General features: G+C 39.9%; 36 protein-coding genes and 1 long non-coding RNA gene across 52 annotated transcripts; 18 read left to right on the top strand and 19 right to left on the bottom strand.

Moving 5' to 3' along the window:
- Nucleotides 1-13225: 13225 nt before the first annotated feature.
- LOC6574109 (acetylcholine receptor subunit alpha-like 2) lies at nucleotides 13226-19626 on the bottom strand. Its single transcript, XM_002000131.4, has 7 exons — nucleotides 19101-19626; nucleotides 17421-17575; nucleotides 17170-17350; nucleotides 15934-16093; nucleotides 15120-15705; nucleotides 14313-14514; nucleotides 13226-13442 (listed from the first exon to the last, which is right to left on the bottom strand). Exons 1-7 carry the CDS (start codon nucleotides 19341-19343, stop codon nucleotides 13248-13250), a joined length of 1722 nt encoding a protein of 573 aa, XP_002000167.2. The 5' UTR covers nucleotides 19344-19626; the 3' UTR covers nucleotides 13226-13247.
- On the bottom strand, nucleotides 19396-20341 carry LOC122757051. 2 transcript variants are annotated; one of them, XM_044008302.1, is made up of 2 exons: nucleotides 19891-20192; nucleotides 19396-19522 (listed from the first exon to the last, which is right to left on the bottom strand). In XM_044008302.1, the coding sequence occupies exons 1-2, from the start codon at nucleotides 20175-20177 to the stop codon at nucleotides 19396-19398; spliced, it is 414 nt and encodes a 137-aa protein (XP_043864237.1). In that variant the 5' UTR covers nucleotides 20178-20192. The 2 variants fall into 2 exon arrangements, with proteins under 2 accessions (XP_043864237.1, XP_043864238.1); XM_044008303.1 differs by having other exon boundaries at nucleotides 19453-19730; nucleotides 19891-20341.
- A 33091-nt stretch (nucleotides 20342-53432) lies between these two features.
- Nucleotides 53433-126848, top strand: LOC6574108 (acetylcholine receptor subunit alpha-like 1). The gene is made up of 10 exons (XM_002000130.4): nucleotides 53433-54663; nucleotides 59306-60058; nucleotides 103632-103841; nucleotides 109857-109901; nucleotides 111937-112046; nucleotides 117906-118086; nucleotides 120756-121216; nucleotides 121275-121486; nucleotides 123635-123939; nucleotides 125999-126848. The coding sequence occupies exons 3-10, from the start codon at nucleotides 103650-103652 to the stop codon at nucleotides 126203-126205; spliced, it is 1713 nt and encodes a 570-aa protein (XP_002000166.3). The 5' UTR covers nucleotides 53433-54663; nucleotides 59306-60058; nucleotides 103632-103649; the 3' UTR covers nucleotides 126206-126848.
- Nucleotides 126849-135687: 8839 nt separating this feature from the next.
- On the bottom strand, nucleotides 135688-136803 carry LOC6574107. The gene is made up of 3 exons (XM_002000129.3): nucleotides 136507-136803; nucleotides 136242-136447; nucleotides 135688-136181 (listed from the first exon to the last, which is right to left on the bottom strand). Exons 1-3 carry the CDS (start codon nucleotides 136681-136683, stop codon nucleotides 135872-135874), a joined length of 693 nt encoding a protein of 230 aa, XP_002000165.1. The 5' UTR covers nucleotides 136684-136803; the 3' UTR covers nucleotides 135688-135871.
- A 941-nt stretch (nucleotides 136804-137744) lies between these two features.
- On the bottom strand, nucleotides 137745-139216 carry LOC26528573. Its single transcript, XM_044008336.1, has 4 exons — nucleotides 138809-139216; nucleotides 138458-138712; nucleotides 138129-138418; nucleotides 137745-138054 (listed from the first exon to the last, which is right to left on the bottom strand). Exons 1-4 carry the CDS (start codon nucleotides 139214-139216, stop codon nucleotides 137745-137747), a joined length of 1263 nt encoding a protein of 420 aa, XP_043864271.1.
- Nucleotides 139217-139750: 534 nt separating this feature from the next.
- Nucleotides 139751-141001, bottom strand: LOC6574106 (protein diaphanous). Its single transcript, XM_044008335.1, has 3 exons — nucleotides 140813-141001; nucleotides 140160-140722; nucleotides 139751-140085 (listed from the first exon to the last, which is right to left on the bottom strand). The coding sequence occupies exons 1-3, from the start codon at nucleotides 140999-141001 to the stop codon at nucleotides 139806-139808; spliced, it is 1032 nt and encodes a 343-aa protein (XP_043864270.1). The 3' UTR covers nucleotides 139751-139805.
- Nucleotides 140621-146712, top strand: LOC6574105. The gene is made up of 6 exons (XM_044008334.1): nucleotides 140621-141666; nucleotides 141790-142007; nucleotides 145159-145366; nucleotides 145471-145682; nucleotides 146346-146456; nucleotides 146529-146712. Exons 1-6 carry the CDS (start codon nucleotides 141346-141348, stop codon nucleotides 146710-146712), a joined length of 1254 nt encoding a protein of 417 aa, XP_043864269.1. The 5' UTR covers nucleotides 140621-141345.
- A 2364-nt stretch (nucleotides 146713-149076) lies between these two features.
- Nucleotides 149077-151106, top strand: LOC6574104. The gene is given in 5 exon segments (XM_002000126.4): nucleotides 149077-149589; nucleotides 149663-149829; nucleotides 149899-150015; nucleotides 150449-150826; nucleotides 150926-151106. Coding segments are annotated over 5 exon segments (1113 nt in total). The 5' UTR covers nucleotides 149077-149259; the 3' UTR covers nucleotides 151047-151106.
- Nucleotides 151107-158544: 7438 nt separating this feature from the next.
- Nucleotides 158545-160285, top strand: LOC6574103. Its single transcript, XM_044008333.1, has 3 exons — nucleotides 158545-159407; nucleotides 159697-159912; nucleotides 159967-160285. Exons 1-3 carry the CDS (start codon nucleotides 158545-158547, stop codon nucleotides 160226-160228), a joined length of 1341 nt encoding a protein of 446 aa, XP_043864268.1. The 3' UTR covers nucleotides 160229-160285.
- A 1201-nt stretch (nucleotides 160286-161486) lies between these two features.
- On the top strand, nucleotides 161487-163091 carry LOC6574102. The gene is made up of 4 exons (XM_002000124.4): nucleotides 161487-161801; nucleotides 161880-162399; nucleotides 162451-162762; nucleotides 162839-163091. The coding sequence occupies exons 1-4, from the start codon at nucleotides 161504-161506 to the stop codon at nucleotides 163089-163091; spliced, it is 1383 nt and encodes a 460-aa protein (XP_002000160.2). The 5' UTR covers nucleotides 161487-161503.
- Nucleotides 163092-163125: 34 nt separating this feature from the next.
- Nucleotides 163126-164312, bottom strand: LOC6574101. Its single transcript, XM_002000123.2, has 3 exons — nucleotides 163524-164312; nucleotides 163325-163435; nucleotides 163126-163264 (listed from the first exon to the last, which is right to left on the bottom strand). Exons 1-3 carry the CDS (start codon nucleotides 164303-164305, stop codon nucleotides 163126-163128), a joined length of 1032 nt encoding a protein of 343 aa, XP_002000159.1. The 5' UTR covers nucleotides 164306-164312.
- Nucleotides 164313-165192: 880 nt separating this feature from the next.
- Nucleotides 165193-166246, bottom strand: LOC6574100. The gene is made up of 3 exons (XM_002000122.1): nucleotides 165570-166246; nucleotides 165407-165517; nucleotides 165193-165349 (listed from the first exon to the last, which is right to left on the bottom strand). Exons 1-3 carry the CDS (start codon nucleotides 166244-166246, stop codon nucleotides 165193-165195), a joined length of 945 nt encoding a protein of 314 aa, XP_002000158.1.
- Nucleotides 166247-166451: 205 nt separating this feature from the next.
- LOC6574099 lies at nucleotides 166452-167281 on the top strand. Its single transcript, XM_002000121.3, has 3 exons — nucleotides 166452-166579; nucleotides 166641-167041; nucleotides 167104-167281. Exons 1-3 carry the CDS (start codon nucleotides 166484-166486, stop codon nucleotides 167267-167269), a joined length of 663 nt encoding a protein of 220 aa, XP_002000157.1. The 5' UTR covers nucleotides 166452-166483; the 3' UTR covers nucleotides 167270-167281.
- Nucleotides 167282-167374: 93 nt separating this feature from the next.
- LOC6574098 lies at nucleotides 167375-168067 on the top strand. The gene is made up of 2 exons (XM_002000120.1): nucleotides 167375-167850; nucleotides 167911-168067. The coding sequence occupies exons 1-2, from the start codon at nucleotides 167375-167377 to the stop codon at nucleotides 168065-168067; spliced, it is 633 nt and encodes a 210-aa protein (XP_002000156.1).
- Nucleotides 168068-169354: 1287 nt separating this feature from the next.
- On the bottom strand, nucleotides 169355-170353 carry LOC6574097. The gene is made up of 3 exons (XM_032733724.2): nucleotides 170268-170353; nucleotides 169606-170209; nucleotides 169355-169534 (listed from the first exon to the last, which is right to left on the bottom strand). Exons 2-3 carry the CDS (start codon nucleotides 170109-170111, stop codon nucleotides 169378-169380), a joined length of 663 nt encoding a protein of 220 aa, XP_032589615.2. The 5' UTR covers nucleotides 170112-170209; nucleotides 170268-170353; the 3' UTR covers nucleotides 169355-169377.
- A 400-nt stretch (nucleotides 170354-170753) lies between these two features.
- On the bottom strand, nucleotides 170754-173469 carry LOC6574095. Of its 4 annotated transcripts, none has more exons than XR_004364911.2 (3): nucleotides 172572-173469; nucleotides 171266-171873; nucleotides 170754-171213 (listed from the first exon to the last, which is right to left on the bottom strand). XR_004364911.2 is itself a non-coding variant. In XM_002000117.4 (2 exons), exon 1 carries the CDS (start codon nucleotides 173310-173312, stop codon nucleotides 172602-172604), a length of 711 nt encoding a protein of 236 aa, XP_002000153.1. In that variant the 5' UTR covers nucleotides 173313-173469; the 3' UTR covers nucleotides 171234-171873; nucleotides 172572-172601. The 4 variants fall into 4 exon arrangements, 2 of the variants coding, with proteins under 2 accessions (XP_002000153.1, XP_032589614.1); XR_004364912.2 differs by having other exon boundaries at nucleotides 171299-171873; XM_002000117.4 differs by lacking the exon at nucleotides 170754-171213 and having other exon boundaries at nucleotides 171234-171873.
- Nucleotides 171032-172074, top strand: LOC6574096. Its single transcript, XM_032728156.1, has 4 exons — nucleotides 171032-171238; nucleotides 171301-171539; nucleotides 171601-171714; nucleotides 171772-172074. The coding sequence occupies exons 1-4, from the start codon at nucleotides 171032-171034 to the stop codon at nucleotides 171911-171913; spliced, it is 702 nt and encodes a 233-aa protein (XP_032584047.1). The 3' UTR covers nucleotides 171914-172074.
- On the bottom strand, nucleotides 173146-174722 carry LOC6574094. The gene is made up of 4 exons (XM_002000116.4): nucleotides 174157-174722; nucleotides 173896-174096; nucleotides 173719-173835; nucleotides 173146-173667 (listed from the first exon to the last, which is right to left on the bottom strand). Exons 1-4 carry the CDS (start codon nucleotides 174582-174584, stop codon nucleotides 173526-173528), a joined length of 888 nt encoding a protein of 295 aa, XP_002000152.2. The 5' UTR covers nucleotides 174585-174722; the 3' UTR covers nucleotides 173146-173525.
- Nucleotides 174723-175270: 548 nt separating this feature from the next.
- On the top strand, nucleotides 175271-176161 carry LOC6574093. The gene has a single exon (XM_002000115.4). It carries the CDS (start codon nucleotides 175440-175442, stop codon nucleotides 176013-176015), a length of 576 nt encoding a protein of 191 aa, XP_002000151.1. The 5' UTR covers nucleotides 175271-175439; the 3' UTR covers nucleotides 176016-176161.
- An 89-nt stretch (nucleotides 176162-176250) lies between these two features.
- On the top strand, nucleotides 176251-178958 carry LOC6574092 (tRNA modification GTPase GTPBP3, mitochondrial). Of its 2 annotated transcripts, XR_006356970.1 has the most exons (3): nucleotides 176251-177546; nucleotides 177607-178733; nucleotides 178829-178958. XR_006356970.1 is itself a non-coding variant. In XM_044008376.1 (2 exons), exons 1-2 carry the CDS (start codon nucleotides 177049-177051, stop codon nucleotides 178591-178593), a joined length of 1485 nt encoding a protein of 494 aa, XP_043864311.1. In that variant the 5' UTR covers nucleotides 176251-177048; the 3' UTR covers nucleotides 178594-178739. The 2 variants fall into 2 exon arrangements, 1 of the variants encoding a protein (XP_043864311.1); XM_044008376.1 differs by lacking the exon at nucleotides 178829-178958 and having other exon boundaries at nucleotides 177607-178739.
- A 106-nt stretch (nucleotides 178959-179064) lies between these two features.
- LOC6574091 (C2 domain-containing protein 5) lies at nucleotides 179065-187068 on the top strand. Of its 2 annotated transcripts, XM_044008375.1 has the most exons (11): nucleotides 179065-179266; nucleotides 179329-179630; nucleotides 179688-180033; nucleotides 180701-181386; nucleotides 181432-182502; nucleotides 183722-184052; nucleotides 184122-185234; nucleotides 185460-185547; nucleotides 185607-185978; nucleotides 186037-186309; nucleotides 186374-187068. In XM_044008375.1, the coding sequence occupies exons 1-11, from the start codon at nucleotides 179103-179105 to the stop codon at nucleotides 186434-186436; spliced, it is 4809 nt and encodes a 1602-aa protein (XP_043864310.1). In that variant the 5' UTR covers nucleotides 179065-179102; the 3' UTR covers nucleotides 186437-187068. The 2 variants fall into 2 exon arrangements, with proteins under 2 accessions (XP_043864310.1, XP_032589723.1); XM_032733832.2 differs by lacking the exon at nucleotides 180701-181386 and having other exon boundaries at nucleotides 182171-182502.
- On the bottom strand, nucleotides 186830-188815 carry LOC6574090 (golgin-84). Its single transcript, XM_002000112.4, has 2 exons — nucleotides 187374-188815; nucleotides 186830-187301 (listed from the first exon to the last, which is right to left on the bottom strand). Exons 1-2 carry the CDS (start codon nucleotides 188719-188721, stop codon nucleotides 187087-187089), a joined length of 1563 nt encoding a protein of 520 aa, XP_002000148.2. The 5' UTR covers nucleotides 188722-188815; the 3' UTR covers nucleotides 186830-187086.
- A 96-nt stretch (nucleotides 188816-188911) lies between these two features.
- LOC6574089 (glycine-rich cell wall structural protein 1.8) lies at nucleotides 188912-191567 on the top strand. Of its 2 annotated transcripts, XM_002000111.4 has the most exons (6): nucleotides 188912-189520; nucleotides 189584-190003; nucleotides 190076-190238; nucleotides 190348-190566; nucleotides 190636-190796; nucleotides 190872-191567. In XM_002000111.4, exons 1-6 carry the CDS (start codon nucleotides 189193-189195, stop codon nucleotides 190919-190921), a joined length of 1341 nt encoding a protein of 446 aa, XP_002000147.1. In that variant the 5' UTR covers nucleotides 188912-189192; the 3' UTR covers nucleotides 190922-191567. The 2 variants fall into 2 exon arrangements, with proteins under 2 accessions (XP_002000147.1, XP_015022750.1); XM_015167264.3 differs by having other exon boundaries at nucleotides 189584-190238.
- Nucleotides 191568-194676: 3109 nt separating this feature from the next.
- Nucleotides 194677-197225, bottom strand: LOC6574088 (dromyosuppressin). Of its 2 annotated transcripts, none has more exons than XM_015167263.3 (3): nucleotides 197077-197225; nucleotides 195346-195566; nucleotides 194677-195287 (listed from the first exon to the last, which is right to left on the bottom strand). In XM_015167263.3, the coding sequence occupies exons 2-3, from the start codon at nucleotides 195551-195553 to the stop codon at nucleotides 195196-195198; spliced, it is 300 nt and encodes a 99-aa protein (XP_015022749.1). In that variant the 5' UTR covers nucleotides 195554-195566; nucleotides 197077-197225; the 3' UTR covers nucleotides 194677-195195. The 2 variants fall into 2 exon arrangements, with proteins under 2 accessions (XP_015022749.1, XP_002000146.1); XM_002000110.4 differs by having other exon boundaries at nucleotides 195346-195554.
- A 1988-nt stretch (nucleotides 197226-199213) lies between these two features.
- Nucleotides 199214-202728, bottom strand: LOC6574087 (acyl-CoA synthetase short-chain family member 3, mitochondrial). Its single transcript, XM_002000109.4, has 5 exons — nucleotides 202310-202728; nucleotides 200488-201502; nucleotides 200112-200422; nucleotides 199899-200044; nucleotides 199214-199835 (listed from the first exon to the last, which is right to left on the bottom strand). Exons 1-5 carry the CDS (start codon nucleotides 202353-202355, stop codon nucleotides 199323-199325), a joined length of 2031 nt encoding a protein of 676 aa, XP_002000145.1. The 5' UTR covers nucleotides 202356-202728; the 3' UTR covers nucleotides 199214-199322.
- A 361-nt stretch (nucleotides 202729-203089) lies between these two features.
- On the bottom strand, nucleotides 203090-206449 carry LOC6574086 (exosome complex exonuclease RRP44). Its single transcript, XM_002000108.4, has 5 exons — nucleotides 206004-206449; nucleotides 205503-205947; nucleotides 204355-205430; nucleotides 203625-204293; nucleotides 203090-203569 (listed from the first exon to the last, which is right to left on the bottom strand). The coding sequence occupies exons 1-5, from the start codon at nucleotides 206381-206383 to the stop codon at nucleotides 203200-203202; spliced, it is 2940 nt and encodes a 979-aa protein (XP_002000144.1). The 5' UTR covers nucleotides 206384-206449; the 3' UTR covers nucleotides 203090-203199.
- A 251-nt stretch (nucleotides 206450-206700) lies between these two features.
- LOC6574085 (protein RRP5 homolog) lies at nucleotides 206701-211593 on the top strand. Its single transcript, XM_002000107.4, has 5 exons — nucleotides 206701-206878; nucleotides 206937-209212; nucleotides 209273-210771; nucleotides 210860-211025; nucleotides 211087-211593. Exons 1-5 carry the CDS (start codon nucleotides 206798-206800, stop codon nucleotides 211253-211255), a joined length of 4191 nt encoding a protein of 1396 aa, XP_002000143.2. The 5' UTR covers nucleotides 206701-206797; the 3' UTR covers nucleotides 211256-211593.
- LOC6574084 (PH-interacting protein) lies at nucleotides 211383-221912 on the bottom strand. Of its 2 annotated transcripts, XM_044008321.1 has the most exons (16): nucleotides 221773-221912; nucleotides 221478-221536; nucleotides 221329-221358; nucleotides 220853-220912; nucleotides 219997-220243; nucleotides 219120-219927; nucleotides 218958-219054; nucleotides 218581-218895; nucleotides 216495-218519; nucleotides 215825-216084; nucleotides 215584-215748; nucleotides 215247-215520; nucleotides 214467-214478; nucleotides 213184-214353; nucleotides 212931-213111; nucleotides 211383-212864 (listed from the first exon to the last, which is right to left on the bottom strand). In XM_044008321.1, the coding sequence occupies exons 1-16, from the start codon at nucleotides 221813-221815 to the stop codon at nucleotides 211861-211863; spliced, it is 6750 nt and encodes a 2249-aa protein (XP_043864256.1). In that variant the 5' UTR covers nucleotides 221816-221912; the 3' UTR covers nucleotides 211383-211860. The 2 variants fall into 2 exon arrangements, with proteins under 2 accessions (XP_043864256.1, XP_002000142.3); XM_002000106.4 differs by lacking the exon at nucleotides 214467-214478.
- Nucleotides 221913-222012: 100 nt separating this feature from the next.
- Nucleotides 222013-226570, top strand: LOC6574083 (zinc finger CCCH domain-containing protein 14). Its single transcript, XM_044008322.1, has 5 exons — nucleotides 222013-222209; nucleotides 222292-222517; nucleotides 222576-224969; nucleotides 225493-225762; nucleotides 225830-226570. The coding sequence occupies exons 1-5, from the start codon at nucleotides 222168-222170 to the stop codon at nucleotides 226054-226056; spliced, it is 3159 nt and encodes a 1052-aa protein (XP_043864257.1). The 5' UTR covers nucleotides 222013-222167; the 3' UTR covers nucleotides 226057-226570.
- Nucleotides 226571-227219: 649 nt separating this feature from the next.
- LOC6574082 (protein crumbs) lies at nucleotides 227220-249398 on the bottom strand. Of its 3 annotated transcripts, none has more exons than XM_002000104.4 (13): nucleotides 248351-249398; nucleotides 237762-238106; nucleotides 235736-236725; nucleotides 235371-235559; nucleotides 233513-234045; nucleotides 232056-232600; nucleotides 231885-231990; nucleotides 230835-231810; nucleotides 230579-230761; nucleotides 228776-230521; nucleotides 228560-228684; nucleotides 228082-228495; nucleotides 227220-228015 (listed from the first exon to the last, which is right to left on the bottom strand). In XM_002000104.4, the coding sequence occupies exons 1-13, from the start codon at nucleotides 248607-248609 to the stop codon at nucleotides 227785-227787; spliced, it is 6642 nt and encodes a 2213-aa protein (XP_002000140.1). In that variant the 5' UTR covers nucleotides 248610-249398; the 3' UTR covers nucleotides 227220-227784. The 3 variants fall into 3 exon arrangements, with proteins under 3 accessions (XP_002000140.1, XP_015022745.2, XP_015022743.1); XM_015167259.3 differs by lacking the exon at nucleotides 235371-235559 and adding an exon at nucleotides 234394-234753; XM_015167257.3 differs by lacking the exon at nucleotides 235371-235559 and having other exon boundaries at nucleotides 248351-249397.
- A 347-nt stretch (nucleotides 249399-249745) lies between these two features.
- On the top strand, nucleotides 249746-251120 carry LOC6574081 (zinc metalloproteinase nas-6). Of its 2 annotated transcripts, none has more exons than XM_032732554.2 (2): nucleotides 249746-250085; nucleotides 250291-251120. In XM_032732554.2, exons 1-2 carry the CDS (start codon nucleotides 250054-250056, stop codon nucleotides 251099-251101), a joined length of 843 nt encoding a protein of 280 aa, XP_032588445.1. In that variant the 5' UTR covers nucleotides 249746-250053; the 3' UTR covers nucleotides 251102-251120. The 2 variants fall into 2 exon arrangements, with proteins under 2 accessions (XP_032588445.1, XP_002000139.3); XM_002000103.4 differs by having other exon boundaries at nucleotides 249751-250162.
- Nucleotides 251103-254530, bottom strand: LOC6574079 (uridine-cytidine kinase). Of its 2 annotated transcripts, XM_015167256.3 has the most exons (6): nucleotides 254095-254530; nucleotides 253888-254033; nucleotides 253739-253836; nucleotides 253630-253678; nucleotides 251535-251669; nucleotides 251103-251316 (listed from the first exon to the last, which is right to left on the bottom strand). In XM_015167256.3, exons 1-6 carry the CDS (start codon nucleotides 254466-254468, stop codon nucleotides 251174-251176), a joined length of 945 nt encoding a protein of 314 aa, XP_015022742.1. In that variant the 5' UTR covers nucleotides 254469-254530; the 3' UTR covers nucleotides 251103-251173. The 2 variants fall into 2 exon arrangements, with proteins under 2 accessions (XP_015022742.1, XP_002000137.1); XM_002000101.4 differs by lacking the exons at nucleotides 251103-251316; nucleotides 251535-251669 and adding an exon at nucleotides 252773-253218 and having other exon boundaries at nucleotides 254095-254528.
- Nucleotides 254531-255257: 727 nt separating this feature from the next.
- LOC6574078 (antigen 5 like allergen Cul n 1) lies at nucleotides 255258-256210 on the top strand. Its single transcript, XM_002000100.4, has 2 exons — nucleotides 255258-255413; nucleotides 255475-256210. The coding sequence occupies exons 1-2, from the start codon at nucleotides 255306-255308 to the stop codon at nucleotides 256147-256149; spliced, it is 783 nt and encodes a 260-aa protein (XP_002000136.1). The 5' UTR covers nucleotides 255258-255305; the 3' UTR covers nucleotides 256150-256210.
- Nucleotides 256211-256473: 263 nt separating this feature from the next.
- LOC6574077 (HIG1 domain family member 1A, mitochondrial) lies at nucleotides 256474-258188 on the bottom strand. 2 transcript variants are annotated; one of them, XM_015167254.3, is made up of 3 exons: nucleotides 257626-258188; nucleotides 256867-257056; nucleotides 256474-256801 (listed from the first exon to the last, which is right to left on the bottom strand). In XM_015167254.3, the coding sequence occupies exons 1-3, from the start codon at nucleotides 257717-257719 to the stop codon at nucleotides 256798-256800; spliced, it is 288 nt and encodes a 95-aa protein (XP_015022740.1). In that variant the 5' UTR covers nucleotides 257720-258188; the 3' UTR covers nucleotides 256474-256797. The 2 variants fall into 2 exon arrangements, with proteins under 2 accessions (XP_015022740.1, XP_015022741.1); XM_015167255.3 differs by having other exon boundaries at nucleotides 256474-256700.
- An 89-nt stretch (nucleotides 258189-258277) lies between these two features.
- LOC6574076 (dihydrolipoyllysine-residue succinyltransferase component of 2-oxoglutarate dehydrogenase complex, mitochondrial) lies at nucleotides 258278-261281 on the top strand. The gene is made up of 7 exons (XM_002000098.4): nucleotides 258278-258503; nucleotides 258853-258968; nucleotides 259025-259126; nucleotides 259213-259773; nucleotides 259836-259980; nucleotides 260526-260831; nucleotides 260895-261281. The coding sequence occupies exons 1-7, from the start codon at nucleotides 258420-258422 to the stop codon at nucleotides 261027-261029; spliced, it is 1449 nt and encodes a 482-aa protein (XP_002000134.1). The 5' UTR covers nucleotides 258278-258419; the 3' UTR covers nucleotides 261030-261281.
- Nucleotides 261282-262117: 836 nt separating this feature from the next.
- On the top strand, nucleotides 262118-264239 carry LOC6574075 (dihydrolipoyllysine-residue succinyltransferase component of 2-oxoglutarate dehydrogenase complex, mitochondrial). The gene is made up of 7 exons (XM_002000097.4): nucleotides 262118-262349; nucleotides 262415-262530; nucleotides 262689-262790; nucleotides 262849-263316; nucleotides 263402-263546; nucleotides 263601-263906; nucleotides 263962-264239. The coding sequence occupies exons 1-7, from the start codon at nucleotides 262269-262271 to the stop codon at nucleotides 264094-264096; spliced, it is 1353 nt and encodes a 450-aa protein (XP_002000133.3). The 5' UTR covers nucleotides 262118-262268; the 3' UTR covers nucleotides 264097-264239.
- A 2116-nt stretch (nucleotides 264240-266355) lies between these two features.
- Nucleotides 266356-273873, bottom strand: LOC116804868. 2 transcript variants are annotated; one of them, XR_004364888.2, is made up of 3 exons: nucleotides 272146-272834; nucleotides 270971-272043; nucleotides 266356-267900 (listed from the first exon to the last, which is right to left on the bottom strand). It is a non-coding gene; the product is annotated as an uncharacterized LOC116804868 (long non-coding RNA). The 2 variants fall into 2 exon arrangements; XR_004364887.2 differs by having other exon boundaries at nucleotides 266356-272043; nucleotides 272146-273873.
- Between the last annotated feature and the right edge of the window lie 5198 nt (nucleotides 273874-279071).

Genomic DNA, 279071 nt, shown 5'->3' with positions numbered 1-279071 from the left:
TCACTCTGGCTGGTCTAATGCAATTGCCCTGGCCAAATATTTGACATTATTATGATAATTTATTTCACTTAGCCTGCCACTAATTATGTGTTGAGAGTGCCTCTGTGTGTGTGTGTGTGTGTGTGTGTGTGTACTTGTGCACAGGGATTATCAGGATTCTGAATATTTTATTCGAGTATCCTGAATCAAATTATGCCAAGCAACGTCGTCCATTAAGTAAACACTCACTTTGTAGTCCAGTCAATGCCATTTCTGATCCAGCAGCTGCCTTTCGACATAAATTTATCAGCGCCTTGGGAGCCCCAATTCCCAAAATAAATTCATCTAACAATATTTCCAGCTTACAATTTAAGTCTTAAATCAAGTAAAATTGACCTCAAATGCAAATCTATTCAATTCTTCCCTTTTTGTATTATTTAAGAATGTATTTACACTTGTAAAGGATACTTCATTTTAAAGGAGCTGCAACATCTTGGAACTAAATGGATTTAAGGCGAATTCATTTGCTGGAATGTAATCCAATGTCGAGCTTAGATTTGACACCTCGCAGAGACAGCGAAACCCTTTAGGTTGTCAGGCCATAAATTTGTTTTTGTTTGCGCACTGTAAATTTTTAACTAAAACCACAAAAAACCAACTATAGGAGCATCAAAATTGAAATAAATTGAATAAAAAAACAACGGAGCATGAAAGATAAAAGTTGAAATAAATAAAAATGCAGAAAATATTACACGCTGCTCCGAAATTGGACTCTTGCGCTATACGGCTTCAAACAAACGCCTTTGCCCCTGTGGATATATATGTATGTGTGTGTATGTCTGTATGTCTGTGTGTTTGTATGGGAGTCCTGTGATGTAAGCTGAATCCTTTGGTCCTGCTTGCCAGCGCTGCCTAGTGTCTGCCGCCTGCTGCCCCTGCCTGTGTGTGCGTGCATATAAATTAAGTTTTAAAAGTTAACGCTTCTCTCTTACTTTTTGTATTAGAAATCAAAATAAATGCAGCTAGTTTTTCGTTTCGTCTCATCTCGTTTCATTCCCACTCGCCTCTCTCTTTGTTCTCCGATGGCATTTGATTGCGCAAAGCAGGTGAGATAACTTTTCAGCGTCCGAGAGGACTCTGTAAAAGCCTTTCAACTAGCCTTCAGCTGGGGCCCTTTCCGCAACGGCCATCGACTTTCAAATGAAACCTAAACTTGAGCATATCATTCGCATTTCGAAATAGTTTTCGTCTAAATAAAAGCACAGAGCTGACTCTATGTAGTTAAACGTGTGTATTCAAAAATACCTGACGTCAAAGGGCATCATTTGTTGCAATCAATGGATTCAAATTGAAATAGTTGATGTGGGCGGTAAGAGCACACACCTGGGATTAGAACACGAAGAAGCTGCCATAAATATATATGCAAATAAATTGTTTTCTTGAAGCTTAAATAAAATCTAAAGTTTCAAATGTTGCAATTATTTATTGAAAATTTTGCATTTTTCAATTTAAACAATTACGATAAAAGTTGGAAATAAATATTTGAAATAGCTTCTGTCCATGTCTGTGAAATGGGCAATTATTTGATGGCGAACATATCTGAGCTTGTGCTGTTAGAGCTCCGAACTGTGTCTTATTTAAACTAAAGTCCATTGAGTCCAGAGCTCTCTAATTAAATTTCACATTTTTCAATGCTGAGAGCTGCCTGACCATTTGCTAATGCTTGCCAAGTGTTGCTAATCCTTTCAGAATAGACGCACACGCACACGCACACACATACACGTACAAAGTCACACACTGTCACAGTTACATTTATCGATGGTGTGACCATTAAATCCAAGTTTGCTTTCCAATTAAACCACTTGATTAGGTTCTCTGCACTACGTTCATCCATATGAAGCGTCAGCTTAGGCTGTGGGGAATAGCAGCTGTGGGCGTGGCGCATGGTGCGCTTTGATGTCGACGTCAGCGCTGTGCGTGGAGCATGTTAATTGCGCTTAATCAGGGACAGCATTATCAGTGCAGGGTCCACAGGCGTGGCTGTGACGCAGTTAGTGCTTAATTACATATGAGAGACACAGTCAAATGCGCTGACTGGTCAAAAGTGAAAATCTTCAATTGGCTGCCAACGATCCGTGAGAGAGATGACGATGCACTTCAGTGCCAGATGCCAGATGCCAGATTTCAATGGCAATTAGTTGGCTAATGAAATCGTAGCTGGCAGTGCTGGCCACCTGCACCTGCAAAGTGCACTCCGCTCTAAGAGCTCAATTTGTTTAGCGCTCGGCGCTTTTGACTAACAAATTCCTGCGGCAAATTTAAAAATAACTCAATAAACGTCAGCTCAGCGCCCTCGCAACGCATCCCTCTCGTGTGACAATGACTGGCAAAAGCTGAAGACACTCAACGGGTTATTAGCGTGCGGGGGCGCTATACTCTATTATGGGCGTGGCAGGCTCCATGTTGTCGTTGTAGCCCCGACCCGCTCAGCTCACAGTCACCATGACGCGCTACTCTGACTACCCAATCCACCGCTTTTCCATTTACTCCCCCCTCTCGCCGCACCAGAAGCACCTGCATCGAGCGTCATGCTAAATGGATTTTTAATGTCGTTGGGAAAAATGCAGGAAAATGCGCGTAGTACGCTGCCAAAGGTTCTCGTCACGGCTACCTCTAGGTAAGGCTCTATATTTATCTATACAGATGCGGTTGTGTTCGAGTTGTGTATGTGTATGTGTGTGTGTGTGGGCAATAATAACATTTAAGCGCATTTGTAGGGAAAAGACAACGATTGGCGATGAGCTCGTGTTCTGCTCACGGAGAGAAATTCACATTTGATTTTGTATTAAGACTACTTTGTTTTCAAAGCCGATTAATACATCGCAGAAATTCTGATTTAATCACGAAGAGGAGTGTAATTACAGATTATTGGACCATTTTAGGATTATTAATATGGTTTCTTTTACCAGAATTAAGAGTAAAAAAAAATAGTAAGGGATCAAGACGAAAATTTTAAATTAATACGATTAAGCAATTTCGACATACTTTTTGAATATATAATTCATTTAAGTATGAGACCAGACTGATAATTTTACTTGGATAATTATTACAGTTTTGTATTTATATATATATATTTTTTAATTTATTTATTATTTTCATTGAAAGAAATATATTTGTTATATATACTGTTGTATATACTGTAATAATTCTGTGTATTTAGCTTAAGAAGTCTTGCTAATTTAATTTAAGTAAAAGACATTTATTTATTAGCTCACTCCAAGCTTTTAAGTCTCCAAGTGCTTGGTCTATATTTATATTGCTTTCAATTATTAAGCTCTGATGAGTGTACTTAAGTTTTTGACAATTGCCATAAATGTCAGGGGCAACTCACTCACATCCCTAATTATGGAATGTGTTTTGGCTTGTTGACTAGTGGAACTTGGTGGCAATGGCTGTTTGTCGCTGCTCTTGTTGGGTACGTGCAACAATCAAGTGCCAGCTTAATGAGCTATCAAGCTGCAAAATATGCAATTTCAGTACAACAAAGAGCGCACACACACACACAAACACACATACTGAAGCAGTCACACAGATGCGGGTGGAGAGCGAGAGCAACACCTCGCTATCGCAGCGCTTTGCTAAATTTTGCGTGTAAGTGACAAGGCCCGCATAAAGGGCATAGCAACTGCAAAATGCTCGTCGAGTGTGGTGCGCAGCGAGTATGTGTGTGTGTGATATGTGTAATTGTATGTGTGTGCTGTGAAAAGTACTCACACTGAGAGACAGACCGACGCCCGACGCTTTTTGTTGCACTCATTAATGAATAAACAACAACAACAACAGCAACAACAATGCAGGCTACGTAATCATCGCTGCCAGCTCAGTGCCATGAAGCGCATAATTATAGCATGGGTAGAGCCTGGTCTACGGCTACGGCCAAAGGAGGCGCCGAAGGAGGCGGCGGAGCAGACGTCGTGGACAGCGCACGGATGTGCCGGCGAACTGGTCTGGCTGCATGCTTACGCCAGAGGCGTAGTTTAATAAAATTGCTAGACTAATTGTACGAAACATTTAAATAATTATTTTTGGGAAGTCTCCAAGGAAACATGCCAGCCTTGCGACAAAAGATTCCAGCTTGTGCATTTACTTTCCAAAAGAAATAGTAAAAAAAAAAAAGAACGCTCAAGTTATTGCTTGTTTTCAGTTCTGAATATAAGCTTGAGCATCAGCGTGATATTAATTGGATCTTATTTAAATTATAATTGCATTTATTTGTTTATAAACCGAAGAATTCTAAGTACACGAAATGATGGAATGTTTCTTAATCCGAAAATATAAAATAAAACACTTTAAAATAATTGAAATCATGACAGCATATACATATGCATATATAAGCAATTATATATATAAATATTTAAATCTATGGGAGTAATATTTGTCAAAACACATACATATATATTGATCTGAGCGACGCCTTTGTTTGATTTTTCTCTCTGCTCTCTGCCCCTTCCATCCCTCTCTTACTTATCTTGCAGTGTAGAGAGTCCATTCCTTGGAAATTATGCTAACTATAGTTAAGGCGCATTCATTGCTTCCTTTCTGTCGTCTTGTTTTTGTTGGTTTCGGGCGGTTTATGTAATTTTTGTGTTGCATCATAATTTACAATTAAAAACCAAGACACTTCAACATAATTAAAATATGAAAACGGTTTTTCCGCCACGCAACAATAAACTGTAATAAAAGTTAATTAGAACGCTTTGCGAAGTAAGAGGAACTGCAGAAAAAATAAACCGAAACAAATTAAGCATATTCTGCGATACTCTATCAAGAGAATAGAGTAGGTATGACTGCATATAGATAATGAAGAATGATAATGAAGAATGATAATGGTGCATTGCAAATCACATAGAAATCGTGTTCTAGTGCTGTGATTTCCCATTGAATTGCATCTTACAGGGTATCAGACGGGTCGCTAATAGCCTCTTTTTAAACTGCACTCTAAACGGTTTAATTAGTCATCTTTGAGACACTGTGTGAGAGGGGTGCGGGGGTGGGGTGGGTAAGTATAGAGAGCTGAAACATTGGTAAAGCTTAATGGATTTTTAATCACCAATAACAAATCGTTATATTTGCCGCTTATCGCTGAAAGGAGCAAGGAAGTTGCCATCGACATAAGTGCGTGTGGGTGTGTGTGTGTTTGTGTGTTGGCGTGTCTCTGGGTATGTGTCTGAGCTGTTTATTTGAGTTTATTCTCAAACAATATGCATTAAGTACACATTGATTGAGTAAATGCCCCAAGGACCGAGCTCAGATCCAGGCTGAGAGACCCACAACGACCATCGACCAAACAATGCAGCCAGCGGGGTGTTAAATGGTTTTGTCTTCATGTCAAATTACAGGAAGCATAATTTCAAGCCTGGCTGCGTGCTTTGGTTAGCAAAAACCGAAGAAACAACCAAACCAAAAACAATGAAAATAAAAAAGTAAAAAATTGCGAGCATAAAGAATAATATAAAATAATAAAACAAAAGGTATAAAACGCTTCAATTGTGCATTGTGCTTGTATCGCTAAAGGGTTTCGAGCGCTTTGATATTGCAGCTGAATTGTGCTCCCATTTTGCACTTTAAATATTTGATGCTGCTTGCGAATTCTACTGTGCACTAAGGGCTCGAGCTCAATTTGTAAAAAGCTTAAGTGTTGCTACATTTCTGATAGAGTATAGATAAGAAAGTATAGATAAGTATATAAAAGAAAGAAGAAGCACATAGAGCTGGATATTTATTAAGTCAATTTATCAATATTTAAATATGGCTGCGTTAGTGTTAATAGCAACGACTATAATGAAACAAAAGAAATTATTTGAAATGCAGGAGATTGGTGTAAAATTTTCCAAGCCCCCAATATCTCCCTACAGATGTCGAGTACAGGAGAAGAGAGGTATACCTTTGCAGTTGCACCTGATTGAGATTAAAATATATATATGTATGATCCATATCATAGAGTACTATGGGAAGTATTATATATAATTAATGAAAGGTTTTTGAATAAGTATACGTTTATTCGGTAGCATCAGTGTTTGAGCATGAGGTTATTCGACATTTTTACCTCTCGGGAAATCTTTAAAACAATCGTTCAGTGAGACTTGACTATAATTTATTATATTTGGGTTTATTGAATTGGAATTAATAAAGTACTTAAACTCAATTATATTTCATGTTATGTTATTTGTAATTTAATGAAAACCATTTGGTACTGAAAATGCACTTGTGAAAAATAAGTTTTGGCAGACAGGATATGAAAGCAATTGAGTGGAGAGATCCTTTAGCCGCAGGTGGAGTGCCATTGCCTAAATTATTCACTCCATTTATTTCGCTTGAAATAATGAATTTGTTTATGGCGCTGGTGGAGGCTCCTTTGTGTTGGGTTACTATTAATTAGGCTTATTAAAATTGACGCTGACAGCGCTGTGGTTGTGGTTCGGCGGGCGCTTGAAGGTGCCCCAAATGCATTACTCGGGCTATCAAGGACGCATTAATTAGGGCAATTGCTTGACTCATTTGCATTATGCACGAAACAGGCTGAAAGGATCAACAGCTGCAGCTCATTACAAATGAAAATTAGCACTTAATATTGTTGTATGCATGAGCAACGGCTGCATTCACGGCTGCACCGCCGACAAACCCGAAAATATTGCGGTGATCTGCTGAATGCGGAAATCGTATTCTGTGCCCTGTCCGTCATCCATCCTCCGTCCAGGCGTCCAAAGCGCTGCAAATGGAAAACGTTAACCCTCTGCGCATAATGAGTCGCCTTTGTGCATGCGGGATGAGACTGATGATTCTGAGGTTTCGATGCGGTTGTGGCGAGCTTAGTTCAGGAAGTGCCACCAAGTCAGGACTTGCCGCTGCTGTTGCAGTTGCTGTGGCTGTGGCTATAGCTGTAGCTGTGCAGCCAAAAAGTTAATTGTAAACATGACCCAGTTTGCTGGCTGCTCAGGCGTTCAGCTGTTCGGCCTCATAGTCTCTCAGACAAGGCCTGGCCGCTTTGTCTGCGAGCGTGTTGAGTGAAGGATGCCGTTCGCTCTATTATGTAGCAGCTGCTGCGCGAAAGGATATTTGTTATGCGCCATTGTGCGGTGGCTTTAGATTATATTCCTCGCCTGCGTCCTGTCACCAAAGTTATTTGAGCTTGCTTTGAGCAATGGTGGCGCCTTTAAATATGCAGAAACCAAAAATGTTTATAATATCTGATGCGCGAAACGCGGCGTCAAAGGATTTCCGGCCAAGGCGCAGCCATATTGTTGCAGTTGCCTTGCGTGCAACAATATCCCAGGCGCCCACAACGTATTACTGTTGCTTGCGTGTGTGTGTGTGTGTGTGTGTGTATACATATGTATGTGTGCGTGTGCTTCGTTGACTCGGCAAGCTGCAGTTCAAGTTAATTGGATTTGGCCAAAGTGCTACCAACATTTCAGCCACTGGCGGCCTTTCGAGTGAGCCAGCTCACCCGTTCAGCTGAAGGCCATTGGGAACGGCAAGCCTGTATTATCAAACTGTGGGTAAGGACAAATGTGGGTTAAGCGATTGCCAAAAGGTATATATACGAAATTCATGCATTAAACAGTTATTTGGAAAGCTAAAAGCTCAATTTTTAAATGAGCTTCAATGCCATTTCTTCACCTAGTTATGTTTCTGTACTTACGCTTCTTTATGAGCTGTAAACCAAATGAAACTAGAGTAGACAGAGTGAGAACAGAGTAGAAAGCTTAATTTCTAATTCTCTAAACTTGTGGCTCCCTTCATTTGTCACTTGTTGGATCACCGACAATTTCGGAGTCTTATCCCTGATTTGGAATATAATAAACATTCATGTTGCAGTCGATAGCCTGATGAACGAGAAGCGAGCTAAACATAAAGCCAGTTACACTCGCTTCTTGTTCATCTGTCAGCCACGTTAACACCTGCGTTACGTGACAAACCTAGCGCTCAACATTGCTGGAACATTCCGAAGCACACACAAATCGTATACGTAATTTTTAATGCATATTACCGCAAAACGCTGTCATCGCAGTAGGAACAGCAGGCATCACCTGCCAGGATGTCTCTGTTTTCCTTCACAAAATCCTTAGCTTGTATGTGTGTGAGTGTGTGTGTGCGGTATGTGCACATCACATAAGTCAATTTTCAAGTAGATGTCCAACATGAATGAATAATGTGTAGTGTAGTGTAGGTAGTGTAGCCGACACGCACACATACACAGACTCACACACACTTGTACGCAAATATGCTTACCGTTTTAGGGCATTCAGCTGTGCCAAGGCAGCAACACCAATGAAAACTGAAACACAAAAAAGGGAAAGAGATGGAAAGAAGGGAAGCCTGAAAATGAAACAGAAAGGAGGGAAAAAGTCAAGTAGAGCAAAGTAAATTTTGCTTGGAGCAGCGAGCAGTCAGCAAGCAGGAGCTAGCAGCGAGCAGCGAGCAGCCACAGCATTCTCATGGAGGGAGCCATACACAGCAATGTCGCAGAAAGTTATGCCATGGCAAAGACGCTGCACACAGGACTACTAGGATATGCATAAAACTATGCTACATTGGCACTAAAACAAACAGCAAAACCGCCGCATGGGGCGTTTCAACTATGTACATGCAAATATGTGTGCCTGCGTGTCTCTATGTGCGTGTGTGTGTGTGTGTGTGTGGGACAACGAAGTTGATGTAACATGCCAAGGCGAAGGTAACAATGCCAGGGATGCGCTCAATTGGCTGGAGCTGGGGTCACGACAAAGCAAGTAGCTTCAGTTCTTTGAATTTGTAAACTGGTTCTTCAAACTATGCCTGCGCACTTTTTAAGGATCAATTTATACATATTTTAAGCACTGGTAAGAAACTTATAAATATTTTATTGAGGAAAAAATGAAATAGAAATAGAATTGAATAATGATGCAAAGTTAATAATGAGAAATAAAGTAAATTATATCTTCTGCAACCGGCATAAATAAGATATAAATAAAAGTTATCATAGTTACTAGAAATATCATTTATTTGAGAAATAAATGATTTGATCTTGCATAACTGTCTTAGTTCAGGAACTTGAAAAAAAAAAAAAATTACTAGAAGTAGCTTGTTGAATACTTCTAGTAATTTTTTTTTTTTTTCAAGTTTCTAAAATAAGACAGTTATGCAATATCAAATCGAATAATATCAGCTTGTGTAATATTTTGAGAGTTGATATTAATCAAATTATTAGATTAATCAACATAAATAATTGAAAGTTTTCAAAATGTTGAAATATTTGCAGCACGAATGTAGCCTGAGTTTCAAACGAGGGACACCTGAAATTCCAGGCCTTGTTCTGGCTAACGTTTTGCGCTGCTGCCTAAGTAAATGTTTAAAATATTTGAGCTGCCTCTGTCGATGTCGATGCATGCTGGTAAAGTTTCCGTCCAAAATTATTAAGATAAGTGGCATAAATTATGAGCAGAGCTCCAGCTGGCGCTGGGGCTGGGCCCAGGACTCATAAAAGCCGTTGGCAAGTAATCCATAGAGACGGTTGGGTGGTGTGGCGTAGGGTTGATGTTTGATGAGTGAATGACTAACTGCATGACAGTCTGCCCATGAGTGTGTGTGTGTGTCTGTGTGTAGTTGATCACTTTAGGTATTGACAGCGCCGGACTGCATGTCGTATACGTAATGTGTGCGAGAGTGTGTGGCTGAAGGCTAACAGCAGTTAGTTTAATATTTATTTAATTTAATATGCTAATTGGATGTGATCTGCATGTGCGTGCATGTGTGTGAGTGGGTGTGTGTGTGTGTGGCAACAACTTTACGAGCGAGCAATTCATAAATAAATGACAGTCACAAAGTTCTGACATGTCACAGAATTCAGTTTAAGTTTCAACTTAACTGGGCCACAGCGACGGCTGCAGTAAATGTCGACAGTTGCTGCACGATTCGTTGGCTCTTATTAATCGTTGCAAAATTTGCCACAAAGACGGAAAATGCTGTCAGCAAAAACTTTGCGCGACAAATTGTTTTTGCGATAAAATTAGACAACTGACACGCGCGCCCTAATCGTGTGGGCTTCGCCAGCGGGGCGTGGCCGGCGAACAGCTAACGGCAATTTAAAAGGCTGCCAGTCAGCCATCAGCTGCAAAGCAATGTTAATTATATCAAGGCTACCCAAAGAGCTGGCTGTCAACCTAACCGTTGACCGTTGCAGAAATTGCATTAATACTGTTGAATACAGTGCACGAGGCGATCCGTTCGCTTTGGGGCGCAAAAAATGTACCGTTTTGAAAGCAAATTGAATTTGTCGAACGACATAAATAAATGGTAAATCAAACAGATTGCAGAACTTCTGCAGTCAGCGGGAAATTAAATTGCACGCCAGAAAGTATGCTATGAATTATATGTCCGCAAAAATGTGAAACTCAAAAGCTTGACTCTCGCATAGCAATAAATCGAAATGTACACGAAATATATACATATTTATATGTATATATTATATATATATGAATACAAACAGGAAATGCAGCACTGGGAACAGCCAAAAAATATCAATGCACATGACAGGGTAGAGAGTGCAGCGTTTGGATTGTCGAGACTTTTATGGCCATTTTGTTAGTCACTAAAGATTTTGTGCGAAATGTAAACGGCTTACTTCATAAAGAGTTTCTCTTTTTATAGGAATAAGCGCAAGCAGAATCAGTAAACGCTCGAGTTATCAAATTTACTCATTTGATATTTTATGGGGATATAATAATAATATTTTTCGTATACAAATACTCAAGTAAGATTTATAGAATATATATTTAATCAGACTTTTACCAGTCACAACAGTTAATAGAAGCTTAACATAGTTTTAAATTTGTGCAAATACTGCAATAATATCAATAATGATGTTTCTATAAATCTTATAGATATATATTTTATTAAGTGAAAAAAAAAAAACAATTAGTTTTTACTTTTTGCTTTTACTATATATAAAATTTTTATTTTTTTTTATATGTATAGAGAAAGTTTGAAAATGATTAATACGATAGTAAAGCCTACACATTTCTTTATAAAGTCAAAGTTCCTAGCTGAGCGGATATACTCTATTTTGTTATTTTATTGAAATTACTTATTGTAGCTCATGTCGTAAAATCTCTATGCTCATTTATTTCATTTTACATTTTATCTAATTCTATTTGAGTATGCAGTGCATTTGTGTTTTCTTATGATGAAGCGGCAGCATATTTATTGCTTGTGAGTTTCATTCTTAATAGTTTCTGCTCATATGTCGGTGTGTGTGTGTGTGTGCACATTTGAAACTGAAATAATATGAATTTAAATTGAAGGCAAGAAGTGAAAATAAAACGATCTGCTGTTCGCTGAACTCGGAAAAGCAGACGGGAAGTTGCAAAAATGACGCACACATGCGGCAAGCTGACAAAAGTCAGGCAGCCAGTCAGCCAGCCAGTGCGCCAGCCAGGGCCTGTGTTAAGGCAGAGGCGGAGTCCGGGAGGCACAACAGATTGAACTTGTCAACATGTTGGGAGAGCGGAACGAAGTCGCAACGTCTTTGAATAAATGACTGAATGAATGAATAAGAGTCAGCGTGTGCGTAAACTGATTGTCGAATGGTGGCAAAAGTATGCGAAATATATGCGCACACTGGGCGGGGGTGCTCGTTTTCGTTCTGGTGTACGTTTTTGCATTCGCATTTCTTCAATTTACTTGTTGAGCTAAGTCATAGCCGCCTGGTTTATCAATTTCTGTTTCGTTGTTGTCTCACAGTCTGTGTGTGCCATGGAAGAAATTGCAACTGTTGTTCGCAAACTGACATTGACAGGCAACGGCTGCTGGCATTGTGAAATAGTTATTGGGTGGCATGCCGCCTGCCTCAACTCAACTCAACTCAACTCAACTCAGCTCGGTTCGGCCTGCCACTCGCTGAGCATCAATTTGAATGACATTCATAGAAATGGAGGAAAAGAAATTGTGACATTTGTATAGAAATAGTTTTGCAGCTCTAACAAATAGTTGTGCAAATATTTTTTGATTGCCGCATACTTTCAGGAGCCGCCTCGGGGCCAACGAGCAACCTGCAACAATGCAAGCGGCATTGCAACTGCAACAGCAAGTGCAAAGTTGCCACAAAGTCTCCACGGATACTAGAAATATTCTTCATAGCTCGGCTTGCTTCTGAAATCTTTGACATTGATTTCTTTAGTACTAACACTAGACAGTGCCATCAGATAAGCTGGAACAGATATAGAGAAACAAAGGAGCTGAGATAGACATATATATATATATATATATATGAGATATAATATATATATAAATATATATATCAAAATTTAATGGAATAATTTTAGTTGATAGATCTTTAGAATCACTGAAACATACTTGTATATATATTATTTTAATTAATTAATTATATTAATTAAAATAATGTGAATAATATTTTTAAAAATAATACATTTAAAAAAATATTTTTCACATTTAAATAAAACTAAATTCACATCTATAAATATGAAAATATATATAAACTGCAAAAGGCACACACTCTAATAAATTGTGATATGAGCAACATTTAAAACTGTTGGTGCTTAACTTTTTGAGACACTGTCAAAGTTGGGCTCTGCTACTGTTGCCGCTGCTGCTGCTGCTTAGAGTCTTTGGCTTTTCCAGTGGCCTTGATAGCTATTTCCACATGGTTGGTCTCGTTTGCTGCGCATTTTCAAAAAGCTTAATTTCGCAGTTATGATATAAAAGGCAACGCACAGCAGCCCACATTCCGGGGCAAATCCTTTGGCCTCGTTGAAGTCGTTGCCAACGTGGAGTCTGACGTGGATGTTGTCAGCGAATTTCGGGCAGGTCTGATATTATTTACTTACCAAAGCGACTTCATCAACGAAATGTGCTCTTAGAGAAATAATTCTATATTTTTTCCTTTAAATAAATTCTCTATATTTGAAATACCCCAAACTGGTGCAAGTGTATGGAGCTGCAGAGAATAATTTATTCTTGCATTACTGAAAACATTCCCGGGCAGCATCAGAGTGCGCCAGCTGCTCACCCGTAGCTGGGGAACCACAGGTGCATTTTAGCATATTGCTTGACCTCTTTGTTTGTTTTGTTTTGTTTTTTGTTTTATTTTATTTTATTAATTTCTTTAAAACACTTTTTAAGCTAGAGCTTGCAATCAGGCAGGCTTTACATGTCATGACATAGAGATATACATACGCAGTGTTAACTATTTTTGGATTGTATTATTGAATTTAATTCTTCTTCTCGGTTAGATTGTAGATTTGCTTAGCAACATCCGAGAGCTGCACATCGATGGCCTTCGTGTCGTCGTACAGCGAAGGTGCCTCGCCCAATATGACGAATGTGCCCACCAGCGAGGCAATCATGAATAGCCAGAGGAACAGCCGATCCATAACCATGGCCACAAAGCCCCAATCTTGATCCTCCTGTTATTGAATAAAAACCAAATACAATTACCGCAAATGAGTGCAATCAAAATATAAATTTCGTGATGCATAAACACATATATATATATGTGTTTGTATTCTCAGCAGTTGAATGAGCGAATTGTGTGCTTAAATTGCACAAAGGGTCGTATGAGTAATATTGGCAAACTAACTACAGCACGTTTTAAGCCCCCACTTTGAGCGATTGCTTTCATTAAGCACTGACGCTTAATCTGCTTACGGCCAGCGCCCAGTTGGTTATCAATCAAAATGAACTTCCAATGGCAAAGCAAAAAGAACTGTGGGAACAGCCAAAGTAAAGCAAAGCAAATAAAAATGTATCAAAAAACAAGCGACTGGAATGGTGAACAAAGCATCGGCTGCTGGATTTGATTGAATCGTTGGATGGAGTCGTTGCCAGCCAATTGCCAGTCAATTGAACAAAAGCAATTAAAAGTGGATTTTGTGTGGTCTTAAAGTGCAAATATAGCAAAGCTTAAATAAGTCGAAAGAAATGAAACCAAAACAGGGACAGTTCGACGGAGTCAGAGTGTGAGAGAGAGAGAGTCCGACTGGCTGGTGCACTAGTTAAACAGCTGAGCTGATCAGACATCGATAACCACTACAAATGGCAAGAAGAAACGCTCAAAGCGCTTCTGTGGTTTTTTCGGCTATGGTCAAGCCATATTCACTTGAAGCTCCAGCCTCAGTACCCGCACCACCAGCGCCTACTTTTCCAATTGGCTGTCGCTGTCATCGTTGTCGTATGCGTTACTGTGGCTGTCGTTGTCGGCATCGTTGTCGTTGTCGTCATCGTCCGGCCAAACGGAATTTTCAATTAAAAATTCAATCAGCTGCAGCAGAACTCACCGCATTGAACTCATCCTGCCGTTGCATGTGGTGCTGTATGAACATGACGTTATGTATTGCCTTCTCCAGCTCAAACGGATACTTTTTGCGTGCCGCCACATCACTCATGGAGTCATCCAGGCCGGAAAGGACCGATGGCAGTCCGTTGTAGCCGCTCAGTGTGCTCAGCCCACCGCCCAGAGCGCCGACCAAGCCACTGAATCTGCAAGAGAAAGTTAATTCCCGACTATATAACCGAAGCACACACTACGAGGGGACGTTTGTCGAATTGTGGAAGGGACTCGGAAATGGACTCAAGAAGAGTATTAAGTGCGTGACTTTTATTTTTAAATTTCTTTGCTTCATCAAGTCTTGCTTCATTATATTTAAAAGGCTTCGTTTCTACCCACACATTTCACTGTTTTCTTCTTTTTTATGGTATTGTTTTCATTAGCTGTAATTTTTCTCTTTTAACTGGCTTCTTTCATATAAGTTACAACGGGTATACATTTTCTTTTATCAACTTGTTTACTCAGAGCAAGCTCTTTGTTTATCAACATTTAATTTTGCATTCTGTTTTTTCGCAGCTCTTTTCGAATTTTTGTGTTTTCTCGAGAAGTAAAGTTGTTGCCCTTGTGAATAGCATTATTTATTTGTATCCTGAAGCCTTTAAAAGTGTATTCTATTTTTAAACAATTTAATGGAAATGTGTATTTTAGCTTCTGCAATTGAGTTTAATTGTAGCGAAATATAAAGTTTACCCTGATTATGACTGTTTGGTTGGATTTTTCATAAATGTATTGAGCGACTCTCGTATGAGAAACTCACCTATTTGTTGCCGTTGTCACATGCATGCCATTGCAGCCTCCGACGCCAACACGTCCCTGCATACGGCGTATTGAGTCGGGACTGGAACCGCCGGAGTTCATTTGCATTTCGTCGATGAGGGCCTGGCCGAACTTGGTTTTGCTAAACTTCAATCCGTAGTTGATCTTATTGGCGGCCAAATCCCGCAGCAGGTCCTTGGGCACACGCATCAACAGCAGCTTGGGCAGTCGCTTGATGAAGAAGGACCTTATCCAGGGCCGCATCTTGTGTGTGCTGGGCTTCCGATAATGTATATTGAGTATTATGATAGTGATGACGACGCTCAGCCCGACCAGCAACATGGTAAAGAGAAGATATTTGCCCAGCAGCGGCAGAGCCAGCGAGGTTGACGGTATAATTTCCGATATGAGCAAGAAGAACATAGTCTGTGAGAGCAGAATGCTGATGCAAAGCGCAATCTTCTCGCCGGAGTCAGCGGGCAGGTAGAAGACCAGCACGGAGAGATAGGAGATGCCCACGCACGGGATGATGAGGTTGACCGTGTAGAAGAGGGTCTTTCGTCTCAGCGTTATGTTGAAGAAGATGTCTGAACATTTGATCAAGGCCAGCGAGAGCAGCATGAAATACCAAAAGAAAGAAAGAGATCCAGAAAGACAAACAGAGAGAGAGAGAGAGAGAGAGAGAGAGACGATGATGGAATCCACGAAGATTGGATTCGGGTTTGGAGTATAGATTTTCATAGTGAGTTTGGGTAGAGCTTTCGCGTGCGCTTGTTGGCGAGCAAAGTGTGAGCTTTAAACTCTACGAAACTCACCGGGATAGGGCTCGGCACAGCACGGATAATACTTCTCGTGGCGCTCAGCGGGCACGCCCAATATGTCCCATTCCACACTCGGATAATACTCGCGCAAATCAATGCCAATCTCAACTTTATTGTCCTTATCGTTCTTCTGGTTGATGTGCTTTAAATCGATCTGCAAAGAGAGCGCCGTTGAGAGAGTCATAAATCGCATCAAGCTTAAAGGCACTTAAAGCCAACGGGCGTGACGCTCGTCGACGGTCACATCCAACTCATTCTCCCCATCACCTCGTCATCATCATTGTAGTCGCCTGGAGGCGACATCTTCGGCTCCGCCTTGAGCTGCCTCGAGTTAAGGCTCAAGTGCAGTCGTTAAAAGAGTAGCAAATTTAAATGCGTTGACAATGACTAAGTCGCACAGTGGAACGAAAGCACCAAATATATATAGCAAAATTTTTGGAATGTACTTCCTTAATTATGGGCAATCAACTGAATTTTATATAGTTATAAAATGTTGTGGGACTTTTATTAAAAATCGTTTAAATACTTGTGATTTTGGTATTAGGCTCTATTAGTTCTTTGACAGCAATAGTTTATTAATTATTGAACAATATTAAAATAATATGTATTTGCTCCTTATTATTCATGGAAACTGTCCAAGACAATTATATAATTCACTACTTTTTGAATATCGTTTAAATGCTTTATTTTAGCAAAATTTCCTTAGTTCTTTTTATTCAGATTAGATCTAAAAAATGCTGAATTATATTCCAAATTGAAACGTATTTTTATTGACATTTTTGTTTTGTGAAAATGTGCTCTAATTATTCCTATAGTTTCAACCACTGTGCGACGTCCGGTCAGCGGAAACGGAAGCGGCAATGGTTTGTGGGGAGTCGCACTTTGCTTTAATTTATGGCCGCGTATTTTTATGACAGAGACACAGAGAGACGAGTGGGTCGGTGAGAGGAGAGTTTCTTTTCTATTTCTAGTTCTGGCTGGGTGTGTGTGGGGGAGTGTGCGTAACGGTAACGGTTAGACAAGTTTCAATTACACTTTTACAATTTCTCACATTTTAATCTGCAGCGCAGCCGACGCCCTTTCGATGTTCGCCTGGCATCTTATGCTTGTAAGCGCGCGCTCAACGCTCATATAAATGGATGCCCATAAATCCACAATGCCACGCCTCATTGCTCAGACACACACACACGCACACAGACGGAATGAGATGGTATGGGTGGGTAGACATACCTGATCGCCGTCGTAGGTCCAGGAGCCGAACTTCATGAAGCACGTCTGTTGATCGAAGGGAAAGTAGCGCACATCAATCTCGCAGGATGATTTGAAAATGGCCGGCGGGGTCCACACCACCTTGCCCGTGTAGTGCAGAATGGCCTTCGTCATGGTGGTCACCACGTACTCACCGTCAGCGCTGCGGCAGTTGAATGCAAACTGTAGTTCAGATTTTGACTTTAGCTTTGCGCTGGTGTGGGTGGACTCACTTGTTATAGAGGACAATGTCGGGCAGCCAGATGTGCTCGGATGGCACATAGAGCTCGGTGACGCCACCATATTCGGATGGATCCCATTTGAATTTATGATCCTGCCATTCGTGTTCCAGCCACACATTGGTCGTTAGAATTTGATCTTTGAGGTTCTGTGTGCAAGAGAAAATTAAAGCCGGCGCTTTAGATATACAAGCGCACACAGGACGACCATGCATCAAGCAGGATTTGCATTTTTTCTCTGCTCTTTTCTGGTGCAGCTGCTACGGCCCTACCTCCTACATCGCTTAGACTTGGTCTCGCTACTGCGAGTACTATGTCCTATGTCCCTAGGTCTGTCTCTTTGTCTCTCCGTCTGTCTGTTTGTTTGGCTGACTGTCTGCTTGCGTGCTACCCCTATCGGCTTCCCTTTGCCCCTCTAACAGGAGGCTGAGTGTACTCTGCCCTGCCGCTAATGTGCTTTTTGCTGTCAGTTTACGGTTTTTGGATTTTTGGCTTGTTTTATTACCTTTTAAGCCTCGTGGTAGCGGCACTTTGTGTCTACCGTCTACCGTCTACCGCCTCCCGCCCAGCCCCCTGCCACTAGCCTAGTAAAGTATTCCGCAGTAATTGCACTGTGTGCTCTGGCTGCTCTGGCTGCGCCGCACGACATTTGACAAATGCTCAGTCGTGAACTTTAAGCTGGCGTTACGAGAACGTATGCAATAGTTTATTTTTGAGCAACTGAAATGAATTTCTGTTGAAATGCTTTATAAATTGAGTGTCAGTCAAGCTGCTAAGCAATGTGCATAGCATAATATCACATTAGCACTTTGAAACAAGAAATGGCTTTTAGACTAGGGCAGCGCAGATATCGATCAAAATTTTTGTATGAGCTTTTTTTTGAAAATATATAAAATTGAATGTATTGAGCAAAATGTAATAATATTGATTATGTTTTAATATGACACATTTTTTGTGAGCATATTAGCAGAACATATTTATATTGCTATGATCGGAATAAGAGATTATTTTATTAATAATTAATATGGGAAATTGAAAGCATAGAGCCATAATTAAATAATTTGATTTTAATATGAAACATCCTTTTGAAGTATATTATCGGAATTACAAATTATATATATTTTTTCTTTGTATTTCAAAATAAATATTGTGAATTTAGTTTGTGACTTATGTGCATGGATATTTATAAAGCATTCTTTACAAAGCTGAAGCTCAGTACCATTTAGCCAACAAATAATGTTTTGCAATTGTCAATTTCATCAGCGTAATTAAAAATATTCTATCTAATTAAGTTGATAAAGCAATTAGCTAAGAGAACATCTGCAAAAAAATGTAGCCTCCTCCCCGCCTAGGCTTTTAACCACTCGGACATTTGTCGCACGGCTCGGGGCGTGTCTCATTTGCTGTCTTATTTTTCTATTTTTTCTATGTTTACGATTGAAAGTTAGTGGCACTGCTCGGCCGCTTACATTTTGCGCCACACTCGATAAAGTGCCGCTGGCAAATGTGGCGCAACGTCGCTGAGTGCTCCATTGAAGCGCCTAATTAAAAAAGAATCGTGCCAGAGCTGGGCCCTCAGCTCGTACACTAATGTGTTTCCGTCCAAGTTTCGCAATTGCATTAATTATTTGGAGAGTGCTTTCGAGCCTGTACGCTCCAGCATTATTGGCTTACCAAATCGATGAGCTGCGAGAGGCGTAGACCTAGCTTGACTAGCACCGTGTCCGTGTTGTTGCTGACGGGTCGTATGAGCCGATTGTAGTTGCTTAGCAGATCGTCGTAGAGTCGCTTGGCATCCGGATTGGCCTGCACCGTTTCGCAGAAGACCAGCAGGAAGGCCAACAGCAGGCAGAGCAGCTTGCAGTGCCGCCAAATGTCCAGGAGGACGGTCAGACGTGGCCGAACCCAGTGTCCCATGACGTCACAGCGACGGTTGCCTTGAAGGCGCTCGGCCGGTGTTTTATTGATACTAAAAACACGCGCACAGGTTTTTGTTTACCTTTCGGTCTTGCCTGGCGTGCGTGACGTAGTTCAGAGAGCAGCCTCCGTGTCGAGTTTTTCTCCTATTCGCCTCGGCTTTTAGTACCTGCGTTGAGCTAAAACTGCCAATGCAATAACTCTACACTCGACGCACAGCTGCGCAGCGCCAGCGCCGACGCAGATGAGGCGCACTCGCTCCGACTGCGACGCCAGCCTAGGCAGCGGCAGCGACAGCAGTTGCGCGGCAGAGCAGCTGAGCTGGAACAGAGCTCGTGTGCCTAGCTCTGAGCTGCACCCATGCAGCTGATGTTGTCCATGAGCCGACTATGTATGCAAATAAATTAATTTGGCCGTGGCACAGGGAAATTTGCAAAAATTATGATTAATTAAATAATAAATTATAAATCAATTTTATTTAAATATTTGTATGCACAGCCTGACAAATATTTTGCTATTCAACTGATTAAATTATTTGTATTTTCACTTGTGGCTCAGCTTTTGCACGCCGTTCGCTCCGTGCTGTCCTGCATAGATATTCACAGAATTCGTACTGACGTGCGTTTTGTTTTTGTAGCCTGCCTTGGCCCTCTCAGCCAAGCGGTCGCTGCGACTGCGGCGCCAGCATCCATTCTCGTGCTGCTTTGTCGCTTTGTCGCCAGCATCGCGCAGATGCTGCGCAGCGCCTGCGCACTGGGCTACACCCTGTTTTTTGAGTGCTGCCGTCGCGACGGAGGTCCCGGCTGCCAGAGTGTGTGCTGGCTGTGTTTTCATATAATCTTGCCCGTTTTGTAGTCTAAGCCAAGCCCTATGCTGTCAATCCCTCTCTCTTCCACGCTCTCGCTCTCGCTCTCTCACTCCCTCTCTCCCTGGCTGCTCTCTTTGGCTGTTAATCCAGCGACTCCATTACAACTTCAATCGCTCTGTTTGGATGCTCTCCTGCTTGGCAGCGAGCCACAGCCCAAAAAAAGGCTCATGCAAGTACTTCAAACAAAATTTGGCCCATATGAAAAAAGCTCTCACACACACACGCACGCTCACCCACACAGATTCGGCCGAGCACACATACACATACGCCCAGTTGTAGCGCATATTCCACATTCGTTTAACCAAAAACCAAATTTTTCGTAATTGTCAACATTCGTTAAAATGCACGTTAACAAGCAGCTAGGACATATCTACAAAGTACACACCCGCATAGCCACCCCCAAACCCACACCCACACTCAACAGCAGCCACACACACACCTTTTAACAGCATTTTGCATGTTTACCGTTGCAATGTTGGCAATGCTCAGTTTTTGAGTTTTGGTTTTGGTTTTGGTTTGCCGTTTGGTTGAGCCCCGTTCGCATATGTGTCATATTGCTATGTTGAGTTGTGTTTGCGGCTTTACTGTGCCACAGCAATAGCAACTTGCACACACTCCAAACTGTTCGCTTTTCAGTAATGTGTTCGGACTGATGACAGCAACAGCAGCAGCAGCAGCAGCAACATCAACTTCAACAACACCGATGAGAGCTACAACCGCAGGACACTCCGTTTTGACGCCTCTGCTTTGACAATTGCACGCAGCAGCTTCTGCTCATGCCACAAATAGAAATTGTGGAGCCTACGTCATTTTTTTTGTATTATTATTATAAATGAGATTTCAACTTATTTATGACTTATTTTTAATTTATCGAATTTAGGCAAGATATGAAAATAGTATGGAAATATTTGCAGAAAAATTAAATGATTAGTTGAAACTAAAAATTTAACAACGTTTTTAATAAAAGTAATATAAAATTAATAAAGAAATAACAGTGGAAAAATATTTTAGTTTTTTGTTATAATTTTATTTATCTAGATGCAGATTTATACAATAATAATACAATTTCATTAATATTTATAGAGTTTCATAAAAATAGCTTTGTAGTAAAAAAAATTTGTTTTCTACTTAATCCATTTGGTAATCTAAATAAATTTCATATCGTGATGCATATTGAAAAATATGGAACATAAATAATTCTACTTAATGCATGAAATGAATTAATAAATTGATATTTTGATTTTTGCCATATTTCTCAAATAAATATATGATTTATAAACTTTAGAAAAATGAGTATATAAATTGTTATTAATTAATGTTAATGACATTATTTAGCATATTTTAATATTGTATTTAAATACATGAAATCCATAATATTCTTGTTTGTGCTTGCAAAACTAATCGATATTTGAACACTTTTAAGCTAGTTAAACACAGTGCAAATAAATGAACAAATAATGGTCCAATTTTTTTCATATTCACTTTTTGTATATTATTTACTTAAAAATAAAAAAATAGAAAATGTTGTTTACCAGCACTGCGATTTTCATTAAAATATGGTCACTCTGACCCCTTGCTTGCTGCTGTCGCTGCGGATGCTGTTGATGCTGTTTTTGTTGTTGTTGTTATTGTTATTGTTAGTGTCCAGTGCGTACCGAAAATGCCTTAATGATACATGAACTTTGTCATTGGGGCTGGCATTGAGCCGCGTGTGTTTTATGGCTTACGGTCAATGGCCGTCGTTTGCTTTTTAGCTGCTTTCGGGGCCTACATCGAAATATTTGGTCACATCAGCAATTTTCTTTAGCTTACCATTAACTGAGAGCAGCAGCAGCAGCAGCAACAGCAACAACAGCAATAAGATTAGAGGACTACGAATCAATTTAATGAGCCAAGCTTGCGCCTGCTGCTGTTTTTGTCACAGCCAGATTAAATCTATGTGGAGTCTATTAGCTGTTTTTATACTTTTAACATTTTGTTTGGCTCTTACCCTTTTAAGCTGATGTTGCCCAGTTTTATAGTAGTTTATTTTTTTTCTTCCACTTTTTCATTAGTCATCTAGTGTGTGTGTGTGTGTGTGTGGTTATGCTGTTCTATATGATCCATCGCCGCGCATGTTTTATTGCTGGCAATATAACAAAGCAATCAATAGTACAACAACACTGTGAGCACTGCGGCACAATAACAAACAACAAATTTGCTTGTTTGCAACTCGAACTTTGATTCTGCGTTTTTTCTATTATTTGTTTTGCTTTTATTTTTCGTTGTGGCTTTGCCCAACAACAAGAACAACAAAAAGGAGCAAAAAGAATAAAAAAAACCTGAAACATTTGTTATATGCAGTCGCCACCAATAGGTCAACAAAAACAAAATGGAACTTGGGAAGCGAACCGTAGCTCGACTATAAAATACCACAGAAAAGTTGAATATTTGTTTTGAAATACTGTTGTTTATTTAATATATCCTTGATAGTTTATATATAATTATTACATGAGAGCAGAACGGATTACGCGAACTCAAAGAATTTGGCTCGAAACATTAATATCTTTATGGTTATACAGTTCTTCAAATAATGTAAGATCAAGTTCACTGCATTTCGCTTCTAAGTTTCCCGTTAAAGTTGCGCCAAGTTGGGAGCTAAAGGGTATTAGCAAAGTTTACAAAACAATTTCGAGAACTCTGCTTTTATCATGCTCAGATGAAGTGAAGTTGAAGCAAACACCTGGGATAACGCGACTGTGTGGCTCAGTGGGCAGCATGTACGGAGAGCTGTGAGGGTCCGATGGCCACCCATTCATAGTTCTCTGACTTTTTGATTTTAACCCGAAAGCCCGGTCACCTCTAGCACCGGGTCACATAGAGCAGCCGACGCTTTCGCAGAAGCCTGCACAGTGGGTGTTGTGGGAGCAACGACAACAGCAACAGCAACAGCAACGACAACGGTAACGGCAACAGCAAGAAAACTCAATTAAAATTTAAATTTTCAAACGTAAATGACAAAACTTTCTCAACTATAAATAATCGGCAGTCGCTCCACTTGGTTCGGTTCGGTTGCCTGCCCTTGCAGCCACTTCAAAATCTGACAAGAGCCGCGATGCTGGCTCTCTCACCTCTCACCTCTCCCGCCAGTGTCCCACATCATGCTCCGCCCTCTCTGAAGACCGTGCGTAGCTGCGTGATCGAAAGTTTTGTCTATGCTCGTACAATTTATCTAACTTTTATAGCAACCACAGCAACGGCAGTGGCAACCAACAGAAAAAAAAAGAAACCAACCATTCGCTGGTTTGGCCAGAAATTAATTGCAAAACTGTATGGCATGTGGGGAAGGCGGGTAGGGGGCGTGTCAGAGGGCGGTCGAGTGTAGCGGGAGGCCAATCACAATGAGCGTTTGCCACTTGAACAACATAAAACTGATTGCTGTAAATCTGGCCCATTGGGTCCGGCCAACCCGCTCCCCTGCAGGCCCCAATCGTGCATTGTTTGGTTCGTCAATTCATGGGCTGTGCTTGTCGTGGCCATTGTTGACACGTTTAAGTGCCGTTTGCTTTTATCAACAGCGTCCACAACAACCACAACAGCAAAGCGAAGCCCAAATTGAGGCCTCAATAGCCTCAGAGCCACTGCCACTGCCAAAGCCAGAGCTGCAGCAGTTCGAGCGCAGAGCCAGAGCCAGAGAAAGACCCAAAAGCGACGTGCACATAACATTTTTACAACGTTTTTAATTGTTTTTGCCAACTGTGAATTTCGTGGCGCTCTTGAATGTGGGACGACCCATCAATTTAATGGCATTTTCGCGTGAGGCACAAAATCAAAGCCGCGCGGCAACGGCAACGGCAACGGCAACGGCAACGGCAATGCCAGCTGCCAGTCTGTCAATTAATGTAGATAGCATTTTATGATGAGCAGTGACAAGTCGTCTCGAAAATGACAGCGCATTACTCGCCCATTGGCGGCTTGTTTATTGCGTCTTTAAGCCCGATGCGCTGCCACCATAAAAACATAAAACTGATGCATAGTTTTTGGCAGCTCTAAGCGATATCATTAATTGCACGCACACACTTCACATGTAGCTGGCCAATAGACGCGCGATACAATCACAGACAATTTGCCCGGCGCACGACGCGTATGCGTAATTACATGTAGATAAATAAATAATATGTCATTTCGTTGCTGGGTGTCATATAGCTCATTATAGCTCTAAGATATTTATCGAAATGATTTCTAATTCAAGCAGCAGCTCTTCTAAAGAGCACTAAAGTTGACTTTAACTGTGGCATTTTAAGGTTTGTAGATGCAGAAATTTGGCTAGAAATATTTATTCACATTCCAGAACAGCCATGATATGTGCTTTAATTGCTTTTGAAATATTATGTATCAATATATATGAAAAACTATCTATTGTATTTAGTCACACGGTTTGTATAATTAATCTAATTTTGTCATTTTCAGCAGCTCCATTTGTAGACGTATTTCGAGCACATTACAAATTTATTTATCCCAAGCTGTACTCTCATTCAATTCAGTTTTACGCGATTACTATTACCTTAATTCGATTCGAAAGCGGTTTTCATCCCTGGCGCTTTGGCATAAACTAATCTGATACTAATTTGCTTGCCACGTTATGGCCAGGGCATAATAATATAATATTATTTATATTTCGTTTCGTAGCTGCCACGCCCCATCGCTTACGCACGGCCACGCCCACACAGTTGCGAGCTGCGAGTGGAGGCCGCCGTAAAGTCATCAGGCGTCTGACTTAACAACTTTGCAGTGACAAGTTTCAATGTCTTTTCTCTTTTTTTTTTTTTTTTTTTTTTTTTTAGCGTGCGCGCGTGGAACTATGAATACTTTGTCAAGTTTTTGCTTTTAGACAAGCTCGTCATCTAGGCAGCATCTCCTGCTCGCGTCTGTGCCACTGACAGTGGCTTTGGCTTTGCCAGTGCTTGTGCCCGTCTGTAATCCCATTTCTATTCGCAAAAGTCTCCCCAAACGTTTATGGGGCGCCCTGCCCAGACATCGCATTCGCCGTTGTCGTTGTTGTCGTTGTCGTTGTCGTTGTCCTCGTCATCACCATCCTTGTCGTCATTTCGTTTGTGCCTTGGCTGCGTCTTTGTGTTGCTTGGTTGCATTCGAAAGTTCACTCGACTCAAAAGTGTGATTTACCAAAGTCACCCAAAACACCGAAAGTAAATTAACTGTTACAAATGTGCGTTTGTTTCTATGTATGTGTGTGTGGCTGGCTAATCATGCGTTTATTGCGCAGCGTCTACGATGCGTATACGTAACGCAATTTTCAGTGCGTCTAATCAACTTTCATGGAGACTGTGGGCGCAGCTATTCAATCGGCATATTTAAAATATCAAAAGAGAATAAGCAACTTAAGTTCGTCCTAGACTTCAAGCACAGACACACAAATGTCACAGCTGTGGACATATGCTCATACATATCGCACTCACTTAATTTCCTTTCTGTATAATATCGATATATTGTATGTTTAATAAACAAAGTTTATCATAAGTTTTGAGTTCCTTCGGCATTCTCATTAGAATTGGGTATGATTCTATTTATTGCGTGCATTGAGAGTTGAGTGTATCATATATGTGTGATATTTAAAATTTATCAATTTTATTTAATTTATTTAATAAATTGTTGTTGCCGATTTTTCCAGCAAAGTTCTTCTGCAGTCTGCAAATAATTGTGGAAAACTATTAAAAATTTATGTATTCAATTGTATGCATTATTTTTTGCTGTAGTTTATATTTTGAATCAAATTTGAATAAACTCGTGTAATTTCAACCCAAAAATTACTCTAAATTAGGTGAATTTTTTCGTATTAAAAAGTTTGTTATAAATATGAAAAGAGTAAAATTATGATAGTAAATTTTTTACATTTTTCATTTGAGACAAAGCTAAATTGGCCAAGATTCCATTATCATTCCATTGTCATTATTGCAAGGCTAGCACAAATGAATAAATACGATAATTTTGTTAGTAATGTTATTTAATTATATATCTGTAATATTCACATGAAAGCTGAGCTCGTCTGATTTGTGTCAGGTTGAAAACAATGGAGGCAAGAAAGCTTAATTGGGGTCAATTGAGGTAAATTGAAGATAAATATTTGACTTATGCCTCTGAATATAATGTAACTTGTAATTGATTACAGATGAATTCGCACTTAAGAGGCCGAGACAAGCAGATAGAGAAAGAAAGAGAGAGAGAGCTAAACATCAATTAGATTTCGAATTAATAAATGCAGAGAAGTAAAGCAATTAATTCAAATAGTACTTAGAACACTATTCAAGTGAATAGGAATCCAATATCAAATTTTAATTGAATTACGAAGCTCAATTCCATTTGATTATAAATTCTTATTGTGTAATTCGTAAATTTGTTCAATGCCTTTTTTCTAATGAACAAACGAATATATATTAAAATTATCTTGAACTAGCTCAAGAGTTTATATTTTGCAAATATTTTGCCAACTTCATGAATGGCACGACGTCGTCGTAATTTTTGTTCCTTTCTTTGGCTTTCTTGGCTGCAGCGAGCTAACAAATTGTCCAACAATTGAAAGGACTTTAGCTATGGCGACTGCGTGAGCCTTGGCACTGCTGCTCGGCATTTCCGGTTTCCGCTCTGTTGTTAGCAACGCCACGTTGTAGCTCTTATGACTCGAAGCGTGTCCCTCTGCTCGTATCGGAGATACCCTGCCCTGTGCAGCGAATAAAAAGTATATGTAATAAAAAGTTGTGATTTATTTGCGCTGGATTAGGAAATGTTATTCGAAATGCTTACATCTGAGCACAAGTGCAGAGCTTAAGGCAAAATTACTTCTGTGCATAAATGGCCTTGCGGGCAGCTGAAACAAGAGCTTCTTATAGTCGGGCAGGCTTTATTTAATTCGCTGTATTTTTTGTTGTTTTTTATTTCGTTTCTCCTGCCTTTGTCGCATGCCTCTTGCCGTTTGTTCTTGAAATATTTGTCCTTCATTATCATAAGACTTGTCAAATTGACAGAATGCCGGGCACGAGCGATACAGCGGCTAAAGTACGCTTTAACTTCAACTTTTAATTGCGTGTCTGGAAATTTGTGGTGCTTACTCAAGTCGCCGTCACATGGCTGCCAATCATTGACGTGCGGTCAGTCATATTTGTTGTTGTTTTCGGGAAGCTGTTTGACAGTGCTGAGAATAAGGAGACAAGACCTGATTGACTGTCATTTATTTGGCAAATGTGCTCTGGCATCGATTTTACTTTCGACATTGTCTGAAAATGTCGCTTAACATTGATTTCGGCTGTGCCAGCTATGGAGTCCATTTGTCACGAGCGTATCGAGTGACATATGATAACCAGATGTGGTTGCAGTGGTGTTCCTTCTCAGCGAGCTGGCCCACAAATTCAATGGCGCATTTATCCATTAAATGGCCAGCTAACTACAATACATACCAAGCAAGCATGGGAAGAAAAGAGTCATTCTGAACCGCAAAATATGTTTCGAATTGCATTCGAGTGCTGACACCCATTAGGCACTGCAAAAAACAACAAATCGAAATGACAATATGCGGGGCTATGTGTGGCAAGCATCAAGCTATATATGCCATCAATTTTTTGTATTTTAAGCCGCAGAATGCCCAACACTCGAGTTGTTGCGAGCCCCACAACAGCCACAGCGACATACACACACACACACACACACACACGCACTTACACTTACAAATGTACACATAAAATGACATCGAGAACAATGCAATTGAAAGTCAGCATGCAAAACGAAGAGCCCAAAACCCAAAATGCAAAACACAAAGTCAATCCAAGAATTTGCCAAATGCAAAATGAAACCAACAAGCAGTTAGCAACTGCCTGCAAGAGCCTGAGATACATTTTCAGACACAGACAGATGCAGATACATATGCAGAGTGAGCCCTCGCTGCGTTATTTCTGTTGGCTCTGCAGAAGTAACCGAATGAAAATCAGTGCAAAACCTTTGAAAATTTTAACAGCCAGTTCTCATGCTCACACTTGCCAAGCACTTGGCATTTGTGTAGTCGCCTGCTGATACCGAATTTCCAACACTTTCTTGCCATGCTCTATCTAGTAAGAGGGTTCAAGTCTCATACTTGCGGCGTAAATCTGTTATCTTATTGAAGCCATGCTTGACTTCATTCGAGTGAAGCAATTGACTTGAGTTTGATTGAAACGTTGCTATGAGCTAAATTTTATTGTGAAACTCATTTTTACTTCCTACTTGACTAAAGTACCGACAAGTTATGTTTATATAGAAAATACACAGTTCAATATAATTCCAGCTGTAAATGTATTCAAAAGAAAAAATCGAAAAAATATGCGTTTGCAGCACTATACATAATAGCTTTTCAGATATGTTATTAAAAAATAAATAAAAAACTTCAACTGATTATTAGAGTTTTATTTATTCAATTTTATTTATTAGCAAATAAAAATGGTTAATATTTATTGTAGTGTATGTTTGAAAGGGTATATTGGCGGCAGCATTTAAGTTATTTGAGCTCGCGTTGTTTGTTGTCTACTGTAAACTGGGCTGCTCGATTCTGGATGCGTGCTCTTGGCGTTTATGTCAAATGCAGAATTTCCGTTTTATACTTTCTGCACTTGCTGTTTATGGTTGGCCCTCGCTCGCAGGCAGCCAGGCAGACAGTCAGGCAGTTTGACTGCGTATCAGCTGCTGTGTATCTGTGTGTCCGTGTGTGTGTGTGTGTGTGTGTGTGTGTACTGGCTTTTATTTTAAAACTTGTTGGCTTTGGTTCTCATATAGTTTTAGGCAGTTAGCTGGCTGGTATGCGCGTTGGCTTCTTTATCAGCCGTTTGCCTCGAATTTGCGAATTTCTTGCTCGCGGTTATATTCCGCTTGTACATTGTTTGGCCTCGCTGCCTGCACTGCAAATTGATTCAATTTCGTTGAAGTTCTGTAAGCTTATTGACTAACGCTGTCGCTGTCGCCGAGCAGGTGCTGGCTGACAATTTGAAGAGTATTTCGCGCAGCCGTCAACGGAGCGTATGAGTGATAGCCAGAAGCCTTTACTGAAGTGCTTTGGGTAGAGTTCTAAGAGCTGTATCCCTGGGCTTTTTTCATATCACACAAACTGCTAAATCATTAAATTTTAATTGGTTTTTATTTGTTTTATTATTTGTATTGTATTGTATTTTGTGTGGCGGAAAAGGGCTTTAGAAAGTTTAGAAAGCGCAAATTCATTATAGAGTATTGATTGCTGTTGTTGTTGTTGTTGTTGTGGCTGGTTTTTGCTATTGTGGCAAATGTTTGGTGGTTGCTGCGGCTTTGCTGTCCTTTGCTTTGAGTGGCCCAACAAAATTTATGGTTGATTAACTCTTGAGCTGCACCCTCTACCCTCTGTTCTCTGCCCTCTGACATCGCTTGCCCTTGGTCGAATCAGCAACTGTGTGTGAATTTAGCGTGCATAATAAATGGAAATTTATTAAGCGGAAATAGTGGAGACAATATCGTTGTAATGATTTTATTTTTGTTTTTATATGAACTTCAATTATGACAGCTGCGCATCAGACATTAAGGCTTTAAGATTTCCCATTGCTTGCTGCTTTTTGTCCTTCAACAGCTGGCCAGAGCATCAAGGTGCCATTAGAAATCCACTTAAATGCACTTTAATTTAATACCTTTGAGTGGCTGCTGATAAAATTTCCAGGATTGTGTAGTTCTCAAAGCTTTAGATCAGGCTCCCACCTCATCTCGGCATTGAAGGAGCTCGCCTTTGCCGCACTCTGCCAATTAAGTAACTGTAGCTAAGATTCGTTCTTCAGCTTGGGCTTGCTTAGAGTGCTGGGGGCATTACAGTGCCATGATTGAAATTATTTCTGTGTTCTACACAAACCAACAGACACACACACACACACGCGTATACAACAAGCACTCATACACTCTTCGAGTATTTTCTTTCTGTTTGGATCAGGAGCAAAAAAGGAAAACGCCGTGAGGAGCAGCCACAGCAACAGCAACAGCAACTGGAACACAGAATGCATTCTGCAGTTGAAAAACAATTTTACACGGGATTATGACAAGGCGTAGAGGGGAGGCGTGGCAAAGTTGAGGGCCGCACTGAAAAGGTGGCTCAAGCCGGGCAGCTAATAAAGCGCAAACATGGAGCTGCTTAGACTTTGGCCAACTCGTTGCTTACTTGTTGCATAATATTTTGGTTTTATTAGCGTGCAGCCAGCAAGAGCCACTTGGACCAAGAGGACCAGAAGTGCGGCGATCCGTCTAAGGAGTGCTGCAGCATTCTCTTTCAATGTGATTGCTTTAGTTGGGCCAATAACATGTTTTTAGGCTAATACAATTTAATGTCGGCCTGAGCCACAGAGCTGATGAGCTTCCTTGCTGCAGCTACAAGGACACAAGCCAGCGTAAATGTAATTGCAAGCCGAGTTGCAGTTGCTGTTGCTGTAGCTGCAGCTGCAGCTGTATCTGTTGCCAGCTGGCAGTGAGCAAATATCTGTAATACGACTTCGCTAACTCTGTGCACACGTGAGCGATTTGTTGAGGCCAAATATGTGTATATTTCTGTATACACTTATATACATACATATATATGTATTTTGCGCTTAAATGAGTGTTATTTTAGTTGAAAGGAAATTGAAATTGAAAAGAAGTGGGGACGGACTGCTTAAATGTTTAGAGCACGATTTACGTGAATTTCTATTTGAATTTCATTACAAATTCAGAGAATAACTCTCACACATCTATTACATGGCCTTTTTACACATTTTCTCGTATGACTGTGCATTCAATTATCAATTGCAAACGTTTGCATAAATACTGATAAACGAATTGTTGATTATCAAAAATGTCGGTGTGGGAGCGGGATTGATTGCATGTTGCCTAGCCTAATAGCCGGGAATATTTAATGGATAGGCAAGTGTGAAATGTTTTCAATTATTTGCGAATTTAAATCACAAGTTGCAATAATATCTGAAATGAGCTCTGATAAACTGTTTAAAATTAGAATTAACGCAATAATGCATTTAAATAAATTTGTAATAAGTGCAGCAATTATCCATATTTAATTTTGTTCTACTACAAAAGATTCATTGGAAATGATGTCTAGAAAATAAATAGAAATATGGATTTAAAATTTGTGAGCTTTAAATTATATTTAAATTAACTTAAGCTCCGAAAATTAGGTCTAATGCAATTTTTTATACCTCAAGTATCTGGTGTCATTGACTGAAATTTCGCATTTCTTGTCACTTAAATTAATTTCAATTATATTAAAATTAACCTTCTCTTGTAAATCTCATATCAATTATGCCGATTGTTTTTTGACAATAGCGTTGAAATCAGCAGTCAATTTTCCGCAGCTTGAATACATCTATAAGAATCGCTCATAAAGGGACCCTCGAACTTTGACATATTGTATTTTATAAATACTGACAGAACAGAAATGGAAGACAAACAGGAAGCCAAGCGCAGACCGCAACTGAAAGGGAATACCGAACCGCGGAAATACGCAAGATGACAACATCAACTACAACAAGGACAACAAATAAGGCAAACGCTGCACGCGGAGAATAAGAAAGTAATGCGAGCAACGGGCAGACCGGCAGAGTTGATGACAAGCAGATTACGTTTCCGCTGTCGTTGACAACCGAAACCGGAAGTAAATGAGTAGCATATTAATGTATTTATAATACAAACGAGAGATGAAACAAGCAAAAATAAGCAGAAGTTGGGTGTATTCGACTGAAAGATACGCTGTGATCCGTTCAATCAGCGACATGCACAGCCCACTTGCAGCAAGACTTCGTGCAAATGTTTCGCACTTGATTCCAATAAAGATATGCACCTGCGATAAAAAAAATAGTCTTGGTAGTATTAGTAGTACTGTGTGAGCCGAAAAACTTAATAATACCTCAATAAAAAATATATAAAAAAAAAAAAGAAAAAAAACCATTAAGAGTGTTATATATTTATCACTATTTAATTTTAATTATATACATATTTCTTTATTTTTGATCCAACATTTAGTGCTCGGTCGAAGTACAGATTTTATTAACCAAGATGTATATACTTTATGGCGTCGTCTACGCCTCCTCCTGCCCGTCACATACATTTTAACGAAGACATTGGACCCTGAACTCACATTTAAAATGCCTTCAGGGTATGTAAAAGTAGAACTCAATAAAAGCTTAAAGCAAATAGAAATTTCTTTTCCGCTTGTCAATTCTGATGTGACTGAGCAGTGGACTGTTTACTTGACACATGGATAGAAGGGCACTTGCCCTGCTATACTTATAGCAGCTACAAGGAATATATTGTGGATTAAAATAAAAGAGACTTTCCTTCTGCTATATTTGTAAAATGAACGGAAGTAGACCCAGCTCACCTAGTGCCACTAAAGTGCACACATCTCACAAAGGAAACTGGTTGGAGGGCTCTACTCGGGACTACTGGACTTCAAGATGCGCTCAAGTCGGTGCCGAGCTGAGATTCAAATATTTTGCTAGCTTTGGCACAAAACAAACAAGTGAAGAGACTTTTGATGAATTCAACACTTGAAACTTACGAGATATGGTTAAATAAGGGACGGACGGCCAGACCGACAGACAGAGAGACTGCTGGACAGGACTATACTGAATCGCCTGTTGCTCTCAATCAAGAGCATATATGTACACATATGTTTTGTCTTCTACATATCTTAAAAAAAAAAACATGCTACCCTGAATTTTTATTTTCAATGGGTTCAGCGCATACAAAAACACACAGAGCGACGCTGAATTGGCTTTCCGATAGCTGGAGAAAATGCTCTATTAATATTAATCAAAGGGCGGGGGGGGGTGTTGTCGCAAATTAACTGACCGACAGAAGCCCTCGAGCGCGACGACCCTTTGGCATACACTTACAAAGTTTGCGGGTCACACAAATTGCTCAAAGCGTTCGCCAAAGGCTGTAGTTAAACTATATTAAACACTATTAAAGTTAGAGATCATTTATAATTAAACCTATTCAAAATATTTAAATAACATAAACAAAAAATTTTTTTTTTATTTATAAATTTTTTTGTTAGAAAGAAGGGCATTTGATTGTAAAATGAGTTTTATTTATTTTTTTTTAAATTTATATTTATTTGCAATGCCAGAAATTTTTTTAGTGAAGACCTAGGGCTTAGCAGTCGCAGGTGGGGTAAAAGGTGAACTATCACTTCATTCGAGCTAAGTTGAAGCTATACAGAAGCTATTGACCAAACAAGCACACATGTGTGTGTATCTGTATGTATATATATATTTGAGTCAGCTTATTTGTATGCATATAAAAGTGGATGAGTGTCGGAAATAAATTCGAAAGTGGTTGAAAGTGGCTGCTATTTGCCGCAATGCTCGGTTTGTAAGTCAGCGAGGGGTCTACGTTAGATTAAATGGCTTAAGAAGTCAAGCACACATAGACACATCTATATACAAACACGCACACACACACACACACAGACACAAAGTGTGTCTGTAGTAAACGTGAAGCATGAGCAATGTCGCCTTGGCTGCGCGCTCGACACCGTCTTCATGTGTGCATTGGCAGAAAAATTAGTGACCCTGAATTAAATCGTCATTATTTTGAACTCACTCGAAAACAGTCAGGCTTACACACACACGCACATATACACAGATGAACGTAAATAGATATATATGTATTATAAATGTACATGTGTGTGCTTGTGCGTGTGCCGAGTGTTTGCTGAAAAGCGAATTTAATATGAAAATTCCGCATTACGAACTGTTTGTCGTTTCACTTTATGCAACACATATATAAGTATGTATGTATGTATGTATAGACACGCTCCCACATGTACACACACGCACCAGCAATCCTTTGTGCCTGTGCGAGTTTTGCGATTGAAATTCAATTACTTGTGTCCTTTTTGCTCAAATCAAAAAAAAAAAAAAAAAAAAAAAAAAAAAAGACGAAGCATAAAAAACGGCCAGCAAAACTTTTTGCCAAAGCGCCGCCGTCTCTTTGAGCGGTATTTTAGCGCATCTGTGTATGCGCGTGTGTGTGGGTGCGTGTGGCTGGATGTGTATGTATGTGTATGCGTTGAGCCTTATATCTGGTAAATGTCATCTCGCAGCAGAGCTGAGCAGCAACAACCAAACAATCGACTACGCTGCAAACAATGGGCCCCACATTACCCGAGCGCAACTTTGAACAACTATGAGGAGCGCGGGCGGAGATAAGGTCCGGGGGGGTGGGGGCGGTGGGGCTGATGTGGGCGTGTCCTGTGGTGTGAGCGAAGTGCGGTAGAGGTTGTTTAACTGTCCACCATTTACAGCTACCCAGCTTTGGTATTTGCTCTTTGAATTTTTATCGCACGCTTTTGTGTAATTTAGGTAAAGGCAACAAGGGCCAAAAGCCAACAAAACGTTAACAACAGATACGGAACAGAAATTGGGCCGGAATCGGCATAACGTGGAAGCCCACCATAGCAAATGCAGAAAAACTAAAAGAATTCAGCTACTGAATATGCACAGAACAGTTTAAATGAGCAATTACTACTTATGATTATTCTGCGTTATAGGTAGACTACAAAAATATATTATATATATTGTGTAAACTAAAAAATATATATAAATATACAAAAAGATTTATATGAAAATTATAGTGAAAATGCCTGCTGCATGCGGGGTATCTTTAAGTCGCATATTCTCGACTCGATCATCCGCTTGTTATTTATTTGTACACTTCATGAATTGTCAGCCAGCGGCTCTAATTGGAGTGACATGCATTTCATAGCCTGCGTCGAGTAAATATTCAATCAACTATTTGTCTTTGTGGCTCACAGGGCTGTTTACAGTTACGTATGTGGATATGTGTGGTTGCAGCAGCCCCAACTTACATAATTTGATATGCGGCTAAGCCACGCGCTCATCATATATTGTATTTATATAATGAATGTAATATTTACATATAACAATCATAATTATATAAATATAACGTTATGTGCTTTGATAAAATCATAATCATGCCAATTTACCCACATTTATTTCCTAGGGCTAAGATTCAGCAAAACAAATAATGTCGAATATTATATTTAATCTGACTTGTGGCTAATACGTCGGTTTGCTTTGTATTATACTTAAAAAAAAATAAATAAAAATAAATAAATAAAAATTGATAAAATAATAAATTAAAACAGATTTTATCATATTAATCTGGCAATAGAGCAGTTAAATATAATACATATAAAATTATATCGATTCAATGTATATATACAAATAAATTAATATACATGTATGTATATGTTCATATATACATTTACATGTGATTTGAGAGCTCTTAGCTATGTACAAATGTAGATCCATCTCGGTTTATAGTCTACACCTGCAGTCGGCTATAAAATCTTAGAGACTTTGATTATGAGCGCGAAATGTCCTTCGCTCTCTGTCCGTTGGTTTCTCTGTGCCGCATAATCTCCTTTGGTTTATTACTATGCACGGCAGCGCAGGTGCGCCAAATAAATAAATGTAAGAGACCAAAATCTTTTGATTTGTATAAACCTAATGAGCGAAACCCTTAGCTGCACCGCAAAAGTCTAGCGGCATATCATGTAAATGCTGTGCAAATAGACAGACGTAGAATCCTCCCACCAGTCAGTGGAATGGCCGCAGGATTCCTAATAAGGCTACTGGGCATGGGCCCGTGCAGCTGGTCAAGCGTTTGGCAATGTGGCCCACTTGTCAGCTGTTTGGCCGCCGGCTACTCGCAGCTCTCGATTGGGTTTATCCGTGGAGCCAGCGCCAATTTAGTTTTCGGTGCGTGCCCATCATCATCAGCATTAGCCGGACTCTGTCTGCATGGGTGTTGGGCTGTGGCATAACCATTGTTTCTGTTATAAGACAAATATACGACTGGCGGGTGAGTAACTGTGCTCGCATAATGACACTAATTTGGCGTGGTCCGGTTTCATGGAAGCTGAGTAAAGGCAGCATTCCCTCCACAAATAACTTATGATATCTATTTTTCAAGTCTGCGCAGTGTTTCCTAATGACTGGTGATTTAACAATGGCATTTATTAATTAAAACATATGTCGTTCGCACACACACATACACACACAATCAACCACCCACCCACCAACGCACACACACACACACAGAATTTCCCTCACAGAGGACAATCTATTGATTTGCCATTACGCATACGCCAGGTGGGCAGATGAGGAGTTCCTGTAAAATGCCAATCTCAAATGAATTGTGTGATTATTGCGGCTACCGAGTCGCGTATGTCCTAAAGCACATTAATACTTGTAGGTGATAAGGCATTCCTTATCGAAAACAACGCTAATAAAGTTTATTTATATTTGCATCTAGAGTTGTATTTATCATTAGTTCTTAATGTAATTGGCCAATAGTTATTCACGTTTCGTGTTTGAGGCACTGTAAGAGACAACTCTGGCTACATCATTATCGCTGCTGGCAACACTGGTTGGCACAATATTTGAAATAAGGAGGGGAAAGTGTGAGGGGGTATGAAGGGGGAAAAGGCAACAACAATGGCTCAACAGCAAATGAAGTCACGTACGTGCGATTTTTCTTCTGCTTTGGGGGCACATATTAAAATACGTGCGTCTTGCTTTTACTATAACTTTTACCCACACACACACACACACACACACACACTCACACAGATGTACATTAATGGTGGCATGATGAGGCAGCTAAGTTTCTTGCTGTTGGGGCTATCTCACAAAAGGGCTACAAATGGCTTTAGGCTTGTTGGTTTTTTATGCGATTGCGTGTGTGCGTACGTGTGTGTCGCTGCATGTGTGTGCGCGTGTGCGTGTGCATGTGTGTGTATGTATATTTGTTTCAATTTCAATGACTGCAAATAACATTTGCACTTAGTAAATAAAATATAACAAACGCAATTTAAATTTACTCGACGCGCCTCTTGCGTTCAGATTACGAAATTTTACTTTTTCGTTCGTTTAAAGTTCATATTTTTCTCTTGCTCTAGCAGACTTCTCTTTCTTTGCCCCTCTCGCTTCCACTGGACCAGCAGACAGTTTGCGCTCATTTGCATTTGGCATTGTCGTTGTTGTTGTTCGTGTTGGGCAAACAAATGCAAAAAAAATAATATAAAATAAAAAAGAAAAAAAGAAAAAATATATGTGCAAAGGCACACAATAGCCACTGCGACTGCGGCAGGACACAGGGCATACAGCTTGGCACATTTTCATTCTTTCCCTACACTCACACTCACACACACACACATACACATGTAGAGCGTAGAGCAGAACAAAGCGCAGCATTACGGCGCAGAGTCCAAAAGGCCATTGCACGATCAGCAGCCCAACTTGCTTTAAACTAACACAGAGAACAAGAACAACGAGAGCAATAACAAGGAAGACAACAACAACAACAACAAGAGTCAGACTGGTATTTTTTTTTGCAATGTTTGCCGGCAAAAGTGTTTGCCCGACTGCTGTTCAGTTTCTCCCATGGAATGGAGCCTGGCCTGATATGTGGATGCCCGGGCCGTGCTTTGTCACCGTTAGGCTGCGCTCCAGCACGATTCCCTCGACTCGACTGGGATGTGACCGTGTCTCTGGCCTGCAGTCGTTGTTGCTGTTGTTGTTGTTGTTGTTGCTGGCAAAGCTCGTCGTCTTGATTTGTATGCGCCTTGGCTCTGTGCAACGGCCACTTTTGTTTTGGTGTGCGCCAAGCAGTTGGCATTCCCCCGTCACTTTGGCTCCGTGAAGGGGGCTTTATTGAATTTGCTGTGAATATGCAAAATGGCCAAGATATCTTGAGATTTCCTTCTGGCTGCATTTAGATTGGTATTATGTATGCTTATGTCAGCTCAGCTATATTCCTTGCAATTTGTAACATCACAACAATGGAAAATGCGCTCCTCATGTGTGGCCCGTCCGAAATGTTAATTGCATTCGCCCTACTGCCACCTGCCACTGTTTCATATTTGATTAAATATTAAATTACAATATACATCTGGACACTGATAATGTATTTTATATCTGGCCCATAAGCCGACTGTCTGAATGTGAGCAGCCTACTTTGGGCTTACAGTTTTTGTCTCTTTACTAGATAATAAAATAAAACAATATTTGTTATTGCTTTGCTTTGAGTTGACCTTTTCAAATTATAATGCTCTTACTCAGCATACAAAATTTATGTATTTGCTTAAATTCAGGCGCTAAAATACTTAGATTTGTCAAGCATTTTATTTGCTACATAAAAATCCCCAAATGCGCAAAGTTATGTAACTTAAAACGAAAGTTGCCTTAAAACATATTTAATTTTAATATTTCTGAAGAAACATGACATTTCCATATTCATATAAATTTGAAATTTTATTCAAGAGCTGCAAGCGCATAAAATATTCAGTTTAGCCAATGTTACCTAGCTAAAATTTAATCTGATATATACAAATAATTAAAGTACATCAGGGGCGACTTAGCATTAATCTTTTTATAATGAGACTCAACTAGAATTTGCTTAATGACTTTTAAAACCATGTCCATTAATTAAAGAACTTGTTATGCTTGTCGCTGTCAGCTTCTGAATTATTTACCGGTTGGGCAACAGGCAGCAGCAGCAGGAAGAGTATCACAGCTGTTAGGTTGAACCAGCATAAACTTGATTCCATCTACGCCTGATTCCCGACTCTAAATAATGTTTGACCATTTGATTTTTGCACCTTTTCTGAGGGGCGGCTTCTGCCTTTTGTCGGTTCATTTTTTAACCTGTGGTGCGGTTTTCAATTTCATACTTCATTCGTTTTGAGCACCACATCCTGTGCTCTGCTCTGCTCTGCTCTGCTATGGCCTGTCCTTTGTCCTTTATCGCTTGCGTTGATTTCACTCTGTCGTATCCCGATGCGCTTGTATTAATGGCATTTATTATTTTCTCGTTACACGTTGACTTTTGTGCCGCAATTTCTCAAGAGAAACGCTTTGTCTTCGGTTCTCCTCTGTTCTCCGTCTCGCTGCCTCTGGCCCTGCCCCTCGTGTCTTATGTCTTGTCGTCGTCATCGTAGAGCGAAAAATGGCGCAACAGCACAAACGATAACAAGTGACAAGGATAAAGTGCAAATGTTGTCAACAGCGGCAAGCTAAATAGTTGAGGCCCTGCCTTGCACTTGGCCCAGCTGGCCCACCTGGCCCACCTGGCTGAGAGTGGCCTCAATGTCTGCGCCTGGCACTTTCTCTTAATTTCCAGCCCGAGCCAAGCTGCGAGTCGCCCGATAAAACGCTCGACTTCGTCTCCAATTCCAAATGCGACTCACCTCATCTACTTGGACGTGCTTCTTGGCGGGTTTGTTTACCTTTTAAATTTGAATTTATTACAACCAAAGAGCAGATGAGAATGAGCAGCGCTTTGTTAATTGGAGGTGCCATTCCATGACCCACAGCTTGCCGGCCGAACCCTCGTCACTTCGGACAGCAAAGTTTCGGAGCTACCAATTAAGCTAGAGTGTTACTAAAAGCACTGAAAAGAGAACTTTTACCAGCCGTATGGCTTTAGTTCATTATACTTGCCCACAAAACGAAGCAAGCATATTGGTGGTGTCACATTATCATTTGTGTGCCATTAGAAATTAAATTGAATATATTATTCATGATTTCTTCTCGAGTAAAAATGCGCAAATTTATTTTCGTCGCAGATTAGGAAATTTGATTTAATTAATATGAGAAAGACAACATATTAAATGTTGAAATGCCTATAGGTTCGTAGAGAGTTATCTAGCATAGTCATCAGTATTATATCGATGTTTAAATTGAAGATAGTTATTGTTTTACTTAATAAATAAATAATATATAGTCATCAGTATATTTCATGAAGAAAGCTATTTTTTTAGTTAATAAATAAATTATATATATAATAGATTTTAAACATAATGCATATATTTACCTTGAAATAAGTGTTCAGTGCCTGTTTGGGTACTCTGCACAACCTTGAATATTCCAAATGCCGAATATGCTGTGCTCATAGTTGAGTACATAATAAAAATGACTTTGAATTCTCTCGATGGCTGCTCTTGGGTATTTCGTTTCTTAAACGCTCTTGAGGAATGCAGCTTGTACTGAAGCCTAATGCTCATCTTATATAAAAGTCTTTCTCTCTATGTATGTGTGTGTGTGTGTGTTTGTTTGCTTGTTTGTGAGTGTGTGGAGTGTGTGTGTGCGTGCCTTGCGGTCAGGTGACGATTGTCACGCAATGACAGCGCCTAAATGCAGGAAACGCTGTTTATTTTTATTGACAAACTCGAGGAGAATGTGTGCGAAATGTGCGTGCACGACTTGGACCGGTTATCCTTTATCCTTTGAGTGTTTTAAAAAACCAGCTGTGTGCTGGTGTGAGTGTGTGTTGGGCGTGGCTGGGCAAGTTTGCTGGCGTTGTTGCTGCTGCTGCATTTATAACTACAACAGCTTCGCCCATTTGACATGGCTTGCGGTTTGTTAGCTGCCTGCAAACTCCACTCGGCGACAATCTCGTACGGGAAATTTTGTTATTCAAAACACGACGGATTACCGTTCATTCCGTTTACACACAAACACACACGCATACACACAAACACACACACACACACACACGAATGCGCTGGCAGAGATACTGGCAAAGGCAAGGCAAGGCAATGCAAGGCAACCGCAGGCGGCACCTTTAGCCCGCCCATGTAGCTCCGATTTCCCACCCTCCCCGTCCACCCGCGGCTTCGTTCCGTTGCTGTCGCTGTAGTCGTTGTCACACGGCGCACATTTGTTAGACACTAAGCCCGTGCATACTTCTGCCAGACTGCCTGCCAGCCTAGAGAGCATACATGGACAAGGATAAGAATGTTTATCGCATACACACACATACATACATACGCACACGAACACAGACCTGTAATGTACTAGAGGCCAAGCCTCAAAGCAACCGCACGTGCAAAACTTGAACGAGCGACGGCAATGACAACAAAATGAGCTGCGCAACCAACTTTAAGTTGCGGCCATTGTCTTGAAAGCGAGGCTCTTGTCGTCACGCGATTATAGCCAGCTGCCCACTCAGCTGCCACTCCCACATTTAGCGCGTCCTCAGTGGGGGTCGCCTGTCGTTTCAATTTGTTGCGCTTTTCATTTGATTTCATCAAATGCTTCAGGTAGCTACTTAAACACGTTTTCGATTAGCTCAGCTGCTGACATCGCTCAAGTGCGACTCGCAGCAGGATTCGCCCGGCAGGACACTCAACACCTGCAGTTGGCGCATTTGCCGCGGCGCAATTTTGAATTTAATATATATTTTAATCAGAAGAAAATGTGCACAAAATTGTTGATATAGCTGGAATGTTTATTGGGCTGTGCTGATAAGCCTTTAAAGAGGAACAAGAAAATTCCAGAAGTGAAACTTTTGAATTCTGTCAAGATTGCAGCTTTCATTATGAATGGAAACTGCAAAGTTATAATATTTTTGTTGAATGTTGAGAATGTAAAACTTCTTTTAAAAATGAACAGATCTTGGCACACGCTAAACTTTTGTATTTAAATATCGAATGGTGGCTTCAATTTAGTAATTATTTTAAAATATGTAAAGAGAGTTACTGCACACTACGTATACGTAATATAGCCGAGGAGGAAACAGAGGAAACAGATCGATTCAAAATAAATTTTCAATATGGCATCCAACATAAGCTGAACACTCTAAACGAGGTCTTTAAGCTGCTGTGCTGACTGCTATGGCTGCTCCATCCAATCGACCCACCCAGAGACATTAACCAAACGCCTCGTTCAAAGCAGCCACAAGCTGTCATAATTTTATATTTTAAGCTGCCGAACAACGAACAGAGCGAACATCAACGAAACGAACCCAGCAGAGAGATAAGGCGAAGTGTAAAAAGATGGGCGCCAAGTGAAGTGAGAAATCTTTTAAAATAAATCTCAAAGTACTCTAATGCTGTAGCCCGTTGTCGCTGGCAACGTGCAGCTGGCCCTATTAGCGTCAGTCTGACCCGAGCAGCTTCTCATTGTGTGAAAGAGAGAGAGAGAGAGAGAGAGAGAGAGAGAGAGAGAGAGAGAGAAAAAAGAGACTCTTGAAATACGAACGGCCTCAACGGCACATCCATCCATCCATAATACAGCCTGAAGTTAGGTTGGCGCTGGCAGCGCCTGATGCGGCGTGTTGACAGGATATTTACTGGATTTCTATCAATATAGCAGCATTAACACGTACGCCTGAAATGAACGAAGAACGTGAACGTAACTAATGTCTATCCCCAAGTAATATACAAAGCAAAACAAAAACAGATAACAACAGCAACAACAAAAAAAAAAAAAAAAAGAAAACTCGATGAGGGCAGCTGAGAGAAACAATGCCTTCGAAATTGGAAATATTGCCTGGGGCGTGCTGACTTCCTGTCTAATCATATTTTAATAATGTTCATGTTGTCCATGGCAGCAAAATGCCAAATAAATATCAAATAGATACTACAGATCTTTAGCGGCTGCCGTCACTGCTGACAAAAAGGCAAACGCAAAGGCAAAACTGGTGCCACAATTTATTTATAAACTCATTCATTTGCAACAGTTGCCAGCCCAACTGAGAAATGAGAAATGAGATCCCATGCTCAGAAAGGACATAAGCCCAAAAAGGGTATCAAGTGTTTTGACAATGGAGAATGCGATAGCTTAAAATAGAATTTCATGGAGTTACCTTCTCTTTTGCCCTATTAATATTTTTCCGCATTTATTTACTCAAATGCAAATGTTCAATTTACTCTTGTCAAAAATTTAATGAATATCATTTATTTTCCACTTAGGCTATAAAATGCAATGAAAGTATTTAAATGAGGGCTTCAAAATCCATTTGTATTTTTTATTTTTCCTGCACTCTGATTAGATTTTTATACGAATTTTCTTGAATTTATTCGAGATTTATTTATAATTATTATAATAAAATATATTAAATAGTAAAAAAATGTTGTATTTTTCAACGGTAAAGTTAAGATGTATAAACATTTTAGAAATATATAACGAAGCCTAAGAAATATTAACTGTATTTCTTTTTTTATTTCTTACAAATATTTTTTATTTACAAATACATATAATAAAATAATTACATTTTCTTATATTATTGAGTTTCCGATAAATAGAGAACGTTACAAAAATATATGTATTAAAAATTAAAAAATGATTTCTCTTTTTCAAATGGGTTCAGGGTGTAAACAATGTATATTTATAGAATATTTATAGTGTTTATGTATACGCTATAAAAATTCCGTTAAAATTTTCAAGAGTTTAAAAAAGAAGCTTACAAGTATTTAAGCCATCAACAGACTGGTATTTCCTTAAAAAATAATAATAGAAGGCAGTGAAAGGGTATTTTGGAGCACACGGCAATGGAGTAAGTTCTTTGAAGTATTTTCTAGGTATTTTAAACGAGCCAAACTCGATTGTTGGAGGCCACGCAGAATTGGCACACAGCAACAGTAAAAGCTAGAGCAACAGCAACAGCAACAGCAGCAATACCAACAATAACAATAACAACAAATAATAATAACAATATGAGTATTTGTGCTATTTAAAATTTGCTTTCACAAAACGTCAAGTGGCCGAGCACAGCAGCCAACAAAGTGCCACTCGGTCGGACTTAACCCCAGCGCGGGTTTTCACAATTTTGCGGGCACTCGGAAGGCTGACCGGGGACCCGAAGTAAAAGCAGGGTTTATAGTGTAGTGCAGTGCTATTGTTGCTGTTGCCGGCTTTGTTCGGGGCCTGATGACCATAAATAATTAATGATTACTAGGCCAAAATTACAGTTAGCTCACTTATTTGCTCATTTGCAAATGAAGGCCAATTGCTGCCGCTGGCAAGGGTGAAATTTGGGCAACAGTTTCATTTATTTTATCCACAAAGTGTACACAAGTATATTATATATATTTAGTTATATATATATGTATGTATATATAGCTTAAACGCTGGTGGCCGGGCAGCTAATTGTGGCTGCTGCTATTGCTCGAGCGGTTTTTTGTTTAAATATTAATTTTGATTGTTAAAATTGCGTATCGCATCAATCTCTGCCATCTCACTTGCCGACGCGCCGCCTCATTTCAAATTCATGAGAGCCTGGGCCGAAAACTTTTGTTATTTATATTTTATACAATTTCATGCCGGCTGCACATAAACAAAATTATCATAGCATATCAAATTATGAATACCACCAACAGCCAGGACGACCAATTGACGAATCAATCCTCATTTTTTTTGTCGTATTTTTTATTTTCTAGATACATAATTCAGAGCAGCCAGCCAACGTTTGAGGAGACTATACATATTCTATATACAATTTTTTTTTTTTTTAAATTATACTTACGCTCAAATGGCGGACAAGCATGCGCTTCATTGGTTTTGATTTTGGTTGCTTGTTTTCTATTTGCTCCAGCCAAAAGCTCAATCAGCGCTCAATTTATGAATACATTTGCTGATTGTCCCAATGAGTGAGTAATGACTCCTCAATGCCATCTACAATTGAGCAGGAAAATTAGCTGTTTACCTTGTTCATAAATTCAGTTCGAGATCATCAAATTCAAGCGAAGTTACTTCCATCCACCAGAGAGGAGCTCTTAGTAAAAATTTGAATTTTTTTGCCAGTCGCAGAGTAGTGTTCAGTCAACCGAGAACTATTTTGTTTTTATAGTGAATTGAGCACGCCCTGAGTTTTATATAGAGTGGCTTAAAGCAAGTCAGCCTGTTTAATACAAATTCTTAGGTATTAATATAGTTCTGAGCCAACGAAGTGGAAATGTTTAACGTCAGTGAACTTTTTATTTGTTAATGAAAATCGATTGAAGTTTTTTGTGGTTGACGCATCCCGTTGAGTTGGCTCTGAGGCATGATCATAGTTTCAAAGTAATATATTTTATAGCCCCATAGCAAGCCGCATTGACTCACCAGCTGGCATCGAGTTGAATACGAGTTTAATTAAAAACTTAACAAATTGCCGTTGCCCAATGGCAACGCCTCGTCAATGGGGAGCTCAAAAACTTCCAGTCACTTCGCATTAAGAGTGTTGACGACAAACTATTGAAGAACTATTGAAAAGTATTCAAGCGCAAGTTTGGGTCTTGTACGCGCAGATAGCATTCGCAGTAATAGGTGTGGGCAGGGCTTTGGTATCTGCCAGCGATGCCTAACTGAATGCTGGGCACAAAAACTGTAAGAAGCGAAAGGCGCACAAGTAGAGAAAACGAAATTCTTTCTAAAGCACTCAAAGCCCCAAAAGCGTGCAGCAGCTCACATCATACATATATACATATACGCCCACACACACATATACGACACACACACGCACACAGGGAGAGTGACATACCCTCTTTCAGTTTGTTGCGCTGAAAAGAGGATAAACTGCATTTTTATCTTTAAACACACTTCAAGTGCTGAGCAGGCGCGAGGCATGGGACGCCGTTTTCAGAACGTCACGAAAAACAAACACAAGTGCACAAGTGTGTGCGTGTGACTGTGGGTGTGTGTGTGTGGGTGGGTGAGTGTCTGTGTCCGTGTGTGTTGGCAGGTGTGCTTTTGTTCTCTGCCATGTCCTTGTTATTATTATGATTATTATTCCAGTCATCAACGGCGACGTCGGCGACGTCCATAAAGCAAGCAGCAAGAGGAGCCATAGTTGCAGTTGTTGTTGTATTTGTTGGGCTCGACGCGCAGCACTTAAGCGCAAGAAGAAGCGCAGCGAACGATTATGAAGTATGCAGCATCGTTAAGTATGCAGCGAATGCGCGACGCCACCTGATGGCTGCCTATTAAATTTATCTGCACGAATTGCAGGCCAAACAAACGTTAATCACCTCGGCCGGCTAATGGGAACGGCCTTCACTGAGCAGCTCGCTGCTGCTTAAAAGAGCTGTCTGCGTTTTGCCCATAAACCGATATGATGCAACTGGCAACTATTGATGACATTGCCGTCGCATTATGCATTGCCTGCTGCTGCTGCGGCTGCTGTTGCGGCTTAAGTATATTGCGATAAGCACTTGCCAGCCATTTGCGCGCCCACAGCCTTGCAGCAATTCATGAAGACATTATAGGGCTGGCTGGCAAAACTGTGGCAGGCCGAGTCTATGATAAGTTCAACCGGCGTAGGAGATTCAAGGTAACGACGACATTGCTGACTTTTTCGACAATTTATTGCCAGTCTTCATGGTTTATGTCGGAAAGAATGGGCGAAACTATGGCAATCTCGGCTGGGACTTTTACCTTTCGCCCGCTCTGGCGCTGCCGTAATGTGCCTTTTGCATGGCTGCAAAAATTAATTTTTTAACACGCATAGGAAACTGAGAGATCGAGAGCGAGGGCGAGGAAGTGAGAGTGAATTCGAGAGAAGGAGCTGGAACGAGCTGAAGACGTGGGCCAGAGAGTGTGGCGCAACGCAAATGGGGGCCAGGGCGGCCAGGGCGGTCGCTGCGCTTTGACACTGATTTTGACGCATTGCTCCCAGAGGATGTGACCCAAAAACACAGTGCGGCAAATGAGCAAATGTAGGAGGTAGCAACCCAAAACCGGTTAAGTGTTCATCCTGGCGTCGAAATCCGAGCGTTATTCCTGCCAGCCGCCTCCTGCAAAAATATGAGACATGTCAGACCGCACGGCGGGCAACCCAGTAACCCAGCAACCCAGCAACCAAGCAGGCAAGCAACCCTGCAACTGAAGTCCTATCGAGACGAAGAAGGCGCTCTAAACTTGCGAATCTGGCTATGTTTTTCTAGTCGTTTTATTTTTAATTTGCAGCGGTTAGGGCTAGTGGAGGCACTTCTCCGCTTGTGCCCGCGGGGCGAGACGTTGACAAAGTAAAATGTAGACAGCCTGACAGCCATGTGGCAGCGGCAATCACACATAACGAGTCCAGAGTCGAGGCATTTTAATATGCAAATTGCGAAAAAGAAGTGATAACTTTTCCTCTGGCTGCACACCGCATGTAAAGGTCGCTGTCGCCGTCGCCGTCGCCGTCGCCGTCGTTGTCGCTCCACGCAGATAGAGCTTAAAAGGTGCGGATGCGAGTAATACTACCTCCATGAGGGTAGCGATTCACTTAATCATTAATGATTATCCCAATTCTGAATGTAAATCATAAATCTAAGTCGTTTCTTATATTCCACTCGAGCACATAGCACATTTCAAGCTTTTTGCAACTTATCTAATCTTTTTATATTCCAATCTTCTTACAGCAGTTCGTATTTATTTTTATAAATACACATATCCAGTATATGTAAATATATTTCGCAGTAAAACTAGATTTTGTTTACATTTTATTTGTATTCTTTGAACGTGTAATAAAATAAATCCAATAAAGAACTTGCTCATTTATTAAGTAATTTTCATTTCTTTAATATTATACGATTTTTATTTTTACTGACTTTGTTAAATCTTCATTAATCTTTAAAATGAATTTAAATTATTTTTCTCTACTTTTTCAGTTTATAATAGCCTCTTGATGCTATTGAAGGGTATTCTCAAGGCAGCTTTATTAGTTTCCTATTTGCTTAAATTTATTCTTGGGTACATATTCAATAAATATCTTATTAGAGTATGTTGAATTGAATCGAATTTATGTGGAGAACACTTATGTTAATATGACTTGTATCAATTTATGGTTTCTTCAATAATATTTATATTCATTCATATTTTAGGTTTAGGCCTTTAACTGAATTTAAGCGCTTTATTTGTAGACACGCTGGCAGTACGAGCCACAGTTCAATACCAAGTCGACTCAGTAATTTTGTTGATTGTAGAAAATATAAAAAAAGGAGGAATATATGTGAATACGCTTAAATACAAACATCGCAAATACTAAATATTTATTACATTTTAAATACCCTTTAAAGCTCAAACATAAATCCGTATACTGCACTCCTTTTTGTTGTTTGAAACACAAAATGTAATCTACTAATAGCATTGCAAATACAAATAGAGTTTTTGTTTGATGAAATGAATAATTTTTGAAGTTAGGCAATTTTTGCAGCGCCGGTATTAAAAGAATCTAACCAACTGCAAATCCAATCCTTTCGCCAGCAATGTAAAGTAATCCAGCCCCAAAAGAGCTGCGAGCGTCACGCGAGTGGTTCGTTGAGCACCAAAAGCAGAAAGCAGAGCCCAGAAAGCAAAAGCAATAGCAAACTACAAGGAAAACTGAAAAGCATGTCAGTTTCATGCTCGCGGCCACACTTAACATTATTTCTGATGCAGCTACAGCAGCAGCAGTAGCAGCAGCAGCCGTAAGAACATCAAGAACAACATACTTCTTTTGTGCAATATCGTAAACAACAACAACATCAAGTACAACGGCCACGAGCAAGTCTCTCAAAAAAAAAAAAAAAAAAAAAAAAAAAATGCTTTCGTAATGCACCTCGTTGCTGTTGCCCCACTATAAACAGTACGCATACGCAACGTGGTCCAAGGCAGCAGCGGCAGCGGCAGCAGGTCAAACTTAAATATTTAATGAAGCGCTTAATGCGCAATAGCTGCGACCCGCCTCCGCGCCGGCTTAATTGCCGCGCCCAGGCTGCTTGGTCAAGGAGCTGGCCTGCAAATATTTTCAACAAATTTTTGCTTAATGCAAAAAATATTTCAATGCTTCGAGGGCGAGTAGTCAGCAGCACCGTAGCAGCCCTAGTAGTAGCCTGCTTGCTGGCCATAAATTTCCAGAGCGGGCCGTGCACATAAGCAGCCCCGAAAATGTTTGCGGCGGGCCTCTAAGCCCAGGCATGCGGTCGCCCAGGCATGTGCAGCATTTCAAGCACCCTACCACACAACAAGAACAACAACAACTACAACAACAAAAGCACACAAAAGAATTGAAAGCCATTGCCATACAATTTGGATGGCCAAAGGTGGGCAGCAGGTGCTAGCCGAAAGTGATGTCAACAATTAAATTCCAATTTTTAGCTAAATTCCAATATGTATTTCATACCAATAAAATTGTATAAATATCAATCAAGTCATATCAATCAAGCCAACACATACTTAAGCCAAATTGAATGGTGCGTTTATTTTTCATTTCAAGTTGAAATACATATTTTGGGCAGATAAAATGAACTGTAAATCAAATTTAGCAATGAAAAATGTTGTTTGTAGCCATTGGGCAAATCAAGACTTTATTTACAGTTTAAATTCTTATAAAATGAAAGCTCAAATGGTTTAAAATTGGTCGGAAATATTAAATTACATTAACTGCCAATTAGCACTTAGTGAGAATATTTGTAATCGGGTCAAGGGAGCATTTGTGTCGAGCTTTGCTTGATTACTAATTGGCATATCTCTTCGCATAATTGCCTGGCTGCAAGGTATTCAAATTTTAAATTCATATAGTCTCTTATATACATTTTAATTAATATGTATTTCGTTTTACATATATATATATATATATATATTTATTTATTTTTCATAATTTTGTGAAAAGCCCCTTTTATGTTATAATTTAGCTTTGGGTTAGTTGTAAAAGCTTTTAGCGTGAAAATTGCTGCCAGCTCTGATATGCTGTTGTCGCTGTGCGAGGCCGCTAGCCAGCATTCTTTGCAGCAACAGCAACAGCAACAACTCACAACAATGGTCGAGGCTGCTTAACATTTAAAGTGAACAATGAAATATGCTTCGCTGTTCCAGCGCTCTGATGTTGCTCATACGCCACCGCTGCCGCCGCTTGGCGACCGCCGAGGTATTCGCTTTACTTATTTACACCAATCAAAGGTGTTGTAGTTTTTGTTTGTGTATGCATGCATGTGTGTGTGTGTGTGTGTGTGAGTGCCTGAGTTTGGTGTGTTTATTTGTTGTGTTCCCCGTTGATGCGCCGTCGCAGCAAGGAACGACGCGAGCCGCTTACAAATTACCCACCCACACACATACACACACACACATAGCTGCACGGTCGCCACAGCTCAGCATATTCGCACAGTCGACACCGACACATGAGCAGCTACAACGAAGAAGGCAAAACCTTGCGGCGCCTGCACTTCTGCGGCCCATTGCGCGCGATAAACTTGCAGCGAGTGTAACGAAATTCGGTCAACATGTTGGCCATGAGCACGACCAGGGGCCAGTGGCCAGTAGCCAGTAGCCAGTGGCCAATGGGCTGCTGCCATTTGCTGCCCACATGTGGCCATAATTTTTAAGCGCCAAATGAGAAGCAATTCATTGACCATGATGTCTGCTAGTTGCCTTTGCTGTTGCTGTTGTTGCTGCTGTTGCTGTTGCCGTTGCCATTGCGATATTCCCAGTCACAGCATTTACATCTATACATTGTTATGCTCGTTGCTATGTGTACGCTTGTAGCTCTGGGACCGAGGCCAAAATCCTATTTCGGAGACGTTAGTTTAAGTTTCACCCCGAATGCTGCGTTTTCTAATTGCTATTTGTGGGCGTTTCGGGGGCGAGCGAACTTTCATTTGTGTGTTGGCACTTGCCATCGGTCCGGCTGGGCACATGACTCTGAAGTACGACATTGCCAGCATAAAATCGTAAAGGTAAATTAGAACCAACGATAACGAACAGAGCAAGAAAATACGAAAAAAAAAAATAAAATATGGAAAACATGGCAAACAAATCTTAAAGCTTAGCCTCTGCAGACAATTAAATTGTGATCTGCCTCAATTGCTGAACGAAATAGAATTTAACTGTCGCAAATATAAATCTTGGTATTAGTAACTTAGTAAGTTCTTCCTTTTATATAGACGTGTTAGTATATACTAAGGTAAAGAAGAATTCGGATTTTTAAATAAAATCTCGAATTTATTTGGAGAATATAAGAAGAATATTCGAAATCATATGTCTTGACTATGGTTGCACAATCTTTGTTGTCCAGTGTAATTTGGTGCCCAGAGTGAGTTTTAATCATTGCCAGAGTTGATGATGGCTCATCTGTAGCATCTGCGCTTGCTCTGGCCCAGCAAAACCGCAAGTTCCTGAATGAGTACAGTGTGTGTTTCATATAAATTGAATTTGAAGTCCTATTTTAAAAAAAAAAAAAAAAAAAAAAAAAAAAAAAACAGCCATAAGTCGAGCAAAAATTCGTTTGTCTAAATTGATTTTGGCTTAAATAAATATGCAGCTTAGAGTAGAATTTAGAAAGTGTAGTCAAGCATATAAAATGAGACAGATACATTGTTGTCAGGACAACTAAGTAACATTGATTTAGGGGATCTTTGCATCTTGAGTTGTTTGCTGTAATTTGATTCATTTGCTTTCAGTGCACGCCGAGCCTTTTTCGTCGCCTAATCACAGCTGAGATGTAATAACCCTTTTTGACTTTTAGGAAATTGTTTTGTTCTTTTGCTGGAAAACCTCTTGGCTACAAAACAAAATTTACTTTGGCCACCAATATATATATGCAGTATATCCCGTATCAGACAAGCGATGCACAAATAAAATAAAGTTAGCTTAGGACATTTTCTCAATTGTAAATATTGTCACGAACCGGCACACCCACACGCACACGCACATGCACATGCACAGGCGTATATAAATGTTGTTTATGTATAAATGTCAGCAAAATTTACCTACAGATACGCTGCTTGAATTTCGAAAAAAAAAAAAATATTACATCGTCGCATGCAGCTTGAACGAGCTGTAAAGTATGCTATGCTTTTTGTCAAAGCCCCTTTAATACCCACATGCACACATATACATACACACGCACACAAACACAATACACACCGAAAACAAAAACACCAACGACATCAGCACAAAACCACAATCGAGATCATTATCAATTACACGCACAGTAGGACACGACTCCGGGACACGGCGGCAGAAAACAACAAAAAAAAGAGTGTAAAAACACACACACACAGAGCACACAAAACAAAAAAGAGCGAACGTGACGGCGATAGTCTGAGAGCGGGACGCATAAGCACCGAGGGGCAGACAACGAAAACGCAAAGAAAATACGCATGAAATTGCAATTTACATCAAATTCATTTGCACCCATATGCAGACACACACACACACACAGACTCAATTTCGTACGCATATATAGCTGAGTTTCAAATAAAATTCATTCATACGCATAATGAAACAAGGCTCGCTTGGCCCCAAGTAACATGCGGCCAGAAAGGATAACAAAGGCATGGCCGAAAATAAGGACAACAATGTTTAGAAATAAACAAACAATTGTAGCCAGTAGCCCTGCCCCCCATCGGCACCACAGCCCCTTCGGCCCCACGGCCTATTCGACGCCTCGGCCCCCGGCCAGCCCCTGCTGTTCCGCTCAGGAGTTGCCAAGGGGGTGGGGAGGGGGTAGCGGCTGTCACATGAGGGAGCATAACAACAGCAACAAGAGCACAAGAGCAAAGCAGATTCAAAAATTCTTGTTTTGGGCTCGGGGTCGAGCTGCGGCTCACGCATTCATTGTCGCTGGCTGGCCCTTTTATCTCAGTTGGGAATCCACATGAGCACACACACACACACACACACACACACAGAGAGATAGCTGAAGAGAAATACAGCCAGAGGGAGAGGGCATTAAGAGAGAGAGACAGACAAACAGACAGAGAGAGAGAGATATGGGAGAGAGAGGATTTGCGCCAGAGGTAACGAAAATCCACGCCCTGTATGTAAATTATTAGCTAGGCACTTTTTGTGCGGGCGCCTCCTGGAGTTGTCGTCAAAGCCAGAACAATTTTCGGGTAGCAGCCGCAGCATGGGCGGCAGCAGCTGAAAAATGGTCATATGCACACACATACAAGAGCACCCACACACATACACACGCCCGCACGCCGATAAAAACAGACACAGATGTAAGAGAGCACTGAGAGCGAGAGAGTTGCGGCGAATGTAAAACGCCCTTTTGTCGCTTGGTCTGAGCGGTTTGTGTAGAGTTGCTGAGCGCTGCTAAGAGAGCGCGCGTCTCGCATTTAAGCATAAACGCACGATGCCGACCTCAGATAAGAAGCCAAGCCAAGACGTGGAACACTTTAAGGCGGAGAGTGCGGGCAGCCGAGTTGAGGAACGTTTCTAGGCGCTGTTCAGGCCCCACACAGTTGCAAAACACGAAGAGAGCGCCCGGCGCTCTTTGTCGCTTTGTGGCGCGCAACATGCGCACAGCATCTGGGAGCGCCGACAGGCGACAGCAGCAGCAGCAGAGGCGTCACCAGCGGCAGCAGCAGCAGCAACGGCAGCAGCAATGCGACTCAACAGCGGCAGCATCAGCGCCAGCTGCGAAAACTCTGCCATGCAGAAGCGGCCAACAGTAGTTGCCTCAGAGCCCGCGGGTTGAAGAAAACGTACGCATCGAGCGAGCCGAGCCGCGTCGCGTGTTACCAAACAAAGAAAAGCCAGAGAATAGAAAAAAAAAAAAAAAAAAAAAAAAAAAAATATATATATATATATGTACAAAAAATAAAAATACAAAAAAAAAAAACGATAAAGGAAAAACAATCAGTAACAAAGCAAAGATAACAAAATTACATTAAGAAAGCCAAATACGAATCAATTGATATTCGGATCCGAAGCTAACCGTTGTGTTCATAAGCGGCAACGAAAATGCCTCCTCTAATGTCACGCAAATGAGCAAACAAACATTTGATTGTCAGACGTTGCCGCTGCTGCGACTGCTGCTGCGGAACAGCGAGTCTGCGACCGATACCGATACCGCTACCGATACCGCTACCGACACCGTGTCTGAGTCTGAGACGGAATCATCGTCACTACTGCGAACGGCAGCACACTCTGAGACTTCAGCACCGGCCCGTGCCACGTTTCACGCAGGGCGTGTGCTGCTTCAATATAAACATTGGCGACACCAGCAACCGCAGCAGCGCCTCAGCCAACAACAGCAACTGTCTAGATTACAGCAGCAACAGCAACAGCAACAGCAACATCAGCGTTATTTGTGTGCCTGTCCCTATCGAAAGATATATTCGCCTTTACATTCACAGTCGCTTCCGCATTCGCATTCGCATCCACATTCAGAAACATGTGCGCGCTCGCGTGTGAGTGTGTGTTTAATTGAAAAGCCATCGCCTTGCCACAGCACAAATCGCTGGGAAATGCAACTCAATGCGGCCGTCTCTGAAATCTCTGTAAACTAAAACGTCGAGTGCTGTTCAAATCTCGTTTTCGTAATAACCGTCGCCGTCGCCGTCACGTCTGCCTCAGCCTTTGAATCTCTGTCGCCGTTTCGGTCTCTCTATCCGCCTCTCTCTCTCTCTCGCTCCGCCTCTGTCTCTCTTTATCACCCACGCCGTGTGTTTTCTTTGCCGTGTTGTTGGCTGCCTGTCAGCAGGTCTCGAATTTCATTTCGTTTCCGGTCTCGTAGGTCGCTCGCTGGTTATCTGGTCCCTGGTCCCTGGTCCGTGGTCCCTGGACCAGTGGCTGGCTGGCTCTCGGTCGCCCAGTCTGGCTGTCTGGGCAGCAGTTGGACTTATTCTAACCTTTGCGGCGCGTTGACTTTTGTGCGCAAATTGATGTCAGCAATGTAAGTGTGCCACAAACACAAACACAATCTACTCCTACACATGCACACATACACACACCTATGCAATTTGCCTCGGTTTATGCCTTTCACGAATTCGCTTAACTGTTGCGTCAACTGTCAGCGCTTAATTCGTCCGACACTGAAATGCTCAACATAATGAAAGCGTCTCACACTTGCCAGAGAAACGCACCTCAGTTATATATGTTACATATACTTTGATTGTAATAATTAATTAAATAAAATTTAGATATATATAATATAAGATAATCAAATCCTAAGCATTATGAAAACTCTAATATAATTTCCAATATATTTTGATTAATATTTCTAGAAATTTTTTATTTATTTATTTTTTTTCTCTAAAAAAATTCTACTCTTTTTACTCTTGTATAATAAAATAAATTTCTTATACATATTCACTCAATATAATAAGTAGCCCTCGTGCATATATTTGAGCATAATATATCGACCCTCATGTGCGTTGCCTGTTGTGCTGATTTCTATATTTTTTATTATTGCCTCTGAGCTTGTTCTCGGTTTCTCTAATTAATACGATTTACTTTGCTACGGAGTGCCTAGAGGCTTATATATTTTCTTGTTGTTTTATGTTCATTTACCACTGCGGGTGGCTTCATCCCTAAGCATTACTCATACGCCACGTCTGACCTGTCTGTCAATCAGTCATTCAGTTAGTCAGTCAGTCGGTCAGTCAGTCAATCACTTACCCAGCCAGTTTTCCCTATTGCCAGCAACTGCTTTTTGTCTTCCTTTTCTATTCTGTTTTTGTTTTACTTTTGCCTTTGTTGCTGTTGTTGTTGCAGTTGTTGTTGTTGATTTTAACGTAAATTCCCACTTGTTTAGTTACCGGGCTGTCTTGTTTTTGTGTATAGGCTTCCTTTGTCTTTGGCTTTGTCCTGACAGCAGCAACCATAAACATGCACACAGAGGCACACTTACACGCACACGGTCTGCCGATGTGTGTGTGCGTGTGTGTGTGTTTGTGTCTGTGTGAGCTTTAGGTGACGCCAGCTTGAAGGACGCTGTCGATTCTTGCTATTGCTCGACAAATATTTTCGTTTTTGAAGTTGATTTTTGGTCTTCAGTTGAACGCCTTTTGTTATTAGCTCAACCTCGTCATCGCCCTCGCCCCTCACAGCACTTCGACAATTTGCATTGAATCGTTTCTAAACTGAATGCCAAGTGTTTATTTACATTGGCCAGCTATTGCCACGCCCACAGCTACCGGTGACCCAGGCGCTTTTGACTATAAATTGATTATATGAGACTGATGAATATTATTCCTCACTAAGCGTTGCATTTCTCCACTGTTCCATCTGATCTATCATGGCACTCGAGTGAGCCATTTGAGCAGCGCAAACAAAATTAAACAAGTTGAAACTTTGTGTCCACAAGAGTTGCACTCACTTTTGGCCACTGTCGTCTTTGTCGCTACGGCCACTGCTTTTGTAGCTGCTGCTGCTTAAGAGTGGAGCAAACAACTATCAACAAACAACTTATACTAATAATGTATATGTGTTAATAAAGTTTAAGTCTGTGAGTTGATTCATTGAGGAAATTAGATTTTCAGTCAAGCAAAAGTTTCCTTAGATATTTAACTATAATTATGTTATTAAAATGAATATCCATGCAATTAAAATTTTCATTTATGTAAAAAAAAAAAATTGTTTTAAAGCATATTATTTACACATAAATGATATATATTGAGATTAGCTAATATAGTGTTTTTAATCAAGGCCTCAAATGTTTATTATGACTATAAAGATACATATTTTTTTAAATTTTTTTTATGTGGCTACTGCAGGTTCATTTATAAATAAAATTTTTATACGATATGTTTTTCGTACATACTTAATATTTTCATTTTAAATATACTATATTTTATAACATTCAGTTATAAATAAAAATGTGATTTGTTTTAAATATATTTTATATATTGTTAAACATGTGTGTTAGCCATGTGTTTTTCCCATCTTAAGATCGTGCACATTTATAAAATCATATAGTTTTATATTCTTATAAAACACTAACATATATAAGTATATTTGTGCAGAGTCAAGTGACTATCAAGCATTAAAATCCGCTTCGATTGCGGTCTCAGCTCACCAACTGTTGTTGCCATCAAATAGTTTTAACTTACTGCTCATAAAAATCTATAGCATACTTTTGTGCGCAACGGGAGTTTATTCGCCTGGCAGAACTGTCTGTCTGTCTGTCTCCACAGCTGCTATCGAAATGGATACTGAACATATTATTGATTGGGTTGGCTTGCAAGATTTATTTTTCGCAATATTTATGCCAAGTTATTAGCCTGCCAGCTTGCGGCATGCCATGTGCTGCCTTAAGGTTGCGCTTTAAGAATTATCTGGATGCACTCTGAACGAGGCTTTACGTCTTCCAGTGCATTATGCGCCATTTGTTTAAGTCCCGAAGTGCTTGGGCTGTGGCATTGTTGCTGCCGCTGCACTTAGCTGACCCGCAGTCGAGACGTTGTTGCTTAAAAAGCAGACAGTCCCACAATACCAGCACCAGTTTGCAACTGTCCAACAATTCTGAGGCGAAGCCGGGCCATGCCATGCCACTGCCACAGTTCGTCTGGCTGCCTGTTCGACTATGTCTATCTCGGTTAGTTGCTGTCCTTTTATGCTGCCTGCATACAGACATGCATGCATACATATATATGTACAAATGGCATTTGCTGTAGTTGCTGATGGACATTTGCTGGCAGCTCCTCTGCTGCCTTTTTATGCGCCACAAATGAAAATGCAGACAGACAACGGGCGCCAGCCAACAACGACGAGTATGAGGACGTCGACCAGGACCAGGACAACGACGTCTGACGATGACGTCGCATTACTGAAGACAATGGAACCAACTAAACTAAAGCCGGCACAGATCTCGCCGGGTTCGTTGGCAACTGCTCTGCAGTATCCACTTCCTACATGCATTTGAATTATGAGTTATGGTTGGGCCCGAAAAAAAAAGAAAAGAAAATATACATAAAATACAGCAAACTAGTGGAAGAGTGAAAAATATATATATAACTAAGCAACTTGGGTTTTAATTCATAATTATTTTTATGTCAGTGCACTCATTAGAGTTGCTGTTGTTGTTGTTGATATTTAAAAACATTTTCTAGCAGCTCCCATTTTTATTCTGCATTTTCATTTTCATTTCCATTTTCCATTCTCAGGCTTTGTCATTTGCATTTCGCATTCGGTTTGCTTTTCACATTTCAAATTCGCAGCTGCACATTTTCGTGTTTCATGTTCAACTAGTCCAGTCCCAACCCGCCGTTTTTTCTACTTCGTTGTGCATTTTGCGGCTCTATAATTGCAGGCCTTAGTGCATACTGAGGGACTGCATTTGTGATGTATATGCTTTGGCAGGTGCTGAATAATAAGCCCACACTTTTTGCAAATCTCCATTTGTTTGTTCTATTTTGTAGCTAAAAAAAAGTTTTTAGAGAAATTTGCGATTAACAATGCATAGGCAGAGATATAATTATATTCATCAGCCCAGGTATCAAGGAATTTTAATGAAACTGTTGAGGAAGGGTAAACTAAGAATAGATATTTGTTCGTTTTAAAATTCAATTATATAAATAGAAAATACACAACTAAAATAATTCAGTAAGGCAAATGGATAAAAATAAAGATGATAGAAGATCATAGTGAGTAACACAAATTCGAATTCAATACAATTCTGAGGTTTATCAATATGTATATTCCATATTTTATATAAATTTATTTTTTTTACTGAGGCCCAAATGCTTTTTGTGCATGCAAATATAAACTGAATCTATTGCTTATATAACAATATCTATATAAAATTATCTTTATGCACATTCTCCACATATTTCGCTTTATACATTGGCAATGCCATTCGGTTTCACGACTTTCTGCATTGAGTTTGAATTTAAAGCACTGTTTAAATTTCTGTATTATTTGTTTTTTGTTTTTTTTTTTTTTACTTTTTGGCAATTTGTCAATTGGGCGTGGCGCAGACCCGGCATCGCCAGGTCAATGCAGCAGACATACACACGCACACACACACACAAACATGAATTATCATTGTCAGCCAAAAACTTGAATGCGATAAATTGCCAGCAGCAGATGCATTTGGGGAAAAAATCTATAATTTACAGAAAATTTGCTTCCGAATGCGAGCGGATTGCAATATAAATTGTTCCACTGTCAATGCGCTCAAATGGCCGAGTTGCACAAGTGCAAATATGTCCATGTAAAAGTATGTGTATATAAATGTAACATGTGCATGTATGCATGCATGCATGTGTGTGTAGGCACGACTGTGTATGCATGTAATACACATTCATATTAATGCCGCCAGATATGACAGGCACACACAGAGCGCTGCCTTAGCCAGGCACTGGCAGCCAAATATTTGGCCAGATAGGAGAGCTGCCAAAAAACGGTTGCGAAAAAAGGCGGCGAAAAAAGATTTTCAGTTAATTTGCTTTGTGTTGGGGCAGTGGGCAAAAAGTAAAGCTTGCCTTTTGGCTCGCTTCTGTTTGCGAAGTGATTGTGTAATTTTTTTTTTATTTCATAGTTTTTCTTTTACGAATGTTATTAATTTACATAATTATTTTGAATGTGTTTTGCAGCCATGCCAACGCTCAAGACTGCAAACAGGAATTGTTAAAACCTTCGACAACAAAGTGCTGCCAGCAACAAGAAATCAACAAAAATAAAAACAACAACAAATAATCACACTACACAACTATAAGTTAGCTTCGAGCGCCAGGAATTTAGCGAAACGTGATCATGGAATTGTCATTAATCAGGCACTAGATACGATAGCAGCAGACTGCAACGGAGAGCATCAATAACGCCAGCAACAAAAACAACAAGAACAATGATATGTGGCACTAATTGAGGCGAAAGAGCACACGCAACACTTGGGGTCGCTGCAGAGGCTTCAGCTTCGACAACTAGTAGACCTACCTAACCCGTGCGAAGGCTGCGTGCTGCTTTAAAGCGGCACCATTGCTGCCATTAAAATAGACGCCGCAGCGCAACAGCAACGCTGCCGTCGTCACAATCAACGCCAGCGCCAGCATCATCCGCACCATCGTCATCGCAGACGACGACGGCGTTTCCTAAGATCGGGATTCGGCGCGGGCGAGCGCCTCGTTACGAGCGTTGGCGTTGCCCTTGGCTCATGCAGCCCGCTGCTGGCAGCTCGACCCAGAGACGACAGCAGCGACGACGACGGCATAGCGATACCATCAACATACACATCCACATCCACTGGGGCAGCCGCATTCACGCAGCTGCAGCCTGTCGACCAGCAGCGACGAAGGCGCCCCTACAACGGCCTGTCACTTGTAGGCAATGCAACGCTCTGCGCAGCAACGGTGAGTAGATCGAGTCATGTTTCATGTCACTCCCCCAATTAATGCTAAGCAAACATGATGCAGTGTAATTGCGATATCTGCTCTAATATCTGCTCTAAAGTCTAATTAAATGAAGACTCTAATGACTCGCTTGGAGTGCACAAATGAACTAAGAATCAGAGTATGTTTTGCTGAATGAAATATGTAAAACTATGTAAATCAAATAATATATATATATATACAGTAGAATCCGCCTATAGCGTTCCTAATGTTGCGACGAAAATTTTAGTTCCTACACAAACTTATATGAGTAAACTTATGTATTTGGCTTTAGTGTCCTCCGGATATAACGACATTCTCTTCAGCGTAGCTATAGTCGGATTCTACTCTATACTTTATATAAAAAAATATATTTATTTTTCGGATACATTACAATACAAGTAATATAACATCAAATTAATTATGTTTTCAAAATAAACAAATTTAGTTTCTTTTATTGATTTATTTATTTTATTTTAATTAAGTGTAGAATCTGTACATCAGATTTATACTTTTACAAAACCAATATATAGTATATAGTTTAAAAGTAAGCACTATCTGAAAGTACTATTTCTCTCCTTCTTAAACCCCATATTTTTAAATAATCCTTATTTGTTATCGAGATATAAGTTGTATTTTCTTTTTTTGTTTTAATCAAAATTGACATTTCTACAAATCTATAATTGAAAATTTGCATTGAGTCAACAGTCTTAAATACATTCATCCTGCTGCTCTGTAAAGAAGAAATCCCTTTCTCAGTTTCCAAAAAAATCAGCAGAGCATATTTCTCTGGGAATACAGAAAGAGTTCATTTGCTATATATATTTATGCAAATTATATTTAATGTACATCTCATGTTTCACGTCTAGAGCCACTAGATTTTGATTGCCATCGTACAAGCAAAGTGCCAATTTAGTCTTGTGGCTTCACGCTGCAGCTTCAGTTTGGCCAACATTCTTAAATCTGACTAGTCCAAGTGACAGTCTGGAAATCAGATTGTCAGGTTAATGCTCTCAAAATGTTAATGAAGCACATACATATCACATTTGAATATATGATAAGCATACGCATGGGGCATGGACTATTCGTTGGCCTCCTTCGGTTGGATGCGGGCATGTCAGGCACTTTAAAGCTGCCACCGTTCGACTCTAGTGTGGGGCAAACTTTCAACAGGAGCACATTTGAGCTGTGCTAATGAATTCCCCAGCAGACGCACATAAACACAGCACAGTGAGACACTTTTTCTGTATGTGTGCGAGTGCGAGTGTGTGGGTGTGTGTTTGTGTTTGTGTGCTTGTGCCACTGACAGTCATATAATTTCTAATGTGCTGCTTTTATGATTGCCATATACAAGAGACACTCACACAATCACACACAGGATGCGGTCGCGAAATACACCCACGGGTGCAGCCACAGTCGCAGGCATCGGCGCACGTGCCTGCGCCTATGAGAGTGTGAGTGTGTGTGTGGGTGTGTGTGTGGGTGTGTCGGTGTGTGTATCTTACTGTAAGTGTGTGCAAATTAAAATGCATAAAAGGATAACAGCGACGCTGCTGTTGTTGCTGACAAACCGCAGCAGCATCGAGGCGCGCCGCGACGAGACGAGGTGAGCGCTGTGCCTATGCCTGTCAGCAAGATTGTCATTGTGGGCAAATTTCGCGAAACTGCAGCTGAAACTAAAGCAACAACAACAGCAACAATAACAACAACAGAAGCAGCAGCATGGTAATATGTGCTGAGCTGAGCAGAGCCCTGGCAAATTGTACTGCAGGGAAAATTGTGATTTTCGCGCTCATCAACAACAACAGCAGCAACAGCCAACGCAACAACGGCGAGGTGCACGTGTTGCTGCGGTGCTCGGTGCTTAGACGAAAGCCTCGTCTGGTTTAATTTTAGCACTGGGGATGCGGCTCAGAGCAGTGCCTACTCATTCAGCGCCTTGACACTACTATGCCAATGTGTTTGTTTGTGTATGTGTGTGTGTGCTAGGGTTTGGGTTTGTGTGTATGTATGCGTGTACTTTATACATATTGCATACTGTTAGGCGCTCATAAAAAAAAAAACCTTTACGTTACGACATAAAAATAGATGCCTGCTTGTACGTTGTTTGTGGCTGGCATTGTTGTTGTTGTTGTTGTTGCTATTGTTGTGGTGCTGCTGTGATGTGGAAAAAGTAGTTAGAGGCGCGCATATTGTACGGCCACAACGTCATAATCATCAAGAACATTTCAGTTATAAAGTTTTATATGATTTAAGTTCTTCAGACCCATAATTATCTGGAGCACAGTAAAATGTGGAAGTTTTTATGGCAGGCTCTGTTTGACTCGTGTTTACATATGAATAAGTATCATATACATACATATAAGTATAACTATGTACGATTCCCTTTATTCTCAGTCTGTCCTATTTTATTCTGCATTGACATGACCTGCGGCAGAGCAATTGCCTAGGACGACACTGAGCGAACTGAGCGAATATTATTGCCAATCAAATGGAGTGCCATAAACCCGCGAGCAACTTTCTGTTTCCTGCTGATTGCAGGAAGCACTTCATCAGAATAAATCAAAACACTGCACAAGTCTCCGGGCAAACTTAATAAAGTGCAGGAGAGTAATGAAACGGAGACAAACACTGGCAAATATGTATATTGGATATGTATATATATATGCATATATATTGAATATCAGTAGTTCCATTATATTTGTAGTCAATCAAGACAAAGAAATAGTAGAGAAGAGCAAGACAATAACGAGGTTGGAATTGATATACCTCATTCCAAAATACATCTGTCCACATTGTTTTGTGTTAAAGCAACAAATAGGCTCATATGTTTTCACATAATATTTACAAATATGAATCAAATTCATATTTGTTTATAAATTGTAATGAAGTAGCTGTGATAGATATTATATGAGTCCAAGAAAATGGGGTGATGCGATATTATTGCAAAATTCAATGAAAATCATATTGACTGAAGGCATACAGCAATAAAACTTGACTTCGTCAAAACTGATTAATTTCTTTATTAAAATATTTTATATATAATTATGTATATCAATCAAATCAAAGCGTTCTGTCAAAAGATTTAAATTGAAAAACTTTCAAACTTTCGAATCTATTCATATAAACTCACTTATAAAATATATAAAATAACATATATTATAACCATAGCCGAATCAAAAATATTTCATTAAATTTTATTCAAATTATGTAATTTAATCATTACTGCTGCATACCCTACTTCATTCACTTATTGGTTGCACAATTTGATTCCTTTGGCCGTCTGTCAAATATTAATTCAGCCTGCATTCCACATTTTTTATCCATTCACAAAAATTGTGGTGCTCATCAAATTCGAGTAATTCTTAAGTCACTCAGGCGTTCAAGTCCAATTTGACGATAGACCGCATTTTTGGCGAATTTCTCTCGCCTCTATCTGAGAAAATGTAATGTGCTTTCGATAACATTTTGCTCAAGTGACAAATTTTTGTCGCCCACACAAACGAGGAAAACAGAAAAAGTTTCCAAAAAAGTAAAGAAAATTGGGATGGGTCTGGCAGGCGAATAGAGCAAGTGTTAAATGTTGACATGTCATGACATTGCAGAGAGCAGCAGCAGCAGCAGCAGCACCAAGCAGCTGTGCCTGGGCGGGTGAAGCAGCAGGAGCAGCAGTGGCAGCCGAAGTAGAATATTGGTCAACAAGGAGTAGGAAGCAAAGCCCAAAGCGTTCCAGGAAGCGGCTTACGTCCTGACAGCTGACAGGCGAATCAATGAACTACGTTATGATGGGCCAGCAAGGCTCTTGGCCCCAGCTCGGCTCTCGCCCCGCTCACTCAGACATGAAATAACATTTGCTCTTTGCTCCAAGGATGTGTGGGTCTGTATATGTGTCGATATCTGTATCTGTGTGTGTGTGTGCTAATACACAGCGCAACATCAACAAATATTGTCAACGCAACATTCAACTTGTTATCCCTTCCGCTTGCTTGCTTTGCTTCCGTCGCTGTCTTTGGCAGCGTCTCTGCTTAATTTCGATTTGAACTCCATGATGGCCGCCATTTTGTCTTTCGCTCGTTCCGTCACTCTCGTTCACACTTGTTTAGGCAGTGCCTCATGCCATCTCGCTCACTTATTTGCAGAAATTTATTGAAATTGTTTGTCAAATTCCGTTTACTTGTTTTGCGCATTTTGGCCAAATTTTCTTTTGCTGACGACGTCGACGAACCGACGGCGACGACGACGACGAGGACGACGGGAATGAGGATGGGGACTTGGACGAGGACAGGCTTCCACTCAACTTCCGTTGATGTCCTTTACGCCATTTTGTCGTTTTTTCTCATTTCGGCAAGGCAGTTAATCTAAAAACTCGCCCTATACTCACTATATGACCGCTTCGTGCCATATCAAGCACAAGTTTCGAGGCCGCCGTCGCATTTATTTATTTATTTATTTTTTATACTCATTCACGAAAGTGAATCAGTATATTGGTTTTGTGCAATGTCCGTCTTGCTGTCCGTCCGTCTGTCCGTCTGTCCGTCCGTCCGTCTGTCCGTCTGTCCGTCTGTCCGTATGAACGCAATCTATTTCGGCGCTATTGAAGCTAGAGACTTGAAATTTGGAACACATACTCGTGTATATCTCCGATTTATAAAGTGTTAAAATTTTCCCGATCCGCCCACTAGGGGCGTGGCAAATCGGAAAATGCATTTTCCGATATACCAGAAATCATATAAGTTGAAGAGCTAGAAAGCTGAAATTTGGTATGTAGGTCCGCGTCGACAACCTAAGATCACAAGCTATGGCGGATATATCTACGCCCATTGGGGGCGTGGCAAATCGGATAAAACTGTATCTCCTAAAGTTGTAAACCTAGAATGCTGAAATTTTGCATGTCAGCTAACGTTATGATTCTATAAAGTCTAAAAATAAAATTATAAGTCTACACCCATTAGGGGCGTGGCAAATCGGACCTGAAGATATAGTGATTTTTCAAATTCTGCTATTTTTTGGACACTATTGATGCCAGAGATCTCAAATTTTGTATATATACTCGGGCTGATCACCCAAGACCAAAAAGCTTTGTCGGATATATGTCCGCCCACAGGGGGCGTGGCAAACCGCAAAAATGTATATCTCCTAAAGTATAATAGCTAGAAGCTTCAAATTTAGATAGTTGAGTTACTGGTAGCCTCCTCTATCGATTCCCCAAAAAATAATTTTTACGCCTCTTTAGGGGCGTGGCATATCGAAAAATACCCTGTAATTTTCACTTTTTTTGAGAGTAAGCATTCAAACTTTGCAGTTAGGGTACTGTTATCTCGTTCTAGAAACTGACCAAAAATGAGGTGTCTACGTCCAGTAGGGGCGTGGCAAATCGGAAAAGCCTGTATATTCTACAGTATTAGAGCGAAACTTAACTACTAAATTGTTGATGGGATGTGAATGAGTATTCCGCAGTCGGTAACGCCCGACTGCAACGTTCTTACTTGTTTTTTTATAAGTTTCAGCTATATAATTTTTTTGCTGCTTTTTTTCTACCATTTGCCATATATTCCTCTATAAATGTAAAAGCATAAGTATCCTCTGCTAGCTGCTATATGCCAATGTTTGTTATTCATTCTGCATTCATGCAATTTTCTGTCCTTGTTGTTGTTGGGCAAGTAGCTATCGGAGTTGGTTTACATTTCGGGTTCGGTTTGATGGAAGCTACTGCTACATGCTCTTTCTCATCCTTGAAGGGAACACAACAAAATACCAAAATATTGAAGGGCGTCGCAGAGGGAGCCAGGAATTGGCCTAAGGCAAAGACTTTGAAGTTTTTATTGATGTTGTTTGAATTTGAATGACGTTGTAAAATTATACGCAAAAATATGCAGCCAGCAAAAATACGAGTGCTTCAATGCTGACAGAAAAAAAAGAGCATAGGAAAAAAAAAAAAAAAAAAAAACAACGAAAAAGCACAGATCCCAAAGACACAAAAATGTTGCAAAGAATTTTTTGCTCCGCACTTACTACCATCTTTTAGCCATTTTACCCATTGTACATGTGTGTGTGTGTGTGGGTTTTTTGTTTGCTGGTAAACGACATATGAAAAGTTTCATGTGCATATTTTTCTTAGTTCTATATACAGCTTGGCTCACTTTCTTATACATATGTGATATATATACTTATATACATTTTTTTTCACTTTTTGAATAAATTGTGTTCTTGTGTTGGAGGAAGAGGCTTGAGTGCGTTTCATATGCTGAGTGTGAAAATAGTTTTAGATGAATTTTTGTTGTTTTTGTTTCTTTTTTCCATAAAAAAAAAAGAACAGCAAAATTTCTCCTCGAACCGAACAAAATAAATAAGTTGATGAACTCCCAAAGTCTCAAGTGAATCAGGTCATATTTTCAACTATTATTAGAATGTTAAGATATTAAAACAATAAATAAAATTGCAGAGAACCTGTATTGAGAAAGGCAATAGTAGCTTGATGATCCATGTTAAATACATTATTTCGTTATTTATATTTACAATGTAGGAATTTATTTCTCAATGTAATGTATGCAGTATTTTATACGGTGATTGGTAGAAGAAGGCATGTGGTAGCATAGATCTAGTAAGATTTTTCTTCATAGACATTGCCGCTCTTTATGCTTATCGGCTTAAAAAATGACAATCAAGTCTATGCAACAATTCGGCTGATTGAAACTGATGTGAGTGTATATGTATATGTTAAAGAGAAATTTTGTGTAGGTCTTCATTTGGATTGATGCACTTTCAATTACTTAAATGTTCGTCTTTATATCTACTGCTATGAAAAGGAATTGCGATTTCATCACTTAAAAGATTTGCCTTTTACTCGTGCAAATTAGCCAACGTCAAGTAAATCAGAGTGCCGTATATAATTTGTGTGTGTCAGGATCTCTCAATCTCCATGAACATCAACGAAGTAGGGCCGATTTTTTTTTTGTCATGCTAAACAAATCAAAGGCGGGGCAAGTACTTAAGTGGCAGGCAAGCAGAAATATAGGCTGAAAGCGTCAGAGGGAGGAAGCGAGAGAGGGAACGAGAGCTAGAGGAAGAGTGTGTGAGAAACTGAAGGGAATGAGTAAAAGGAAAATTGCACAATAACGCTAGAACGCACTTGTACTGGCTTATTTATGCCAGGACAAATACACACACACACACATACACACGCGCATACATAAGACTATAATAGGCTCAAGACGCTTTCATTCAACACTTTTTAGGTAGCCAAAATGGCGCCAGCATAAAAAGCACGACATCAACGACAAGGACCAAAGACAACAACAACACAAAATAAAGAGAATGAAACAGGGATTGGAATGAATGGCGTAAAGAGCAGCGTAATAGACATACGCACGAAAGACAAAACTAACGGAAAAGAAAATGCCCCAGAAAAAAAGGAAAAGACAAACGAGAAAAAGAGGCTAGTAAAAAAGAGTGAGCAATGCGTCTGATTCTCACTTTTGGCATAGCTTTCAAATTCCCAGTTGCCTGGCTCGCACTGATTTGAGCCGCAAAAAGGGCAAGCAGGCAGGCTGGCTGACTGGCTGGCTGGCAGGTGGGCGGGCAGGTGGGAAGGCAGCGAAAATGTAGTGGTTGGCTACACCTTTGGAACTGGACAAAAGGGGACCGTATAACATTCACCTATACATTCGCAGGGTGCTTTATGAGTGTTTTTCTTCTTCTTGTGTTATTATTTGCCTTTTTTCCTTTAACAGCAGGGCGCGGCCTTGCAGCAGTCGTTGGCATACCAAAAAAAAAAAAACAAAAAAACCAAAAATGTGAAAAAAATGAAAAAAAGGGAAAGGAAAAAAAGTAAAAATGTCAATTTGCCAAATGCCGGCAAACGGATGCTGGAAGCTGACAGCAGCCGTAGCAGCAGCAGCAGCACACCTTATAAAGGTGCAAATTGTTAAGCTGCTTGATGCTTACTGCTTGCTGCTTGCTGCTTGCCTGTAGATTGCGTGTCAACTGTGGCTGAAACTGAAACTTCAAAGCCAGTGCTCCAATACGAGTATTAGGAGCGGGTTTCCAGGCATGACGGTGTCAAAGTTGCCGAAGCAACCACCAACAGTAGCGCAAAGTAATTTCCGAGATATTGTACACACACACATTAAGATAGACATATACACATACACACACACACACTGAAAACGAGTTATTCAGACATTCATACAAAAGCCAAAGCAATCTTCAGCCACCGCCCCGCATGAATCTGCCTAAGCCGAAACCACTTTAATTTCCTCAGGCTCCGGCTGCGACTCGGGCAACCCTCGTTACACGCGTATAAAATATATCTCCTGCCTCCGTTTACAGTCATTCACAACGTTGGGCCTTCAGATTTGGCTCTGACGCTCCCTCGCCCTTGCCCAACGACTGCCGGTGCATGATATCCTCGCACAGCGCACCTCGGCCGAGCGGCTCGTCTCAGAGCATAAGAGTGTTACGTTTAAATTTTGTCGTCCATTGCCAATTGCTATGATTTCAGTTGACTTCTGTGTGGCCAAGGCCCATACAGTTTAAAGTGTGTTTAATTTAAATGGCTCAAGGGGTTGTTAACGCCCCGGGGGTGGCCGACTGTGCGGTTGCCCGCTGAGGGTAGCTGCCGAAAGTTTTGCCAGCAACTTTTCAAGCCCATCCGAATGCCAGCAAGTTCCGTGCGAAGCCAAACTGTCAAAATGTATGTGCTTAGCAATTTTCCACTGTAGCCAAAACTCTTCTTAACCAGTTTGTAGTGCGCTTTACGTAAAGCGTTCTCAAACTGCTTCTTAATTAAATGACCGAGCGATAGCTACGTAGAAAAATAAATTACGCTCTCTGGCCAACATCTCTTTAAATATATATTATCAACTTCATTTTCAATTTTCCTTTGAGCTTAAAGCTCCAAGTGCATTGATAAAGGCAGAACTCTGTTTATTTGTTATTTACATGGATAAATGAAATTTAATTTTCGTTTCAATCGATTTTTGGATAATCGTTGACTTCACAGCTCCGCTTCTGGTTCAGCTCTGGCTTTGGCTCTGGGCAGCTGACAAAAGCCGAACGCCCCTTTTTTAACACCAGCATCCGTTATGACTTACATGAGCGTATACACCCACACACACACACACACACACATACACACATGCATGCACACTATATTGAATTCCAAGCGAATTGTGCGACTCACAATATTCGATTCTTATTGTAATCATATGAATATATTCCTCGCATTATAATGCTCAATGCTGAGCTTCAGTGGCTTTTTCCTTGCGCAGTCGTTGACTTTTTGCATTTTTAATGTGTGTAAATGTGACTCTCCCTGACTTTCCCGGCTCTCTACGGCACTCCACAGCACAGCCTGCCCTTTTCTCTGTCCCTTCATGTGAGTGCGTTCAATAATTTCCGCTACGCCATTTTGAGTTGGGTAACGTGCGTGGTGCCTCGTTGCCGCTGCCAAATAGAGTGTAACGTTTGTATATATGAGTATGAGTGTGTGTGTGTGTGTGTGTGTGGCGCCATCAACTTGAAAAAGCGTCAGTGGGCAAAACCTTAAATCTCTGTTGGCACTTTTTGTATGTTTTTGTGTGTGTGCTTGTGCGTGTGTGAGTGTGTATAATACACACCTCTTCTGCCTTCCGTCTTCTGCGTTCCATCTTCCTTCTTCCGCATTCCACCATCCACCGCTCGCCGCCAGCAAATCGCATTTGTATCACTGCACTCGGCTGCTTTCACTTGGCGCAGCTTAACAGGCCTGGCTAGGGCTGGGCTTGACTGGGTATTTCTGCAACGTTTCGCCGCCTAACAAACCGGAAGGAAGTAAGTTTTTAAACGCAGTCAGTGCCAGATTCAGTTCAGGTATTGGAATTCTTCACTGCAGCCACAAATCGCCTTTGGACGTGGACGTGACTCTGCGGCCGAAGTCAGACGCGCGGGGGGCAGGGACAGTTTATTACGCTGCACGCGCGAATTGCAATGCTTCCGCTTAACGAAGCGAAGTCGCCGTTCGCCAAAGTAAATGCAACAAAATTGCCCAGCCAAAAAAAAAAAAAAAAAAAAAAAAAAAAAACCTGGATGCAAGGCGTAACTCATTGAGTCGCCGATAAAAAAAAAAGAAAATTTAGCAGTTCAGTACAAAATCCATTTATGACAAGTAATCAGCTCTGGGTCTTTGCCGCCTGGCAACTGAAATTTTACGACTACAATATAATAATTTTTAATTTTTAAATGACAATTGCTCGAATTCCAGCTATCAAATATTAGTATTAGTATTAGGCGAGACATTTTTCTTAATTATTTATATTATTCCTTTATTTTATTTTATTTATTTTATTGTTTTAATATATCTTGTTGCTTCCCCAAATAAAATGGTTTGCTTTTTATTTTGTATATAAATATTATATTTTTGAGAATCAATTGTAATAGTTCAACTTTATAACAATTATCAATTGACAGATCTTTCTTAATTTAAGATTTATTTATTATTAAGCAATGAGCTTTAATTTACCTTACTGTTGCCTTGCATAAAGCTCATTGCTGCTTAAGTATAATTTATTTACATTGTACATAACGAACATCTTTTTAGAAAGTTATCCAATAATAATAAATGGCTTTGTTTGTGTCTGCATTACGTATACGCCACGTGTTGTCTGCTTGAAGTAAAATCGATTTTCAGCCATTTTGATTTCGTTTATTTGGTCGAGAGCGGCATTGGCCATAACAAAATATTTATGCGGCGTCATTGGGGCATCATTTAAGTCGTTTGCTGGCATCCACAAATCTTTGCCCATCTGTTTGGGCTTAGGGCCAGTCTTAATTTGAATTTAATTGAAGCGCTGGACGCACTAGTCCCACTCAATGTTGTTCCGCTCTACGATTACAGTCACATGCCAACCAGCCACGCCCCCGTAACCAGCCGCACTCTGCCGCTTTCCGTTTCAATGTAACTGGCACATCCGCATCCAATTAATGGTGCCGAAACTAGCGTGGAATGTATGTCGAGTGCCAGGGTACGTAGTACGAGCTGTTAAATAAAATATGGAGCCAGTATGCGAGCCACCCGCTGCCGACGCTGACGCTGATGCTGATGCTGACGAGGATTGCTGAGAGCCGGGTGCTTGGCCCTTTTTTTCCGGCGTGCTTGCTTACAGCTACTGCAGGGAGAGCGAGGAGAAGAAAAGTCAGCGAAAGCATCTGGAAATGGTTAGGGGGGGAAAGTACGCGCTTGTCAGTGTGTGTGTGTGTACTTACATGTTTGTGTGTGTGTGCCACTTAATTTTACATTTTCATTTGCCAGCTCCGATGACTTTCGGCCATTTACAATCATTTTTTGTTTCTTTTTAAGCTTGCGGCAAACTTGCAATGGAAATTGCGTATTAAATTAATTTTCAGCTTGTTTGAAGTTTGACCTGCAGCAGCAGCAGCAGCAGCAACAACAACAACATTATAACCAACAGCAGAAGCAGCAGCAACAACATTGCCAAACAGCAAATAAAACCATGTAGTTTATGTTGACATGCCGCAGTGTGGTGCAATTTGGGTGCGTCGTGAGTTTATGGCCCACACAAGAGCCCCGTATGTATGTATGTATGCATGTATGTATGTAACAGCAATACGACAAAGCCAAATTGTAGCTGTGCCAGTTACCAGTTGCCTGCTGCCCGCTTCCCGCTAGCCGCTGCCTCCTGCCAGTTGGTTACTTCCATTTGGTAGTTGGGCTGCTATTAGCTTTGCTTTTTTACTGCGCGCCCATCCAAAAATGAAAAGCCAGCGAGGCAAACGCAGGAAATAGTAAAATGTCAGCGTAAAACTGTAATTTATGTGCATGTGCGAGCAGTCGCTAGAGATGCCCAGCCAGACACAGTGGGGGACACACACATGGATAGAGCGAGAAGCAGCGAAGTAGCTGATCTGAGCGTTGGCTAGCTGCTTGCACTTTATGCGCGTTTTATTTGGCTGTTGGCTTTTGATGCCGTAGAAGACATTTTTCGCTACCCACTCAACATTTTCTAACTGCTTATTGTTGTTGTTGCTGTTGCTGTTGCTGTTGCTGTTGCTGCTGCTGTTGCTGTTGCTGGTGCTGTGCTGCTGCTGTTGGCCATAAACGTAACCAAGCACACATCAATCAATTCATCGACTGCGCTTAAAGGCTCACGAAAACCTACAGCCAAAACTGAAAACGACCCGTACGTCTTTCTCAAGGCCTTGGCAACAGCGACAGCGGCAGCGGCAGCATGCGAGGGCTGCCCTTTGGTCATAAAACTTTCGAAAAGGTTTGTCAGCTATCCCTAGCCCTAATTATTCTACATGTGTTTGTGCACACGTCTATGTGTGTGTGTGCGTATTACGAACCTACCTTTTTGTTTGGATCGATATGTGTATGATTTTATGTGTGTGATAAAATAGTGTTATATGAAGGCTTTGAGCACTAGCAAATTTTCCATTTTTAGGTAACAATTTAATGTCGATTACGTGCGAAAATGCTGGCATTCTAATATAAAATTGAATCAATATTTTAGTTATATCCAGAATTTAGACAGATATGAAATTTAAATTATTTTTTGATAAAAGTTTATTTGACAGTTTATATAATTGAATTAAAAGAAATAAATAAAATAAAATAGATATATATATATATTAGTATTTTTAGCTAGTTCTTCATATATATAGATAAATATATTAGTATTTTTAACAAGTTAAAAATAGACTTGTTAATTTATTTTAATAAAATATAAAATTGTTAAAAAGAGGAAGCCAAAGTACATTCATATTGTAATATAAATATATAATTATTTAATAACATATAATTAAATTCTACAAAATATACATTTTATATAAATAAATTGACCTTTGGCTTAAATTCTAATTCATTTGCAGTGAATTCAAAAGAAATCTTTCGACTTCAGATGGCTTTCGACTCCACGTGTTATCCTAAAAAAGTTAGCCCACTTTTCCTCTTTTCTTTGCTGCCAACCTTCACTATTAATATTGCGTTTTTTTTTTTTTTTTCTTTTTTTTATAAAGGGCATTTTATTTTTGTATGAGAATTTATTTGCTTGTAGCCATTTCACCTTTTCTACTGTCTACGTTCTGCTTATTTAGTAAGCTGTGTGCCATCATAAATATTATGTCTCTCTGCAAAAAAAAAAGACACAACTTCTGAAATTTATGTGACCACAGCTTACACACACACACACACACATGCATATATACATGTATAAATATATACATAGCCATTTGTATGGGTAGAGATATTGGACCCGAAAGGCAACGCTTCTGTCCTTTTGGCATTGAACTTTGCGGCAATCGTCTGCTATCAGTTTAAGCCGCTGTTGTTGTTGCTGCTGTTGGTGCTGCTGATGTTGCCATTGCACTATGGGAAAAAAGTACGATATTTTGGCATTAATACAATTTTTTTGTTGTCTCAAACCGCTAAACAAATATTTTTTTCCAATTCTAAATTCATTAGATAGAATCAAAATATTTTTGTTAAATTTTTGGGGACTACCCCTATTATTTGATAATTTTACAAAGTCAGCTGATTCAGCGCTGCATTGCAATGTGAAAAAGCGCGCCAAATAGATCGCAACTTTTTAGATGTATAAAATTTATTTGTTAATCGCATAAATTAAAACTTAATATGCAAAAAGTTAATAAAGGTATATATAATAAGTGTCCGTAGTGATTTTGTATACTTCTGTGTTTTTGTGTAACTGTGCAATGTGTTGTTCATGTGTATTTTTAGCTTAATCCTAACAAATATGTTTGTGTTCTGTGGAGTATAACTTTAACAGTCCTCGCTAGGCCTCGGCAGTTTTAGCTGAGAGTAATTAACTAAACCATATACTATAAGGACCCATTAATAACTTTTGCCCGTTTTTGCCCCTTTTCCCGAAAATTGACATGTTGTAGTTGCGCTTGAGTTTAGACGCTTAGTGCTGCTGGAAATTTGGAGATGCAACAACCGCCAAAACGACGCTGTAATATCTTTTATTGCCGAATCTTTTAACAACAATGTGAACGAAGATCTTGAAAAAATTATCCAAAAAGAAGTCGAGGAATTTATTCACTATATAAAAAAATGTTTGTTGAAATGCAATAGAATGTTAGATAGATTCAAGAAAACTTGTGGTCAGAATTAGGTCTTAATGTAAGTAAGCCAAAACAGAACGGCAGTGGTAGTACCAATGATGGCAATACTGCTAGGAGAGCTTTTTCTAATACTAAACTGTTTTCAGATATTTTAAAAATTGATTATGAAATTATAAAGAATTTTTATATAATATTAATTGCAATATCTTCCGAATTTAAAATTAATGTCGAAAAATTTAAAGACTTCTGCGCCCACACTTTCGAGCTTTACATGAAATTGTATGATTGGTACCCAATGTCACCGACAGTACACAAAGTATTGGTACACGGATACCAAATAATGAATAAATGCATAGTTCCTGTCGGAGTGCTTGGAGAGAACGCATCTGAAGCCAGAAATAAAATATACAAGAATGACAGAAGATCTCATGCAAGAAAATGCAGTAGATTTAATAACATAACCGATGTTTTCAACAGAGCATTAGACTCGTCGGATCCTCTGCCTAAATGAACGCCAAAAATTAAATAACAAAAGGAATATTCCGAATGAAGTCGTTGCACTATTTGAATCTCCCGATCATATTTTGAAAAATCATGAAGGTGATTCAAGTGACGAATGGACAGAAGACGAGGATATTGCATTTGATATTGAATTAGAAGAAGAATGTGACTAATTTTAGTTCAATAATATGAAAATATGAAAAGAACTGTAAAATTCATACTAACGGCAAAAAATATCAAGGAAAAAAATTATAGGGGTCAAATCAGGGTCAAATTGAAAAAACCAAAAAAATCCGAAATTAAATTAGAGTCTGACGAGCATCCACAAAAAATTTCATATCTCTAGCTCATTATTTGGAATTAATGCCAAAAAAATGGGATTTTTTCCCATAGTGCATTGGTCAAATGTGACATAACTTTGATTGAGCTGCTAGCAACGAGATGTATCGTGCGCTGCGATTAGAGCAGCTGCGAAAAATTCAGCAGACAAACGAACAACTTAAGAAGCCAGCAAAATGAGATGTTAGACAGGCATTGAAATCACTCGACAGACGCGAGCGAACACACTCCACTTGAAATGACAAGTTAATCATTAATTTTGGCTGACATGTCACAATTTCAAGTATTCAATTTCATTTACTTCAAAGTCGGATGCAGGGCGCGCGTGTGCGTTTAGCAGATTATAATTTGAATAAGAATGTGTTCCCAAAATCATATTCAACAACGAAATCGCGCGATAGTTTAGAGTACATAAGCAAATATATGGTAATGTGTGCGTACATTTTAAAATGATATCACTTAAATTAGTTGGCGAATTGCGAGCGATATCATTAACTGGAATTCGGTAAGGGCGCTGCAGACAGAAGCCCACAGAGCAGCTGCAAAATTATTTATAATAAACACAATAAGCATGAAGCAGCTGCTGCCAATGGCTGACAAAAGGGCGTGGCTGTGGCAATGGCGGTGGCGGTGGCTGTGGCTGTGGCTGTGGCAGATGGCAGATGGCGGTTGGGTGACGGTTTGTGGATGACAAGCTTAAAAGGCATGCAAAATGTTTAATTCTCGAGACGTTTTGCAGTCTAATTACGTGTTTACCGCGCACTTAGCAGTGGCTGATATGTGCGTGTGTATCAGGTGTTTACTATCTAGTGTCTAATGTCAATCCAGTAGAGCTCAGTCAGGCACGCTGGCAACCTGGACTCAGTGTTGGCCCCAAGAAGTATGCTACACATTTTATATTTTCTAACATATTTGCCACAAATAGCTCGCATTTCTGTCGGTTTTCGTGTGGCAAAAATGCAAAATATTTTATGGTTTGCCCTTGATAAAGCGGGCGCATGAAAGGCGAGCAGAACAAAAAGGAAAGCAACAACAGCAACAACAAAATGAAAATACCAATCAGCGCGCCTGTCAGTTTGCAGCCCAACTCGTGCTTATCGGCAAGTTTTTGATTTGCTTTAAACTTTTCTTTCTGCAACATAAAATATGGCAACAAAGCTGACGAGCGCCTGAGCGCTGTTTCCTTTGAGGCAGGCTCATCGACTCGTCCTTTTTCGTGCCTTGGCATCTCTTTTAGTTGTTGTCGCTGATGTTGTTGTTGTTATTGTTGTTGTTGTTGTCAGCCGCCTGCTGTGCGCGCAGCTCAATTATATACATTTTTATAGCTGAGGTAAATTTATGCGCGCGTTCGTTTCTTGTGTTTACCCAGTAAAAGTAAAAGATGTGATGGCAGCCCAGCCACTGCCTTGGGGCGACTCCACCTGCCAGGCGTTTCAACTTATTCTTTGGCAGCTTCGTCTTTTCTTTTCTTTTCTCTTCTGTTCCCTTATGTTTTGGGAAAAGAGGTCAAATTATTTGTACAAATGTTTTCCATACTCAACATAAGTAATGAGAGTATTTTTATTAATCAAATCACAAAGTTACGGTCGATGTGTATAGATCTTTGATAAGGGTTAGCCATCCCCTTCAAAGGGGCTGTTCGCAGCGATTCTTATAAATACTTTACATCTTTGTTTTCCCTGTATCTCAGATCACAAATTTCAACAGCTGTTTGCATACCAGAATGAATTCCCATGAACTCTACCTAAGAATTCACCTGAAGCAATCACATCTAACATTTCACACGAGCTGTGATGGCGACTTTGCATGCAAATAAAAGACAAAGGCCATAAACCTTTTCCTAATTCATTAATTAATGCGGCGGCTATTCTATATCTGGCCAACAGCAACGGGCCATTAGGCCGACTTTCACTTCATGTGGCGTTGTTTGTCTGTGGTGGTAACTAACTCCTCGTTTATTCACCTGGCCAAGGCGAAACTTTCTTAATTTCTTCTGCTTTATTGTTGACGTTACTATTATTATTATTATGGCTGCTATAGCTCTGTTTGCTTGGGACTGGCATAAATTTCACGCACAACACCAAATCACGTAGCAAGTGATTGACCATGCTGGCCGAATAAGGAGAGCCCTGTATGTCTGTGTTGCCTTCCTTATAACGACCCTATTTACAAAAATTATGACCACTTTTTGTGCGTAAGACAATGCCACCATCTGAAAGAAGTATTGAAGAGAAATATATATGTATATACATATACAGAGATATCTCTTTAATCAGCTTAATGCAATGGGAATTTGAAAAGATTTTATTAATTGCGGTTCTAACTGTAATTCAAGCTTTTCATTTCCTTTCCTAAAAACTTAATTAATTTCAATAGACATTTTCGGCGTGAGATTAGCACAGAAGAAAAAGAAAATAAGAATCTAATTTGAAAAGAAATGCGAGCTTGAACATAAATCAATGCATTGTTACTTGACTTTTGTTTCCGAAATTTAGCTCTGGCTTATATTGAAACGGGTGCGGGGTGCGGGGTGCAAGCGAAGGGTAGATGGTGCTCAGCGGAAATTGATTATGCAGGTGAGTTACGGCTGCGACTGATATATGGCCTGCACGTAGCTGGTTTTAATTGAAAACCAAAATGGCGCTGGCCAAACACAAATGAGTGGAGCACAAGTCAAAGTATGGGGCGTGTCCGTTGTTGATTTTATGCTAATCTATGCAGCTAAGCTGGAGCATCAAAGACGCCGCTCGGAGCAGCTCCGCATTAGAGCGGGACCTGCCTGAACACTGTCAAGTCCTTTGATATTCTGCATAAAATTAAACGACAGCAGCCGCTACTGCTTCCTTCACCGAATACGTCTAAGTTAAGTAAACAGCTTTTTTTTATAATTATGCGCAGGTATGCGCTGGCGGGTTCGCTTGTCATATCCATTATACTTCATACTGAACGGATGGACGTTCCTAAGGATCTCCTTGGACGCTCTGTGCATTTTATCAGCAAACGCAGCTGCTGGGCTGCACCGTTAACAATTCAATTAATATTCCTTCTCTCGCACGGGCTTATTATTTTTATGATAATTAGTTAGAGTCCGACTTTTTGCCGCTTACGTAATGTGCCCGGGCACCCTGTGAGTGCAAGCGGCCAGCGGTTGTCGAAAAATTCCGTACGGCAGCTTGGCAGCAAGTGCAACTGAAATGCCACAACAATGCCAGAACTTTGGCCATGCGGTTGGGCTATGCAGTCAAAGCTGACGTCGGAGTAGCCATCGGGCAGCTGGCCTTCGACTTGACGCTTAATTGGCTTTGGACCAAAATCAATTATTACGCACAAACAAAGAGGAGCTCTGGCCGGCTATCCATTAGCTCGCCTCAACAGCTGCTTAGACCAACTTTCGACTGGCAGCCATCATTCCTCTCAATTGATTTTTCGGGCCATGGCAGGCTGGGATAGGCGCTCGACTTAAAGGGTAAAGGCTTTTTTTTATGAATATCAATCAATTTGTTTACTTCTTATAAAGTATAACGTTTTTATTCATAAGAATTTGCGTTTCATTTAAAAAAAATCTCTTGCTCGCTCTGTTCTAAGAATTCATTATCATTTGCGATTTGCATTTTCTAGCTTTTTAATCAGCGCTTTGAAAAGTTTTCTTTCTTAGAATAATTTGCGCAATTTATACATTGTGCTCCACAGTAGAAACTATTTAACTTTGCTTAATTAAAAATTTAAATTGCATTAATGTAATAAATCAAAAATTATTTATCACCCGGTCACTCTCGTTTTACTCATTGACTTTGTGTGCATAGGCGATGCTGGACGAGGCCGGAACTTTGGCGAAAGTCGAATGCAAACTTGGTGCCTTCTTCTGTATATTGTATGCAAGTCTCTTTTGATTTTTCCTTCTGTAATTTTTTAGCCTACTCTCTATGTGGAACGAAATTATTTTGCTCTCTAACTTTGCGCAACCGAACGAAATATTTTGATTTGCTGCTGCCTGTGGCAAAAGTTCGTTAAAATATTCATAATTACTTGGCGTGTGATGCGGCGGCACTTGAAGCACCATCCTCTCCCTCCCTTCCCCTTTGACCCGTATGCCCAGCGTCCTCTTCACCGTGTGCCCCATAGCCGATGGAACATTGCAGAGCAAAACAGAAATTTTGCCACTTAATGAGCGAGGGCGAAACTTTGGCCAAACTTTTGGAGCAGCGCATAAAATGTATAAGAAAGGCGGCCAGAAGGGGCTGTGGGGAGGGGAGTGGTAGCTGGGGCACGTTTAAAATAATTACGAATTTATTTAAGCTCCTTTACGGCGAAAAAATAATTTACAATAGATGCTTGATGTTAGAGTGGGCGGTGCACTTAAGAAGCGAACAGACGAACCAACCAACGCAACTTTCTTGGCCAGTGATTGTGGCTGACAGCTTCCCTTTAAGCCCCGAATGTCAGACGCGACAACCGAACTAAAGAATTTATGCTTATGTCATGGATTTTGCAAATTTACACAACGCTTAGTCGTAAAAAAAAAAGAAGAAAAGAATGAGAAAGAAAACGTAGTTGCCTACTCTCCATTTTTAATGGCTGCCATTGCCATTGCCATTTCATGGCCACAAGACAAGGCACTGGCAGTGCCACAAAAAGGCTGACAGTCTGTCGCCCCGACATGTGACACTCGCACACTCGCACACTCGTACGCACACACATACACAAAGGCGCAATTATCCTGTGTGCCCCCGAACAAGAAAAGAAATTGCCAAAACTATGCTTTCAGTGTCCAGAGCCCAACTCTGTTAACAACAACCAACCCATCAGCCAGCCCCACTCACCCATCTCCCAGCTCAGTCAACTCAGCAACTCATCCAACTCACATGTGTGAGCGCACACAAAGGACATGTTTCGGGCCGAGTTGTTGAGTCCATTTGCAAATTTTTTGGTCATGCTGCGACTGCTGAAAGCGGGTTAAAGCCACCTCAGACCAGTGAAAGTATTTTCTGTATATAATATGTATAGTACTTACATTCAACTGCCATTGCCTTTGCCTTTGCCATTGCCTTTGCCTTTGCCTTTTATGTTCTCCAGTTGTTGGGGCAGAGCCACAGCAACCAGCCGTTGGGCCGTCAATTCCTCGTATCTCTGTGTAGTTGTGCGTAAAAGCCTTATAAATAAGTTATACACGTGGTAGATGGGCATTGGCCTCGTCGCCAGCCAGACGCCAGATAGAACACGCAAGGCCTGCTGCAGCATCTAAGTGGAGGAGTGGGAGTGCTGCTATAGCTAATATTGTAGTTCTGCACCCTAAAGTTATTTTTATGCAACAAATATGTTTATGATAAACAAAGTTCCTTTAAACAATAAAAATATGAGACAGAAGGTAGTGCAAGATTTTAGATTATTCATCATAATAATATTCCTACTTCTTCATATAGTTGAACTACTAAAAATGGTATTAAAAATGTTGATAAAAAATACACGTTTTGCAAATATAGGTGATTCTCTAATATTTTAGTCGTCATTTATTATGCAGCCAATTTTCCTCTTCGTTAATTTTCCAAAGTTTCTTTTTTTCAGAAATGTGTAAAGTTTCATTATTATGGCTGTTCACTTTTATACAAAAACCGACAAAAGCGAAAGCAAAAAATTAAAAATTAAATAAAATGGGGCACGCCGCAGATTGAAATCCGTTTGTAAAGAAAGAGAGGAAGAACGAAGTTCACGAAAGGAGAGATTTGAAAATATATATACATATGTAAATGTTACGCATGAATTAATGAAGCTGTATATTATGAATTATGAATTTAATGCTTGGTAGTTGAAGACTTCATTTAACTTTAATCAAATAAGCTAATTATCATTTATGATTGTCTTAGATGAATGAAGCGGTACAATATTAAAATGATTATTAAACATTATTGAATATTTCTATATATAAATATTTAGTCTCTTTTGCATTATTGGGGACATAGTGATTTGCCTAAAACAAAGATGTTATTTATAAGCACAATATTATCCATTCGAGTCAAGTCTTAATTAACAGCTGGCTTATAGCTATTACTGCATTTGACATTTCACATTAACCTGGACTGCTTTCATTTCTTGTTATGTATAAATACCAGCTCTGTTTTGTTTTGTTTTTCTCCTTTGGCGTAAGAATGAGAATGAATATAATTCAAGTAATTTTACAAACAGGCGTAATTGAAGCAATTCACGGAGACTCAATCGAAGGTACTCGGATCGCTGTAGGAGCGAATGAAATTCGAGTTGTGCAATTAGCAACCCTTGCCGAAAGCCATCGTATCGATTTGCAATTAAGCGTAGCTCTCTGGTAAAAACTTGTAAAAAGTAGAATATATAAGAATATTTTGTGGCTGTGTGTGCGAGGAGTGGAAAAAGGCGTGGCAGAGGCTCTTTATGAAATTGGATTTAATGATGCGCGAACTATTAAGCACATTAAAAGCATTAAAAGCATTTTTTGCCAGCACCTTTCAGTGGCAATCTTTAAAGGGCACAGAATCGAGGCAGCCAGGCAAAAACCAGCACATGCAGCCAACATTTATTGGCTTTGACAGAAGCCATTAAAATTTTTACGCTACAAGTAAAGCTGAGTGCAGTTGACACACGTGTGTAAAAAAAAAAATACAGGAATATGAAAAAAAATTAACGCTAAATGATATTAAATTTTCTCAACTACTTGAATGTAAAGCTTTTAGCTTGGCTTTTACGTGAATGCCCGTTTTGTGACTAACGCCAACGACCGCTTAATTTAATGGAATGCACGGCAAACGTGGCGTATGCGCAATTGAATTAGTGAGAAATAGGTATACTAGAAATAGACTTGGCAGAGTGAAGCGCGAAAATGAGAAAGAAAAAATGAAATTAAATTTAAAACACATCAGACGCGCATTAGACGCAAGCCAGAGCCAGACTGCGCATAAGGATATGGCCAAGGATGCGAGGATGAGGGCGAACGGGACGAGAAGCAACTGCCAGCCACGAAATTAACTTGCGAGCCATGGCAAAGACAAACAGCAGTTGGAAATGAAATAAAACAAAAAATGCGACGTGTACACACACAAACACAGGCCCACAACACACATACATGTGAACACACACATACACAGAGAGAACTTGACATATGACATTTAATTTACTGTCTTTGGTATGTTGCTTTCGCTTGGCGCACTGCCAAAAGCATTTGCTCACATTCATTAATTTTCATTTTCGTAAAACATAAAAAAAATCAACTAGGAGAACAAACCGCAACTGGAAGGCTATACTTTGCAGCTGGAACACCCTACTGTGAAACACCGTATGAATAGCAATAATAATTATATATGTACTTAAATCAAATAATAAGACTGCAGTGGCACAGACAATGCTGGTTTAGGAAAAAAAAAATGTACTTAGCACTACATTTATTTAAGTCAGTTGTATTAAGTTAGTTTGTGATATATAAATGCCAAATATTAAAATAAAATATTATTAGTTGTGGAAGTAAAGAGACAGGATACTCATTACAATGCTCGAGGCTGTATCAAAAATATATATTTAAAAAAAAAAAAAAATAATATATATGTATAAATTTTTTTTGTAAATCTAAAATTCTTAAAATTGACAAAATGTGCGCAGGACTCATAATTCCCTTTGCCCAGAGCTGAGCAAGCGAACGAGTATCCTGCAAACACTTATATGGATGAGTTGCGCGGCAGTTTTTGCTTTGGGGAGCTGCTGGCGCCGTCATCGTCATTACGAACATTATGTTTTGGGGCATCGCAACTAATGCCCAGCGTCACCCTCACACACACACGCACACATATACACACACACTCATACACATCATGCAGTGGAAGGCAGCAGCTAATAAAATATTTTATGCGGGGCTTATCTGACATATCAAAGTATGGACCTTTGCAGCTGTGACAGTGAGCAACAAAAAGCAGCGCACAGGACGCATTATTAACAGTCGCCCCCTAAAAGTATAAGCAGCATCAACAAACAGCCAATGTCAAATATAAAAAGTAAAAACAACACACACACACACACACATAAACAAATTCTAATGTTAGAGTTTATGACCAAAAGCAACAGTCCAAAAGCAGAGACGGAACCGAAGGGAGGCGGATGGTAACATGGGGTGGCAATGGCAAAACATAACGGTGCTGAGCTCATTTCGTCTTTAGCCCTCCTCTCCACTCTTCTGCTCCTTCCGCTGGCTGTCTGCAGCTGGTTTCAACTGCTTTCCGGTTTTCTATGTCGTCGTGGTCGCAGCTAATTCGGGCTCAGTTTTTGGTCAAGTGCAGTTTTCTAGCCTGCAAGCAAACATTTTTGTGTCCTGATAATAGCACAACATGCGGTTACCTTTTTATACATATACACACACATACAAAAAACCAGAAAAAACACACAGAACTACAAAGTTTTTGCAACTTTTTGTGACACGCAATTTTTTGCCAGTTGCTTTATTTTTTTTGGTTTAATTTCCGTTTACGTCTTTCTAGACCTAACACTGCATTTTCTGATTAAAACGAGAAAAGGTTGTTAGTTCTATGTCAATCAGTTGCCGAAGTCTGAAATTGTAATAAATAATTAAATTATTAAATAATACAAATAATTGTAGTCTGCATTTGCACTTATTTATTTCACTAATAATAAATTAAATTATTCATTAATGAAAAAAATCTTTTCTTTTCAGGTAAGTTCAATTTGTAAATACCCAACGTCATCAAATATATATGGGAAAAGCCGTAAAGAGGTTGGTTTTACTTTTATTGATACTCTTATTTAATGTGTGTGTGTACTTACTGCAAAGAAGATAAAACCAAACAGAAATGCGAACTAGCTCCCAGAGCGAGATGGTCGGACTTGAATTGACTTAAACTGATACAAAAATTATTGAATAATTTAGTTTGCAAAAATTATACTCTACAGTCAGCACAACTTATTCTTCACTACTTGTAAATGCATAAAAATCTGCTTATCTTCATTAAATTCATAGTTATATGAGGAGCGACTTGAACAAATGTTTTGTGAATATACTACATTGTAAACATGTTATATACGTTACAAAGTAGATTTTCGTTATCACGTTTCAATTAAAATGTTTATTAACAGATTATGCCTATACAAACAAAAAGCTTTGTGGCTTACAACTATGCTTGTAAAAACCCACGCAGTGGGTTGAATAGAAAGTTTTCTGACACAGACTTGTCATACTGGACTTTTGTGTTGCTGTTCAATCTTAGATTTCCGAAATTAAGCTTGCATATGCTCTAATGTAAGATACTTGGCTTTATTCCACGATCAGGTCTTGTTGCTTACTTCTTAAAAAAAAGAAAGAAAAACAATGGCCAATTTAGCACATTGCAATGTCTACAAGTGCAGCCTATAAGTATGAGCACATGCTATTTCATTACGGCAGCAGAAGCGAGTAAATAATGTCCCGCCGAGCAGAGCAGTCGAGCAGTGGTGCAGTCGAGCCGCCAGCAGGCGTCGACGAAAATGCTGCAATGCATAAATTTCCAGAGGCAGAGCGAACAAATAGTTCTGCAGTTCTCGTCCTGCTCCGATGCCTGCAAGCCGTGCAATGGTGGCCACTGCCTGCCAATACGTTGCTATTTATTTATATTGCTAAAAAAATATTTATACTCTTGCATTGTGACAGCCGACACACCTGCTGAAGCTCGTTTCTGCAACGGAAGGCGACCGTCGGCAGGGAAGTGGCTGAAAAACAATCTCGACAGCAGCTGCCGTAGCTGCTGCCGTGCCATGCCTTATAGCCTGAGTGCTACTTTATCCATCAATTTGATGCACTACTCAATCTCTTGGTGCTCCTACAATGGCAATTGCATTTGCCTCAGCCCCAGCGACAAACACATTGTAGTTGCAATATAGAAATATTAAGTAATTGAATTCAAATGTGATACGCTCAGCAGGGTTATTTTAAAAGCAGTTTGGGATACGATACACACACAGGGACAGGCGCAAAGGGCATCAAACGAGGAGCTTTTTCCGGCTTGCTCAATGCTATTAAAACTACTCTCTTGAGCGTCTTCATTATTGTCTTTGATGTAGACAATGGCTGTTAGAGGTGTTCCCTCTATTCATTTCACCCCAATTTCGTAAATTAAAAGCAAAGGCAGCAACAGCTAAATTAAAATTAAAATTTTTCTAGTATATGTTGTGAATGTTCTCATAATAAATAATAAATAATAAATAATAAATAATAAATAATAAATAATAAATAATAAATAATAAATAATAAATAATAAATAATAAATAATAAATAATAAATAATAAATAATAAATAATAATAATAATAAATAATAAATAATAAATAATAAATAATAAATAATAAATAATAAATAATAAATAATAAATAATAAATAATAAATAATAAATAATAAATAATAAATAATAAATAATAAATAATAAATAATAAATAATAATAAATAATAAATAATAAATAATAAATAATAAATAATAAATAATAAATAATAAATAATTAAATAATAAATAATAAATAATAAATAATAAATAATAAATAATAAATAATAAATAATAAATAATAAATAATAAATAATAAATAATAAATAATAAATAATAAATAATAAATAATAAATAATAAATAATAAATAATAAATAATAAATAATAAATAATAAATAATAAATAATAAATAATAAATAATAAATAATAAATAATAAATAATAAATAATAAATAATAAATAATAAATAATAAATAATAAATAATAAATAATAAATAATAAATAATAAATAATAAATAATAAATAATAAATAATAAATAATAAATAATAAATAATAAATAATAAATAATAAATAATAAATAATAACTAATGATTGATTTCAATAAATGCGAAATATATTTTCAGAACAGCTTGCACAATAATTTCGCTTCCTCTACACAAGCCGAACATGTCATTATGTACAAATCTGTCTTATTGAATGTATGTATGTACATATCTACAGAGATACACACAAATGAATCTCTGTGTATCTGTCTGGCTCTAGCATTGTCTATTTGCTCAAGTGCTTTGACGCTCCGCCGACGACGAGTCTTGTGTCAATAGTTGGCACACAATGCAGGCATTCCATTTACCCCAGGTCGGGGTCTGGCTCCTGGCTCGTGCCCTCCAATTCACACGCCCCCAATCGCTGTCTCAGTCTGTCGCACTCTGTGCTATTCATGGCGAGCGAGCTGCGTCGCCTTCTTGGCTGCTTTGCATACATAGAATGGATATTTTAAATTGAAAATTGCGTTGCCAACTGCGACAGCAACTGCAGTAGAGCTGATTGACAATGCATGGGATTTGCATTTAATAATCGAACTATGTGACTCTGCCGCTGCCCCTCTTTCGCCTGTTAACTATTAAATCAGGCAAATAGTATTTAAAAGTCTTCTTTTTAAAATACTATCGGGCTGAATATCAATTTGCAGAGCTCTAACGAATCCATTTATTAAATTTATACAAACATTCATTTTCTATACTCATCGCTGAGTATTTTTCCATCATAGTTCGGTTGAGCTTCAGTATTGCGGATATTTGCGTTATCGATTTTATTGTTGTTGTTGTCGTTATTGAACTGCGGTTGCCCCATGCAGCCCTCTACTTCGTACAAGTGAGATGCATACAAATCTGTGTGTTTGCCAAGTGTGAGTGCGTGTGTGTGTGTATTTTGTATAGTTTTCTGTTTGTTTACAATTTGGCCTACGCACAGTGGGCTGAACAAGTTGACTCGAGCAGTAAGTGAGAGGGATATTCGGATTTTCAAACAAACACACGCAGAGCCTAATCAGTTAACAGAACAGTTTTTATTGTTTGAGTAATTTGAATTCTTTTTTTAAGCAAATATGTATTATGCATATAAACATGAGTATGTAAATAGCAAATCGACGTGCAAATAACTTTTATCTTGTCGAAACAAAAGGCCAACTGCAGTCCTACGTGTTCTGCCCATTTAGCACACATACATACATACGTACGTATGTGGCAGAGTCAGCAATTGCATTTGAGCAAACTTAATCCAATTCGCTTTCAAGTGACTGCAGTTTATAGTATTTGAGTTTTTGGCCATGGCTGCATGGGTTTTTCAAGCTCCGGGCGATGCACATGCAGATACACCAGCTATGAGTATGGATACGAATATTTGAATAATTCATGCATGTCAATGCATAAGTCACTGGCCATGAGGTTACATCCAGTTGCAGCCAATGCATGCAATGGCTGACATTTGATGCACATGCACAACCTGCTGAGCCAAGCAAAATGTGGTATGTGATTACAGTGGCATCGCATGTCCCAATCAGCAGGACACGATAGCAATAAATAACCGGCAGCACACAGAGGGGATTAACGGGAGTCAGTCATGCTTGATTGAAACTGACAGTGAACAATGCACTTTTATTAAAGTGCCCATAAATGTAAATAAATAATAACTCATTAAGCAAATTACTGTACTAACGGCAAATCGATTACGGCCCTTTAAATGCCGTTTAATCAATTACAAAAGTTTATCGTGCACAACATCTGGAAACCCATTTGCATATTTCAATTGTTGATATGTAATTATTAAAAATATACTGAAATTCACATCAACTAAAATACAAAACGAATATGGAAACTCTCTTAAATTTGTATTTACTTAATTTAAATTGCTTTGGCAAAGTGAAAAACCTTCTTCAATGGAAATGCATGAAACCTTGCATTGAGATGATTTCGAAATTCCAATTTTTAAAATGAATTTTGCATCTCTCAAGCTGAGAGCAAGTGAGTGAGTAATAATCTACCAAATAAACATTGCTTTGTGGAAAATCCCTTAATTGTAATGGGGGGAGAGCGGGTCGGCATGGAAAGAGTTGCCCTTAAATGCAATGGATTTTTCACTTAAATACTGATGCATTTTTAATGTGCTTTACTGGGCTATCCTTTCAAATCGAGTTTCATTTAAAATGCCGCAAGGCTTCGGCATACGCTGATTGCTCTGGTAATCAAATACTCAAACACTTTCGCTCACACATCGACTGCATGCGCTTGTAGTTCGGATTAATTAGCTGTCATTTATTCATTTATTTATCGACGGGAGCTATCTATATATGCGTACGCACAACATTTACGCGTATCATACAAAGGAAATGCTTCTGTAAACATCAACACATAACATTAATCAAACAAAATGCACGTCAATTGATTTACCAGGTGAGCTAATTAAATTCGAATGAAGTGGGATACACAGCATCTGCTATATGCACAGCCGAGGGCGATTTTTTATTTTTTTTATTTGAATAATAATAATTGGACATGCAAGGCGATTGGCTGGATTTATTAACTGCCCAGTCTGTCAATCAATTAATCAATCATTATGATCGTTCAGCACATAATTAGTTAGCCCGACCAACTGGTCATAAATCAGCATTCGTAAATCTGGAAAAATTTATGGTCCGACAGTTTAAAAACCCGAGCCGTCTGTCAGTTGGCCCAACCTCTTGAGCAGCAGCTGCCAGCTTCGTTTTCTAATAGATAATTTTGCAATCGCCTCTCCGCCTGTCAAGGAGTTGATTTAAATTTATGACCTCTACTGCCGTGTCCAAGACACATGGCGCAAAAACTTTACTGGACATGCCTGATAAGAGCTCCTTCAATCGAGCTGAAAGTCTTGTCTGCCTCTACTTGTGACTGCTGGAACTGTATACACATTTAAATCGAATATGTTTTATATGTAAAGTATCTGACATGAATTTATGAAATATTTTATATATCAATTTAAGTGAAGATAATTGAAATTCCGTTTATGTAGTAGAATAATTCCTCGCTAAATCATCTCTAGAGGTATGACAATCATTTCCTATACTGAGAAATTGATTCTTCACTTTTACGTTTATACTCGTATATAATATCATTTGATAATAAATTAATAATTTATATATAAATCTCGTGGACGCGTGGCACATCGCATATAGCTTCAGTTGAAGTCCTGAAATATTCATCAAAATATATACCCTTACACCCCCAAATATCTATTTATAGCGATTGTTTAGTTAGGCCCTGAACAAATACTGCGCAATATGACTGACAGCTATTATACCTGTTCAGGTGAAGTGCATCCAAAATTAAGCTGAAGCCATGAATATTTCATGGACAATTCACAATTGATTGAGTTTCGCACATGACCTTGCTGATTGGTAGATTTCGTATTCAATGGATTTTTATGCGAAACTCTTTAAGCGTAGCTGTGGATTAACATCTTTTCGTTGTTGAATGCATTTAATAATAAATATCGAAACGAATTCATTTTTCAATTGAAGATGAATATCAAAAGTTGATAATATCAACTTTACAAATTAAATATGTCCAATATTCATGTGCATATCCATTATTCCGTTGGACATAGTGGAGTCGAGTTTGATGTCGCCTAGCATCGGCAGCTGCATAACATTTTCCAAGTCGCTGAGCAAATGCCCATTGCAAGTGTGTCAACTTCCGTTGGCATCGTTCACAGTAAGGGTGTTAAGTGCTCTAGCTGAGCTGGCGGCTGTGATAATCAATAAAGTGCCGGCAAGCCGCGTGCACTTTTTACCACAGTTTATGTTAAACTATTAACAGGATGCTCGGCTTCCGTAATGAAGCAGCTGCCGCCGTCGGTAACGACGTATATATGTATTTTCGCTATCGTTGTCCTTGCTCTCCTCCTCCTCGTCCTCCTCCTCTTCGCCATAGTCGTTGCAGTCGTCAGCGACTGAACGGCACAAAAAGCGGGTCGCAGCCGGTAAGAAAACAGTTGCATTGTTCACACACACACACACATACACGCGTGCATTCTGTATGTGTGGGCCTCTATGGCCGCCCAAACAGGACACAAAGTATGGCGTGGTGCAATGTCCTGCGCCGTAGCGCAGAAAAATGTGAAGTGAGAATCGACACTCAATATTAGCACCGTTTATGAGCTATGAACGAGTTACGACAGCAGCTGCAGCCTGTTAGTCTGTAGCCCGTAGCCTGCAGCCAGCAGCTGTTCGAAACCGCAGTCAACACAAATACCCACACACACACACACACACACAGATGCACGCAAGCAGGCTCACACATACTGAAGAGTGCCTCGCATGCATCAATTTGACCCGATTTAATAAACGCCAAATTGGCACAAAATATTGCATGAATGCAAGACTGATGAAGCGTTACTAAAACAGTATTCAATTTTAAAGAGAACGGGTTTAGGGCATTGCCACGACTTTTTTCCGTTTCCGTCTCCTTTTCGGGCAACAAAGAAGCAACAACAAAAAACGTGTACTCATACTGAAACATTAATCATAATCAACAATGGGACCCTTGCCAAGTGGACCATGAGATATGAGCTGAAAGAGCGGATTGATGCGCTGTGCAGCGTTTCTCCAGCGCCTGGCCAATGGAGTACATTAATTAACTCATAAATCTTTTGTGCATATCAAAAGACACAAATTGCCGCTGGCTAAAGTGGAAGTCAGACCAAATTGACAGCATCGACAGGCGCTGGCAATGTGTGGCACGTGGCATCCTACGTGGGTCAGCGTATTCACATACTAGAGAGTTTGGCCAATTATTTGTGTTGAAGTCCTCGTTGCTTTGCTTTTATTTTGTTTTTGTTTGTTTTTTTCTCTCTCTTTTGGTTATGCTTTTTTGATTAATGTAGACACACACCTCTCAAACATGTATCGACGTGCTTTGCCAACCACCAGCTGTCAGCTGCTAGCTGCCAGTTGCCAGTTGCCAGTTGCCAGCTTCTAGTGTCTGGGGCATTGTTTTGGTATTAGTTTGTCTATCTATCAAAGCCAGCAGAAAGCCATTTCAACAGCCTGCCCCGTCTTGTTTTATGAAACTGAAGTTCCTACCGGGACCATCAATTTGATGTTTGACAGACCTTTGATTAGGCAGCGCTCAAAATCCCAACACTTTTCGATGAAAAATAACACAAAATTAAACATGTAAGGTGAACTGAAATTGTAGATAGGCATTAAGTATTTATAATGCTCAACTTAAAACAATACTAATTTTATCCAAAGTGATTTAGGAATATGCAAATTTTTTCGAAATTATTAGTTATAAATAAAATTCTATATATGTACATATGTATATATATTAACTAAAGGGGTTAATTTCATTCCTCCAATTCTTTATATATTTTTCAAACAATATATGCATATATATTTGAAGATTTAATTATTTTCCAGGCAGGAAATTGAGCTCAAAACGTTTTTTATATTATTATTATTTTTCAATTTATGAATTAATGATGAATATTTAACAGTTTATCTGTTAAATAGAATAAAAAGTCAAACTCAAAAACTATTTTTCCTTCAAATAAACCTCAAAAGGTTATATAAAACTCTATATATATTATTGTATATTCAATGCTACCCCGAGTAGGTTTTTTTGTGCAATTAACTGCAATATAGTAAAAGTACTTTAAATGAATATATAAAAAATAGTTATTGCCATGAACATATATTGCATATTAATTAAATTAATCAGCGCTTTTTATGTGCCGATGCATAGCTTTAATAATAATTAAAGTCAAGGACTTGGCAATGCAATTCAATTTGTATTTCACATTTATTTCAATGTCTCTCATTTGCAAGCAATAAAAGCGAGTGACAATCGCTGTAGCCAGCATTATAGCCCTGCCATTTGTATCTGGAGCTGCGATCTGCCTTAACGATTCGGGGGGAGCCTCTGCTGCAACCTTTTGCTGCTCGTTAAGCAAAGTGCAGGTGACGCTGCAATAACTTGTAGGTTTATGCGCATTTGTTGGCTGCGTTTCTCTAGCGAATTAGATTTAAGTACAGTGTGAGTCGAGTGCGAGAGACACCTTGTGCGATGCAGTCTGACGTGTGCAAATATGACTGAGCTGATGTTGCGAATTTGTCAGAAAACAGTTGTTGCTGTTGCCCCTGCTCCTGCCCCTGCCCCTGCCACTGCCACTGCCCCAGTCTACTGCACCTCCTCAAGGTGGCCATAAAGTGACGTGCGTTGATTTTATGGCATGCCACGGGCTGCTCCGGGTATTCCTGTCTCTGGGCGCTTAGCACTTTGCAGTTAGTGCATCATTTGTATGCATTAAGAAGATATGACACCGACGCACATGTACTCTGCCTTAATTTTTGAACTGATGTCTTCCTAAATTGGATTGACTGTATTTCGTTGCTGTTGCTGCTATTGTTGTTGTTGTTGATGTTGTGCTTGTGGTTTTATAGTAGTCGTGACAGAAAAGTCACATCAAAGCACGTTAAACACTTGTGCGGTTTTTCCATTGTAGCCTGCCAATCGTCCCATCGTCCCCTCCACTGGCTGGCTATATAGCCACTCGTAGAGCTCAATGCTCGCGTGTATATGCGTGTGCGTTTAGTGTGTGTGAGTGTGTGAGTGTGTGTGTGTGTGTGTGTGTGTATGTGTGCGTGTATATCATCATGATTATAATCAGCGAGCGCAGGGGCACTTAGCGCTTGTAATGTTGTTGCTTCTGGCACTTTTGTCGGCTTGCTGCACATCAAAGGCGCCGCGTAATGAGCAGCACACGCCAGCGAACTCCTCGGGCTGCTCCTTGCCACACTCGCTGCCGCAACGCTCGTCCAACATCGTCTACTAGCGCAAATTGACTTTGTCTGTGTCTTTTTGACACCTGCGGCAATTCGTTTCCATGCCCACGCCCACGCCCCTACTCACACACACGCCCACGCGCTCGCTCCACTTATCCGCCACAGCCCCTGCCCCACTTAGCGCCCGGCAGCTGCTATTTGCATCAAAGATACTTTAAAGCGAGCTAAAAACTAGTTCATGGATAGCACCACCAGCAGCAGCACCACCACCACCACAAGCACCAGCAGCAGCAGCAGCAGCAGTGGAGCAGTGGGTGTGCTCGCAGGCTGGGCAACCTACATATTTTCAGTCATGGTTTTTGGGGCGTGGCTTGTGTTTCGCTTTTTGGCATGGCGATTCGTAGCCGCAAGTCACAAAATTCTTCAGCTGCGACGTTGCACAGCCAGTAAATTTTTAGGCTAGCAAAACGGGCGTTGAAAACCCAGATTCAGCTCTGCCGCAGCTCCAGAAAGTATGCCACGCATTTCGACTGCTGAACATGAAGCATTTTTCCACAATCTCCTGCCATACAATGAGCACTCAGCCGTACGTGAAACGCAAGTCATCATACAAGCAATCTAACCCCATTATAATATGTATATACATTCAGCCAAATAAATTTACTTGTGTGGAATATTAAAAAACGAGAAGAGAGGCAATCGAGATGAATAGAAAGTAGTAGGGAGCTGGTAAATAGAAGCGCAGAGAAAGGGAATTAAAAGAAGAGAAAGCAGAGAACAAAAATGAAGAAAAGTCATGAGAACAATTTACATTAAACTTTATAATTTGGATGAAACGAGGTAAAAAGTTTTAAATATATTTTTTTAGACTTAATATTATTATTAATAGGGCATAAAGAAATATTATTTAAACTTTACTAAAAACCTTACTTACCTTAATCGTCATTCCGAACAAATTATAAAAATCATATACAAATCATATATAATTTCGTTCCTGTTCATCGAGCACTCTCTCTTATCTAGAGTACATTCTGGGATCTTTTAAGTTTGAACGAATTATTGCGTAGGCTTTTAATTTCACTGATGCCATTATGAAAATTCGTGTTTTTTTGTAATTCCGTTATTTAATTTACACCTAGGGCTATTTAATTCATATAAACTTGAGTTTGCTTTTCAGTCGAGCCGAATGGCTTTGATGTCCGTTCGACCTGTGGGTAAGACGGAGCCACCTGTGAAGTGTCTCAGCTCCAGCGTGGCTTGTGTCTGCTCTTTTGGCGTTTGTTATGTAAATGTCGTTGCATGAATATAATTAACTTGGCACGGCTTGCGGCCATATGAAACTTTTTTACGGCCGCATAAAAGCGCTTACGTACTTTGCCAGTGGCCAATTGGGGTTTGAGTCGAAGCTTCCCGAAAGTTTTCCCATAAAGCCGCCGGCTCGGCAAACAGCGCTTGTAGCCGAGACCCGAAACAGTAGCAAAGTGACACAACTACCTCATAGTCCTGCCCACATCCACCTGTCACTGCTGGCGCGCCGTCCTCCGTTGTTGTTCTGTTTATTGAGACGCAACAGTTTGGCCTTTGTGTGCTTTCCGATAAGTCAGCCGCATTATAGAAGTGCCAACTGCTTTCAATTTGCCCAAATGCTGCTCAAGTGCATTGCTTTCAATTGTGCGACGGGCCATAAGTGAGATGCATCTGCTGGCCACAAAACTCAACCCCAATCGCTTAGTCCACACATCGGCATCCACACCCATTCTATCCAGCCACATCCATATCAATTTTGCTCTGGCTCCCCCGCGGCGCAGACCCGGCGAGATGTATATGCTGTCTTGGCCACAGTTACAATGTCAGCGTTTAAAGCTCAATTGGTTTAAGTGCCACAGCATTTGAGCTCTCAGCCGAGGGTGGCTCGCCGAGCAGTCAGTATTTCGTATCGGTTTACCCGGCTGCCTGAAGCATGCACCATGTTGCAAGCAAATTAACTACAAAAATGTTCACTAAAGCGGAACAGCCGGAACTAACGAATCGTTTGCTGGTCTCTGAGCAAATGAAGCGTATGGAGCTCCTAAAGACATCATCTCTATTCCAATTCCAGTTGATATTTGTATTAACTGCATCAGTTTCAATTGAATTGATATGGAGTGTTTCGTTTGATATTTATTCGGATAGGTTTTAAATACATTTTCTAATTTTTGGCTAGTCTACTCTGAGTTCAGTTTAATGAGAATAATTTGTGTTATGCGAGGGACATATTGCTGCAACAAATTAAACGTGAAACGAGTTACTTTTACAACTATCCCGAGCAATCCCTTTGCATAGCACTTAGAGCTAGTTTGTCGCCTTTTGCTGTCGTTTTGTGCCCCCCTCGTACCTTAAATAGCGCTCTGAGTGTAGCAGGCAATAAATGCTAATATTTTATTTAAAGTGCTTTTAGAAAAGTTACCGCTGAAAGCACATACATACATAAGCATACCTGCAGCATCTCGCATTCGCTGTGCTGCGTCGCTGAGGCAGCGCCCTGCACGAGCACAACAGAGGCTTTGCATGTGGCAAAGTGTGTGCTACACACACATTACATGGTAAATGGTTTTTTGCAAAAAATTAGCCTTGTATTGGAGTGTGTGTGTGGGTGTGTGGGTGGGTGGGTGTGTTGCTGTTGAAAGATTCAGGCGCTTGATATTAAATATTGCGCATACGCGGCGTGGTGCGCCCTTCAGCCCGCCCCGCATAATGCAATGCAGCTCACGCATTTTTACACATCATTTGCCTGAACTACTTAAGCGCCCTGAGTTAAGTTCGGGCGGTAAGCGGATTTTCTATACCAATGCCCAACTTTCGGGCTGTGCATTCGACACACGTGCTGTGCCAATATTTTGTTGGTTCGACTCGATTGCGAACCCTTTGGGCCCATGCGCACTCCCACATACAGACACACACAGAAACACACATGTGTGAGTGGGACAAAGTTTGACGTTTGCTTTTATTTATGCACAAATAATTTCAAATGTTTCGCATACTTTTGACATTTGCTTTTTAAACGCGCAATTCCACAACCTCAGTCAGGCCACAGGCTCGCATGCCACGCCCTCTCGCCACTCAATCTCCCTTCCAACTAAGAATCTAATAAAACTTTTGCCAGTTACCTGCCAGCAGCAGCTGAAGTAGTAGCAGCATCAACAGCACCAGCTACGACAACAACAACAATAACAACAGTGTATGAGCAACACGGCTGCTTATTTGCTTATCATATGCAAATTTGCATGTTTCAAGCTGAAGTTTTCTTTTACAAAGCGACCGAGAAGCGAAAAAAGTACACAAAAAAAAAAAAAAAAAGTAAGAACGTTGCAGTCGGGCGTTACCGACCGCGGAATACTCATTCACATCCCATCAACAATTTAGTAGTTAAGTTTCGCTCTAATACTGTAGAATATACAGGTTTTTCCGATTTGCCACGCCCCAACTGGGCGTAGACACCTCATTTTTGGTCAGTTTTTAGCAAGAGATAACGGTACCCTGACTGCAAAGTTTGAATGCTTACCCTCAAAAAATGTGAAAATTACAGGGTATTTTTCGAAATGCCACGCCCCTAAAGAGGCGTAAACATTATTTTTGGGGAATCGATAGAGGAGGCTACCACTAACTCAACTATCCAAATTTGAAGCTTCTAGCTATTATACTTTAGGAGATATAAACTTTTGCGGTTTGCCACGCCCCCTGTGGGCGGACATATATCCGACAAAACTTTTTGGTCTTGGGTGATCAGTCCGAGTATATATACAAAATTTGAGGTCTCTGCCATCAATAGTGTCCAAAATATAGGAGAATTTAAAAAATCACTATATCTTCAGGTCCGATTTGCCACGCCCCCAATGGGCGTAGACTTATAATTTATCTTCAGACTTTATAGAATCATACCATTAGCTGACGTGCAAAATTTCAGCATTCTAGGTTAACAACTTTAGGAGATACAGTTTTATCCGATTTGCCACGCCCCCAATGGGCGTAGATATATCCGCCATAGCTCGTGATCTTGGGTGGTCAACGCGGACCTACATACCAAATTTCAGCTTTCTAGCTCTTCAACAAACATGATTTCTGGTATATCGGAAAATGCATTTTCCGATTTGCCACGCCCCTAGTGGGCGGATCGGGAAAATTTTAACACTTTATAAATCGGAGATATACACGAGTATGTGTTCCAAATTTCAAGTCTCTAGCTTCTATAGCGCCGAAATAGATTGCGTTCATACGGACAGACGGACAGACGGACAGACGGACGGACGGACAGACGGACAGACGGACGGACAGCAAGACGGACATTGCACAAAACCAATATACTGATTCACTTTCGTGAATGAGTATAAAAAAAAAAAAAAAAAAAGAGACCCAAAGAATGTTTAACAAGCAACCTAAGGGAAATGCCGAGCACAAAGTTCAAATAACAAAATTTCTGCTTTTACTTTTAATACCCTGAATTCATTGAAAAGGAATGAAACTGAATATGATGTATGTATGTATACACAAATGTGTGTAACAGGCGAGCCAACACATATCGAAGCTCATCAAGTATTAAGCACATTATAAATTCCTAATTGTCTTATTAGCATACAACATAATAATGCCAGAAGACTATACCCTATAAGCATTGGTATGATAAGTAAAACGAATGTGGGCAAAAACAGAAATTTACGCAATATGCACAACTCGTTAATTAGCTAGTTTATATTCAGTTTAATCGTTTTTGAATTTATTGTTTACTTATATTAGTATCTACATAGCTTTTCGTTCCCTGTATAGGGTATCTCGATGTCGCCCATCACACTTGCTTGCTTTATGTATCTAAGGCATTTCACCTAACCACACAACTAGCCTCTGGCTCTTGCGTCTAAAAAATACATACATACACATGTAAACATACACAAGGATACGTTATGTATGTTAGTGTGTGTGCGCCTATCTGCTGCTTTGATTACACAACTCGCAGCCTCGGGCCGTCAGCTCAAATTAAACTCGTTGAAAATGTATCAAGTATTTGCACACAAATAATTTATCATATGTATAATTATATATAAATATGCGCACATACTCATGTATTTGAAGTATGTGAGCGATTACAGCTGCCAGACGTGAGCAACGATAATAATATTCTATATAATGGCACATATACGAGTATGAGTTGGCTAAAATAATTCAAGACATCCAAGACATTTGCATAATTTGAATGCCTGCAAATGGTGGCCCAATTATGCGAAAAGTGAAATTGAAAAGGGCAAATTGCAATGCTAATGCTCAGCTTACAGCACTAAAAAAGAGAATGAAAACAATTTTGAAAATCTACAAGCGGAAAACGAAATCAAAAATATTCGCATTACTCTGAACAGAAACTAAAAGGCTTCAATTAATATATATTTTATTTATTTTACAGACAGAGTTAGTATCAAATGAAAACTAACCTAATATTACGGCTTCGCCTTGATGGTGTTATATTCTAAATTTGGCCTATTTTTTTTTTATAAATTATATACTTATATATATTCACATATACGTTATGTACAAGATTTGTTCCTTCATAGATGGTGATGTGTGTGTGTGTTTATATTTGGGAATTCAATTTATGGATGTTATTTGTAGTTGGGATTGCAAGGATTAATAAGGGGCAGATATTTTTGAAAATTTGGGTATAAAGTTGAGAAAAAGTGTAAATTTAATTATTGACCTACTGCATTTGCTGGACAGACAGACCTAAAGTACTCTGAATGTTATGTAGGCCAGCAGTCACATTTGAGATTCTTTGTACCCCATGCTCTGAGAAAGGGACCACGAGGGATTAGTCGTCATTCTGGTACCAAAGGAAGCAAACAAAAGAAGAAAAAACTGAAAACTTAATTTCAGTCGGCGAGCCAATTCCTATTGGACTCGCCGGGTAGCAGCAGTCGGACTGACAGACAAGCAGACAGACACACTGGCACATGTGCAACGAATTCAATTCGAACGACATAACAGCTGTAGCAGGGTCTCTTTTCAGCATGTGACGCCAACTGAAATTCAATTACAACTGCATACTGAAAATTGCGGCAGTAACAGCCATTACAACAAACTGAGCCAGAAATGCAGCCTGCCTTCGTGGCCATGTTAATATATCAGCCGAAAAGTACGCAACAGGGCAACAAGACAAAAAAAAAAAAATGAAAACAATATAAAGAAAAAGGGACGGAGGGGCGCATGCAAAACAAATAAAAAGGGAAATGAAAAACGAGCTCAACTGGAAAATTGCATGTATCAACGAAAAAAAATATATACGTATATATGCATACACAATTACGCCCACACTCGCATGCAAACACAGACCGGATGTCGACTCGCCAACAACGTCATTTCCGGCACCGTAATGCCTCTGCTGCATCTGCTGTTATTGTTCCGCATCTTGTTGAATTTGTCAAGATGCCTATTTAAAAATTTACAGCACTTGAAAATTAGAAACAAACCTAACAAACACAACTGCAAATTCACTAGCCTCAATTATTTACAACATTGAAAGACTCAGCGGGCAACACTCAAAAACAACGAACAACAAATTGCAAACAGAAAATTTGATGGTCACTTAAAAGAAAGTAAAGTGAATTCATTAACGCTTTTATAGAGAAAAGTCTATAAAATATAAAATATAAAATAATGTAATCCTCGTAAACATTTTTTATATATTACTTGTAAATAAATGATTATACTTAACAATCTAAGCAATTCGAGCTGCATAAGAAATTGCATTAGCCAACGCAAGTGTTTCATACCCTGTTGAGGTATTTAAATGAGTACAGGGTATACAAGTGAAACGAAATACCAAACAGCTTTTCAAAGCATACCACTATTTGACGCGTGTTTTAATTCCACTTTTTGGTCGAAAAGTAATTGAAATAGTGATCGTAGCAAGCGTTGAGTGCATCCTAGATATGCAACAATAAACATATCTATGCAGTCTACTCGTATATACGTATACATATCCAACAGTTAGTTATATTCGAGTTCAGTTAACAAAAAAGAAGCAAACAAAAAAATAAATTCTGCTCTGCTGTGAGTTGAATATTACATTTAGTACACACGAAACCAACTCTAAAGTGGAAGCCCAGAAAAATAATAAATTAACTAACTCAATGCGGCTTTGGAGAATTCATCCTTATGCTAAATATATTAAATATATATAAGTTGAAAATTAATTTTATTATATTTAATTTATTGGGAAATGCCAGATCTAACAGATATTTGTATATTCAGTTGTAAAATTGTAAAATTGAATTTGATTGCCATCAGATTAAAATTGAAATATATACTATTAAATATTGGCTAGAATATTTGGTATTCTTATCTGAAAGAATATACAAATATATTATACAGTCTGGCCACCAATAGATTATTTTTATAGTTTAGTTTAGATTTAAAATAAATTTAAATTTCGAATTTGTGTATATTAGATATTTATGGGATCACAATGGAAAAGTTATGCATGTTTATGCGGAATTGAATGAAATAAATGAAATCCACAATTTGCCTTTTTAAATTTGGCCTCCTCTATTTATAGTTATTTCAATAAACAGCACACACACACATTTATAAGCAGTCAGCAAATAATGTTGCGCATACGCAGCGTTGGCAAATACAAAATATAAATTGTTCACGATATATGGGCAGGCCAAGGCAAATAAATAATAAATAATAAATAATAAATATATGTAAATATAAATGGCAATATGAGAATGAAAATGAAATAATCTGCCAACTAAAAGGCGCATAAATAGCTGTCGAATGACATTCATTTTCTTTTGTTCATCTTTATAGCAGCCATTTTGCTGTCGCTCATCACTCGCACGTATGTGTGTGTGCGCGTGTGTGCGATATGTTGACGCCATCGCTCGTACGTTTTTTGTTGTTATTGCGGTCACTGACACGTGTACGTGTCACTTCAGACATAAGCGCTGAATTATGCAGAGAAGCTGGTCGTCCAATTTTGATTTGATTTATCGCCGGCTGTGGATTTTTACACGCGGCAATGCTGCTGAGGCAGCGACAATGTCAAATCAATGCCATCAAATTACAGATCATTAGCATATGATTAGCATAATTAATTTTGCACCTCCAACCGGCGGGCTTCTTGATTAATTTCATTACTCGCATCGCCCTCAACAATTTGAGTGTAAATAGCAACAGACTCAATTCCACTTGCAATTTCCTCTACTTACACACACACACACACACACTTAGTCACACATAGAGATGATGGAACTGCGGAAGCAAACAGATCGAAGTTTCTGTGCACACTTGACCAAAGTTAGATTATCAATGCGCGCCGTTCAAGTTTATTATATTATATACATATATCTTTGATTTGAGAGCAGCAGCTCTTAAAAAAAAACTTCTTCCTAGACAGCAGGAAACGAGTACTTCGTGAAGAGCTACATTTCGAAAGTTGTTGTTTGCCTCATGCACTTTACTATTTATTGTTAAATGCAATTACGGATCTCAAGTATTGTAAGCAAGCTGAATGCAGATAATATAAATGATGTCTCGACAGTTATTTATTGAGTTGAGAAAAAGTACAACCGAATAGTTATAATAATATAAGCGAATAGTTAGTCTTCCAGCAACTTTGCATACGAAAGCAAGCTAAAGCTTTTTTCTTCTTTGAGCTTCAATTAGGCAGTGACTTTTATTCAAAGAGGGGAAGGCGCGAGCATAGGTACAGTTAGCACAGGTTGAGCGAGTATGCAGAGTGCGAGCAGAGGCTTTTGGGATTGCTGCTCTTACAGATGCAGTTCACGTGTCACTCTTGATTAAAATGATTATTTAGTTACATTATTCATAGCAATGTTTTAGTTTTCATATTTCTTAATCCGGTTATTACATACCAACAAATCAAAAGCTCACAAAAATAAATTGCACTTATTAAGTACGTTGATATTCAACATCAAACATATACATATATGTTTTGAACATGCAGATTAAAAGTCTTATCACAACTCTTATCGAAAAATCAAATATGCGTATATATTCTTCCCACATTTTGTCAGTTAAAACAGACAGCGAAGCAAATTTGTTTACTCGCACAGAGCACAGTTTTATCTGCTATTTGCAGTGCAATTTTGTAATGGATTTATCCACTCACATACCCGTGGCATGCACATGCAGCTCATACACTCACATATTTATACTCTTGCGGCAGCCAATTATCAGAATCAATAGCAACAAACATGTCCACACATGAACGCTGAGTGCCACATATTAGTTATTTTATTACTATTATTATTATAGTCGAAAAAAAAAACAAAATGGAGTTTCTGTATAAAAAGTGTCATACGCCCTGAATTTTGAAGAAGACAAAAAATAAAGGAAAATTGAAAAAGAACATTGCGCACTTTTCATAATTGGCTGCACAATACAGCTAGGATATGAGCACAAACAAACTGTAAAAAGAAATGGGAAACCAGAAACATTGTGTACTTGCAACGCATAAAAGAAATGAACATAATTGCTTGTTTGTGCTTAATGTACCCTAACATTGCAGCACTTGGGCTTGTCAGTTTGTGTAAAGTAAAGTTTTTCGGAATATGCACAGCCTGAAGACGTGGTAAAGCATGCAAAAAGCGTATTTAAAGTAAGACAAGCACAGTGGGCAAAACTCACGATAAACAATGACAAAAGTCTGTCGACCACTGACCCATAGCAAAATTATTTAAACTCTGTGTCTCTGTACCCAGAGAGTCCAGCACCGAATGCGACGTTTATCATTGTAATTTAAGAGCAGCAGTAGGCCCGACAGATGAACAGTGGAAGGAATATGTATGCTTGCCAAGAGATTTGCGTCATTTGTTTCGTTCTCTGTCTTGTTCGTTCTCACGACGTTTCGACTTGATCATGCTAAGCCCGACCCGAGCTTAAACTGCTTCACTGTATTCGTGTGCTGCGAGCTCTGCTCATTTTATATTGACTATATTCCATGCATATGTCAGCGACGTTTACATATTCTTGCTCCCAGTTATTATAAATAGTGTAAACTCAACTCAAACAATAAAGTGAAGACCCTCGATTGCTCAATCCACGACTATAACTAAACTATTCAAACCTGTTCTTAATTTTTAACTTAATCAAATAGAAATATATGGAAATACAGTTCAATAAAAAAAATCATAAATAAATATTTTCTTATTAATTATTAAAAATTTTAAAATTAAAAAATTTATAAATATCATATTATCTAATAAAAATTATGAATGTTTTATAATTAAAACCTCCCATCATATAGCTGTTCGTGGTTTATCAAGAATATAGAATGAAATATTTTATTATTTTGCAGTCAGCTTATTTAGTATTGAACAGCTATATTGGTATATAAATACTATTATACATATTATTATAATATGTACTATATTTAAAATTACAGCTACAATTTAATATATTATAAAAGAATACCTTTGCGTATTTCGCAGAAAAATAGTCAAGTTTGCCCACAGTGCATACTTGTGTGGGTGCAAAGGACAATTGCAGACTCTAGATTATGTCTCTGAAGAGCAGCTGAACAATAACAAAAATTTTAAGCGACACAAAGTGCATGCGGCTGTGTGGCAGAGTGTGGAAAGACAAACATGCAAGAGGACACCAGATATGCAACTAACACATGCACATACTCATATATATATGTACAAATATCTATATGCTGTGTGTGTATGTTGCGTGCCTATCTTGGACCGTCTTGAGTGTTTGAGCCAAAGATTAAATGGTGTTTATGGCTGCACCGGTGCAGCTCCGTACGCTTTTGGCGCTGTCTCTCTAATACTTTTGACAGTTGTGCAAAATTTATGAGTGCAAACACTTACTCACACACACTCGCCCACTCTCTTGAACGGCTAGAAATATGGCAGAGCAAAACGAGAATCGCAACGTAAATAAATAAACAAAAAGTAATTGTAATGCAAATGCAAAGTAAAATATACAATACTTTACAAGCAGTGCAGCCATAACTTATTTCTGATTCTGTTTCAAATTTCTGCTGGCGCATTCTATTACAGGGTTGGACCTGGCCTAAGATGGGTAGCGTGCTCTTCGCAGCTGTCTTCATAGCACTACACTTTGCCACCGGCGGCCTGGCCAACCCAGATGCTAAGCGACTGTACGACGACTTGCTGAGCAACTACAATCGACTCATACGACCCGTGGGCAACAACTCCGATCGTCTGACGGTCAAAATGGGTCTAAGGCTGTCCCAACTGATCGATGTGGTAAGTCAAAAAATAATTCAATAATTATATGATATTAATAAGCATTGACGGAATTTCATATTAATTTTATTGTTTCGATCAAATTACAAAGAATTAATAGCATACACTCTAAGCTTAATTAAAAATATAAATTTATATATATAAACCATTTTTCACTTTCTTGTAGCAAAAGTTTATAGCTTTTTGACAATATAAAAATTTAAAAAAAAAAAATGTATTTATAACAAGTACTCGTATATCAAATATCTGTCATCCACAAATAATGGTGATTCTTGCCGGAAAATGTATCGATTTTTCTGATTTTGTATATCCAGCTTAACCATTAATTTATTATCTATAGCTATTAGCTAACTTTAACAGCAGTGAACAATACATTTCAATTCAGTAATAAGAATTTTCCAATTTCCATCATAAATATAAACTTTGTTAATAACTTCCAGTTAATAACTTACATTAGTTTACGTCAAGTTCATTAATTAACTTGGTAAAGTCAAAGTGTAGGCTGTCACGCTTCACGCTTCGTGTAGCTGTAAGTAAATTTATATATACATATATAACTGTAGGTATATATATAATCGGTAATTTATATATATACAATTACCTAAAATAAAGCACAGAGAAAAATGGTTTCTCCCTTGTGGAAATGCCGCAGAAATTATATTAATTTGTTATTAACGATAATGACATCCAGTTTAGCTGTCATTTCTTTGACAACTGAGCTGCTCCACTGCTTATCAAATGACAATCAAAGCAGATTAATTCGCAAAGCCAACAGCGCCGGTAAGTGGCATAAGCCGCGGCAGAGCAGCAGCCGCGTAATTAATAACTGTTTACCAAACGCTTAAAAGGCAGTCGAACTAAGCCACCATTGTTTACCCAGCTCCCGTTCCAATCCAATCTCTCAGCCCCAATCCCCGACCTTGTCCCAGTCCCAGTCTCAGTCGTCGTTTGTTAACTCTTCGAGTTGGTAGTCAACATTGTTTGCATAATAAATCAATGGGCTTTGCGATTTATAGTGCATCGACTGATGATTGTTTTCTTGATTAAGTTTGCAATTGCAGTTGCTACCCTCCACACACGGCTCAATCAAGGCAGCAAAAATTGCGCAATATATCAGGGGAGTCCAGCGCCTGGGCCAAATTGTGTTTAGGAAAAAGAAACAAAAATTGAGAGAACTCCAATTGGCAGCAGAGTCAAGTGCAGATGCAGCTGCAGCTGCAGCTGCAGCGGACTAAGCAAATGGCCCACAATCTTCTGTACGGTTTGAATGCACATGACAACCGGAAATGGGAAACCGGCTAACAGCTACGTGTGCTCTTGGCCACACAGTAGCCGAGCTTTACAGTTCTACAGCTCCCTCTCTCTCTCCCTCCCTCTCTCTTTCTCACACTGTACTGCATCCTGCACTTGGCCTCCTACTTCCAGCTGGCTTCGACTCCCTTTTTGCTGTTATAAATCACGCGCTAAGCACCAAGACCACTAAAAGGCATGCCAAACAGTCAGCAGCAGTCATACCAGCGCACATTGGGCAACGGCCCCTGTATCCGTGGACAAATTATACAATTCGCTGGGGAATTGAAAGGAATATATTTAAAGAGAATTCTACAGAGCTTACTATATTAACTTTTATTTTCGTTTCTTAAATGCTATAAAAATCTGAAGAATGCATTTACTTTTGTTAATGAGTTAACCGAAGCTTTATAAATACATTAAAAAAATTTTGTTATATAAATAAATGCAGTAGAAAGTCGATCGACTTGGAATCACTATATATGAAAAAATGTAGACTTCTCTATAGTAAATTTCCATTTTCATTTCTGGAAAAAGAAAATAACCTGATAGCAATTATCCAACATTGGCAAAGGAATTTTACAAATCCCCTATTTATATTGCATTTGCAACATACAGAGAAAAGTTCATTTGGCCAACATTTACTGTTGGGAGGGTTGCTTGATTTATATGCACACACTTTATTACTCCCATTTAAAGTGGTTTCTGCAGTAGTACAAATTGAGTAGAGGCTAAGGTAATTGGAACAGTACTATTTGGCCTTAAAGTGCAGCATGGCCGCACATTTCCTTCCTCTTTTTATTTTTCAGTCAACTTACAAATGGATAGAATTTAATATTACTTCATATCATTTAGTTTTGAAATTAATCTCGTATTTGATGCAGTGCTTGATAGCCCAACCCTATGCTACTGGCATGCGGTGCTTATAAACGAAATTGCATTTGTGTGTGTGTGGGTGTGTGTGTACACACACAAATTGTAATATTGCACATACGCTCTGTGTGCTCGACAGGCAACTGGCTAGAAATATTCGCAGAATTTCTTTTATTGCACTAGTCCACTGGTCACTTTCTGTTGTTGTGCATAGCTCATTGTTGTTGCTGTTGTTGTAATGCTTGGGGATGCACGTGTTGCCTGGCCTTCTTATTGCCAATTCCTTGTAAATCCTATCGACCAAAATCTGTGCACTTTGTCTGGTTGATTTCTGCTTCTATTGAAATGTGCAATCATTGGCAACAGAACGCAATATACATATATATTCCAATACCGTATACAATAGTACATGAGGAATAGATATCAGATCAGCAGGTGCGGCCTAGGAAGAATTTTGACTTTAATTCAAGATGTTTCCATTTGCCTGCCTTCGAGCTCCGAGTGACTTCGACTGCTTATTACGTGCATTTCAGCTGCTCAGTCAGGTGAATTATGACCAGAAATGCATTAGCAGGTGATGAAGAGAAGGTGTGAGACGCATATTGTTTGCAGCCAGCCTTAATTGCTGGTTGCTAAGCTACTCGGACCGAAATGTGGAGCAGAACGCAATCAAATGAAAATGTCAGGTCCTGAATTTGAAATATGAAAGGAAGGACCCAAATATAGTCAAATACAAAGACGGCGCCAAATGAAGCTTAAGTTTGATTTTAAATTTATAAAAGATGAATTTACACGTAACAATATATGTACATGCTCGCTAAAATATTGTTAAAATATTATCTAAATTTCACAAAAACACATTTATTTATGTCGCTTTTATTTATTCGTTATAAGAAACAAAAAGCACTCCGACTTACTATTGAAACTGCCGTATTTAATACTTATTCAGCTCGAGCTGGGTACATTTTTATGATGATGCTCGGCAACGTTGCCGCAAAGTTTATTTACGGCAAACAGGAAATTCTATTTAAATTGTAAACAAGCCCAAGGACTAGAGAGCGTGGCTGAAGGCAGTCGCCAGTGGCACAGAATGCAAATTCAGTTGCATTTCGAATGCTTTAAGCCTCGGCTTAAGCAATTTAAACACTGTATATCCTGCATCCTGTTCGGGGTAATGCAACCGACAGTCGTAGCTCTAAGTGTGAATAAGCAAGCAGCCGCAACGGCAATAACGCCAACAACAACAACAACAACAACAACATCAATTACATGGCAACAAACCCAGTTAGGCAGCTGTAGGTGTGAACCGGCATAGACATGGCCATGGACATGGACATAGACATAGACATGGCCAGCAAGCGGCAGACAGGCAAGGAAGTCGCCTTCGTGTTGCTGTTGTTGGCTGCTGTTACTACAGCGGATGCCGCACATAAAGCATAAAGGATACGCGCAACGCCTGGCGTCGTCCCCATCGCCGCTGCTGCAATATTATCTCTTCCTTATGCTGCTGTCTTTGTGCCTGGTCTTGGCTTTGTCGTTTTATTGCCGGTTTTCCGCGTCGCCCGCACCTAATGACCTTTCAGACGTCTCAGCCGTTCTGCCAACGGCTGCCAACTGGCAACTGGGAACTGTTAGCTGGCAGCGCACAAAAGCACACCAAGTGGGTGATTAGTAATAGGTCGCCTTAGTAGCACCACCGGCACCACCACGGCCACTGCTACCACCAGCTAACACACATTCGTCTGCGTGTGGTAACCCCACGCAACATCTATTAGCACTGCGTCTCCTAACATATTGCTCTCGCCTCGTGTCCTGTCGCTCTTCTTGGCTCTAGCGTTGACATTATCTGACTGTCTCGACGGAAAACGCTTTACGGCGCATCATTATCATTTTGTCGTTAATTACATTTTTCAACGCTTAAGTGATTTATTCCGCAATTTTATCGTTTTCTAATTTTTTTCTATTGAGCCCTGTGCCGCCCGCTACCAAACCGTATTTACGCCTAATGAGTTGCCTTGCCGCTTGCCACCTAAATAAATATGAAAGGGAAGCAGCAACAGCAGCCACACCAGCAGCAGCCATGAATATAATGAGAGCAAATGCCAAGGAGCCCTCTAAGTGTAGGAATTTTCTTGCTAGGCTCTACACCCGACAGCCCAAACAGGACGGGACAGAGCAGAGCAGTGCAGAGCAGTTACGCTGTGGTTGTCGTGCGTGCATCTGTTAACACTCAAATTAGAGCACTCTGCTCGCATGTTGTTGATACGCTTAAATTATTTGCGGTGAATGCTAAAAAAAAACAACAGCACGAATTACTGTTTCCTTAATTTAGATTTAATGTCGACTCTCAAGGAATAATATACAAGTTCTATTTGTATAGCAAATGTTTATTCTCGGTGGCAAAGGAAATGAACTAATGAATTTTCGTTCATGAATTTTCATTTATTTATTTCCTATGTCGCCTAAAAGAAATATTTCAAGAACATTTTTCAATATTTTCACACAAGTGACGAAAATTAAATTAAGTTAATTGAAGCGTTTGTAAATCTACTAAAATAAATCAATTTACTGTATCATGAATGATACAGAAATGGTCTAAACTTATACATATTAGCCACAATAAATTATCTTTATCGAGTATATAATTATAATTATGATTGAGTTGTCAGAGATGTGAATTACCTACAATATTTCTATAAAAAAAAAAAGACCCCTAATGCATTCAGCTCACTTATACCCCTAGAAGACATTCAATCCCAAAAATATGTATGTAGCATGTACACCATATACCATGTATATCTAGTGTTTCTACTTCATCTATTACTGGAAAAGTCGTTGGGTGCTTATATAGCAGAGCCAACTTTTAATCCAGTTTCGCAGCTAACCACTGAGGCACTTAAACTTTATGCTTGTTTAGCTGCTCTTAACTTTAATTGCATCTGCTACCCCAGCAGCCCCAGTTCTAGTTTTGCTTCAACTCCTATTATTTTCGCTCTAATCTCGTCTCTCTTCCATTGACTGTGTCACTAGTTTGCGAGACATAAATTGATTAAAACTCAATGATGCTTTAAGGATACGGTCGCCAGCAACGACTGTGACTGTTTCTTATTGCTGCAACTCACTTCAAACTAACCAGCTGCAGCACCATTTAACCCAGGACATGCCATGGGCAACCACTTGACATCCACCGACAGCCCCAAAGGCACCGCCAAACAAACAGGCCAACCACCGCCACCCATCACCCGTCACCCACCTCCCATCACTTCTCGTCACTCCACTCCACTCGACTTCCACTCTACTCAGCTTGCTAAATTTCAAACGCATTTGTTAACCGACACCAGAAGTTTCTTCAGTTCACTAAAAAAACATTCGCTCGTCGCAACGATTTTCAATTTGATGGTCCCCACTCAATGCTCAAGTTCTCTGAAATCTTAAGTCCCTGCAGCAGGCTCCAATCCCAGACCCCGCTGACAGCGGAGCAAAGCATTTGAGCTGTTGTTTGTACTCTACCTCTGATGGTTAAAAAAGCATTTACATTACGTTTTTGCAGTGGAATGTGATATATATATATATATATATATATATATATATATATATATATATATATATATATATAATAATGTTATCCTGTGGAAATCAATACAATAAAATTACTTTATTTATATCGACTGTAAAAAAGTTAAATGCTGTTACCAACTACTAAATTTTAAGATACAAGTTATTGAAGGGTATTTAGCAGTCGCATATCGCTACTCTGTCTGACGTGCATTGAAATTTGCAACACAAATTGAATTGAAATCATGCTTAAATTTGAATTTAACAAATTTCTTTCCATTCTATTTTTATTTGCAGAATTTAAAAAATCAAATTATGACTACGAACGTGTGGGTGGAGCAGGTAAGTCCGAACTATTCCATTTTTTATTCACATAACGTATTATTTGTTTTTTTGGCTACTTCCCGGGGGACTGCGAAATCTGTGATTTGGTAGCTGGCAAAGTTCCTAGCGTTTCCGGGTAACATGAATACACCATTTGCACGCTTCGGTGCAACCAAATGCAAAGTAATTTCGCTTGCCAATCCTCGCGTTCGCATAATGCCAATTTGTGCGCAGCATTTGGCTTTGCAATTGAAAACGTTCCATCCGCTCTTGGCCAAGTGGCCATGCTGGCCACGATGTCCACTATGGTCTCTTTGCAGCGGCCACTGGTATATGTGCATTGGCTTTGCACTAATGCGATAGCCAGTTGGACGTACAACAACTAGAAATTCCTAAAAAAAAACCAAACTATATATGTATATATATATCTATTGTCCGGCTGGCGAGTTTTTGTGAAACTGCTTTTAAGCACTTGAATGGAGGAGCTTTAAAGTTTTGCATAAAATATGCACACAAAGCCCCTGCACAAATTGCAGTCAATAGCTCTCAAAAGCTTATGCCAAGTTTCTGGTTACCCAAATTGACAAAACAAAAGCAAACCCCAAAATTAGATATAAATTATGCATCGCATCTGTGTTCCTCTCTCTCTCTCTCTCACACTCTCTGTGTGTGTGTGTGATTCAATTCAGAGAGTTTGCATGACCAATTCAGCTATTATCATTGTTGACTCATTATAAATGTAATTCGCCTGTGTTCCGGCAAGAGATTTCATACGAAACTCTCTAACTGAAAATGTGTTTTGATAAAAGTAATAATTTGTGCCATTTGTGCAATTCTTAAATAATTCTTTACACTTATCAGCAAGTGAAATTGTTTTATATATTTAAAAATGTTTTCAAACACAAAAATATAGTTATGGAATATGATTCTATCTGTTCTTATATCTAGAGTCAAAACTTAAATTATATTCCTGTAATGACATGATTATATATATAACTATTCAGAGTAGTAGAAAAACTATCTGAGAATGTACAAATAAGGGTAAAAGTTTTGTTATTTGTTGTTGCTGTTGACATTACTGCAGTTATGTTTGCTTCAGTTGTGCTGCGCCTCCATAAATATGCAAATGCATTATGTCAATACGGCCGCATCTACGTGCACCCGCATTCACATAATGACATTTACGTGCCTCTCTTTCTCTCTCTCTCTGGCTCTCTCCCACTCTGTAGAGGCTCATACTGTATGCGACTGCCATTAACTGTGCCATTTATTGAATAGACAAACAAAATCACTTTACATACTTGATAAAGAATAATATTTAGCTTATTTCCGCAGTGTAGACAGACAAACACTAACACATACATATATGATTATATAGTTTAAATTTATATACCAATTAGTTTTTGTATGAATAATCATTAGTCAGCTAGTTTAATGGCATACAAATCACTCATAATTAATTTAATCATTTATTACGGTTAACATCAGCATGGGTTATTTTTTGTTTTGTTTGAATTCTTTTTTGTTTGAATTGTGGAACATTTTCTGCTTGGCCAAGCTTCAAGCGCTTCGATAATCCCATTGTGAATTGCAAACAACACCCACAACGCATGCCGCATGCCGCATGCATATTGCAACAATGGTGTATAGCAGTCAACATAATTACAGTTTTATGATGCACGCTCTTCTGTATGAGCAACTGCAGATACCCTACAATATATTATAATTGGATTCAACTGTATGGCTTTGCATATACCCTACAGCAGCGACCAGCAGCTGCATACATACGGCGCGTATTTGTATGGCGAAAATTAAATTTAACGCCAACAGCTTAGCGACCAATAAATTAATGCATAATTAATAAAACGCAATTGCAACAAGACAGGACAGCCAGCCATTATGCCCCACCAATTCAATTCAATTTATGTCTATATGCAAATTATGTGGCCCGGGGTTCGGTCTAAGTCTCTTCATAAAGATATATATGTACATTCCTATATATAAATATATTCATTGCTGGGCAATTTTTAATATGGCTCTCTATGTTTTGCAGGAGTGGAACGACTACAAATTGAAATGGAATCCCGACGATTACGGCGGCGTGGATACCCTGCATGTGCCCTCCGAGCACATATGGCTGCCGGATATAGTACTATATAACAAGTAAGTGCCGTCCAATTCCCTAGCCTTCCGCCTGGTCCGACTTATTATGTTTATGGTTAGGCATTGGCTGGCATTTGGGGGCTTTGCCGTGGAAGTTTTGGCGCCTGGCACCATTTGCATAATTGCCCAATGGGCGCGACGGGCGCATAAATCAAAGCGCACAGTTACGCTTGCAATTTATCAGGCAATGATTAACGTATTTTTATTTCAATGTAACATGAGAGCTGGCCAACGAGTCAGCCTCGCAGCCGGCTGAGCAAAGGGGAACAGGCCTCGCTTTATGCTCAGCGCAAAATTGCTGCCAACTCGTCTGCTTTCTCAAATTGGACGTTTTATTTTGCTATGCTCGCTGTAATTATTATAATTTGCCTTGTGTCGTATTTCACTTGGAGTGAAGCCAGCCCCAAATAAACGGTACGGTGGTATAAATTACAAAATAAATAAATAAACTAAAAACAATTTGTTTTTTTTTGAGTATTCATATCAAAACATTGTCCTAGATATTTTTTATTTACTAATTTTTTTATTATTAATTGATGGTTTACATATTTCTAAATTTGAATTATTTTAGTTATACTTTTCATTTATAAACTTTCATTTATATTTTATATTTATTTACACATTATTATGTTTTTAAAATATTTATTTATTAATTCTATATTCATTAATAATATATAAATAAAAAAATATCCAATAAAATGAATTGGCGATAAAACTAGGAACAGCCAGTCATTTTGATTTATTAATTTATTTTTTATTCTCATTAATTTTTTCTTATTTATTTTATTTTATTTTTTTTATTTAATTATTTTTTATTGTTTTAATCACATATTTTATTCGTTTTTAAAAAATCAACTTCTATGTATTTAACAAATATTTATCCCTCAGCATAAATTTGGTGCAAAGTTCTACCCTTACCCTTACTTAATATCGATTAAGAAGATTTATCTGTAGATTTCGCATTTTTTCCACTGTGCCACTGGCTTTGCTGGCCAACACTTGACTCTGTCGATGGCACTTCAGTGCCTACAACACCAGGGAGGACATCGCTCTTTTGGCAGATCGGCTTACGCGCTTTATGTGCCGTATTGGTCGTCGGCTCTTCTTCTTCTCTTTTGTGTGTATGGTTGTTGGAACGCTTTGGTGCCTTGGCCATGCGAACTATTCGCATAGCATACTTTTCGGGGTGTGTGCGCTATGCGAGAGTCATAAAAACTCGTAATTTATTGCTTGGAAAAAGCTTAAATTTCATTTGGCAACAACGACAAAAGCATTGTCATGTTGTTGTGCGTAACTATAGCAACTCTCTGGTACTTACAGTGAATCACACACAGACACACACACACATGGACGCACAGTGCTCAGTGTATGGCATTCATTGTCGTTCGCTGCTACCGTGAACGATTTTTAAAGTGAAAAAATCATTTACACTGGCAATAATGAAGCAACGCTTTGGTTAGAAAGCTTTTTCCCTTTAGTGCCACTTGGACATGAAGTGCCATTCGACTCCGGCACAGATATTTCCAGTCTAGCCCAAAGTGGCCTCTGCCCGCTTCTCGTAGTTAATTGTGTTTGCTGGAAATAAATAGCGTCTGTAAAGTTAATTTAACGCACTCCCCCCTGAGTGGAAGTGTCATATAAATGTTGCCCCTATCCTTACCAAAAGACATCTAACTGTCCTCAGTCACAATTCACAATATTTATTTCCTCTTTCTATGGAATTTTGGCTATTTGAAGGAAAACTTTTATTGCTAAAGTATATTTATCTTAAATAAAAAAAAAAAAAGCTCGTATATTTCTTAACGGCAAATGAAAATTAAGTTAGTTTCCGAGGCAATAAGCCAAATTAAATTGTTAGTTAGACCTTTATGTATATTCAGATTTGCAATAGCCATAAACACATTTAAATGTTTTACCTAATTCAAATTTCATTGATAATAAACGTTTCACGTTTCCCGTTTCAATTGTATAACCATGAAAAGAAAAATAGCAGCAAAAAAATTAAAATATTTAGGTATAAATAAAAAATAAAAAATAAAAACAGATTTTTTACAAATCAACTAATATTTTACGCTTTTTTTGCAAATGGAAAAATTATGGCTGAATTGAATATCGCTGAAAAATGCATTGAATCTAAGCGGAAATTTCTGGCTTTGTTATTTATACGACTGGCATACGTGTATTGTTGTAATCTTGAATGCAAATGCAGTACATTCCCCCATGTGGCGGGCCCAAAAGTTTGCAACGCTGAAAATGCGTTTAAATTCACAATTGCATTGCAGCTGGCAATATTTCACGCGCAAAGTTTTTGCACGCCAAGACAAACGAAAAACGTCATACACACACATACATATATGCATGGAAAGTGATGGAACATCCGCCGAAATTTACGCCGAAATTCGTATGCAATGAAAAATGTTTAATTGCCTGCTAAATGTGAAATAGCCAACAAATAGTTGAGGGAGCCTTTCAACCTTGGAGGTAGCTGGCGCTTTTTGGCTCTAATAGTTTGCGGCTCGCCTGCACCACGCTCCACGTTTGTCAATTTTAAATTGCAATTTCGAACCAAATTTGAAAACGCTCAGCTCTCAATGGAGTGCCCAAAACATCTACATAGATAGAGCCGAGTACAGCACCATGTGTCATGGCCAAGTTTGCTGACCAGGCATAATTAGTCGTATGTGCTACAGCGGGCACATTAAATACGCATCGAAGCCGAGAAACCGTCAACAGCAGCCACTGCGAGTGTGTATGTATGTATGTGTGTGTGTGTGTGTGTGTGTGTGTGTGGGTGGACCATTAGGCAAAGCAAGCAGTAAAAGCTTCAGACCCCCATTTGAGTAGCCTAGCCAATGGTGACGACAGCAACGGCGACTCTGTTTATATTTGTGAAAGCCGCTTAATTCCAGCAATTAATTTTCATGTTGATCCAAGAAATTAAAATCGCACTCGAGCTGAGACTCAAAACGAGAGGCTCCCCCCTATCTCTGTCTCTCTCTCTCTCTCTCTCTCTCTCTCTCTCTCTCTTCCTATCTCCATCTTTCTTTTATATTTGGTTTCTGTTTTTAGTTCGAGTCTAGAATTGATTGCAATTGCGGCTGGCTCTCCGAGCTGGCTCCATTTAATGGTCTCCTGGACTTATTTGATAATACGTATTTGAGAGCTTCTCAAAGCGCACACAGTGTGTCTTGCTTAGGCACTATACATGCACATTTGTATGTATTTGTATGGACTGCCGCTTGGACAACGTGTCTAATTATGTTTTGATTATGATTATGATATTTTAAGGCATTAAGCCGAATAGAAAGTCTAACTACTTAAAATTCACAAACATTTATTTTTTATACATTTTTGCTTTAGCCACGGTGTATTAGCTTAATCTATATTTTATATTGCCAGCTAATTCCAGTGGCTAAATTTCTTTTAAAAAGGCGACCAAGCAAATGCAGCAGAGTTGGTTTTAGTGTCAGCTGCTTCCTTATGACTGTATCTGCTGTGCTAATAGTTTTAGTAACTTCTAAGCAATATCATAATTTAGAAACATTGACAGCAGCCAGCTAATGTATATGTATGAATATGTGTGTCTGCCTGTGTGTGAGTGTTTGTGGTCGTTATAACCGAGTATAAAAATTGCGCAACAGTAACGAAATGGCTTTTGCTGGATCAACTCAAATTGTAGAACTAATTAAAAATACATTTCAGCTTCTAATTACAAATTTATTTTAAATGCGAAAATTGCTTCGAATGTTGTTTTTTGCTGTGGACGCCCATGGCCGTTCGGCCATGGGCCGTTGGGTCACCCACCGGCCCCTCCACTAACAACGGCGGCGCTGTCCATTAGCAGCGACGGCCTCTGGCAGTAGTCGAGGCGAAGCATATAGACTAAGCCATTGCCGTGGCCACTGGCAGACATACTTGCACGCTAACTACAAATCCAAAAGCAGAGCATTTTAAAATGTTATTACAACAACAGTAGCAGCAGCAGCAGCAGCAGCAGATATAGAAGAAGAATCGGCAGCAGCGCCAAGCAAACCATTAATGGCTAAAAACCATTTAAAATGGCCGATGGCGCTGCAAAAAGCACAACGCAAAGACTAAAAAAAATAGATAGAACAAAAAAAAAAAAAAAAAAAAAAAAAGAGCCAGAACAAAAGTTTATAACCAAACCGAAAAACCGAAACCACGCCTGGGGGTCACCACAATTGCAGCCATTATCTGCACGGCGATTCGGTGGTGCGCGGCGACACACACTCTCACTCACACACACACAGACACAGACATTCACGCACACACACATGCGGGACAACGCGGCGTATGAGTGTCAGCTCCATGGGGCACGTCCGCATCCCCTCGCCGGCTATCGGCGCGTTAATCTGGGAGCCACACTGTGCGCCATCTTTGTATCTGCTAGGCCACAGTTGAATCTGAAGCCGAGCCAGAGTACTGTGAAAAGCGAAGTGGAAAGAGACCGAGCCAATCCGCAGGCGTTCAAAAGTTTTCTCTTTGACTTTGTATCCAGCGTTCTGGGTGCGGCATTCCTATTTTTATAAATCTAATGAAAGATAATGAAATTTTATTTCGCTTCTTTTGATTTCTACGCAGTTGATGCTGAAAACTAAAACAGTTGAAAAAGAACCATAGATTAGTGTGTCTGTGTGTGTCAGTGTGTGTCTGTGTGTGTGTATGTGTGTGCGTCATGCATTTATGGAGGAGCGGTCCGCCTCCGTAATACACAATAATAGAATTAAAGTGGCTGTGGCAGTTGAGCGCTCTCTGGCTGGGCGTGGCTGGGCGTCGGCTGGGTGCCTTGGGTTCACAAAAGTTCAGCTGATAATAAAGTTGTCAACAGCATTCATTTAATTAAAGAAAACAAAGCTAAAGCCATAGCACTTTGGGAATAACAATACTCCAACGTATGTACGACGATGACAGCCGAGCGGAGGCAAAGCCAAAAGCGAGGGAGAGTTGCAAAGATTAAAAAGAGAAGAGGGTATCCAGCAGTGTGTGTGTGTTAGTGTGTGTGAGGGGCAACCAAACTGAGCCTGTGTCTACCGCAAAATAATACCAGTGCTGAGATTTATGGCGTTAAGTTAATATGGCCGCCGGAAATGGTATTGCGGTTTGGTCTGACTGTCTAAACAGTGTATCAGTATCTGTCTACGTCTCTTAGTCTATGTGTGTGTATGGGTGGGTGCAGTTGGTGGTTTTTAAGCTTTTTGTCGAGGCGTTTTAATTTGTGAGACAGGTTGAAAATCCGTGCTAATAGAGACTTTTGCGGCGCACCTGTCTTAAGTGATGCCTAAAGACTTGAAGTGAATCGAAACTGGAATGCCAAGTGCAGAACAGACTCAGACCAATGAATACTGTATAAATTAAGACTGAAGTCAAACCCAACTCAAAGGCATATGCCACACCCCATATGAGTATGGTATATAACAAGTTATAGTAAGAATATACTAATCAGATCGCAAGCAGTATTTAATAATTATAATTATTATTTTAATTGGCTAATGAGCAAATTTGTCAAACAATTAAATGAAAGCTTTCGTCTGTTTAATGCAAATAAACATATAATTAGATAGAAGAGCGATATTTGCTGTCTGATTCACGCATTTAACTTTCTGGCTTAAATATTAATTTTCCCAACATTGCCAAGCACTTAATTAGCATAACGAGGTGTGAGGTGGAATAATGAGCAAAAATAAATTGTTACAAATATTATATTTAATATATGTTGAATTTATTGATTCTCAATGTATTCAGAATTTATATTGAATTGGGATATGCAGTCATATGATATATTAAAAAATTTTCTATACGTTCACTCATTCAATGTGAATATATTTCTTATATTTGCAGCGCCGATGGCAACTATGAAGTGACAATAATGACAAAAGCAATTCTTCATCATACGGGCAAAGTGGTCTGGAAGCCGCCCGCCATTTATAAATCCTTTTGCGAAATTGATGTGGAATACTTTCCGTTCGACGAGCAGACATGTTTCATGAAGTTCGGTTCGTGGACATACGATGGTTACATGGTAAGTGAAAGTACTTAAGTGCTTATATATGCAAGTTTATCACTTGGCTCCAGAGGGAGAGAAAGAGAGAGCGAGAGAGAGAGAGAGAGAGAGAGAGAGAGTGAGTGGGCTGTCAATCAATGGCACTGCCACAGCTCAGATCTAAGCCATCCATCAATACGGTGAAGAGTTCAGTGGGTTTTGGCTTCGTTTGTCGTTTCTGATTGACTGACGGCTAATCAAATGTTAATCAAATGTTTAACTCGATTATAAAAGCATTAAGTCGCGAAATTCAATAGCAGACAAATGGGCGTGGCACACGGAAACAGTCGCGCACACACACACATACATATATATGCCTGTGTGTATTGGAAGAAGGAAAAGTAAAGTCAAGAAAATGACTTTTTAAACATGTTACACCGCGCTGAGCTGGCTACGACGACCTTGAATCGAATGGCGAAACAAAGGGACTCACTCACTGGCAATTGATTGTTCGTTTCGCTCTTTTATCGCTGCTCGGGGTAAGCAGCCAGTAATAAAGGTTCCTCACAGGGGCGTGGCTCGCTCGGGGCTGCACTCGTGAATGGCTGTTGTATATTTATTTATTTCAATACTGTTGCTAATGTTTATTGTGTTTTTGTACACTTGACACGTTTCGTTCGTTCGCTCGTTTTGTGTTTTTCTCTTTCTTATTTTTTTCATTCGTGGGCATGTGATAAATCACAAGACTCTCGCCCGCACACAAACCCACACACGCACATGTGTGTGCGAGGAGGAGATAACAGCCAGCAGCTGCGTTTAATGAACCAGCCAAGACTTTGGAAACTTTTTGGGACTCGTTTGTCAAAGGAACAGCAGCTACAGCCAAATCGAAATTGACATATAGCAACAAGCTACAAACTTGGAGCTCAACACAACGAATTAATAACACACTTGCTGATTTATTTGTTATTCTTTCTTATATAAAGTTTATATATCGTCCGTCTGTCAAATTTAAATTCAAATTATATATGCTCATTAATTTCATTGAATGTTGTCTGATTGTGCACATAAAGAATACTGAATTATCTGTGAGTCCAGAGCTCCCCTATATATGCTACATGTAAGAGTAAGTAAACATTTTAATTGTGTTAAAGCAAAGAGTATATTGGCTTGGGATAGGTTCCACACGACCACTGGAACATCGCCAAATTGATATGCCTCACATTTAAAGCTAAAGTCACGCAGATTAACAGAAACATGAAGCATTTCAGTTTTTGATATGGGAAAATCCCCTTTAGTTCTGTTTGTTTCAGTGGCAAGGTGAATAAGTTTTGCTTAAATTGTCTTCATTTTAGTTGATTAGTAATATTATGAATGTCAGTTTATGTTATTGCATGAGCGAGTATGACGCAGTCGTGTACAGCTTTCCGGAATTTTTCGATTTGCTTTTTCTTTTTCCTTCTGAAAAATATGGCGAATTCACGCATCGAGAGCTTCAACATGCTTCATCGAATTTAACTTCATAAAAACATACATATATGTATATATGTGTGCATGTGTGCATGTGTGTATATGGAATCATGGAAGGAGTAAACATGTCTGCCAACATATAAAAAATTGTTGCCAGTTGATTTCGTCGCTTATTCAGAATTCTGTTTGTGCCCAATTGGCACAACAGGGCGTTAATGCATTGCAGCGTTTCTATAATAGCAGAGAAGTAATCGAAAAGTGTGTATGTGTGTGTGTGTGTGTGTGTGTGTGTGCGTATTTACGAAAAACAAATTGATTTTATTCAATTAGTGACATTAAAGATGTGCAAACAGAGAGTAAAAGCTATTGCTATTAAAATGAAAGAACACTGACATCTCAAAATAGATGAACCAAATCAAATCTAGATGATTTCCATTAGTCAATCGAAACGGTGAATAACTGCTGATTGTCAATAATATAAGTTGAAAGAAAAGTGAGTCTGAGTCAATGAAAGCGGAGCTGACAAATAAATGAAGCTCGCCACGAACAACAAATAGCTAACAAGAGCAATAACAAATGAACTGAAATAAATGGTAAAACGTAAATGTCTTTCACGTTCAGAGGTGAACGTGAGCCAAAGTTAAGTTCGCAGCTGCCACCTCTATTGGATGGGTGGGGGGCAATCGAAATTCGTTGGGCAATTGACGATTGTCAAAAATTTGTCAAAAGTACGAGTACGTTTTCGATTCCAACATCTGCAGCAACATCTGATTGGAAGGCGGCAACACCTTCGAGCCACCTTGGCAAATTCATTGCGCTAGCTGGCAGACGCTTGAGCCAAGTGTTTCTGTTGTCGATGTTGATTTGGCATCGCCTGCTGGAAAATGAGACAACAAATCAATGTTAATGGCAGTTCGATTGCACAGGTGTTGCATTGTCAAGCGAGTTGGCGCATAAATCAAATATGCTGAACGACTCGCACAGATCTCGATACAGCCCAACAATGTCAACCTAATAAATAGCAAATTGAGTACAATATTCTACTGATCAGAGTACATAGAGTGTTGCAATATATATTTTTTGATTTATTGAAATAAATTTTATCAAGGTGAACCAGAACTTAAATCATATTCAAATGCAATCCAATCAATATCTGATTTGTGATTTAAATTCATTGAATTCTATTCAGCTATCAATTAAATATAGGTGAAATTGAATTTATTCCATTTTCGTTTCAGGTCGACTTGCGGCACTTGAAGCAAACCGCCGACTCGGATAACATTGAGGTGGGCATCGATCTGCAGGACTACTACATCTCAGTCGAGTGGGATATTATGCGTGTGCCGGCGGTACGCAACGAGAAGTTCTACAGCTGCTGCGAGGAGCCCTATCTGGACATCGTGTTCAATCTGACGCTGAGGCGGAAGACACTCTTCTACACGGTCAATCTGATCATACCATGCGTCGGCATATCATTCCTGTCCGTGCTGGTATTCTATCTGCCCAGCGACTCGGGCGAGAAGATCTCGCTCTGTATCAGCATCCTGCTCTCGTTGACTGTGTTCTTTTTACTGCTGGCCGAGATTATTCCGCCGACGTCGCTGACGGTGCCGCTGTTGGGCAAATATCTGCTCTTCACTATGATGCTGGTCACGCTCTCGGTTGTGGTAACCATTGCGGTGCTGAACGTCAACTTTAGGTGAGTGGAAACTTGAGGTGTAATTCGACAAGTCGTTAGGTAATTCACCTACTTGCAGATCACCAGTGACGCATCGTATGGCGCCGTGGGTGCAGCGCGTCTTCATTAAATTCCTGCCGAAGCTGCTCTGCATTGAGCGGCCCAAAAAGGAAGACCCCGAAGAGGATCAGCCGCCCGAGGTGCTCACAGACGTCTTTCATTTGCCGCCAGACGTGGACAAGTTTGTTAACTATGACACCAAGCGCTTTAGCGGCGACTACGGCATACCAGGTGAGCTCCCCTGCCATTTGTAAGCTCCTCTGCCACTGCACTGGCTGGGACCATTGTAAGCGCCTTTGTCAAAGTCAACAGGAATCTTCAGAAGCCCCACACAGCTTCCATTTTTATTTCGGCTTGGGGCAAACTTTTTGTTGTTCACAACTTTGGCATTGTTGCAGTTGCAGTTGCAGCTAGACGAGGTTCTAGCTGCCGCCTTTGTTGTCGCCTTTAAATTTATGCGTGTTTTCAACTGGCTTTAGCTGGCGCATTAAGCTACCAGTACAGAGTTTTATATAGTTGGGTAACCAGGCAACCAAGCAGGCAACCAAGCGGAGTTTATATTTCGTTTAAATATGCGCAACTACATTGAAATTATATGAATTTGAATGCCCAGCGCCGTTGCTGGAAGCTCCAAGCGCAAATAATTTATGGCAATTAACGGGCAATTGCACTGCCAAGTGGCAGTGCTGATGTCAAATAGAAGAGAGAGCAGAGAACAGCCAGCCGAACACAGCAAACGAGACAAACTAACAGCCAGCCAAGCAGACAAGTTGCAGAAGTTTCTACTACTGAAAAGTAGAGGAAACTTGCTGCAACTCGTCCAAGAATTATTCGCTTTGGAAATTACTTTTGTATCGTTTTGTCACTGTCGTCGACGACGTTTGAGCTCATTACAGACTTGTGGCCAAAGTACTAAAACGGAGACAAAACGTACCTGACGGTCACAAAGAAAAACTACTAATAATTCATTAGGCTCTGGACTTGGAAATATTAAAGTATTTTTCCAGAAATGCATGATGCATCGATAATAATACCAACTATATCCTGGATCCGGAAATGTCGAATAATGGAAAAAGTAATAAGGTTTGGCATTGTGCATCTATGAGACGCATCAATTAGTAATTTTCACCACTAGAGTTGCCACTTGCTATTGAGTATACGACACGTAAAACCACTCAAAAAGCAGACGCCACGGAACGGCAGTTGCCCACGATGCGCAAAAAGAAACCCACAAAGAAAAAAAAAAGAAAATTGGAGCTTAAGCCACTTGGTGACTACTTTTCGCTATCCGAAAGTCCAGCCGGCTTTCAATTAATAGTTTTTCTTTACTTCCTCTTCCGCTTTTAGTCCTCACTCTCCCATTTTATGGGTGGCAAAAAGGAAGATATTGAAACTTGAAAACACCCTGTCAAATAAATACAAAATAAGTAGAATGCAGCTAACTATTTACTGAGTTTCTTTATTGTTTCTGCTGCTGTTGCTGCTTCTACTGCTCCTGCTCCTGCTCCTCCTCCTGCTCCTGCTGCTGTTGCTACTTTTCAGCCTTTGTCCTGCACCTCCTTGGGGACATTGCGAAGAAATAAAAGGGGCACCAATACAAAGCAGAGTACTGAAAAAGTTACAAATTGCATTTGCGCATAAAAGAAGAAAAAAATGGAAAATAAAATGGGGCCACATCAAAATAAAAGAGCTGCGAAATAGCTAGCAATTTGATTTACCAAATGCTGTTATTGCGTACTGCAATAAAAAATACAGAGCCATAACTGAACGATGAAAGCGAGCAGCAAAATGTGCGCAATTAAAGATGTTTATGAGCATAAGCTGAACGGCAAATAGAATACGTAGATGAGAAAGCACAGACTGTGACAAATGCCAAAGTCTATGCGAGTGGCATACTTTTAGAGCTCACTGTTATATACGTGGGTGCTTAGTCTTTATTCGATATAAGGAAAGCAACAACTAAATTTATTTATTTATGCTGATATTTTGTAGAACATTAAGTATTGAGTGACTCAATATGACTAAAAGTAAATAAATAAATAAATTCATTGAACAAATTTATAATTTACGACTTGTTGCACTTGAACAGATGGATTAACTCCCATAATGAAAGAGGTTCATGATATGCCAATCTAAATTTGAATTTAGATATGAATGATGGGATTATTTAAGGCATGCAATGCCTTTGATTTCGAGTAGTATTCCAATAGACTGGAATAAGTGCAAGAAATAGAGATGTAAAACAGATCCTCAGAAAAACCTACTAGAAAGTGATCTTATTTTTGTAGGAAATCTTTTAATTTTATTCATTATTATATAATATATATATTACTATTTTATAAACTAATTTCTCATCTTCACTTCGTCCTCTCTTTTCAGTGTTACCCGCCTCTCATCGCTTCGATTTGGCGGCGGCCGGTGGTATAGCCGCCCATTGCTTTAGCGATCCGCCTCTGCCCTCCTCACTGCCACTGCCGGGCGCCGATGACGATCTGTTCAGTCCATCGGGTCTCAATGGCGACATCAGTCCGGGCTGTTGTCCAGCTGCCGCTGCCGCAGCCGCAGCCGCAGCAGCCGATCTCAGTCCCACATTCGAGAGGCCCTACGCACGGGAGATGGAAAAGACTATCGAAGGCTCGCGCTTCATTGCGCAGCACGTGAAAAACAAAGACAAGTTTGAAAGCGTAAGTACATATATAGCAACTTAATAAACGCCTATTCAGGCTAGATTGATATTGATAAGTCCATTGAAAATGAGTAGGGCATGGCATGCCAAAAGTTGAGGCAGACTTAAGAAAGAGAATTATAGAATACAAGAAACTGCTGTCTATGCCATTAAATAAAGTCTGTCTCTCAGTCTATGTCATTTAGGAGAAGATCATGCTCGTTGCCTATGTTTATGCAGCAGTATTCATTTGGTATTTATATTTGAGTAAAACGAAGCTAGAATGCTTGCAGCAGCAGAGAGTGTTCCCATTAGTCACATAAAAATCGACAGCAACGGCCCCGACGAAGCTAACGAAGCTAGAATGCTCGACGAAGCAGAGGGTGTTCCTATTGGTCACTTTAATCTCAACTGCAACGATACCTCAGAAGCAGAGAGCGTTCTCTTTGGTCATTTAAAGCTCGATTGCAAGGGCCTCTACCTGGCGTCGGGCTCAGCATTTGAGAGCGACTTAATAGTTGAGTGAAGGTCGCCCTATATAAAGAGCAGCAGCTGCAGCAATTCTTCAGTCGCCCAGGCCTTGTGGGGGTCAGTAGAGCAGTGCCGTAAAGTGAAGTAAATGTGTGATCGTTCAGCTAAGCATTAAATACTTAGAAGAAATACTTGGAGAAAAGAAAGTAGGAAACAACTAGATGACATTTTTAGAGGAAATACATAGAAAAAATACTTAGAAGCAATACTTAGAGGAAATAGTCAGAGGAACTACTTGGACGATATATGTACATCGAAGAAGAATACTTGGAAGAAATTCGAATTAGTCGCGAATTTAGTCTGTTAGTCGATTGACCCGAGCCAATGGCACAAAAGAGAAAACACCAGAGAATATGCTGGGACTTCATTATGATGCATCGCTTACTCCAACTTTTCTGTGATGGAATTTCTCATAAAGTTACTTCCGGAATACCAATAACTGCAATTGTTGTAGCGTAACTTCGATTAATTAAAACTACAATCAATATTTTGTGTTCGATTTATTAAGAAGCCTTAATGTCTATTCGCTAACAACTTTTACGTAATTCACTTTGCATTCAAAAGCGTAAAATGGAAACTGGCAGATGGGATGTGGAAAGTGGAAATCGACATTACGTCACAGAATGCTGGCGCGCAATATTATTGAGTTTTCACCACGCCCACTACAAACATTGGCCAGACCAGTATCAGACCACGCAGCAGTCAGTCGGCATATCGGCATATCGGACTGGCGGGGTCGCGACGTGTTTAAGCCTCCTGCTGATAACCCGCATTAGTCAGCGAGCCATGCAGCCGCTCGAATCACGTTGCTTGCATTTCTCTAATCAAAAATTGTAAATAGTGGACCCGGGGAGTGAGTGCGAAAAGAGAAAAGGAAAAACCGGCGAGGACAGAGGGCAGATCGGGCGCATCGTCACGTTGAACTGAATTCGGGCTGAGTGATTGAGTTGTTTGTGCTCAAATGGTTGGCAACGTGCAATCGGAAAGCAGCATTCAGGATTCAGGGTGCAAGTTTGCCAATCATTGTGGCCACAGTCAGGCAATGCCCTGCCCTGAATCAACTCTGTTTGGGTTCAACTTATACAACGCAAATTTCGAATCAATAACGAAATTGAAATAGATTTGGTAAAGCGCATCTGAAAAGCTTTTGTAAAGAGTTGTGGCAACATTGCGGACGTTGGCTTTGCAAACCAAAATTAATTTAATTAATTCCTTAATAGAAATTGAAATACGAAAAAATATATTCAAATGAAAGGTCCTTACTATATACATAATTGTTTAGTATGGTAATATTGCAGTATTGAGCTTCTTTAATTTCAGTGATTTCAATCAGACTTAAACTAGAAAACCTTTCACTCACCACCCAGATAACTTTGATTAAATTCCTCATTGATTCTAACTGAACTGACTTATGCATCGTATATTTGACTTTCTTCCAATATTCCTCTTCAATAATTCTAGCTAAACTGACTGATTTATCGAATATTTGACTTACCTTCAACGTGTATACTTAATATATTTTCAAAATTTGTTACTTTCTTTGACAGGTTGAGGAGGACTGGAAATATGTGGCCATGGTATTGGATCGTATGTTTCTGTGGATTTTCGCAATCGCTTGCGTTGTCGGCACAGCGCTAATTATATTGCAAGCGCCAAGTTTGTACGATCAATCGCAGCCAATTGATATACTATATTCGAAAATAGCCAAGAAGAAGTTCGAGCTGCTCAAAATGGGCAGTGACAACTCCTTATAGCGACCACTTGGGTTCGCAGCGGGCTGGTGGAATTTAATCGTCAGCTCGTTGCGAACCCTGTTCGCCGCTCGCGACGATGATCGTGGATAATATACAATGAGCCAAACCATGAGCGTCTCATCGGTGTTGTACAACACTAACAGCAGCAACCACAGCAGTATCAGCAGCAATAGTGTTCTTGCCATTGCCAACAGCGATACCGATAACGATAGCGCAACGATAACCAGCTCATGGAGCCCATTGTAAGCAGCGGAGCGAAGCGAACATTGGAAATTGAAGAAAACCAAAACTAAATTAAATAAATAAAACCAAAAACAATCGAACGAATGCGATTGCGATTGCGAGTTTACGAGCAGTTGATCAAAACATGTATGTAAAGTAAAGGAAAACAAGTATTGTAGTGTTGCGTAACGTTAATCACCTCAATAACTGTGTTGCAAGATCGACTTTGACATACACATGTAAATGACACTGACACGACAGCCCTCCATGGCTGGCAAAACTAAGGGTTTAGCTATTAAGTTTTTGATGGATGTGTGCGTGAAGGATCATATTTTATGTATGAACGTATGTCAGTGTTGGATGGTTGTGCAGTGTTGCGTCATGTAGCAGCCAGTATTGTAAAAAACAAAACAAAAATAAAGTAAACGTTTTGTAATTTGTATTGTATTTTTGAGCGCCAAAAAGTTCCTTGTTGATTTTTAGTTCTAAAGTTTCACAAAATAGAACAACAACAACAACAAAACACACATAACAAAATGTTTTAAAACGGCATTTTAAATTCAAGCAAAAACAAAAAGTATAAAAAATGAATAAAAGAAAACAAACAAACAAACAAAAAAAAAAGAAAATAAAAACAAAATTGACTGCATGTGTTCAGTGTGTTTGTATGCGTGTGTTTGAAAGTGTTATCGTAATCAATTTTAATTATTTATCTACTTGTGCATATTTTTCGCGTAATTTTTACCAAAATACGAATAAAACTTAGCCAATGCGAGTTGGCAAAATGCATCAAGTTTGAAACTGGTTTTAGCGTAAGTAATACCTAACTCATAAGTGACTAAATTATGTAATGATGTAAACATAATTAGCAACTAAGTCTTAATTAGTCTTAGCTAAGCTACGTAAGTTTTAAGCCAACCAAAAGTAATATTAACAAAACCAAACCAAAAAGTTCAGCCACCCGGCGACTTGGTCAAATGAAGCGCGAAATTCTGAAATAAATTTAGTTACAAATGTTGAATAAGACAACATTCAATTTTTAAACTAACACATTTTTACTACAAGAGATACAGACACACACACACACACACACACACACATACACGTACAGCCATACGTATACATTGTAAGTATATATAACAAACATATGTATGGGACATATACATATATATATATATATATATATATATATACGAAAACATAGTTTAAACTCACAACAAATTTAAGACAATTCAAATTCAATAACTAAAGTTAATTGCAACGGGAAAACAACTTAAATACAAACTAATGAATAAATGAAACCCCAAATCAAATCTGCAAGAAAATACGACACTATATTTGACACTTTGTTAGAGTAATTTACGCTATTCGTTTGTGTAGTTATTGAAAACATGCTGCTGCTGTATTTGAAATATGCAATGCATTGACTAAGTTAGTCATTTTTATATAGAGTTCATGGCATCCTCTGACAGGTTGCACATTTCTTTGTATTCAATTTTACAGATGCTCTGCATCTTAAATATTAGGAGAATCAATTTGAAAACTTTTTAATTGCCTGCAGCTGAAGTGCTGGCGGGATCTGTGTGGAGCTGGAGAGCTGGCGAGCTGGGCACTGGTATAGTTTTGGCAGAATGCAGTACACAAAGAAACACCTTCAATTGAAATGCCAGAGCAAACGAAACTTGCCGCAAGGTTTCTTTTATTTGCATTTTTAATTGATTTTGCAAAAGTTTTTCCCACTACATCAACAGCAGCAACAGCAACAGCAACAGCAGCAACGACAACAACAACAACAGGCAAAATATTAACAACGCAAATGCCATTGGGCGTTGGCAAGTTCCGCAGGGTATGCAACAAATTAAGTGAGGAATGCAATTCGCATGAGTGTGGGTGTGGGTGTTTGAAAGTTAACAAAAAATTCGAAAAGTACACCAAAAATTTGCATAACTTGCATGCAAACGAATGAGGCAAAAACCATAAATGAAAACTGCTGAAACTATTAGCAAGGAATGCCGCGACTACTCAACTGCAGCGCAGGATTGTCAGGCTCTTTGGCTGTTTATAATTGTTATATTCGTTTTGCTGTTGTTCCTGCTGACGTTGACTTAACTCTGGTTGGGGATTTTGTGCGTGCGGAAGGGGGCAAAAGTTTAATTAAAATTCCACTTCGAAAATATTCAACATTTGTGAATGTGTATTAATTAAAATAGTTTTCCAAGCCAACAAATGTGTCAGTACGACAACAAAGCCAGCACAAATGAACACAAATTCGCACTTAAATATGTGTACACATATACAAACAGCTATGTATGTACGTATGTATGTATATATCTATTTGTTATGGTATGCAATGATTTTGCACAATTATTTGTCATTGCAGCCGTAATTGGCAATGTGTTGAGAGACTATTAGAGAGCTGTTGGCATTGAAGTGTTTAAGTGTTTGCAGACATTTTCATTCCAAGCTGAAACAATAAATTATTAATATTAAACTGAATTGAATGGCCTATTAAATGAAGAGCTAGTCTAAAGGGATTTGGCTAAGATGCAGGCAGATACATAAGCGAATAGCGTAGCACCCAATAGGCATGTAAAACAAATATGAAAACACAGTTAACGAACACACATACACATGTAAAACGTAATTTAAATAAATTAAAATTTAAATAGCTGCACCATTTTGGTGTATTAAAATGTAAAGTGCATAAAAATCAACAGTTAACATTTTTTAAATATTTAGCTATTAACTAAACGTAAATAAATGTTATTTAAATAAAAAATATCATAAATAAATTTATTATTAATAAAAAAAAATTGCATAAGCATTTAAACAAACATACATACACACACATATGTATACACAGAGCGACATTCAACCACAGACAGGCCATAATAATAAAATATGATAATTGTACATTGAATAATTACATCAAATATTAAACGTATTCAACTGAGCTTATAAAGTTAAAATCCCAAAAGCACTAAAAAGAAAAAATAAAACCAATACAAAACAAAATGAAATAATATAAATAAATTAACAAATTAACAAAAAATATGAAAATGCCAAACAGAATGAGCGAAAAAAAGAACAACTATTTGACAACTGTCTCGACTTCCGTTTTGAAAAGCATATAATTAAAAAGTCTGAAAAAAAAAGTATTTATACACCCACATAACGAATATATATAGTAAATATATATACATATATGCATACGCATACACATCTAACTACATAATTATATATATATATGCAAAATCTAAATACAGCGTATATGTTGTACTTAGAGCAAAACCAAATAACTAAACCGCAAAATCAGAAATCTCAAAACGAAATATATATAGATCAATGATCGAAAACAGAGGAAAGAAAGCTGCGTTCAACTTATTCACAGAGAAAAGTATATTGGCTAATATCAAAAATAAATAATAATAATAATAATAATATGTAATTGTAGGCAAATATGATTTATTTAATTGTTTTTTCTCAAATTTTAAATAGTTATATAAAATCAGTTTATATGTAAATAGTAAAAATATATGGAATTAATTAAATCACTTGTAATTATGAAAGTTGTTTAAGTTTTTGTAAAGTCTATTTCGTGTAAGCATAAGATCCGCTTGCTTTATTCCAACAATTTATCCATCATTTATTTTGCAATGATTTGCCTGTGTTGCTTAAATGCAAAGAAAATTAAAATTATTCTTTTATTCAAGCACATTCAGCTTCACTTAGTTCCAAGGGAATTTACAAATTTAATTAGGGCAAGGCAGAGCAGATTTAAGCTAAGCAAATTTTTGTTATAGTTTTAGACAATCAACAAAATAAATATATTAATTATAAATAAATCGGAAAAATATATAGAAAAAGAAAATAAATGACAAGTAAATGGCGTAACTTTTCTGTGAATAAATTATACTAAATAACGTAAAATGCATATTTGAATTAAAATAAAATTGAATTGTGTATAGCAAAAACTATTATTCGGCTTTGGAAGTCAAAGCCAACGTAAAGAATGCAAACGATTTAAAGCAAAAGACGAATAAAACGAAAGAAAGAGTCAAACAAAATTGAAAATTAAATTTCAAACAAACATTTTTGTAAATTGTTTCACTTGGGAAAATCGACACGCTAAAGAAAAACAAAACAAACAAAAAACAAAAAAAGAAAAACATAGAGAACTAAAAACATAAATATTTAAATAAATAAATAAAAATAATAATACAACTATAACGAAAACGTACCAACTATGCAAATCGAAGGCGATTCGATAAAGTCAAATACATAGACGTGTATATGCTCTCATTGGTTGTGTTTTTAGGTTATAATCAAACTGGCTTGTGTGTATGTATGTGTCGGTGTGTGTGCGTGTGTACGTGCACAGCAGCATGCATACACGCAAGCAATCAATCGGTCATTCAATCAATCAGTCAGTCAGTCAGTTAGTCGGTTAGTACACCTCAAATTCATAAATGTACAGTTCATTTGCACATTAAATCATGTTTATGTATGTACTAAATTAAAAATATTTAAAATTAAAATTACACAAAAAAAAAAAAAAAAAAAAAAAAAAAAAAAAAAAAAAGAAGCTCACAAAATTAATTAAAATTATAAGCCGAAAATTATGCTAGTAATGTCAAACATTTTGAATTTGCCTTTTTAAAACGCGTTTAGTTTTAGTTTAACGTTTCAGGTTCTAGCTAAATGTTTAGTGTGCTTCATGTGAAAAAACGACTAAATTCCAAAATATACAACTTAGTTATTATAAAAACGGAAATGTAAAAAAATTACCCAGAATATTTTAGAGCACTGCAAGCAAAGCGATTAAAAAAAATTAATGAAGAAAATGTAATTAAAATACTGCCACAATTAATACAAAAAAAATGCAAAAAAAAAAAAGAAAAATAAATGATTAAATAGTATTCATAAATCTGCATACATACATATATATTAATATGGTACATATAAAAAAATATATACGAATGTTCGAAATGTGTGTATCTCGGCTTCACACACTTCAAATGAAACGACTAGCCAAGTAAGATACTCGTATGATAATTCAGTCATTGCAAAACGGGGCTCGAAGTTAACATTGCGGTTTAAGTCTTCAAACTTAATGCAACCATTAGATATAATATATTACAACATATTCATTAACTGTATATATCAACGTTAGTCAATACTTCCACTCACATTTAAGCATTCACACACACACACACACATACATTCACCCACACCCACGCAAGCACAGTTATAAGAAACTAGTTAAGCGACATAAAGAAAATAGGCTCAGATTCAAAACTTAGATCAAATTTTTCCACATAATAGCTATATAATTGTCACGAGACCAACATCGCACGATAAGATATATGACAGCAACAAGAATTTATTTCAGGTACACTTGATTTGAGTACAGTAAACACAGCAGACAACGAATTCATGTACACAGATTGCTAGACAACACAAACCATTTAGAGAATTGCACTGTTTTGATGCAGATGAAGTGCCCTTTCCAGTCGGGGAACTGGTTCCTAATAGTTGAGTAATGGGATTCGTAACTGAATTGAATGAACAGCTTTGAGAAGGAAAGGGTGCTCACAACCACAAAGTGTTTCATTTTATGCAATTTTTGGAGCCACACTTAGCAATTACAATAAAAATAATTAGTTAAACGAATGAAATAGCTATTAACAAAATATATTAAACAAGTTAAATATTAAAAAAAAAAAAAAACAAAAAAAACAAAAAATAATAAGTATTTGATATATATATGCGGCTTGACCCTGAGATTCAAAAACATAAAATCGGATGTCTTCCAATCAAAGGTCGTCTATTGTAGCAAACACAACAAGAAATAAAGTCTGCGTATTTGCTAAATCAAACAATTGGAAGCGCACTGGCAAGTGAAGCTGATGAATGCAAAAACCAAAATATTAATTCTACTTAAACCAAAATACGCATAGAGAAACACAAGCACACACACTCACTCACACACATACAGCCACACACATACTGCACTGCACGGCACTAAGCCGCCTAAATTTTCATTGCATACTTTTGAGCGCACTCCATCCCTCTCTCTATCACTATTCCATTATTTTTCACAACTTATTAAGTACCTGACAATAGAAGCCACACGACTTTAGAATCTTTTAGCTGCCTCCTCCACCAAAAGCACGACATTCAACAGCGACGTCTTGTACATACGATCAACACAATCACAACTTTGCGTTGAGTTGCCAATAAAAATAATTAAAAGCAAAAATAAATCGAGTCTATGAAAATAATTTTTCTTAAAAGTGCAATGAATAAAAGGTTTCAATAACACAAAAAAAAAAAAAAAAAAAAAAAAAAAACATTTCCAACACAAAGCACATGAGTAAAGCAACCAACATCTCAACGCATTCCATGCAAATCCTTATTCTGTCCTATCGCTAACTATCGGTTTAGCAGTTCATAATCACTTTGTAACTGTTGTAATAAATGCTTAAAGAGGTTTTAGAAGAAAAATACATGAAATTAATGAAATTGATAAATATTTTTTTATTTACTAATGTCTATAGTACAGACTAACTATTCAATTATTTAAGTTAATTTTTTTTTTTTTGATTCGATTTTATGGAAATGCTCATAAAGTAACTGCATATATAAATAAAATGCAAGTAAAATATTTACTCACCGACAAACACTCATGCAGATGCACACACACATACATACACACACACACACTATTATATATATTTAAATTGTATAAAGTGCATACGATAACGTTTTGATTGCATCATTTTTATGATATAGCATATACATATATACATATATATAAACATAGTAATTTGTATGTATGCGTATAGCTATATATGTATGTGTATGTATGTTTGTGACTGAGGAAACGGAAATCAAATGTGTAAGCTACTAAGTTAATGAATCTAGTTGTACTTTTTAAAATACACATGTACTTAAGTACTTACCATACACAAATCTCGATAAACATATAAATTATATATGTGTATATATGTGTATGCATATGTATGTGTGTATATTTTGTGTATTAACTGCTAGGTGGCGTTAGAATTAAGCGCTTCCGTTGCATTCTTGTGTACATTTTACAAACAATTTTTCAATTCCAATATGAATTCATTAATAAAACAAGATATAATAAAAAAATAAAATAAAATAAACAAAAGAAAAAAAGAACACAAATTGAGATTATGATTAATTATAAATTTTAGCAACGAGATTTTTAACTTAGAAAAACCAACAACAAAAATGTCAAAAAAAAAAAAAAGGCAAACTACGATAAAGAAAATATCTTGCAATTCACTGGAGAAAACAACACCACAAATTAAAGTTAAATATTAAATGCCAATGGGCATGATACACTAAAAAATATTTGATCAGTAAATATAAATAAACGAAATACAAGAAAATTAAAAAAAAGGAAAGAAAAGAAGGAATATCTAAAATAACAGTAACTGACGCCAAACGAAATATCGAAACTAAACAAAATTTTAGTTCTGCGTTCGTTGCGCCAACTAAAATGAAAACAAAACAAAAAAAAAAAACTTTCCAAAAAATATACACAAATCAATTTGAACTAAATTGGGTATTTAGTTAAATCAAATACAAAATGTAAGTTAATTAAGCTATGGGTATAGGAAAACTTATGTAAAATATTTGCAATTAAATCATAAATCATAAAAAAAAAAAAAGAATTTTTGGCTTAAGCGTAGGCTAATCAAATATAATTACACTGCAAATTAACAAGAAATAACAAATAAAAGTAACGTGTGAACAAATGTTTGCTCACTAATATTCAAAGTAAATGTCAAACAAAAATTAAAAATTTTAAAAATTGCATTTACATTTCAGAAACAAAACATACATTAATATATATATGTGTGTACACATATACATATACATACATACATACATATAATACATTCAAAATCCTCTTTGAATAAAAAAACAAATTATACATAAATATATATACGAACTAACAAATACAAATCACACTAACTAAATGAAAGTACACACGCAGTCACAAGCACACAAGCAAAATGTCACTTGAGCAACAAAGTAACTTAACAAACAACAACCACAACATACTATATAAAATAGCAAAATGAAAAATGAAAAGACAAAAAGCGAAAAACAGAAACACAACTAAATAATAATTCAATGCTAGCAAACGAAATGTATAACGTAAAATTTGCATTTGCAAGAAGAAGAAACTCCAAACGAAACGAAAATAAATTGAAGCTCAGATTCTCAGAAAATGGCAAACATAAAATTAATGAAAATAATAACAGCAGCAAATGCAAAATAAAAAAACAAATATTAACGAGAGAAAAACAAAGTTAAAAACAAATAAACAAATGCATAAAAACAATTACTATATAAATAAATGTTACGCGTTATTAAATAAAGAAGAATGAAAATAATTTGTTTTAAAAAAATATCACGTTGTGTGTTTGTTTTTATACCCTGAACCCATTGAAAATGGGAAATCAGGGTATAATGGTTTTGTGAAAAGTATGTAACAGGCAGAAGGAATCATCGCAGACCCCATAAAGTATATATATTCTTGATCAGCACGACGAGCTGAGTCGATATAGCCCTGTCCGTCTGTCCGTCCGTCCGTCCGTCCGTCCGTCCGTCCGTCCGTCCGTATGAGCAAAAGAATCTCAGAAGATATAAGAGCTAGAAAGCTGAAATTTGGCATGCATACTCGTGTATACCATAGGCAGTACAAGTTTGCTTTATTTTTTCGATAACTCGTCCGATAACTTTTTTATCGAGAATAATCGAAAAATCGACTTGGTTTTTTCAGCCTAATTTTAACACTTTTAGACCTGGAGACTTCAAATTTGAGTTGTATATAAAGTTAATAGATACAAAGATTTTGTGATTTACAGATTTTGGATACCACGCCCCCTTCGCCCCCAATTTGTATAAAACGCATTTCAAGTACTAGAGACTTGTTCTTTGGAATGTACACACATTTTAGCCATATGATTACGCTCTAAAAGTTTCATTAGGATCTACAAAAGAAATTTTTCAACAAATAAATTCTCATAATATTGCCCACACTGCAGTGCAGCCCAAGCGCAGCCGCTGCTAGCTGCGCAGTTTGCAGAGCGCGTGCTTATACGTGCATGTGTATGTATGTGTGCATAAAAGAGGTCCAGAATGATTAGAATATCAGTTTGGAGGGTTCAGGGTATCTCCTAGTCGAGCAGCCTCGACTGGAGCCTTCTTACTTGTTGGTGATGAAATTGGGACTTGAACAGGGGATTTAAGAATTCCATTTCAGCTTATTAACAAGAGCGAACCGAATGTTTAGGTCAAGCAAATAATGATCTACATACATCCATTTTGGTATTAATCTTTTAGCATTTATTATCTTTTTATTTATCTTTTATATTTATTCACGTTCACTTTCGTTCTTCACATAAAATTGAGCTTGGTAAACTGCGCTGGAGCTGCCACATATTTACCCAGAGCCAAAGCCAGCATCGAAAAGTGACAGCCCGGATAGAGTTCGTTGCAGTCCCGCGACTGTCGCTTGGAGCGCCTGTAGATGCGGTCGTAGTGGTGATGCGCCCGCGGCTCATGGTCCATCACTGGCGACGTGGGCATGCTAAGCACGGCGCGAACCAGCTCTTCCAGCATATTGCCACGCTGGCCGGGAGCATGCAGGTATTTGGCGCTCTCGCACAGAGCACGAGCCACACAAGCGCGTCCATTGAAGCCCATGCTGGCCAGGGGAAGTCAGACTGCGGTTAGACTGGGCTGGCTTGGATTGGCGTCTACTTACTGATCGATTGCGGACTGTATTTCGTCGTAGAAACTGCGCCTCGAGCGTCGCTGCAGCATGGACTTGGTGAGATTGGCGAAGCCTTGCGCATGCTGTATAACCCAATTATGATTAGGCAGGTCGTACGCAACGCCCCAGTTGACGGCCCAGCTGAGATAGTCCACATCGGGATTGCCAATCATGCCAATGGTTAGGCAAATTGCCGCCTGTGCATCGAAATAATTAGTTGAGGCCACATCAGCTGGCTGCATGGCTGAACTCACACCGAAACCGAAGAGCCCTCCGGAAATGCCAGATATCGCTTCTGGCGACTGAGTAACTTTGTCACCGCTTTGGTGGCATTGCCACCTGGCCCAGCCACCAGCTGTGCCTCAGCTATGGCCGCCTGACTTACGGACAGCAGAACTATTGCATTTACCACCAGGTGCAGTGAGCGAGTCATTTTTACAGCGTGGCGCTTGGTTAGAGACTGATTCAGCCTAACGATGCTTAATTGCTAAGGCACCTGCTCTGCACTAGATCTAGCTCTTAACTGCTGTTGTCCCAGCTGATTAGCGACTGCCTGCAAATACTCGCACAATGGCTCACAGTTAACAGGCCGCAGCAACACCTAAAAGTAAACAGCATCCGCATGGACCATTGCTTCATGCAAAGTTGTATCAACATTCAACGCATTTTGAGCTCGCACAAACACTCTGCTGCATTTACAGCGGAAAACAAACACAAATTAACAGAAGGAAAAATGCGAAAAATAGCCAGTAAGTGGGCCAAAAAAATTATACAATATATACAAATTTACATGTATACAGAAATATGTATGTATGTATAAATGAATGTGTTGTAGATATATATATTGATATTTATTAAATGTCCGCTTTTGAATATTTACTTAAATTCAATTGCACGCTTTTTTTTCGACACATTATACAAATATACTTTTTGTGCGTTGCCAATTTATTGCCAAGTTTTTTAAGCAAACTAAAAAAACATTTCCGACTGTCCTAGAAAAACTGTGAGCCAAAAGCCAAAAGCCCAATTATGATTGTGCAAAATAAATGTTAAGCTTTAAATTGCAGTACATTTTTAAGGTTTTTTTTCCTTTATATGTGATTTAAAAGAAAATTTATTTCCTGCTAATGTTAAAATATTATTATAATTTGTATTATACATAAATCCTTCTGAATTAAGAGAATTGCGACATTCTTGTCAGAACCTTTTCTCAAACTCTATACCTTTACACCTATCATTCGCTGTCTATCTCTAGTCTAGTGAATCTCTTGATCTATTATAAGAATTTAATATGATAATATTCATAGAAGACCGTCTCTTGCAGATATATTTTGATGAATGAAAATATCTAAATGGTTTTATAGACTTTAGCGAAAACCGATCAGCATCTAATAATTATAACACAAATTTGAAATAGATATACGACTGAACTAAAGAAGAAGTCAACAACAACATCCTTTCATTACAGATTAACTAAAAGTCGGATATATTTTTTTATTTATTTACATATTGTGTTTTATAGCTTTGTTTGTTTAATATATTGGCCATTTTAGCCTGAAATTGTGCGGTGAAATGTAATAAGAAGCTCTGAGGGCAGTACGCCCCATACCACTGGGCGCACTCGTGCAGGGAGTGGCCAGCGGTAAAGGCCTTGCGATATACCGGCTTATGGGCAATCTCCGGGTGTACGTAGCGCAGCAGAATGCGGAAGATATCGTGGAACAGCGACTGACCAGATGGCACCAGCAGATGACGGGACTCGCATAGTGTGCGCATGATGCAGTAGCGCGGCTTATACTGGTGGCTGTCCCAGAAAGAGGGCAAAGGATTTTTTAAGTGTTAAGCGTGTGCGCGTTTTGGTGTGTTTACTGTACTTACAGCTGGGACAGCATTATCAGCAAATCAAAGAGCATTCCTTGCGGACTCTGGCCCTCGTTCACGAGGTTGGCACCGTTTCTCTTAAGCTCGCGACCCAGACGCCGGACCACTGCAGAAGGACGGCAGTAATAGTTGCCATACGCGTCCTTCACCAGCTTGGATGCAGGACAGCCGCTGGATTTCTGCTGCACATAGGATTTGCGGTGTCCTACAACTGGTGACACTTGCGGATATGCGTAGTAAAACGAGTGTATGGGATCGGCTGGACTTAAGGGTACAATCACCGGTTGCTGAGAGTACAACAAAGGTGCGGCTGGAACTGCTGCTGCAGGCACTGCAAGTGTCACAGCTTTTGCTGGGGTAGATGGCGGCGGTGGCGGTGGTGGCGGGGTTAGTGGTGGTGGTGGTGGTGGTGGTGGTGGTAGTGGTGGAGGTGGAGGCGGTGCGGGCTTTGGCTTTCGTCTGCGTCTTGGAAATAAGTCATCAACCGATCCAGGCATTTCATAAACCGAAGTTGCCTCTGCTATCAGCTGCAAACCTCTGGGGATAGTGTCCAACACAGCCTTTGCACAGTTGGCTGTCAGCTATAGTAATTTATGAAAATGATTTTAAGAATTAAAAAAACCTAATCCTACGATCATTGTGCCTATTACCTTTACTGATTAGATTGGATTACTTACTGAGACGGCGCTGCCTGGCTCAAAAATAAGCCAGCGCTTTTGCCGCTGCAACAAGTGCAACAGGTGCTTCGGTTTCTCACGGACATAGCTGAAGGCGCGGCTATCGGAGCTATTATTTCCAGCTCTGACCAGAGTCAGCAACGTGGTAAGCAGCAGCACTAGGAGTAAACAGCGCATTCGATGAGCCATAACTGCATGTGCAGATCTACTGAAGTACGGACAAGACGGCCGTCGAGCTGCTGAAGTGCTGGCCTGATTGACTGCAATGCGAATTTGTTTTGCGAAGTAATTAGTTTGAACTGGAATTGGATTATGCCTGGGCCCAGTTTGCAATCTAATTAACAACTTGACATTCGCTGCCTCTATCTCTCTCTGTCTATCTCTTTGTGAGTGCTCAGACATGAACATACGGATATATGAAGATCGTATACATGCCTCCGACTTACTCAACAACTAGCAGGTAATGCGAGGGTAAAAGATAAGGGTGACATGTACGGACTCTATAAATGGACAGATGAGCACTAACCCTTGCAATTTTAGTGACAAGAATATGTAAGAGACGAGCGCTGAGCCTTACAAACTCTGCGATAGGATAAGAATATGTAATAGACCAATGTCGAACCTTACACAATCAGCCATAGACGCACTAGAATTAAGGGTGAAAAATGCATATTTTTGCATGCATATGAGTCTGGGTATAGTATTCGCAAGTGTATAGCAAGTGTATTCGTTTAGTGAGTCTGAAAGAAGAGTTTCCCTGGCAGATATTTTGATGAATGAAAAAAAAAAAAAACATTGCTTTATAGAGTTTAACACGAACTATAGATAAATAAAAGGTATTTGAATGCATATTTCAATATAAATACCGATCAACATTAGATAACTATAACAAAAATTTGCTATAGATATAACTAAAATAGATTTCAGCAACCACATTCTTTCATTACAGATTAACTAAAGATCGGATACATATTTTATTTGATTATGTTTTATAGCTTTATTTGTTAAATGCATTTCCAAATTCACCCCGAAATTGTTCGCTGAAATGTAGTAAGAAGCTCTGAGGACAGTACGCCCCATACCACTGGGCGCACTCGTGCAGGGAGTGGCCAGCGGTAAAGGCCTTGCGATATGCAGGCTTATGGGCAATCTCCGGGTGCACGTAGCGCAGCAGAATGCGGAAGATATCGTGGAACAGCGACTGACCAGGTGGCACCAGCAGATGACGGGACTCGCATAGTGTGCGCATGATGCAGTAGCGCGGCTTATACTGGTGGCTGTCCCAGAAAGAGGGCAAAGGATTTTTTAAGTGTTAAGCGTGTGCGCGTTTTGGTGTGTTTACTGTACTTACAGCTCGGACAGCATTATCAGCAAATCAAAGAGCATTCCTTGCGGACTCTGGCCCTCGTTCACGAGGTTGGCACCGTTTCTCTTAAGCTCGCGACCCAGACGCCGGACCACTGCAGAAGGACGGCAGTAATAGTTGCCATACGCGTCCTTCACCAGCTTGGATGCAGGACAGCCGCTGGATTTCTGCTGCACATAGGATTTGCGGTGTCCTACAACTGGTGACACTTGCGGAAATGCGTAGTAAAACGAGTGTATGGGATCGGCTGGACTTAAGGGTACAATCACCGGTTGCTGAGAGTACAACAAAGGTGCGGCTGGAACTGCTGCTGCAGGCACTACAGGTGCTACAGCTTGTGCTGGAGTAGGTGGTGGTGGTGGTGGTGGTGGTGTTGGTGTTGGTGGTGGTGGTGGTGGTGGTGATGGTGGTGATGGTGGTGGAGATGGTACTGGCTTTGGCTTTCGTCTGCGTCTTGGGAATATGTCATCAACCGATCCAGGCATTGCATAAAACGAAGTCATCTCGCCCAGAAGCAGCAAGCCTCTGGGGATAGTGTCCAACACAGCCTTTGCACAATTGCCAGTTAGCTATAGTATTTAATAGATAAAAGTGATTTTCATGGCACACGAAGGGCCATTGCTGGCCAGATTACTTACTGCGACGACGGTGCCTGGCTCAAAGATAAGCCAGCGCTTTTGCCGCTGCAGCAAGTGCGGCAGGTGCTTCGGTTTCTCACGGACATAGCTGAGGGCGCGGCTATCGGAGCTGTTATTTCCAGCTCTGACCAGAGTCAGCAACGTGGTAAGCAGCAGCACTAGGAGTAAACAGCGCATTCGATCAGCCATAACTGCATGCCTCGAGCGACTGAAGTACGGACAAGACGGTCGTCGAGCTGCAGAGTCGATTTAGACCAAGAGCTTAGGACATAGCGTGGCTAGTCAATTTGGATCTGGAGTACTGGCCATGATTGACCGCAAAGCGAGTTTGTTTGGCCAAGTAATTAATCCGAACTGGCCACGACTGAACCTCAAGAATTGGGTCAGGCCTGAAACCAGTTTGCAATCTAATTTAATTAACAACTTGGCATCGATGGCAAATGGCAAGGGCCGGCAGACGAAGCCACAAATACTGCTGCCCAAAATCCAAGCCGAATTTTTGATTCAGTTGTCGAAATAAACGCAGCCAGAATATGTCAACCACTTGGCTGGTTCCTGGACTAGAACTGGTGCTAGTGCTGCTGCTGCTGCCGTTGGGAAATTGCCAGGGCGGACTATCTCTGAATGCTGCGGCCAAAAGCGATGCTCTGGATGTGTTTGCCACAGCAGCACAGCTGGCAACAGCCATCGATGCGCACACGAATCATGAAAGCCGAGTCAACAATATCACGCTGACAGACGCTGAGGAAATGGACCCATTGGAGCCGCATGCTGCTTCATTGAGGCCATTGTCACAGCGTAAACTCTCGAGGGGGAAACGTTTTGTGGCATTCCCTCTGGGTTCATCGGCATCGGTAAGTGAACAGCAAACAAAGCACACAACACACAGAACACAACACACAGAACACAGCACAACACATGCGGACAACAGCATCAGAGTTTCTGCATAGTTTAAGCCAAATTCTTTGAAAACTTAGGCCGCTATCTGCCTGACCACGGGCGTCATTGGCAATCCCCACTACTTGTACTTAAGCTTTGGTTTGAATTGGGGCATTGCCTACGACTTACCCAACATCACATGGGTGTTGCACCATGCCCACGGCTGGAGCAGAAAGAAACCCAGCGCGGCAGCTGCCAAAATCAAGCGCAGGCATCGTCGCGACCTCTATGGCAACCTGGAGACGATGATAGACAGGTGAGCTCGTATATCAATAGCCAAATCACAAGCACGGTGAGTGTAAAGGATAGTCAGACAATCCTCAAGGGAACTAAAAGTTTAACAGAGAATTATACGATTTAAGCCGTTTCTATGGTCGCAACTTAGCTGAAACTGCAGGACCTTTTTATGATGCTAAAGTAACTAAATTCAATTTGATTAGGCTTCAGTTTAATATTATATATATCATAATTAATATAATATATATTTTATTATTATTAATATTTTTACATTGAAATCAAATTATTTATTTAAGTAAAATAATAATTTTAGCTTATGCAAAAAGAAAACAAATAATTAAAATTGTTTGTTTTACTAATTTTTCTTGCCAATTATTGTTCCTTTATACTTTCCAATACAACTTAAGCAATTTATCAGATCTCATCAAACAGACTTCGCTGTTATTCTGGCACACACTAGTAAGTTTATCACAATATTTGAGTGGAAATTCGTATATTCGATTTAGACTTAATGTTCTAATTATGTTAAGAGAGCAGCATAAAGCCGTTTAGGTGACACGCTAAGCCAATGTTTGCATTGGCATACATTCAATAAATATCTCAATAGCAAAATCATATGTAGCTACTTTACATGCTCGCAGTGTTCGTGAGCTGTGTGCGTATACGAATTGACTGACTGTTCCTTCGTGCACTCAAGCTGCGACTGTATATGGAATTATACCCACTTATATATAAATATATATATTAACATGTATATGAGTGTGCGTGTGAGTGTGTGTGTGTGTGTGTGCTGTAGTCAGCCCAAGCACTTGGCTTATCACGCACAGTGCGGCCAAGCCCAAGACAACTTTCGCAGCTCAAGTGGTCTGCCTCCCCCTCAACTTACAGGCTCAACCTGCCACGCCCTTCTCCAGGCACGCCTGCCAGCCACAACTATATTCTGTTCGGCTGTTTGGCTGTTTGGCTGTTTCTCTGTCTGTCTGTGTGTGCGAGAGTGTGAATGCGTGCGGCTGGCATAATAATAAAATGTTGGTATTTTATATTAGCATTTAAATTGGCTTTTTGTATGCTTCGGAAATAGTTTAATATCCGAAAAGTCTTTTGCGCACAACTTTAATATTGACCCAAGGAAAATGCACTACAACAAAGACTACTATAATTGGGAACGAGAATAATGTGCAGCGTCTTTACGGGGCAAACATCTGCATATATCATTCGATTTTGCAGTTCCCAGTCACCATTATCTGGTTGGCTCAATCTGTAAAATGCCCCGACCTTATCGAGGCGAAACAGATACGCACACACATAGAAGGAGAGAGGGGAGAGGTAGAGGGAGAGACACATTGTCATGGTAATCACAGGGCTTTGGTCTATTTGTGCGTCATTTGCAGCGACTGCTAAGCTTCAAGTGGTCATCAGAAGTTTTGGCCCGAACATTTGACTTTAACTTGGGTGTCCCATTGACCTTAGCCAGGCTTTTATACACGTGCTCATCTTGGCATTGGGCGCCTATTTTATGATTGTTTTCATTCGATGCGATTCGATTCGTTTCGTTTCGCTTCGATTCGATTCGATTCGTTTGGTTTGCGCCTCGATTGTCTGTTTTGCTTAGCGCCCACAATTGACGCCTGCCAATTTTTGGCCATTGACTTTGGCCTTGCTTTACGAGCCTTTTTGTTCTAATGGGTCAACTAAGCGTTTTGCTTTGCCAACAAACATTTCTTGTCACACACACACACACACACATACACACGCACATGCACGCACTTTCTGTGCTTGTACCAACTTAGACGACAGATACATACATATCTGTCTGTGTGCTGTTTGCCATGCGAGGCTAATGAAGTTGTTTGTTTGTTTACTTGTTTCCACAATTCCAGCCATTCGCATGGCCAGCACATAGCAGAGCAAAGCTTAACTAGACTTAGGCCGATTCACGAGTTTTGCCAACCTACTTCAACAAATTCTATATTTTGTATCCTTTAGTAGATGTCTGCTTAGCTAAATCCAAAGATTGAATTAAATTAAATAATATATATATATTTCATTGATGTATTTTTATATGTATTGTATATATTTATATATTGAAAAATTATGAGAGAGGGGTAGGACAGAAAAAAGTCTCTAATGCCTTATGAATCTAGCAGTTGTTAAAGTTAGTTTTCACAAATACAAATACACAAAAAATTCAAGGTTTCGATATTAATTTTTTTTTACTCAGAGAATTACATTACAGAGTAAAGTAAAATCAAAATTATCTTTATTTAAAAAAATATATATGTCTAAAATCATCCACATTAAAAATATAATTATAAATTTTTAACTCAGAAAATTGTGTATATAAAATAAGAAACATGCCTTAAGCTTATACTTAAATGCTTAATTTAATTTGACACCTTTTCTACAGGTGTAAATGCTGTTCAGCTCTTCCCAATAAACAAGCAGTTCGTAAAGGTTAAAGGACACAGAGCAGCTAGCACTGCACTCCATCAATTGAATGGCAATCAAACCATCGATCTTCATCGTCGGTGGTGCAGGCATCTCCGACTGCGCCACTGGTGCTAACTGTTTTTGCGCAAGGCAGCTGCCAGTAGAGCGAGCCAGCAGGTGGATTTCTTGGCCCCGAAAAGCGTTATAGGCAATTCAATTAAACCACAGCACCTGCCACAGTCTGTAAATGAATGTGTGTGTATGAGTGAGAGTGTGAGTGTGTTTGCCTTGGTGTGTGGCCTCTCTGTGTCGTGTTTATTGTAAACGTGACTGCGACGCCAACTTCGACTATGTCTGCTGCTGTTGCTGCTGTTGCTGTTGTTGCAGTTGGTACTGCTGCTGTTGCTGGTGGCAATTGTCGGCACTGCAAAGAGACGTTGCAGCTGCATTCCGACACTAACTGTCGATTGGCACATTTGCACTTTGGCCATTTGTTTGGCAACGATTGTTCACCTTTTGTCGTTGTCTTTGCAAACGTCTTGCGGCAGTTGCATTCAGCGCCTCGAGCTGTGCGGCACGTAGCTAGCCATGATTTACGCGCGCTTCGTATTGTTTAATTATCGTTTAATTGTTGCAAACTTTTTGATTTACGATTTAATTGCGACGACAAGTGCTGCAAATGCAGCCACTCCACTGCCAGCCATTTTCATGACTCATAAAACAGACGCACCACTTGGTAGCGTCAACGCTTCCAATGATTTATTGCTGCAGTCGCCGCCGTTGCCGCCGCTGCCGGTGCCGGTGCCAGCATTGATGACTATGATGGAACGTGCAAAGACAACGTCTGCGTCATCTGCTCCCTCGGACCAACCACTGCCAGCCAAATCCGTGCGCAGACTGAGCCGACCCAAGCGTTATCTCAGCTTTCCCGAAGGCTCCTCCTTCACCGTATGTGTCACTGTCACATTGGATATCGACTCCCAGCCCCGCTCATCTCTGTCGCCCCTCTCGTCGAGTAACATCTCTGATTTCTTGCACTTTTCACTGCTCAGGTTGCTGTATGCATCACAGTGGGCATCATTGGCAATCCTTACTATGCCTACAATAGTTACGGTCTTAATTGGGGCGTGGCCTACGATCTGCCCAACAATACGTGGGTCCTGCAGAGCCTGCACGGCTTCACACGGAATCCCTTACTTGCGCCTGTTTTACGCCGTCGCACCAGGAGTGCTATCTATCAGGATATTGAAGCAATCGCTGATAAGTAATACATAGAATTTACTATATTCAAAAAGGGAGATAGTATATACCTAATTTAACAACGAAGACTGAAGTCCAAGAATAACAAGGACTTACTAAGTAAATTAATATAGTGCAGAATATTATCTGTAAAGTTATAGAATATATTTAACGCATTTAGTTTATTTTAATAATATATTAATTTTATATCAATCATAAATCTCAACGTGGACAAAAGTTTGTGTATTAATCTAATCTATTTTATTTTATTTCTATTTATGAAATTCTACACTTTTCAAAAGCTGTCAGTTTTCTTATTATTTTTAGCAACTAGAATATATTAAAATAAGAACATGATCAATCAATGATATGATATGATATGATAACTTCTTAGGTATGATTTTCTTAACTATTGTTGAATTTCGTTTCTCGTTGCTTAGGTCGCTGATTTATGCGCTTAGCAGTTTTTTTTTTTTTAATATTTTTTATAAATCTTTTACATTTACTCAAAATTTATATTTATATATTACTACATATTTATACATTATTTATTCTTTATTTTCTTTAAATATATTTTATTCATGATATTAAAATATACTCTCATTTAATATAAAAATAATATAAATTTATTTCTAATATTTCATATTAATGAATTCATATCTTTGCCAATTACAATTTACAATTTCAGCATGGGCTACAATGGACGTGATTGTGTTCTGCGCACTCTTTGCGAGAGTCGTCAATATTTCCAGCGCAATAAGATGAACATGATTGGCGAGATGCTGCGCGTAATATTCAGGTATTATATATATTCATACATATTGAGTGACAGATGAGCATATTAATTTCTCACTCCATTTCTCTCTTTCAGCTTGCCCAAGCAGCGCATTTTCACGCGAGAGCTGCAGGAGAATTCAGACATTGTGCACTATGATAATGCCTATCGGCACGCCCATAATGTCGACTGTGCCGAGCAATACGCCTGTCAGTTCTCGCTGCTGGAGTTGGCTTTCGGAAAATACTCGACGCCGCCGAAAAATTATTACGCCCAATAAATTGCAATACAAAAATTGTCTTATGAAATCGTTTTAATGGTGCGCCAGCCACGGCAATGCCTTGTCCGAATCACTTGTTGCCATCGGGTTATAAATGACAATTCATTTTTCTCAAATGCCCCCATTGCATCCCGTTGTGTGCAATCGAAGCCGAGTGGAGATATGTTGTCTCGCAGCGAGAGTTCGAACTGAGAGCCCGAACTCAACGGCCGAAGCGATGAGCGAGGGGAGTGAGTTGAGTGTGTATGTGAGTGAGTGTGTGTGTGTGTGTGTGTGTGTGTGTGTGTGTGTGTGTGTGGTAACACTTATTGCCGTCTGGCACCGCGACTTATACCGAAAGCCTGAACATTATTTAATTGAAAAGAAATGTATAGAAAAAGACAGCACTGGGGAATATATTTGGCAAACTTTTTAACTTTAATCAAGCTCGGAAAATTGCTCGGCCTGACAGTTGAGAGAAAATGAAGCGAAACATTTAAGCGCTGACAAACTTTCACAATCCACATAGACAGCTGGTAATAGTCTGTGCCAAGAACCAGGGCTGTTTATTTAGAATCGTTAAATAATGTACATATATAATATAATATAAATAATACGTAAAAAAAGAAAAGCAATTAGAATTATAAAATTAAATAGACAAAATTTATAATAAATATATATATATATATATATTATTTATTATTAATAATAATCAATAAATCTCAAATCAATTATTAAAATAAAATTGACAAATTATTGTTCATCCACTCAATGTAAGAGTATATAAGACATCACTAGGACCCCTGGCTACACGATTTGCTGCTATCTGAACTAAGATAAATCGTCAAATAAACTCTGCAGCTGAGTCATATCATTTTAATGATGTGTGGCTCAATGTAGCAAAAAACAAAAGAAAAGAGGAAAATTAAGTCATTCATTTTAACTAGAATATTTAAAATGTCTCAAGCGTGCCTCAAAAGGAAACTGGAAACGATTTTCCATTTGAATTTATGTATGTACTACTGTGCATAAATAATGTATATGTATGCATATAAGAATATTTCAATTGTAAGTTTAGCAGCACATGTACTTATAAGCTCGCCAGAATAAACCAATTTTTTAAGAGACAACACTGCATGCATACGCAATCAGGCAACTCCAGCCCACTGTCCAGCCCCTGGGCTCCCTTTCTGCTGTGTGCATATACTTTTGTAAATGTTTGTTTATATATATTTTGTTTTTATTTATTACAGGTTTATCTAAAACAGTAATATTTGTACATTTTATAAATGATAAATAAATGATAAAATAAAAGAATATGTTGTTCGCTTGCTTAAGGTTTTAGTTGCATGTCATAATCTCGCAGAGCTCAGTAAGGTTCGTAGCAGTTAGAATGGAGTCGAGTCACTCACACCGCATACATAGATGATACATCAAGCACAAACTTTTTCAACGCATACAATTTGTACACTACCTCAAATTCAACTTATACCTCCAGGCTCGATCAACAGGCTCCAAATATTAAACTGAAATAGTAAATACTAAATCACATATGTGCAGATGTCCCACAGCCGTGTCAGTAGTAGTCAATAGACTTAGAGAGTAGAGCATGGGCTCCATATTCTTTGAAGCATTCTTATTAAGATGATATCTGCATTATATGCAAAAGAGTTGCCTTCAATATTCTATATGTTTATCGTGCCAATAAAATATTCCTAGGCAATCAATTTCATACAGTCTGCAGTAATCTATATATTTTTGACACATTTATTGCTCTGCTCTAGTCATCCCTCTAGTCATAGAGATTTCTTATGAATTCAACTGAATTAACCGGTACATATTTGATTTTAATCAAAGAAATCTCCAATTATGAAAATTCTTTCCAGTTCCGCCTTTACAGAATTGATCAATTTGCATTTATTTAGAATAAAAGAAAGTTCACCCAGATTCAAGCCCGATTTTCAATCGCTCTTCGTACCTCTTTCATCAATGTGCCCACAGCTGGCTTGGTAAATTCTTCATGTCAACACGAATCAGCACGAAGATTAGCGTCATGAAAGATAGAGAGAAAAAGTGTTAACAAGTGGATGTCATGTCCGGCTCTCTTCTGAAGACAGTCAGCAATTGGCCAGCGGGAGAGAAATAGAGACGAAAAAGCAAATGTAGCAGCCGAGACATGCGATGTCAGAGCAGCACACAAAGCGATAAATAAGTAAATAAACAATGCCAACAATAACAAACAACAATGAAAGGCAGGGGACAACGATTTTTCAATTGTTGTTGGTATTTTGTTTGTCTGCTTCGCTGCTTTGGCTCTCAGCTGAAGCTGGGCGAGACAGAGACTGAGGCTAAAGCTGAGGCTGGAGCTGAGGCTGAGGTGGTGGTCTATACCGGTATTTATGTCAAACAGATTAAGAATACCAGGGCACATCAGTCACCAGGAAAAACTGGACGGGAGCGCGTCGTACAAACGAGCAGACAATGTACACAAAGAAAACAAAAAGAATAGACTAATATTAAATTGAAAGACAAGTCAAATAATTGTGTTTAGCATTCTTTGGATCAATAATGTCGTCGCCTGGCAGTGTATTAGGAAGTGCAGCAATCAACAAGCGCAAATGCCGAGGCAGCTGCTCCTTGATTTGCCTGTCAGCTCACCCATCAGCCGTAGCGCTGATGCTGATGGTGGTTCTGTTTTGGATGGGCTCGGCTGTTGTGCAGAGTGCCGACGATTTCAATGCGCTGTCCGCTCTCAACGACAGCCATCACAACAGCAGCGACAACATTGACATGCACTATGACAATTTCAACTCCAACGAGCTGACAGTTAACAATGGCACACGGATCCTGCGACGAGGCAAACGCTACCTGGAGTTCACAAAGGGCTCGCGTATGTCGGTGAGTGGAGCATCTTAATGCGTTTCGAATCTATAGTCTATAGTACTGACTGGACTCCCCTTTGCGCCTGCAGTGGCGTACCAATGGCAAGAACACTCTGCTCAAAATCAATACACTCTTCGCCTATGGCTATGGCTTTCGTGCCAACTATCCATTTCCTGATGCCAAGGAGCAGCGCCAGAAAAACAGAATTCTGTTCAAGCGCGACTTGTTCTCAAAACTGGAATCTGCCCTGGATGGGTAAGTACTCACTGCACTCATCATGCTACCTTTTCTTGTATATTTCAATCGAGCATCGTTTCTGCTTAGCCATGGCTTTGATGGACGCGCCTGCTTGCTGAAATCCTTCTGCACGGCCATTTGGGATGTTGATAAGCCCCACCAAAAGAGCGGAATGCTGTTCAAGCTACTCAAGCTAATATTTAGGTGAGTACAGATCAGGGCCCACCAACATTACTGATAGCTTGTACACAATAGATTAGTTTAGAAATTGTTTTCCAAGAGCACAAATTAGTTTCCTAAGAAATGTAGTCAAAGACCTCAGCAGTTTCATACACACTTGCTGAATTCATTTCGCATGGTAGCGTCAAATTGTCACAGTGGCACAGGAATTGGCACAGTTAGAGCACTTAGCAGGCTAGTAGTAATCAATGTTATTGTCAGAACCAGTTTGAATTTTCAACAAGAATCTGCTGCGTTTGTCACATTTATAACTGTCCGGGCTGCTGTCACGCTGCGTTTAGTTCAGTTCTCTGGCTGCAGCCTCAGCAATGAACATTCTCCAGGTTTCTCTGTTGCTTGCAGCTGCTTTGATCAACTTGACTGTGGCTGCGCAGCTGAATGCAACTACTCCGCATAGTCGAGCCAAACGCTTTCTGGACATAATTGAGACGTCTCGCATATTTGTGGGTAACAATCGGGCAGAAGAGGTTTAACTTGCCATTCGAGTTTGCCTAACAAATGCCTCTTTCCATTTGAAGTTTCGCATAAATGTCAAGAACAATGTGATAGCAAGCCCAACTATTTGGGCGCATGGCTTTGGATTTCGAGCCAACACACCGATATTGGTGAAGCATGAGAATCGACCCTTTAGAAGGGACACATACGAGCTGGTCCAGGAGCTAATGGACCGCAGTGGCTTCGACGGCCAAGCCTGTGCCCTTAAAGCATACTGCACAGCATTAGCTGGCCACGATAGTCAGGGTTTCTTATACAAACTATTCAGATATATGTTTACGTAAGTTGGGATCCGACTGTCAATGAAGCTGCATAATTTATTTTATTTATTTTTTATTATTATTATTATTTTTTTTTTTTTTTTTTTTTTTTTTTTTAGCCTTGAGGATCACGAGAAACATCACATTCCGTATATGCGCGAGGAGAACTGCGAGCAGATTCTACATAGCCACTGCCCGTTGAGCTTTGACAGCATATCACCATACACAGACGATATCTGACAACGGTGCTTCAATGGATCAACTACGGTAAACTGTAAAGCAAAAGATGAATAAAAAAAACTAAAGCATTAATAACAAATGTTTAATTTGGGTCTACGTAGTACGTACCATAGATTTAAGAAATTTCCAGCCTTGAGGTTCGGTTTACTATTTCAGTTTTTCATTTCTCAAAGCATTTAGCAATGACTGCCTAAAATTATCTATATTTAATGAAAATAGTTTATCTTACAGAATTACTAAAAATGCAATAATTACCTACAATTAGTTTAAAATAGGTTAGTTTTATTTTCAATCATATCAACAATATTATTAAAATATAGGCTCTCATAGGCAACAGAGTTGAAGGTCTGCTGTGAGAAATTGCATTCGGAGAAAAAGACTTTTCTCTCGGGAAGTGAGTTTTTATATGCATATGAAGAGGGCAGGCTATTCATTAATTCTTAATTAATTATTGATAGTTGTTGTTGTGTTTGTGTTGTGTTATTTATAATTAAGCTGTGCCATTTCCAGCGACCTTTTTTATTGCAACGAGCAACATGCATTTAATTGGCATTTATATTAAACAGCCGAGGCGAGCGGAGCAGAGCAAAGTAGAGAGGCAAGTAGCAAAAAAAATGTAGCATATTTTTTTGCGGGCGCTCATTGTTGACCTCATTGCATGACAAAAGTTGCAGTTGCTGCTGCTGATGCTGATGCTGTTTAATGTCACCAGCATGAAATGCCAAGTGTTGTTAAAATGTTTGCGAGCGCCTTTGAGCCAGTTGACACGCCCATGCCCGCAGACCTGCCGACCACGCCCGGCATTAAAAATTAACTTTAATTAAGTTGAAAACATAAATTACACGCACGCATACGATGGCATATAAAAATGCACCCAAACACTCATACACGCACACACAGACACACATGCATGCATGCGCATGCAGGCATTTTGTTGTAATTGTACAATTGCTTTTGCGGTTGTTGTAGTTGTTGCCTGCACTCTTCAAGTTTGTTTCGCACACAAAGAACTTCCGTTTTTCGCTGAAGAGCCCGAGTAGAGCCGCAAATGAGTTAAACTGATCTAATTGGCCGACTAGCAGATACCCTGTACTCGATTAACTATGAGCAATTTCCAGCTCTTGCATATGCCAAACTTAATTGAGGCAGGATTAAAGGCTCTGGCGAAGTAAACTCCTGTCACATGGTACATTCATATTAGCCAAGGCCTTGCTAGAGCATATACGAAATTGAGGAGCTTTTTGTATTTTCCTCCAGCTGTACAATGACACACAAGTTGCCAAGCATTTACAATTAATAACTGCTGGAAGAAGTTGCAGCAGCTGCAGCATTCGAAATATCACATTCTCACATTCTCACATAGTCACTGCAGAGAGTTTGTGTTTTACGATATTTTACTCTTGTTGTTTCTGTTTATTTGTGGTAAGTACCTTGAGAAAATTTAAAATAAATTACGTGTAAGCAGCTGAGCTGCCTTCCCCCGCCGAGCACATGCAGCGCATCAGCAATTCAGTTTTCAATTGCTGAACGCATAAAGTTTCGTCTGCAATCTTAGTAATTGCATAAATACATTGCATAGAGTATTTAATTCAATTCGATTCGATAAACGAGTGATTTGATTAGATTGTAATTGAGAGTAATTTCAAATCGCTTTAATTGTCATTGTCATGTGATATTTCTATGGCATTTCAAAATATTATTTGATCACAGCTCATGGCCAATTCTAACATTAAATGGAGCAAACCACAATAGTCGAGCACAAATTATTAATTGCAAATTGTTAATTGCAGTGTCATGATAGCAGCTTGAAATGTGACCAAATTATTTGGGTTAGCTCGCAAGAGTTCTAGAAACGCATATCCCAAACAAAGGCTATATATACATATAAATTGAATCTCTTATTGAATAGCTGGAAAATATGTTTTTTTGATCTCTTATTGTGCAATAAAATACTAAAATTACAACAATATGCCAAAGCCTGTTTCATCCAATAAAATCGAAATAAAATAGCTTGACTACATTTCTAATTAAATATTGAATACATATAAATTATATTTTGTTTTAATAAAATAAATAATAACAATTGGCATATCTCTACATTACAAATTTACAGTTGATTATAATAGTATTTCAACAAATTTAAAATGTGTTGAATTCTACGATTCCATTGCTGCTAAATATAAGTTGACCCATACAGAGTTAGTTTGGCTAGGTGGGTGTGAATGTTTATGTGGTGCGCCCCGTGGGTCAGTTTGCAGCGAGCCAAATAGTTAATGTACAAGCTTAACGCGCACACCGGCGCACACCTGGCATAATTTATTGGCATTCGAGGGCGCCCAATGATGTTCAATGCAGAACCAAGAGCAGCGGCTGGAGCTCATTATGCATGCAGGCAAAAGGCTGGGCGGAACAGTGGCAAACAGAGCTCGATCTGGTTGCATTCATACATTAATCGCCGCCTGGGCGGCAAATTGATTTGATGCGATGTCAATTAAAATGTGCAATTAATTTAATTTCCTTTGCCCCACATTATCGGCCACTGACGCCCAGCGAGCCAGAGGCGGCATCTGCTAATGAGCTCAGTTAGCCAATTGAGTTTGCAACCATGAATGCCAGGATTTGCGTTTGAGTGTAGCTAAATTAAGCTGCCTATAATATCACACTGTGTATATTTGCAATTAGTCAAATGCTGATTTCCACACGCACAGTGCTGTCCACTTGAATAGGGGCAGTTAAAAAAATATTCTGTTTAAATCATTTACTTTAAAATTGTCTTCAATTCTTTTTCACTTTTACTATTCACTTGCAGAGATCTTACAGCTGCTTAAATAGTTATTTTTGCATTAAAGTCAGCTCTATTTGCTCTTCCAGCATCGCTTGGCGTTAATTATAAAATGCTTGACAGAGATTCAGCACTGGTTCGTTCTCTAAATTAGTTCAAGGATTAGTGTAATAAAACTAACATGCTAACGATTCACTCAGCCCTTTTGTTGATGTTGTGGGGGTGGTTTGGGTTAGGCTGGGCGCTGCAGGCATTTGTCTGGGGGCATGTCGCAATTTCCCAATTAGCTACTCATTGAGATAAATTTCTTATGCAAATGATGACAAGGCCAAGCAGCAGCAGCAGAAACTGTGACAATTTTTAAGGCAAGCACTGAAGTAGCATCGACGACCTAGTCAGCACATCTCTCGCCTGGGACCTGGCCGGGGACCTTAGCAACCTGCGAACAGCGACGGAGACAATGCCCAGGCAGAGTGACATTGAGTGACTCGCACCACGCCTCTGGCTCACTCTCTCTAATTAGCTGCTGACGTTTGCCTGCTGCCAACAGCCTAAGAAAAACAACAACACAGAACACAGAACGGCATCCGAATTTGACATAATTAAAATGCTGGCGACTGACACAAACAGCGAAATTAAATGCAAGTCAACTTTTCAGTCCCAATCTATATCCCAGAGTACAATTGAGTCGTACTCTCAGCTACTCGAGCGAGGTCGCTCTCTATAATCATACAAATAATGTAATACGAAATTATTTGATTTCTCTCTGAACGCTAATCCGTTCTGTCAACTGTGCCATATTTCGTTACTTCTCGAAATTATTCTGAATTACCGTTACGATACTTTAAACTGGTTCAACTCAGTTCATTGAACGCACAGCCCACAGAACGGCCGCCAGCTCACGCCTAGGTGTTAATCTGTAATGCTCTCAGGTTTAATCAGGTTCATTGGACTTGAAAATGGAGCTGCCAATTGACGTCGCATGCTTTTCAAATAGTTCCGCAATGCGAAAGCCGTGATTTAAGCCAGATTTTTCCACAGTGCCGCCGCATGCGTTTGTCTATATTCTCTTTCATGGCAGCTCGAGATTGTTCTATGAAGAACACAATAAATAAAATGAAAAGGAATAAATAATTAAAATACGAATAAAAGACAGTTTTCAAATACAAATTACATTAGTTTCCTAATATATACAAAATAGGTTTTACAATGCAATTAAAAAATAGACCTTAATATGAAATAATTTATTTACATATATTTATTGGCAATATATAATTATTTTATAAAAATTTTATCAGGTATGCCCCATAGAATATTCTCTTCAAAAATTATTTTATTTAGTTAATTTAATACAAATCTTTTATAAATATATTACAATGCATATTTGTTTTGATTTTTCATACACTCCCAAAAGATAAGAGAATAATACTACAATTACAATGTAATAAGTTTACTGAATTATAATTAAAATTTTATTAAGTGCACATATATGATATTTGTGTTTATTTACTTGTCGCACTTTAAGCAGTTCACTGCACCAAAATGCACACAGCAATTTTAATTAATTAATTTAACTATGGTTGTGCACTGAAATACAGATTAGAAAGTTTGTTGCCGAAAATTTCAAAATTTGAATTTTCTTATCAGCGCATGAATTGCGCTTGAGAGAACACAGAGAACTTTGTTGGTACAATACAAATGTCCACACACACACATACAAACACACACACACAGAGACCGAGTCACAGCTGACACTCGACATGTAAATTGCTCATACGCAACGTGGGCAGCACCCGGTTCAACAAGCAGCAGTAACAACAACAACAACAACAACAACAACAGCAACAACAATAGCAATAGCAACAGCAGCAATAACAACGATTGAAATGGCGCTTATTAAAGTTAGACTTGTACTTTTGGGAGGCTGTCTAGCTCTAGGTGTGGCACGTGGCATGTGGCATACAAAAGTTGCTGCAACAAAAATTAAACATTGCTTTTGTACGGCGCATGCGATAATTGGGAACAATACAAGAAACAAGTTGGAAATTGGAAATGAGTGGGACGCGTTTGCCTGCAGCACTGCAACTCTACACATGCATACATATATATATGTATATGTACATATATTTGTATGTATTTGTAGGAGCCCCTCTTAATAGCTACCCCCGGCCCATTGCAATGGCCTGAGCAGAACCCACTTCTCTACACATGTAGTAGACGTTTGTTTGCCGGCGACATTCACGTCTCGCTGCGCTTTTTGCATGCAGCCGCTGCCTGCGGGCATTAAGTGTGATTTTATGCGATTTGCACCGCGGAAAGCCTCTGTCCGCGCCCCAATGCCAAGCGAAAGAACCACAGCATTCAACCACCGCCCCCCTCTTCCGCTCCCCCAGCTCATTGCTAACACCAGTCCCATTGCTAATTTACATTTGACAAATGTTTTGCATGCTACGAAAATTTTTGCGACTGCTGCAACGACTGTGTTGGCAAGTGCAACTGCTGTTCGTTAGGTACCCAGCGTCGAGCAACTAATACAATCATTTCCCTCCCCCCTCCCCCTCTCTCTCTCTCACGCGCTCTCTCTCTCTCTCTCTCTGTCTGTCTCTGTTCGTACACAGACTCACCCAACGACTGGCACCCGCAGTATGCGCAATGTGTTTTGTTTGGTGCATTTGTTTTCATTTGGTTACAATGCTGACATTGTTTACAGTTCAACTTGGTAAAAATTAGCAAAAATCTCACATGAGCAACCAAAAAGAGGAGCAAGCTAAAAAACACACAAAAGCCAGCTGGAAATTTGCTTTAATTTAAATTTATGTTGGTCTCTGTTCAGCGTGTTTGCTATACGAGCTGAGAGGGGGAAACATGCAAGTGCGATAATTGCTGAGGGGTTGCAATTTAAACGGAGGTGTTGATTGTATGTAAAAGTCTCTCTCTCTCTGTGTGTGTGTGTGTGGAGGGGGTGTGTGAAACCAAATGAGGGAATGGAAATTATAGCTCGCAGAGCGCTTCAATTTGCGTGGATAAACTAAAGGTTTAATACTCAAGAAATCTGCAAAATTTTATTATTTATTTATTTATTTTTTTTTTCTTAGTTTACAAATACTTTTAAGAACTCCTAACAAAAACTAAAATAAAATATAAATAATACAAAAACTTTTTGAAATAAAATCTAAAAGTTTTAGCATTTTCTAATTTGAATTTTTGGTTCAGTTACCTGCATTAAAAAATTATATATGAATATCCCAAATTTCATTTATGATATAAATTGCACATTTACATTTGTTCAGAAAACTTTTTAGTAGAAAATATGATGAATATACGGTGTTGTTTATTTGTGGTTATTGTACTCAAGTTGTTTCAGATGCATGGAAGATGCAATAATGCAAAATTTAATGTTGCTCAATAAATGCATTTTGTATATAAGTTGCCTCAAAGCCACACTGACTGTTTTTGTATTTGCAAAGTTCGTTCAAAATGTATCGACCATTTGTCAACGCTGTGGTATATGTTAAAACTATCTGAACCGTGTGCCCAGGGGCATTGGAACCATTATCGAATGGTTGGAGGCCGACAGTTCGCACCTTTAAAAGCCTCTGTAAGCGACAATAAAACGAGTTAACGACACTCAATTGGGTGCTAATTGTACAATTAAACGGTGCTGACCATCTGACCAGCCGAACCGGCAGTCGAAGAGCCAACCGAATGCCGGACGCCATGTCCGTAGTATCAGTTCAGCTCTGACAGCTAATGGCATCAATATTGAAAAGGAAAAATAGGCGAATGAAAATTTCGTTCCCGCAGCGGCTCGCCTCTCTAATCGTAATTATCTGCATCATAAATTTCTGCGCAAATTGCCCTTGAGGCATTGAAAATGGACGCGTTTTAATTGTGGACACGAAGCCAGCCACGAAGTTCTGCAGCATTTTTAGCTGCTGAAAACTGCATTAATTTAACGCATGATTGGCATTGCCACCAAATGGAACTGTCGCATCGAAGCCAAAGTGAAATTATGCAAATTTGAAGTGAGTGTGTGTGTGTGCGAGCGTGTACATATGTGTGCTTGTTAATACAATGGCAAGCCCCAATAATTGACAGCTTAATTGTCCACAACTTTGAACGGCGACGATTCAACGGTTCAATTACACAAAGCAAAAAAAAGTTCAAATAAATTAAAAACAATTGAAAGAATTACATTTTTATGCTAACTCATATAAAAGTATATAAATTTACCAACTAAATATGCAAGATTTAAGCTATATCAAGTTATATTTATATCAAAGTTAAATTGCTTGAATAAAATAGTGCAATTAAAATTTTTAAATATTCTAATTTAATGTTAAATATTTACATAGAAAATAAACTATTAATTAAATAAAATATTTGAAAATTTTTATTAATTACTCACATAAAAACATTAGTTTTAAAAGTATTAAAATTCTTGAGTGATTAAATTTTTTGTATTTCCTAATTTTAATTACTGAGCATTGCTAAATTCACAGCAAAATACCTCAGTAAATACAGCTATCTAAATCTATGTATAGTATGAACAAATAAGTAATAATTATATTTATATATTTATGTAATAGTATGTAGTATTATAATTATATAAAATATATTATTAATTATAGCATATATACTAAGCTCCCGACAGTATTGAATTTATTTCTAGAAAAATAATCCCCAGCTGAGCTTTATTTAAAACTAATCTAGAGCATGGCTAGAAGCATCATAATTTTATTTGGCTGTGCATTGTTGGTTGCATTGGTGCTCCTGCTGAGCCAGAGTAAAAAGCTTTTGAGCAGTAGAACTAATGAATCAAATGAATTAGCGATATCGACCACCAATTACACACATGCAGCTGGTGGCGAGAGCGGCTTCTTTGAGGATACCTCGCATTCATCGCGTCAGCAGCTTTTGTTGCTGCACCGTCAGAAGCGATATCTGCTGTTTCCCGAGGGCAGCTCTTTCCAGCTGGTCTTTGATTTAATCATACCCATTATAGACTACACCAATTTCGCTATTCTGGGCATCACATGCGCCGTGGCCTGGGAGCTGCCCAGCAAGCCGCCCAGCGAGCTGCTGGAGAACCTGCGCACCCGCCTCAACGATGGCACACTGGGCACAGTGCGACGCAACGACAGCGTCCAGCAGGAGACGGTCGCCATGGCGGAGACCAGTAATATTCGATCCGCCATTAATTGGCAGGCTATGTACGCGCCACCAACATCGGCGTCTGCAGCTGCAGCGTCCACATATGCCTCCAATGTCCACAACTATCCGTACTATACGGCGAATGTGCGGGGCGGCGCGGGCACTTCCGCTTATGCAAATTCGCCTAATGGACAACAGCATGCAGGGAGGCCGACTAATTGGCATGCGCGACAGTCAATACCAAAGTGGCGACAGTGGGCAGCTGACTCCACCACCCGCCCGCTACGTGGCAGCGCCGACCGCTGGTCAGACAATTGGTGGCAGCGCAACAAAGACAGGGTGCAGCAAAATTGGCGCAGAAAGCAGCAACAGTGGAGCTCCTATGAGCAGCCAACGTGGAGTACCTATGAGCAGCCAATGCAAAGGTATTTATGCAGACGACAGTCTAAACAAACAGTCTAAGTTTATCTTATTAAAATTGAACAAAAGAATATAAGGGCAGAAACTAGTTTTTTTTTTTCCTTATAAAATGTAAATATATTATAAATTTGTGTATTTTAATAAAAACAAATGATTTGATTTTAGTTTCTACAGCTACTTTCTAGAAGACCTACAAACCGAATAATTATTTCGAATTTATTTAGGTTCTTCCATCCACAGTTTAATAATCTCTTTATACAGTAACATTTCAAATAAATTTGTATTATTTAACAGACAAGGCTACAGCAACAGCTACGAACAGCGTCCACGTCAGGTGTTACACCGACCACCTGAGCACCACATATATCCCGTATTCGGCAGACGGCGGCGGCGACGTCGAGATGTTCCAGATCAACTGGCAAAGGATGACATTGTTGAGCGCCTGCACTTGCAGCAGCATTTGAGCTCGCGGAGACTTCTCTTTGGCAAGATCGAACGACTGTATAGAACGTGAGTGTGCGACACACACAGCTATGACCCACTGTACTAAGTCCCATCCCACAGGCGACAGCTTAATGGGACAGCATGCATTCAGAGAGCACTTTGCGAATCGGCCCAACGTCTGGGACAGACGATGACAGCTTCAGCTGAGCCCCAGAGCTTTATTATGGAGCTGGTGTCTGCCATCTTTCAATTGCCGAGCGACAATGAAGCCGCTGAAGTGCTGCTGCGGCACATCCCCCCGCATTATGTAGAAGCGCATCAGCAGCAAGGAAACTGTCGGCAAATTTATTCCGACTGCACGCACACATTTTGGTTGCAATAAAGAGCGGAATGTCCCTAATATCAACATACGTTGCCATACTTATTTATTTTATTAAACAATCAAATGATAAATGTACAAAGTCTCCAAGTTGTTCCTTATAAAATGCCTCTCATGAAGACGATTATAATTTGATAATTATTACATTATCTACATATCGAAAATACTTTCCTATCCTATCGAAAATACTTTCCTATCAACCTAATCAGATTTTACGACTACTTTCCCCTTTGTGTTTGTCTTCTCTAAATTGGCCAAACTAGAACAAGATTGAGTTAGTTACAGTCCAAATAGTATTAATGGCTGCTTAGCTTTATGCCCTAGCTTAAGAACCTGCCAGTTCTGACCAGAAGAAGTTGGTCGCGTGACAAAGTAATTTGAACCTTCAAATAGACCAATGAGCATACGAAGCAAACACAACTAGAAAGACAAACTGATTCTTAGAACGAAGCAGAACGTGAAAAAAATGCATTTTAAGTACCAGAACGGAATAAAACCGACTTGTGAGTTACCCTGTAAATACAACTACTTCCACTACTAATTGTACTACCACTACTACTACTACTAATTGTACTACCACTACTACTACTACTAATTGTACTACCACTACTACTACTACTAATTGTACTACCACTACTACTACTACTACCAATACTACTACTACTACGAATACTACTACTACTACTACTACTACTACTACTGCTACTACTGCTACTGCTACATCTACAATTTCTACTACTACTTTTACGACTACTACTAATTTATATATAGATATTAATTGGTGCTTCTAAATTATAGATTATATATTAATAGAAAGATTAATAAGCTCTAACATCTTTTATTCTTATTCTTATTCTTGTTCTTATTATGTCTAGCAGATTATTTCCTAGTTTGTTATTATATCAAGATATCTAGGTACTCGATAAATCGAAATATAACTTCACCAATATACATTTTTTCCCTCTTGAGAAACTAGTTATACCCCACCACGCCCTATCTTCTGTGGATAAAGCCACAGACGAAAAGTGTGAAAACTAATAAGAACTAAAAGACAAAGTAACACTCCAATGTTAGACCAACGATGTACAGACAAACTTGAAAGTTCTCAATTGCCACTAGATGAGGCATTGGAGGGGCAACTGACTGCAATTAACAGCCCAACCGAGAGCTAGGCACATCTCTATGTCAGTGCCTTTGGAACAGGTTGGCTGGCGCAGCATTTTGTAACTTTGCCTGCCAGTTAGCGTATGAACAACGCGTTAGCCGCAAGTGCAGGAAATGTGTATCAACAACAGAGCAAGGTTTGGGCGCCCAGCTGCACCTTTGCTACTACCAATTGTGCTGCTGTTGGCCAGCTTAGGTGTTTGCCAGGGCGATGTAATGAAAGCCGGCGAGGGCATCACCTTGCCAGCGACTGGACCACTACAGAATGTGGAGAATGCAGGCAGCTCCGATTTGGGGAAACTCATCGAGGCGAAACTGAACGAATCAGCCAGTCGAACAATGCAAACACAAGAGCTACTCTCGAGGAAGCGACGTTACTTGGTATTTCCGGAGGGCAGTTCCTTTCAAATGGGTAAGTCTTTGCCGTTTTCATTGCCCCCAAACGATGTAATTTACGTGCTTCATTTGTTTCGTTCCGTTCCGTCCGCAGTGTTCGATGAAATCATCTGTATGGTGGACTACACGAACTATCTAGTGCTGGGTATAACCGTTGCGTTGGCCTGGGAATTGCCCAGCAAGCCGCCCAGTGAAGCCATTGAGGATATATTGAACAAGCTCGAAGATGGCACAATAGATGTTAGTCGCAACGATACTGTGTCCAACATAACCTACGTGGATGATGCCCAAAAGGACGCAAAGCAAACCAATAACAATAACAACAACGCTGAGTACAAGCCCAACTACATCAACTTGTCGAATGGGGCAGCTGGAAGTAGCAGCGGTCATAATTCCTACTATAGCAGCTCACCTGTGTTTCGAACACCCATGCATCCCACCTATCGGTACTCGGACAGCTTTTACCGACGGCCCTCAGAGCCGGCCAGACGTAAGGACAATCACTACTACTACAGCCGTCCGGTGAGCAGCATGCGCAATCCCTTCCAGAGCTTCTCCCAGCCCTTCAGCCGGGCACCGACCACACGCTATCCGTACTGGGCTCTGGCATCACAGTAAGTTAACACATACAAATTCAGCACTCTCTGTTAATCCCTTGTTGAAAGTCTCAAGAATACGCTGCGCCATCGGAATAGCTACTATAGTGCTGCTAATGGTCAGCGCCAGCGAAATGGCTATTATCAACCGGCTGAGTCCGCACATAAACCCAAGTCGCAGCCACAACGTCATCACCAAATCTATCCGGTTTATGGCAAACGCAGCCTGCCAGACGCAGCTAATCCGCACCATCGTCACCGACGCAGTGGAGTTGCCAGCGTAGCCGACTCTGAACTAACGCGAATGGAAAACATTCAGATCAAATATCATCGCAACAGCCGGCAGACCTTATACGGGAGGATTGAAAAATATCTGGATAAGTAAGCGAGAGATGATAAACATAGTGTTGAAAGCAATACAATATGAGTTCACCCTAAATATTTCCCTAATCTTCAGACGTGGTCACAACGGACATGAGTGCGTGTTGCGTACTCTCTGTGAGACTGGTCAGAAGGCCCATGAGAAGGAGCCCGGCAGCTTTGTCGGCGAACTGCTACGCGCAGTATTCACCATTCCTGAGGCATTGGACCACGAGCCCGTGGCCTACCGGGACTCTCGCTATGACAAGGCCCACGCTCATGACGGCGACTGCGCGGCTCTCTATCCCAAGTGCAAGCTGTCCCTCTGGGAAGCACCCTTTGTCCAATAAAGTGCATACAAATTTTGCTTCAGTTTTGTTTTATTCACTGACCCCATTTGGCGTCTAGAAGCCAGCCCAATAGATTTAATTTACAGCCATCCTTAAAGTGCTTGTCACAATCCTCTGCATTCATGCGCATAATGCGACTATAGTCATCCTCCACGCCCGATATTGTGGGCAGTCTAAATGGAAATAGAGTTATATGTGAGCTAAATTAGACATATTCTCAATCATTCACTCACGTAAAGATCACGCGAACTATGTCCTGTAGCATGGAATACCCAGGTGGCAGAAGCAAACGCTTGCTATCGCAGATCGCGCGCAGTACACAGGCCTTGGCTTCGATACCCAGGCTGAAAGTTAATAGATATTACAGTATCGAATAAGCACTACTCATCTGCCTCCTCCCTCTCTCGCTATATCTCTCGTTCTCTCACTTACTGCTTGCCAAAGGCTCCAAAAATGTCAAACAGCTGCCGCCGATCGCGATGTCCCTGATAATGCTGCCAATCCCTGACGTGCTCCAAATCGGGATAGTTAATAGGCTTATAGGACGTCATATCCGGATCATATGGGTCCTCATCGGCTGAATCCGGTTCCTCTTGCAGCTCCGATTCAGCCGATCTGTACCAACGTTTGCCATAGTTGCTCCAAGCCGGCGATTGTGTCGTCCACTTACTCCACTTACCCGGCTGGCCATATTTCTCATACGGCCTTGCTGGTGTCCAATTTTTATAATATTCTCCGTACTTAGACCACTGCTTCCATTTGGCTGGATCAGCATAGCTCGGCCTTTGGGGCCTGTGGTCAATGCGTTGATGTAGCCTTACTGGGGTCGGTTTCTTGATAGGCGTTGCCTTAAATCTCCAGTCCGTACCAGCGATCCACACATAGGTTGGCTCTGTGCTTGTTTTTGGCACAGGCGTTGTTGTCGTTCGCGGCCGGAAACGCTTTGGATAGAGATCCACTCGACTCGTTGGCACTGGAAAGTACACCGCCTCCTCAAGGTTCATGCCTACTCCGCTCGGAAAGCGAGAGAGCAGCCCTGCGCTTATTGAGCAGGTAAATTTCAAATTCGAGCCCGATGAAAACAATACGAAACGTTTTTGACGCGAGAAGACTCGATCGACAACATGATGCAACTCCGTTCTATTGGGCTCGCCCAAGACCAACAGGACAAGTGCCAGCTGCCGGACCAAGTGAATCCAGAGACTGTATCGCATGACTGACCTGCACTGACTGAGACGTAAACGATGGAGAGCCTAAGTATGATGTGGGAAGCAATCAATTTACCTAGAAATTACTATAATCAGCTCTAACTGAGTGTCAATTGTTGAGCAAAGAAGACCAACAATAGATGAGCCCAAATTATTTATTGACATTCCAAAGTCGCCAGAAACCCTCAAGATATTAGATAAACATAATAGCAAAGTGGAACTTGCTATGAAAATTATAAATAAAGTTGTCACAGATGATTGTTTAGATTAGGCTCTTCTGAGACAGCATATTTATATCGTGTATGTATAATCTTTTATTATTATTTTATTTTATTATATCAAGTATGGCAAAATATTTTTAATTTTCAATGAATATTTATGTTTATATACTTTAATCTTACAAAAAATTAAAAATAATAAAAGATTTCTAACGCAAAAATTCAATCATGCTTATATATCGTCGCATTCCCGCGAAATGATCATATGTTGATTTTTTTGCGAAATTGAGATTTTAATGCAGAACGATTACAAAACGTCTGTCTCACATGCTTGCAAAAAATAATAACTGAATTCGCTCTAGTTTCGGAAAAAAGCTTCCTCTGTAAAATTCCATTTTTCGACCTACGATCATTTCGCGGGAGTGCGACGATATATATAGTTAATTCTTTGAATTCCAAAAATTTGTTTAGAAAATTTTGCAAGTAAGTAAAGAGTGAAGAGCTCAATGGAGTACTCTTTCTAAGCCCCTTTTTAAAGAGTAAATTCATATTCATTTATTTATTTATTTTATTTTATTAATATGTATATTTAGTTTTATTATATTTATTTAAATGATTTCAAACTGTTTGCTATACAAATATTTAATTTTCTTATCAAATATAAAAAAAAACTTCTTAATCAGAAACAGCGTTAATTTTATCCATTCGACCGCTCAATAGCCAAATCAAAAGGCTCATATTGCACTTAGTTTTCAGCTCCCGGGCACAGGCATCGGCGTCCTTTCTCATGATACGTGAGTAATCATCGTCTAGTCCATCTATCCGGGGCATGCTATAGGCAAAAGAATGAATAATCAAATCGAATAGCGACAGCTTTCCTGACACTTACGTGAACACCAAGCGCAGCATATCCTGCAGCATGGAATAGCCTGGTGGCAGCAGGAGACGCTTGGAGTCGCATATGGTGCGCAGTATGCAGGACTTGACATCGAAGCCAAAGCTGAAAAGTTCAGTTTATTATATGGAGTTCAACTGCTTCACTCACTACGCACCGTGCACTGAGTCCACTGAAGTGATCGAAGAGCTGCCGCCGATCGCGATGACCATGGAAATGGGGAGATTCAGCAATTGCTCGTGGAGTAGGTCTACTCCAACGACTTGTCCAGGCAGCTGTCCATTTGGGCGCAGGAGTTGTCCACTTTGCCCACTTACGATTGTTGCTCAGTGTTGCGGCAGAGCTCTGCCACTTTTGAGCCTGCCTTGAGCCATATTTTGCCCAGTGCTGCCAATTGTGAGGATTGGTGTAGCTATCCAGATCGATGCGATGTGTCCTTGACGGCTGTGGCCTGGACCTAAATGCCTGAGCCTTGTAGCGCCAGTCCGTGCCGGATATGTAATCATAGGTCTTTCTGTTGCTTGTCAGGGGATGTGCTGTTATTGGCTTCTTTGACCGTAAACGTTGTGGTAAGAGGTCGTCCGTTTTGCTAGCAAGGGGAAAGTAGACCGCCTCCTCCAGAGCAAATGTAACGCCTTGCGGATAGGCCGAGACCAAACCAGTGCCAAAATTACAAGTAAACTTAAGAAACGAGCCTGGCGGAAAGATTACTGCACGCTTCCTGCGACTGAATACCCGGTCGTAGGTCGATCGCAATCGTGTCTGTCGAGTCCTGCTCTCGCCATGACTCCAATTGATCAGCAGCAAAAGCACAAAGAGCTGTGTGAACAACATTTAAGACCGAACGAGAGAACAGAACGAAATGACTGCAAAGAATCATTTTCATATAGATTAAGTACTAGCTGTGAACAGATTAACTAAATATTTACTCTGTGTTGATTGATGACTTTATTTGTTGTACATCTACGTAAGCGGAAACCAGAGATATCCCAGAGGTTCAATTTTGGGGCAATCATGTGATAGATTCATTCAGTTGAGGTGTATGTCTCAAGCCGAGCAGTTCGTAGAGAGATGAAATTCAATCGGGTGCTATACCAAGTGCTTGGCCTGCTTATTGGCTGCACAGCAACGAGCTGTTTATTGTATCCGGCATCATCTTCACTAGGTGTAAGCAGCTGTGATTGCATTTTCCACAAGACTTCGACTCTAAAAAGTGTCCTTTATTTAGCTCACTTCCTCAGTTTCGGTACCGGTTGCTGAATTCTATCCGGAACGGCGTATACTCGTCGATTGGTGCTTCGCCATTTCCTATAACTTGCCCTCCAACTTGAGCTCCTTCTACAGCATTCCCATTTGGCCAGGCTTCGCCAACTACCACACCAAGCGCGAGGTTCCGCGCACGCAGCAAAATGAACTACAGCTCTATGAGAAATATGGCTACAATGCCTTGGCGCCTATACATCCCAAGGACTTATCAGCTGGGCAGCTGTATAGCAGCATCGAGGATGTCCTAGCTTCCTATGGCTTACACGAAACGTGCCTGCTGCGAACCGTGTGCGAGCTGGCCAGGCATCCCTTTGACGATGAGTATCCGCACATATTGAGCGACATCCTGACATTTGTCTTCAGGTAGGACTTTGACTTTCACATACAGACTAATATAGACTAATAAACCTTTTTTTTTCTGGTAGCCCCTCCCAACATCAGGGATTTCTGGAGAGCGAACATGTGTACAGGCAGGTCTATGAACAGGCTGAACTTGACGGCTTCCTGGGCAAAGACTGCGCCCATATCTATAGGCATTGCAAACACGATATCTTGAAGTCTATTAGCAATGTCGTTTTTCATAATAATTGAAGAAGTAAACAAATGGTGTACACTGTAACGTCAATGCGTTTCATTAGCAACTTCTCTAGGTGCTAGCGACAGTCGTTCTCTTTCTCTCCGTCGCCTCACAACGAAATGGATCTTTCTACGGTGAACTTCATATTCGCACTGCTGGCGACACTGCTCGAATGCCAGGCCAAAATGCCTTTGTTCTTTCCGGCCGCTTCAGTGTATCAGATAACGGCGGCTCTATCAGTTCCGGTCGTGCTACCGCCACGTAAAATATTTTGGGACTGGGGCGTGCAAGTCAACTATGAACTGCCTGGCAATCCGGCGAAGTTTTATGCAGCTCAAATCTGGGAAGATCAGTTTGCGCGTCGTGCTAAGCGGCACCTGCACAATGAGACCCAAAAGTATATGCCGGCCGCTTGGACGAATATGCATCCGAATGATCTGACTGCCGGCGAGCTCTACGAGAGCATCGAGAATATGCTAGTCCGCTATGGTTTCGATGAGACCTGCTTGCTGCGAAGCGTCTGCGAACTGGCTCGACATCCGTTCCATAACAATGAGCAGAACATGTTGACGGCTCTGCTTACCTTCACGCTTACGTATGTAGTCCCTGTGCAGCTGTTTTATAGCTATAACTAACTGAATAAATATTCCCTCAGTCCATCTCTGCATGCGGCCTTTGGACCCAGCGAAACGATATACCGCCAAATCTATGAGAATGCCGAACAGCAGGGATTCATGGGCGCAGACTGCGCCCAACTCTATGCCCAGTGTCCAGTTGACTTCCTAAGCGCCATCAGCAAACTCATTCACTGAAACGAACTCTTAATTTTGAATTTATAAAAACGCTCTCAGATGTCGCCATAATAATAAAATATTACACGCTCTTTAATATTTTTATAGCATTTGTATACACAAAGCTATACAATGGGCTCTTACCACATATGTAATAAAAGTTGGCATAATTAAATATGTGCAAATATGTATATACATATATGTATGTATATGCTTACATAAAAGCGATGTAGACTTGGTTGCCTTCGATTTAATCAAATATTTTTATTTATTATTGGGCTGAGCAGCGGACTTATATTATTCAGATCAAGCTGTATTTTTATTGAAAATGGAAATTCTGTGTATATTCTTAGGCTGTGTTAAGATATAGTATGTAACGGCCAATAAAATATGGCTTGTCCCATAAAGTATACAAATATATTTTGATGATCGAAGTAACAACCACATCGAGCATAGCTCTATGTATACCTAGGTACTCTTATTATATCTATATGTACCTCTTCTCCAATAGCATGTTAAAAACTCTATGAAACCGAATACCACATTTACAACTTTACAAAATTTTAAATCATTCAATTAAATAACGTTTCAGAAATATTTAGAAATAAATAAAAATGAAATACGCTCGAGAGTTTTGTTTAATTAATTAAAATTCTTTTTGATAACATTAAACAAGTAAGAAGCCTCTAATCGAGACTGCTCGACTAGGAGATACCCTGAACCCTATAAGCTGATATTCTAATCATTCTGCACTTCTTTTATGCACACATATGTACAAACACGTGCATCCACACGCACGCAGTGTGGGCAATATTATGAGAATTTACTTATTGATTAATTTCTCTTGTAGTAGCATGATCATATGGTCAAAATGTGTGTACATTCCAAAGCACAAGTCTCTAGTACTTGAAATACGTGTTTAATAAATTGGGAGCTAAGGGGGTGTAGTATTCAAACGGATAAACGTCAAGAATATATATACTTTATGGGGTCTGCGATGATTCCTTCTTTTAACAAAACCATTATACCCTGATTTCCCATTTTCAATGGGCTCAGGACATACAAATTTTAAATGATTCTAACTATTCGAACTATTATTGCTTATCATCAGGTTGCTTATTATCAGTTAAATATATTAACTCTATTTTAACCTGATTACGACAAGCAGCTTTATGCAATTAGGTATTAATTAAAATTGTTGGCTGAGAGACCCTGGAGTTAGGCTAACCGCATAATCCTCTCATCTGTAAATAAGCACTAAGTCCCCATTCTCACATCCACTTGCATTCGTTGATTTAAATAACTTTATGGATTATAGGTTTAGCTTTATTTCATCTAACTAGCTTGGTCATTATGTTCAGCAAATCCAGTTCACATTTGGGATACGCTTTTTGGCAGTCGCCGCCCATGAAGCCCAATTTCTCTGCGCGCTCATAGCGATATCGATATTGCTTCTCGTTGGGCCCAAAGCCATCGTGCTGCGAGGGTCTATGGGATATGAATAAATGATGTTAGTTTATATATATATATATATATACTCCTGGGTGTATTACACTTACGTTAGCACAAAGTTGATAATCTGAACAAACAGATTATGGCTGTAGCCGTGATCATCCGCCATGGGATGCAGGGCCAATTCGCAGACGCTGCGTAGCAGGCAGGATCTGTGGAAGCCGTAGTCCGGTAGAAGGCGCTCTATGCCCGCATATAGCTCGCCGGCAGTGAAGTCCCTTGGATGAATGCCACTCTCAGCGACGAATACCTCGTTGGCTGCACTCGTAAAGTTATACAAATCACGCCTGCGGCGTCGCTCGTACGCATTGGGCCAAATAGTTGGATTGTAGAATGAAACGAGGTCGAAGGGCAGATTGTAGTTCATTTGAAAGCCTAGATCCATAAAAACCCTGCGATTGGGCAAATCAATTGGCACCGACATCGACGTGGTCAGCTGCAGCACCGTGATTGGGGGGAAAAGGAATAGACCACATGTCCCAGTGATGAAGCACAAGCCGGTGCTTATCGAAACGAGGATCGATTTCCAGTTGTGCTGCCTTGGCCGACGCATTTCGATGTGATTGATATGCTTGCCATAGCCCGGAGCGCATGATATATGTGAAGTGGCTTTTGGGTCAATTCGTTTATTTGGGTCTTCAATTAACCAAACTGTTAATGAGTAAAACATTTGTTATGCGTGCGTACAAATTAGAACGGTAAAACCAACCGAAACTGGGACGTAGTCCTCTCTATGTGTCTATGCCCAAGAGCTCTCAGACGATAAACAATAAAAGCGTGCCGCATATTTCTCAGTTAAATTCGAAATTGTGCACACCGAACTGTTACTACACTGAAATTACAGATATATAAGAAAGCCTGATTTAAAAAATTTTTTAACCATATATAAAAAAATAAACCATATTTAAAAAAAAAAAAAAAAAAAAAACAGGCGTTGAAATTGTCCACTACAGTCTAGTTTGTAATGCACAGCTTTTACATTTTCTATTTAGTCTTCTCTCATTTTATTTATATTAATTGTTATTCATCTCATTTGAACCACAGAAGGTCTTCTATCTCTTTCGTCATTATTTTCTTTTATTTATTTTTAGTAATTAAGCAATTGCACTAATTAAACAAAAATAATAATAAAACCAAAAACAAAATGAAGATAATAACAAATTATGAAAATTAAAAAAATAATAATAAATATATATATAGTATATAGTATGTATATATTCTCTGTAGTTAATCCTAATCAAGAATACCATATACCATATGCCAGAGGGCTTAATAAAATCGTGGTACTCGAAACTGGCATTCCCTAATGGGCTCAGGGTATTAAACAAAGCTTCATGTCTTTTCTTAATTTCTCAGCTCAGCTGTAAATTTTTTAAATAAATAAATGTTGCGTGTCTTCTGGTCTCGTCTGCACAATTGCTTCGCTTGGTATACCGAACGCATTAGTAAGCCAAACGGCCAAATGACAACAAGATGAGTCTAAGCCAAGAGCAGAGAATTCTCAGCGTGCTGCTGCTGCTGGCTATTGGTGGACTCGCAGCTGCGCATACGAGTAGCTTCGAGCCAGGCTTTGGCTCTGATCTCACGTCTGGGTCCGCAAATCTGAGTCAAATAAGTCCGAGCGCAAAACTAAGTCGAGCCAAGCGTGTTGCCATCTACAATGGCCAGGGTGTAGTTAAGGTATGAAATTATTGCAATTCAATTTACTTAAATATTGAATGTTAATTGATCGATGTTTACAGTTCGTTGTCAGTATTGCGCATCCTGTGAAGCAGGTGGAAAAGGAGCAGTCGTTCTGGTTCTTTTACAACTTGCAAAGCCAGTACATTCCCACCACAGTACCCATCTTTTGGTGGAGCTTTTGGAACACCACAACCTTTGTCTCCACAGCCCGTCAACTGCGCAAGAACATGCAGGCCACTCTGCATCGGGATGATACGCGCAGCTGGGTCTACGATGTCATTGAGACCGGCATGGCAGCGTAAGTGTTACCGAGCTGAGTTCTTCAATGCCTCATAATCATGGCTGAATTTCAATTTCAGGCTGGATGGCAGTGAGCGTGGCGCCAATTGCTTGCTGCGCAGCATCTGCGAGATCTCTCAATTGCCCTTTGAGAATAGCAACATATTCAGTGAGATCGCCAACGCAATACTTATGTGAGTGACTGAAAGTTTTAGATTCGTTCCGATACCCCATATCATCTATCTTTGCAGACCCACGGCAGATAATGTTGCTGAAAAGTATATTAATGCCAGAGATGCGGGTCGCGCCGGTGCCGATTGCCACAAGACTTACAAGGACTGCAGTCGAAAAACCTGGAATTGGTTAACGAACTTTAATAAACTAAATTTCTGAGACAAATATTGAAATAAACTATAACAATTGAAAACAGATCTAATGACGACCTCAAACTTAGCTAGTTTTAATATCAATAAATTTATATAAAATCGACGGAGTGACACTGTGATAATCACATCTGTGTTATCACAGAGCTGTTTCTATCAGTCCTAGTCTGATTTTTTACAGCCTCATTGAATCTATAATTTAGATAACAAAACAAGTAGAAATTCATTTAATTAACTTTAATCAAGATAACTTTCATCGTTTTCGGTTGCGAGAGAGTTTAGTCTCAATGTAATTAAAATTATACATATATAGTCATACGAATTAGAAGTTCTTAAGAATGAGGGCACATATAAACCAAACTTTTCAGTTCGCCATGATTCATGCTCTATAAGAAATGCCTTCAATGTAATAATAATTTTTATATATGTATATCTAAATATATATATAAATAAATAAATGTTGACAAGAATAGCTTCCCCGTTGGGCAGTCAATTAAAATATATTTTCGACTTAGTCAAAATTTTAATAATGTACCATGTATATTGATTTTGATTAGATAATGCGCTAACGGCAAGACTAGGCGATTGCTGTGAGCGTCGAACCGGGAAATTATCACAAATTTTAACTATTAGCTATTAACACAATTCAATCTGACTATTCGATTTACCAGGCTTGCAGCAGTATGGGAGCTCGCCCTCTATCTGGCCGTCTTCCTCAAGCTGCGACGTCTCCACTCAGCCCATGCCTCGCAGAGCATCGGCTTCTGCCAACAAATGCACTCGCTCAGCGGCAGTGCACCAGGCTTGATCCGCGTGCACTCGGAGAAAGCCGGATATGGCGTCAATGGCTTGCTGCAGTTGAGAGGACGCCTGACTTTCACGCAATCTGGCGGAATGCGGCCGGATCTGTGGCAGCGACGCTTGAAGCGTGGGCAGTCCAGGGGGAATTTATCGCAGGTGGCGGGCTGTGGGCATGCGGTCTTCGGTTTGGGGGTGGTGCGACGACGCAGCGGAGCCGCCTTGACGTCTTTGAAGCAGCATATCTTCTTCGGCTTTATCGCAACGGGCGGGCATGCGACCCAGGTTTGCCAATACTTGCGATTCGCCTTATCAGACTCAACGTAGTATATATCATCGAATCGTGGATTGAATGGACAGTGTGACTCGTCCTCGTCACAAAATGGATTTAGCCATATGGATGGCTCCTTGGGCTGCTTTTTTTCGTTTACCTTCGGTTTTTTCCTTAGCATATTTTCCGGATCACCGCAGGGAGAAGGTTTCGGTTTTTTAATCTTAGCTCCATCGCACTTTCCACTCTTCTTTGACTTCATGCGTAGAGCAGGCAGAATGGGCAACTTTGCCAAATTACGTAAAGCTGAGCGATTCCATAATGAGTGAAGGGGTAGCATTTTTAATTTCAAAAACAATTTTTGTAAATTTGTGAAACAGTTCAAACCTATTAAAAAATTACAAAATTTTGATATAATTTTAAAAAAAGAAAAGGAAAATTTCGAAAATAACCGAAACGGAGAACTGTTTTCTAGTTTTACAATTTACACACTGAACCCCAGCCCAAATTATTTTCTCTATTTCGGTTTTAGATGCCTTCCTGATTCCAATGCCTACTCAGTCTTTCGACTAGCGTTCGAATTCATTGTGAGGAAGTCAAGCACTCTATATGGACAGGAAACCGCATAGAAACGGGCGCAGTCCCGAACATTCACTCGATGCTGATACTTATCTTCAGCGACATCTTCCGGCAAACTGAAAAGAACTGAATAGAATGCAAATATCATCTTGTCGTAGCCCACCTACGTTAAAATGATGCGTAAGAGATCCTCCATTAGTAATCCACTGCCATGCTGCTCATTAAATCTGGCCCGAAGCTCGCACATTGATCGCTCTATGCAGGATCTTATATCTAATCGAAAGCTGAAATGAATCACATTTGGCTATACAGTTGTAGGGCTCCGAAAATATATATTTTCTTACTAATTTCCCATTGTCTCGAATTGGTCAAAGATTTCTCGTCTCTCTCTGTAATCACGATTTAGTTTCCACCTGGGCACATCCGCCCAAGATTTGTATACCTCATTCTCCAAATTTCCCCGTTGATGTCGTTGCCAAGGCGCTTCATTCAATTGCCAAGGCCTTTTATAGAAATATTCCTTGTGTGTTTCAGATTTCACATAGCTGCATATATGTATATTTCATTGAATCTAACCAATCAACTGAGAGTCAGCATGAAATTACTTGGCATAGTGTTCTGGTTGGTAAGGGCCTCTATAGAATGAATGGGGCTTACGATGAACATTGCTGTATCGTGTGCCATTGCGCCTATAATCGTTCCAATTCCAGTCCCAGCGATGCATCGGCTTTGCGCCTGTTGATTTGTCATGATCGAGGAGTATGTTTGGTCGCCAGCCATCCACAGTATCCGGCAGACTTACATACATATCGAACTCTACGCTGTATTGTAATCCACTGGGTCGTCCGCCCACGATTATTTTGGTCATCGCTGCCGTTATCAACACTGTGGAGCCTTTGGGAAAGACGACAGCTCGAGCGCGTCGTGAAAGTAAGCCACTCGGACGACCAAGCCACTCTGTCTGATTTCCGATAGTCGCCTCCACATCATATCCAATTATTATGACAACTAGAATAACTAGCATACAGCTCATACTGAAGCACACAACATGCAAATCCAAACTGCGCAAATGTCCCACTCCAGTTGACCATTTGACTTCGCACTAGAGAAGAGTAAACTTTGGCGTTGTAAGAAACCCAAAGACACGACCAATAAAGGTGTTTCCCATATGTGTGATGTGTGCTGAACCCAAACCTTGTAATTCTCACCTATATTTCACAGAGAGTGGTGAATCTTGCAGATTTAATTGTGAATTGTAAGCTAAATCTTTCATAAAGCCATTAACCCAATTGTGAATGTTATTATATAAATAAATAAATACAAAAATGTTAATGAAATAAAGAAAATCAATAACAAAATAGAAAAATAAAAAAAAGGTATATGAACCAAAATCATAATAATAAAAATATAATATATAAATAAAATAATAATAAAAAAAAATTAGTAATGATAAATAATAATAATAATAATGGTAATATTAAAAATAACAATAACAAATCATATTACATAAGGATATAAAATTATTCTATACTATAAATACTAGTAATTTACATGATTCCTATCAAAAGATAGCTCAATATGGTGCCATCTCCAATTGCAAACTATCACAGGTGCGCTAATTGTCTTGGCTGGGCAGACAGGTGCCAGACACCAGCTTACAAGTTTTTGTATTAGTAAGCTATGAGGTACAAATATAACAGTATCAAGTTATCCATGCCATGGAATTTGTTTTGGTAGTCGATAAATTCTCAGATTCGTTTTGGGATCAGTTACATTTATAGTTGCTTTATAGACAGTAAGATTTTCGGCATTTTCGCACGGCGTAATAAAAAATAAATAAATCCAAAATAAATTAATTCATTGGTATTAGCCTGAGATAATCAACAGAATGGTGAACTTTAATAACGGTACAAAAATAATGGTAAATCGGTGCATTGAGCTGCTCAATGCAAAAATAGCCCATGCCCAGACCCGACACATTGCCAAACGTGTACCGGTTAATCGTATCAGACCCCGAAAGATGGACGCCAAGACAATTTTTCGGGAACGTCAGAAAGCAGAGGATTATGAAGCTAGTAAACGTCTTTCCATGTGGGAGCAGAACAAGAGCCAGAAACAAAACATGTCAGAGAGCTTGCGTATGGACCATTCACATTATAAGCATTGTGGATTGATGGAACGTACCTACGACTGTACCTGGGCCGATTTCCCAGAAGATGTCAAGCCCAAGACACGTAAATCAGTGCAATCGCCAGAGGAAATCCAATCCCCTCGTCGTGAGTCTGGTAATCGTCCAGACACAGCAAAGCCCTGGGATACTGAAGCCGAGGACATCATTAAGCAATGGGAGAACGACAATGATATGCCCAATCGTACTAGATTTGCCAAAGCAACGACTTTAAGCCGCCCGATTTTGGCCAAACCCGTTAAAACTAAACTGCCCAGAAAGAAAATGTTCTTGTAATTTTGAACCATTTTCTTGAGAACGTTTTTTTTTTTTTTTTTTTTATAGTAGAGTGTAATCATTAAATTGAATAGTGTGTCATCTATACAAATAAATAAAGTTATACGTGATTGGTGATAGAAGCCAATTTTCAGTGTTCAGTGTCATTAATATATGTTTTTATATACGTTTTGGAATGAACTCCTAACCGACATCGCATTTTGATTTGATTATTTTGGTATATCACATGAATGAAATTGTATATAAATAAACAAAGCAGGCATCTAAAAAATCATACTTAAAATTATATTTATATATCACTATTCGTCATATTCTAAATTTGTAAAGCCGTTGTGTATGCAAAATTAAGAGTAATACATGAGGAAGTTGTCGGGGTTTCGCTAAATAATAACAACGATGCTGGGAGTAATTACCAAACAAATTCTAGTTATGTCTATACGCTGCCTGGCCACCCGCAAGGACGGCATGCTTCGTAAAGGACCTAGGCTGCCTAGGCTACCGATTAAAGGACCAAGGGATTTCGATTACTGGCGTGGCTTGAAGCGAAAACCAAAAAAGCCAAAAGATAAAATTACAAAAGTTAATAGATTTAAACATCGTAAACCGGAAATTCGCAAGCCAAAGGAGAAAAGAGAAATGCCAACAGAAGAAGACGAAGAAGCAGCAAAAAAATCAACGTGAATTTAATAAAATCCATTAATTCGGAAACTAAATACATTTGAATAAAATGCAATGTACATGACAGCTCTAACCTAAATGTGCCCAATTAATCGATATTTTATTTGAAAACTCAATCTGCCTCTTGTCTACTTGTTGGATTTTTAATAATCAAAATGGATGCTCTTTGGATTCACCTGGTCAAGGCGCTCCTGAAGAACATCCAGCTTTCGGAGTAAACTGCAATACATCTGGCAACTCTACGCACAGCTGGGCTGTAAATGTACTCATACTCGATGCCGCAAAAGTACTGTTTGCAAAAAGCATCTGGCTTTGTCTTCAGCTTTGTTTATTCGTTCGCTGGTATTTGCCTGGCATGGCGCTGTTGAGGAGCGTTTCGAATGGCTTTTCGGCTGTATTCCGGCGCTTTGCCAGCTCGAGTGGCTGCACCATTTACAGCCTCAGTTCGGGGCACGTCAAGTGCGGCGTCTCCGTCATCCGTGTGTCTGGGCCACAAACAAAGCAGGCGCTGCGCGCTGTTGTGAACAACAGCGAATACGAGCCGAAGCAGCGGCTGGCATATCTGAAATCATTTTATCATCCCACCAGCAAAGAGATCATCGACAGGGGTCTGCTATTGTGGTTTCCCGGTCCAGCCTCCTTCACGGGCGAAGATGCTTGTGAGTTTCAAGTGCACGGCTCGCTTGCCGTCATTTCGGCTATGCTCGATGCCCTGGGCCAATTACCGGGTCTACGGCCCGCACAGCCGGGTGAATTTACAAAGCGAGCGTTTTTCGGAGGCAAGCTGGACTTGACCGAAGTGGAGGGCCTATCCGATTTGATACACGCCGAAACTGAGGCACAGCGCAAACAGGTAAATAAATGAATATACTGTAAATGGTATGCAATTTTCATTAAAAACAACTCTTTTTAGGCTTTGCTACAAAGCACCGGCACCCTGGGCCGCCTCTATGATAACTGGCGCAAGCGTCTTATTCGCTGTGCCGCACATTTGGAGGCGTACATTGACTTCGCCGAGGATGAGCAAATAGAAGGCGGCGTAGTATTGAAGTTGACCAAGGAACTAAAAGCCGTGCAACGCGAGATACGCGCTCATCTGAATGACCAGCGGCAGGGCGAGCTGCTGCGAGACGGTGTACGCACTGTCATTATCGGAGCTCCAAATGTAGGCAAGAGCAGCCTGTTAAATCTGCTCTGCCAGCGTGCAGTGTCCATTGTGACCGATCAGGCGGGCACCACACGAGATATAATAGAGACAACGCACAGCTTTGGCGGCTATCCCGTTGTCTTTGCGGATACGGCAGGACTTCGTAAGCACACAACGGACGCAATTGAGATGGAGGGCATGGCCCGAGCAAGGCAATGTCTCGCCCAGTCTGACCTTATATTGCTGCTGACGGATGCGAAAGCTCTGCGAGATGTGGACAGCAATGAATCCCTAAATGGCCGTATCGACAGCTATTTGCAGGAGCTGGACATACCAAAGGAGCTGTGCAGGGGCAAACGCTTGCAGCTGGTGGCAAACAAAACGGATACGCTATCTGCCGAAGAGATTGACCATCTCAGGAAACTAAAGGATGTGCTGTGCATATCTTGCCACAAGCAAGACAACTTGCCGGAGTTTCTGGGCTCCTTAGAGCAGCTGCTGCAACAACTATGTGGAACACCGCAGGCGGAACATCCACGCATCACGCACAGCCGCTATCGACAGCAACTGGAGCGCTGCATCGAACACATCGAGATATTCCTAAGAGATTACAAGCCCGATGTCTTCCCTGACATGGCCATAGCAGCACAGCAGCTGCGTAAATCGGTGCGCTGTATCGAACGCATCACTGGACATGTCAGCTGCGAAGACATACTCGATGTTATCTTCAAAGACTTTTGCATTGGAAAATAGTTCATATGCCTAATCATTAAGTACAAAGATTGTATAGACTACAAACAAAGTGAATTGATTACCAATGCACTATCACTACCATAAGCCATTAATCTTAACTTGTATATTTAAGCAGTCCAATAATATAATATTTTTGAAAGGTAAAACAATTCAAATTATATTGAAAGTATTTACAACTAAGATTAAAATAAATTAATGAGATAACACACATATTTTTATTACATTTTATTTCTAGAAAGAGATATCAAATAGAATACCCCTATTTAGAGCAGTCTTTCAAAATTTGAATTCGATAAGGAATTGTAGCAAAAAATACTATCGATAGACCGATTGCTCAAGTGTCCACTTACATCACTAGAAAATATGAAAAACATTGGCTGAAATTATAGAAACAACGTGCAAATTGGCGTTTTGGACAGACAGTTATTCCATTAGGACCGTGTGTACGTTGTGCGGTGATTGTTCGGGGCAGTTTACGAAGTTAGCGAGTGGCGTCAGCAGGCACCAAAATGCCAGGAAAAGTGGGCGTCAAAATAAAAGCTGCGCGTAATCTGCCAGTGATGGACAAGAGCAGCGAGACAACGGATGCATTTGTGGAAATCAAGCTGGCTAACAAAGAGCACAAAACGGAGGTGTTCCGGAAAAGTTTGAATCCCACATGGAATACCGATTGGTATGTGCCCACCCCACCCGCTCTTTACCCGACATCATTTATCGTATTTGGTTACTGTGCAGGTTTCGCTTTGAAGTTGACGACGCAGAGCTGCAGGATGAACCGCTGCAAATTCGGCTAATGGACTATGACACATACTCAGCAAATGATGCGATTGGCAAGGTGAACATAAGTCTCAATCCACTTTGTCTGGAGAGCTCTAGTCAGTCATCCCATGGCAAAGGCATCGTGCTCTCTGGCTGGATACCTGTCTTCGACACAATGCACGGCATACGCGGTGAAATAAACATAATTGTGAAAGTGGATCTGTTCTCAGATGTCAACAAGTTTCGTCAGAGCTCTTGTGGTATTCCCTTCTTTCATTGTGCGTAGCAAATTCATGTGTAAAGCAAATCTAATAGCCCCTTTCACCCAATTTCAGCACAATGTGTTCCCTTTGGTTACCGTGCTCAAGTCATCCATGGTTTTGTCGAGGAACTGGTGGTAAATGATGACCCAGAGTATCAATGGATCGACAAGATCCGCACACCACGCGCTTCCAACGAGGCACGACAGGTTGTCTTCCTCAAGCTCTCTGGCCAGGTGCAGCGCAAAATGGGCCTGAAGGCCATCAACATGGGCGCCAATGCAGTCATCGGCTATACGCAGTGCTTTGATCTAGAAGGTGATGTGGGAGTTGTGGCACGTGGCGTCGGCACAGCTGTCACCCTAATCAAGGACACCAGCACCAGTCAGCCCAACAGTGCAGATATAGTCCTCATCGAAGAGTGAGTATTGATAAGAAAATCAAATGAAATCAAATATTGGAATATGTACATTTATCATGGATATGTCTTAGAAAAAGGGTCCGAATGCAAAATAATATACAAACTATTTGTATTTTATTCTGATTCCAAAAGCAAGCCGAGAGAATATTTTGTACAAATTTTATAGGAGAAACCTCCTTCAAAATGCAATATTTAAATTCCTAAATGTTTAAATATTATATGACTACCAGTTATAAAATTTAATTAATTTTAATACATCAAATGTGACAGTGTTTAATTACCAATTTGATATATAAGGCAATTCCATGATATAGAAAATATTATATTATATGCCCCAAGCAACATAAGTTTATTCCCAACCAGTAGGTCTGCTTGTAGGTCCTCGTGGCTAAAGCTCAAATTATGTTCTAAAATATTCTATTCTCTTCTTTTGAATGTTTTTCCCCTCTATCCAACGATCACGAATGAAATCGTCGTTTAACGCTCATTTTTGTTTTCAATAATTAAATCTGTACTGTGCTCCTTGTCGTTTTTTCGTTGTTGTATTGCACATGCTCAATCGTTGTTGTTTTCGTGTCGTATCTATAACATCAATCAAACAAACCAAACCAAAACAAACTACAACACTCACCCAACCAACCCTAATCGTCCCTTAAACCCCACATAGGGTCCAAAAATATTTAGATTTTCTCAACTGCACCAGTGGCAGCAGCGCTAGCCTCCCACTGTCCGGCAGATCACCTCAATATCGTCTTAATATATATAAGCAGCCCAGTTTTAGTTCGCCCAGTTCGGCGGCAGCAGCAGCAGCAGCGGCAGCAACGTTGTTCTACTTGGAAAGTGGCAGTAGCGATACGGAGGATGCGGATGTTATGCAAAATCTCTTGCGGCAAGAGGATGAACGTGGCGAGAGAACACGTGAGAAAAGGTTGCGACATCGCATGCACCGTATGACATTGTCCTCGCGCAACGTGTTCAGCGAGAAGTACGCAACGCTTTTGCGGCGCATCGAGCCCAAGATTCCGGAGAATGCCACGCAATCGCTAAGTAATCTTTTCGGCGCAGTCGGGTCAAGCACAAAGCGTCGTCGTAAGTCGCGCTACGCAATGGGCAAACGAGCACCGCAGGCCATAACACGCTCGATTAGCGATGATACGGGCGCTGGGCCATCAATGTGTCAGCTGGCAGTTCCGCGTTTGCCCGTGTACCAGGAGAGTACACGCTCTGCGCCGGATCTGGAGATTGATGCCTTTCAGCGTAAATCCACGTGCTCCACGGACTCATCGGACTCGTTGTCTATAATTGAAATACTTGCCCCAGGCATTGACAGTGCTGCATCAGCAGCAGCAGAAGGCGACTCAAGTGACGAGGAGCTGAAACAGCTGCAAGCCTTCAAAGATGATGAAGAGCTGCAGGATAACTGGATAAAGCCGGGCGAAACGCGCAGCTGTGAGAACAGCCAGCTCGATTTGACGCCCAAGCGACACACGCTGCTCGAGGACCTGAAGGGTTTCTCGCGTCGTCTCCAACAACTGATGCATCTGACACCCAAGCAGCCAGTGCAACGAAAACGTTCCCTGCTACTGGCCGCTGCTGCACTCGAGCCGTCTATGGAACGCAAATCGTATTACAGTTCACAGCCGGAGTTGCCCACAAGCAGCGCTCTCGATTGGCCCTGTGCAGATCTGAGTGCTTTCGCTTCCATGCTGCAACTGAATCACTTGCCCAGCTATGAATCCAATTTGCAACGCTGTGCTTCGATTTCGCATTTCGCAAGCATTAGATCTGTAGATGATGTACCATTAGTAAAGTTTGATTCCCGTGCACTACCAACGACACCTCCATCAGTACCTCCAGTAGCCCAGGAAGTAATTCAAGAATATCCGAACACGTTGCTGCCCGTTGCGCCCGTTCTCTGCATTTGCCCATCGACCCCAACCCCAACAGAATCCGAAAATAGCTCACAGCAGTCGCGTGCCTTTGATTATTATGATCCACCCGATTTCGAACTAGACCATGTTGTAAATATCTCTAATAGTACTAACCATAGTAACAACAATAATGAATCATCATTGCTTGCTCCATGCTATTCTGTTTCGCCATTTGCCATACCAAACCAACAACAACGCTCAACTAGGTCCAGCAGCGATATTCAGCAACAGCAGCAGCAACAACAGCAACCACAGCAGCTTCAACAACAACCACAGTCGACACCACAGGGCGTGCTCATACCCACGACGATTGCGTCGATCGAGAATAGTGCGAATGGTAAAAAGCTGGCATCGCCGGTTACCAGCAATCGGACAAAGCTAACGCCCAGTCCATCCAAGAGCGGCATTTCGGGTGGCACGAATGCGGACAGTGCATCCACATCGACCACTTCGACGGCCACAACGATGGTGCAGGTCAAGGAAGTGAATGAAATCTGTCGTCGTTCGTCCGACTCCGATCTGAGTGTCACGCCCAAAGGTATGTAGCTCCCTAGCTTCCATTTGATATTATGTACCATAGGAATTAAGCATAGGCTAAGTAGGGCTATAAATACCTCGCTATGAATAAACTACGAGTGTTTCCGCTGTACCGAACGAAACCTTGTGACTGTGTGTATGTGTCTGTGTGTCTCGTGTCTCTCATGAGTAACTCACAATCTCTTCTAATGTTCTCTCTTTGCGCCCGCTGCTGCATCAAACACCATACAGGCATAGCCTATGCATTGCATCGTAAGCGTAAGTAGTTGCCTCTCGTTCTCTCTCACTCTCACTCTCTCTCTCTCTTTCTCTCTGTCTGTTTATTTATAAGTTTCAATGTCCATTATCGATGTACATAATTGTGTGTTAATGTCAATGTAAACCCTCTTTGTGTTAAAGTGTGTGTGTGTGAATATGTAAGTGTATGTGTGTGGGTCAGTTGGTGGGCAGGTTAATCGTTGCAGCTGATATCTAAGCTCTCTTCTATACAAACATATATCTTTTAACACCTCTCTGGTCTCCTCGTCTGAGCTGTCTGCAAAACTATGTAATTGTAATTATTCTCTCACTATGTATTTGCCTCTTATATCCTAATAATTATAATATTAAAAACATATACATCTATAAAATCATCATCTTACCTATAAACATACATATGTATTTATATCTAAAATGAAAAATGACAGAAAATTATTATGACTTCTCATCGGATCCATTTCATCCATCATCTAAATCAATTGACATTATGTAAAGAAGATTACGAAACATATTTGAGAGTAAAATTCGATTAAAGACGGCACAAAAATATAACTTTTTAGTTAAGAATATAAGAACTTTTTTCTTTTTTTGAGTCTGTGGAAGGTGAAGATTCTGGCTAGAATCTTCATTAGACAAAATCATATTGGCGAAAAAAATTAACTAATAACTATAAATAATAATAAATTAGTTTAAAGATGTTTCAGTCATCGGTTGATAATCTGATTAACGATGATTCTGGCAAACACCTCAGGCAAAGACTTAATCTTGGCATTTGCGATTCATAATTATTATTTTCATTAGGCCAGAAATTATGTAATCCATGTGAATTTTAATTACGCCTCTCGATCAAACATATCTATCCCATACTGTGTTTTCGCTTGCCTTAACGTTGTAAACCTGTGGACCTATCATTAAAGTTTAGTTAAATAGCACCCGATTCTAACGTTATTTTTCATTGGCAGGTAACTCCGTTTGCGTGGCTAGCGAGCGACTGGCGGCGGCCACGGCTATGATGCGATTGAACACACCCACCGTGGGCAGCAAGACAACCGACAGCCTGGACATGCTGGAGTATCCGTTCTTAACTATGACCAAGTACCCAACTGGGTTCATACTGCACCTGGGCGCCACTGTGGCAGCGCGCTCGGTCAAGCTGCTGGAGCGCGTGCCCAATCCCGATGAGCCGGAGGTGCGTGACAGCTGGTGGACGGAGCTGCGCATGGAAATTCGCTCACATGCCCGCTCTTTGGGCTGCAACGTCGTGTTGGGCTACGCGGAGTCCACAAGCATATCGTAGGTCAACAGAATTAAATGCATCACAATAACTTTACCGTTATCTAATTTGGATATTTGTTTCTGCAGCGACGATGTGTGCGTTTTGTCTGCCACTGGCACCGCTGCAGTCATCAACATGGTCTTCAATCGCTCTATTTCGCAAACGGACATCTTCGCTATATCAAAGGTAACCAATAATGTGGCCGCCATGTCCAACTCGATGGAGGATAGAGAGGCAAATGGCAGCGGTGGTGAAGCAGCAGCCTCTGTCAAGGACGGCAGCTCGCTGGGCACAGCCAACGGCTCGGCTGGTAAACGCTTTGGCTTTCCAAATCAAGGTGCCCAACGTAACGCCTGTGCCATCTGCCACGTGCCGTACAATTTGGGCAACGTACCCTTTAATATCAAGATGAAGAAGTGCGCTATCTGCCGCAAGGGCCGAGTACCGGATGTTCTTTTGGCCACATTGGAAGTGCCAGAATATATGCAGGTGACTGGACGCGGCTGTTTCATGCAGGCTCAGGTGGTGCGCGCCAAGAGAGATCTGCGCGCCGAACTGAATGCCAAAGAGATTTCCGATGGATTGCCATTTCTGGAGTACGAGCTACACCGTGTGCTGATCAATAAGCTGAAGGCGAAAGGCATGAATGCCATTTTTGGACTGCGCACCCAGGTGGCCATTGGCGAACGCATGATAGCATTAATTGCCACGGGCACGGCATTATTTTTGAGTGCATTGCCCGTGCCGATGGTGCCAAAGATTATGGCCGGTAACTCGTGGACGGACAAGCAGAAACTCAACGAACTGCAGAAGAAATTGCAGGAGACATTTGAGCGTAACCAAGAGATCTACCAGCTAAAGAATATGGATCCCGATTTGGCTAGCATCAGTGGCGGAGCTGGCGGCGATAAGCAATCAGATACGGATGATTCCGATGATGAGGAAATGAATGAAATTGATTTGAATTGCGGCAACAAAGAGCTCTGTGTACTTGAGGTAGATGATATTGAGGACCTGGAAATCATTTCACTACTCATGGAACCATATCCACCCGAGGGCTTCCATGTGGTTAACACACAGCAGGTGCCCGGCATGCAGGAGCTGGATGCCGTTAAAAATCTTCAAATGTTTACGCAAGTATGGCGAGCTCGCATCGACGTGGGACAGAGCGTCAATGGCTTCCCCAAGCACTTTCAGCGGTAAATTGGAAGCTCATCGAGCCTTAAAATTAATATATCAAATAGATATAACAATTAAATCTAAATCAAATGATTTCAGCATATAAAAAGCCTTGAATCTATTATCTATGTAACTATTCAATTTTCAATTTAATTTTCAAATTGAATGTATATGATTTCATAGACGAGCGTAATTCTCCATTAAAATTCACTAGTTATTATTGTACTTATTTGCTTTTTCCACAGACTTCTGCAGACGATATACTTCAAGCTGCGCACAATGATACCCTGTGCAATATGCGATCTACGCTTCAGACTGGATTTGCCTGAAACGGTATGTAACTCAAGTATTTTTATGAAATTCTTAATAAATTGCGATTCACACACATTTAGGACCAAATCCAATTACTTGTCACCGGAATGGCCATGGGCTTGAGCGATGGCAATAAAATGAAATACCGTCGCCGGGCACCGGCGGCCGCACAATTACCAAATGGGTCGAGTGAAGCAGCACCGACTGGTCACGAATGTCAATCCCAGCCGGGGATGAATGGTAAACGGATGCTGCAAGAAGAGGATTACATATTTCCACTGGACGAGGATCAAATGGTTGATACACCCACACCAACCAGCTCGGCCATTCCTCCCTTTGGCATGAGTTCTTTCAAAGTGCGAAAGACTTCGCCGTCGCGACTCTCTAATCTAACGACCCCCTCACCCGCAACAAAACTAATAAATATAGGTCCACCGCCACGCAGTCGCTACGTAAGTTAAAAGCTTCTCTAATTTTGGATTCGATGAACTAATGATTTTATCTGCACAGTCCCCACTTCGCGATCGTTATGGCGTAGACTTGACGCCACTTAGCTTCATACCGGGTGGTCGTATTGACAAGTATTTGGGAAATCTAAACTTCTTCTTCATTAGGGAGAGCACCTCGATACGAGAAAACGGCGGCATTAGCGGATTTGTACATAGTTTCATTACCGAACTGCTGGCAGTGGTGCGCGCTCATATTGCTTCGCTGGGCGGCAATGCAATGGTCTCATTTTATTTGACCGAACTCATATTGTTCGACAATCAGCACAAGAATCAGGTAATATACGAATTCCCATTCATGTGACTTTGTATGGTTATGCATCCTTTATTATGTATTGCAGGGACAGTGTCTGATTAGCATTGGCGGCGATGCGGTATATGTCAACTACTTTGCCGACGACTGATACAACCGATTGCGGGGCATATAGCGCCAATTCTTCGCGAGTCGTCCCAGAAGTCTTTACTACTGAAGAAGCCCAGATTTTGCTCTGAGATGTTCCCTCTTCCTCTACTTCACTCTGGATGCCAACTCTTAATACATTTTGGCTCTCTAACTCGGCGTTGTATGGGTGTCAATAGTGCCAGTATCCCATGCAGAAACGCTGTTTACTTAAATATACATATAGTAGTAGTAGTGGTACATACTACTGTATCGTCTGTATACTGTACTGTATCAAATTGAAATCATGCAATATTTGAACTGTGACTTGACGTTCAAGATGTAGGATGAATTTTTCATGTATTGTTATTTGTTTGCTTAATGTTTAAAGGTTAGCCACTTGCAATTTTCATGACCGTAGTTTGTACATAGCTGAGATGTTTATTGAATTTACATTTTGATAGATAATTTGATGCTTTCAGCTATGAGGCATAGCTCTTAGCAATTATACAGTATACACAGCGAAGTGTAATTAATTTTGGCAACACAAAAGTCACCCAACAACTAATGTAACATATATATATATATATATATTTACTATATATAATACTAAATAATATGCAATCTTTGAAATTAGAATCCAAAAAGTATCCAACAGTTCTATTGTCTATCTATTCAATTGGGAGTCGTGGAGAGCAGCACAAACATAACCCAAAGATGCAGCAATGCAACGTAAACTATTATGCAGATGCGCATCATTGGATAGCGACGCAGAAAGGCGCCTACGCGTATGCCCACGGAATCGGCCTGGCGCAGAGCGCGTTTAAAGCGGCGAGCGACGCGATTGTCAAAGGGACTCGGATGCATAAGCAGTGGAAATTGTGCCTTGGCTAAAAGGAGAGGCAAATATCAAAATTCATCATTATAAGAAAAGCTGAATTCATTCTGCATTCTTCACCTACCATCATCTGTGCTGTTGGAAAGCAGTGTATTGCGCGAACTTGAGCCTCCTCGTTGATGACCCAGTTCAACAGAATGCAGCTGTTGCAGCTGCGCCTGCATATTCTCATGCTGCATACGCAGAGCATTGCGCTCCACTGTCACGCGTTCCAACAGGCTCTGACGCTCCACCAGCGATTGTGTGAGGGCTTTTAAACGATTCTCATAGTCAATCTTGACACTGCTGAAGCCAGCTTCGCTAACGAGCTGTCGTTGCTGTTGCAATTGTTTCTCCATTTCGTGCAGTCGAGTTGCAGAGGCGGCCATTTGGTTGCTCATCTGTTGACGCAGTGAAGACAGCTCTTGAGTCAGCATCCGTTGCTCTGATTCGATGGCCAAGGTGTGCTCGCGAGCAGTACGAAGCTCTTTGTTGAGCGCATTTTCACGCTGACGAGCCACGCCGAGCTCCAATTCGTGCTGACGCTCCAACGCCATATAGTCGTCAAGCTGCAAGCGCAGTCGTTGCTGTTCTTCGCTAGCGTGCTGCAACTCCTGCTTCAGAGCGTCAAGTTCGATTTGTAAGAAACGAGTCTCGCTATCCTTGGCAGTCAGCTCACAACCTTCTGTAATCGGATTTTGTTTAAGCTCAGCGATAAGAGCATCTTTCCCCTGTAATGCTCGCTGAGCTTTGGTTCGATACTCTTGTAGCTCGAGACGCTGTTGGTCCGTCTCTTTGGTCTGCATTTGAAGCTTATGCGCTGTGCTTACATACTCTTGCTGCAGTTTAGCGAGATTCGTTTCTAATTCAGATATGGAGTGTACGTAAGCCATTTGAGCTGTCTGCGCCTCGCTCAACTCTTGAACAGCTTTATCGCGCTCTTCGGATAATGTTTGTGTTAGACTTTCAAGCTCCTGTACTCGTTGTTTCAGGCCAAGATTTTCGCTATCGTGGTTGAGTCCATCAAGTCGCATGCGCAACTCATCACGCTCACTGGTGATTTCATTAAGAGCTATCTTGAAAGCTGCCAACTCATGTGTGTCCATTCCGTTGCTATCTGGATTGACTGAAAAACTGGCCGATGTTGGTAACTTTTGTCGTAGCTCTGTGGTCAACACTTGGGAGCCTTCGCTTTTGCTGCTGGATGCGCTATTACCGACTATGGACAAAGACATGGGTGTACTGCTGCTGCTGGTGGGACGCTTAATTGGAGATAGTGTTGCTTTTAGAGATTGTGTGCTGCTGGAGAGACTGCTCTTCATAGCATCTAGCGCTGGACCAGCTTCCGTGTGCAAGGCTGTAGCAGCATTCTGGTCGATTTTGTTTAAAATATTTTCTGCTTTATCTGCCAACCCTGTTATCCACGACGACATTTCTAAATCACAGAAACAAAGCTTACAAAATCCTTAATACGTGGAAAAGTTGTTTGTTTATGTCAGCGCCAGTACTGTATAATATCATCAGCGTTATAATTTGCAGTACTAAAAACATCCCAAATACAACAATCGATATACATATAGGTTGTTGGCACTCTTATCGATAATTTTTAGCATTACACACACACAAAAATCAATAGTCGCCGCCATATTTTTTCACTTGTACTCGGACGCGTTTTTATGTTTAGGTAACTGCAAAAATAATTGACAAACATATAAAAGTGGTGAAATAGTAAACGTCCAGCGTTTCTGCATTAATTGGTGAAAAGCCCTTGCAAACTAAAAACGGCTAACGTTTGTGCGCGTCCGAGTGTTGTGTGTGTGTGTATATGTGTGTCAGTGTAGCGGGCGGCGTAAAATAACTAAAAGTAGAGTTACTACTGTTGTTGCTATAACCCCAACGAAAGCATGGAAGGAGCTACACAAGTTGCGGCTCCACCTGTAGGTGGGTCGCGTGGCGGTGGTTACAGAGGTCGCGGTGGAGGTCCTCCCATGCGCGGTGGTTTCGAGCGCGGACGTGGTCGGGGCATGGGTCGCGGTCACTTTATGGGTGGCATGCGTGGTGGCGGTATGGGCGGCGGTGGTCCCCCAATGCAGGGTATGATGCAGGGTCCGCCGCGCGGCATGCGTCCCCGAGGCGGTTTGGGCTACCAGGGCCGTGGTGGTGGCGGCGGCTTTCAACCACGCGGTGCTCCTATGGGCATGCGAGGTGGACGCCCACCCCTATACCAGCAGCGTAAGTACAAACGAAATTACAGAAATAGTAGCTTAGATCACCTACATAACCAAATCCATACAGCACCTAAGCAGCACACGGGTGCCGACAACAATAAGACGGTATCGCCGGTACCCACAGCTACGGCAGCTGGGGAGCAGCAAGCCGGCGAAACTACAGCTGAAGATGGCACGGATGCAGTAGCTGCATCAGCTGGAACAGCCACAGCAGTGGTGAACACGCACGGAGCGAGCGGTGCGCCTGGCAGCAGCAACAGCAACGGTGGAGGACCACCGCCATATGTAGGTCGGGGACGAGGACGTGGTGGCCCGTTCGGAGGTCGTGGACGAGGTGGCGGTTACAACCCACACATGAACGGCAGTGGCGGTAATGGAATGTACCCGCACTCACATCATAACAACTCCATGGGCGGACCGGGGGGCGAGCATGGAGGAATGCCGCGTCGTGGCTCGATGCGCGGACGTGGCGGTGGTTACAATCAAGGTATGAGTCGGCCACCCATGCAACATCACCAACAGGCTCATAATGTCAATACACAAATTGCACCGGTACCAGCTCTCAAACGTGGCGCACCCGGAGGACCAGGTCCCAAGCGTGGACGATACGAGGGCGGACCCTATAGCCAGCGCCCCATTGCACCAAAGTATCATGCGGCGTCCCAGCATATGTCACAAACAACATATGGCTCCCCACCCAGCCATCATGCTCCAGCACCAAGGTAGTACCAATACATTTTTAACTCTAGTAACAATTCAGTTTTAATATTAGTTTAAATAAATAGAAGAATTAAAAATTGATCATAATATTAATGCCAACGTTCACTGCAGCCATCATGGTGGCTATCAGGCGCACGACCAGACCCAACAGGTCGACCCATACTCACAGAGCGGCTACGGTGCATCAGCAACTTCTCAGCAAGGTTATAATGGCTATGGTCAGAGCAGCGGCTATGCAGCACACACAACCCAGGCAAATACAACGGCCAGCAGCAGCTATGCGTCACATCACGGCAGCGAGTACGATCAAAGCCAATATCAAGGCTATAAGTAAGTTGGCTACAAATATTACAAACATTAGTTGGGGTTTTTATTAATTGAATTCGTGTTTACTTCCAGCTCCACGGGCTATGCCGCCCAGCCGGACACGCGCTATCAGTCATATAGCCAGGACTACAGCCAGCAGTACGGCTCGACAGCAGTTGATTACAATTCAGCCGGGCAAGCGGACTACAGTCAGCAGAGCGCTAGCTATGATGAACGCGCCTATGCTGGCTATGGTAAGTAATTGTTAATTAGTCATTTTCTATTACACATCTGGATCATCGAATTTGTCGGCATCCCCCCACCAATAGATTCGCAGGCATATTCGCAGAACTATTCAAATGCAGCTGCCTATTACTAAACAACAACAGTTTGCCGCATCCCTCGAATGGCGATATACATTTTAGTGAAGAACGCTGCGCGTGCTCCAACACGTATGCCAAATACCAAAACAAGGGATTAGGGCCAGCACGAGCATAATAATATGATGATTAACGCAGAAATTTGAATGCTATATAAATTAATACCTACACGTAGACACACATACACACATTACACTCAAACACACACAATTAGATTAAGAATAAAGTTCTCTTTTCCTAGCGTTTAAGTTGAAACGTGTTGCTACGTCTTGATTTTCACCTCTCCTGCCCCAACAACCTATCCAATTATCCAAAACCTTTGTGTTTGTTCGTCTTTGCTTGACCAATACCCGATCCATGTGACTGGCGATAATATTGTATTGCCTGTTATTAAATGTTTGTTAGTGGACAAAAGGAGCCTTGCGTCGGTTAAAAAGCTCCAGCCTATAAAAACGAATTATGTTTATTTCTTTTTATTTTACAATTACCATTAAATTTATTCAATTTATCTATCTTGATGAATGAAAGCCTAAACTAAAAAATATCAATTATGTGAATCATGTCATATTGTATACAAAAATTGCAATGTATAAATTTTAGTTAATAAGCAAACTGCTAATATGCAAAACATCTCTACAAATGGAACTTTTGTTTATTTCTAATTTTTTTTTTTTAATCTGAAATATCTGAAAATTTATCTAAGACTTTTCAAATATTTTTTGTTTCTATAATCTATTGACGTGAAAAAGAACACAGCTATAATTTCTTTTCCTATTAATAGCAACAAGTTAAGCAACAAAATCGTAATAATGTAATTCTTATTCATTAAGCTGAGCAAAACAAAAAGGAAAAAAACAAAGAAATACACAACAATTTATTAGCAAAACAAAGCAAAATCTTAAAATTTATCAAAGTCAATAAAATAATGTTTCAAAATGTGTGTAATGCATTAAACTTTATTTATACTTAAATATTTGAAATGTTTTGTTTATACCAAAAATTATAGTACAAATTCAACTAATTAAGCCAATGCAAAAAGTGCAACAATACAATTCACAAAAAGAAAGTAAGAAAAACAAAAACGCAGCTGCTTTTTATCAAGAAGCATCAAGTACTCAAAAATTAAAGACCAACTTAAGCCAAAAGCTTATTGACGTTATATACAAAATGAAAAAAAAAGAATAAAAATAAAAATACAAAACAATAAAAATAATTAACAAAGAGAACCCCAAATGAACCCGAAGAAAAGAAAAAGAATCTTTCGTATTAAATCGATATTAAAAGTTCATCGAAACAGATATTTATATAGATAAACACAAATCTTCGTCTAAAATACTTAAACTGATGATTGATAAAAAAAATCAAGAATTTAAGAAAGAGAAAAACCAAAATTTTTTATATGAGACAAATCTGAAAAGTTTAAAGACTCATAAAAATTTTAAAAAGAAAAGAAAACAATTACACACATATTTGGTAAGTTAAGCTGAAAGCCTTTTAAAGGATAACATCCTTTAATAATTATAAAAACTTTGAACTATGTGACAACTCAACTCTCAATATTCAATACTCGAAATGTAACGAACAGAATCACTTTTAAGCATTCGAAATAATAACAAGCCCATTTATTTGCGGGGCAGGTCTATGTCCGTCTATTTGTGTCAAAATAAATTCTACATGGTCTATGGATCAAGTCTCTCTGCAGTCTGCAGGTCTAGTTTGTGTATCTAAATACTTAGAGATGTTGAGTTCTATCACGTTAAATTGCGGCCCTTGCCGCATTTCTATCGAATTCACGTAGCTTTAGTTTTCTTTTTACAGGAATGAGAAAACTATAAAAACAAGCAAACAAAAAAGTAAACTAAACGATAAACGTTTTGAAACGCTTTTGAAGTGTGAAGCAAGCAAATCAAAGGATTTTTTAAAGGTGACAATATCGTGATAAAAAAAAACGTAATATCAAAAATACAGGATTGAAATATTTTGATAAACTTTGTTTTAGTTATTGCACTTTTATGTTATTTACACTTTTGTTATGTGAAAACACATTTTATTTATAATTTGATAAGAAAAAGTAAAACAAACAACAAATTATTTGAAAGGCTGAAAAGTAGAAAATAGTTAAAATAATAAAGAAAACAACGAAAAGTGATATATGAAATTAGAAAAGACTGAACAACACAACAAATCTATTTTAAAAATAAACTAAGGCATTTACATGTTTTTTTATTTTATTTTCCCAATGCCACTAAATAAGATATAAATATCTTGGGAACTAAGCCATATTAAAAGTAAAGAATATTTACAAAGTATCATACATTCAAAAACAAAAGACAAAAATATTCTCAAAGAGGCAAAATAATAATTTAAAAAAAAAAAAAAAAAAAAAGGATAATATTACTGTAGGTACTTAAAATATTTAATTATTCTTTCAAAAAAGAATAAAAAATACAAAATAAACATTCGAATTAATTTGATGCCTTTAGCAGAATTTGTTGGTCTTGTTTAGGCAACACAAGCAATTATGAAACAAACTGAGAATTAACAGTAAAGCTAACTGAACTTCATATGAATCCAAAGTTCGAAGATTTAAAGCCAAAATCATAAATCTGCAACTAAATCGTTTGTTAAGATTTTTTATAAAACCAAAAGAGAATTTTACAAACAGTATTTATTTCACAATTTAATGTGAAAGGCATTATTTACGTTTTGCTCTATTATTTGTTTAATTTTGTTTATTTAAATAATTTACTTAATAAAACAGCGAACAATGCAAATGAAACCAAATATGAAAATGAACAACATTTTATCAACTATGCAGAATTTTTAATACGTTTCTATTGCAGCAAGCTAAAACAAAATAAATATAAACGGCAAAATCCAATTGGAGCGATTAAACAAACGCAATTGTTGATCTACGGAGCCCGGCACATGAAATTAAAAAAGTTACGTTTTCGTTTGTGCAGCAGAATTGGATTGAATTATGTAAAATACTAATATATATAGAAATGAATTGTTTATTATACGCATTATCTTTATACAAATTGGGAATATCCTGGATCGCCTGTAATATACGTGATGTAATTCTACATGAACTTGAAATTTTGTTTAAAATAACATCTTGAACAGGAACAAGTATTGATTTGATCCAAACGAATGTAGCATTCGATCCAGCTTAGATCCTTGCCTATTATAAACGAAAACAAATATAAGGAAAAATATATTTATAAAATTAACATTACCGTAATCATAATAGTAATTGAAAACCCCGTCCAGCAATTAATAAGCTTACTATTTAATAAATAATATTGACTGGCAAATGTGAAAGCTTTGTAGATTTTCGTAAATTTATTTATTTAGACTCATCTGGTTACTTGACATTCCAAAGGCTAATTAAATAGTGAAGTCCATGAAGAAACCATAAAGTCCGTATTAGATCAGATTACAGCATATTCGGAAGCAGCATTGTAACAGAAGAATGGTTCTACAACAGTTTTACTATATCAGTCAAAATATCACGACAAAATGTCTAGAATTCATTAAACAGCTACCTTACTTCTTCAACTTTTTTATTCTATTTCATGTACATCTCTCTTTCAACCAGTATATTTTTAGCTGATGATTTCTCTATAACAAATAATGATTTCTTTAACAGTACCTACTTGCATAATTAAAATCTTTACGCACTAATAAACTGCTATCCGACTCAGCACCTATTTTTAAAGATATCGAATATATAAAAAAATATGCAAGTCCATTTAATTTGAGAAGATTAAAAATAGAATTTATTGAACAAAATTAAGGGATTTACAATTTCGTACAGGAATTACATATTACATATTAATAATTAATTTTCGCAAGTGCCTTATGTGCGGGAAAATCTACCGTTTATTATTAGTGAATATTATGTGGAATAAAGTATGATTTATACAATTTTTATTTGTATTTGGCAATAATAAAGTGCTCCAAAATAAAAAGCTTTTACAAAACAATCGAATACATCAACAAGTACAATACGTTTTCGGGGGTCCTTGACGAATATATATGTACAATTATGAGAAATTCACACGTATATATATCATATACATTTTTTCGATTTTTGAACTAGAGAGCTTCCAAGTTGATTAATTCACGATTAAACGCTATTGTGCCGAGAGAGTAAATTATGCATATAGGAAGAAGACGCCATTTTGTTGTAGATCAGTGGAAAGAACATGATTAGTCGGGGTCGTGTCGTCGAGTCGATTAGAGATTGAATTGAACTCTGTGAAGCGCCTTAACGACGTTTGCCAAAACGCAAGAAGACATGATCGACATCTGTGCGTTTATTGTAGTTCTTCAGCAGATCCTCGGAGTTAGCCACAAGAGCTGTAAATTGAGTAATACATTTATACATATTCTGATTCTTCGTGCATGTGTTACTAACCGGATGCCTCGCTGTTGATGTAGGACTTGAGTACCGTATTCAATTGATCAGAGTTCTCCAGTGCCAAGCAAACCTTTTTGATATGTTGCGGCATCTCGTCGACTATGCCGGGCTGGCACAGTGGGGCCGGGGTGGCCGCACTATGCGCGCACACAACCAGCAGGACGATGGCAAGGAAGCAGATCGCAAGCAACTGTACGTGGGACATCCTGCAAGTAGAGCTTGAAGCTTAAAACTTGATAAATATGTTTTAAATTCCCCCCAGATAATAACTCGTAAGCAAAGCCTTCAGGCTAAGTGCGCTTAACTAATTTTGATTAAATGATATAATTTGAATGCTACGTGCGTGATTATTGTTGCCAAGGCAATGCTTCAAGGTGTTTCAAAGGAGTTATACCTGGCTGGCTGCCTGACGAGCTGAATAGCTGACTGCCTGCCTACGGGCAATATTTTATATTTCTTTTTGTTTTAAATCCAAATCCCAGCAAAACTTGATGACAAGAGCCAGAAGACGGCGCTAATGTGTTTACGTGCCAGACAATTTGTTTCTATTACATGCCTCAGGTGGAGCGGAGCAACTGCCTGTCTCCCAGCGTGATGAAGATGTATATATGCACAAATATATGTACGTACGCCCTATAGAAGGAGTGATGAGCGTGGCTTGCATACTCACATACATACATACATATATACGAGAGGCGGTGTATATGTATTTGTGTGTCAACAATCCTGTGCACTGAGTAACATGCATCTAAAGTCATTTACGTGTTGCTCATGCATTTCCGCAGCTTAGAAACAGTTGCCAATGATGCCACTATTTGTCAATGATCTATTGAAGTACTATCAATAGACTGCCTGTTTTTTTGAGAACTGTCTATGTATGCGTATGAGTGCGTCAGTCAATCGGCAAACAGGTATTACATATGTTTCTAGTCATGACAGCGCGAATCATAAAAAAAAAATGCTTCGTTTTTATGAATCTAATAATTAAACTGCAAGACATAAAGTTTGTATTATGTGTAGTTAAACCAGTAAGGAAACTACACAAACATTCAGCCTACTCCCCATATCAGTTTTAATTTAATTTAATTCAGTTATTTCTAGGTAAAATAGATAATTCAAAAACTTTGGATTTATTTAGAGTTTGCAGCTGAGTTTGCCAAGAATAATATTCTTAGGTTTTCAAACTAGATTTTTATGCAAAATAAGACCCGAAGTGGTTGATTCATTTTTGAATCCTATTCAAGGTATAATATTAGGTTTGGCATAAATCTAAACAAAATTTGTTTAATAAATTTGCGCATCTAATACAGTTGTTCCCATAGTTTGAATGTGATGGATGTAGAGTAACTATAAATAAATATATTTTACTTTCCCTTTGTAATATACTTAGTAATCGTCTGTTTACTGAAACAGCTGATTTGCATAAATATATGTTTGTATATTTTATCTGTTTGAAAGAAATTAAATTAAATAATCATAAATAAAAATAAAGCATATATTTTGAAGTAATAAAATAAGATAGGGACACTTGAAAGTAAGCCAAATATTCTGATTTGGTCATCCCAATAAAAAAAACATTATTAGAACTAGCAATGATTAAAGAATTATCATAAAAAAAGAAATATGTAAATATGTAAATATAATTCCTTATCACAACTCTCTAAGAGTTTTAATCTCAAATTTTAAGCTTCCGAAGGAACTTTCTAAATTTGAGTACACTCTAAATACCTGTTGATTCTTCTTGTGGCACGTTAGTTTAAAGATCACTTAGAATATGACTTCAACAGCTTTCAAGTGTTGCGATGGAAATACTATGTGTGTGTTCACTGCTTGATTGAAACGAACTTGTTGAACGCAGGCACTCGAATGATGGTCTGCTTTGACAGGACATCGGCTTTTATTTACTCCCGCTGGGCACGCACACAGAGCAAATGCAAGCACGCCATTGGCTGACATACAGTTACACGAGCACTCACACACACACACTCACACTCACGCTCACCCACATACACACTCACGACAAACAACCACATGTTGAGCTTAAGCAGATAGAGACTGTAGCACGCGGTTGGTGGGCGTGCACAAATATTGCGTATACGTCACCGACACCAGCAGCCAGCCGAGCAAATGTTGGATGTAATGCTGGGTACTTTTGCAACTTTAGACAATAGCGTAAAATAGAGATACAAACATGCCGCTCAATATGTTATTATATAAGTTTTATCAGCTTTTAATTATGTTATAAACGCGCATTGTTTATGAGCGTCGTCTACTTATAGGTAGTTAATATTGCACTTACGAGCCATCACAATTGATAGACTTATGTTAAAGCATCCTTCGTTTGCCTTTAAGTGAATCTATGAATGCCGTTACCTACACCTTGGATGCATTGTCCTTACACACACAAGCGCTGCTTCAGCTTCTGTAAGTCGGTAAATAAAGTAAAGTAAGTAAAGTTAAGTGAAGCGAAGTCAAATAATCTTCAGTTTATGAGGTTGGGATTTGCAGGCGAAACGTTGCAATTAATTTGCCATGGCGCGTGTTTGGCATACAAACTTTTTGACAAGCTATACTGTGACTATTTACATATTGTACTGACTAACTGCCTGACTGCCTGACTGCCTGACTGACGAAAGAGGGCGAACTCTACATACATACAACAAAGCGAACAACTTAAATTAGTGTCAAGAAATTACCCACGGAATTTAGTTTGTCAATGTTGGTGCGTTACCCACGATACCATTTTTAAAATGATAGAATTTGTAAAATGATATAATACAACCGTAAGGTATATAACCAAATTGAAACATTGCGACATGGGTATCAAGATATAAAATTATAAAACATTGCTGCTCTTACTATTACTACTAAAAATAAAATTATTACTGTTTAGAATATTTTCTAGTTGTATCAAGTATGGTATTAACCAATAATTTGATTTTATATTTGTGCACAGTTTGTAAAACAATCAAATATTTTAAGCCATATTTCGTATGGCTTACATGTACATATGTAGAATTGCTGAGTGCTCTTTACTTTTTAATTTTGGGCTATGCATGGTATAAATGGCTTATTATTTCATATAGTTAATTTCGAATGACTAAGGACCTTGTCAACAGTTTATTCTTACCTTCTTACATATGTTGAACATTATGCTTGCTAGGGACGAGTAATTAGCGTAAATATATTTGTCATCTAACCGAGCTCTAGTATTCTAACTTATTCTACTTCTAATAAAGAGAGCAGACATATATAAAAGTTTCATCCAAATTCTCTTATGATAAAAGTAAATTTCTCAATGTTAATGTGCTCCACTGTGGTGCAGTGTATCAGCGGATTTGGCGGGTGTCAAATGTGTAGGTCAGAGTATGGTCCACTAACAAGGTTACTTAAGCACATTTGTGGTCTTTGATGCTGAGTGCAGAAATCAGGTTAAACAGCATAGCGGCTGCCATATGTGCACATAGTGCGACGGCGGCCCGAACGGAAAGGGACCTGGAAGTGGGCAGGGAAATGAAAATGACAATGAGAATGGTAGTGGGAAGTGGAAATGGGAATAGGAATGGTAAGGGGTCTCTTACACGCGCCTCACTCGCTGCCGTTCATGGGAATGAAAGCGGACAATGTTGCACGAAATTTGCACACAATTTGAATAAATTGATTGAGTTATAGTTGACTAGTTTGAACGATTTGGGGCCATAGTTCGCCAACGCGAACATTAACATTTAAATTATTTTCGCAAAATCACATATGGGCCCTTGTACTTTCAACGGAATTATATAAATAATTTTAAAGTATTTTATTGTAGTATGATAAATTTAGTTTAGTCTGGCGAGGTCGCTAGATGTACTTATAAACGTTTTAGTTGACTTTTATGTTGACGATTTATTCGATTTACATGAACATTTACAAAAAACTATAATAATTGCACAGTTAACCCAGGGGACGAGGTGGCTCTTGATCTTAGCCAAGGATTAGTCCAAAAGCTTAGCGACTATGGGATCGGGCGCAGACATCGCATAGCCCAGATGCTGCAGGGCGCGCCTGATCTCGCTGAAGACGCTGGCATCGTCAATGGTAGCCGGCAGCACGACACGTTCGTTCCTGGCAAAGTCGGCCATGGCCTTGCGCATCGTCTTGCCGGAGCGTGTGCGGGGCAAGTTTTTGACCGAGGTGATGAGGCGGAAAGCTGCGATGGGACCCACAATGTCGCGTATCAGCTTGATGATCTCTGCAGAGAGCTTGGCGTCGGTTTTCTTGCACGTCTCGACGGGTATATAAAGACAGAGCGGCACCTGACCCTTAGTTGGCTCCGGCACACCGAATACGGCTACGTCGACCACGTCTGGATGCCGTAGCACAGCATCTTCTAGACTAGAGGTGGATAGGCGATGCCCGGCCACATTGATGACATCATCATCTCGGGCCGTAACGAAAACATAACCCCGCGCGTCCTTGTATCCGGCGTCCATGGTGTCATAGTAGCCCTGCAAGCACCATATATAATGTTAGAAAATCAAGGATGTGTATAGTCAAGTTGCACGACTTGCCGGAAACTTTTGGAAGTAGAGCTTGCGATAGAGCTCTTCGTTCCTATAAAGTGTGGCCATGTTGCCTGGGGGCAGCGGCAGCTTCAAGACAATACGGCCCAGCTCAGAGGGCAGAGCCTCTGTGCCATCCTTTTTCAAAACCTTAACTGTTAAGAAGACAACGTAAAGAAATTACTTGGATAAAAATTCATGAACATGAATTCATGAACTTACCATCGTAGCCCATTAGGGGCAAGCCGGTGGAGTACATAGGCGGATTGAGACTGTGCTTGAGGCCCAAGCCAGTCGCCGTTATGGCCGAGCCCGTTTCCGTTTGCCACCAGTGGTTCAGCACCGGCACCTTGAATGTTTTCTCTATCCAAGCCTTCGTCTCGTAATCGCAATGCTCGCCAGCTATGAAGATGGCTCGCAACGACTTCATGCAGTACTGCCGGCCGTAGCTTATTTCCGGATCGGCGCGGCGTATCACGCGGAAAGAGGTCGGCACGGAGAAGATGCCGCACACCTTGTAGTGGTCGATGATTCTGTAAATGGGAAACAATTATTTATAAATTACCAAAATATGAGCAGAATTTTTGGTTGAAAGTACCTAAAGTACTGTCCTGGATCCGGCGTGCGATCCGGTTTGCCCTCGTACATGACGCTCGTGGCACCCAGGCAGAGGGGACCGTAGCATATGTAAGAGTGCCCCACAACCCAGCCCATGTCGGAGGCAGCCCACCATGTATCGCCGGGCTTAATGCCATAAATCATCTTCAAGGTGTACATCAAGACAACCAGGTGACCTCCAATTGTGCGTAGCACACCCTTCGGCTTATCCGTGGTGCCCGAGGTGTAGAGTATATAGAGTGGATCGTTCGCTTCGATGGGCACACAGGCCACTGGCTGCCTAGCATCGGCCATGTCCTGCACAGTTGACCAGAGCACATCCAACTTGTCGTCCAGAATATCGGATGCCACCTGCTCGCGCATGAAAATAATGTTGCGCTGCGGAGGCTTCCAGCGTGACATATTGATGGCCGAATGGAGTATGTCCAGATATGGGACCACCTTGCCGGGCTCCACGCCCGCATTGGCAGCAATCACGAGCTTCGGTTCGACGTGCTCAATGCGCGAGCAGAGCTCACGTGCAGCAAATCCGCCAAATACCACCGAATGTATGGCTCCAAGGCGAACTATAGCCAGCATTGCGATTATGGTCTCCGGTATCAGAGGCATGTAGATGACCACGCGATCGCCCTTACTAACGCCCAGCTTGGCCAGGCCGCCGGCCAGCAGAACAACCTGATCGTACAGTTCCTGGTAGGTGACCTTGCGCACTGTCGCCGTTAGCGGACTATCGTGAATGAGGGCCACCTGGTCGCCCCTGCCGGCCAGTATGTGCCTGTCCACGGCATTGTAGCAGGCATTCAAGTAACCGCCCACATACCATTTGGTAAACGGCGAATTGCTGTTGTCCAGCACCTGCTGCCAGGGCCTATCCCAGTCGAGCAATTGGCCCAGCTCCTCCCAGAAGGCAACGGGATTCTGCACAGACTTGCGGTACAAGTCCAAATAGAACGGGTGGTGCGCATCCACTGGCATGCCATATATGGATGAAGTACCTTGATAGAAAGAGCATTAGTCCATCAGATAGTTAATAGTTTTGAAGTTCATTGCACTGTCTAATTGGATTTTCAGGGGCTCATTAGGTGCTGCATAAATTTTAAGACTCGATAGCGCTATAGCCAAACTAATTTACACTTTGGCGACATACGATTTTGTATACTTAGTCTATAGAATCTAAGTCGCACATTGACTATATACATATATGTATATGGAAGAGTGTATCGGAAGCAATCGGTAGACAGAGCAGCATAATTAGAGCGCCATTGAAATGATACAAAATACTGAATCGCATATCTATATACATATATAGCTATATACATATATATGTTTGTGGATGGATATATATTGAGACTTTGCTGATTTGATGGGAACGAGCAAAAGATTTCTTTGCAATATAGCAAAAGTTAGAGAAATTGCTCTAAAAATGTGTTAATATATTTTTTAAATTTTTTTTCTTTTACCACTTGGAAATTTTGATTTACATATTGAAAAATATATATTTTATTATTTTATACAAAATCAACTTTGCCTTTACAAAAATTGAATAATTTTCAAATTGATAAATTTTAAATATATATATTATATAACTTATCAGATAAAATAATTACTACTTTAAATATATTATTTTTTGTTTTACTTTTGGCTGGAAATATATACACATATCTTCTGATATACTGCATATGTAGTCTTTATTTCCTCTTTGAAGGCTTAGTTCATTTTGCGCTTTCGACATTTATGCTAATAGTCTTGTATTTTTGCTAATCATTCTTTGCTCGCTTTAAAGGTTAGTTCTCGACACTTACTGCCTTCAGTATTGGGTTTTCTCACTGCATCAGTAACCAGCTCCATTAAATCGCAAGTTTTGGTCAATATGTCACTTGAATAATCAGTTTATTAGGTGTATATTTATATGCACTAAATATATCTATATTATATATAGATCCTCTATACACTTTATCGTGAAACGCCGCTCTAGCTTGGACACGACCGTCGCATTGAAGTCGAAACGTTACAATGATATTGAAATGCTCGCACGGCAAGTGAAATCCAGAACTCAAAAGTATGGGATCAAAGGTGTAGCACGTCTCTCTCCAGGTGAGTACTGAAAAACGTTTTCGAATCGAAAAACACTCTCGTCGCATTATTAAGCCCAATACAAAGTTTCTGTAATGAGTGTATTTGATTTTATATAGAGCTAAACTCAACTCAAAATATGTAGAAACAAGTAAGACCTAAAAAACGAGAAATAAAAAAGGTTAACATTGAATAATAAGAAAATTCCCTGTGGTTTGAATAACTATTACGTGAAGCGAAGCAAAACTGCGCTCTGTTGTTACACATAAGAAGAGAATTTCGAAAATTTACTTTAAATTGATCGTATGCTTGTTCTCTTAAGAGCTCAATTTAATTACGTTTAGCTTTTTGAATAGCTCATTCTTAGAACCTTTCTCTTCAACTCTTAATCCATTCAAGCATATATTGTGGGGTTAATATACCTTTGACGATGTCGCTCACCCCGATCATTTTTAATATCTTCCGACATACTTTAATATTTTCCATGACAATGTTTTCAAATTAACTGATTTTACATATAAAAGTATTTTATTGTTTCTTCTTATTCTTTCTGTATCCAAGTTTTTTGCAATTAACGTTAATATTTTACAGAAATATATATATAAGTTTTATTCGTCGTTTATTTCTTCTTTTTATCCTTCTTGGATTTCTTAGCTGGTGGCTGTGCATTAGCTGGTGTGACCAATTCCGTTGTTGTTTCAACACTAAATCCCTTGATGTACGGTATCACCAGCTTGAACACCAGTTTCTCATGCTGTACGTTGGTTGAGTCTAGACTCAATCTAACAGTGACGGGATCAAAAGAATGGAAAATCACATTGCCACACCGTTGCGTGTGGTCTTCCTCATTGAATGTGAATATAACTTCGCTCTTAGTGCGCTCCAAGCCGTCCTTGCCATCCTTATCGCTTTTCAGATACAGAGTGCCCTCCAGCCCGTATTTGGGTATAAGAACCTGCAATGCGTTCTTCCGTACGAACAAGACATAACTGAAATACTTTCATTTAAATATAAGTTCGACACAATTTCTTATGAACAACATACCCTTCCTCATCCTCCTCCTTTCCACGGAAGAACAAATGTGTATTAAGTGCAACTGATGCGCGACCAGCGTATTGGGCCATTTTATGGCGGTAATTCAAATTGTTGCAGATCTCTTCATTAGACTTGCGGTCTAGCAACTGGGCATAGGTACTGTCTGCGCCTATGGAAGCTGCCAACAGGCGATGCACCATTATATCCGAGTACCGACGAATGGGTGAGGTGAAATGAGTGTAAATTTCCGCGGCCAAGCCATAATGGAAGAACTCTTCCTTTTGCAGGCTTCCACTTATGAAATACACAGCCTGCATCATGCATCGTGTGGCTAAGATGCGTATCATCGTGTTGAAATAAGGATTGTCGGCCTTGACACATTTATCCAGTGAATGCGCCAGTTCTAGCCCGGTATCCGTGACCACCTCGAAGCCCTGATAGCGGGCTGCTTTTATTAGTGGATCAAAGTTTGTATTTGGGGGCTTCGGGTGACGACGCAAGACTGCGCACTCCGTGAACTCTGCAGCAATATGCTGAGCCACGCTTATATTTGCCAGCAACATGAACTCTTCGACCATTGAGTTGGTATCGCGCATTTGCTTGGCTTCAACCTCAAGCGGCTCATGCGTTTCACTATCCACTTGAAAGCGAATCTCGGGCGATGCTAACACTAGAGCACTAAAGAAGAAATGAAAATGTAGCTATTATAAGAACACATAGACGCTGTTAGACATCATACCCGTTGTCCATACGCCGCTTTTTTAGTATTTTGGCCAGTCTATTCAGATGACGCAGCGATTTGGCGATTTCACCCGTTTGTGCTTCATCATCGATAATTGCCTGTGCCTCCTCATAGGTCATGGCACGCTTTGACTTGATGACACTCTTGTGAAAACGCTTAGCCAAAATGTTCGCTTGATGATCTACTTCCCACACAACAGAGAAGGCAAAGCGTTCCTCGCCGCCAACCAACGAGCAAAGGTTCGAGCTTAACAACTCCGGCACCATATCGATGCGCTTGCCAACCAGGTAAACAGTTGTGCCACGCGCAGCAGCTTCTTTGTCCAACGCATTGCCTGGTCGTATGAAATGGCTCACATCGGCAATATGCACGCCCACCTCCAAATTTCCGTTCGGCAGCTCGCGGCAATGGAGGGCATCATCAATGTCCGTGCAACCGGGCGGATCTACTGAACAAATATACAAATCGCGTAAGTCTACGCGCTTGGCATAGTCCTCTTCGGTAATAGTCCACGGCATTTTGGGCAAGAAACTGAGAACCTCTTCAGAGAACTTGCAGTGCGGCACATCGTGCTCAAGCAAGATCACTTCATTCTCGGTGGCCATGTTGCCCAGTGGGCCCAGGGATCGCACAAAGTGGCCATGCGGATATCGCGAGTTCCTTGGCCAACTATCAATGGTCACAACAATGCGTTGGTTTTGCAGCTTAGTTGCTTGGCGCGTTTCTATACGAATGCGCGGGATCTTACGATCGGCGGGCACAAAGATGTGCCGTGTCGTATCCTCGATGAGGCTGGGCTGTAGAATGCCACAATACTGACGCCACTTGCGACGCACAATACCAACTATGCGACCAGTGGGAGTGCGCTCCTCAACTGGTGCAGCTTGCAATTGCTGCAGCATTTCCATCTCCTCTTCTTCGCGCTCTTCACTGGGCACGTCGTCTGCATACACATTTTTCTCCTCCAACACTATCTCACTAGGCGCTGACCATTCACTTTCAGGTAATAATTCGACGGCAACAATGTCTCCATCCACAGCACGATTAAGAGACTCGCGACCTTGTATTAAAATCTATAAATTATAATACATTAAAATTGCATGAGAGTCGAAAGATAGCATTATCTAAAGAAACAATTGCCTTACGCCTTTCTCATAGCCCTCCACGTTGACATTGCCTTCGAGATAGTTCTCCCTGGATGCCTGGAACGAACCTTGCAATAGCTTCTTGTGGCGCAGTCCCTCAAGTATTTCTTTCATACTTAAATGCGGTGGATATTGGGGCAGCGCTTGTTTCTCATTTTCAAATGTCTTTTGGGACAACTTGTCGACCAGCAAAGGATAGTCCTCAAGCGATTTAACATAGTCTGCAGCAGTTGCTACTAAAATACCCTCCGCTTCGGCTTTGGCACGATTGCCAGCATCGTCGGTCAGGAGTACAACGCGTGTGACTGTGCGTCCACTGCGCTCGAAGACTTTCGAGTCTTGGGAGGTTTGTAGATGAGAGTCGTACCACTTGGCAGCCAGGCGTATGGCGCGATCATTGCGATCGTTAGCGCTTTCATCCGGCTCCCGGTCGGCATAGGTGTCCCTAGTGAGTATAAAATTAATATGATTCTCGTTAAGTACCTAATCTGCTATACTCACTTATGATGTTCATTGACAAACACATAGAAGTTGCGTTTGCGATCGTGAATAATCTCATTGAAACGCTTATAAATGGATGAGCTCTTGTGCTTAACCTCGTTCAGCACCGTGGTGAGGACGATGACATTGCGCAGCACATCCTCTTCGAGCACATCGATTTGGTCCAAAACCACGTTGGTATCCAAAACAATATAGTGCGGAAATTTGAAAAGGCTGCTCTTAACATCGTGATTCGATGTCAACTGGTAGACCTCATTTTGGAAACAATACTGACAGAGGTCTGAGCCGCAACCAATGTCATCGCGAAGATAATGCTCTCTAACAATCTTCAATATATTACCGCGTTTAGTTTTACGCGTAAATTCGCGTAAAGTCTGCATGTTTATAATAAAACAAAGTAACCCTACAATTCAGCAGCGTGCCGGAGCAAAATGTCCCATGCACGTTCAATCAGTGTATGATAACAATACCAAGCTTCATACTGCCTTCGAAATTAATTAGAATATTTGCTTGGGGAAAATAAATTTTATTTAAATATTTTCAAGTACTATTTTATTGTATATACCATCCAATTATAATCTATATTACCATCTAACGCTTATTAATTTTATATTAAATCGTTCGTTCCATCATTTGCTTTTTACAATTGTTGCATCTTTTGTATTTTGCAACACTTATTCATCGACCATTGCGCAACACTACTATTGAATTTGTGTTGAGAAGTCCAGCACGTGTACGGGGCACATTGCGGTGTTTCGTTTAAATAATTTAGCGTTCGCTACGTAGTCTTTGGGATGGGTTCGAATGAGAAAAGCTTTCCGCGCGGCGGAATAGCAAATTTACAAGCAAATACGGACAGCAGCACATCAAATCTCGTAAGTAATATTGGCAGAGAGTCATCCAAAATCTAATTCTGAGTTTTGTGACCTGCAGATTTTTGGTGCCACACAGCGAAAGATTAAGAAGGCGCCAAAGTTAAAAGAAAAACCAGTTGAAGGGGAAAAAGGTGATCAGCTGCAAGCATTCTCCGCTGAAACACTTACATATGACACGCTCCAGGAGAATATGCTCGTGATGGGCGTCGTGAAAGCAACGGATGCCACCTCTTTACAAATTGCGCTGCCCGGTCGAATGACAGCGCGTGCTCTAGTGGCCGATATATCGGATGCATATGGACGTGTTGCCCAATCCTATATGGCTGGAGACAGCAGTGAATATCGGGACCTCACTGCGCTATTCAACGTTGGGCAGATCGTTTATGGACGAGCCATAAAAACAAGGAAAGACTCCGAGAGTAAACGCATGTCTCTGCTACTAACTCTTAAACCAAGTGAAGTGAATAGTAGCCTTCACCACGCCAACATCAAAAAGGGCTTTATTTTTGTTGGTGCTATAGAGGAAATCCAAGAGCACGGCTGTGTAATTGAAACAGGCATTGACGGCTTGCAGGCATTTGTGCCCATTGAAAATGCTGCACAGAAGCATCACATCGGTCAGTTGATCTTCTTGAAGGTGAAGCAAATTCAACACGATTCCGATAAAAGCACCTGCCAATGCGTGTGCATAGAACAGGATAAATTGAAGATTAAAAGCCAGCACGAGACAAATCTTGATTATATACTTCCCGGGAGTATCGTCAAGTTTAAGGTGACAAAACATCTAAAAAATGGACTGGAAGGCAGCATCATGAACGAGGCCTTTAGGGGATACGTAAACGAGCATCACTTGGCCGAGGCTCTGCAATCGCCGCAGGACTACGAGGTGAACGAAGAGTACCTGGCTCGTCTACTTTACGTGATGCCCTTAACTAAGTTGGTATACCTGACCTTCAATTTAAATATCACTGTTCATCCTGAACAGCCGGAATCGGAAGGCGAAGAGCTGCTGAAGAAGGGCAGCATCGTGGAGAAGGCACGTGTGCTGCGCCATGGCACAGGTGGCATTGTGGTGCTGCTGAACCACAAGTATAAGGGGCTTATTTCGTATGGTTCCATCAAATCGAACTTCAAGGGAAACTACGACCAGGACGTTGTTCTGGCCAAGTACAGCAGCAAGAGCAAGCACAAGGTGCGAGTGCTGGGATATGATGTAATTGAGTCTCTTTACTATTGCACCGATGATCCCAACGTGGTGAATGAAAAGATGTACACGCTGGAGGACATTCAAACAGGCGACATTGTTTCAGCTCGCATTGTGAAGCCAGATCCCAAAATCGGCGGTTACAGTGTTAAAATAGGGAAAGTTAACGGAATCATTGAGCAACTGCAATTGGCCCCAAATACGCGCTACGAAGTCGGACAGCGCGTACGCTGCCGTGTCTTGGAGATCTCCCTGGACCGGAAGATTTGCTATTTGAGCAGTCGCAATGAGTATCTAAGCAAGGGTATCAAGCTACTGACTTCACTGCAGTTAGCCCAGCCCGGGCACGTATTTACGGGCACCGTGGTCAAGTGCGAGGCCAGCTATGTGCTGGTCAAGTTCTGCGGCGGCATTAAGGGAGTTCTACACAAGCAGCGCCTCAACGAATTGGTGGAGAATACATTTTTCGAAGGCCAGACTACAAAGTTTCGCGTTGCTGGCCGGAACAAAGACCAAGTACTCCTAACATTGCCCGAGGACAAGTTTCAGCTTGGCGAAATAATTCCCATTGAAGTGACCAATAATACCTTGGATGCAGGCTTGGAATTTAAAATAACTTTAGCTAGTGATGATCAGAATGCAGCCACGGCTGGTGATGAGGACAATACGGAGGAGTTTGTGGGTCTGGTACCACTTCGTTTCCTATCGGACTACGTGGACTTGCAGGAAGCAAAGAAGCGCATTCATCCCGTAGGCAAACATATCGAAGCAGCCTGCATCATGCAGAACATTTTCAGTTTACGTGATGTGCCGTACTTTAGTGAGAATCTGACCAAGGATTGGCATACCGTTCAGGTGGGCGATGTGCTGCGCGCCAATGTTAAACATGCGGGCGAACAGGTGCTGGAGCTACTGCTGCCCGTGCGCAACTATAACAAACTGGTTAAATTGCACGTGAAGATGTTGTGTCTGCAGACCGTGCGGGATAAGCCCATCATGCTGGAGCCTGACCAGCTGCTGTATGTTAAGGTGCTCAGCAAGGAATTGGAGACTAAAACGTTGACTGTGTCTGCCAAACTAACAGATGTGTGGAGCGGCCAGCTGTCCGACACAGCAAAATTAGTGGAGAGGTAAGATATACTTATTTTCCTAATTGATATTAGTATTGCATAACTGCATAATCCTATCAGCTACTTAGAGGAAGTGTCACAGATTAGAAAATCATTGAAACACATGGATGCACCTATTGCCAAATACACAAGGGGAGACAAAATTAACGTCATCTTTAAAGGAATTGATTCGACGACCAGTAACTGGGTCTATAATGTGGAGGGCACAAAATCGATAAAAGCAATGATGATTTCCAGCTTGGCTGTCAATGCGACAGCACCTCAGGAGGGCAGTAAGCAGGAGGCCGTCATCTTGTGGATAGACTATGCCAATGATTTGTTGCTAATAAGCAATAAGAAGAAGGATATTGAGCACATCAGCAGCAGCAAGGAGCTGCCTCAAAATTTAATCGCAAAATCCGGCATGAAGGCCAAGGTATTGCTGAAACTCGATAACATTGTGGTGTGCTCCTTGAAGAAGGGTACCAGCAATCCGCTGATACTCTGTCCAATACGCCTGCATCCCAACGATGTGGAGAACACAGCCAGTGCCTGTCTACGGCAGGGTGATTTCTGTAATCTGGCATTCATACACGACAACCTGCCGATTGCCGTGCCAGAGACCGTCTGGAAGCTTTGGAAGGGCGTCAAGCGCGCTGCTGTTGAAGCCGAAGAGACGGCCGTGAAGCCCAAGAAGATGAAGATCGAAAATAATGCAAACAAATCAAGTGTGCAGAAAGTCACAAATGGGAAAAAAACTGAAGAGGAAGTGAAGCCGCTGGTGAACGGAAAGAAAAAGAACGGACAGCTTTTCTTCGAGGACAAGAAACCAGCCAAAACAAATACGTATAAGTCCAATGCAACAAGTGAGACAGCAGTCAAGGTGCGTTTGCCAGGTATCTCGAACTTCTGGGACACAGATGCATTGAATAACAAGACCCAAGAGGAGTCATCCAGCGACGAAGATGACCACAATGCAGCTGGCGGGGCCGAGCCAAGCTCTAGCAAGAAAAAACGACTTAGTGCCAAGGAAAAAGCGAAGGCTGAGGTCAAGGAAGAGGAACGATTGCGCGAAATCGAAGAGCGCAATGCAGATCCCAATCAGCGGCCAGAAACTATCGATCAGTTCGAACGTCTGGTGCTAGCGGAGCCCAACGACAGCAAGACTTGGATTCAGTATATGTCCTTCATGTTGTCAAATACAGAAATTGACAAAGCACGCGAAATTGCGCGACGCGCCATTAAAACGATAGCGTTCCGAGAAACAAAAGAGCTTCGTAACATGTGGATGGCACTGCTTAACTTGGAGCTCAGCTACAACTCATCCAATTTCGATGATGTACTAAAGGAGGCACTGACCCACACAGATCCACTTGAAACATACATAAAGCTCGTCGAAGTACTGAAGGCGCACAATCAGAAGGAGCGCCTGATCAGCGTATTAAACAACTTAATGCGCAAGTTTAAGTCAGACTTGCAGGTCTGGCGTGTGGCTGCCGATGCCTATTTCTGGCTGGGCATGCCGGAACGGGTGCAGCCAACACTGCAGCGTGCGATCAACGTTCTACCGAAAAATGAACGTAAGTTTCTATTAATTAGAGGAACGATTTACTAATTTGGGTATTTATATAATTTAAAAATAACAATTTTCGTTTACTTTTTCTCCAGACATTAATTGCATTGTGGCCTTTGCTAAAATATATGCCAAAAACAATGATAATGGCATGGCACAAACGTTATTAGATGACATAGTTACTTCATATCCGAAGCGAATTGATATTTGGGTGCTATACGCCGACATGTTGATCAAAGCTGGACTTATTGACTCCGCACGGTATGAAAGTCAATATGAATTAAATCTATGCTTTTACCAACTGATTTGAATCTATTTACAGAAACTTGATGGAACGTGCAGTGCTTCAAAAGTTGCAGCCGGATAAAATGCTTGTTATATATAAGAAGTTTTTGGATTTAGAAGAGAAGCACGGAACAGAAGAAAATGCGGCCAGGGTTAAGAAACTAGCCGAACAATACGTTCAGAGTCAAAACAAATCCCTTAAATAGGTTACAAAACGAATTGGATATGCTTCGATATAGTACCTACCTTACCGCAATAAGAGTTGTAGATTAAAATCACATTAGTGCAGCGTCCCCACTAAATGATGAAACTGAGAATGGCAATTACAGTCGGTCTGTTTTTTGTTGATACTTTATTCTAAGATCTATTTTAAATGAAGTGTGTGATTCTTGGATGCTAATGTTTTAAATATATGTATATTATATATATAGAAATACATACAGCTTGTTGCAGCAACATCCGTATTGCAGCTACATGATAATATGTAGCAGCAATGTTTGACGAGCGTGCTTCGGAAAATAATAATTAAAAATTTGAAACAATGCATGAAGGGCTTTGTGTTATATATAGTGAATATGGTTATACATGTGAACACGATTTCCTTAAGCCTAGTCTGGGGGTGGGTGGGGGCTTGCTAGCGGGTGAGGATGGCGGTACACAGGACACCTGACGTGTTACAATGACAATGAAATTACTCTTACACATTAATCAATAATAAGAAGCAAATGATAGAAAATGTAATTTGCTCATGCAATTATAATTAGTTTATACATAAAACAGTCTTGAGCGCAGCGCAGCTGAGCGCCCAATCTTAATCCTTAAATATGCCACGTGCCTTTGCTGATATCTTGCGCACACGCCCACGGCTGCTGACGCTCACTAGCTGCTCATCACTGTCTACCGTACTGCTGCCGTCATCATCATCTAGGCGGGGCTGTTGTTCGCGTTCCTGAGAGCTGTTATTGTTCGTCGTAGCTTGAGCATCACCGTTGCGCATGCGCTTCCGCTGGTTGGTTCCCTCTGGTTGGTCTTCCTCATCGGATTGCTCATTATAACGTGGACGCTTCTGATTACGGCCAGTGCGCTGATTGCTACGAAGACGATTGGATCGCCCACGCGGAGCCTCATAGTCATCATCATCGTCATCGTTTACAGACTGATCAGAAGCGGCACGAGCACGACGACGTTGTCGCTGTTCGCGTCCCTGTGTTGCAGTCGTTGCTGATGAAGATGAGGTTTTGGTTTTACGTCGTGTTCGTCCATTGCTGGGCGACACATAGCTTGTCAAGGGCTGATTGTCTTCAGAGTCGGTGGCAGTTGGTTCATTATCATCATCCTCATCATTGCTACCCTGAGAACTGGAACCACCATCAGTGCCTTCGTCAGAGGCAGCGGCTTCCTCTTCAGGCGGCTCCACCTCTTCCTCTTCACCCTGTGAGTGCTCCTGACTGGTGCGGGCGCGCAATCGACGTGTGCTTACATTATTTGTTGTAGAGGTGGGACGTCGGGGATTGGACATAAGAGATAATAGACGGGAACTATTCAGCGGATCAATGCTCGAGTCCAATTCATCTGCATTGCGCTGATGACGCGATAGTACGCGTCGAGGTGCACGTGAAGCTGCCGCTGAATCATTGCCCAGATAGTTATGGTCATGCGCAGCCATTGCTGGCTCCTGTTGATTAGAGCTACTAGTTGTTGATGTGGCATGCGACCGCGTCATATGCGTGCTACGTGGCACCGAAGGTAAGCGTCGGCGCAACGTCAACGGATGCGGAGCTGTTGTGTTGGCTCTCGCAGGTCCAGTGGCAGTTTCTACAAAGCATTGGTGTAAGAGTATTCAAATGGTTTTCTATAGTAAGAAGATTCTTCGAAACTCACTTTGCTGGTTATTCGCTAAGGGCTCATTATCACTGTCATCGTCATCATCACTCTCCGCAGCAACAGCTACAACGGTATTGCGATTCGTGCGTAGTTGCCGCGATGAAGTGGCAGCAGCTGCTTGACCTAAGGCAGCTCGACTAGTCGAGGGCATGTCGTCCTTTGTGGGCGTGGGTAAAATCTGATAGCATATAATAATCAATGATTATTTACTTTTATTCGAGGCTCTGCAATTTGATTTTACAAAACTTACCTCTTCAGCCTCCTCGCTATCATCGTCATCATCCTCGTCGATATCGCTGCCACGCGCCCAATCCATTAATGCACGTTTTGCACTCTGTCTGGTGGGTCGCCCAACTGGGCCATGAGAATCCGTATCTGAGTCAATAATACGACCATTGCGAACTGGCAAATGATAGCTGTGATCATTTTCAGCTGCATTTTGGGAGCGTGCTCCATTGGCACGCGTATTTCGTGAGGGGCTCTCAACACTGGAGCCGGCTGAAGCAGCAGCCGCACTAGTACTTGGCCCATTCCCAACGGCCGTTGAGCTCTTGCTCTTTGCCGGGCGACCTTTCTTGCGTGGTGTTTGACTGTCTTGAGTGCTATCATCTGGCTGGGAATGGGATGCTGCTGTGTGATTCTCATCTTCGGAGCTGCCGAGCAAACGACGGGTACGACGAGTGGTGGCCACAGCCCCACCACGACTTCCACCGGGCTGGCTATCCGGATCCGAGCGATGTCTTTTGTTGTTGTGTCTTCGCTTGCTATTAGCTTTGCGCTTGTTACCGCCACCTGCACGACCGCGGCGCCGGTCATTTGGATTGTAGCTCTCTTCAGAATCGTTGGCATTCGTCTCATCATCGCTGACATTCTGGCGCGCTGGACGTCCGCGACGGCGACGTGCCTGCTGTGGCGAGCTGTCATTGGAGTGCGCTTCTTCATCTTCATTTTCATCGCTGGTAGCATCCGGTGTCGTTTCCTCCTCTTCTTCCTCCTCATCGCTATCAGAATTGCTGCTGCTCTCATGGCGACGTTGCTGAGGATTGGACGATGATGATGTAACACGATTAGAGCTCGAACTAGCGGCAGGAGCGGCCACGCCATTGCGACGTCTATTGGCACGCTGCGACCCACGCGGCGCTTGTTGTTGTGCCACACTATCATCATCGTCATCGTCGTCGTCATCATCCTCATCCTCCTCGCTGCTGTGTGCTGGCAATCTTCTGGCTGCACCTGGAGGTTTCTGTGTACGTCGTGTGGCACGATCCGGTGGCGTTCGTTTGCTGGGACTGCTGGACCCGCGCCCGCTGCTACCCGATTTGTTTTTGTTGGCGCGTCTACGCGCTGCCTTCCAGCTGCTGATCACCGTCTTTATATGCGACTCGAAAAGCGCGCTTAAGCGCAGCGTCATTGCATAGATCTGCAAAAGAAACCCGATTCAATTAGTGAGAAGAGCAATTAAGAGAAGAGTGGAATGAAGTCAGTCAATGGCTGTTGTGTTGTGCTGAAGTAGTAGCCCAAGGGAAACCTTACCGCTAGATTATCCTATTTTAGTTGATTGTCACGGATCGTCATTCATTTGGTTTAGTTCGAAATATTTGATGGGTTTAGATTGATTCGATTGATGGTTTATGAGTTGGGTGGTGATTAATTTGAAGTTTGAAGGCATGTTAACAAATTGCAAAAGAAACGTTAAGAATAGATGAGCTGGTGTGTGAGATTGTGTGTGTTTAAGCAGTGCGGGAAATTGGAGACAGAACGAAAAAGAATTGGGGATTCCACTTGTTGCCAAAACCAATATTGAAAAGAACATATTCAAATAACAAAAGATTGAAATGAAGAAATCATGTGTGAGAAAAATAGTCCACCAGTCTAAAATATCGTTGTCAATCCATTTTATTTTCCGTTCTACTCAGTAAGTACGAATGTAAAATAATCAATCATCAAGCAAACGCATTCTGTTAGCCTCAATATATAAGTGAATTAAAGGAAAAATGTATTTAATGAAAGCTTAGTAAGGACAGCAATTAAAACTAATTGAAATCCAAATAAAACAAAAAACAATTGTAAGAACACTTGAAACTTTAACATACATATATACAATTCAAACTACGCTGCCTCAAAGCAAATTTGGAAAAGTATTTGTTTGGCTATTATTAACGATTATATTAACCATTAAGAGGCAGTTGCAATAAAGCAATAAATTCTCTCATTATATAAACGCCAATGACAATTGCGATTGATGCGCATTTGGCATTGGTTTGGAATAAATGACGATCTGCAGCAGTACCCAGATCCGGCTAGAGGACTCACCCGTGAGCGTTTATTGGTGTTATAGTTCTTGGAATTAAGAAATATAAGGCGCACATCCTTGGCAAAATCCAATGGATCATCGTAATTTCCGCCTAGCAGATCCTCTTTCACTGTACGCAGGTCCATCGGTGTGGCAATGATTTCCAAATAATCTGGGAATTCAATCGTATCGACTGGCTCGCGAAAAGGCAATGAATCTGGCCTCTGCCACATCAGATCCAGCAGCTGGCGACAATCTGAACGCCAATCGCCATCTGAACGTATGCGAGTCGAGCTGTATAAACAGAAAATTTGAATAAATAATTTATACATCATTTGATTATGTTTGTTTTTATACCGTCGCGTCGATGAAACACGCTGGCGAGCAGCAGCTGCTGATGTCGTTGGACCTGTGCTGGTCGATGGAACAACATCTGAATCAGCTTCGTTCTCCGACTCTGATGAGTGGTAAATATCGACCAGCTGATGATAAACGGCCGCCACATCTATTTCATCGGGTTCCCTATTAGGTTTGACAAATGAACAAACGATTAGGTCTAGGAAAACACAAAAACATAAATATATTACATTTTACTAACCTTATGATACGCAGACACAGATCCGTCACAATGCGGGCGTGCTTGACGATGCTGGTGTGGCGGCGATTATACTGCTCCGCATTAGTGGCCAAATATCGGACATCAAACTGAGCCGAAGTGATGCGACGGTAGAAATGGTTCTCGAAACGTGACTTGACTGTCGTTAAATCGATGGGATATTCAATTAAATAAGCATAGTCTGGATATATATTGAGGTCGACTGGCGCCAGGAAGTGCTCCGCTATTGATAAACGCATCACCTGGAAAAAAACCAATTGAACAATAATTAATCATTTATATTATTCTTATAATTGATTCCTAATATTTCTATTTCTCTAATAAATAGTAGGCAATGAGAACCGATGCTCTATTTTGGTATGAATACAATGGTTAGTCTCCAGTCGAGACTTATACGAAACACATCGGAGAACATTAAAATATTTAATATAATTTTTTTTAAGGTTTGTATTCCTATTAACAAAGTACTGCATATTTAATTTGAAGAATCTTTCCTACGGAATTCTTTATTTAAAATATTTTTGTTTTGATTGTTACGACATTTAATTAACCTACAAGTCTATCCTCCTTTTTGCATTCAAAATCTTCATTTCATCTTTCTTTTATTAATAAATGTTCTGCTCTTTTTGGTGTTTTCATTTTAGGCACTCACCTGCTCAAGTCCATTGATTATGCGCCGGCAAGTGCCGTCTCGATCGCCCCGATGCCACTCCTCGGACTTCGGTTGGTATAGCGTGGCGCGTATCTCTTCTGGCAGCACGGGTACAGCGCCGCCCACTTCATCGGGCAGACGCTGTTCATCGATGGGCTCCATATCCCAGGGACTCATATATTCGTACTCGCCGTTGTCCCAGCGCACGCGGAAGCACATGAAAAATGAGTCTGGAAAATCAGCGCTGAGTGCATGACGCGACTCGATCTGACCCATCCACCAACCGTCCCCGATCATACAACGAAAGCGGTCGCCAATATTCCAATTGCGTTGCACCGCCAAATCGAAGGTTTGGCGCAGTACCAGAAAGTCTAGCACATCCGGCATGTCATGATACTTTATTTTAAACGTAGTGCCCGTCATGTTTCCCTCGTCATCGATGATGGCCAGCTTGAGGCAGCACAAACGTGGCGGACGAATCTCGTATTTAATGCCAATCACACGGACTAATTCATGATCACGCAGTGTACGAAAGTTCCAAGGCTCGGAGCTGTGCGATAGCTTGTAGACCTTTTTGAGACGAACTGCCTCCAGATAACGCTGATGACCTTGGCGGAAATAGACAATCTCATCACCCATTTGAGGATAGTACGGTGCCTTGCGTGGTATCACTTCCGACAGCCACTCGGCTGGACGGTAAAGCTCTGGAATTTCGCCATTTGGCGCCGTTGGTGGTATTAGCACTCGCTTGCGGCCACGCTTTTTGCTGGAAGCAGCTGACGGGCCTGCCGTTGCGTCATCACTACTGTCATCAGACATGGTTCGACGGCGAGAGAGTGGTTTGCGCTTGGAACGCTTAGGTGGCTCGAGATTTGGCCCGGGCGTATCGGCAACCCAGTCTGAATAATCGGAGCTATCCGTATCAGATTCATCACTGCTATCCTCAAGATTCTCTTCCACATTCGAGTAACTAGTGTCCCCGGAACTGTTGCTGCTATCGTCATCTTCCTCTTCCTCATGTGGGGCGGCCACAGCTGCATCTTCATAGTGGTCCTCCTCTTGGTCACGAACAGCACGAGTCCGATATGCAGGCTGTTGGCCTCCTTGCTGTTGACCAGATTGAGCTCCACGCCTACGTCCAGGCCTTCCGCCCCCATTAGATCGTGTATTCCGTGGCCTGCCAACTCCAGCCTGCAGTGCAGACGCTGCACTGGCCGTGTTTATCATGATAGGGCGACGTCGCATCTCACGCTTATATTCTTGCATTTCGAACTGACCTGCAGAATATATAGTCTGCTTGAGGTTCTGTAGCTGCGCATATTTCATGGGGCGAACGTAAGTGCGACGCACGAATTTGAATGGCATTGCCTGTTGAGCAGGTAACACATTAAGCAGTGGTTCAGCTTGCGCCTGTTCGCCCGCAGCAGGCGCCGGGGCTGCTGGCAATGCCGCAGCCCAACCCTGACGAGGAGTGCCTTCGGTTATCGAACGTCGTCCGCCTAATACGTTTCCACGAGGCGTGGCATTACGCGAAGAATTCGAGTCGGGCAATTGATCCTGTCCTTGGCGCATGATTAGTCGCTCGAATGATTGATTCAAAACGTTACCATCGTTGGCATTGGCATTGTTAACGTTGTTGCCTTGTCGGTTGGCCAGTGCCGCAATCATGCGATCTATATGCGAGTAATTACCGCCTGGTCCCACTCCTGCTGCTCCAGCTCCGACCCCACCAGCTGCAGGTGCAGGAACAAGAGCAGCAGCATTCGGTGGTGCATTTATATTATCCTCAATGACAATACCATCGATGCCCACAGTCAAATTGGGTATTAATTGATCCATACTACACCGTTCACGGCCAGGAACAAACCGCTGATATTTAGTCGGATGTGGATTACCGTCAGCATCGACCAGAAATGGTGGTGGCATTAAATGCGGCATTATTTGTGTTTGCTCATCCACGACGTGATGATGTGCATCACGAATAAGGGGACGAAAGTCCGTGTGGAAAAACAACTCTGTGGGTAGCTAAAAAGAAAAGACCATTAATATCCAACAACTGGGATTTTTGTACCAATTTTTCACATACTAATTTGTACTTTTCGGTGCCAATACCGAGGCCAAAGATCAACATATGACCATGCGAGTCAGTCGCCGCTATCATTGTACCGTCCGGTGACCATTTGGCATCAAATACGCTACCATGTCCTTGGCCATCAATGTCATTAAAAAACTGAGCCACGCACACACCCTGCTCAATGTCCCACAGAAATACCTGGCCATCATGGCCGGCCGAGAGTAGTACATGTTCATCCCTTGGATTCGACTCAAGCACATACAGTTCATCCTTGTGACCGCGTAGCACGCGATGCAACTTTGCAGATTTTGAGTCCCAGATTTTAATCTATTGAACAAAGATATACTTAAGTTAATATGCCAATTATATCATTTGGTACATTTACGCACTGTAAAATCATTGACAGCCGTTATAACATAACGATCTGAAGCATCCCAGGCGACCATTGTAACCTTTAGTTTCTTGCCTTCCTCCGGTTCGGGACAACTGGAAGGTAAACAAACCGATTAATCGATTATTTTTTTTTTTTTTTTTACGTTTAGAATATTTACCTGGGCAATCGTTCGGTCATGCATAGTTTAGTGCTTTTCCATTGCTGCGACTCAAATGTCCAAATGTGAGCTGTACCATCTTTGCTGCCCGATATGAAACGTAAGCCGCGATGCGACCACTGCACCGAATCGACTGCGTCTGTATAAGCTTCTATTTCTAGGATGCGCTTGGGCCCGTCTTCGGCCATCATATAGACACGTACATGATGATCCGCAGAGCCAGCTGCTAAAAACATGCCACCTGGCGAGAAAGTAGTGCACATCATTTGAGCCTGTCCCGGCCTTAGCTTTTCGTGATATTGAGTGGGCCTTGGTGCGAAGGTTATCTTTTGACCGCGCGGTGTCGAATACTGCCAGAAGGCAATGGAGCCATCTGTGCTGGTTGTCACCAAATATTTGAGATCGCTGCGTGGTGAGGGACAAAAGTTAACCGAGGTTATCATGCCCGTGTGGGCGGCAAGAACTGCTATCGGTGAAGTGGTTTGCATGTCCCAGACGCGTAAAATGCGATCCACTGAGCCAGCAGCCAACATTGTATTATCCAAGTTGATTGCAATGTCGGTTATTTCAGCGGAGGCTCCGCGCAGCGTAGCCAACAGACGCCCATCCGCCGCAGACCAAATCTTGATGAGCAAATCATCGGCGCCAGTTATTATGTACCGGCCAGTGCGATCAAAAAGCACACAATACACCGACGAAAGGTGGCCAATTGTGCGCCGCAACAACTTGGTCTTGCGGTAGAGATCTGTGGGCACCAGCAACTTACGACGAACCAACCCGCCATGTTCTCGTCCGCTGAGTACCCTGGCTAAAAGTTAAATTACCAGAAGTGTTAGCATATATTTCTACTCATTTTTTAAATCTTGTTAATACTTACTTAAATTGTGTACGGGTTTTGTGAGCGCTGAGTCAGGCAGTGATATGCCATGCAGACGTGTGCAGTAATCCCGCAGAGTACGATGTTTGTATACGGTGTCTTTTGTGCGCAACAAATTTTGTCGTCCAGTGCCAAGCAATGAGTTTATTCCTGGCACGCTCGGCGCCAACTCTTTGTCGACTAAAGGACCAAGACGACTGCATATTTCTAGCAGATGATTCGGCCCAATATGCGCGTATTTTTGTTCCTACAAAAATTTGAAAATGAACGATATATCGATATCGATAGCTCAGTAGTGCGCAGCTGTTCGGAGCGCAAGTACCCACAGCCGTCTCGCTCTAACCTTGAGACATGCATATGCCGAGTAATATATACATACATATTCACACACACTCATGTACACATCACTGTATAGAAAGCAAGATGTCGGCCATTGGCATATTGTTATTAAAATTACTATGTAATTGTAATTAATTTATCTAATTTTTCAAAATTTTATGTACTGTACTTAAATATGTAATATTTTTAGACCAATATCACTTTTTATATATAATTATAATTATTTTGTAGCCAAATATTGTTTTATTAATTAATTAATATATTTAAATTATATTGTATATCCTGCATTAAACTAATTTCCATTATTTACAAAAAAAAATTAATAGTATAACACAAGTGTCTATTCAATCAATCGATGGCCATGTGACGTCACAAAGCGCATACGCACAAACACACACAAACGCCAATAGTCGAACAAAAAAGCGAAGACGTAAAGTCTGAACACTAATTTCAATTATGCAAGCACATATAACAAAATTTGACAATTAAACACAAATAAATCACAACAATAACTCACCAATTCAGCAAATGTCTGTTCATGCTCATTGCCCAGCCAGTCAATGCGTCGGGGCAGTACCTGGGGGTTATAGAAGAAGCGGCATTCAAAATTTGTTATCACTTGCACTTGCTGGGCATCAAAATAATGACGTCGCCGTTGCTTCTGCCCGCCACAGCCGGGAGCCTACTTTTTTACCTACTTTTACTAAGCGGACAAACGGCGGTACAGACAGACGGACTTCTCCCGTACGTTATACGATTCAGTTCAATTTCAGTATAGCTTTGAACTCTGAAATAAGCAGACGGTGTAGGCTGCTGCCGGCTGCGCTACAAAAACAACACCAACAACGACGACGACAAAACCAAAACAATATATATAAACAAACGTTTCTGAGTTTCTGCATTAAAAATTGCAAAGCAGAGGCAAGTCCTCAGAAAAAACATGTTAGTTTAATGCGTCACCTCACTGCGACCCACACACACAAATACACTTACCTTCTTTTTCTCTAATTCTTGCACCAGAACCTGAAAATTTATATTTGGAAATCGGGTTAGTAAAATGTTTGTAAACAAAAGCGAAATTCAAACGAAGAAATTGCGCTCTTTTTTCGGGGCGGCGCTTAGTAAAATGCCTGATCACTAACCTTTGCTGTCTCTTCCAGGGGCCCCGCAGTCAGAAATTTCGAAATTAGGAAGTACAATTCTGCAATTGAAACAATGGGGTATATATTAAATGCAACAAGTTGCTTGCTAAAAGCGCATAATTATCATAAAATTGCATTTATTTCGATGCGGCCATTCGCGCAGATTCTGCACTCACACGGGCCCAGGGCACTGAGGCTGAGGCCAGCCAGCCAGCCAGAGGTAGCGTACCTCTTGGCTGGGGTCAAATAGACGCCATATTTGTGCAAATTCACAAAGTTTGATAATACAACGCACCTGGCACTATCACATCATTTAAACTGGGCTGCCTGTTTTCCATTATTACACATTTTATTACGAAATTAGAAAAATTGTCGCACTGAAACTCGACTGAAATACTTTTTTCAGCTTCTTCTTCTGTCAGACTACGAAATGCCATTCAGGCGACTGCGTTAGCAAAGTCAATGCGAGTGTTTTCACATTTCAGAATTCAGTATGTTAAGTAACATGAATGTACATTATTTTGGTATTATTTGACTGTGCAGTTTTGGTCACATTGATTTCGTGCTGCAGTTGCTAGAAAATAATATTTCTTGTAACTCTTTTATTTTTGTCAATGTTGTAATACTTCGGCAAATAGGAACAGACCGCACATTGAAGGCACACAATATTTCGACAGTATATCCGTCAAAATGGATTGCAATCTAGGCAGCGAAATTGGTCAGAAGATGCGCGTAAGTTTGACTTTTTCTATTCGCGAAAAATCAATGAACTCGTAATCAACTGCTTTATTTCACAATTTATAAAATGCCGCAGAGTGCCGTAAAGGCGAAATTACTTGAATTGGGCACCGGTGGCTCTGCCGGCTTCATTGACGACGAACTGCCAGACTATGTGATGGTAATGGTAGCGAACAAACGCACCAAACAGCAAATGAATGCTGAGCTAAATCTATTCCTCGGCGATCAAACGGATCTCTTTGTTACTTGGCTACACGAAGTTCTTCAGAAGCTGCAGGAAGTCACGTTGCCAGTCCCGACTTGTAAGTTTTCTACCGTTTTTAGTTTGCATAGTATATTTCAATTCTTGTCCATACTTAGCTAGCAGCAAAAAACGTAAGTCCCGTCAAGCAGAAGTGCCCAAGGCAAAGGACAAAGACAAAGATAAGGACAAGGAGAAAGATAAAAGAGCCAAAGATAAAAGAGATAAAAGGGCACATCGAAAATCGGGCGATGAACTGCTTCATACAACGGGCGAAGTTACGCCAAGAACTGACCCCTTGCCATCAATTAGTTCCATAACGGATGTTTTTGCCGAGGAACTCCTAGAAAAAGCCAAAAAGACGCTCGATATCGATGGCACCCTGAAGGACGAGCTATTGCTCAAAAAGAAAAAACGGAAAACTGTCGAGGACGATGAGCAACCACAGCCTCAGCCACAGCCGCAGACAAGAGATATACAGCCGACATCAAAAGACTTTGATTTACCCACAATGTCGGAGATAAGCTCAACTACCACAAGTGGCAATCGGGAGAAGGATATAGCCGAATTGGCTGAAATACAACGAAAAATTTACGCGGCAAAGCAACAACTGCGTCAAATTGGTGAACTGGACGATGAAACTGACGAAGAGGAACCCCAGCCGCCTGTCGACTATACACAAAGTGGAAACGAGCCGAAGAAAGCTGTTGTCAGCAACACGGCTCCAGTTGCAGAAGAAGTCAACTCAAACTCGGGCAACTCAAGCACTCGCAGACCAAAGAGTCCCATTGTGTTCAACAGGACGTCCGAGCCGGTGGTAGCTAGAGAAAAACCAAAAGCCCAAACTGAAGTAGAAGCACAGCAAAAGTCGAATGACGAACACTTAGAGCGTCGCTCGGTGCACGAGCGATTGGGTTGCAAACCCCACGCGCCACAACCCTCGGATCGTCCACAGCGAGCACAAAAAGAGGTAAAACTTTACGTTCCGGCCCATCGGCGACGTAGCGAGCAAGAACCAGAGGAAAGTAAGAAATTAGATCGTAGCAGAGAGCGCAGGGAACGTAACGGTCAGACAGCCCACCGGCGAGATCGGGAGCGCGAAACCCTACACCGACGACGATCACCCAGTCGAAGTCCAAAGAGCAACAACTATAAACATCGAATTGGTTCACGTGTTATTGTGGCAGTTAATAAGCCGCCGGAGCCATCTGATGATGAGGACTTGCTGGAGAAGCCCGTTAATTCGGTTATCAAGATCAAGCCACGGCCACACGTCTCTCCACGTCGCCAGGCTTGTAAGAATCTGCTCTTGCGAGCTGTTGCCGATGCCCAACGATCGACAATTTTGGCCAAAACCACGACCACTTCCAGTGGGTCCAAGCATCGAGGCAACGAGGATGAGCCAGAGATCATCAGCTCAACGCTGGGTAAGCGGCGCTCAACTGATTCAGCAGGAGACAGGCCTGGACGAGAGCTGTTCCGACGCAGTAGGAGAGAGCTAGTGGTAAATGTGCTGCACAGAGATCGCAAGCGAATGCGTCCCTCAGTTGAGCCCCACTCGGAGGTCAATGTGGGTGCAAAAGACGAGGTCGAGGAGGAGGAGTATGTGCCTAGCTTAGGCGTTGGCGAATATGAGGCATATGTGCCGCAGCTAGTTCACAACACAAAGGAATCGGACATCGATATTGACATGCATGTGGACAAAGAAGCGGTCAGCGTTGGGTGCTCATCCGCTGCCTTGCCTAAAACTCAGTTTGTAGTGACGCTGAATGGTGATAAATCTCTAGGAAACGCTGCCGCTGCAGCCTATCGAAAGCGACCACGCAAACGTACGCCCTCGCCACAGGTGTCGTCGACCAGTTCGACAACACTGCAGTTAGCGAGCGTTGAGCCAACCTCAACGATCTGCACTGCGACTTCTTCAACAAATAGCAACAATAGACAGAACAAGGCAAAGCGAGCACGCAGCAATTCGCGGTCATCGCCTTCCACTTCGAGCAATACGCCGCCGCCAAAGCCATCGCGAAGCCTGCGTCGGAGTGAGGTGCTACGACAAACGCAGGAAATCAAAAAGATCATCATTAAGAACGACGCCGATGATGATGACGACGACGAGCAGCTGCCTGCATCTCCGCGGAAACGTGCATCTAGCAAACGGCTAAGCAGCACCTCCAACCAGGCCGCCCCCTCATCAAATGACCATAAATCGGATTTGAAAGAGCAGCTGGAGGAAAACAATCGATCAACGACGCCACCACTACCTCCGAAGCTGTTGGAAAAACGTAACATTAGCCGGGAGAAATCATCGAATGCGACAACTACGAATTCGACAACTGTGGAAACGGCTTCTAAGGCAAAACATACTCCTATTCGCTTCAAGATAAAGCCAGAAGAGGAGCAGCAGCCGCAGAAAAAACGTCGTTCGGGCAGTAAAGATCGTGACTCCTCCATAGAGCGACGTCGAATTTCTATACGGAATGCAGAAGATCGAAAATACGACAATTTGCCAACACGTAAGTAGATATATTAATAAATCTTACGCTGTTATCTATGTAGATAGACAGTATACACTATAATACTTTAATTTATCATCCTTCAGAGCGCAAAAATAGAGCATTCAAATTATAATTCCCATGAAAGAAAAAACTAAGAAAACTAACTAACAAAAGATATCTGGGGAGTGTCAAAAAAAAAAAAAAATTTTATATATTAATGCAAGAGTTTGTTAAATATTTGGTAATTATTGCTGTTTTATGACTAGAATAAATTAAGAAATAGCTATTTACAGCTGTTACAGGATCAAGCCCAAGCACTATGCTAGATCTATACGTTATGCTGCTAGAAAAATGTTAAATAATGAAACTGCTAAGAACTGTTAATTGTAATATGTTAAGTTTATAACATTATATAGATAATTATTGTACGAAGAATTGCCTAACCATTCAATTAGATTAATGTAAGCAATATATTTATGCAGACATATGGGTGTATTCCATAGCCACTAAAATGCTATATCATTTCTAATGTTTTCCATAGTAAGTGCTGTTAGCGTGGACTCAACCGTGTTAAAGGTGGCCAAGCCAAAGGAGCGCTGCAAGTATCATCCGAATTGCAACAAGCAATTCTGCGAGTATTATCACCCGTCGGCGCCTTGCAAGTCCTTCCCGAACTGCAAATTCGCAGACAAGTGCATGTATTCCCATCCCAAATGTAAATTTGACTTGGCTTGCATGAGCGTCGACTGCAACTTTGCTCACAGCGGACCGCGTGATCTCAGCCACGTGCATCTAACTGTACCGCCTCTCTGTAAGTGAAATGAGTTACCCACATTAATTTCAGATATATTTATCAATATATATGTTTGCCTTTTCAGCGTCGCATGTGATACCTGTGCAAAACTACAAATCAATATCCGCACCGGTGACAGCGACTACAGCAACGACCATGTGCAAATACTATCCTAATTGCACAAAAGCCGGCTGCACCTTCTATCATCCGAAGCCATGTCGTTACGGCAAGAATTGCATCAATAAGCTCGAATGTATATTCTATCATCCGGAGATGCAAAGCAAATTCAAATGGGTTGCCTCGCTTGGCTGAGAACAACAGCTCGGGCGGATGGAGCAGGTCCTTATCATTAGCATTTAACGTTAGGAAACTGCATCATATTATCATTATCCATAGCCCATTTTTGCATTATTAGGCACTACTCGACTGCATTTTCGATCGAGCCGGATTGGCCAAGAAAAACGGTTCGCACAGGTCACATTATTTAGAATCTACCACATAGAAAGAATTGCAAACCATTTTAATTGTGTTTCTATCAATAATATGGAAAATAACGAAAACTGTTTTTGAATAGGATACATTTTTTTTTTTTCAGATTTGTTTATATTAATTTATGAATTTTGTTTTGCCTACCGTTTACATATTACACATATTTCGTAAATTAGATATTCGATTGTGAAAAGACGACCCCGATATTTGGATATTCCCATCGTTGTCGATAGAAACACGTTGAATTAGATGAAAAGGCAAAGTAGTCTACATCTGAACTGTAATCGTCATATAAGCTGGTGAATAAAATTTAGCAATTAACTTGCTATAAATTGGATATCAAAATTTGTTTTATTTTCCAACAGTAGTCAAAATGTTATTCGTTTTTAATCTGCTGGTAAATATTGGTGTAACAAATTATTAAAGCTCATAAATCTAATATTAATCGCAATAATAATGCTAAGAAGTATCATCTTAGAAACGTTTTTAAAATGCAATTAACTAAAATTCGCGTTCTAATAAATCAATAAATATTACAAATTATGACAGAGCCCTGCCTTTAAGTAGAATACAAGTATCTTAAATTTGAAATATTCTGAAATTTTTTATCTTTATAGAAATTGCGCTATTAACAAAAATAAAAACTGCACGTCTTCCAAATTTACCGAAGATTTAAATTTTCAAATTAATATTTATATTTATATAAAAAATCATTTGTAACTTAAATTGATTCTTGTATTTTATTGTATTTTTTTTAATTTTTTTTTTATTATTTTTTTGTTGAAAAAAGTCGCAATATTTAATGTATGTATGTATAGTACAGTCTCTTAAGTTTACGCTTAAAAATTATAGAGCAAAATATTTGATTTACTTACTAACTACGTACACCTAGTTCTCATGCTTTTGTATAAGGTCGCAATGAATGATATACGTATAGTTGCACACTATATATAAATCAACAGATATAAATATACACAGTTGTGTACTTATATGCAGTTGCATGCATGCAAGGTATATAGGATTTTATTTAGCTCAGCTAATTTAGATTAAAATGGGCATACAAATCTATTTACAAAATATTTATCGTACATTATTAATTCGCATCGTATTTAAAGGCCTTCGCATGGAATGTTTCGAATTCGGCTGTTGTTTTTTAATTATTCATTTCATTTTCGTATCGAGTGCCTATGTTTCAGTGTACAGCACAACTTTGTTCGCAGCTTTTTATTAGATATACTCGGTTTATACTGCTCAATTATATCGAATACTGAGTCTAAACTGTAACTATATAACGACTATAAAGTGATTGCCATACAAACTACATGCTACAATAAATAGAAAGCTGCATTATTAACTAACTAAAGCGTCGGCATCAAATTCAACTGTGTGTGAATGGGGAGAGTTGCTCTGTGGAAGCCAGGTTGTTGCTTTGCGAGCACCTTATAAAGACGAACTTAGTACAAAAAAAAAACTTAGTACGGGAGCGTATTGTACTTATATGGGCGGATTTTAAAAATATCTCTTGTTTATATTGAGGCATTTGTAAGTTAACTAAATTAGCCGTTCCTCTGGCGGCGGCTTGAGCACATTGTCCATTTCTAGCCGAGGATTGCAGTACTCCTGAGCACTTGGACTGTAGGTGCCTCTCGTTGCGCGCTTGTTACGCGCCATTACCAAGAACGTTCCCAGCAGGCCTCCAGCAATCAGCAGCAGGACAACAACCACTGGGATGACAATGATGGCAATGTCTGTCGTCGATGGACCATCCTCTTTGGCCATTATCTGCAAAATACAAATATGTGTACATTAGTATTAGGTACTTAAAACATTGGTTCTTTCTCTATATACCGGCGCTGTGCAGTTCTTGCCCATAAAGCCCTCGGTGCAATTGCAGTAGTAATCCGCCTCCTCGCCGCAGTTCTCCACGCACTGTCCGCCATTGGCGCAAATGTTTAAGGTATTGCATGGATCGGTGAAGTTACAGAAGGCGCCACAGTGGGGCTTCTGGCAAATGCACTTGAAGCTACCCGGCATATTTATGCAGCGCCCGAGCTCACCACAGTAGTTCACTTCCTGGATGCATTCGTTTATATCGTTTTCACAATGCACGCCATCGAAGCCAGTGGACTGACAGTCGCATTCATAGTCACCCACAAGGTCGTGACACTTGCCGCCATTCATGCAGGGATTGGAGGCGCATTCGTCGATCTCCTCCTCGCAAAGCCGCCCCGTATAGCCCAGGCTGCATTTGCAATTGGGTATCTGTAAATGAATATTTATTAAATATTATAATTAATATATCAAACATTAATTAGTAAGCACTTACGCCATCTGTAGTCAGGCAAAGACCTCCATTGAGGCAGGGAGTCAGCTCGCAGAAGGGCGTGTCACAGAGTGCACCTTCAAAGCCCATAGAGCAAGTGCAGGTAAAGTTATTTCCGGTTTGAGCATCTGTAAAGTGGAGAATGGTTAAGATTTATTTAAGTATATATTGATTAAGATAGATAGAGAATAGTAAATAACTTAATCCTCAGATACTCACTAAATCCATTCTCGCAGCCGGACCCATTGCGACAGGGCTCATTCTCGCAGGTCATCTGCTTGAGGGCGTTGCACTGCGGACCCGTGTACTCGTCAGGGCAGTCGCAGCGGTAGGCAGCAATCAGATCCGTGCAGTTGCCGCCATTGTGACAGGGCTGGCCTGCACACTCGTCAATGTTCTGTTCACAGTAGCGACCCTCGAAGCCGGGCAGGCACTTGCAGTGGAAGTCGGCCACAAGGTTGATGCAGGTGGCATTATTTTCGCAGTTGGTATTGAGGCACTCGTCAATGTCTGTGCCGCAGTCGTCGCCCTCGTAGCCCGCTGGGCAGGTGCATGCGTACTCTTCGGTTGGCGCATTGCAGAAACCGTTGTTCTTGCAGTCCACTTGGAAGCACAGAATGCAGCCCTCCTCGGGCCGGGTCGAGTTGAGCCGGAACTGCGCCTGCAGCTGCACGGACACGTTCTCAGTGTGTGGATACAGTTCGGCATTAGAGAAGTAGGGCAGCAGCAAATCACCAACGCGCGCCTCACCCACGCAGCCCTTGAACTGGGATCCCTGCTGCGAGGATTGCGTGGAGCCACGTAGTTGACGCGACTCAGGCATGCCGCCCAAATAGACTTGTGTGCTGCTGGAGAGCAGCTCCTGGAATGCGGCCTGATCGATGTCCGTGGAGAAACCGGGCGTGGGATCCACCATCGATTCCCAGCCCTTCCACCCTCCTTCTAGTTTACCACCGTGCGCACGCAAGTAAATGCGACTCCATTCGCCATCCGTATTATCCTTCTCAAAGCGTCCGGACTCACCGATGTGCAACTGCGTTAGTTTCCAGGTGACAGTGACCCTACCCCCATTGACGCCGATTTCAAAGAAGCTATCCTGGTTGTCAATGAAGAGAAGAGTGCCGCCGGCTCGCGTGCGATAGGCAATCTCAATGATCGGCTTCAGCGGCGGCTGCTTGGTCACGCCAATCTCATCTGGCAGCTGTTCCTTGAAGTAGGAGAAGGCCAGTGGCGAATGTTCCAGACCCGTGAATGTGATATTGGTTAAGCATTCGTAGCCATCGTCCAGATTCTGGCAGACGCTGCCGCCGGGACAGGGGACCAGCTGACAGAATTCAATCTCCTGACAGTCCTTGCCCTTGTAACCATTCGGGCATTTACAGCTGTAGTCGTTCCATGTGTTCCGGCACTCGGCATTGTGTTTACACGGATTTTTGCGGCACAAGTCGTCGGATACTTCGCCCTGCAGCACCGAGGTGCGGTCAATGGTGACGGCTCCAAATGGCTTGGCGTTCACATTCACATCGGTCACATTCAGGGGATACATCTCGACGATCATGTTGAGGGAGCCATTGCTCACTTTCACATCCTGAATGATGCCCTTGAAGTAGTCCTTACTGTCGTCCATGTCCTTGGCCGCTGTGCTACTGACGGCCACGCTAGTCTCGTCTAGACCCGGCTCAGTGCTGGCTGGCAGCAGGGATTCGCGTGTTGGCGCCGGACCACCCAAGTAAAGCACCTGTGCATCCAGCAGACCTGTCGTCGACAGCGTCTTGCGGAAGTACTCGGTACCATTGAGCTTGACCTGCACCAGGGTCTGATTGCGCACCACCTCAATCAGGTGATTGTAGCCATTGTCCAGCTTCTGTCCACCCACCGTGTACGCTTCCGGCGTGCCATTAAACTGCATTTTCACCAGCAGCTCGCCGCCATGCAGTTTAGCTGACACATACGAGTCGCCAACGTCTGAGAGAAAATACGATTTTAATTTAGCATTCCTTTTATGCATATTGAGATACTCACTCTTTGTTGGCATCTTGCGGGGATCGCTGCCCAAGTAGAAGACCTGGCCCGTGGGCTCGCGTGTGCGTATAAACATGGATATGTCCAAAATAGAGCGTATGGCACGTCTGGCTACGTCTGTCGTCTCCACAATCACAGCCGAGTGCGTCGTATTCTCGTGTCCAAATGTTGCAGCGGTCATATCTAATGAGGTAGCAGACAAGAGTCAATGTTATTCCCAGCATTCATTGGGATCAGTGGGTACGCGTTCACTTACTGTGCTGGCACGTATGCCCAAAGAACGGTCTGGGACAGTGACAGGCGAAGGTGTGCCACAGATCTGTGCACTCGCCATTCGAGTGACATGGATTTGGTTTGCATTGCTCCGTGCGCGGACAGCCGCTCTGAACGTACGACAGCTTCGTGCTCTCACTGTCCGTATCTTGATCGTTCTGCTCGTCGGGGAAGATCCATTTGCCATTGACGACAACATCCTGCATGCAGCCCACGAAACTGGAGGGCTGATGCGTCAAGTGCCGCAGATAAGACTTCAAGTTGGGTATGGTGCCGCCCAGATAAGTCAGCGGAAACGAGGGCTGGCTGTTGTTGGCCGTCTCGTAGGAGCCCACCGGATAGATGGCCTGCTCATCGTTGGCGGACAGCACAAGGTGTGAGGTGTTTATAGCCACAAACACTTTGTGCCAATTGCTGTCGTTCAGCTTGGAGCCAATGAACACACCTTCCCATTTGTTCAGCAGCGAAGAGTGCAGATTCAGGCGTCCATTGATCAGCTCCAGGATATAGCTAACCGGTTCGTTCTGTCCGCCGGATGTGCCGAAGGCGAGCACGCCATTTGGCAGCGTAGTTTTGAATTGCAAATTGATGTCGTAGCCCTCGTCACGTTGCGTCTTCACCGTTATCAGGCTGCTGACAACCATTGAGAGCGTCGTGGTCTTTTCACAGGTGTCGCCCTGGAAGCCATGCTCGCAGGAGCAGTTGAATAAGTGTATTGTTTCGTTCACCAGGAAGGGATGACAGGTGCCGCCATTCAGACAAGGTCCACTGATACAACCAATCAACGGCACCGAGCAATTCTTGCCCCCGAAATTGGCGTCGCAGTCGCAATCGTAGTCGTTAATCTGGTCGATGCAGGTGCCATTGTGACAGGGATTATAGCGATCGCATTCGTCAATGTTGATCTCACAGTGGGTGCCCTCAAAGCCCGGATCGCACTCACAGGTATAGGTGCCGATCTGATAGACAGATATAGACATGTATATGGTTTAAATGAGAGTTTTATTTTTAATATTTGACTGCATGCACTTACTCCGTCATTGCAGGTGCCATGCTTCGTGCAGGGATTACTCTCACACTCGTTGATATTGATCTCACAGTTTTTGCCTATGATGCCCGGCACGCACACACATTCATAGCTGTATAATTAGGCAGTATATTATATTATTCACTTTGGTTATTTTGCTTCACTTTCTGGACTTACCCGCTGGCATTCTCATAGCTGAAGGGCTGACTAAACACTCGCGGCAAGTCCATGACTCTGCTCAGCTGATACAGCGTGGAGTTGGAGCGCTCCAAGCAGCTGCTGTTGTACTGGCAGGGATTGCTCTCGCACTCATTGACATCCTGCTCACAGTTCTTGCCCTTGTAGCCCGCATGGCACTCGCAGAAATAGTCCTTCACCTGATCAATGCACTTGGCGCCGTTCGTGCAGGGATTCGACACGCATTCATCAATGTTCAGCTCACAGTTCTTGCCCTCGTAGCCGGTGCCACTGCAGTCGCAATGGAAGCCACCCAGCTCGTCGATGCAGAGGCCATTGTTGAGGCAGGGCGCCGAGACACAGTCATCGATGTCAATGTCACAGATCCGTCCCGTCATGCCGGGTATGCAGGAGCACGTGAAATTGTTAATCATGTCAATGCAAGTGGAGCCATTCGAGCATGGATTGCTGATGCACTCGTCTATATCGATTTCACAGTTCTCTCCCTGGTAGCCCGGCTTGCAGTCGCATTCGTAAGCATTGATCTTGTTTGGATGAAGAGAATTGAATATTGTATATCAATAAAAGTTTTGCAAAGGCAAAATATTTCCTTGGATTACGCTTTCCAAAAGATTTCAATTTATTTTAGATACATAATAATAATAATATATATAAGGAATATCAACTACTATAAGGAATATCAACTACATGGACAGCAAGTCCAGTAATTGCTTTCAACTTTAAATGGGATAAACTAGCTCTTAGTTATTTTTAATTTATTTGTAGCAGATATATAAATATTCTATTATCAAATGTAAAAAAATTTATTATTAATGAGGAAATATTCATTGCAAATTAAGGACATTAAATATATACATATATACTTAGATCATATATAATAATAATATTAATAATTTATTTCTAAGTCGTATCACAAATCGCATCTATTTTAAGCAGCTTCGCAGCTAAGTTGTGGAAATGGAAGAGGCAATTAAATTATAAAGGGGAAAATTGTTTGAGATGATGTCTAAGCTACAATTAAATTATGGTTGCATCTGATGGGTTATATAAGCAATAGACTAATGAGAACAATAAGCAGTGACTATCAGATAAGGAAAAAAGTCTATGGATAATTCGTTTCTAATAAAGTTTTAATTTAATTCATGGGGTCTAAAATTTGTTGTTTGTTCTCTATCAAATTGAATGTGATCATATTTCGTGTTTGCTGGGGAAATTGTTATATGATAAATTCCTCGAAGCTTGCGATTTTAAGATTAGCTCGATTTATAAGCTTAAAATTTCTTAGCTATTTATATTTTCCGATCGCACATAGACCCGTAATGCCCCACTCACTTGTCTCAATATCCGATGCTTTCCGTATTTAAAGAAGAACAACTAATCACATTTTAGTAACTGGCGACTCTTCTGTGCCATGGAGATCGTTTCGAAACACTTACCTTGTTGTGGCATGTGGCGCCGTGCAGGCATGGATGGCTGAGGCACTCGTCCACGTCGGAGTCACAGTGGATGCCCGTGAAGCCGGGCGTGCAGTAGCACTTGTAGGAGCCCTTCTCGTTCTTGCAAATGCCGTTGCCGCAGATCTTCGGCTGCAGCATGCACTCGTCCACATCGTTGGCACAGTTGCGACCCGTCCAGCCCCGCTGGCATTTGCACTCGTAGTCGCCGTTGGACAGGTCGAGGCACTCGCCGCCATTCTGGCAGGGCTGTGTGGCGCACTGGTTGCACACCTTGTTCTCCGGGCAGATGCACTGGTTCTGGGCGCAGACCATCGGCTCCTGGCAGTTGAGTGGCGAACAGTTCTCCCCCTTCTCACAGCGGTCGCCCGAGTAGCCAACGGCACAGTAACAATGGGTGCCATTCATTGAGCAGGTGCCGCCATTCAGGCATTTGCCGTTCGTGGCATTGCAGTTGATGGGCGTCAAGGCCAAGGCGTTGGCGCCATCGCCTGTGCTCTGCTGACAATTGTAACCTGAATATTGAAATTAAATTTTAATGTTAAATTACTTTCTTTGCCAACTGTACCTAAGCACTACTATTAGATCTAAGTGTACTATGAGTCTAAATATATTTATATTTACAGTTAATATAATGCAATAGATTACTAAATACTAATCAGTCTATATATATATTTATATTTACAGTTAATATATCGAGGGTTGCACTACAAGTTGCAGAGGTTAAGCAGCTCATTCAAGCGAAAGTTCTACATTTCAAATTCGACTACAATTAATTCATTCACGTTAAATATTTAGTTCGTATACTATGATAGTTAAAGGACTTGCAGTGCAACCCTATGTGGTAGTTGTTGTTGCCAAACCTGTGTATCCACTAGCACATATACAGGTATAATTGTAACTATATCCTAGGCAGGTGCCACCGTTCAAGCAATTTTCTTGGGGACATGCATTCAGGGAGGCCGAGCGTTGGTTTTGTGCTAATTGTTGTTGTTGTTGTTTGGTTTGTTTACTTTCTGTTGTTGTGGCTGTTGCTGTTCTTGTTGTGTTGGTTATTGAAGGTTTTTTGGTGGTAGTATAAGTTGTTGTTGCAATTGTGGGAATAGCTGGGTTTGTGATTAGCGTTGTTCTTGTTGTTGTAGTTGTTGTTGGTGTTGTTGGGGTTGCTTGTTCAGGTGTCGGTGTGGTTGTTGTTGTTGTCGGCAGGCAATGACCAATTGGGCCTACATACATAAGTCGCATAGCCATATATACATATATATAGAGCATAGTTATATTTGTCCAGCCAATAAGTAAATTTGATGTAGGTGTATTTGTTTATGTGTGTGTGTGTGTGTATATGATAATGCACATAAAAGTATTGAATATTAGTTCAAGCATTTCAAAAAAACATTTTGTTAAATATTTTAAAAGCTAAATGTTGATAAGATCAATCTGTTTCTAGCTTTTGAAGAAGATCTAGATTCTGTTTTAAATATCTTTTATATATATATATCTCCTATATATATATTTTATGTACACCTTGCTATGTTCAAATTGGTAAGCAGACTTTCTTTTAGATCAGATATAATTGGTATCTATATCCATTCAAATCTGTTTTTATTTACTTTGTACTAATTAATATTTTTTAACGATTAACTATAATATGATCTCTATTTTTATTCAATTCTAAATGCTGTGATATGATAGGGTAAATATTAAAGTATTACAAATGTGGATTTAGCCAGCAATTCCTTTACACTACGATATTATATACATATATTCATGTGTATAAATATATATTGCAGCAAGCTCTATATAACTGTGGCTGGGTTTGTTTACAACTTTACTGTAGACCTACTTAATTTGAGTTCACAACGCTTGCGCTTCAGCCACTCGGGTGATATGTAACGCTTCTTCTTGCCGCTGGCGCACAGCGCACTCAATTCTCCTTCGCTCTCGCCCTCGCCATCACCCTCGCCCACACCCTCTGCCCTACCATGCAAGGCCAAGGCCAATTCAAGAGAAGTTGGCAGCTCCAAAGTGGAAGCTTTTGTTAGATTAAAAAGTGTACAGAGAGAGATATAGAGAGGGAGATATACAATATTTGATAATCATTATAAAACCCACGCTGGAAGGCTAAGCCCCAAACTAAGCAATTACATGCGCCACACCATGAACCATTGAACCCATAAGGAGGCATAGAAGGAGTCGTTCAGTACTCACCCGAAGTTCCTGGCTTACACATACACACGCCGCCAACACACTCCGAGTCGATGGGACACTGCTGGGCACAGCTGGGACCCAGCTGGCAGAGCTCGCCGCTGTACTCGGGCGCACAGATGCACTGGAAGCCGATGGCCTTGTCGACGCAGGTGCCGCCGTTGAGGCACTGCTGCGTTTGGCAGCTGATGGGCTTGTCGCAGATGTCGCCGTGCCAGCCGTCCTGGCACTGGCAGGTGTAGCTGCCGTACGTATCGAAGCAGCGGCCGCCGTTCAGGCACGGATTGTCCTCGCACTCGTCAATGTTCGTCTGGCAGAAGGCGCCGACGTAGCCGGTGTTGGTGCAGTCGCAGCTGAATCCATTGACGCTATCGATGCAGCTGCCGTTGTTCTGGCAAGGCTGCGAGGCACACTCGTCCATGTCGATTTCGCAGCGCGCCCCCGTATAACCCTTCGCACACTCGCAGGTGGGGCTGGAGCTGCCGCTCAGCACAACGCAGGCGCCGTTATTCAAACAGGGATTCGACTGGCAAAGCGGATGGATGTTCACCTCCGTCTCGCAGTGCTCTCCACTGTGATTCGCATGGCACACGCATTGATAGTCGCCCCGTGAGTTCTCGCGGCAGGTGCCGCCGTTGTTGCAGGGATTCTTGGCACACGGCGATCCGTTGTCCTTCTGGCAGTTTTTGCCCGAATAGCGGGCCGTGCAGCGGCACTCGTAGCCATCGGCATTCGAGGTGCAGGTGCCATGGCCCATGCAGGGATCGTTCAGGCAATAGTTATCCTGCAGCCGTGTAAATGTTTCGTGCTCGCTGCACGGCCCATACGACAGCGGACAGACACCGAACACGGCATTCTGCTTGGAGGCATTCACGAATTGCAGTCCAGGTCCGTCCAGCAGGCAGCCCGAGAAGGAGTTGCCCAATATCAATATGGCCAACTCGTTGCCAATGTCCTGATTGGTAAGGAACTGGCTGTTGTACGTCGAATTAGCTGCAATTACGAAAGGAAAAGTGGATCAGATATTTAGTATTGACAGCGAATGTAAAACTAATTGTCTCTGGATCGATAAGGAACTATTGTTGCATATTAAAGATAAGGTACCCAAAAAGATTTTGCAGTTACAGTTAATTGCTTTGAAATATAGAGCAAAGCGATTCCATTTTCACCCGCAATATTCATGGGCATTAAATGTAAAAAGACGTGGATATACGCAACATTTTTAGATCACGTAAAGCAGGTTCTTCTAAAAAATAATTAAACATTCTCTCACGATCAAATACAACAAAAATAGAATAGTTTTCATATGCAGTTATACTATTAAAAAAAAAAAAAAATAAATAAATAATATAAATAATAAAAATAATAATAAGCAATAAACAATAAAAATAATAATAAAAATAAACTTTGTTTATTTTATAAAAAAAAAAAAAAAAAAAAAAAAAAGAAAAAAATTGTTTTTCTATCTAAATTTTATATTGTAGCATTTACATCATAATTGCCTTATAAATTTAAATATATTTTTAATCCACAAGACTAGTCACGTTAGCTTTGATTTTAAATTGAATTTTTCTTCAGCTTAATTAACGACTTTCCGCATGGAAGTGAATTCAGTTTTTTTTGGAAAAAAAAATGTTGTGGGCTTTTAGTTAATTTATTTTTTAGGCCGCATTGTTATTTACTTTGAACTAAAAGCAGAAATTTTGAAAAATAAGCTTTTATCTTAAGGGATATTTCGTGTCCATATTTTCATTTTAATTTGTTGATATGTAATCCGATTTTAATATAAGAAATAGTTTTATTTAATATAATTTATAATTTGTAAAAATACAAATTTTTATTTGTATTTGACAGTTGATGAAAAATAGCTAAATGATTTCTCATTGTAGATTTTCTATATTCTTAGGGTTCGAATATAAATTTAACTGGAGTGTAGTGTGTTCCCACATGTCTGGGATGTCTGTTCGACCGCAATTTCTTTTCATTGTTAGTATCATTTCACGGAATGAATTGAAAGATAATCACTTACCAAAGATAATTGCCTCACGATCCACATGCAAATAGAGATTGCCGTACTCGTACTTGAACTGCAGCGTATGCCAGCGATTGTCCAACAGTTGGTAGGGCAATCTGACATCCAAGCGATTGTTGAGCCCAATCACGGCCGGGCCGGCTAGCGAGACTTGCAGGAAATCGCTGAGCACTGAGATTACAATTGAGTTTTTGTTGTATTGCTGGGCGAGTATTTCGCCGCCGCGGCACGAGCGGAAGCTGATCGCCGAGTGGTCCCAGGTGGTCATCGGCGTCTGCAGGCGCAGATAGGCGGATCCATTGAAATATGCCTCCTTGGCGTGCACTTCCACCGAAGCAACATCTGTCAGATAGGCGAGAAATACAGAGAGAGAAAATTAAGGTTAGCTACAAATTTGTACAAGGCCAGGCGGCCGGTAATCGCATTTGAATGGTCTAAAGAGACTTCGTGGACTTCCTCATTTGTCGCATTTGCGCTTATTGGGCACATGGCTAATTTAGCAATTGGCCCATTGGTTTACTGTCTTAGCGGCGCAGAAGTGAACCAGCATTGACCAAATTAGAAGAGATGGCAGCAAATGTTAAGCGGCGGCACCCAACAAACCATTTCGCGCACAACTTTCATTTGCGCTGGCGTCGCAGAATCGATTCGCCTCGCCCCCCTGCCGCAACACATGTGCGTGCTCGAGTGGCAGCAGCCGGCACCATCCGCAACCACACGCTACGCTCACTTCAAGTGTTTTCCTTAAAGTTTAAAGCTTTTCAAAAGCAGCCAACAACAAACAAGCGAGTGCACAAGCCGTAAAGAAATAAGCAAAATCAAAACATAAGCCAGTTTCTTCATCTCGAAAAAGCTGAAATTACGAGAAAGAAAGTTGTACTTAGGAAGCCGATAAGGCAAATTTTTAGAAACATGAAACTGTAATTAATGGTTGACGGTTTGTGCCTTCCGTTTCATTCGCAACTCACATGCGCTTACGAAATTAATCATGCATCAGCTGATGAATATTGAATTGTGTTGATACAGTTATTTTACAAACAATTTCTGAGAGCTGAACAAGTTATTCACATAAATGTGGCATAGTAAACCCACATTTTGAAAGTCGCACATCTTCATCAATTCTTTTATGCCTTGCAGGTTTCTTAGTAGCAACCAAATTCAAGCTCAAAACATCTGTCTCACCTGGTCAAAGGTACGTGCTAAAAAGGCGAGATAAAGGTAAGCCAGGGTACACCGTAAAAAGAAGGTTGTTGGCCCTTTAACGCGAACTCCCTGCCTTAAACCTTGACTTGGCATAAGTTTTCTAAAATTTCAATGTTACAATTTAATTATGCATTTCATTTCAGGGTCCTCAAGTGTTTTAAATAAATATAAAAAAAACTATTTCTTTTTAATATTTTAATATACAAACATTTAATTTAGATTTCTGTTTTTCCTATTTTTTAAGTAATTTTAAATGAATACCATATAATTTATTTGTATATAAAATTAATTTATTTTTATATGACATAAGTACATTTTATCATTAATTTACCAGTCAGATTTTTTATCAAATTTATAAACATTAAACATTTTTATCTTTTACTCTGACGTTAAAAAAAAAGTTAGCAATGCCTCACTCGGCAATATATCTTTTGAAACGTTTTTATAGCTTGGTCATTTGATTATTATTTTTATTTACCTATCTTTATTTTTTGTTTGTATATTATCTCATAATCATAATAATAATAAAAGCGAAATATCCACATTTATTTAGCTATTGTGCTGAAATCAGTTTGTTTCATAGCAAACGAAACGGTCGAAAGTTTTCAGACAAAATACGTGTATTTCATGGCTATTAAATTATGTACATAAATGTCAATATATAAATATATACATGTACATTTGTCTGAGTATATATGCATGTGTGTATATATTTCTTCGCGCTAATTTCAATGCCATTGAAATGACTGTCGTAGCTGCTGGTGCCCAAAACAAGACTCAATACAATTTGCAGTTTAGAATATGTGTTAAGTGGCTGGCGACGGGATTTGTCATAAATCTAAAATTGGCATGTCTGAACAAAAACAGTCTTTTAATAAGTATGTGTATATTTTTTTTATAGATACACACTTATATGTATGTATGTATGTATTTACTTTTCTTATTAAACTTTGAACTTTTGGCCTGCCATGGCCCTAACTGACTAGCAGGGCAGTTGGCTTAGAAAACCGCTTACAAAAAACAAAACGTGCAAAACGGCATGCAAAGCGTTGACCAGACCTCGAACTGGCCCTAGTAGCTGCTACCCTTACCCTACTACGGCTGCATGCGACTGCACCTCCGCTCAGGGCGACTACAATAAGAGAAAGGGAGAGAGAGAGAGAGAGGCAGAGAGAGAGAGAGAGAGGGGTGTATACATTATGAGGCCATCGATTTTGTTGCACCGCTTTTGAAACATTTTATTCGCATTTAAAGGCGATTTCGTTTGCCGGACAGTTGGAAATGGAGGGCTCAGAACGTTTTGGTTTTAGGCTTTCGGTTTTGGCATTTGTGTGTCAGCGCTTTGAGAGCTTGCTGCCCGCTCGCGTTGCTAAGTAAATGAGCCAGTAACTGAGCCGTAGTCAAAGTAGCTCATAATTATATTATACTCACGTACGAAACTGTGCAGAAAAATACTCAAAAGCAAACAATATAAATGTAAGAATGCTGAAAACTAGATGCAATTGCAATTTTAAATACCCTACAATTCGTTATCAACAAAATTTTGATAAAGAAATAGAAAATACAACTATTATTAAAATTTTAATATATTATTTTTTATATTACAAATTTTTAATGTCTAGCGCTCTTTGAACTTTTTTTTATTTCTAAATAAATAAATATCAAAAATTCCATATATATTTATCTATATTGTGACATACATTTAGACGGTCTTTTGGTCTACAGGGTATGTAAATGCCATTAAGAGAAAAAAAAGAAGAGAATTACTTATTATATATGCGGTATGTGTCGACATGCTCTTTTGTATAACAGCATTGGCCTTTTGTGCTTAGCCGTAAATGAACGGAACGGAAATTTCATAATCATAAACGTTTCAAATGCGAAACAGCAATGAAAAAAAGAAGAAGAAGAATTTTTGTTTTCGCATTTCGTCAACTGTTCTCTAACCTCCTCTGCCGCTTCTTGTTCACCGACTTGTGAATGAATTGACAATGGGCCGACAGAGACTGCGACTACGACGAGATCTTAAGCTGAGAGCGAGCGAATTTTAAGTTTTTAGCGGTACCATAAAAGAAACAGTATTTAATAGCTGCTTTATGCCCTATAGAGATGGAGATTGGGCAGAGAGGGTATGACTGTTTTGGGCCAATGCGAACATAGATTGCTGAATTATCTGAATTATAGGAGAACATTATTTCAGTATAAGAATCGTTGTTTAATTATTCCATCCTCCAGCTTATTTCTTCAATTTCAATTTAAGTCATCAACAAATTCCCAGAATAACTATATGGAAATCATTATCATAATTTTCCATAGAATAGAACTCTGAAACTATACTAATATGTGCCTTTAATTAAATAGTTGTCCATTCAAATTACAGAGTATCTGCGAGACGTCCATTAACAATTTGACTTGTGTTTTTTTGGGAACCGTCTCTAACTGACTTCGAAGTTGAAGCTTAATGATGTCTAAATCGCTTTGTGCTTTAAGTTGGGCGTGTCAAATAGTCGCTACAAAGAAAAATTTAAATGCTCCGAGCTTAATGGGCAAACACAGAATTTTCAACCAAATAGCATGAATAATAATACAATGAACAATTGTCACAATAGACACGTTCGAGAATGCCTTTCCAAATTTATGTCTGATCATCAACATTTCCAATCAAGCAGTTATGCTAAAACTGACACACGAATGAAAAGGCTAAGATCATTTAAATCAACCAGAGAAAGATGTTTTTGGGATTTTTTAAAAATATATTTATTTTAATATATTCATTTAGCTGGCAAAACCAGGCAAAAAATTTAACAAAATCTCTTGTCAACATGAGTTAAGATTATTGTTAATATAATAATCAATATATATTTCAGCTACTTTTCATTAAGTTTGCTTTCATATCAAATTTTTGCTCGTTATTTCAAACCTCAAAAGTTGTTCATAAATAAATCATTTTTCCCCCAAAACTAACGCGAGTTTCTACTTTCATTTTAGCTTTTCGCTCATAGATTTTCCCATGAGCTACATAAGTATGCATTAATGCTGTTATATCATTATGATGCATTTTCCACTTCCCAAAGTATTTTCACGTATCATTACAATTCGAAAGAAAAAAAATTAAGTGTATGCAAATGGAATGTTAAAAATAAATTGTGCTAAATACTCGAACACAATGAAAGCAACAAAATTGTGTTATAAGACTCCTGCCACACCCACTTCAGCATAGGTGTCAGACCCAGTTAGCCAAACTCTCACATACATATGCGCAATTTGCATAAGTATGCATACATGTAAATTAGCTCAGCTTTGGGGCTTTGCCTTTGCATTTGCATTTCCATTGCATTGCATTGCACTCTGTGGCATGACTAATCAGAGCCAACATATACATACATAAGCCAAAAGCAACATGGCTCGCACATACACACACGAACACGTGCACATGTCGACATGTGCATGCTTGACGTGTTTTTTGTCGCGATTTCTGAGCTGTTTTTGGCCTGACTTGTATTCATTTTTGCCGATCTAGCATTTTCGTCTTGGTTTTTGTGCTCTCCCAACTTTCTAAGCCGTTGTTTGTTGTTGTTGTTTCTGTTGCTGTTGTTGTTATTGCAACTGTTAGTTCCAAGTAACCATCTCTTTCAGCATTCCACCCCCTTTGCCCTGTGCCCCACACGGCAACGAGTCCACCACCCACCCTTTGGCTGGCCGAATAGCCACAACAACAAAAAGTCTCAAACGTTGCTCAGCTGCCTTTCTGGCTACGTTTATATACCCTTGCTGAGGTTATTATGCTTGGATGTAAACATATGTAACTTATACAGTAAATATTAAATATAAGTATACAGTAGTTCTAACGAAGATTGCAAAAATGTTTGTATATCCTTTTAATAGATTCAGTTCTTTATTATGATCAAGTATAAATTTGTACCTTCCAGATCAGCTAAAAAAGAAAACTGTGTAAGCTTGCGCAATAGAAACTGTCACGAGGAGATTGCAATCTAATAGCCCAGGAACAAAATTTGAAAAGTATTGTCTTTTTTCTCATTAAATTAAATAGACATTTTAGTGTGCCGTCAAGCTTTATTGCCTTTTCTACTATGAATAGTTAGATTTGTATGTCAAACGTTCATGTAAAAACCCCTTAAAACAAGTATTTTATATATTAGGCAAGTCAGTTTATGTTTCAGCTGCAGTTGGCACGTGCCAACTAAATCAGACAACTATAATGTATTTCACATACATACATACATATATATTTCATATGTATATCAACTTTCTACGAAATTCAGTCTCTTTCTAATGTCTGCAAGAGTATTATCAATTCGGCTTGCCGTTGTTGGCCATTCTTTCTTGGTTGGTCATACTTCAATTGTTTTGCCATTGGTTGCCTCACAGACAACCCACACAATCACAAAAAGTCTCACACATACACACACAGATAGACTGTGCTTTATTATTATTGCGGGCCTTGTTGTTAATTGCATTTAATTTTTGCTGTAAATACTTTTCAGCTTTTAATTTTGCTTTTTGGTTTTTTGTGTAACAAACGCCTATGAATAAATTTCATTTTTCACTGAGTATTCAAGTGTTGTATTACTGGCTGTCGGATGCTCCCCAGTTGCATAAATTATTTATGCCGCTTGGCTTTTTCGCTTATGGGCTCTTACTTTTTAGCCATTTTTCTCTAATTTGCTAACAGCAATAGCAGTAACAATTTCGTTTATTAATTTTTAAAAACATTTTTAATTGCAATTTAATTGTTGCGTTGCTCTGTGAGCTCAGTTTCAGTTTTCGTTATTCGATTCGGAAAAGTGAAAACGTGTTGCGATTATTGTTTAATTATAGTTTGTTGATAATGCGATTATCGAAATGCTTTGAAGCTATAATATTACCAAAGAAAAGGCACAGAACAAAAGGCAGAGCTAGACATAGAGATAAGGAGAAATCGATATAGATCTCTGAAGTTTTGGATTGCTCGAAAGAGTTTCTTTTATTTGTATATTAAATGAAAAATCACCATTTACTGAATTATTTGAATGGAACTTATTTATAGTTATTTTCAAGTTGTTTGCCCAACATGTTCGGAGAAAACTGTGTAAACTTCTGTAATAGAAATTGTCAAGACGAATACTAAGTGTTTTTAAATGGGCATTTGTTGAACAATTTTTCTGGTCGGCCTTCTTATCATTTGGGGAAAAGGGAACTTTAATTAGAAAAGAATCTCTTGTTCGTAGCAGCTGCAAACGAGTGAGACCTGTTCCCATTGGACGGCAAACACTTTGAGATCTATAGCATTATATTCCACACTTGGTAATCGTTTGTGCAGCCACCTTTCAGTTGAGTGCAACACCAACTCAGAAAGCAGCCAATCTAGTCTATCCTAACAAAATAGTTCCCACACAAATTTCCGCCTGCGCTGCTAAGAATGCGAGGGGTGGAGACAAGTTTTAAATATTTAAATAAATACGCTGCGTTTGCTTAGACTGTATTATTATACAATAGGTAGATGATTATAACAAAAGCAATTCACACATGCGAAGTAAAACTAATTAATTCAGATAAACAGTCGCGTCACATGAACGCAAACGCGCTAAAAACGCTTGAGAAACGCGCCCAAAACGCTCAGCTGTTGGCCACCTTCAAATTTGGGACTGGCAACCTTTAGTCGGCGGAACTCCACCTCGTTTTTATCTATGTATGAGTTTTTGGGCTAAGACGTTTCTGGGAATAGCAATGCGTCCAAAGTGCTTAGAATTGGGCACACTGTGGAGTCACTGTGGTGGCGCCGCCGCCGCAGCCGCGACTCGCCTGGGAACCAGTTTTCAGTGGCAGCAACAGCCAACAGCAACAACAATTGGACGCAACTCAGATACAGCCCTAGCGCTCCAGAAGACCCGTTCGGCAAAGTAGCACAAAGCAATGAACTGTTGAAAAATGCCTGAGAATCTTTTCCGGTGACCGTGCCCGGGCCCCGACCCCAGTCCGAGCCATAGCCCGGAACAATCTGAACAAACACTGTCGAAAACGGTCAAAAGAACGGGCCTGCAACAATTGGTGGGCGTTGCACTGTGGAATGGAAAGCCGAAGCTGAATTTCATCAAAACCAGAATATACGAAACACATGTCGAAACTCTCTGTAGCCTTGAAGCTCTTTTATTTTATTTTGTATTCGCTTGTTTGGTAATATGCAGTGCTGACTCATGGGTTGAAGAATCTGAAATTCGATACAAAGAGCAGTCGAAAATGGAGGGAAGAAAGAGTGTAGCTGGAACTTTGATGGAATATGCTTTACTTTAGTTTATCTTTCATGTAACTACTGTATATATGATAAATATTTGAAGCGCTTTTGCAATCAAGAATGAATTTTTACTTTTGTAGTTCTTGGTTTAATAATAAACAAAACTTTTTATTAAACACTATATACACATGTTTTTAATATGCCCAAGCCCATTTTTATTTATTATTATTAAACTCCATCATACACACTCTAATAATTTCACATTTCTTTCTATTATGTTTTCTATTTCGATTTTGTGAGGTTTTCATTCCACAGTGCGGATGCGAACGCTTTAACTTAGCTGAGTCAAGCCCAATGGCGGGCTGTTGCGGTCGGTTCGCTGCGTATGCAAATAGCGACAGATAAAACGCAGCTACGTGATGGCTCTGATAAAGACAAAGACAATGACAACAGCAGCAACAGCAACAGCAACAACAGATACATTTAACAACGCCCACAATTTAAACATTTGTTTCCAACTAAAAGCGAAAGTAGCCAGCCACATTTTCATTATGTGCGAGCATTTTGTATTATTTCAATTTGGTTTTTGTTAATTTTTATTTATTTTTTGCTGGTTTCTGCTTTATTTTAATATTTCATTTGTTTGCGGTTTGTGGTCTTCTCAAGGCGCTTGAAAATCGATGCACCCGATGCTGAAGCCTGCAAACTGGCAGCGCTGCACAGGTAAGTCTGCCCTTTCTTCAAAATACAATAAATATGCCCTTAACGCTTACAATTATGAAAGTTTAGCAATCAAGGGAATGTCCATGAAGATATATATATTATTTATATTTAAATTAAGTGCATATATGCGAAGCAAGCATCTAACAAACTTTTTTTGTTTGAAAAGGGAAGAGTGTTTAATAATACCCCATTTCATTTAGCATTCCTAATTATTCCAATACGCTATATATAGCTTAAATATATGTATTATAACTTATATGCAAACGGAAAAGTCTAGTAAAAACTAATTTTATTAAATGGGAAACTTTTTAAGTAACATTCCCTTTCATTTAGTATGCCTAAATATTCAAATATACTATACACCTATAATATATAAATCATAAGAGAAGCATAATAATATTTAATCTTTTTTTTAACATATACATAAAAAAAGATCAATTTTTATTTTTCAACATAAAGGAAAGACTATACTTTAGCTATATGATATCATATACACACTATCTCCACAATGTGATCCTTAGAAATTCAGGTAACACTTCTAGGCCTTCAAAGGTTCCTAATTACGTAAGAAGATTAATCTCTTTTGCTGCCCTCATCATCTAATCCATTTCTTTCAATCCATAATTGTTTCAGCTTCTAGTCTATATATACCCCATTTATATATACTTTTATGTACTTATACATATAGTTTTAAGTACGTGGCATAATTTATATTGACGACTTGCACTAATGGACAGCGTCATGCAATGGCCGTCAGTCGGGTGCGTAGGCCCAGCGGCTGAATGGGAGACGCGTTCCGGCCGATTGCGCTTTAACACTTGACCAGACCGAGGGTGACACACCCGCACCCGCAGCAAGGGAACCACGTCCGTGGCGGTTCCGCGAGGTCACGTGTTGTTAACGTTAACGACGCAGGTAGCACAGGTAATTTTCTCTGGGTGTGTATGTGCGTTTGTAAATATTACCTGCGCTGCGATTTTTCCTCTGAAAATAAAGTATATTTTCACTTTAGGATGCATTTCAATGGAAACCCGACTTTGATGATCGACGAGACGACGTTAGCTACGTTTTATGATGAGGTTGAAAAACCAGTTGTTGTTGCATTTGCTTTTGTTCCACGTCTTCTTCGCATCATCATAGCGAGGGCTTTTCCCAAGTGCAACTGTTACAACTAGAGGCCAAGATTGGCCTCCAGCAATAGCGGCTTTATCAAATTACCAAACGCTGCTGCCGGTTGCCGTATGCATTTGTTGTAGCTAAGATTACTTTGCTTTCCGCTAAGATAAGATTGTGAGTACACAAATAAACGCATACATACGCATTTAATGTAATCATAAGTGTGTATTGTTAATAAAAAAAAGAAAAATACATTTTTGAGGTCGCTCTTTTGCACAATGGACATTGATGACCAGGCAAACAGTTACATTTGATCTCAATACCCTGTAAATTATAGAGATGTGTGTAGGCATCTACTCATCTACGCGTCACTTTTTTAAAAGATTTATTATCCCGAGCTTCAACAACCTTGGCAAGCCAACAATAATTATTTATGATTTTTACAATGTTTATTCGTTAAATAAACAAAGTACAAAACGAATGTAAATAGACTTCTGTATATATTTTACTGTCTGTGTAAATTTTAAACTGTATTAAATGTTCAATATTGACGGAGCTTTTATAGGTTGGCCAAAAAATTAAAATAAAATTTGAAACTAAAAATATTATATTGAATTTATGCAAATGTCCAATTTACAAAATCAGTTAATATATGTATAATTTAAATTAAAATATTGCTTGAAATATCACTGAAATAAACTATTATTTTTACGTTATGTAACATACATACATAGAATTGAGCAGAAAGCACTCAGTTTCAACAGAGATTTGAAAATGGGGTTTGATAATATAATATAAAATAAGAGTAACATCATATAAAATCAATAAATTTAATTTAATTTATCAGTATTAAATGACAATTAGTATTTTATTGATGCAAGCGGCTTTGAGTGTTACTCATTCAAAAGCTATTTATGCTCAGGTATTATTGCTGAAAGACCTACGCCGACCTCTTTACAGGTATTGGCACATGTCGCTTTGTAAACAAGCAACAATAAGCTCAATTATAACACAAACAAGAACAACAACTACAGCTAACACTCTCCCCAAATACAATGCACTCGAAAAGTGTACATAAATACATATGTATGTATGTATGTAGGTATGTATGTGGCTCAGCAGAAAATTGGAGCCCACAATGGTGTCATATGAAATTGTATGTATTTATGTTGTTATTGCAGCAGCTCTCTCGCTCTCGGTCACGCTCCCTCTTTCTCTCTTAAATATGCTCACACACACACTTGAACAATTGTCAATATTCACAATCTTAGGTCCTGACCATGTGCAGGCGCGCGCACACACACAGACTCACCTGTTGCTAAATAAATTAATATGAAGAGAAATATCCATTGGGGCGCTGAGCAAGCGCGCTTGAGCAGCAGCGTCGACAGCGCTGCCGACGTCACTTGAGCTGGGCTTTTCGTGCGCGCACGGCTCAGTCGCCGCTGCTGTCTCTGCTGATTTGTTGTTGTTCGTTGTCGTCGTTGTTTTTGTTGTTGTTGCTGCTGTTGTGTGACGTACGCATTGTTGGCGGTTGCTGACGCATAGGTAGCCGCAGCAGTCATAGCCATTATCGTTTTTCGGATTGGGATCGTAGAATTTCGAATTATTGTTTCTTTTTCCCAAAAGATTGAAGGGTTCACTATATTTTTTTTGTTATGTATGTATATCTTGGTTTAAAGGATCGCAGCGTACATTGAGCTTCAGTTTTCTTTCGTTTGATACTTGTTTTGGTTATTGTTTATTGCCTTTTTCTCTCTATACACACGAATTCACGCGCGTGTGTGTGTGTGTGTGTTACTTGCACTTGGCGTCTAGAACAGGTTTTAGTTTTTTTGCTATATAAAAAAGTGCGCGACTGCTGCTGCTGGTTTTATTTCAACACTTTCGCACGCGACACTTTCTAGCATGAATATGAATTTGAATTTGAATTTGAGTATGAGTATTGAGCACACGGCGAAAACTCACGGATAGCACTGGCCATTATAAGTAGTTTGATTTGTTTGTGTATTCGTTAGAACAAATACACACACACACACAGTTAAGCTCACTTACACAGCCACAAACATAAACGAACGAGTTGGCTTAAATGCTGTATTTGTTGCCATCCAGCAGGTATTGTTCTGCTGCTGCTTCTTCTGGTTGTCGCTTTTGTGTGCCCTTTTGAACTGCAAGCAGCATTGGCTACTCAACCAATATACGGTTGCTGGCTAGCATTGGCTAACACTAACAGTCACTAACACCCGCGCACACCTGCATATAATGGCAAAATAAACAAAAGCTTCCGGCGTTCGCTCCAATAAATAAAAACGTCTAACACGGTCGAGAACAAAATGCGAACTGAATGTCGCGCTCGTTTGTCATGTAGAAGGCAGACTTTGAGTCAGCCGTGCTCGAGCGCTCGCACCTATCCCTAACCGACAGTGTGTGCGAGCAAGACAACTACTGTCTGTGAGCGGGCTGGTGGGATGAGTATATGAGCACAACAGGTAGCCATGGGCAAATCAGAATTGATCGATTTATAATCTCGGAAAAAATCGAATTGCAAAATGTGTATCGGCAAATGCAAGTGCAACTTTACCGCCAAAGAGAAAAAGTATTTAACTTGTTAAATTAAATATTAAATATAATTATTGATTACTAAATCTGCAAATAACGATAAATTATTAAACAAAAACTATTATACCTATACATCATTAATTTTTAATATTTATACTATTTGTTTTCAATACATTTATTTGTATTTTGAATATGTCAACGATTACATTACAATTATCGGAGATATAGATAGTCAACAACAATATTTTTGTTAAGTATCGATAGCTCGCCTTAGCCATTTTACAGCACTGAATCGTTGATCAAAATTTCAATCCCTAGAAGCCGTTAAAAAGTACTCAGGTTGCTTAAATCGTAAATTGCGCAAAACCTATGCGACTGGCTGGTATATTTGACACGAATATGCATATGAGCATAGAATGGGCTGCATAATGACGGTCATAAATCACGCACTTGGATATGCAGCCGTACGCAATACAAGTGAAATACAGGTGATATCATCCAAATTTCTTATCAGCAAAAGTACAAACAGTACCGACGCCAAGTCGGCAATTTTTTGAAGGTCTAGGTAAGAGGAGCTGGCCTTTAGACGTATCTATATATAGTCGTGCACTTTATTAAAGCTTCAACAGTCTGCGAATTTTGCAAAATGGCAAAGTTTTTTCCAACATTAACAATTACTTTGGTTCTTTTTAGCATCGTGGCTAAAATTAATGCAGATACGGATGATGAATCCATCGATCTGTCGGAGATGGGTGAAGCCATTTATGGTAATCCTGATTTGGAAACTACTGGCGCTTTGGTTGACGCACACGGCGAGGAATCAATGCAAAATCCTGAAGAGCTGGGCACCTACTTCGAGGGCGATATACTAATACCTATGAGATTTCGCGAGGACACACGCAATGGCCTCTTGGCATTGAGTACACGATGGCCCGGCGGCGTGGTACCCTACGAAATAAAGGGAACTTTCACGCCACAGGAGCTAGATAATATACATCATGCCTTTAATGAGTACCACACCAAGACCTGCATCCGCTTTAAGAAGCGCACAGTGGAAAGAGATTATATATCCATAGTGAATGGAAAATCTGGTTGCTGGAGCAGCATAGGACGCCTCGGTGGCCGGCAGGAGGTGAATCTACAGTCACCCAACTGCCTACGCACCTACGGTACTCCCATCCACGAGCTGATGCACGCGCTTGGCTTTCTCCACGAACAGAATCGCTACGAACGGGATGACTATGTGAAGGTGCTGAGCGAGAATGTGAAGCCCGGCATGATGGCCAACTTCGAAAAGAGCAGTGCTAGGACACACTCAGCCTTTGGAATCGGGTATGACTACGCGAGTGTGATGCACTACTCCAACACCAGCTTCTCGAAAAATGGAAAGCCAACATTACAAGTCTTGCGCAACCATCCCGATGCGCGACAACTGGGCCAAAGGCGCGGCTTCTCGCCCAGCGATATCCGCAAGATAAACCTGATGTACAAATGCAAGATCTGACTCTATTTATAATTATTATTTTTTACATTTTATTTAAAGACAAAATACAATAGCATAACAATTACTACGCGTTCAATGATGTGGGAGATTCTTGTTAGTCTCGAAGAAGACGTTGCCCTTCATGGTCAGCTCCTTGCAAAGCGTCGAGAAACGTCTGATGGCATTGTAGGTGCCGTTGCCGTTATCACTGGCTATGTCATTGCCACCAGCCGCATCTTTCACATACGAAACACACAGAAAGTTTACACTTACGTATATATGTATATATAGATGTAGACACAGAACTTAACAATCTATATCTAGCAGCATGCAGGGTTAAGTATATGTATTTCTAGTTTTTATGTATGTCTGTCGTGCATTTAGGAGTTGCTCCCGCGCAGAGGTCTCGTTTGTTAGTGTGGACGCGCCTTGCAGAGTAGCTTCATCTGCTTACCTGCGCCCATGGCGCCATCGCCACTATTCCCGCAGAGCTCCATGTTCATATACAAAGCCATATTGCTCGTTGAGCCGGGATATGATCGATTGTTGAGGAAGTCTCGGATGTGCTGCACAATCAAATCGATGGCCACTGCAAAGCAAATCACAGTCAGAATATCAAAATGTCTTCAGTGAAATGTGCATTTTCTACATTTTTTGTGGCATATAGCAAAATATCTATTATATATTATATATTAAATGATATTTAACGTTGCAACTCAACAAATGAAGCACTTCAATTCAAGTCGGAATACATTTCGAGCACTTACCTTGTGGCTGCGGCTGAGCCGCCCTGGAACGACTTTTGGTGCACTTGAATCATTTTCTGTACTCACTCAACTTATATCCACGCGCTATGACATCCACTCGTAAGACTATACATAACTTTTCTTTGCTTATTTTGGAATTGATTTTTTCTGATGTTATTCTCTACTTATGTGTAAGTGTGTGCAAGAGCTTCTCTACTCCCATATCTTCTACAATAAATAGATTTTACATCACTCGAAGCTTTTAGCTTAACTATTAAAACATTAATGCTCCGGAGTTATTTGTGTTCTCAATAAACCATGTCTAAGAACTTAGTTTAGCTTAGTTAGCGTGATTACATAAACAAGTTTATCTAAGGAATAGATTATGATATCCATATATTAATCTGCTAGTATTAGAGATTTTACATCGTTAGCTCTATTTTAATTTATATCATTTTTTATGAACTAATTATGATTGAATATGATGATGTTAGGGATATAATAAAAACGGGTCAACAAAATCTAATTATACCTTTGAAAAAGGATTCGATAAAAAGATTTTCTGTATTCCTTTACTGAGTTACTAAATTCTGTTGACCTTAACTAAGATATTAGATTTTTAGATGGCTTAAGATCTTAGCTAATGACTGCGAAAGGAAATCATCTTTTCAGTTTATTTATATATTAAACATATTCCTGCAATGTAGTTGATTGATGCGAAAGAACATATAGACACAATACCAGAGGGATAACTATGTGTTTTCTGTATGAATTGTAAATTATAAATTGTGTATTCGAATAGATTTAGTAAAAGTGCTTAAAACAATTGGGATAACAATATATTTATATATACCTATATATATATATATATATATATATATATATATATATATTTATATATTTTATTTTTTTTGTTTTTTTTTTTTCATTTTCTTGTAACATTCGATTTATATTTGTAATATATATATTTATTTGAGCCCGCGTTAGGATTGATGAAAGTAACTTAAAGTTATTTTAATAAACAGTTATAAGCTTATAAACTTTACTAGCTTAATGTAATGTTAATTGGTTAAGTGGGATTAGGGCCATAGCGAATGAAAGCGAGGCATGAAATCCGCCTGGCGACCTGCGCTCGACATATCATTTGCAATTAGTGAAAGCTCAGCACATTTGGTTAGGAACACAAATATTTTGTTTTGTTTTCTTAAGAATTAAAAACAGAATATATATACATATAAATGCATATATATATATATATATATATATGTTGGGGAATTTTTGTTTAGTGATCGCGCTTCATGCTGGAGGCCGTAGTTCGAGCTGTGTTGTGCTGTGCGATGTTCGTGGCTGCGAGAATTTCTCCGATATGGTGTACAATGAGATCAATGGCAACTGCAAGAAATACATTGTAACAGAAACGAAAACAAAAAGTAGGAAAGAGGAAACGAGAAACGAGTAACGACGGGGGAATATGGAAAGACGGAAGTTAACGTCAGGCACAGTATTATCAAAGTTGTTCTATATCTGTGTTAATTGAGCTGGGAAACAGAAATTGGTAACAGTAAAACCCAAAAAACGAATTCAAACGCATTGTAACATAAACTAGATACATGTATATAACTACATATACGAATATATATATATATATACAAGAAAACTAAGTAAACATTTTTAACTAAACACTTTAAAAATTTCACAGGTGTGTGTCTGTGTGCGTGTGAGTTTTAGTGTGGGTGTAGATAAAGTTATCAAATTAAGCAAAGCACGTGTTTATGTGGCTGTTGGCGCACATCTATATCTCACCTGTATTGTCCGCTCCTCGTGGAATTATCACGTCAGCAAATTTCTTAGTCTGCCAGAACGAAAATTTGTGTTGATAAACAAAATTTATAAATTGCAATGTTTGGCTTACCGGCGAGCAAAATTCCTCGAAGGCGGGCTTCACAAACGTCATGTACTGGGTGAGCACAGCGTCCAGATCTCTGCCACGCTCATTGATGTCACGTGGCACTAGAAGATTGAAGCAATCAGTCAAGATCATATGTTAATCATCCAACTTACCTCGTCGTGCTAGCCGCGTATCGGAATCAGTATCCACGAAAAGCTTCATATGAAATAGATCACGTATTTTGGGAAAATAAAATACCAAGATGCCTTCAAAGAGTACTACGTCCGCAGGATAGATGACCAGCTTGTTATCAAAGTCACTACAAACAGAGAAATTGCATTTGCGAATGCCGTCAATATAAACAATTGATGTTTGCTTACAGCGAATTGGTGCGGTAATCGTAGCTGGGGATCTTGACTTTGTGACCTTTCAGAATGAGTTGCAACGTCTCGTACATGAGTTCCTCGTTAAAGGCATCCGGATGATCAAAGTTAAATTTGCCCTTTTGCGCTTTTATCTTTTCGGCTGGCGTGAGCTCACGATAGAAACTGTCCTGACTAATGGACACCACTTGCCGCTGCGTATGATCCATCTCGGCCTGGCCAAGTTGTTCCATTATTTTCTTGCATACAGTTGATTTCCCGCTGGCTGTGCCGCCGGCCACTCCAATAAGGAATGGTGATTTGATCTCATCGTGGGACAATGCATCACCGTTGATCAAGACAGCCGATTTTTCTTTGTTTGTGTTATCCATACTGGACTAAATGTGCAAACAGCGAATTAGAGAGAGGAGACCGCAATTGCAATATTCCATCGATAGCTATCGATAAGTCTCACAGGGACCTTCTACTATCGTTGAGTTACATTTACATACATACATATATAATGTTCTTAATAATTATCATTCAACATTAAGATAAACATATCAAGTAAATTATTAGCAATGAGTATGTACTTTGCTAGAAATCCCACCAATTATTTCAAGCTTCAGCAAATACGCAAATATCAAAGACATTTCAAATGATTTTGACTTTCATTAGCCGAAAAGAGTTCAGCCGTTTGTTTCAATTTTAAAAAATAGTTAACAGCGCAATTACAAACAGCTATCGGAACTTTTCTTGATATCGAGCGAACCAACTGCTGCTTGTTTTAGTATTAACAGACTCTGTTAATTACATACATATGCTGCGAACAGAGATAGTTTAAATGACTTTTGAATAATTACAGGGTATATTTCATTATCTTATTGTTTAATTTTGAAATCAATTACTTGAATCGACTTTATACTCTTTAATTTTGTTTGATTTAAGTTAAATAAAATATATAAAGTAGATAGGAAAGCATGGCTCATAACTCTTATATAATTACTAAATGCTTGATTAATATACATACATATGTATGTGTGCACCTTCATTTGTATATATTGGCGATTTATATATCTAATTAAAAAAATGGAAAGTCTGGAAAACAGATTTTTACGCAGAACCAGGCTGAAATAATATGCCAATAGTTTGAGTGGAGCACTATAAATAGCAAAGAGTCCAACAAACTAGACATCACATTCATTTTAACAGTTTCAACCAGCACAAGCATGAAAGTCTTGGTTTTATTGGTTGCTCTAGCGGGGATCGCCACAGCCGTGGACTATTGCGCCTTGCCTACATGTCTGGATAAGCACATTGCTTGCAACAATAAGGGCGTGAGTGGTGGTAGCTGGTCCTTACATGACTATATCGATAACCAATTTTAAATCACTGCAGAACTTTAGCGAGGAATGCCCTAAGGATGTCCGTGAGATTAAGCTGGATGGACATCAGAAACTGATTCTAGCATTGTTCAATGAGTTGCGCAACAAGGTCGCCGGCGGCAAATTTGAGGGTCTACCCAAGGCGGCGCGAATGGCCAAGATGTCCTGGTGCGAGGAGCTCACTCATTTGGCACTACTCAATGTGAAGACTTGCCAGTCCCTGCCAGACAAGTGCCGCAGCACTGAGCGCTTTGCATACGCTGGCCAAAACAATGCCATCTTCAGCTATAGTGGTCCCGAGTCGGAGTACACCGATGCGGAGATCATCAAGGAGCAGATTGAGAATTGGTTCTCCGAGCGCACTCACACCTCTCCTGAAATTCTTGCCAGTTTCCCTGAAGATCTACCGAACAAGGCGATTGCCAAATTCACCATTGCCGTCGCCGAGAAGAACACCCATGTGGGCTGTGCCGCCGTACGCTTCTCTCGTGACTTTTACAATCACTTCGTGCTCACCTGCAACTTTGCCACCACTAACGTGATTGGACAGCCCGTCTACACACCCGGCGATCGTGCCACAGCCGGTTGCAAGAATCGCTATGGCGCTGCCTTTGACTATCCCAATCTATGCTTCGCTAAGGAGATCTATGACAATGACAAAATTGTTCCTGATATTAAGATAAACTAAGAGTAGAATTTAACCATAACAATAATCGCATAGCCAATTAAATTGACGACCCCACCACTCAGATAACTGTTGTTTTCTTACACTTGACACCTTTTACTGATCCATCGACGACAGAATTTTAGACAGCAAGATTTTTTTTATAAATTAAAACATGTTTTTTTTTTTTTAATAACTTAATTATTTGCTTTTAATTATATGTATATCATTTACATAGGAGGTATTTATCGTTCAGACCATTCCGACAATTCGACAGTTTACATGTGTATGTAAATATTTTAGATAGTATTTTTTGTTTGTTTTTATCAAACACACATTATCACAATCTTACACAGGCATAGAAAACATTTACTATCTTACATTTAAGAATTTTATCCAACAATTTGTCGTCTTGTTTCAATTTTACAATCTCCGTAAATGTATGGTAATAAATATGTAGTATTAAATTGGTATTAAAACTTTTGTCAAAGCCTCTGGCAATGTTTTGGATGGTGTCTGGGGAAATGTGCGGGCCAATTCAATCAAATGTGTATTAATTATGTAAAGACTTCAAACTAAAATAAAAATGAAATATTTGTTAAATAATGACAAATATATAGAGTTAGCTGAGATAATTCGCGATTCTCGGGGCGCATCTGATAATCCAACAATTCAACTAGATTACAATTACAAAACTACATTTAACATTTAAGTGAAAGTTAATATAGAATGAAGCATTACTTCTCCTTGGGCTTCTTGTCGAACAGATACTCCTTGGCCATCTGATAGCCGAGTCCAACGGTCAGGCAACCGACGACTGTGCCTTGCGCGGCCACACGCAGCTGCATGAGGAAGACGCTGGTACTCATCGTGCCGCGATTCTTGTATTTGTACGCACCGATCAGACCCGCTGCCACGAAGCCAGCAATGCCTACGTAGAAAAAAAAAAACAAACAAAAATTGTATTATAATTGTATTTTGCGAAGTGTCATTTGTTGTTGCTAGCTGATAATCACCAGACGGCGGCAGCTGACGCACCAATACAAACGCAATACACGCGCCAAGCGCTACGTCATTGATGTGTTAATACACGACAATACAATTGATGGGCCCACACATACACACACTCCCCACATACATGGGTGTTTCAATATTAACCTTTACAGCATTAAACCGCTTAACTGTCCAGCTACAGCATCAATTTCGCACACATACACATTTACATTTACATTATTATGATGAAATTCACGTGTTAATGAACGTTATGTCACTGTGTTCTTAGCACGTATGCACATACATTTCAGCGTAAGTATCTGTCTAACCGAAATCGTCGATTCACCGCGAAGGTCAAGGTATGCATGCTCATCCTTGCCCACCCACACATACATATCCGATAGGAAAAGTTTCCGTGACGTCACAGCACAGGAAATGTTTGAGTGGTTTGCCAATGCAACAACCACATGCAACATCAAATTGATAGCAAAGAGTTATTTGACTTACCGACCAACATAAAGGGAGAATCCTTGGCCTTATTCACAAACTTGTTGGCCTGCGCCACATCTTCTTCGGTTTCAAATATGGATTTCGAACTCATGGTTTTTATGCCTTTTCCTCTTCTTTCGTAAGCCAAAAAATTCGCACAATGCTAAAATTTTTGGCAAAGATTGTCCGCCACTGAATGCAAAAGTGTTACTGAACTTGAACCGAATATTCCCACTTCTTTATTTAGATTTCATTTCACAATATTAATCGATAGCAAATCAGCTGTTTTATGGAGAGCGAAAAAAAAAAACACGAAGCGATTTTTGTTCATTTTCAATTAGCGAGATTTGTTATTATTAGTATATTTATATTTGTGCGAGGCTGATGGCTAATATTGTTTTATTTTTATTTATTTATTTTTAAATTAATTGTATTTCAAATTGTTTTTCACTTTTATATTATTCAAATATAAACATCTATAAAACATGAAAATTCAGTCTTATATAAATGTGTTTTAAACAATCTTTATTATATTAGCAATATAATATAATCCATTCGGAAACTCAAATATGTTGTAGGTGTAATAATTTGACCAACACTAGGACAGTGTGACCGCAGTATGCAAGAGCAAAATTCCGCACTCAGCTGAGTGTTTAGCCATGACATAAGAAATGAACATTCGTTAAGAGGGGAGAAACGCTGTTGGATTGCCGTAGCCCCAACACAATTCTTAGTTTTAAAATTTTCGACAAAAAGTGCTCACACAATCCAACGATCGCAGCAGCAGCGGATACATAACGACATCCACATCAATGGCGGGCATTATTTCAATATTAACGAGGCAATTGCCGCGCAACGTGCAAACCGTTGGCCTAAAAGCTGTGCGGAATCATGAAGTAAGCGAAAGGAACAGCCTGAATAATGCACAAGCAATCGAATACAAATTAGACTTAGCATCAAACTAATGAATGGCGTTGAGAGCGGAGGCACGGCCACATATTTTGTGTGTATTTGGATCATTTGTTGTAGTTGCTGGCGGCCGCTAAAACAGCTCATAATGCGATTATGTAATTGAAAAAATGTTTGCACTGCAATGGGGCGCAATCAGCGTGGCAGTGCCACGCCTCCATAAAATATTCACGTGATGAACGCAATCTTGATAATAAATCAAATTGCACAATATTTGCTTTTCAGTTTCTATATGCATATTATAGTAATGCTCTCTTCCATTGACTACTTTTACAGCTCCAGCTGAGTGCCCGTCAGTATTCCCAGCTGGCTGTGGTTGCTGCATTGCAGCAACAGCACCAACTGTTGCGTCGGGAAACGAATCCTACTCTGCGCTGCCAAGATGCGATGCGGTAAGAAATGCCAAGCGATCCACTTAATTGCTTCTATAATCTCTATATATTCGCAGTTCTTTGGGCTGGCAGAGCTTTCACACCACCAGCAGCATGTGGTCAGAGCAGGTAGTGAAGGTGCCGCCGTTCGCCGACTCCATCACCGAAGGTGACATTAAGTATGTTAAACTTCAGCAAGACGATCCTCCTGTCTGCTGATAACTTATCTGTCGCTTGATTACACATTATTCCTTCAATCGTTTAGATTTACCGTCAAAGTGGGCGACTCGTTCGGGGCCGATGAAGCTGTCATGGAGATCGAAACGGATAAGACAACTATGCCAGTTCCTGCACCCTTTGCTGGCACCGTGACGGAAATTCTAGTCAAGGACGGTGACACGGTTAAGCCCGGCCAGGAACTTTTTAAATTGAAGCCCGGCGCAGCTCCTGCTAAGCCAGCTGGAGCACCCGCCCCAGCCAAGGAGGCACCAGCCCCAGCCCCAGCTGCAGCTGCTCCACCTAAGCCAGCGGCACCAGCTGCCGCTCCTGCACCCGCTGCGCCAAAATCAGCCCCACCACCGCCACCACCTCCAGCAGCGCGCCCGCCACCAGCTGCTCCCCGTGCTGCCGCTCCACCACCAGCTGCCGTCAGGCCTGCCGTGGCTCAGGTGAAAGTGCCTCCTGTTGATGGTTCCCGTCAAATCTTGGGTACGAGATCCGAGCAACGCGTCAAGATGAACCGCATGCGCCAAAAGATCGCGGCTCGCTTGAAGGATGCACAGAACACGTGCGCCATGTTGACCACTTTCAATGAAATCGACATGAGGTTAGTTAACGAAGCAGCCTCTAAGTTACTTGTCTTATGTACCTGAATCTCTGCCTCGACAGCTATGCTATGGACTTCCGTAAGCAAAATCTTGATGCATTCACCAAGAAGTATGGCATCAAACTTGGTTTCATGTCCATCTTCTCGAAAGCCAGTGCCTATGCGCTGCAAGACCAGCCTGTTGTCAACGCCGTCATCGATGGCCAGGTAAATTTTACTCCTGAATCACTTGTGACGTATATAATTAGAAGCTTATCAGTCGCTAATTTGTTTACTTGTTGGGCTATTTGATAAGCTGATAAAACGTGGTGGTATTTGCTATGCAGCCAATTGATATAAAATTGTTTTTCGTCACCTCTATAACTATTTAGTAGTTGTTTTAATAGATAACTCTGTTTCGTGTGCATTCGAAATCGCCTGAGTTTCAGATTATGTCATATATATGTCTTAAACTTATTTGATTTAAATTTAAAATTGATTTTCTTTAAATTTGTTAATTCTATCTTAAAAATGTTAAGGTATATCAGCATAGAAATATACGTAAAAAAAAAAAATTATCAACAATTTAAGAACAAATACAATGATCAAACAAATTAATAAAATTAAAATTATAAGAACCAGTTCATCAACACACTGACACGTTTAGTATCGAGATTGGTATATGATAGTGTTTCGAAAGCCTTAAACCCGTTTCAAATTCAATTATTGCTCTAAATGAAATTATTAAATATTATATCTTTTCACTTTTGCAGGATATTGTTTACCGTGACTATGTGGATATCTCAGTAGCCGTTGCTACGCCCCGTGGTCTGGTTGTGCCCGTCATTCGTAACGTTGAGAGTATGAACTATGCGGACATTGAGATAGCTTTAGCTGGATTGGCCGACAAAGCCAAACGTGATGCCATCACCGTTGAGGATATGGACGGCGGCACCTTCACCATCAGCAACGGTGGTGTGTTTGGCTCGCTGATGGGCACGCCCATCATCAATCCACCTCAGAGTGCTATACTTGGCATGCATGGCATCTTTGATCGTCCCATTGCTGTCAAGGGCGAGGTGAGTTTTTTCATATATGATTCAAATTGTACGAATAAACTGTTAAAATTTTGTATATTCTAGGTCAAGATCAGGCCAATGATGTACGTTGCCCTGACATACGATCACCGAATCATTGATGGACGTGAGGCTGTGTTGTTCCTGCGTAAGGTGAAGGCTGCCGTAGAGAATCCATCTATCATTGTTGCCGGTCTGTAAGGACAGTCTGTGAAGTCCGTTAGCGCTGCGTCCACGTTGTTGTAATGATATTATCGAATCGGTGACTTAAAACTGAAGCACAGCCAAATTCATTGTATAAACAGAAACTTTTAATTTCATGTATTTATTTAAAAATTAACGAGTGTCACAAATTGACTTAAATTTGGGTTTTAACTATAGCAAAATATATATATACACAAAAACACACACAATAAAAATAATTACGACGTGGATTTGTTCTCAAAACGTGAACCAATTAGATTTATTATTTTGCACATTTCATAATTTAAAGAGCACATGCTGAAAATTAATATCGTAAATAAATACGATATCGTAATTGATACTCGCCTAAACTAAAGAATGTTTTGCGTTTCGATCGTTTGCTTGGTTTTCAGAGTGGGTATTGTGTAACAGTTCTGGCTTGAAAATATGTACTTATAGTGGAATAGAACTTACCTCATGCGTAATTCAAAGTTAGAATTAACTTATAAAATACTTTACTCTTTCTTTCGTAAACACTGCTACACTTTGATAAAGTTAGTTTCTTGGGTATTTTGACATTTGACAAAATATACATATATTTTGACATTGACATTATTTACAAAGCTACTAATATCGTAAGCATATAATCTGTCACAATCGAATCTTTAAAATATAAATATATATATATATGAATAAATATTAAAAAAAAAAAAGCTTTTTTAGAAGATATCTCCGCGTGGTGGAGAAAAGTGCCAATCTTTTCTACTGAACTTATTTTAAATTATCTTGTTAGACAATATTTCGTTCAAAGACAGTCTTGATTTACATATAATAAACATAGACTTAATTAATTATTTTTATCAGATATTAAACTAGACTGCATAATACTTATTTAAGATTCATCACAATATAAAATTTGAAAATTTTGACAAGTTTTTGCTAGAAATTTAGGCCAGAATTCTAAAAGTAAAGATTTTGAGGCATTAGGAATTTGCTACTGCTACGAATATATATTTATCTTATATATATCTTATATCTTATCTATATTATTCCGCTTTCATATAAATATTCTGCCTCACTTTGTATAAAAGAACAATAAATATTATTACGTACAGAGGGAACAAAGCCAATATACTCTTGTCACATCGTGAGGGCATGTTAAGAAAGTTTGATTTTCATCTAGTTAGCTTTGCATTAGCCCAAAACATTTGGATTTATTTAGGGATTTTTTTTCGCTTGAAGTATACCATCTAGCTAATGATGAGTGCTGTCTCCATTTTAAAAAGATCCTTGCGGCGTAATATATATTTTGTATGTCTACGATCCGGAATATGGAATGTGAGTACAAGTTGTGTTAAAAGGCGACACAGGAAGCAATTGACCCTTTACAACTTCTGATTTAGCGCCAACTCTTCAATCGTCACTGTAGTCGGATAGCTCTTGGAAAGGCACTTTATCCACCGGATAAGTTCTTGTGCCTAGAGTCGAATTCTGCTTTGCGATTTCAGGATGGAGTGGGGTAAGGATGTTGTTCGTTACGTTCAACTACAACTCTCTGTCTGTCTGTCTGTCTCTGTCTCTGTCTGTCCATCGCCCGATTCGATGGGCTCTAAAATTACGAATTATATATTAAATGGGCTTTCCTAGAGTTTCTTTTTAAATGATATTTCATTGCAGCTGTTTGGACTGGAAAGGCTTTCACAGCACCAGCGTCATGTGGTCGGAGCAGGTGGTTAAGGTGCCACCGTTTCCTGACTCCATTTCAGAAGGTGACATCAAGTAAGTAGCTCGCGCAGTAAACAGCTCGCACTTTTAGCTGCCATCCTTTGGGTTTCAGGTTCACATGTAAGGTGGGCGATTCGTTTGCTGCCGATGATGCTGTCATGGAGATTGAAACGGACAAGACGACGATGCCGGTGCAGGCGCCCTTTGCTGGCGTCGTGACGGCGATTCTTGTGAAGAGTGGCGATACGGTTAAGTCTGGCCAGGAGGTTTTTAAGATGAAGCCTGGCGCAGCTCCGGCCAAAGCTGCTGCAGCCCCTGCAGCTGCAGCACCAGCCCCAGCGCCAGCAGCTCCAGCACCAGCAGCTCCAAAGCCTGCGCCAGCTCCTGCTCCTGCACCCGCAGCTGCAGTGCCAAAGCCTGCTCCAGCACCGCCCGCCGGAGGAGGTCCGCCTCCCATAACGGGAACACGCACCGAAACAAAAGTCAAGATGAGCCGTATGCGCTTAAAAATTGCGGCTCGCTTAAAGGACGCACAGAACACCTGTGCCATGCTAACCACTTTCAATGAGATCGACATGAGGTTGGTGCACGCCAGCCCATCGATTCACATTAATTATATTTACACATTCACATTAATTATATTTAATATAAACTTTTCTTCTTAGCTTTGTAATGCAATTTCGCAAGGAGAACCTGGACGCATTTATGAAAAAGAATGGAGTCAAGCTCGGCTTTATGTCCATATTTTCAAAAGCTACTTCTAACGCATTGCAAGATCAGCCCGTCGTTAATGCAGTCATCGCTGATAAGGTAATTTTCGCTAGGGCTATAATCGTATAATACTATTTTGAATTCTTTCCATAGGAAATAATTTATCGTGACTATGTGGATATCTCTGTGGCTGTTGCCTCGCCCCGCGGCCTGGTGGTGCCCGTCATCCGCGGCGTCGAGAGCATGAAGTACGCAGATATAGAGAAAACTCTGGGTGCCTTGGCGGACAAGGCGAAGCGCGATGCCATCACCATAGAGGATATGGACGGTGGCACCTTCACAATCAGCAACGGAGGCGTATTTGGCTCGCTGATGGGCACGCCCATCATAAATCCGCCCCAGAGTGCTATACTTGGCATGCATGGCATCGTGGAACGGCCCATCGCTGTCAAGGGAGAGGTGAGCTGAATACAATTAGAAAAATATAATTTTAATTCACTTTTGAATATTACAGGTCAAGATCAGGCCAATGATGTACGTGGCCCTCACATACGATCACCGAATCATCGATGGACGCGAAGCTGTGCTGTTCCTTCGGAAGATCAAGTCCTTCGTTGAGACGCCTGCTGAGCTAGCAACGGGTTTGTAGGATATCTTTCTATTTGATCTGTGATTCACGTTGTTCAGTTGATGTTATCAAAATGGACGTCTATGTCGAAGCTAAGCCAAATTTTTTGTACTAATTAAACTATTATTTGTACTAATTAAACAATTCAATTTTCTAATATTGTAGCTAATTGACACCAGATTATTATACACAATAATATGCATGACATGTAGTTTTCGGTTAGGATTGTGAGAATCACAACATATTTTATATCACTGTTATTATTAACTATGTTTATATTTATGAAACTGGTTGATGGTATAAGGTCATGTAAGTGAAGTATAGGAATTACACGACTAGGAAATACTAGGGAATATCTGCAGATTTTCATCATGAACCGTTTTAGCAACTTGTGTCTCTAATTTATATGGATCTGAAAATTAGATTTTGCTAACTCTTAAAATGTTTGATATGTGCTAAACATTTTGGGATTGTTAATGTGAGTTAAATTGTTATTGATAATTTGAGCTGAGTTTATATGGATGATTAAGTATAGACGGATAGGAGAAAGATAGAGCTAGATATTACTATTGATTCTGATGATAAATGAATGAAATTTGTGTTTAGGTCTTCTATGGTCTTTTTATTTTTTGGAGTCAATTAGCTTACCATATAAATTTAAAAAAAAATCATGCACATATATACATATTGGTGTACTTATTATTTTCATCATGAGTGTATACACATTCCTGAAATATTTAATAAAACTGAAAAATTGAATAAAAAGCATTTGTTTTTTCCTTTTTTTGTTATTTGAGCAAATTGGCTTGTACAATTTTATTGATTACTTTTGTTTGCTTTAGTTTTAAATATCAACTATTTTTAATGTTTACAAAATGGTTTTGGTCTTAAATCTGGTTTTGTATAAAAAAGAATTTAAGTAAAATTATTTGATTTCAAATTAAATTGACATTTGTTTTTAACTAAATGAGAAAAATATGATTTGGTTTTAGATCCATCAAAGAGATTGAATAACACAGGCTTTTCTTTGTTTTTGCTTGTAGTTTTAGGTTTAGTCACTATACTTAAGTAGGAATGCTAACCGAAAGAACTGAGAACATTTGACCTATTTGTATGTAAAATGATGATGGGGAGAAATTAAGTCGAAAATCATATAAAATCTTTTCTAATTAATATATCGTATATAATAAATATGTTCATATGTATATAAAAAATGCGACAATCGTTTCGTCTAAAACATTTTCCACAAGACTGTGCAAAATTAGAAGAGTTAACATTTTAGACAAAACGATTGGCATTATCTACATTTTATACCCATTCATGTTTGGGTTTCCTTTTTTGTTTTCATTTGCTGAAATTGTGAATTTTTCCTTGTTTTTTTTTTGTTTAGCTTAACTAAGGGGATACAGAGTGTAGTTACATAATTAAATTTACTGTAGCCGTACGCGTGTATTTCTTCCAGAGACTTATGAAAGAGTTCTTAATAGTATTTGCTTCTGCTTAGCTTGCATTTTTGCTTTTTTTTTATGTATTTGAATTTTGGGTAACTTTCTATAGGCATTTCTATATAATCTGGCCCTGGTTGTTGGGTCTTGCACTTGTCTTCCCGCAAGTACAACACTCTTAAGTCTAAGCAATTACACTAGGTATCCCCAACCTTGTGACCGAAATACTTTGTAATATCTTTGATTTGAGTCATTTTTCTTTTGTATCTTTTGCTATTATGATTTTTTTTTTCTTTTTTCTATCTCTTTGTATAGATCTTGGGATCCCTGATTTTGGGTTTTCTTTTTTTTTTTTTTTTTTGCTTCTAAATGGATTTTTCAATAGAAATATTGTACAAGATTCCATTTGCTGCGATTTGTTTGTTTTGGCTTCTTCTCTTGATGATTTTGCAGATTTCCAAAATGTATGAAACGTTTCAGTTTGTTAGTCATTGTTTTCTAAATGGTTGGTTCTTCAAGTTTTGTTGTGTGTAAATAAGATATGTAACTTAATTTTCAGTCAAGCCGTCAAATGGTATGGAAAAACGGTATGGTCTGCCTTAGATTTGGTTACATTTGCATAGATGTTTTCGCTTTTTGCTACTTTTTGCTGCTTTTTGCTACTTTTTGTTGCTTTTTTGGGTTTTTTGGGCTACAATGTTGTCGTTGTACAAGTCGGAAATGTGTAATTTCATAAAGAAAGATGGTTTTTTGCTCATGTTGCTGTTGCTGTTGTTGTAGCTGTTGCTGTTGTTGCTGATGCCAAGTCTCTAGATGATGGTTGCTGTTGTTGTTGTTGTTGTTAGTCTGTTGCTTATGCTGCCGCTTGGCCAGGCAACTTTCGCAATGAATTTCTAAATCAAAAATTTGTCTGTCTGGTGGTCGTTGGGAGTTTTTGACTTGATTGAAGTTTAGAGTTAGAGCGCATATGAGCTACCTACCCACGATTCAGCCATATTTTATTTATTGATAGCAATTATGCTACGACCTCTCCTCTATTGCCAGTAGTTTATATAAATTTACAGTTTTGTTTGATGTGCTTTCAACTGCATGCATTGGGGGACTGAGTATGTTGTTGTTGCTGTTGTTGCTCTTGTTGCTGCTGTTGCTGCTGTTCATGGGGTTCGAACTTTCTTTGCCAAAGAAAACTAAACTAACCACATTATTTAAAGGGTGTAGTGGGTGCTGATTTGCCTGATATATGTCTTTCGTGTGCTTAAAGTTCTGGCTGCTGGTTCTGTGTTTCTGTTTTCATTTGTCGCTTTTGATTTTGATTTAGATTTTGATTTCGATTTGGAATTTGAATTGGATTTTGGTGAACTCTGTATGTTTTTTGTCTTCGCTGCTGTCAGGCGCAAATAATGCGTCCCGAGGACTTCTTAGAATCGCTTTCAAATGTTTACAATTTTGAGCTATCCAAAACTATCGTTGGCTTTGTGGCTTGTGTTTCTGTCTATGCCTCTGCGTGTGTTATGTGTGTGCGTGCGTGTGTGTGTGAGTGTGCTTGAGGGATTTTGGCATATGAATCTGGCTACTGAATTTATTTTCAATTTCAACCCCTTCTATGCGAAAGTTTTTACAATAATCGTTGTTGTTTTTGGTTCGGAATTGTTTTGTTCGCGTTGATTTATCTGCCTTGTCCTATTTCTCTGGCGAATGAGTAGGCCGCCATTTGTAAGATTTTTGCCAGAAAGTTTGCCAGGACAGTTGCTTGCTCCTTGTAGTCTTGTTTTTTTTTTTTGTTTCTTTTTGCGTTCCTCTTGTTTTTGGTATATTATGATAATGATGCTGATGATTATGATGATGATGTTTTTTCTTGTTGTTCTTGACTTTTTGTCGCATTAAAACTTCCGTTCGTGCTTGTAATTTATAATGCTGCTTTTTGGGAATTTCGTTGCAATTTGTCATCTTAATGTGTAATAATAATAATTATGCGCCAAAGGGCATCCGAATGCTGCGACTTTTCAGTTAATTTGTCTTTTGCTCTTTAGAATTGAATATAATTTTGTTGTGGTCTTTGGCGGAACTGCTCAGAGTGTTTCGAAAGCTAAGAATTTACTTGAAGTTCTTCTTGTTTAGATTTTCATTTATTTATTTTTTTTTTGAGTTTTGTATTGTGTCAGAATTCTGATTGATTTTTGGTGTTTGATTTCGGATTTCGTATTAATTTTGCACAGATTTTGATCACTTGAAATTGAGTGGTTTTAGGTACTAGAATTTTTAGATATTGATTTTGAATTTTGATTGCCGGTTAGTGTTAGAATTTTGTGGATTTTGTAAATTGTTGCTTGCCAGAGTAGCCGAAAGTGGAAATTTAGAATTTCTTTGGATATTTTGAGCTCTAAAATTAAATAATTTTGATAGTAATTTGTTAAAAGGAATCTCTAAAACAATAAATAGTTTTTGTATATATCACAATATTCAAGAAATAAAATTTAAAATTATTTTCATGAAGTTAGTTGTTTTGATTTTGGGGGTTTGAAAAGATAAAAACCTTGTCATGCATATTTTTTGTTTCTAAATGTGCTAGAAAATTAGACAAATAATTCGATTTGATAAGTGCTTAAATGATTTTGTTTTGTTTTGATTGTATTGAATTTGTGAATTTAAAATTTACATTTAATTTTAATCTTCTTTTCAAATTAAACTTGGATTTAGATTTTCGGGTACATTAATTTTATGAAATTTAAAGGTTTAAATTTAATTTTTGTTACATTGATCTATGGTAAAAATGTTTTTTTTAGGTAAGTAATTTTAGTATGATTTTCTCTTATATTTTGTCAGTCAAAGAACGATATTTTTAAATATGTAGAATTGTAAGCAGAATATGTAATATTAATATGTTCTGAATTATTATCTGTTTTTGTCAAATTTTAATTAATAGAAAGATATTCCTTTTTTTATTTTTAAAAATGGTTGCTTGATAGAAGCTCAAAAAAGTCTAAAGCAATAGAAAAATTGTCATGCTTAATTTTAAAATAGTAAAATAGTGTCTAGATTGATTTTTTAATTTCGAAGTTAAAGAATAAAAGGAAAGTATGATTCATAAATAAGAACATCCAAAAATTTAAAATTTTTAAATATAAAATTATTTGCTTTTGCTTTGTTATAATAATAACTAATAACATATAAATTTACTAAAAATTTTACAGAATATTAATGATTTTCTTGTTTCATTTTTTGTAGATGTAAATTTTGCTCTAGATATGGAGCTCTGATATTATTTCGTTAAGATTTACTTTAGATATGGAATTTGTAAAATAATTTGTCGAAGCTTTGAATATAATATAACTGAAAGTTTGTTCGAGATAATAATAATCAGAAAGAATTTTCAGGTCAGTCTTAAATATTTCGAAAATATAATTGTTTGAAAAGTTTTTAAATAGCTAAAGATACAGACTGTTAGATACTCTGTTAATTGTTTGTTTGTGATCAAAATAAGCTTTTGGAGAGGAATAATTAATTATATAAATTATTGCGAGAGGCGTTTTTTGTAGTTTAGTAAAAGCCCAAGAATGGAATTATGTTTTCTTTAGTGTCAAAGTAAAAGCTGAAAAATGCCTTTTTGTTTTTCGTTAGTGTCAATGGCTTGGATATTTTCGATATTTAGATATCAAGTGAATGCTTCTAAACAAGTTTTTTATAAAATAATTTTTCTTTTAATTTGATCAATTTAAAGTTGTTTTGTTATAATTTATAGGAATTTTAGAAATTTCTCAGCAAGAATAAATTAATTTGGTTGTTTTTATATGAACAATTTTTGGATTTCACGTTCTTAGGATTGTTTTCAAATTATTTGTGCTAAACATTAATTTAAGTATTAAATTGAAAATCAATTTTGTATGTTATTATTAAAAACAAAAAAGTTTTAATATTTATTTTACTTTGAGTTCTGAATTTTGTTTGCATATATTTTTGGATATTGATTTTGAACGAATGTATTTGGAAGTATGAAGACATTAATTATCTTCCAATAAATAATTGAGAATTTAAAAAAGTTAATTCTGATTGTTTTCTATTTCTTGTAAATATTATAGTAATTTAGATTTGAATTTGGGATATTTTTGTAATTGGTTTTCAATGCATAAAATAAAAAATAAAATTTTTTGGGTTAACTAATTCTTAGCAATTTTTGTGTATTTTTTAAAATATCTTCTAAATATCAGTCTTATTTTTTGTTTTTGGTTGGAAACGAAGGCTTTTCCGTATGAAATGTATAAGGCAATAAAATGAGAATCATTAAATTGGTTTGGATTTTGAGTTGTAAATAGATTAGATTCATTTTCTAATTGAATAAATATGAAATATGAATTTGTCAGTTTGTTAGCGTTTTGTGAGTTTTGATTTTGAATTTCGTCAATATTTGCCGCTTTACCCATAAACATAAATAAAAATTCCTAATTAATCAAAATAAATTCGGTTTTAAGGGGTATTTCTTTCGGTTTGTGTTTAGTTACCAACGACCAGCAGACGATTTGTTTTTTAGTTCTCAAGTGTTTGAAAGATATTGGCAACGATTTTATGCTACCTACGAGTATGTACCATTTTTGGTTCGTGTTTAGGTTTTTTTTCGTGAACATTTTTGCGCATTAAATATTTTTTTTTTACTTTCAAAAAATTCGAATTAAAAATTGCTGCAACGCCTTTGCCATCTCTAGTTTTTTGAAAATGCAAAAAAAATATTGAAAGCGTCAAAAATGTTTAGAATTAAAAATGTTCTGATACTTTTCGCTATCAAAATGTGTTTTGGGGTCGGGCTATTTCTTTTCTTCTTGGGTATCGTAGAAGCAGCTTCCTTTGCAGCCATTTTATTACCAAAGTGGTGTGGGTATATGTGGTGCGTGTGCGTGTGTGTGCGTGTATGTGTTTTGTGTGCATGGGTGTGTGTGAGCGTGAGCCCCTGCATGGGTATATTTTCGAAAGTATGTGTGTTGTGTGTGTGTGTAAGTTCAGTGCCAAATTGGTGGTTGGTTTATGCCTGAAGCTCTTGATGTGCGAAACTTGATTTTCGTAGAGGTTTTAATAACTTGGTTTGTGAAAACTAAAGATTCATAAGGACGAAACGCTAATTTGAAATTTGGAACATTATTCGATTTGCGTTTTGATACACAAAATGAAAAACTATTGCATTGTGTGTGTGGATTTTGTAGGTTAACAGGGGCCCGGGTTCGGGTTGGAAATGAAGGCTTCTGCGATGCCGTGGAAGAAGAGTTCAATTTTTTGTTTTATTTTTCTTTCTAAGGTTTTTTTTTTTTTTGTTCGCAGTACTATAGTAGGACTAGGATTTGGATTCGATTTTGAGTTAACGTGTTTGGCTGTTAATGGAAAATCGCTGCTGTACATTATTAAATAGATATATATTTTTTTTTGCTTTTGTTTTTTGTTTTGTTGTGTTCGCAGCACAAGCTCACCTTTTAGCTGTTTTTTTGTTTTGCGTATTAATTTGGCTAAATATTTCTTTTGATATATTTAATTTCGATTTGTTTTTGTTGGCCAACGCTGTGCAGCGGCCTTTGAAATCGAAAGGTTTTAAAAGTGCAACTGAAAAACGTTAAGCTAAAACGTAAGGTCAAAACATACTTGCGAAATGTTGTTTTCGTTGTGCGCTTTTTGGGCTGCCAAAGATGCTCTCTCGTGCTGCGCTCGCTGCTCTCGCTCTTGCTCTCTCCATTTCTCTTGCTTAGGCTGTAGCTCTCTCTGTGTATGCGTGTGTGTGTGAGTGTGTGTGTGATGCTGTGCTTGTGTTTGTGTCGAATTCGCCGCAGAAACTTAGATTGCTTGTTGGGGTGGTATGCGTGTGTGTGTGTGTGTTTGTGTTTGATTCCTTCCTGTCGAGGGGTTGCTGCTGGGGCAGCCGCCCCTGCTTAGATATTCAGCCAAATATCTATGGCGGGGCGACTGTGTCCCCGTTAAGCTGCTGCCTTAGATAAATGACGACGTTGCCGTCGCTGCTGCTGCTGCTGCTGCCGCTGCCGCTGCTCCTGCTCCTGCTGCCTGCTACTTTCGCCGTCAAATGTTCGATCTTACGCTTTGTCATCGTCTTCATCATCATCATCGTCATCAGCGTAGCAGGCGGCGTCGCAACATTTGTGCCGTTATATGCGAATCTCGATTTTGTTGTTGCTAACTTGAATTTGGGTTTCCTTCCTTGTAGTTTTTGTCGGAATTCTGTAGGATTTGGTGGCCGGGTCTGTTGTTTGGGGCACAATGCTTTGGTTTGGGGCTGCTGGCAGTTGCATTGCAGTCTCTTAAGGCGTTTTGATTTGGATTGGTTCTCTTGATGAGATGGCTTTTTGTTGTTGTTAATGAATTTGTTGATTTGTCGTTTGTCGTTGCAGTAGAGAAATATGAGCAATAAACATTTTAGAATTTCTTTGAGTTTCATAACAATTTTCTCGGAGTCAATTGGAATTTGTTGCTGTAGCTGTTTGATCCATGCTAGTTCAATCGAAGGCGTCTAGCTCTCTGCTCAACTGTGGGGGTCCTATATACATATATATGGTTAAAATTTCACGTTAATAAAACACATATTTGTTTCTGTTAGCTGCACTATAAGAGCATTATACTCTAATATTGCTGAACTTACCTGTAAAATATAAAAAATAATATTATTATCTATTCGCTATTTCCTTTTTCGTCCTCTTTCTGGGTTAGCTTTGAAAACTTTCCAATTGTTGTCGAGTTGTGTGCACTTCTTAATTTCTTTTGAAATTTTGTTATATTTCTTTTTGTTTTTAATATAGTTTTTTAGTATTTATATAGAGTTTTGTAGTGTCTGTTATGGAATTTGGTTCGTTGTGCGTTAAACATTTATCATTTTTGATTCCGTTTTTAGGCCATATCGCAAAACTATATTAAGATTGGAGCTTCTGGTTTACTTTTGCAAACTGTTTTTATAGGTTTTTCTTAATATTTTTGTTGTAGTATTTTTAGTTTGTAAATAAGAGTTAATCTGACTTTCGGTGCCTGTTATTTGGTATTTGGGTTTTTCGTTTTAGGTTTTGTTTTAACTTGTGTAATTTGTTGAATTTTTTAAAAAAATTTTTTAATTCGTAGTTTTCGGAACGGTTGAAAGTAAACTTGGAAGATTTTTTTTTTGGTAATGCCGCGTGCAACAGCCTCCTTGGCGCTTTTAGGGCATTGCGCTGAGGGATGGAGGATCTGTTGCTGATCCACAAAGTCCTCGGTGGTTTCCTGCTGCTGCTCCTGGCTGCTGCTGCTGCTGTTGCTGCTGTTGATCCTCAGCGTTTGAAGATTGAAATGAAACTGATTGATTCTGCGCAGCAGCCGTGGCTTATATACCCAGCCAGATTCGCTCGCCAGCCGGGGATGACGATCTGGCTCCGGAGGCTGCAAAGCTTTGTGCATTGTCTGGCCGGATATGGACAATAGGCGCGGCTGAGCAACAATGCATTCAATGAAACTCGTTTGGCAAGTTTATTATAGAAAAACCGTTGCTCGGATGTTTGATAAAAAGTGCGTTTTCTATTCATGGTGGTGGGTCTGCAGATCAGGCAGCATACGGCATACAGCATACAGCATACAGCATCATCCAGATGGAGTTCAGGATCGTAGCACACCTGGCTTCCATCTGAAAGCTGCAACGGCTGCTGGACCATGAAAACCAGTTTCCCTGCTCTGCTCTCCAACGGGTGCGTTCAACATCCTTGAATATCCTTGACCATTTGATCTGTGCTTGTCTGGTTGCTGTGATGGGAAAAAACTCAGATTTTTGCCCAATTTTGATTGTTGCCTGAAATTCAAGCAAATTTCGCTGATAATCATCAGAATCGGCTGATTTCGAAACAAGTTTTGAGGTTTCATACATTAATTTGTCGCTCCGAAATTTATGGCCTGCACAGGTCCAACGCAGGGCAGCCAACCCAGTTTCGATGCCAATTTCCAATGCAAGTACAATCCCCGCAAACTCTGGTACTTCATCTTACTTTTGGGTCAGGCAACCTTTTCTTGGTAGCCAAACGTTCGTTTGCCCGGTCACTGAGTTTTTTGTACTTTTTCTTTTATTTTTTTTTTTAAGGCTCACTTTCAGTTTTCATTTTGTCGGGCAGATCAACAAGTTAAGGGTTGCCTTCGCTGGGACTTTTTTCTCTTGTTGCTTCGCAGTTGTATTAACCTCTGCTTGGCCCGGGTTGGGCGAAAGGTTGGAGGTGGGGTCATGACATTTGCATTCGCGTTTCCCATTTGCTTGCATCATTCCGAAATGGGACACTCTGTGAGCGTAGTAAGGGAGGAATTCCGTCCATTGTGAATGCTGCTGATAGTGTGCCCAGAGAGTTGGAAAATGGCAAAGACAGGCGAAATTTGTTCGTTTTTATACACGAATATTTACTTTATTACCAAAACATGCTGATTGAATACAACAACAATTCGTGACATAAAAAAGCTATAATAAATATACATATAACGAAAAATTAAAAATATAATATGAAGATAACTTAATATTTTATATATACATATATATATATATATATATATATATATATATATATATATATATATATATATATATATATATATTGCGCAATTCGAGCATTTTTGTAACTTCAAACAGAATTAATTAATATTGAAGAAATATACAAAAGAATACATATATGTATGTATATAGAATATATGTATTTTAATTAATAATATGAATTAAATTTGTGATATCTAATATTAATTTAAAGCTATTAAAAGTGAATTATTTGTAATTAAATTTCATTTCAGAAGATTGTCTATATCCAGCGGACCTCTTGATATCTCACTTGTCTGTATAGAGGGTCTCTAGAGGAGCACAGTCTACGTATAGATGGGTGCTAGAGAGATGTCTGTAGTAGGAGATGCGATGCACAAACTCGAGCCAAGTCGTTTATGGTCTAACAATTTGGATTCTGTAAATGTATGCGTGATTGTAGGTAGAAGAGGGCGGGGGGTATGGGATGCTTCTGTGTGTGTGTGCTTATGGTACAGTTGTGTACAAAATGTGTTCCTACCAAAGTGCTGAGGGTTTTCGTTAGGCTCTTTGACAGCCTTGCCATAATTTTAGATTCAACTGTGAACCTTAACGAAAACAAAATTTACATATTTCTGTTAATTTTGCATTGAAGTTGGGTTTATAACGAAGAGGAAACACTTGAAATTTGCATATATTTGCTTCACACACTCACACACACACACACACACACACCTACAACGACTTCTACATATGCAAATTTGTGTGCTGCAAAGTTTTCATATAAAATACAAGTGAAAACAGACAGAGAGAAAATAGCTTTAGATTGGGGGCAGCTGGCAAGGGTAAGTACAACAAGGACAAGGAGCACAATAAGCAATGGCTATGGCGGCCATTGCCAACACACCCACACACACGCACACTGCTACATACTTAAACCCTCACAAATATGTGTATATATATACACACACACACACATAGAGCCACACGAAAAGTGCCTACACAAAAGAGAGAGCGGCTTTTTCAAGGAAACGGATTGTGCGTAACAATGTATCCAAATGTGTGTGTGTGTATGTGTGGGTGTGTTTGTGCGGGTGTGTGCTTTTGTGTAAAAGTCAGCAAAAGATATACATACACAGACACACGCTAAATAAAATTTCAACAAAAGGCTTTACAGAACTGCTGGGGAGCTGTTGCGCCGCTCTAAAAAGGCGCCTAAAAATACTCAAACAAATTTCCATCTATCTCTCAGGCAAGCTGAAGCGACCCTCATTTCGGGTTGGCCAGATATTTGTTTGTAGCTCCTCTATTCGATTGTTGTTGCTGCTGGCGTTGGTGTTGGTGTTGCTGATGCTGATGCTAATGTGGCTGCTGCAGCCCACATTTATGTTACCATAATTTGACTTGAAGAAAAAAAAAAAAAAAAAAAAAACAAGAAAGAAAAATGTACAAAAAATATTCGAATTTCATACACACTTACAATATAAGGAAATTATTTTTGACGAAACTGAGATATACTCTTACACAAATTATTATTACGTATAAATGTTTGGATTTGTTTAATATTAAAAATCTACACAATTTTTTATAGTAGAAAATCTGAAGTCTTTTCCTCTCCAAATCAACAAAAAACTATATACACCACATATTGGCAATATCTCTCATTTTTTTCTTATTTAAATTTGACAAATTGTTGATAAATCGAAATTAAAAAAATTAACAAATGAAGGTTAAGCAATTTATAGATTAAGTTTTGTGATTGCAAAGGAAATGTTAAATTTAAGAAAATTAATACTTACTTAATAATTTTATAAAAAATATAATATAAACCTAAATCTTAATAACAAAGAATCCAAGCACAGATATAGTGTTTTATTATTTGATTAAACATTTGGAAAATATAGAAATTAAGTTTGCTTCGTCTATAAGATTTCGTTTTCAGGTTGAACATTTCAGCTAAATCAAAATATCTTATGAAAGAGCATAAGAGCAAGGACACATTACATACACTTGAGCTCACACACACACATAATCACTCACACACACATACACAAGCATATACCCAGTGGTCCACTCATATAGTATAGTGGAATTGGGAGCCAACACTTGCTAACCGAATTTCCTGCTGTAGTTTTTCGGCTATGATGGGTTCATTTTTCACATACGTGAAGGCGAGAGGCGACCACTTATGAACCGAAAGTTGGCAATGTGAGCGTGCGCCCACACACACAGACACCCACACACATAAATAGACGATTGTGTGTGTGTAACGTTCTTTTGTGGATTTTGCAGTCAACTTGTAAGCCAACTGACAAAACTATATGGCTAATGTGTGAGACCAAGTGGGCGTGTTTCTGTGTGTGTGTGTGGGTGTGGGTGTGCATAATGTGTGATTGTGTGGAAATTTTTGGGCAGTTTCATTTCGGTCATATTTATTAGTTGGCACAGACACTGGCACAGATCAAAACAGGACAACAAGATGCCCCAGCAACAACCACAACGACAGCAGAAGCAACAACAACAACGACAACAGCAACTACAATAAAATAGCAGCAGAAGGAAACATCTTTTTTACCCTCGTCAGGACAAGTTTAAATAATGTGTAGGTATTAGTATGTATCTGTGTGTATGTGTGTAGAAACTATTTTGAGGCACATCCTGCTACATGTTGTAGTTGAAGTTAACCCACACAGAGAGCCCCATTGAAGTATATACTTAAACATATACATAGATACCTATATGTACATATCTATGTTTTGGGCATATACTCGTTTGAAAGAGCCTCAAGGATATGCAAGGATAGTGCAAGAAAATGTGCCTGAGTTGGGTTAGGCAATCCTGTTTATGGCCCTTGACAAAGCTGAGTCCTCTTCTTTTTTTTGGGGCTCAGCTCTTCAGCATGGGTTCATCGCGTATGTGTGTGTGTGTGTGTGTGTGTGTGTATTCCGGCATACATTTCCTGCATAGTTAACTAGCTGCAGGAGAACTATTTACAACTATAAGCCAAGCCCCCCCCCCCCAGAACCCGTGTCTCGTCGCAAATGTAATCAATTTTTATGCCATTATTGATGCTTCACTTGGCAATTTATTTGGCATTTCTATGGGGGACTTGGGGGGACTAGAGGGACTGCCGGCTGCTTTATTTACGTGCAAGTTTTGTGATGTGCAAATTAATTGGAAATTTTTGTTGTTGATTTACGAGTAGACGGCATTTGAATTGCTTTCCGGAATGTCCACATAGAAAGAGATCGAGAGCGAGAGCCAAAGGCAGCTAGAGCGAGATGGAGTTTAGGGTCTTCCTTTAACTGGGGGCGTTTGTCGTTTGAGGTCTAGGCGTGTCCTGGCGGCTCCCCATGGAAGCTGCCAGGCGCAGAGCCAGAGCCAGAGTCACGAATCGGCTATTACCTGCAGCTTTGGCTTTTAAGACACTGTCATACTGTCCGCTTGTCTGTGTGAGTGTCCTTTTTTCGTCCTTTAGCCTAGCAGTGCGTGCTGCTGCTACATTTGGCGCTCTGTGTCACACATTTCTACATTGTTTTTTTTTTTTTTTTTTGTTATTATTATATTTATATATATATTTTTTATCATTATACGAGAAGAAAAGTCCTTTTGTTTCAAGTTGTGCGCGTGTGCTATGAAAGTCCCGTTGTGTGTCCCTGTGTGCGTGGCACATTTGTTTCCTTTTCATAATTATGTCAAACACAAGGATTCTTTTATGTTCAGCATACGCATTAAAAGAGTTTATCGGGCTTTTGCGCTACTTTACCATCTGGCCCGAGCAGACCCATAAAGAGACAAGCTGGCCACAAGGATGTTTTTAGTACCATGTGGGAGATAAGCATAAAGTTCATTGTGCTACAAGAGTAGTCCTTAAATGCCAGAAAAGTTGGAGTTGTTAACTCGTCTTGATAAAAGTAGAGTATCAAAAAAAAAAAAAAAATAATAATAATAATATACATATGTATATATTTATTAAATGGCATTTGTAGTATATGCGACATTAACAAGTTTAATAAATGTATAATTTTTAGTTTCATAATTAATTTGGGTATTCAATTCATATTTTCCAATATCAATATAATTTTTATCAATGCTCCAGCATAGGCATAAATTGATAGACAAACACTCAGCTATGTGCATATACTAAGTATTTTCGTAAGGGCGAAGTACCCGCAGTAGTTTCTTATCGGATGCGTCGTCTTTATGCCCAAATCCCCCAGGATGTGCTCACATACATGCATGATGCTCCCCACACTCACACACACTCATATTCACAGATACACACGTAAATTCCATTAGCATAAAAATGTCATAAATAAGAAACATGCTTGCCTCTGGTTGATATTCCTTCCGCTCCTAAGCAGGGGTTGCTCACAAATTCAAAATGGCGTCAGTTTCTTATTAGAAACAGGCGGGCTAACGGGTAAGCGAAACAGCTTCATCTTCATATATAATTCGGGGGTGAGTTTTCGCACACCAGCAACAAAAACAAGTTCCCTTTGTGTGTGTGTGTGTGTGTGCGAGTGATGTGTGTCTGTGTTCGATGAGAGCTCGCAACCACGCCTTTTCTTATAGCCACAAGGGCTTCACTGTGAGGATGAGTGTGTGTGTGTGTTTGTGCGTGTGGGTACTGTACCTCCTATGTTGGCAATTTCTGGAGGTGTTCAAGATGATGTGTGCTAATTGATGTCGTCATGGCTTGACTAGATGAACTGGGCTGGAAGCATGGCATATTTGAATATTGATTTTCCTTCAGCCTACTTGCTGAAGTCGACGAGTGCGAAGAGTGCGTTCATTAATTAAATTGACTTTGATGAGGGCTTTCGCCAGACCCTGTAATCGAAAGCCTAAAAACTTGCCATAAGTTTTGCCTTAAGCTGGAAATGCTTTTATAGTTCGTACGGCGTGGCTCGTTCAGCTCAGGTCCAGCCTAATGTGGAATGTGTTGTAAATGGCATGTCAATAACACAAGAAGCACCAGCACGGCCCCAAACTCTATTTATCAATCTATTATGCGTGCGGTCAACATCAAAAGTAAAACATTAAAAGCATTCAGCTGT

The sequence above is a fragment of the Drosophila mojavensis genome, unplaced genomic scaffold (genome assembly GCF_018153725.1).
Source record: "Drosophila mojavensis isolate 15081-1352.22 unplaced genomic scaffold, ASM1815372v1 contig_277, whole genome shotgun sequence".
Taxonomy (NCBI): Eukaryota; Metazoa; Arthropoda; class Insecta; order Diptera; family Drosophilidae; genus Drosophila; species Drosophila mojavensis.
Note: the sequence above shows the minus strand (reverse complement) of the source record. Positions and strands in the feature narration are given on the sequence as shown.

Bases quoted from the DNA above. Each gene is read 5' to 3' on its own strand.
- LOC6574109 (XM_002000131.4), bottom strand. From the start codon at position 19,343: ATGGGACACTGGGTTCGGCCACGTCTGACCGTCCTCCTGGACATTTGG. The intron at 17,351-17,420 runs GTGAGTCCACCC...CAACTGCCGCAG, and splicing joins GACATTGTCCTCTATAACAA to CGCTGACGGTGAGTACGTGG. The intron at 13,443-14,312 runs GTGAGTTCTGCT...ATTCAATAACAG, and splicing joins GGCAGGATGAGTTCAATGCG to GAGGATCAAGATTGGGGCTT.
- LOC122757051 (XM_044008302.1), bottom strand. From the start codon at position 20,177: ATGAAAACACAGCCAGCACACACTCTGGCAGCCGGGACCTCCGTCGCG. The intron at 19,523-19,890 runs GTGAAAATACAA...TGGCAGTTTTAG, and splicing joins GTGCAAAAGCTGAGCCACAA to CTCAACGCAGGTACTAAAAG.
- LOC6574108 (XM_002000130.4), top strand. From the start codon at position 103,650: ATGGGTAGCGTGCTCTTCGCAGCTGTCTTCATAGCACTACACTTTGCC. The intron at 103,842-109,856 runs GTAAGTCAAAAA...TTTTATTTGCAG, and splicing joins TGTCCCAACTGATCGATGTG to AATTTAAAAAATCAAATTAT. The intron at 121,487-123,634 runs GTGAGCTCCCCT...CTCTCTTTTCAG, and splicing joins CGGCGACTACGGCATACCAG to TGTTACCCGCCTCTCATCGC.
- LOC6574107 (XM_002000129.3), bottom strand. From the start codon at position 136,683: ATGACTCGCTCACTGCACCTGGTGGTAAATGCAATAGTTCTGCTGTCC. The intron at 136,448-136,506 runs GTGTGAGTTCAG...TTCGATGCACAG, and splicing joins CGGAGGGCTCTTCGGTTTCG to GCGGCAATTTGCCTAACCAT. The intron at 136,182-136,241 runs GTAAGTAGACGC...TCCCCTGGCCAG, and splicing joins ATACAGTCCGCAATCGATCA to CATGGGCTTCAATGGACGCG.
- LOC26528573 (XM_044008336.1), bottom strand. From the start codon at position 139,216: ATGTTCATGTCTGAGCACTCACAAAGAGATAGACAGAGAGAGATAGAG. The intron at 138,713-138,808 runs GTAAGTAATCCA...AAATTACTATAG, and splicing joins AGCCAGGCAGCGCCGTCTCA to CTGACAGCCAACTGTGCAAA. The intron at 138,055-138,128 runs GTAAGTACAGTA...TTTCTGGGACAG, and splicing joins CTGATAATGCTGTCCCAGCT to CCACCAGTATAAGCCGCGCT.
- LOC6574106 (XM_044008335.1), bottom strand. From the start codon at position 141,001: ATGGCTGATCGAATGCGCTGTTTACTCCTAGTGCTGCTGCTTACCACG. The intron at 140,723-140,812 runs GTAAGTAATCTG...AATTGTGCAAAG, and splicing joins AGCCAGGCACCGTCGTCGCA to GCTGTGTTGGACACTATCCC. The intron at 140,086-140,159 runs GTAAGTACAGTA...TTTCTGGGACAG, and splicing joins CTGATAATGCTGTCCGAGCT to CCACCAGTATAAGCCGCGCT.
- LOC6574105 (XM_044008334.1), top strand. From the start codon at position 141,346: ATGTCAACCACTTGGCTGGTTCCTGGACTAGAACTGGTGCTAGTGCTG. The intron at 145,367-145,470 runs GTATGTGTCACT...TTCACTGCTCAG, and splicing joins CCGAAGGCTCCTCCTTCACC to GTTGCTGTATGCATCACAGT. The intron at 146,457-146,528 runs GTATTATATATA...TCTCTCTTTCAG, and splicing joins ATGCTGCGCGTAATATTCAG to CTTGCCCAAGCAGCGCATTT.
- LOC6574103 (XM_044008333.1), top strand. From the start codon at position 158,545: ATGGCTAGAAGCATCATAATTTTATTTGGCTGTGCATTGTTGGTTGCA. The intron at 159,408-159,696 runs GTATTTATGCAG...ATTATTTAACAG, and splicing joins TATGAGCAGCCAATGCAAAG to ACAAGGCTACAGCAACAGCT. The intron at 159,913-159,966 runs GTGAGTGTGCGA...CCCATCCCACAG, and splicing joins ATCGAACGACTGTATAGAAC to GCGACAGCTTAATGGGACAG.
- LOC6574102 (XM_002000124.4), top strand. From the start codon at position 161,504: ATGTGTATCAACAACAGAGCAAGGTTTGGGCGCCCAGCTGCACCTTTG. The intron at 162,400-162,450 runs GTAAGTTAACAC...CCTTGTTGAAAG, and splicing joins TACTGGGCTCTGGCATCACA to TCTCAAGAATACGCTGCGCC. The intron at 162,763-162,838 runs GTAAGCGAGAGA...CCTAATCTTCAG, and splicing joins ATTGAAAAATATCTGGATAA to ACGTGGTCACAACGGACATG.
- LOC6574101 (XM_002000123.2), bottom strand. From the start codon at position 164,305: ATGCGATACAGTCTCTGGATTCACTTGGTCCGGCAGCTGGCACTTGTC. The intron at 163,436-163,523 runs GTAAGTGAGAGA...ATTAACTTTCAG, and splicing joins TTTGGAGCCTTTGGCAAGCA to CCTGGGTATCGAAGCCAAGG. The intron at 163,265-163,324 runs GTGAGTGAATGA...ATTTCCATTTAG, and splicing joins ATAGTTCGCGTGATCTTTAC to ACTGCCCACAATATCGGGCG.
- LOC6574100 (XM_002000122.1), bottom strand. From the start codon at position 166,246: ATGTTGTTCACACAGCTCTTTGTGCTTTTGCTGCTGATCAATTGGAGT. The intron at 165,518-165,569 runs GTGCGTAGTGAG...TGAACTTTTCAG, and splicing joins TTCAGTGGACTCAGTGCACG to CTTTGGCTTCGATGTCAAGT. The intron at 165,350-165,406 runs GTAAGTGTCAGG...TTTTGCCTATAG, and splicing joins ATGCTGCGCTTGGTGTTCAC to CATGCCCCGGATAGATGGAC.
- LOC6574099 (XM_002000121.3), top strand. From the start codon at position 166,484: ATGAAATTCAATCGGGTGCTATACCAAGTGCTTGGCCTGCTTATTGGC. The intron at 166,580-166,640 runs GTAAGCAGCTGT...TCCTTTATTTAG, and splicing joins CGGCATCATCTTCACTAGGT to CTCACTTCCTCAGTTTCGGT. The intron at 167,042-167,103 runs GTAGGACTTTGA...TTTTTCTGGTAG, and splicing joins ATCCTGACATTTGTCTTCAG to CCCCTCCCAACATCAGGGAT.
- LOC6574098 (XM_002000120.1), top strand. From the start codon at position 167,375: ATGGATCTTTCTACGGTGAACTTCATATTCGCACTGCTGGCGACACTG. The intron at 167,851-167,910 runs GTATGTAGTCCC...ATATTCCCTCAG, and splicing joins CTGCTTACCTTCACGCTTAC to TCCATCTCTGCATGCGGCCT.
- LOC6574097 (XM_032733724.2), bottom strand. From the start codon at position 170,111: ATGCGTCGGCCAAGGCAGCACAACTGGAAATCGATCCTCGTTTCGATA. The intron at 169,535-169,605 runs GTAAGTGTAATA...CATATCCCATAG, and splicing joins ATTATCAACTTTGTGCTAAC to ACCCTCGCAGCACGATGGCT.
- LOC6574096 (XM_032728156.1), top strand. From the start codon at position 171,032: ATGAGTCTAAGCCAAGAGCAGAGAATTCTCAGCGTGCTGCTGCTGCTG. The intron at 171,540-171,600 runs GTAAGTGTTACC...TTTCAATTTCAG, and splicing joins ATTGAGACCGGCATGGCAGC to GCTGGATGGCAGTGAGCGTG. The intron at 171,715-171,771 runs GTGAGTGACTGA...CTATCTTTGCAG, and splicing joins ATCGCCAACGCAATACTTAT to ACCCACGGCAGATAATGTTG.
- LOC6574095 (XM_002000117.4), bottom strand. From the start codon at position 173,312: ATGCTACCCCTTCACTCATTATGGAATCGCTCAGCTTTACGTAATTTG.
- LOC6574094 (XM_002000116.4), bottom strand. From the start codon at position 174,584: ATGAGCTGTATGCTAGTTATTCTAGTTGTCATAATAATTGGATATGAT. The intron at 174,097-174,156 runs GTAATTTCATGC...ACATATATGCAG, and splicing joins CAACCAGAACACTATGCCAA to CTATGTGAAATCTGAAACAC. The intron at 173,836-173,895 runs GTAAGAAAATAT...GATTCATTTCAG, and splicing joins TTCGAGACAATGGGAAATTA to CTTTCGATTAGATATAAGAT.
- LOC6574093 (XM_002000115.4), top strand. From the start codon at position 175,440: ATGGTGAACTTTAATAACGGTACAAAAATAATGGTAAATCGGTGCATT.
- LOC6574092 (XM_044008376.1), top strand. From the start codon at position 177,049: ATGGCGCTGTTGAGGAGCGTTTCGAATGGCTTTTCGGCTGTATTCCGG. The intron at 177,547-177,606 runs GTAAATAAATGA...AACTCTTTTTAG, and splicing joins CTGAGGCACAGCGCAAACAG to GCTTTGCTACAAAGCACCGG.
- LOC6574091 (XM_044008375.1), top strand. From the start codon at position 179,103: ATGCCAGGAAAAGTGGGCGTCAAAATAAAAGCTGCGCGTAATCTGCCA. The intron at 181,387-181,431 runs GCGACTCAAGTG...AAGCCTTCAAAG, and splicing joins TGCATCAGCAGCAGCAGAAG to ATGATGAAGAGCTGCAGGAT. The intron at 185,235-185,459 runs GTAAATTGGAAG...CTTTTTCCACAG, and splicing joins TTCCCCAAGCACTTTCAGCG to ACTTCTGCAGACGATATACT.
- LOC6574090 (XM_002000112.4), bottom strand. From the start codon at position 188,721: ATGTCGTCGTGGATAACAGGGTTGGCAGATAAAGCAGAAAATATTTTA. The intron at 187,302-187,373 runs GTAGGTGAAGAA...CTCTCCTTTTAG, and splicing joins TTCCAACAGCACAGATGATG to CCAAGGCACAATTTCCACTG.
- LOC6574089 (XM_015167264.3), top strand. From the start codon at position 189,193: ATGGAAGGAGCTACACAAGTTGCGGCTCCACCTGTAGGTGGGTCGCGT. The intron at 190,239-190,347 runs GTAGTACCAATA...CGTTCACTGCAG, and splicing joins CATCATGCTCCAGCACCAAG to CCATCATGGTGGCTATCAGG. The intron at 190,567-190,635 runs GTAAGTTGGCTA...GTTTACTTCCAG, and splicing joins AGCCAATATCAAGGCTATAA to CTCCACGGGCTATGCCGCCC.
- LOC6574088 (XM_015167263.3), bottom strand. From the start codon at position 195,553: ATGTCCCACGTACAGTTGCTTGCGATCTGCTTCCTTGCCATCGTCCTG. The intron at 195,288-195,345 runs GTTAGTAACACA...CTCAATTTACAG, and splicing joins CATCAACAGCGAGGCATCCG to CTCTTGTGGCTAACTCCGAG.
- LOC6574087 (XM_002000109.4), bottom strand. From the start codon at position 202,355: ATGGAGCTGGTTACTGATGCAGTGAGAAAACCCAATACTGAAGGCA. The intron at 201,503-202,309 runs GTAAGTGTCGAG...CTTTCTATCAAG, and splicing joins AAAACCCAATACTGAAGGCA to GTACTTCATCCATATATGGC. The intron at 199,836-199,898 runs GCAAGTCGTGCA...TGGTGCTTGCAG, and splicing joins TCTACTTCCAAAAGTTTCCG to GGCTACTATGACACCATGGA.
- LOC6574086 (XM_002000108.4), bottom strand. From the start codon at position 206,383: ATGCAGACTTTACGCGAATTTACGCGTAAAACTAAACGCGGTAATATA. The intron at 205,948-206,003 runs GTGAGTATAGCA...TATACTCACTAG, and splicing joins TTTGTCAATGAACATCATAA to GGACACCTATGCCGACCGGG. The intron at 205,431-205,502 runs GTAAGGCAATTG...TATAATTTATAG, and splicing joins TGGAGGGCTATGAGAAAGGC to ATTTTAATACAAGGTCGCGA.
- LOC6574085 (XM_002000107.4), top strand. From the start codon at position 206,798: ATGGGTTCGAATGAGAAAAGCTTTCCGCGCGGCGGAATAGCAAATTTA. The intron at 206,879-206,936 runs GTAAGTAATATT...TGTGACCTGCAG, and splicing joins ACAGCAGCACATCAAATCTC to ATTTTTGGTGCCACACAGCG. The intron at 209,213-209,272 runs GTAAGATATACT...TAATCCTATCAG, and splicing joins ACAGCAAAATTAGTGGAGAG to CTACTTAGAGGAAGTGTCAC.
- LOC6574084 (XM_044008321.1), bottom strand. From the start codon at position 221,815: ATGGAAAACAGGCAGCCCAGTTTAAATGATGTGATAGTGCCAG. The intron at 221,359-221,477 runs GTTAGTGATCAG...ATAAATTTTCAG, and splicing joins CCCTGGAAGAGACAGCAAAG to GTTCTGGTGCAAGAATTAGA. The intron at 219,055-219,119 runs GTAAATATTCTA...TTTACCTTCCAG, and splicing joins ATGACCGAACGATTGCCCAG to TTGTCCCGAACCGGAGGAAG.
- LOC6574083 (XM_044008322.1), top strand. From the start codon at position 222,168: ATGGATTGCAATCTAGGCAGCGAAATTGGTCAGAAGATGCGC. The intron at 222,210-222,291 runs GTAAGTTTGACT...AAAATGCCGCAG, and splicing joins AAATTGGTCAGAAGATGCGC to AGTGCCGTAAAGGCGAAATT. The intron at 222,518-222,575 runs GTAAGTTTTCTA...GTCCATACTTAG, and splicing joins CACGTTGCCAGTCCCGACTT to CTAGCAGCAAAAAACGTAAG.
- LOC6574082 (XM_015167259.3), bottom strand. From the start codon at position 248,609: ATGGCTATGACTGCTGCGGCTACCTATGCGTCAGCAACCGCCAACAAT. The intron at 238,107-248,350 runs GTGAGTCTGTGT...CCTATCTGACAG, and splicing joins ATTAATTTATTTAGCAACAG to ATGTTGCTTCGGTGGAAGTG. The intron at 228,496-228,559 runs GTAAGTGCTTAC...ATTCATTTACAG, and splicing joins TTTGCCTGACTACAGATGGC to ATACCCAATTGCAAATGCAG.
- LOC6574081 (XM_032732554.2), top strand. From the start codon at position 250,054: ATGCAGCCGTACGCAATACAAGTGAAATACAG. The intron at 250,086-250,290 runs GTGATATCATCC...GGTTCTTTTTAG, and splicing joins GCAATACAAGTGAAATACAG to CATCGTGGCTAAAATTAATG.
- LOC6574079 (XM_015167256.3), bottom strand. From the start codon at position 254,468: ATGGATAACACAAACAAAGAAAAATCGGCTGTCTTGATCAACGGTGAT. The intron at 251,670-253,629 runs GTGAGATATAGA...TTTGCTTTGCAG, and splicing joins ACGAGGAGCGGACAATACAG to TGGCCATCGATTTGATTGTG. The intron at 251,317-251,534 runs GTAAGCAGATGA...CGTATGTGAAAG, and splicing joins CGATGGCGCCATGGGCGCAG to ATGCGGCTGGTGGCAATGAC.
- LOC6574078 (XM_002000100.4), top strand. From the start codon at position 255,306: ATGAAAGTCTTGGTTTTATTGGTTGCTCTAGCGGGGATCGCCACAGCC. The intron at 255,414-255,474 runs GTGAGTGGTGGT...AAATCACTGCAG, and splicing joins TTGCTTGCAACAATAAGGGC to AACTTTAGCGAGGAATGCCC.
- LOC6574077 (XM_015167255.3), bottom strand. From the start codon at position 257,719: ATGAGTTCGAAATCCATATTTGAAACCGAAGAAGATGTGGCGCAGGCC. The intron at 257,057-257,625 runs GTAAGTCAAATA...TTTTCTACGTAG, and splicing joins TTCTCCCTTTATGTTGGTCG to GCATTGCTGGCTTCGTGGCA. The intron at 256,701-256,866 runs GTAATGCTTCAT...TTTTTATTTTAG, and splicing joins GACAAGAAGCCCAAGGAGAA to TTTGAAGTCTTTACATAATT.
- LOC6574076 (XM_002000098.4), top strand. From the start codon at position 258,420: ATGGCGGGCATTATTTCAATATTAACGAGGCAATTGCCGCGCAACGTG. The intron at 258,969-259,024 runs GTAAGAAATGCC...ATATATTCGCAG, and splicing joins CGCTGCCAAGATGCGATGCG to TTCTTTGGGCTGGCAGAGCT. The intron at 259,774-259,835 runs GTTAGTTAACGA...CTGCCTCGACAG, and splicing joins TTCAATGAAATCGACATGAG to CTATGCTATGGACTTCCGTA.
- LOC6574075 (XM_002000097.4), top strand. From the start codon at position 262,269: ATGATGAGTGCTGTCTCCATTTTAAAAAGATCCTTGCGGCGTAATATA. The intron at 262,791-262,848 runs GTAAGTAGCTCG...TTTGGGTTTCAG, and splicing joins ATTTCAGAAGGTGACATCAA to GTTCACATGTAAGGTGGGCG. The intron at 263,317-263,401 runs GTTGGTGCACGC...TTTTCTTCTTAG, and splicing joins TTCAATGAGATCGACATGAG to CTTTGTAATGCAATTTCGCA.